General features: G+C 37.3%; 3 protein-coding genes across 6 annotated transcripts in view; 1 reads left to right on the top strand and 2 right to left on the bottom strand.

The window, feature by feature from the left end:
• ralgapa2 (Ral GTPase activating protein catalytic subunit alpha 2) overlaps positions 1-54,843 on the top strand; it is a 789,870-nt gene extending 735,027 nt beyond the window's left edge. For 2 of the 4 annotated variants that reach the window (XM_051925541.1, XM_051925542.1), the window contains 2 exons: positions 2,999-3,123; positions 52,484-54,843. In XM_051925541.1, the coding sequence (XP_051781501.1) occupies positions 2,999-3,123; positions 52,484-52,638 (280 nt within the window). In that variant the 3' untranslated portion in view covers positions 52,639-54,843. Of the gene's footprint in view, positions 1-2,998; positions 3,124-47,309; positions 47,349-52,483 lie in introns of all 4 variants that reach the window. The other 2 variants (XM_051925545.1, XM_051925544.1) reach the window with 2 other exon arrangements.
• An 11,591-nt stretch (positions 54,844-66,434) lies between these two features.
• On the bottom strand, positions 66,435-69,128 carry LOC114648462 (insulinoma-associated protein 1b-like). Its single transcript, XM_028797518.2, has one exon. It carries the CDS (start codon positions 68,709-68,711, stop codon positions 67,287-67,289), a length of 1,425 nt encoding a protein of 474 aa, XP_028653351.1. The 5' UTR covers positions 68,712-69,128; the 3' UTR covers positions 66,435-67,286.
• A 5,200-nt stretch (positions 69,129-74,328) lies between these two features.
• On the bottom strand, positions 74,329-283,043 carry cfap61 (cilia and flagella associated protein 61). Its single transcript, XM_051925561.1, has 25 exons — positions 282,890-283,043; positions 282,247-282,397; positions 281,193-281,269; positions 280,318-280,385; positions 280,119-280,236; positions 275,039-275,171; positions 243,849-244,002; positions 243,589-243,680; positions 239,092-239,276; positions 237,493-237,532; positions 237,004-237,143; positions 236,190-236,316; positions 235,807-235,884; positions 229,585-229,791; positions 223,492-223,620; positions 185,185-185,314; positions 166,358-166,448; positions 151,748-151,916; positions 137,111-137,285; positions 121,713-122,005; positions 115,933-116,257; positions 114,903-114,994; positions 104,948-105,153; positions 75,678-75,768; positions 74,329-75,199 (listed from the first exon to the last, which is right to left on the bottom strand). Exons 1-25 carry the CDS (start codon positions 283,030-283,032, stop codon positions 74,999-75,001), a joined length of 3,615 nt encoding a protein of 1,204 aa, XP_051781521.1. The 5' UTR covers positions 283,033-283,043; the 3' UTR covers positions 74,329-74,998.
• Positions 283,044-288,358: the final 5,315 nt, after the last annotated feature.

Below are 288,358 nucleotides of genomic sequence, written 5' to 3'. Positions count from 1 at the left end.
TGACCAGCAGCCTTGTCAGAGTCATCTACATTTACGATAATGGATGACCATATGGCTGTGTTGACCTTGCAGGATCTGTTGGATTATTTGTTTGTTGACATTTCCTTTGTACTCAGATTTGCAAAGGCTTTGTATTAATAGTAAGGAAAAATACATCAAGGATATCTAATTGGTGGTTTGTTGTTTTTTTTTTTTTGTTCTTTTTCAGGCAAGTCGATACATTCCAAAAAAAGGCAATTTGCAGCTTGCTTTTTTGGTGTTGTTATTTTATTTTATTTCAGGTTTTCTAGCACTTTGCATGACCTGTGATTGTTACATGCCCCACGTTACCATGGATGCATGGCTTCCGTTGTTCTTTTCCATGCCTGGATTTAGCTCTGGCATAGAGAGAAGCGGTTCAGTGAGCAGGTACTGTAAAGCAACCTGCACTCTAATGTAACGTATGGAAGTGTTATTAGTTAAGTTACCATACTGCTGGAAAACTGTACACCATTTCAGCATTTTGTTAGCTCAGTCATGTTAGAATCCTAAACTTACTGCATCTGGGAAATACATGCAGTGATAGCTGTGGAGAAATGTAGAAGTGTTTAATAAGCTCATGGATCATTTAGGATGGATTTATTACAAAGCAGTATATCACAAAAACAGTTGTGGGAGTAAAACATTGTGCATCATTCTTCCTTTTGCTTAAAAAAACATCCATGCGTTCAGCAAGTGGATCCAGTTCTGAGAATTGTGCTGTGCTGTGCTGTGCTGCAGCGTATACGGTTTGCTGTGTATTTTACTAGATGTACAGTATGTGCATTGCTGGATTCTTTGTGTATGAGACTTCCTGCCCCTGTGGAAGAGACCATTCTCTTATCAGGTCATTATAGTTTCCATTATCATGGCAAGCTGCTTGTTTAGCTGCTATTCCATGCATTATTTAGCTAAACATAAATGAAGTTCTCTGTTTTGTTAGCAGTTGTGCTCAGCATTGTATGCTTATGTGTCGAGTATGCAGGAGCTTTCATTAAACAGCAGGGTGTTATTAGGCATAGCATGAAAGGCCGCCTCTGGTCTTGTCTTTCTTGTTTAAAATGAGCTTGCAAGCAGGCCGTATGCTATAGGTCCTTGCCGTGAATCAAGGAGGGATGAGAGCAAAGCTTGAGGCTCAGGTGGTTGTCAGCCTCAAGTTTAGCTCAGCTCTTTCAACAATTTGTCACGCCTGAGTCTGCTCCTGCTGCGCCAGCACGTGCCAGCTTAGTGTCAGAGCGCCTGTTTGCCAGACGGCCACTCGGGCCTAACAGCCTGCTGTTGATAGGACCAGTGGCTTGCTGTGGCAATATGGAGTGGAGGGAGAGCCTTGGCAACAGCCTAGCAGTGTGCAGAATAAGCAGGCCTCTAATGAGATGTGAATGGCATCAGTCAGTCCCTTTAGAATTGGCTGAGGCGTGTGTCTCCACTCCAAGCAAGTTTGGCAGGCTATTCATTAACAAGAGTCATCAGGAGTTCAAGCCTGGAACAGACAAGGCCTGTAGCAGAGCCTGCAACAAATGTACTGTGTTTGACGCTTTCATTGTGACCATCCTTCATAATAGCACAGTTCAGAAAGGAAAAAAGAATGAGTGATGGAAGCATTTGTATGTGAGCCTGATTTCCAATTTACGTTCTTTTTTTTTTAATTATCACAGAAATAGGCTTGAAAGCTGAAGTAAAAAAAAAAAAATATATAAAGTGAAATTTGTCTTCCTTTACAAAGACGCAGGTGTTGTTCTGATTCACATATCAGACATCATTATCTTTAATGCATCAGTACGAACACGCTATTGTTATAAATAAAAAATTGCAGTCTTCACACAGTGAAGTGTTTTGTATGTTGGCGTAGTTGTTAAAGCATTAAAGAAGAATCTCTACTGACTATTGAAATCCCTCATTTCTGATTCCGTTTATGACAAGAAGGTTCTTGCTTCCCTTTTGTAAAGCTCGGCATTGCCGTAAAGATTTAAAAACAAATTGCATTATTTCACGAGATGGTTGTTTGTATAAATCACCACTTCTTGATTGAAAAATCTGTAAAGTTAGCTAATGGTAGTGCAGTCCTAAACAGTTCACTTATTTCATCAGGAGTTGCATGCAGTCACAGTCACTAGGGTTTTATTTGCCTTTTTGTGTCTCGAAGCAAACGTTTCCCAGCTCCAGATCACTGTGACTTTTGCACTCTGCTCATCTTCACAATTAAAATTATTAACAGTTTCAGTGTCCCTTGAGACAACCTAGAAGAGAAACACAAAAGGCAAAATATTTGGGATTATGGACACTGTTTACAGGCAGAGGTCCTATGGAGGCAGCTGAAAAAAGGCCTTTGTGTTGAGCCAGCCACTCGGGTTTCTGTGACATGGAAAGGTAACATTTAGGAAGCTGTTGCTTGGAATATCTGATTCATTTCATCTGTGTCGCATTTTTAAAAATCAGTGATAACTTTCGTCATATTGCTTTTATTTTTTTCAGGTTTAATATTGGTTTTAATATGGAAGCATCTTACCCATTATCTTGAAGCTGCTGGACTGAATCTTTCAGCAGTGTAACAGGCTTCTTGTTTGATATGTTTGCTGTACTTTTAAACATGGAGTACTTTTTTGGCACCCAGCGTTGCCTGAACCATGAGAAGCTTGGCTTGAGTCCCAGCCCCGCACGGGTTCAGATCCTTTCCCTGACACCTTGTGACTCTGTCATAGATTATAATTTTATTACTTGTGATGGCACTAACAACATTAGTCTACTCATTTATTTCAAACACGTGCTATATTTGCAATAAAAGTTGCAAGAGAAAAGTAAGGATTTATACTTTTATAATTAGTATTTTTTCCAAAGCATTAGAGAAAATAAATGTTGGATTTATTTGAAAAGCTCGGTATGATTTGTGCAATAAAACTGAAATGATTGTATGCATGTGTCTTTGTTTAAATACCCTGCTCTGCACTTTCTTTTACTCTTTTTCCTTAACCTGCGATATTAGTTATGAGGAAAGGGCGTTGTACCTGGAAGCAATAGTTCAGAACCACCGTGAGGCCATGACGTTTGAAGACTTTTCTGCTCAGGTGTTCTCCCCTTCACCAAGCTGTTACACAATGAGCGGAGCAGGTATGTTTTAGTCTCATTATCATTATTCTTATGGTTATCTGTTATATCGGCCTTTATTAGGGCTGTTTTACTTTCAGGATTAATCCTTACCAGTTTAGGCTAAGCTATTTTTCCTTTGAGCAAAACTAATGAATATCAAAAGACTTGAAGCTATTCATTTTCATTTGTTTTGCATCAAAGATGGTCCTCAACTTTCTTCTTTTGTTTTGAAACCTTTCTTCAACCACCCTGTTAACCTTGAGTTCTTGCGAGGTTAATGAACTTGCTTTCTGTAATATGTTCAGATTCATTGAAGGGTGTAGGATACTTGCTGTGCCTTGCATATGTTATGCAGAGCTGAAACTGAATTAATGCTTACTTATCGGAAAAGGATCCCTCCCCACAGAAAGCTCTGCTGTTAATGTTAAATGTGGATTATGCTGCTAGGATACCAGCTCCCGAATTAATGCAGCAGAAACTGAAGGATGAACTTCATTCATCTTGCTTCCCCGTTTCAAAATAGGTGTAATTTTCATCTACCTATCTATCAATCTGTCAGAAAGTTTTTATTATGAAATGTACTTAACATCTTTGCTTGTTTACCTGTCCTTTTTGTTTTTGTGGATTAAGATGTTATTTTTATTTTAATTCTTGAATGTACAGTACATATAAACAAGAGTCTCTGAATAGAAAAAGCAGGAAAAACTAATTTACCACATTATTTCCTAATATTATGTATTCTTTATTCCTATTCTTCCTGTTGTTGCTGTTATTCATTTAAAAAATCTGAAAGTACATTGGTTTGCAAAAGTCATCATTTGCAGTTAATGTCAATGTGGAAAATATAGTTGTATTGTTATTATGTATTATTTTATGATTTTCAGTTTTTATAAAGGGGTACACCTTGTACTTGGGGCCACGTTCTGATGCTTTAAGAAGAATGCCATGTTCAGTTTTTATGGTATTGTTTTTAAAACTAATGGATGCTGCATAAGTTAAATGAACCTTTGATGCTTTTTTTTTTTTCCCCCTAGCAGTTTCTTTGTTTTTCAGTTCTGGATGCTCCAGCCCACCAACTGAATTAAACTAGTTTAGCCACGTTGAACATCTGCTCCATTTCCCCTTGTGCAATCTGACTTGTTAAACAAGTATCTTACATCAAAGCCATAAAATTGCAGAAATAAATTAAATTCAGTGAAATTAATCGGCCTCCAATAAAATCAGACATGCGTCACCATTTAAATGCTGTTGGCTGTGTCCAGTGAGCTTTGTTACAAGATAAGAGGTGTGTGTGCATTTATATTGGTCTCCAGTAGCAGCACGCAGAAGGCTGCACAGATAAGCAGACTGGCAGGAGCAGAGGGGAGCCTGGGCCATTTACATAATTATGCCGCTGCTTCCTGGAGAGACTCTGAGAAACACTATGCTGACCTCTATTGACCTTTCATGAAGTGAAGTACCAAACAGCAGAGACAGGGAAAATCTCTACGAGGGAGGAACTAAAAGCCCATGGACTTGTTCCTGTATGTGAACCTTACATTTGGGGGGTTTATGGGGGGACATTATTCTCTGTACCTGATAGACTGGTCCCAATTTCAAAAAGGAATCACCTTTTTAACATTTTTTTAACCCTCAGTGCAGAAAGTTTCTAAATGTGTGTAAGGCTGCTTAACATATCATGATCAGAATTCAGTGCTGGTGTACACGTCTGCAAAGAGCAGAAAAACCAATCGCACTGGTGGGCTGGCAGCTGAAGAGCCCAGTATGAGACAGAGTTGCTCTATGGGCAGCCAGTTGTGCCTGTGAAAGGTATTACTACTCATCACTTTGCATCTGTAAATATGTTTAGTTTGATCTTGCTGTCACTGTGTATCTATCTATCTATCTATCTAGTGATGATTTGTGATTTTATTCCTAACCTGTGACATTGTGTTTCCCTGAAAACGTTCTTTGCTATTTGTTGATTTAGATGTGATGTTTTTAAAGTGTCTGTTTGTTTACTGCATGTAGCTGGCGCAGCTAAAACAGCTGAGATGGGCCAAGGCACACATGCATAAGCCATGAACTCGACAATTACATCTCTAAGCCAATCTCATCCCCTCTGTCTACAAGTACGCCATCCTACAAATACAAGCAGACTTTTCATTTTTCAAATGTATTAATAATACTGTCTGTAAACTTCACTATATTTAAAATAGATCATATCTCTTATCCATGCCTCTGGTTAACTTATTGACTCTATAACTCAATTGAAAAATGAATATAAATTGAAAAATAAATCAAAACAGCTTGGACTTTGAGTTACTACCATCTGATTTATTGATTATGTAACTACAGCTACAAAACAGTAATAGAATTTGCACAAATATCCACTGTACATGCACATACATTTTGAGCACTTATTATTCCAGAAATCATATCTGCATTCTCTGTAGTTAGTAACATCCACCCATTTTCTGACCCATTTATTCAAACGTAGGCCTCAAGTGCACATGCTGAGTAGCCTTGGTGCTTAATGCTGCATTATGGGAATGGCACAGATACCTATTAGCTATTGCGGAATTTCTCTCTTGTACTTACTCTCCTCAGTTGCATTAACACCTTGAAGGCATCTGAATGTACAAATTCTGGGCTGTTAAAATTCAAAAAACAGATCTGTGTGTTTTACCTGTTAAAGTAGGTTCATTTATATTCTTTTAAATAAGAAGATGTATGGCATGCTAACCATGAACGTGTAGTTCCATGGCCTGTTAATGTTATTGTACAGATGCATATGTTTATAAATGCATTCTCGTGTTTTTTTTCATTTTTTTACCCCACTGTATCGTAATCAAAGGAACAGCAGGTCAAGATATAATACTAAGCAGTTAAAACATTACATGCCCCACTTTTTCCTAATAAATATTTATCTACTAATACTAAATGCACCTCACCTTAGCAGCTTAAAGGGACTAGAGCTTTGAAGCTGATGTGGCTGCCGGGATTCTGTTGCGTTAGGGTAGTGATTTGTAATCTCAGCCCGTTTCACATTCAGTAGTTCAGTTTTTCCCTCTATCTAATCTTACTGCGCCATTAGCAGCACTTTTTTCTTCTCTTATCCTACACAACAATGTGAAATTTAGAAATATTTGTATTTTTGCCATAATCTTACCTTTCTCTTTTTTGTTTACCTATTAATTCACTTTTTCAGTGTTTGTTTTGCACGCTTAATTGTATCTGAATAATAACAATTAATAATGAGTAACATAGACTGGGGGCAAATGACACTAGTGAGTCCTTTAATAGTGGCTTAAAAAAACCAAACACCTGAAAAAGCAGAACGGAAATCGTGATGATGAGGATGAAGACTTTAAAGCCAAGATAAATAGACTCTAAACATATATACCTGGTACATTCCAATGCAAAATTTAGCAAATCCATTTTTGTAACTGCTTACTTACTGTAAATAAAGTAGGAGTCGCGGCAGGCGCAGTTGCTGAAGGTCAGTCTGAACTGAGGTTGAGAACCACTGCTCTAGGGGGATGGAGACATAAAAACTTTCATAGTGTGTTCTGAGAGAAAAAAATATACATATTCACTTTTTATCCTGAAGCTGTCATAGAGATTTTTAACATTTAGAAAGAAGGAAAAAAAAGCCCAGAAAGTATCAGAATGACTGCATTCCTGCTAACATTTCTAACAACTGACCTGCTGAGAAAATTTCAAAATGAGGATAATGGCTGCATATAAGCTATTAAAAGGAGCAGGCTCCAGTCAAGATGGACATCAGTTCTCCTCTAACCTTGTAGCAAAGACCTCCTTTGCAAAAAAAGATAAATGATGAGATGAAACCCTGCCCAAAGTCCACCTGCTGGCTCACTCTTTGCCTGCCATCAGAACTGTGGTATATAGAGTAGAAGAGGCTGTCACACAAAGGGTAAAGCTACAAATAATAAATAAGTGCACATCGAGGGTTTTTAAGGTAACACGTTAAAAGCTGTACAGCACATTTCATTTCATCTCGAAGACAAGTGAGCTTTGCCTCCTGTTTAAAGAGAGATTCATGTTTTGCATTGGTCGTTAATACTCGTAATTTAAATGTAATGTTTCTCTTGATTCTCCTCTTAGTTCTTTTTGGTGAATCCCCAGTTCTTCCTGCACTCTGGAGCTCCAGCCCTAAAACCAGTCACCCTTTTTACCAGGCTTCATCTAACTTCACCCGTTTGTTGTCTGGTACAAATCTTGTAATCGATATTGAACCCACTTCCCATTGTCCAAATGACTTGAAATTTTGATGACAATACATGAATCAATAATCAGTTTCACTAACTGATCAATTAATCCATGTTAATTAAGAAAATTTTCATATGAAGAATAGTTAAAGATTTCACCAATAGATGGTGCTAGTAACAGATAGAAATATTAAAGGAAGTGTTAAAATATTGATGACAAAATTATACTAAAACAAACCCAAGACTAAAAAGTTGAAAATAATAATAATATATACTGTATATATAAAATACTTTTTAAAAACCACGCTTATATTAAGTTGAAAAGTGTAGTAAAAAGTAAAAAATAAGTCTCTCATACATCACTCGTAAAATAAAAGTGTGGGCGCTTTTCATCAATCAATAAAATTTTAGCAAAAGTGCCCACGCTTTTATTTTACGAGTGATGTATGAGAGACTTATTTTTTACTTTTTACTACACTTTTCAACTTAATATAAGCATGGTTTTTTATATATATTTTATTATTATTCCTGACCTCACCTTTCCCACATGACAGGCGTCTTAGAGATATCCCTCGGACTTCTGCCCATTCCCAGTAGCGTCTCTGGTAAGTTAGTGTGCCTGGTGTTATCACTTCTAGCAGCTGCTGACCCGCTTTCCCATGGGCCTTCCTCGTAAATATTGGGAGCTTATAGCCCCCTAGCACCTGCTTGTCCACACTATATTTAATGCAAGAACCTCCCTTATCCCCTACAAAAATACAGGCTGCAGTGGGACTTCTTCTGCTATTTTTGCCATCATCGGCCTTTACTAATCCTGGCACTTTGCATTTGCACGTTCTCCCCATGACTGCAAGAGTTTCCTCCCTCAGTCCGCAGACATGCAGGTGAGGTGGATATGTACATGCAGAACATTTTTAGTGTTCTGCACACAGAATACATGTTTGCAAACAGCTACCAAGTGTAACATTGTTAAACACATTTTATTGTATAAGCATCCGTGTTTGTGAATATCTGAAAACTGCACAACTCTTGGAGTGACATGTTGGTAGGTTTTAAGTTGCATTATTCTGTTGTTTCTGCATGCAGCACTGTGGTTTCAAAAGCCACTTAATTTTGTATCGATTGTAGCTGCACAACTTAGCATTCTGTGGGAGTAGCACAGTGTAAAATACAAGGACAATAAAGTGCATAAGTTTTTTACCTGTCCTCTGCAATATGCGAGACACAGGCACAATTTAAACATTTAGTACATCATCATTGACGGGGATGTTAGTCAGTACAAGAGCAATACCCCTCAAGTAGCTCACAGGTTTCCATTTAGTTGTAGGCCATTGGCTGACCTGTCATCCCTGATGAATACCCTTTTTTCCCCATAGCAGAGAATTTTACAATCACCACGCAATGTCTGACAATCATTTCAAAACTTCACATTGCCAAAAAATGTTATCTCCAGGTCTCTCTCCTACTGTATCTGCAAAGGCTGACTGACAGCCCCTAATATTGACCATTGCCCATAAAAATAATTTTTCCATTGTAAGCGGGCCAAGGGTGTCATGAATGATTTGTTCTCACAGTCATTATTTAGAAAAAGAATGGATTAAGCAACCTTACAATGAGAATTTAGCAACTGCCCTTACCACTTGAGGACACTACTGTATATACAGTACTTACAGTGACTATACTAGGCATCTGATAGAGACCAGATTTCATAAAGCTTTACTCCTGCCTCAAGGAGGAGGTTCGTTCTTAGAATATGATCTGCATTATGTATCCCCATGCAATAATAACCCAGAATCAGCTGCATAATTAAGTGTTCACATGACTTTGGCATATTAATATATTTTTTATTAAAAAATATTGAAAGTCAAGGTCTGTTATGTGGTGTCTATTTGTCCCCTTAGATTAGAACTATCTACTTTCTGGATTTTATGAAAACAACATATCTGTTCTTTATGTCTTGATAGGTAACACCATAGAAGTAACAGAGGGTGTGTGTACCTTTTCAGATCACTCCGGAATTCCAAAGACAGCTGAGTGAATATCTAACAAAGCCAAACCTCGCTGTAGTTTCTTGAAGCAGGGCTGCTACTTATCATGACTTGAATACCTTATATAAATATCATATCATCTAATATTCTGAAATGTACTTTTATTTACAGGGACATAAAAGACAGAAATGCTGGAACTTTGGAAAAATATTCCTTTACTATTGATTAGACAAAAATCTCCCTTAATATGGCTAGAAAGCCTATTTTATTATTTTAGGAAAGTCTTTGAATGTTAAGTGATATGTACTAGCAGATTTATATTTATTTTACATGGTGAATGGAAACTGTTCACAGAGAGTATTCTTTTACTTAGATTTTTTTTCCTGAACCTATAAGCACATGCTTTTTGGATTTGATTTGATATACTTTGTCAATCCCTGAGAAGAAATGGTCTTTTCACATGACCTTTGGGGTCAGAGTGCAGGGTCAGCCATGATACAGTGAGGAGTAGGATTTGGAGATGTGGAATAACACGGTCTGCCTATAAAGAAAGCTTTCTTTTTAGCCTTAGTATGAGAATGATTGATTGGCACTGTCAACAGTCATGAGTTTCACAAGTAGCACCTACTAAAAAATGTAAAACTGTGAACAGTCCTGAAACTTTGTGAGTTGGAATGCTATGGGTCTTCATCATGAGCAGAAAAAAAAGCTGTTTGCATATCTTATCCCATTGAATTCAGGTATATGCTTTAATCAGAAAGTACATTTAAATATTAAAGATCAACTGAAAACAGAACACATTGGACAGGTACAATATTTCATTCCAGTTATGACAGTAAGGGGTAGCAGAATTGATTCTTAAAGCAATCCCTTTAGTTGCCTTTGAGGTAATTTCTGGTGCTTTATAGTGTTGGCAAAACTCAGTGAATCTTGACCATTTCCAGCAAATGTATTTGCACCCTGCTGCTATAATAAGAATGTATAGTGAAGGTAGCCACAATCTTAATGAATTGGAATTTCCACTGTGTATTGAACCCCACTTTAGACTGCTCATCTTCAACCAGACTATTGAACAGTTTCACATTAAAAATATATATGGTATATATGTGATTTTTGAACTCATGATGGTTTCTTTACCCGTATTGAAGACAGTGTTTTTTCTCTCTACAGTGCATGATAGTCACTCACTAATTAATTTCTTTTTAATGATAATATTTTTCTACCCTCTCTGAAATCTTGTGGTTATACTACAGTTGTTGTTTTTTTTAATTGATAATTTTACTGAAACTAAGGAAAGTTAGGAGATTTATGCCAGAATTCTATGAGAAACACTTAAAGTACATCTGAGTAGAGAAATAACTTCTTTTCTTTTGTACAACAATAAACTGCAAACCGGAAAGGCAACAACATTAATAAAATTACAGAATCAGTGATGCGAGATCACTCACCTCTAAATGGTTCAAAAAAGGCATACTTTACAAATGTACTATAATGTATCAAACACAGGACAAAACTTCCATCTATCCCTTCATTTTCCAACCCACTTCATTCTGAGCAAGGTGTCAGGGGAGCCTGAGCCCATCCCAGCAAGCATAGGGCACAAGGCAGGAACAATCCCAGTCATTTTGCAGAAGACAGACTATGTAAACTATTACCTAAATCCACGGTTTTCAAACTTTTTTGAACAAGTACCACTCCGCAAGGACCAGTAAACTGAAGTACCACTGTCAATGAATCGTTAATATACGCCCGTGTTGTTTTGAAGAAAAAGTCACTATAATAAATATAATGACTATAATTATGACGTTAAAGTGATATTAAACTAATTAAAGAATCGTTTTTAAAAAGTGCGAGGTGTATAAACAGGTAAAACGACTGAAAAGTCATATGAGCGGGTATTTGACGACAGATTCTCGCTCACGAGAAGAATTTTAATAACTTTGTTCACATGCAAAATACATTATCACTTGTAAGGTTACTCACTCTTACTGCCATGCTTAGTGCGAAAAGTGCGCTTTTTTTGCCATCAGGTCCTGGATCCGTGGAGAAAGTGTGCTTACCGAGACCACCAGATCGTATTCCAAATACAAACAATTTCTTGGTTTTGTCTTTATGCTTGTCATGGAAGAAAAGGCCTTTTTTGCATAGATACGTCAAGCCGAAGGGTAGCAGAGCTGTAATCGCCTTAGCACCGAGTTCATCATTCTCTTTCCTCACTTGACTCCAGAATTCTGTCACTGATCTTTCTTTGAACATTTCTTGGAAATGCTGATTATCTGTCATGTCTATCAATATCTCTTGCTGCTGGATGGAAAGATCGGCACTCATAATGTTCTCCATATTAAACGGTGATGTAATCCAGTGCTTTCCAATGTCGCTTCCTGACGTCAAGAATGGAAAATATGATACAAATTCCGAATGGAGCTTCTTCAGATGGTTGGTAATAACTTTCTGTATTTCCCTTGTATCGACGGCAGTGTTCATTGCTAGAAATTCAGAGAGAATCGGAAACATTTTCCAAGTTTCCATTTGCGACCTGATTCATCCAGAAATAGAGTTTCTTTCTCTTCCATTGTAAAAATGTTGTGTCCGTATCCCTGGAGAGACACGTTCAGTTCGTTTAATTTTTTAAACACGTCTGCAAGGTAACCAAGGCGGCAAACCCATGACACATCTTCAAACTTTTCTGCAAGGGATGACGAATCTTTCAGGAAGAGATGCACCTCATCACGGAGCTCAAAAATCCTCATCAGAACTTTTCCTCTTGAAAGCCATCGAACTTCTGTATGGAAAAGCAACGTCTTATGGTCAGAACCTATTTCTTGACACAATTGACGGAACAACCACGCGTTCAAAGGGCGGCTCTTGATGTAATTAATAATTTTTACAGCATCATTCAAGGCCTCGTGCAAAATGTCACTCATTCTCTTCGATGCCAGCGCATGTCTATGCAGGATACAATGAGAAGAAACTATCGAATTATTTTGTTGCCTTGCTCTCGCAATGAAACCAGCTGTTCTTCCTGTAATTTGCTGCTGCTCCATCTGAACAAATTGCAATGCACCAAAACAAAGAATATCATGTTCGTGGAAGAAATCATCGATATGTTTGAAGATTTCCTCACCAGTTGTTCTCTCAGGTAAAGGTCGACAAAGCAAAATATGTTCGATAATATCTTCAGAATCTGGAACACGAACAAAAATGACCAACTGGGTTTCGCCTGAAATATCTGTGCTTTCATCCAACTGCATCGAAAACTCCTTAGCTGCAATTATCTTCTCAACCACCTGTTGTATCAAATCCTCCGATATATCTTTAATTCTCCTTTGCACGGTCTTATCAGAACATGGGATACTTTTTAAAACGCTGGCCATTTTGTCGTCGAACATGATTGATACGATTTCTATTGCTGAAGGAAGCACAAGTTTCTCAAGGACAGTATGGGGTTTATTTTGTTTTGCCGCTAGCAATGACAGAGCATATGATGCCTGTAAACACACTTGTTGTTTTTCTGAACACTGTCTGCTGCTTCAAAAATTCGTCTTTACTCCTGACAAAAAATGACAACGGTTTTCTGTTGTGATCTTTGTGCTTAGTTGTAAAATGTCGCTGAAGTAAGGATGGCTTCATACACTGGTTCGACAGTACCTCATTGCAGATAACGCACACAGGCTGCTGATGAGTGTCGCTTTCAATGTAATAAAACCCCCATTGCAAATAGTCTTCGCTGTACTTGTGATTTGGTTGGGCTGTCTTTATTTTCTTTTTTGGTGGTTCTTTTGGTGTATCTCGTCGCTCAGCATTCGGCGGAAATGTTGTTTCGGTAGCACTGGAAACTTTGCTGTTCGAACCGCCTCTTTGTGATTCTTGCACAGATGTTGCCACTTTTCTGATAACGAATTTGTCCATCTTGAAAGAACTGTGCAGGACACAACACGGTAAAATGGGTAAACGGTGGGTAGATCACTTTGCACGCAGATTGGAAACGCACCACCTTCCTTGAGACAAACCATATATCAAACTGAAGAAATGAGACTGCTGAGAAGCCAGTTGTCAATTCTCCTCAAATTCTTTCGTTTGTTCAAAGAAACAGACACGAAAAGGTCATTTCGCAATCCACTTTGAGAAAGGGTAGACTTGAGATAAGAACTGCGAGGGTTTAAGCTTGGGCACCTGGGGCATAATAATCCATTTGCTCCAACTTCTGGTGATTCACCGGCTGGACGAAACTTGTTGTGTATTTCTGTGCTATTCCAATTTCGGACCAAAGACGTGAGTAGGTAACGAGTTTTCGGGAAATGGGTGCCCGCGCTAAGTATACAGTAGTATACTTATACTGTATATGATTATATGCAACATATTGGCATTGTAGCAACATCGATTCATGGAAAATAAAGGACTACATGAGTACCACTTGGCATGACTTGAAGTACCACCAGTGGTACGCATACCACAGTTTGAAAACCGTGGACCTAAATTACACCATTTTTATAATAAGTATGGGGAAAATACTAATAATGCACCAGCCCATTAAACAGAAACAAACAAAGAACAGAATGCTGTTGTAGATGTGAACAGTGCCGTTGGAACCAAAATTATTTAACATAGATAAACAACATATTTAGGAAATAATCAAAGGAATGTCAAAAGCTTCACTCAGGGTCACACAGCACAGGCAAGAGTAGAATTGACAAGATTGTGGTTTAAAGTCCAGTGCGTTAGTCACTAGACCATACTGTCCTACATTTTAATAAAATGAAAATACAACAACAACAGGCATTGCATAATTAGGCCTGAAAAAACCTTTAACACTCCCCGAAATCATGGATGCTATTAAATCTGTAAAAAGTGGAGAAGTCACAGCAGCAGAAAGGCTATCTTACAGAACTCCGTTAAAATACATTATATTAGGTTAGTTAATGTTCTCTTAATTCACCCAAGCCAGAGAGGAAATGCTTCAACTAGAAATATTACTCCAGGTGTCAATTTTGTTTTTCCCAAGAAAAGTAAAACATTTTAGAAGGTGCACTGCTAAACACCAAACTTATAAAGAAATTGTTTCCTTCCATTATTTGTCAAGATCGAGCTATCAACCCTCCACCATAATGTATACTTCAGCAACACTAGAGCTTCTTGACTTCTTGGTACAGCATCTGTCAATAGAGAAAAAGCCTTTGATAGAATCAAATGTGGTTAGTTATTTACTGCATTTTCAAATGTAGGTTTGGTCCCAATATACTGTATCTGCATCGAAGTATCCTGCTTTGCTCTAGACCAAAACCTTCACCTTGTGTCAATAATATGGACTGTGATAGCTTTATTTTAGAATGAGAAACCAGAGAAGAGTCATCTTTTATTTTGAGTGCCATTGACATTTTTGCTATAATTACTGAGCCATACCCATGACTTCCACATGTCATATATGTATTGAAACATTCCTATAAAATCTAAGGTTTCAAGATCAATTTGAAAAAGCGTGTTATATTTCCTGTTAATAGTATTACATGTCAGCTGAAGTGTGATCAGTTTTCTTTTATTTTCTAACAGTGGCTCACATACCTGGGAATCACAATTACACAATGATTTGTTGACCAAACTTTACAAACTAGTCTTCATGTCACATTAGCTGGAACAATTAATATCGCTGAATTAATTTTCTTCCATTGGTGTAATCCAGTGTACTTATCATTTTTGCTTGTTTGTTTCATGGGTGCAGCTGTTGCTTTCCTCAGAGATCCAAGGCAGAGGAGGGCTACTTAGATTTCATTCCTGCTACTGGTTTATTAATATGTACTATGAGATGATGGAAAAAATCTGAAACAGAAGAACTTGTACCTGCTCGGCCAACCATGGAGAGCAAATCCTGTGCTAAATCTTGCCTCAGTGTTTTGCTTTGCACACATGTGGAAATCTGGTGGTCCAACACTCACAATCATATTTATCCACAATCCGTGAAGTATGTTGGGACCCTGACAGACTTGTCTTTTGACAATATATTTGGATCCTTTGAATAGACATACCTCAAATGTAACAGTTAAAACAATCTCTTCACTACATTCAAACTGCAGACTTTGCTGAAAACCACCATCTCTTACTATTTACTGTAAAAAAGATACTTTTTAGCTGTGATATATGGTATATCTCGTCTAGATAATCTGTGACCTTTCAATTAGATTATCTTAATGTGTATGGAACTCAGCTGTAGATAAAATGCACTCTTCCTCTGCTCATGTGAAATGTGACCTAACTCCTCTTAACGTCAGGACAAGACCCTACTTGTGAGTGATGCTATCAGACCACTGCTTCACTGGAGTGTCCACTACTCAGATCTTTTCTCTGCTTATTTCTCATATAGTCTTGGGTGCACAATGATCACTTATCCCCTAGCAGTACCCAACAGTACATTCCGGCTTAATGAATGATCTATTTTCATATGTTGTACCGCATTGTTCGTTGATCATCTTATTTTGCACAACTGGAATAATCCTAACCTGCCCACCTTAACACAATGAAAAAAAATAAATTCATTTTACAGACATTATTTTAGAACTTCTTGGGAATCTGTCAGGTATTTATCAGTGTAGCTCTCCATCAACCAACCATGCTGAGTGACACTTATATCAGTATCTTTGAGTGATTGCTTAATATCAAATCACTTTCTTTCTCCACTGTCAAGATAAGCAAAGGAAAGGATATATATAACTGATTTTATTAAGGTGTAGTATGTGTTACTGATTTGTAATTTTTTCATTTTAATAAAATTCTCAAAATCATTTCAAAACATGTTTCATGGAAACTAGAATGTCTGTCCAATTTGTGTGAATTTTGTAGTTACCTGATGGGGAGAGCTAGCAGAAGCACACATCTTCAGAGTCCCACTTTGTGCAGCATGGTTGGTGTTTACTTGTCCATGGTCTTTCCAAACACTTGTATGTATTGCGCCTCATGCTTTTTCCTATTTATTATGAGAAGCCGTTAAAACCTGGCCAGGTGGAGGATTCTCTGATTCTTTAATATGCTTTGTACAGTTGCATGTCAACCTTTTTGACATCCTGTACCTCATTTGAGACCAAACTGCTCCGTCCCCATTTGGTAGATGCCAACAATAATCACTGTTGCTTATCTCCTTTTAGAAAAGCTGCAGCTCTTTTATTGTAAATTGATCCATCTATGGTCACGTTCTTTACGTGAACTGTCAGAATCAGTCTTGTCTGAGCAGTCAATTAACAATATCCACTCTGCAATTTATCTGAGCTGTTTCAAGATGAAAAGTTTCAAATAGCACCTATGGACCTCTTCCCACTGAAGCACATTTCACTGTGTGTCAGTAAATGTGTTTCTCCAGTCTTGATAAAGCTCTTCACTGTTCACACATAATCACACTCAGCTCAATTCTGCATGACAGCAATGTACAAGGCAACACATCAGGAGATGTTGCTCACTTAAGTCCTTACAAGCTTTTATCAGCTCTATTGTGTAACTGTGCAATACACTCTAATATATTTATGTAAATAAGTGCCTCCATCAACCAGCATTTTTTAGCTGTATCTAAAATACCATGGGGTTGTCTTCCATATGGTAACTCAAAAGGTGAGAACCCCATAGATGCTTGTGGGACTTCTCAATATGCAAAGAGGACAAGGGGTAAGGGGTGATCCCAGTCTTTCTGTCTCTTGTCTTCATTAGACACTCTTCTTAACATGTACTGCACTTGAGCATTTGATTAAACCGTTCCACTAAAACTTCAGTTGGAGGATATTGAGGTTTGCAGAGGTTTTATTCTGAGTAACTTAGAAACCTCCTTTAATGCATCTGAAATAAAGGGTATACTTTGGTCCATGAGGACTTCTTTAGTATTGGCCACCTGAGTAAAGACCCCCTACAGGTTCCTGATTGATTTTTCTGCTGTCACAATGGGTTGGCCTCTGCATACCACCTGGCATAGTCAACAAGGGCCAGAATATATTTATGTCCTTGGGTTGAGGGCTCAAGCTCTCCAACATTGTGAGCACAGATCTGCCCAAAGATCATGCCAGCTAAAGGAAGGGGAATGAGAGGAACATAGTCCAAGCAGGGCATCTGTTAAAGCTGACATTTCGGACATGAAATGTATGTAATGGATCTCCTTGTTTACCCTGACCAATGAAATCTTAACTTGATTCTCTTTAATGTTCTGTCAAACTTACCATTGGTTACGTTTGTGGCTCCAGCAACAACTTTCTGGACACACCACCATATTCAGCCACCTAGTTTATCAGATAATTTTGTAAAACAAAATGCAGTCCTGGTGGCATATCTGCAGGAATTATCGTTGCATTGTTCCCTTGTAAAGGTACCAGGCAGTTGTCTGAACTAGTAATGCAATTCAGACAAGGGATTTGGAGTGTCCTCTTTAGGAACTCCCTGGGCAGAGTTTCATTCCTCGACATCTCACCGGATGCCTCAGTGGAAATGTCTGATGCAGATACAGGGAAACCTGTATTATCACACTGGGTAATCATGACATTTCCTTTGTGCTGACATGGTGGACACGGTGAGAGGGCACCTTGAGATGTGTATTCCACATCTACAGCTAGGCCTATATATTTAATCATGTCAATAAAGTCTTTTCATCTTTTCTATTAGTCCAGTCTTGCCTGACTATGCCTGATTACGGAGGTTTGGGCATGACAACCACCATCAGTTTTTTGGTTTCCCCTTGATGTGATCACAAATGAGGTGGACCTCTACCAACATGTTTCTCCATGGATACAGGTAAGGCTGGTCTTACCCTGACCACACTGTGATGGAGGATGTAACAGTACGCTACAATCGAAATGTTGCAGCTGGAGTCTATTAAAGCAGTGACTTTGTGGCCATTTGTTACTGCTGAACATGTAAAGGGAAAAGTAAGCAGGTTAGCAACAGTCAATCCACAGTACCTTACCGACATGCCAATCAACAGGTCATAGTTTCATCAAGGTGGGGACAGTTAGGTACAATATGCCTGTGCTACCTATACTTGAAACGGCGCAAAGGAGGAGACGATTGTTCCTTTGTTGTGCATCTGTTTTGAATTACTGTCGGGGAGGCTCAGCTTGCGGCAGGTGCAGGCCTGTCCATCTCCTGTCACACAATATCTTGCAAGTATCTCTGTTTTTAGGAAGACATAGTCTTCCGTGGCCCACTTTTCAAGATTTTAATAGGTCTACTGGGCTTTCCTCTTCAAAAATTGTGCAATTGTGTGCATCCAGTCTGCCTTTATACAGTGATATCTAACGGCAGTCCTCTCAAAAATCAAAAGGAACACCTTGACATAATCTTTAGGGCAAAGTAGTAGAAGTTCCTTGTGATGGTCCAAAGGCTCTTTCTTCACTCAGGGCTTCTTGTGCCATTTGTCGAGTGTCTTCTTCTGTGAAAATGGCCCCCTGTGTTGTGACTGGTTCCAGAAGTGTCTGGAGCTATTTATTTAAGGCTGCCATAACTGATGCAACATTGACAGATTCACTTATGGTCCCAGGATATCCTACCAACTACATCAACAAAGCAAATACACAAAGCAAAGACAGATAAAATTTTAGGGCACAAGTTGGTGAATCCTAGCTTAATTGGCAGATTGGATGTCAAAACATGAATTTCAGCCAGCACTGTGCAGGTGCATTTTTTGAGATATGAGTCTTGTTAATGACAGCTGAGTTCTGCTGAAGAAACCCCTTACATAGTCTGGGGCTAGAAAGGACGAGACCTCTGGTGGAAGTGAAAGTGATGTCATGAATTTTCGAGCTTCCTTTCTTCCAATCTATGTGGCTAGGGGTGGATTTGCAATTAATTTACAAGTCCTGAAGATGTCCCTTACTCATGCATATGTGACAATATATAGTCATAAGGCTCAAAGGTATTGTAAAAATACAGTTTTTGTATTAAAAGAAAATGTGCATTTTTTTCCCCGCTGGGTGTGTTTATGTGTTATATATTTTTACATATGCATTTACTTCATAGCTACACAATGTAAACATACCCTTAAATATTATTTTCTGGAACAGAATTTTTCTGTATAAATCTATAATCAATGCAAACTTTAAGTTATTCATTGTGTGTACAGCTTTTAATCATTCCGCTTAATATTAATTGCCATCCATCTTGTAAATGATATTTCATTAATGGCTGTGGTTCTGCATTTACATAGCAGCCAGGCTCTTTGCGTGTCAGGAACCAAGTGTGTCACTGAAGATGAGTATCAATTTTAATCTCCTTTTAGTAATTAAATTCTGGCCCTGTCTAAATGAGCTGACTTTTTTTTAACCAAATTTCCTTATAATTAGAGTACCTGGAATTAAATGAAAATTCTATTTCTTAGTTACCTTGTTTTTTACTGTTGTACCGTTAATGAAATAAAATACATTTCTGAACCTCCCTCTATGTAGTGATCTAGCAAAAAAGCTAATTTTTACAGTTGACAATACAGAAAATAGTTTAATTTCTAAAACCTGAGGACTGTAAAACAGTAGAGAGAAAGACAGAACATATAATTGAATTACATGATAGCACTGAGGCAGGAAACAGGTGTTGTGAGTTTAACCCTACTGTTCCAAAACTCACTGCACTTGCTGAAGGCTGCTAATTAAATAAGCTGCAACCTGAATTGGTAGCCTCTTGGACTGCGATTAGCTCAGTTAATTAGTGTGGCTTATAAATCCATAGTTCAGTGCTGTATGTGTTTAGTTTTCAAGTTTGCAATTCTCTATTCAAGTGCCTTCCTAGTAGCTTGCATGTTTATGAACAAACACTGAAGCCTCACAACAGTTACATTTTTTGAGAAATATTCTTTTTAAAAGGAATTAAGCAAGAGTCTCTGGGTGCTGGTACTATGAAGATTTGATTCTGACTATAAATATAAAACTTTCCACCAAACATTTTAACGATATTCCCCTAAAGTCATCTCTCTTCTTACCCCTTCTTCTTCTTCTCATTAAGAGTTTACCTGTGTTGTTTTGCTGCACTTACTCTCTGTCCAGGTTTTCACAGACCTTTTAGACCTCCTACTAGAAATAAGTGTCAAATGCATTCTCAGGTTTATCATTTATTCCTTTGAAGATATTTCAGGATTGCCTTTACCTCGCCATTGAGAGTTTGTATTACAGGATGTTACTCTTGTTCTTCTGATTGATCTTTTTTAGGCTGACTGCAGCTTTGTTATATTTATTTCTAAATCAGCTCAAGCTGTCCTCAGTTCTTGAGTTGTAAAAGACAAATCAGTTACAGAGGGTCCCATCAGAGTGAAGTAACAAGAACAGCACAAGTCACAGTAAACTTGACGTTGAAGCAGCCAGGGGTCATGATGCACTGATTTAGTAGGCCAGGGATTTTCCTTCTTAGGGTTTCTGTCCAGACTGCACTGGTCAATATCCAATGTAAAATCCAATCAGCGAGAGTATGAAGGTTGGACTTTCACTCACTCATGTAATAGCACTGCTTGAAAGGCAGGCCCCTTTTTCCCATGTTATACTAACACCTTTTTTTCCAAAACTGCCTCCATCACTAAACTGAATTATTTTTAACACCCAGGTCATCATGTTCCAAATGAGTCCTAATTTCCCCTACAAAGTCTCCACTAGGACACCCCACCACCTCCAGCCTATGAGGTAAAAATGCATAACGCCTTTAGACTAAGAAGCTAATTTGTGATTTCTGAAAAACAGCTAAGTGCCCCACCATGGACATTTCCAGACTTCCAAAACAGTTTTTCTGATGCCAAATAAATGGCCTAGTATGCTTACAGTTCTCCACATAATGCAATTACATAATTTATTGACAACATCAGATGAAGTCCAAGAAAGAATTGATACATATTTGGTTATCCTGTAATACTTTAGAGGGGGCAGGGTTGATTCAAATCATAGCAAGTCTAATACTGTATACTATATTTTCTGTCTTCTACACACACTCTGACACACATTTGTGTGCTTCACACTCACTCGTGGTACTTGTTGCGCTGCTTTAACATTCCTAAGGTTGCCTTCTGCCACGTTTCCTAGCAGCTTCACTGCTTCTCATCCCAATGGTTTTCTTAACAATGAGCAGCAACACCTTCTAGAACCTGCTGTTTACATGAGTTAGGAGGCGTTTGTTTTAAATGTACTTTTTGCTTATGTTTAATTATGAAAAAGTAAATTTGCAAGTGCATGCTTAAATAGCTAAGGAGGAGATACACAGCACAGGTACCCTGTGGACACCCAGCTGCACACTTTATTAGCTAAAAAAAGACTTGATTTTCATCACTAAACCAGGGAGCTTCTTCCTGACTGCAGAGGAACAAAATACATTTCCCAAAGGAGACCAAGTAATGGCCGTGCAGGATTGAGGCACGAGAGATGTGTGAGGTAATTAACTGCTCTTCCTTCCTACGTTGCTCAAATGAAGCCATTTTTCCAGATCACATGAATCTTGTCATTATTCCAATGTAAAACTTCCCAAAACACAGCATTTTTATCAGGTTCAAGTTAACACTGATGTTTTGCACATAAAATTGATTTTTTACAAAATATCAAAAAAGGTTGCATGAACTGATTCATGACCTTTAGTATGCATCCTACATTTTTATGTTTTCTTAACTGTAAATATAAGGATTTTATGGTACTAGCACTGCTTCTTTGAAGATCATCTTTGATTTAAATCAAGCTCTTTGTCCTCGAGCTCCTAGTCTTCCGTTGTTTGTGGGACTTTTCCTCCAGGTATCACACTTTGCCTCCATATCTCAAAAATATGCATTGGCCCCTTGTGTGTGTGCCCTGTCATGGGCTGGCACATTGTCCAGGGTTTTTTCCCTAGTTTCTGTTGCTGCCTTCCATGGCCCTGAACTGAATTTAGGGGATGGAGAATATGTGCAAGCCCCATGACCCTGTGTTAGGATATGGCGGGTTGGACAATGACTGACTGACAGAATATGTGCAAGTGTGTGATCTTGTCTACTGGTTGCATTTTCCACAACATTGTCTGTTTTTTTTTCCTAAAATGTATCTCTACTGTGGGACAGTCCAGAGTCAAAGGCTGGAAAATTACTGTATTTTATTATTGTTAATTACTTTGTGGTTTCAGCCTTCTACAAGATTTTATGACTAACAAAGATCCATTCTTCTTTGTCACAATAGTTATAAACTGCATTGTTAAGGAACAGAAACTAAATCATTGTGCAGTTATCTTTTTTGTATTCCACAGAATTTCCTTTTACAATATGAATTTATAAAGTGTTATCTAACAGAACTGTGAATGAAGTTGTAACCACTGGGTACAAAAATAAATGTTTGACTGTTTACACACCCAAACAAAGCTCAGACAGTTGGACAAACTGTGCTTACCTTAGAGAGGTAAACCTCCACACACACAGATCACTTCTCGAGGACAAATAAAAGAAGTGCTGTGATTAATGAAAGTGATCACTGCGAAATACACCTCTAGTGTAAAATAAGTGAATTAATACACACTGTATTAATATATACTATACACATATATATATTCATGACATTCGTAGTCTGCATCACAATCTGATTGTATGGGTGGTTACATACCAGGTAACGTTTGTAGTTGGTCTGCAAGTCGGCAAACATCCGCCACGGTGCCCTCTTCAGTTGCGAAAAGCAGATCATAGAATGTTGTATAGTTTACGGTCAAATAATGCAAAGAGTATGCGTCATGTGTTTCGCCCTAATTCTGGGCTCATCAGGCGTATGCACTCACTGCACCCCCTCTCGGGGCTTTTCGATATGCTTTTGCTAGAAGGAAAGTTAGCTTTGTTGATCTGACCTCAATTCCATGCATGTGAATGAGTAGAGAAGAGTAAACAGCTTCTAAAATGGCATGTGGAGAGATACCAAAGCGAATGTTCAAAGCAAAATAATTCATAGATGACTTTTTTCACATTATCGCTGAATCGGACTCTGATTTGTCGGACTCCGATTTTGATGCAAGTGATCTGGAGATCACTTTGAAAATGAAAGTGAGGTACCAGCATCAGCTGATCGGTCCCCAGCTGATCGTGGTGCTGAACATGTTCGTGTAGCTGCTGCATCTATGGCAATGTTCGCCTCGGAGGGCAGACACTTACGATGACAGGAGGTATAAACCATATTGCGTCTCACTGCACATTTTATGTTGATTTATGTGTGAAACCATTGCTTTGTGCTTTGGAAAAAATATTAGCCCTTCAAGAGTTGCTACTGAACATAGACTGTTTATGTTGCTCCCTGATAAATGAAATGTTTCTGCTGGTATCTGTTCAGATAAAAAAAGAAAACAGATTTAGAAATGTTAACTTGCTGTTGCTCAGAAGGTGCCTGTTATAATGTTGTGATCATAGGCTCTGGACTCTGAGGGTAACTTGTTTTTCTATAACAAACTAGATAGAGTGTTAATGCCCTGGTAGTGGCAGATAGCTTTGGTTTTATATTTGATTTGATTACATTAATGTTTAAGTTGAGATTTCATCCATCCATCCATCCTCTTCCACTTATCCGAGGTCGGGTCGCGGGGGCAGCAGCTTGAGCAGAGATGTCCAGACTTCCCTCTCCCCGGCCACTTCTTCTAGCTCTTCCGGGAGAATCCCGAGGCGTTCCCAGGCCAGCCAGCGTGTCCTGGGTCTTCCCCGGGGTCTCCTCCCGGTTGGACGTGCCCGGAACACCTCACCAGGGAGGCGTCCAGGAGGCATCCTGATCAGATGCCCGAGCCACCTCATCTGACTCCTCTCGATGCGGAGGAGCAGCGGCTCTACTCTGAGCCCCTCCCGGATGACTGAGCTTCTCACCCTATCTTTGAGGGAGAGCCCAGACACCCTGCGGAGGAAACTCATTTCAGCCGCTTGTATTCGCGATCTCGTTCTTTCGGTCACTACCCATAGCTCATGACCATAGGTGAGGGTAGGAACATAGATCGACCGGTAAATTGAGAGCTTTGCCTTATAGCTCAGCTCCTTTTTCACCACGACAGACCGATGCAGAGCCCGCATCACTGCGGACGGAGCACCGATCTGCCTGTCGATCTCACACTCCATTCTTCCCTCACTCGTGAACAAGACCCCAAGATACTTGAACTCCTCCACTTGAGGCAGGATCTCGCTCCCCACCCTGAGAGGGCACTCCACCCTTTTCCAGCTGAGGACCATGGTCTCGGATTTGGAGGTGCTGATTCCCATCCCAGCCGCTTCACACTCAGCTGCGAACCGATCTTGACACGTCTCTACAACATCGCATGGACATCAGGGACAGTGCCTCTGGATTGGCAGACCGGGGTGGTGGTCCCCCTCTTTAAGAAGGGGGACCGGAGGGTGTGTTCCAACTACAGAGGGATCACACTCCTCAGCCTCCCTGGAAAAGTCTATTCGGGGGTTCTGGAGAGGAGGGTCCGTCGGATAGTCGAACCTTGGATTCAGGAGGAACAGTGTGGTTTTCGTCCTGGTCACGGAACAGTGGACCAGCTCTACACCCTTAGCAGGGTCCTGGAGGGTACATTGGAGTTTGCCCAACCAGTCTACATGTGTTTTGTGGACTTGGAAAAGGCGTTCGACCGTGTCCCTCGGTGAATCCTGTGGGGGGTGCTCCGGGAGTATGGAGTACCGGACCCCCTGATAAGGGCGGTTCGGTCCCTGTACAACCGGTGTCAGAGCTTGGTCCGCATTGCCGGCAGTAAGTCGAACCCGTTTCCAGTGAGAGTTGGACTCCGCCAGGGCTGCCCATTGTCACCGATTCTGTTCATAACTTTTATGGACAGAATTTCTAGGCGCAGCCAGGGTATTGAGGGGGTCCGGTTTGGTGGATTCAGGATTTGGTCACTGCTTTTTGCAGATGATGTTGTCCTGTTTGCTTCATCAGGCCGTGATCTTCAGCTCTCTCTGGATCGGTTCGCAGCTGAGTGTGAAGCGGCTGGGATGGGAATCAGCACCTCCAAATCCGAGACCATGGTCCTCAGCCGGAAAAGGGTGGAGTGCCAAAAAAAGAAAGAAAAGTTGAGATTTACAAGAAATATTTTAACTGCTACTATGTAAAGGGAATACTGCTGTTAAAAACTTGGGTATCTATCTATCTATCTATCTATCTATCTATCTATCTATCTATCTATCTATCTATCTATCTATCTATCTAAAAAGCACCTTATTTGTTTAAATTGTTTGCAAACCAAATACACGCAATACACTACTTGTGTTTTTGAGTAATTTTGCACATAACAATGTGATTGTTGTGATTGTTGTCTGTGATTAATCACAATTAAAAAAAAATTATTTGCTGCCCAGTACTTGTATATACAGTGTCTGTGTATATATGTGTGTGTGTGTATATATATATATATATATATGTATATATATATATATATATATATATATGTATAAAAAACAAAACACCGCACAGTGGTGTCAAAATAGAAAACAAAAGAGGCAGCCGTAATTAACACTGGTTATCAAAAGGTTAATGCCATCTTTTTCCACGCATTGGGTTTGTTCCATCTCTGAACTCCTCTGGTCAATATCCAGCACCTATCTATGCGGTCACGCCTTTATTCTCCGTGACCAGAAGGGGCGAGTTCAGTTGCCCTCCTCAGGTGGCTTCTCAAGGCTGTGGGAGAAAGGGTAGACAAGACTGTTAGCGGCCACACACCCCCCTCCCAGTTTCCGACAATTATACATACCTGAAAACAGCCCGGAGGATGACCCTCAGATGCGCATGTAGGATTATCTGCTTTATATATATATATATATATAAAATCCTAAGCCTAAAAGTGCAACAATTTTGTGCAAAGATTTTATGCAATGTTTTTATGTCACATTTTATGTCACACTTTAAATCAGACTTATTTTGAAACCTACATATACAGTATATGTTTGGTATCATTCTTTTCAGAATTTATCGAACTTTAATGTGATGTTGTTAGATTTTCAGATTCTTATTCCGTTTTTAAATTATAAACTAAAATATTAAGAAAGTCATGGTTTTTAATATCAAGAAAGTTGTGGTTTTTAGTTTTGATCGAGTAAACTTTCTTTCACAGCAACAAACTATTACAAAAACTTCATCTATTCATAACACCAATGTTTGTATTTAGGTGATTTAGTTAGCTGAAGGTCGAGTTACGATGACCCATTGCATACCACTTTAGTTTTCACATGATTTTTCCGGTTATTTAAATTAGTCATTTTTTTTTATCTATAAAAATGTCAGTTAAAATGAATGGATCGTTTATTTAGTTATAAATACTCTTGAGCATAGTGGACCTCAGTTTAACGGGAATACTCCAATCGGTAGGAGAGTAAATATTTTATTCTCATGTCATGATTTTTACTCTGTTAAATAATAATTAAGTTTTCTTTTACATATTTACAGAATTTCGTTATTTTAACTCCAATAAATAATCATTTTTCTTTTGTACATTTACAGATTTTACTAATATTCTGGCTGCAACTAGGAGTTGGGTGCCAAAGGTGCCAGGGGGGCTTGCCTCCCTAGTATAGATATATAAATATACATATACATACACATGGTGAGAATAATAAGAAAAAATGCTAACTTCCTGTGCTGCCTCGTCATAAATATAGTACAATTAGATATGAAACAAATAACAAACAACAGAACGCACAAAAAGTCCAGCATCAACGGCAGTTACTGTAGAAGATGGAAAAATCAGTGAAAGCCCATAAGTCCTTGAAATGTAAATGAAAATGGATGGACCAGTTGAAAGAGAAGAATTCCAAAATATAAACCTTACAACTTCACTGCTTTAATACAGTTCAGTCTAGTTTATAGACTGGTCCACTATGTTGACATTCTGCCCAACTCCGACCAAGGAACTTTGACTGCTCACGTTTTCATATGCTTCAGTGGGTTTGTCATGCCTGGGATGCCCACAGCTGTCATCACTACATAGAACCCGAGACATTGATAATCATGAAACCGAGATGCACTGGGCAAAGAGGACATACTGTATCACTGCAAAGGCGGGGGCAAATGTACAAAGTGCTTTTTATTTTCAACAATCTTCTTATTTCGGTTGCTTTCATTACAGTTTGCCACAGCGGATCATCTTTTTCCATAATTTCCATTATTTTCAACAGTGCTCGACAATAAAAATAGAGTGCAGTGCATTCTCCTCAATAAATAAATAAATATGTGAAATCCAGTGCATAGTGAGGAAGTTGAAACGATCAATGATTAAATCAATAAATAATATGTAAAATAAGGGATAAAATTAAAAGACCTGTTTGGCAGTGTTTTCGCTCTTTCTCGCTTGCTCTTGTCTTGCCTTGCTATCCCTTCTTCCAGGCAATCTCTGCACGGCTGAGATCCTGGGGAAAGTGGTCCTCCAACTCCCATCCCAGCCACCATCCCACGATGTCTGCCTTACTCTGTCTCTGAGGTGTCTACTGGATCCCTAGAAGCCCACTTTGACTCCTTTCCTGGTCACCATCCCTTGGCATCCTCCAGGACGCAGTGAGCTCAGCTCCGTCTTCCCTGTCACCGCCAGTGGTATTCCCAGGAGCCCTGATCACTACTGCTCTCTGCAACACAGCAGGAACAATTAGGAACGCCTCTCACATTGCACCACTGCAGGTTTTTTTTTTTGCTGACATCCCATATCATTGGCTCTCTAACTAATTATGCACTCTCTCTCCCTGATCCTACTTCCTTGATTTTTTTTCTTTTCATTCCTTAGTTCCCTTTCTGTTCTGCCCAGATTCATTTTATACATCAGTGAGTGCAGGTGTCTTAACTACAAACTCCAGAGCAGTAATGAGGAAATCAGCCACACCACCAATTCCCTCATCAGTACCCCGGGTCCGCTCATCAATGATACCATGTATACCTGTATACCTATGCCCACCCTGAGCCTGAGTGCATTACTTTTATTTTAAAACGTAACACTGCCACGGACACCTAAACTCGATTCTACCACAGGGTTTGACATAGTCATGTTGAGTTACAACAGGTTTTGCTTTGTTGTCTCTTTAAGGAGCTTTGGAGGACTGTTCCATGTAGAATGTGCTGAATAAAATAATGGATTCATTGCTCCTGTTTCAGTATGCTGGCCCAACAGAAGAAAGTGATAAACTGTATATTGTGTGTAGCATGTATATGTGTGTGTACAGGGTTTCTGGCATCAAATGACAAAGAAGGAAATCTGTGAATCCACATCAGCATATGGAGACCCTGGCTGTGCCCCCGGTCATTGCTACAGCCGGCCTGTCCTGCACAATCATAAACATGTGCACTGCGTGGAAATGGAAGTATACAGATATGAACCACTGGGGTGAAGTGCTTTCAGTCCCACTGTCATCATAGCTATCTTTATGTTCCATATAAATAATCTTGCAAATAGATACAAACTGAACTATAAAAATCACTTAAAAAAAAAAATCATAAAAAGTTATATAAAATGGGGTGTCAAGGTAATTATGCTCCCTTTAGTATTCTCTGTTGACAAATCTCAAAGGGGAAAAATATTCAGGAAGACAAAAGGAATGCCAATTAAAACACAAAATGTTTATTTTTGGTGTTTCTTGAAGAAAAATATTTAATTATCAGTACCCAGTATGAAAATCAATAATGATAATTATTGTCAAAATATAGTTATTTTTCCAAAAATGTGTGAGTTTTTCTACTAAAGTGATGTAGGTTATAGTAGTTTATTTAGCCTTTAATAATAATAACAATAATAAATGTATTTATATAGCATTTTGTACAGTAAATACAGTTTAAAGCGATTTATAAAATATACAATATAATTTATGTAAGTTTATGTAAAGATAAAAAGATATCAGTAGTATTTGCTGTTGAAGTAATAATAGTGATCAGAAACACATAAATGAATAAATAAAAGTGCAGAGTAACTCAAAAGTTGCTCACTCATTACCTGTTTATTTACTTACTAGACATTAAGCACGTTACAATAACGGGCGCTAGAACAGTAGTGCATAAACATTAGTAGGAACAGTCTATATTAAATGGCAAGGGAGCTTAATATTTTTGCAAGAAGCCTAAAGTAAAATAATAATAAAAATTAAATAGAAACGTATATGACAATACAGTAAGTATAATTAATATTACATTTATCCTCTCCTCTGTGGCTGTTGATTGATGTGTTGTGTCTGTTTGAAGATCTCCTATCCTGCCTCTCTTTATTTTAGCTTGTTGCTGACGCAGTGATTTTCGTTCATCCGCAGTAAGACTTGCTCTCTTAGCTCTGTGTGTTTTGGCATTTTTCTGACGCTAATTTTCCTCTTCTTTAATAGATCTATTGCTCAGCAATGGATTTTATGTGCGCAAAAATAAATCTACTTTTAAAAGTCATCCTATTGTAATATCATGAAAATTCGTATATTTAGGAAAACCCCTTCAACGACTGACACTTTACCGGGCCAAGCTTCTTAATCATAAATCTGACATTCTCAGAGTGAGGAAGCTAGTCTCCGCGTCTCAGTACCCAATTGGATTTTTCGTGCGTTATGTTTTAGGTCTTACTTCATTTACCGAAATCCGATTGGATCGGCTGCGCGATATTTTATAGGTCCCACCCTCTCTGTCTTGTGTGACGCGTCAGGCGGCCTTTGAAGCATCTGCTAGAGGCCGGTGACTCTGCCACTCATTCCGCCCTTCCCTGTACTTCCGCCTTGGCCGTAATATGCGTTGAAGAGTGCCCCACGCATGCGCACTTCACCAGAAGACACACACACACGGACACATGGACGCACACAGGGGTTTTATTAAAGAGGATGATGTGCTATAAACTTAGTTGATTTTATCTAACAATCCAGATGGCAACAGAAGACAGGAGTAAAAAAAAAAAAAAACTTCTGGAAATTGAAGCCTGCAGAAAATAAACTTTAAGGGCCCACCGTCATCAACGTTGTGTTGACCTGTGCCAGATGGACAGGCCACAAAGGTAGACAAAGACAGGTCAGGAGTGGAAATGTGAAAAAAAAACATGCTGGAGTCAAAACCTCAGTCCTCTCTGTCATTAAATTGAGAACACAAACCCAAAATTATAGTTGAAAAAAAATCAAGTTTGTTTGTTTACCTTTTGTTGAATTAACAGACAGTTAAGTGCCTTGCAACAGTCTTATTAATTGTCATATCAATGACATCACCTGATGGGACCTCTGTAAGCTTTTGGCCCAGTGATTGTGCAAAAAAACCATGGTTCAGAAAACCATGAATTCTTAATTTAATAATTATTAACAGTTATAATAATCAAATATCCATATTTCCCAAGTTCAAAAACAGACATTTTTCACCCGACTACACACAAGAACAATTTTTAAGGTCAGGAACAAAATGAACAAACTTTGGTATTCAAAGCAGTCATTTACCTCTTTCAGTAAAGCAGCTTCAGTGCTGTACTTCGCTCTAAAACCCGACTGGCACTTTTCAAGAATATGGTCTTATTTTCAGTCAGAAAAATTAACTATTCAAAAACACCTTTTCTACACTTTTCTTAAGAAAGGTAGAATAGTAATAGGTCTAAAATTGTCTAAAACTGAGTGGTGTCACATATTTTTCTTAAGCAGAAGAGTAATGCCAGGTTTCAAAGCGTTTAAGTAGGGTGTTTAAACTTAATGTTTGTTATGCTGTCAACTGCTGTAAGCAGTAAGAGACACCTAAAAATGCATCGGGTGCATGTGGACTCCTTAATCTATAAAGTTAAGCTTTATTTTATTAAAGGATTTAAGATTTATGTGATGAATTCAGAGCAATCTGTTGCTGCCCCTGAGGTCTGCACTATACTTGATGGTTTTTGTCAAATCTCTGGCAAAAAAACTTTGGAAAAGCTTAAAATTTGGCCAATGAGAGGATGGAGCTGGATTTATTAGATGATCAGTGATTGGGAATAGTATTTTTAGATTTATTACCTTATCATTTATATTTCTGGAGAAGTTCCATTCATTGTCTTCTGACATGGACTATAGTGCCTGTTTATCTATATAAGCTAAGTGAGAATTTGATTGTCTATTGTAAGTTTGCTTTTTCTTAATTTGCAGCTCCTTTTGAGATTAGAAGTAGCTTGGGTTTTCCATGGCACAACAGTATGTGGTGATATGTTTTCAAGTTTTTCAGTTGCTACAGTTTAAGTATCAGTTTTCAGAATGCCATTAAAAGTTTTCACCTTGTTGTGTTTATTACTGGCAGTGTCATTAGGTGTAGCCTTCTAATTGATTGTGAATGACACTTGCAGAGACTGTGTCAAAGTACCTTTGGCTCATAATGCATTACTCCTTTTTTAGTTACGCATATTGTATTAAAAAGGAAAAAAAAATATTTCTCTGAGACACTGGATTTGTGTCACCCCACTATCACATTCAATCTGCTGTATATAACTTAACATGTGACCAGTGTTGTACAAAGGCTCAGCAACACACCAAGTAAAATCAGAAGAGGGCAAGGACATAAAGACTTCCTTTGCTTTGGAGCTGTAATTGTCATCTATATGAAATAACACAATAAAAAAATTAAAATTGGCTACTGTTTCAATAAGCATAGCCGTTCCGTCTGTGCAAAGTCAGCTTTAAGGCAGAATTCACATTCTTGCAGTGATTAAATCGTTTACATAAAATGAGTTGGTTGTTAAAACTCTTAACATTAAATATTTCTATTTTCATGATTTGGTAAAGGCTGCTGTTTAGGGAGTGCTAAGTGCAAAAGTGTATGGTAATTAAATGATTGACATTTATAACTAGTGTTATCATTTTGTGTGAGTAGTTATTAGAGGCTTTATGTAAAACACACTTCCATTTACGCAGGTTTTGTTTTTTTGTGTTCTAATGTGTTTCTGAGGTTACATGTATCCATCCATCCTTTTTCCGGCCCGCTGAATCCGAACACAGGGTCACGGGGGTCTGCTGGAGCCAATCCCAGCCAACACAGGGCACAAGGCAGGAACCAATCCCAGGCAGGGTGCCAACCCACCACAGGACACACCCACACACCAAGCACACACAAGGGCCAATTTAGAATCGCCAATCCACCTAACCTGCATGTCTTTGGACTGTGGGAGGAAACCGGAGCGCCCGGAGGAAACCCACGCGGTCACGTGTAATTAAATGACTGCAAAATGTTTAGGCACGTGTAAAAAATTCAATATAATGAAAATGCTTTCAAAAATAATGAAAAGTTTCTAAATGTAAAAAAATGAACTATAAAAAGCAAAAAACTGTAAAAAACTACTGTCACAAGTATCCAAGGACCACAGCAGACGGCCATGTGTTTTGTTCCAGCCAACTTCTAGGAATTGTCTGCTGGCAAAAGGGAATGTGGGCAGCCACAAAAAGTGCAGAGTGCTAACCTGACCAGGAGAGGTGCATGAACATGAGAAACTGTAATGAAAGTCAATGTGTAGAACTCCAGAGAGGCCACTGCCAAAAAACAAAAGAAGCTAAACCACAGGCAAAGTTGAAAGAAAGATTGCCAGGATTTGATAACTAAAAGATGTGCTGTCACCAAAACTGAGACACTTAAACTGTACACAAAGCTGAGAAGGGCACTACTACGAGTCATAAACCAATATATATAAATACTAAGAGTGGAATGACTGATATTCAAGAGATGAATTTCTAATTTCAGATGCTGCACTGAGTTTACAAGTTTAACTTCCATGACATAAGGCAGCCCTGTGTAGCAGTGTAGTGCATCCAAGTCACAGTCACAAAATATGGTGACATTACATGCTTGAGATTAAACACTGAATGTATTACGGGGATAGTGGCTCAAGAATTCCGTCAGTGACATCTATATGTTCTCCCCATAACCCTATGGGTTTCATAGTCCAAAGACATACAGTTTAGATGGACTGGCACCTGTGTGGGTATTCAGTCCCAAAGGACTGTCACCTTTCTTTAGATAAGTGGATTAAGAAAATGAATGGAAGTAAGCATTTACAGTATATCTGTCATAACCTCATAATCCACAGCACACATATATTGATCAGTATTCTTCCCAGAAATTTTTTCCAGCCAGGTGGCATGAAAAAGTAGCCGGGTGGGGCGGGATGGGGAAATTTGGTGGTGGGGAAAATTAAATGTGCACTATTTTTATTAGTTAATTATTATTAATTATTTTCAAGTGCTCAATATGACTTCCCTTTTTAAGGTTTGACACTTGTGCCAGAATATTTTTATTAAATTTAAGAAGTATCCAATTCAGGATCCTGCAACCCTAACAAAAATTTTAAATAACAATTGTTATAACATAAACCAAGAGGCACAAGTATTTTCGCTGTCAGGAAGAAATGTGAAAACAATGAAAAAAAAAAAGTATGGGAATCCTAATGAAGAAAAATGTAAAAATATTCTTCAAAGCCAACTTGCATATGCAGAAGGTGTCTTCAGTTAAATATTTATTCTTCTTTTATTCCTGGAGGCCCAGTTGTCTGCAGCTTTCTCATAATCAAAGTCCCCAGGATCTGGGCCCTCCAAGGATATCACTCATCATACACTGTCGTAGTGACTGTACTGCAGAGTCATGAGACAGCCATCTAGTGTCACTGGTCATTTGCAGCTCAATCTGGGGAATGTTCAGAATATTTTGAATTTCTGTTAAACCAGCCATCCTAACTGAAGAATTCTGGAAGAAATAGAACAGCTGCCACAAGATGTTGTTCAGTTTTGTTAAATAAGATACAGCAGCTGCTGCTTGGACACTTGCAAGGGCCAGTCAGTGGTTTACACAGTGGCAGTTGACCAAGAGTCCAAATGTTTTATCTTTAAGCAGTTTTACCACACCTTTCTGTTATCCCAATCATAACAGCCACTCCATTTGACCCTAGTCCAACCAGATTAGCAGTTTTCAAGCCTAGAGTGTCCATAGTCTCACTCAGTGTGTTGGTTATAGTCTCCGCTTTGCCATCAATCATATTGCGGGTTGATATAAAACTAATTCTGACCTCTTTAGTGACCTGGCAAACATATTTAATGTAAATAATTGTTTTACAACTGAGAAGTATGTAGTTTCATCACACAGAATATTGAAAAAAATTTCTGCATGTATATTTTTCAGTATGTTAGACTTTATTTCTGATGCTAAGACATCCAGCAGCTCTTGCATTATTCTTTCAGAGGTGTAATGTGCATTGTTACCAACATTGAGATGTTGTAAAAAGGAACAACCCATTTCTTTACAGTGTTTCAACAGCTTTTCAAACAACATTGTATGTCGCAACTCATTTTTGCCAACCAATGCATGGATCTTAAAGCTCCCACAAAGGCATCTCTCTGTAAGTTATTTAACACAGATACAGATCTTTCAATTTGACCGATTCCTGTTTGCTCTAGTACACACTTTCTTAAAAGGTCAGCAGAAGACTCAATGTGCGTTTTACTTTTTTCATGGTCCAGCAAGTTTTCTTTTCAAATTCTTGTGCATGGCACATTTACCCAAGGTAACTCTCTCCTTGGGGGTGTGTGTTTGAATATTTCATGCACAATGAGCACCACATACCATTTTCTTTGACCATTAGCCAATCAAAATCTTTAAACCATTGCTCGTTTATGTCGGATAAGCGGTGCTTAGATTTATCAATTGGCAGAGTGTGTGTTGAAGAGATTTCTCGTGATGGACCAGCTTCTACAAAGTCTTTGTCTGAAATTGCCACATCAGGAGTTGACGCTGCACCTTCATTAGTTTATGGCGTCTCTTTTCTGAAATAACTGAGCGGTGTTGTTTTCTGAACACTTTTTTTTGCTCATGTTGGTAAAACGTTTGGAAAAAATTAAAAATACCTATGAATAAGACTTTTGAGTGGGAAAGTGAGAGCCTGTTGGATATTCAATGCACACTTCAACTACAGCAGGTACGCATTCTCAATATTTCCACTTTAATCTTGATGCTTATGTCGAGAATATAGTCGAAATTTCCACTTTATTCTCGCCGTTTATCTCGAGATTAAAGTCGACATGTTGACTTTATTCTCGTAGTTTGTCATTAAAGTAGAACATCATAAACTAAACTTCATCTTAAAATTAATATTTAATTTACTAGATTTTCTCAAACCCCGTCATAAGTTAATGTAGCACATTAAATGCTTTGTGGTAAGTGTTCCCCGACCAAGTTGTTAATCACTACGCGCTTCTTAAACTGACTTCCTTCGCACTAAGAGGAGGCGCAGGCAGGGATCACCACACAGAATACATTCACTTCATGATATTCCTGCCCCCTGAACATTTACAATGCTAAGATAAATACTTGATATCATTTTAATGATGTAATGTATTAAAGCATGTACTAATCATGTGGGGGCACGGTGGCGTGGAGGTTGCACTGCTGCCTCGCAGCAATGGGGTCCTGGGTGGGTGCTGCAAGGGTTTCTGCACACTTTTTGCAATATGGACGCTGGTCCAAATATGAGCAGATATAAGAACAGCAGATGGGGTCACTTTAACAGGAACCACAGTGAGTGCTACAAGGATTTTAGCACACAGGTCACACCTAATGCTTAAACAACTGTGTGTGTGTGTATATATATATATATATATATATATATATATATATATATATATATATATATATATACACACAGTGGAACCTAGGTTCACGAACGTCTCGGTACACGTACAAATTGGTTTACGACCAAAAAGTTTGCCAAACTTTTGCCTTGGTTGACGACCACACACTCGGTATACAAACAAGCCAGTTTCCCTTTCGGTTTGTACATGTTCAGTCTCTCCCTGTGCATTTCCTGTGCAGCGAGCAAGAGAGAGAGAGCGAGAGAGCGCGACACACACACACAGGCAGCGCGAGAGAGAGAGCTGGACGCATAAGGTAGGAAGGCAGTTAAAGAATGCACTGGGCTTGATTTTGTTTTCACTTCTGTTTACAGCGATCGGTTCGTAGCGTGCATTGTTGCAATGTTACTTTTCTTGGTGGTTTATTAAATTACTGATTTTTTCAAATGTTCATATTTTTCCCAGTGCTTAAAACTCATTAAAAAAAGTGTTTTTAGCCAGCAGTTGGTAGCGCTATAGCACAAACTATTGCAGTGTTAGTTTTCTCTGTTGTTCAAGGTTTTCTCAGTGTTATTCAATGTTTTTATATTTAGTTTACTATTACCCTGTGCATTCTATGGTTTGTTTAACTATATTTGTGCTTAAAAACTTAAAAAATATATATATTTACATATAGTTCGTATGGTCTGGAACGGATTAATTGTATTTACATACAATCCTATGGGGGAAATTGCTTCGGAGTTTTGGAATGAATTATGGTCGTGAACTGAGGTTCCACTGTGTATATATATATATATATATATATATATATATATATATATATATATATATATATACACAAGGGGGGACCCAAAAATAACCGAAATTTTGTTGTTGTTAGGTTGGTACTTGTAGTACGTGGTTGGGCCGCTACGGCGATCTAGTTACACTCCTCACATGTCAGTCTGCCAAGTGCCATCAGTCTGGAAGGTTGTGCTTGTGTTCAGTGAATTTTTTTGTAAAAGTAGGTTGCGCAACAGTGTGAGCAGGAAACGCCCTGATTTGTGGGAGTTGGGCGATTGGTTCTTTCATCATGACAACGCTCCATCTCACACTGCTCTCAGCATTTGCCAATTTTTGGCAAGAAACGGTATGACAACCCTGAACCCCTTTACGTCGAAGAGGTAAAACAAGAAACGACCAGAGCATTAATGGGCATTACTTCAGACGAATTTAAAAAATGTTTCGAACAATGGAACAAACGGTTAGATAAGTGTGTTTCCGCCAATGGAGAGAACTTTGAAGAAGACTAATTGTAGTTTGTACAGAAAATTAAATTAAACACGTTTTAAAAATATTTCCGGTTATTTTTGGGTCCCCCCTCTTATATATACAGTTAGGTCCATAAATATTTGGACAGAGACAACTTTTTTCTAATTTTGGTTCTGTACATCACCACAATAAATTTTAAATGAAACAACTCAGATGCAGTTGAAGTGCAGACTTTCAGCTTTAATTCAGTGGGGTGAACAAAACGATTGCATAAAAATGTGAGGCAACTAAAGCATTTTTTTAACACAATCCCTTCATTTCAGAGCTCAAAAGTAATTGGACAAATTAAATAACTGGAAATCAAATGTTCATTTCTAATACTTGGTTGAAAACCCTTTGCTGGCAATGCCAGCCTGAAGTCTTGAACTCATGGACATCACCAGATGCTGGGTTTCCTCCTTTTTAATGCTCTGCCAGGCCTTTACTGCAGTGGCTTTCAGTTGCTGTTTGTTTGTGTGCCTTTCTGTCCGAAGTTTACTCTTCAACAAGTGAAATGCATGCTCAATTGGGTTAAGATCAGGTGACTGACTTGGCCATTCAAGAATTTTCCACTTCTTTGCTTTAATAAACTCCTGGGTTGCTTTGGCTGTATGTTTTGGGTCATTGTCCATCTGTATCATGAATCAATTTGACTGCATTTAGCTGGCAGTATGCCTCTGAACAACTCAGAATTCATTCGGCTGCTTCTGTCCTGTGTCACATCATCAATAAACACTACTGTCCCAGTGCCACTGGCAGCCATGCACGCCCAAGCCATCATACTACCTCCACAGAGTTTTACAGATGATGTGGTATGCTTTGGATAATGAGCTGTTCCACGCCTTCTCCATACTTTATTCTTGCCATCATTCTGGTAGAGGTTGATCTTGGTTTCATCTGTCCAAAGAATGTTTTTCCAGAACTGTGCTGGCTTTTTTAGATGTTCTTTAGCAAAGTCCAATCTAGCCTTTCTATTCTTGAGGCTTATGAGTGGCTTGCACCTTGCAGTGCACCCTCTGAATTTACTTTCATGCAGTCTTCTCTTTATGGTAGACTTGGTTATCGATACGCCTACCCCCTGGAGAGTGTTGTGAAGGGGTTTCTCTTCACCATGGAAATGATTCTGCGATCATCCACCACTGTTGTCTTCCGTGGACGTCCAGGTCTTTTTGCGTTGCTGAGTTCACCAGTGCTTGCTTTCTTTCTCAGGATGTACCAAACTGTAGATTTTGAAATAGTCTTTGAGTCAATTGTCCAATTATTTTTGAGCCCCTGAAATGAAGGGATTGTGTTAAAAAAATGCTTTAGTTGCCTCACATTTTTATGCAATCGTTTTGTTCACCCCACTGAATTAAAGCTGAAAGTCTGCACTTCAACTGCATTTGAGTTGTTTCATTTAAAATTCATTGTGGTAATGTACAGAACCAAAATTAGAAAAAAGTTATCTCTTCCAAATATTTATGGACCTAACTGTATATATATATATATATATATATATATATATATATTTGCAGTTGGAGATCCACAAAGGGAGAAAAAACGAATCACGTATCATAAAATAGTTTTATTCCTGAGCTTTCAACCCCTGTCAGGGGTCTTCATCAGAGGATAATGCTTAGACTTACAAGAATCAAAGGCAATATATAGCAACACATTCAGTGGGGGGTGGGTGGAGGTGACTAAGTCAGTATGATCAAAGGGGGGGGGGGGGGTGTATCGTTAAATTAAAGTGCATATGTCCTTCTTAAGTTGGCATATGCTGGGTTTATGTCCAAGTGTCTGTTGATGGCATTTTCATCTGATAGCCAAGACTCGGCCAACTCTCTGGCGCTTTTTTGTAAAATTTAAGGCCAGTACAAAAAGCGCCAGAGAGTTGGCCCCCTCGTTCCAGCCCACCTACCTCTCCATACTCCTTGCTACTGTATTAAGCTGCTCCGCCCCCGATATTACCATGTACACCCCCCCCTCTCGAAAGCCCACCTCCCCATACTCTTTTCTTGTGAACTCCGCTCCACCTCGTCCCCGCTATTTGCTTTAGCATCGAGTGATCAGCAATATCCTGTCCTGCGCCTCTCCCCTCGCAACTTGCGATCCTGCTTCTAAAATATTTGCCCGCTCGTCCCTTGCCATCTCTGCAGATCATTAGATCTGCCTGTGCCTGTAGATCTGCGGCTGTCATCTCACAATGTCATGCGAGATGACAGCCGGGCGCTCAACTAAATTAGCTGGGCGGAGCCCCCAGCTAAAAGACGCTAGGGAGAACACTGTTGATATTCCTTTAGGTTAAAATTTCTAAAACCCAGCAAAACAGCAACATAACAAATATATTCAAACATTTAAATATTTTAATTTCTAATGTTGTGCTGTTTTATAAGACCATCAACTTCTAGTTTATTTCAAGCAACTTGAAGAATTTGACCCAACTCTTCTGTAGACTTTGACTGTCTCACTTGCTTCTGTCTATCCAGGCAACACCAAAAAGGCCTTGAAGATGTTAAGATCAGGGTTGTGTGGAGGCCACACCAGACCCCTTGCTCTTCTTTTTGCTGAAAATGGTTCACTATCGCTTTGGCCTGCATGTTTGTGGTTATTCTCCTGCTGCAAAATTAAGTAGGGAATGATCAGATTTAATGGATGCTTGTACTTTTCAACACTAAGGAATTCATGAATTCTGGGCAGATCACCAACTCCAACTCTGCTGAATGCAGAATCAAATGTGCAGGGATCTACCACAGTGCCTTACTGTTGATGGCAAACACCTGTCTGTGTAGCACTCCCCATTTGTCTTTGCAAAGACCAGAGCACCTGCTGTCATTGTTCTGTACCCCAGTCCATGTGTTTTTGTGGCTAGGTGACTTTGTTGGCATTGTTTCCACTTTGGAGGAATGGCTTTTCGAAAACAAGTCTTTCTTGAAGACCATTTGTGACAAGAATTCTCCAAACTTAACAGAAGTGTACTTGAACTGTGTGGCTCCTGTGAGTTCACAGTTTACAGCAGTGCTGGTTGTCTTCTAATTTCAAAGGGATGTCAGTCTGATGTAGCTCACGCTCAGTTTCTGTGTTTCACTGTGGAAAAAAGTTCCTCTATTTTCAAAGAAGTCAGTCACAGAGACCAGATGAGAATGCAGAAGAATTCTTTATTTGCACATAGATACTGTATGCATAAATCTCTCAGTGCATGGAGTGACCAATCAATAATACAATTCATTGCCTTTATGCTTTTCTGCAACCATTACCTCATCTAGTACATCATGGCATCTGACTTGTAATATGCATAGCTTTATTATTTCATCTAATTGTCTAGTGCCACCAGTATTTTCTGATTCCTTTCGACTCTCAAATTTACCTGAATGTTGCCTTGTAAGTAGGGGTCATCTGTGGACTCTTCTATTGATCTTATCACTGCTTGATGGGGTGGGGGGAGTATGGTAATTGGGCTTTCCCACTAGTTTATCCTCACTTTCTAGAGGGGTGTTCATTACTCATTTACCACATTCTAACCTTGGAAAATCAAGCTGGTGGTTTCTCTAAGATGAGGCAGACCTCACGTGCTTTAAGTTTAAAGCCTTGGTTAGTTAACCCTTTTTCTACCATCAGTCCTTATGTTTCAGTAATTTGTTGTTACAACTTCATTTAAGAATATACTGTAATAAGTTGTAAAAGATTATATAGTAACTAAAAATTCCATAATTTCTACTCCTTAGTCTTTCCAGTTTCCTTGGCCTTCTTCAGAACACCTTACACAGCACATCTTGAAACTCCTGTCTGCCCAGACCTTGCTGATACAGGATAACCATCTTGTGTTTTGTTGCTATGCTCACGCTTTTCATGGTGTAAGAGTCGAAGATCTGAAGGTTACACTGTCACATGTGCCATTGCCACACATTTTAATTTGGTTCCTTTTACACTTGCTTTTGTTTCAGTTGATAGTTTTGTTCAATCAACTCAGAATGCCATTGATTACTGTCACCTCTTTGTTCTGTTTGTTTAATTGGGCACTAGGCTAGAGACCTACAAAGTCATCAGGTTTTTATCTGAAAAGTGGCCTAATACTCAGTATGACTTATCCGTAACATAATAATTTTTAGGGAATGAAGGTTTTGAAGTCTCAAATTTAGGTTTATCTAATACAGAATGTAACGGATAAACATGTAAGATTAAATCTATCTATTATAAAAAGAAATCCTGTCCCCTGTCCTGATAGTCTACGATACGTGATCTTTCTCGGAAGATAATTTAAAGACCCGCGAGACGAAAGAGACCTGCCACAGTGCGTCTCACGGGAACATAGAACGAGAGTCTTGCAAGACACACCCTACTTACAAGCAATATAAAAAAAAACAAATCAGTAGTGTAAAGGCAGTCATGCAGCACACACAGCTCCAGGGCTCTCCGTGCATATAAAGTGTATATGGTCAATACGGTAGAAATGAAATGAATAGGGTAGAAATGAAACATCGACGATTAAACGAAGAAGAAAGAAAAGCGCTGAGAAAAGAGACTCAAATGCGTTGGACAGAAAAAAGAGCAAAAAAGAATAATTGAGGTGCAAATTCAGAAAATAAGGAAAGTAATTATCAGCCCGGAACAAGTGGAATTGAAAAAAAAGCACGTCCAATCCAGCTCTTAATTGAATGACAATGAGTAAAAGACAAAGTAGAACTTCATAGAGGTGTTTACAAATGTTGGCGCTAAACACATGCAGAGCAGGTTAGAGACTATGAAACCAGGGAAATTAGAAAGGCTCAAAAAAAAAAAAAAAAAAAACGTTGGCGCTATACACATGTGGAGAAAGTTAAAGGATATGAAAGCAGGAAAATTAGAAAATATAAAAAAGTAAAGATCGCAGTAGCGCAAACAAACAAACTGCCTCATTTAACTATGCACCAGTCTAACTTTGTTTTTGCACAATAATTACTACACTATTGCACCTTAACCTTAACTTTATTCACATAATTTTACTTATTTATTATGTTCTACTATACTGTTATCTTTTGATCTATGACTTTTTGTTAATCTAACTGATATTCTTCTAACTTTGCACAGTTTTTGATAAGCAGATCAGGATGCATTTCACTGCATGTTGTCCTGTATAACTATGCATGTGACAAATAACGAATCTTGAGAATTTCAAAAACTGAGTTTTACTGCACATGCATTTATGGGTTACTTTGTTAGTGTATATATATTTATCTGTCTGCTTATTTAAAAACCTAAATTTACCCCAGGAGTCAAAAACGTTCTGTCTAGCCCTTGTACAAAAACCTAGACAAAAGCTGGGGTATCACCTTGGTAAACCCATGTACTTTTGGAACTGTGAGAGGAAAATAGCACGACTTTATAGACAGGAGTCCAATGCAGAACTCTACTTACTTTGTTACTTTGTAAAAAAAAAATTATTAAATGCTGATGATGTAGATCGTTTTGTCTATGCAGAAATTCCAAACAGAGAAACTTATCCTGACCTCATTAAAAAGATTTAGCATATTGGGACTCGCAAGATTACAAATATTGTTTTTACAAAAGTTCTGAAATAAAAGTGAAAATAATGAAATAGCAACAATTCAAAGAAAAAACAATATTAAAAGTGTGTATCCGGAAAACCAAATATGGCGGTTGGCAAGCAAAGCCCCCTAGTTTATTAAAAAAAAGAAACTAGGGTGCTTAAGAATTTTGCATAGTACTATATGTGATCAGAAATCAATACCTTATTAATGTTGTGCCTTGTCTATTTGGGTGCATGGCATCTAGTCTGTAAAACTACCTTTTTCTCTAGAAGAGTTCTGATTTGTCCACAAATCCAGTGCTGTGCTTCTCACACCAGAGGCCACATGTATAAAACCTTGCTTATGTTCCATACTAAACTTTTGCTTGCACTTGAAAGGCAAAAATGGCATATGCACACAAAAAAAGAGATTTTTTAAAACCATGTATACACTACGTGCCCCATCAAGTTACTTTAATGTTTTTAACCATTCCCTGCCACTGCCAGTCAATAACCATATATGGCGTAAAACACCTTTTTTGAATATTCACAATCTATTTACCATATAATTTTGCCCAATTTTCTGAGTGATGTCTTTACTTACAAGCATTGGAAGGACAGAGGAAAAAAGGCAGAAAATAAAACTTCATTGAATGTGTGCTTGAGGTATTACTGGCCGAAGTGGAGAACCACAAAAACATTATTTGCGACTCCTGCAGAGAGACCAGCAAAATGAAACGGGGAGCAGCTGTGTGGAGACAGTAATAACAATGTGCCATCATGCAGTGCCCAGACCACCGCTAGGTGCAGGCTGTATGCACAGAACTGTGAGATATTAAGAATATTCTGACTGAACTTGTACAACAAAAAAATCATTTTGCCAAGTCAATGTCAAGTCTCTTTACATTCAACACATGCAAATGCTGAAGTCTTGAGGCCCTCAAAGTTTCTGCGTTATGCTGTGCAGTGCTGCACAAGCCATTACAGTGCGCCAATTCTGTTTGTGTCTGTAGAACTCTACACTGTCCAATGAGTCCAAACACGGCCATCTATCTTTTAATGAACCAATGGTCCATTCCATGACTGATCTTGTGTGGTAGTGACTTTCATTTTATCTCCTCACTTGTGGAGTACCCTCTATCACCTGAAAGAAGGATTATACAAGCTGCTTGTAGTGTACTAAATTTATTTGTAATTGTGTCAATTAAGCTTACTTACCAAGAAGCCAGCCATCACACACACACAGCATGACCCAGAAGTCTGCCCCCCACACTACTGTTACAGGAATCGTGGGTTCAAGTGGGCCACATCTCATCATTAGTTAGACACATTTGAGCATCACTCTACTGATTTTTTCTGTTGATGTTCCAAAGATTCGAAGAGGTTTCAAAATGATGACTCTTGCAGCTGCAGTCTTTTTTTTTTTTTTACTGTGCACAGAAATGACAAAACGTTTGTTTTGAGCAACTTGGATTGGCAGTTCTTTATGTCATGTATTCCACAATATATCAGTAACATTCAAATTGTTGTTATATTTCCTAAAAACTAATGGAGCTTTCATTACAATATTCAGGACAGTAAGCACTAACAACTTTTCTATTAGAAGACTTTGAGAAATTCAAAGTTTTTGTAGCACAGTTTCCAGTATCTGAGCTTGCTGGCTCAGTTAGGCAGCCACAACCTGTCAATCTGTTGTTTGTAGTTAATTCAGACAGAAGAATGGACTGGATCTCCAGTCTTTTTGAATTGCTGTTGTTCTCCAGTACTGTCATCAATGAGTGCAGTGGTAAAACAGACTTCATCTGGCCTCAATTGATCAACTGTGCAGTGATTAAGGAGTGAGCTTTCTAGTGGTGATATTGTTAGTTCAACCACTTTTTATGTTAACTCCTAGACCCCAATCTGTATCAATTGTGGGTGAGACATGAGTTAGCAGGTGGGCTTTCTCTTTATACAGCTGAGCATAATGCTTGATTAGCTGGTGGTTTCATTTTTTGCGTTTTTTCAATTTTTTATCATGCACTGAAACTCAAAATTACCACACCTCACTCACTCTGTGAGGTGAATTAACAAATAAATTGGTGTTTGTCTATGCAGCAGAAGTCATGTATGCAGTCAAACAAGCTGACATTCCAATAAAGATGTGTAGCCCTTTGATATCCACTATATGCAATAATACAGAAAATCAGATAGGACTAACACTAAAGTATATTCATATACAGTATGTGTGCCTGGGCATTTATATCATAGAGGGGTGTCTGGTCAAGGATGGAATTGTGGGAAAACAGGACTGCCACAAGACACATTACAGTGTTCTGATAGCAAAGGGAAAAAGAGGCTGTAGCAGCATGAATGTTCATTGTCATGCCAGAGCAGAGGCTAGAATGCTGTTTGAACCAATATTGATAGCAAATGTGCTGGGAGTAATGACTCTAGAAGAGCAGATGCTGGAAAATGGTAGTAGTAGATGGCAAATAATTTACTTAAAATTTACCAGCCCACTAGAGGGCAGCAAGGTGGTCTTCTGCAGTATTTATGGATCACCTGCTGTGTACTCTGAGAAGAGTCTGTTTGGGCATCACCTGGCCCAAAGTAGTCAAGACAAAAGTGTACAAGATTCCAGTGGAACACCTTTACCTGCCAGGAAATTATATATATATTTCTTGGCAGGCAGTGGCTGCATGCTCATTCTTACATAGATGTTGCAAGCATTGTAGAAGTCATGTTGTAATGTGTGCAAAGTACATTGCAATTACTACCTGCATGTCTAACCAACATGTTACCACAATGTCATGATAAACAAGAATATATTAAAATAGAGAGCTTAATTTATTTTTAAAGAAAATGCAAATCACCCTACCTAATGTACACTTATTTGAAATTTTTTTGTCGGCTGGCTGACCAATGAAAACATCCTGGCAGCTGTGGAGGACCTGTTGATCTTCAGCTGGACAAGAGCTGCCATGAGTGGCACAGTGGCAATAATAAGCTCATTTATGAATAGTTCAGTGTGTTACTCTTCAGATATGAAAACATTAATTCTAGTTAAGAAAAGTAATACTGTGTAAATGCACTATACTGAAATTTCACATACATTTTTTTCCTTGTAGAGATATATAAATATCAATGGGTTTTACCTCGTAAACTGGTGATTCTAAACTGGCTTTGTGTGGGTCTGTACCCAAGTGTCCTTGGCAATGGACTGGAATCTCTGCCTGAGCTGGTTTCTGCATAGTGCCTGATGCGCCCTAATTAGGCCTCAGCCACAGGCAATCCTGAATTGCAATAAGCAGGTTTAAAAATTTTGTGCTGTTTTTAGTATGTGAAGGCTTATTTCAACAAGTTAATGTTCCAAATTTGCTGTTAAAGCTATTTAAAATTGGTACTGAACTGTTTAAATGTTTAACAGAATTTCTTTATCAAATATACTTTGAGGCAAGGATAGTGGATATTGAATGAAGTGTGGTTAAGTTTTATTCAATTAAATGAAAGAATTATAAGTGGACAGAATTAAGTTTCCATTTCATTCACATTCAAAGAGAGCAGCCACAGGTACAAATGACACTGAATGCTAAAGAGAAACCACAAGTTCATTTCCACCTAAGTGATAATCAGCAAGCAATTGAGTAAAAACAAATGCATATATATATTAGAATACACAAAAATATAGTTTCGAACAATGATGAAACTTTATTGTGTATTTATGAACTGATAAAATACATTTGGCTTTCGATTCCATTCTGAAGCAAGACTTGACCAATAATTTGAGAATGTGTAGCTACAGGGATTCCCCAAAACAAAAGTATTAATCTAGTACTGTACTGCTTTGGAGATCAGCTCCAGAATATCCTGTTGTAAACTGGCATTTGAGTAACTAGGGAGTAGCTCAGTTTTCTAGGCTCCATCATGTGGCTGCTTGTTGCAACTTTGTTTTACATGGCACACTGGCATCACTTTTATTGCCAGTGCTGGGGGGGGGAGAGGCGGAATACTGTTAAATGTTTTAGATTTGAAAAATATTTTAATTGGATACAACCTTATTTCTGCTAATTGCAAAATAATGATTCATGTTTCAGCTTGTAAGAACCCCTTTAAATTTTATTTTCATGTTTATCTGTTTTGCGGGAATTTTTAAGTATATTCTTCAAACTGAGTACAGTAATTAAACATGTCTATTCATACAATGAAGATTAATGTAGAAAAAAAATAAAACTTTCAAAATGCTTGTTGCCATTTTAATATATTTGTATCAACCACATGGATTTGAAACCTTGTTTACCTGACAGCTTTGTGAACAAGAGCCAGACGCAGACTTTTTTAAAAATTAAACATCATAAATAATGCACATCTAAATCTAGTCTTTCTCATGGAGCAAAAAAGGTGCTTCATATCATTTATGTCAGTTGTGTGATTCACATGGTGTGGTTATTAAGATGAATATGAATTCTTAAAAACTGAAAAATGTGTATTAACTGTTCATATACTTTTTTTTTTTAAGCAAAGGTTATAAAACATTTGTATTGGTCACGTCACCAAGAATAAGAGAGAAGTATTGCACATCCATTCTATTGTATGTGCTTGTTTAAGCAGGCAGACTCTTACAAATACAGGCTCAAACTTTTCAGTGAAGAACTGATCAGTCTACTGTTATAAAAGGAAAAGAAAAGAAACCTGCAGCAATCCAAAGCCAAAAGTGATGTGTTTGCAAACAGAATAAACCTGGTTTCTTATTAGCACAGTTGTCTAATGCCCTTTTTAAATGTTGTATTTTGTTTCTTCCCTTTTAGATTAAAATTAATAAAGGTCTGATTACACTATTTCATAAGGTAAGAGCAATCTCAGAGCTGGCCAGTAAAAAGTGCCTACCACCACTTTGTTCTCTGCTTTACTAACAAGTGCTTTTTTTGCTATCATTTTTTTCCTTCTTTCTTTCTTTTTTTTAAAGATGCATACAGTATCTGCTTGCATTGAATCAAGATGCTAAATGAGCTTGAGCAAGTGCTGTTGGGAATTAATACCTGACTAAGAAGCGGCATGAATAATCTTGGTGTACTAATAGTATTTTCCTGTCCCTGCATGTGTATGCTTTAACCAAAAAGCAAATAGTCCCTCCCCCTCCATTTTCCTTTTTTTTTTTGTGCCTGTTAGCCTGGGGCAGAATCTGACACTAACACCTGCCATACTGGAAAATGTCTTTGTCATTTGCGCTTTGTTTGAATTGCTGCCGGGAAGCCAATGGGAATTAAGTCCATTTACTTTTTTTTTTTTTTTTTTTTTTGCAAAGCACCACGCTTAACAGTCTTGAAATGGCATAGATAAGAAGTGGCACGTGCTGTGCCTGTGCTTTTGAGTCAGCTTGGCTTTTTAAGTATGTTTTGAGTGTGGGGGGGAGGGGTGCATGCATGGCTTTTTTGGATGTAACAGCTGGGGGGGGGGGGGGGGGGGGGGGGTAGAGACAAAAGGAAGAATGGCTGAGTACCATGAACCTGGAGAAGGGTGGGTGGGGTTCTGGTCCCCGGGAGCAAGCCAGCCACACGCCAGGTGTGACCTTTGCTTGATTGTCTGGGCAATTTAAAGCACTGTTGACAGGACAAGGGGACACTCTGATATCGCATCTGATGAAAGAAAAGAAGCAAATAATTGCAATAAAATATTAACATTTTGTCTTTCCAGCATCATTATAGCAAGGGTTAAAAGGTATTGTGATGACCCAATAGTTTTTTATTTTTTATTCTTATTTTGTTTTTGTTTTTTTGATTTACTAATGTGTTTCCAGTTATTTACAAATGTTTAGAAAGCTTCCTATTATTGATTTAATTGATGTCCCTTAGAGCATATATTAGAAAAAATAAAAATGTAATTGGGAGGGTATAATCTTAAGCAACATACATGTTTTCTCTGTTCACTTTACAATGCTTAGTTCAATTTATTTATTTATTTGGTTGACTTCAAGTTTGAATTTTTCTGACTTCTGGCAAGTTTAAATCAACTTCACAAGTTTTGTTTTTTCTGTATATTATCATAATGTACAGGGATTGTATTGTAGGCATCTATTTAATTTTCATTAACAAGAAAGGTGGATTTCAGTTGGTATTGCTTTATTTTGTTGTATTTAACATGCAAGGCCTTTCTTAACATTGAAGTGAAGACTGACTAGAAATAGTCTGTCATATAGCTCGCTCTGTGCATGCTTTCACCCAAACCAACGACTCTATTCCACCCATTTGTGTAAAAATGTTTCAGAACTTAGAAGAGTGTTAGTTGATGACTGTATTTTGCTAATAGCAAAAGATGTACAGAATAACAGGAGCCAAACAAAAAGGTGAGCTGTCAAAATGTCTGCCGTAAAACATATTAGATGAATCTGAAGACACACTGTAGAAATGCTTGTAAATTTGCTATTTTTTTCACCATCCATTAAACATAAAAAAAATGTTGTATACAGATAATGCCAAGTACAAAGAGTGAGATTGCAAAAAGATTTAAATTGATTTGTTTAACAGACACTTTAATCCAGAGTCATTTTCCTAATTGCATGCCTATAATACAGTAAAGTGTTTCTGGAAGTTGGCATACATCAGAGAGGGGAATTGAAATGGTAACCTTCTGGCCTTAATAATTATTTCACCATGTAAGTCAAATCTTACCAGTCTTAAATTAAATTCATCTTAGCAAAATAAAGCACAGACACTCAATACAGGATTGGACTGTAAGGGTTTAATAATCAGTGAAACACACTTTCAGTTTTCAGAAATGACACAGACTAAGTCCCTCTATTTGCCTGTGTCCCACTTGTAATCAGCATGCCTGCCGTGTTTGTGTTTTGGCCTGCTTAAAAAGATCAAAGAGAAGAGCAAAGGCTAAATCCAGTGCTTCACAATCATTGCTTCTTGATGTTTGCACATTCAGTGCCACAAGACTGCCAACTATCCTAGTACATACTTAAAAGATGGGCCATATCATAAAAGTGATATTTTCTTAAGCATTAAAGTGCATATGAACTTAAAAGGGACAATACATGTGTTTATTTCCCCATTTATTTACTTTAATTTGAGCTGCTTGAAAACACAGCAACCACAGAAATTTTGGTACTGGGTTGCAGGGAATTTTAACGTTTCCTGACAACATCAGGCACAAGGCAGAGACCAGCCCTGGATGGGAAGCTAATCTGTTGCCAGGCACAGTTGCTTATACACAGGCAAGTTCAGAGATGCTAGCTAACCTAGGTGGTATGTGTCCGCAAATTGGGAGTAAGCTGGATTAGCTACAGAAGTCGACGTAAACAGAGAAGCTACACAGGCAGAAACCAAGCCAAAAGTCAAAAACTTGATACATTGTCAGTTGCATTTCCCATTTTTGGATTTATTATCAAACATTTTTTTAAGATACAAGCATATAAAATACACTTATCCAAAGTCTGTAAGTATAGCCCGATTAGTGAGCTAAACCAGTTTACTGATATATCAATTCAGTTTTAATTTGTTAAAGACCTGGCTTTTACTTGTATTTCTCTTGTTGTATGGAACCATCTTAGAAATAAATTGGTTTTGAAAGCTAAGCTGTTCTCTAAGTAGTTATCTCCCATTTTTCCTGCACAATACTGTTAGTGTACTGTACATTTCAAGCAGCAGGCTAAAAGATTAGGGTTTGACTGAGATGCTTCAGGGAGAAACTCTAATATTGTTATTTGTTTGGATTATCAATTGATTTCTCGTACAGCTGCCACTTTAGGTTTGTGAATTTTACTAGAATAAATGTTTGAACTGGCAGAAGTTGTGTGGTATAAAGGGCCCAGAAATGTTGTGGGGGATTGTGAGCTGGTGAGGTATGGCCTGCTCTGCTCTTGCATATGCTTTGAATGAATGGGCTGGGGAGTTGTTCGCTTGCAGTAAGCTTCTTCAGTTACTGCTGTTAAGGGTTGTGTTCTTGAGTTACTGATTCTCACCCACTGCATTGAAGTTAAATATATTCTATTGTTGGGCAATATGTTGTGTTTTTGCTTCTTTTTCTTACTATCAAAAGTATTTCATCCAAGCAAGTTCTGAAATCATGTGATATTTTATGAAAGAGTATCATTGACTTTGAGTTCATGTACTTTAGATTTTTGTTTTTATAGAAAATTTGTAATGAATATTATAAATGTTTATATGCTATATGCTTAATTAGCCTAATGATATATTTTATTAGCTTGTTTCTCTATGTGGTATTCACAATCTAATTGTCAAATTAAGCAGGCACTGTGCCTAAAATTAATAAAGAGCTGGGTTTGGAAATCACGGAGTGTAGCAGGTGTGTATTCCATCACTGACCCAGTGCATTCATTTCTGTTTTGACTAGACCTTTAAAGAAAGTGCATGTACACTGCTTATACGTGTGCAGCAGGGTGGGATAACATTCACTATGGAGAGAAGTGTTTAAAATTGAACTGGTTTATTATCTTGGAGCTCTTAAGAACTGCTTCAGCTAAAGATTTCTGTTTCTGAATATCATAATGTGTGAAGTAATTATTAATATTTGCATGTATTGAACAAAACCATGACCTGGAATTTGCATTTACAAATGGTAATCCCCTTGGCATTTCATTATTTATTTGTGTATATCCTGATGATAAAAAAAAAAAGTTTTCAAACAAAGTCAATGGCCTTCACATCCACGTTTTTGTCTTGATTATTTTAACATAACGAGTGTGCCTGGACTGGAACATGTTAACATGATGAATAATGGAATCACTGGAACATAAACTACTTAAACATCACAGACATCTGCAGACCCCCCCACCCCTTATTGTCATTGCTAGAAAACACCTGAAATTTTTCAGTTTGGGTGTCATGGTTATGAAAGCTTTTGAACCTATGTGGAAATATTAGACAGTGTATCTACTAAATAAAGTTCCACTCAGCAAAATAGGAATTTCCAAAGGCAATGTACAGATTTTGTAAAATAAATTTATTCTCCCTATTCTACTGTATGCTTTTTCTAAATAGGCCGTGATATATTTTTACCCCTTTAAATGCCTATAATGATATGAGTAAAATAAATTCTAAACTCACTGATAGCATTTGTATTCCTTTTAGTCATCTGCTTTTTTGTAAGTTTCAAAAATATAATATGTAATATCCATCCAACCATTTTTCAACCCACTGAATCCGAACACAGGGTCACGGGGATCTGCTGTAGCCAATCCCAGCCAACACAGGACGCAAGGCAGGAACCAATCCCAGGCAGGGCGCCAACCCACCGCAGGACACACACACACACACACACACACACACACCCACACACCAAGCACACACTAGGGCCAATTTAGAATCGCCAATGCACCTAACCTGCATGTCTTTGGACTGTGGGAGGAAACCCACGCAGACACAGGGAGAACATGCAAACTCCACGCAGGGAGGACCCGGGAAGCGAACCCAGGTCTCCTTACTGCAAGGCAGCAGCGCTACTAATGCGCCACCGTGCTGCCCTAATATGTAATATTTTATACTGTAATTTGGTGTCATTGTTTGGTGGAAGATATTGTTTGATAGCACTCAATGCTTGGCATTACCCATCATGCAGGCCTAGGACCTGCTCTGTTACACCACTTCCTGGAGAGGCCAAGCAGTTTTCCAGGTCAAACTGGAATGTCTGATGTGCTCTTTCTTAACATATTCTTGTCAAGCCATGAGTCTGAATGGATTACTAAACTGAATAAAATAAATTATTTTTTCTTCCCAAATTGGGTTGGATTTAAAACAGAACACCTGTTGTGAAAAATTACTGCTTCGTTGACTACTTACAGAGTGGCTTTTGCATCACACAAGACTTTTCCTGCAGGAGTATAACAAAAGTGACACATGCAAGTAATTAATAAAGGCAACAAAGTGGAAATGAAAATGTAATTTGTTGAAATGCAGTTTTCCAGGTGGTTCTCTTAGTGAATGTATTAACCAATCTCTGGGATTTCTGCTGTTTGCAGGTTCCTTCAGTGGCAGTACATGTGCTGATCTCCACCCCCCTGTTACCACAGATTCAACAGACCAGGTCTCCCCAACGATGCCACGTGCCACAAAGAGTCGTGTCTCTGGGAAACTCCGTCGCTCAGCCTCCGCTATTAGTAAATCCTCGAATTGAAGACTTGTATCTGTTATGTCTGAGTCATTCCACCTCTTGAAATGCTTTAAAATGCCCTGCTTTGCTGCCAGACACCATGCTGTAATCTGTGAAACCTGTTGCTAAAGCAGAACCTGCAATAAACACCTCATTTATTCAGCACATGTCAATACAAAAGTAATATATTTTATATGGTTATTGCTTATTTTCCTAATTTTCAAGTAAGGTGAGCATTTTGTAATTAAATTATTTTATTGTTTCCATGTTGTGATATATGCAGTTCTCTATTTTGTTTTACAGTGTCTGAGGTACACACATTAAAAAATATTGGAATGAAAATGTTCACAACCATGCAGCACTAAAACTGTTTCCTAACACTGATCTCTTCTGTTTTGTTTTTGTGTCCTAGACTGCAGTGTACACACTAATAAAAATAATATGAAAAGATTATGGCGAGACGAGAATGTTGCATGCTAAAATGCCCAGAATGTTCCATTTATTTTTCGTGGTTCAGGGTTAATATGTAGCATTAATAGTAATCCATATTTATAACACTAGCTTATTTACTGTTTCACTAGGTAAAATGATTTCTCCACAGTACAGGTTTCAGTATTTTTCATAATGGATGTGGTTATTTGTTAGATATTTACCTCAAACCATTTCTAAGCTGTACATTCATGCAGACCTTTTTCAAGTTTGCAAATGGGGCTATTGATGATGGATTATATTGTTTAGCTACATCTTAATTATTTTGCATAAGACCATGCAGCATGGTAAAATATGTTTGGCTATCCAGTCATGAACCATTCTCTAAGTAAATTTGTCTACAAACTTATTTTCTGGCAGCTTCCTTTACCTGTCAATAATAATTTAATGCTTTAATGATTTATGAAATAACCAAATGCATGCATTACTTTTTTAAAATTCTTGAACACTAATGTATAATGCATGTGCAGCATGTCTGATACTAACATCTTAACTGTAGCAAATTATTTCTTTCTTAGTTGGTAAACACTGTGTTTGTTTATAGCTTGTGAGTAAGTGAGTGTTTTTGCAATCAGTTACATTTATGTTAACAATTTTCATACGTAATAATACATTTATTTTGATGTTGTGTAAATATGATAATTTGTCTTAGTTAAACATATTCTGTTAAGTTATATTTGTCAGTTTCTGTCATATCTTATCAAATGAATGATTTCATTGACTCCTATCTAAATATTCTCAGTGTCTGGCCCAGAAACTGGAAAGACTAACTTAGAGTGCTCTTGTAATACTGGCCACGAGGTATACTTTATTTAACATGAGCTACACACTTGCATTAAATATGTTCTCATGTGAAGCACTGCACATTTGTCGTAAATTCTATTTTGTACTCTTTTGGATGCATGTTGTAAATGTCTAAGTAAATGATTTCCCCACATGTGTTATATTTGTTGTATAGTAAGAGTGTGCTTGTATAACTGATCATAGCTAGGTGGTGGTGACATTTTTAAACTATGGCTTTTATTTAAAGTAACTTTTTCCATCAAAATCCATTAAGTGGTTTGAATAATAAAATTAAAAAAATGTCTCAGCTGAAGCTGAGCTATACAAACAGCCTTAAATGCTGTGTTCAGAGGTACGAGCACAGCAAAATGCCAGCACTGATCTTGGGTGTTGCACCTGATATTTTGTTAGCTTACTCTCTGCTTAGTAGCCGAGCCTCCCTCGACACTACAGTTGCCATGAGAGCCGCATATTACATGCACTATGGGATCTCAGCAGGAGATGCATCTTTACCCCTGTTGCACTGGCTTGCCTTACTTAAAACATAATTATGAAGCACTGGTGAGATTCACATGAGACTTGATGTTGGCCGTGTGTGTGTGTGCGCGTGTGTGTGTGTGTGTACACAATATAACACACAGTAATGTGTTTATTAATGAATGTATGCTAATAGTAAAATTTAATCTTGCATGTCTCTCTTGAAAGGAATATAACAAAAAAAGACTACTGTTAATAACTTACCTTTGATGAAACTGACTTTGTTTTGGGGATTTTCTTTTTCTTTTTTTTTGGCACATTCCTGTATATAACTTTTGTAAAGTAAAAACAAGAGAACCTTGAAAGATTCCAACTTATACTGTTAACATGTCTTACTGTTTTTAAATCTAAATGAAGTTTATGGATACCTTTATTACAATGTCAGTTTTAAAAGAATTAATTAAAATGATTTGAAATGAAGTGCCTGTTCTGTTCCTTTAGATCTCTGTTATTATTTGTTGCTCTTTTTACCATCTCACGTTTCACAGTTTGTTACATTTGAGCACAAACGGCTATTTTACACCTTCATCAAAAGTATACCAGGACAAAAAGGTAGTAATGTGCCCCAAGTCTTGCTTTAGTAAGTGATTTGTTATTGCTGGAGGCCAGCTATCAATTATTCTTTCTGTGGCCATAACAAATTATTCAGTTTAACTTTCAAACTAAAATGGAACCAATGCTGGACCAATGATACACATAACCTAACCTATGGATGAATCCAATGAAAACATTTAAAGCAGAATAATAAAAAATGTGATTGTAATTTGATACTAAATTAAGCCATCTATGAAGGGGGGCTTTTGGACTGAAACTGGACAGTTTATTGACAAGCAGTCAAAACAGGCTAGAAGTATACAACATTACAGCCCTTTTATTAGTTTTTGAATAGTTGCTTGGGCTTTGCTGAAACTCACAACTGAATGACTTGTGCAGCATTCTGTGCTTGCTGATTTGCACAGACAACAGGTCCTTCACAGTAGAAGGGTAAGTAACATCTTAAAAGGTTTTGCTCACTGGCAGTTGTTTGGCTGGGACAGAATCACAGCCTCTCTGACTCCACCCCTATTGCATTATAATGAAAAACTTTAAAATCTGATCATACAGTTAAGGAATTATTCAAAAACAAAAAAATTACATTTAACCAATGAAACTATTTTATATACTGATCTCAACCATATGTATTATATTAGAGTGTCCCTGACTTCAATATTCTATTCAGTTATTCAGTCGCATTAATTATAAATGTGGAATGATGTACCTACTGATAACACTGAAAGCTGGCAGTAACTCAAATTACACTCATTATGATTAGCCTGGTATGAATTCTGTTTTTAGTCGTCACATTATCCTGCTGCTTTCCTTATTTAATTGTACTTTTGAATAGCCATGCAAACCAAACCGCAAACACAAACAACATAATCTTTCTGAAGATGAACTCCTCTTTGTTTTAGGTCTTAGAGGAAAAAAAATCCCATAATGTAGGGTTGTTACCTGAGTCTTTCACCAAAACTGCTCTATCGAGTCAACAAAATGTTTTTCTACAATTTTCTGTTAATTGCTTTCCTCACTGCCTTTCATAACTATTGGAATAGTGCAATGAAAAGTGATCATTTTACTGTAAACACATGCAGTAAACCCTCCAAAGTATAAATTGTCTGTGAGTATACTGCAAATATAAAACTGTTTTTAAGGTTCCTAGGCCTTTCACAATGAATGGTTCCAAATATTTGTCTTTAGCAAATTAATTTTTGTCTCTGAGAATCACCAGCTTTCATTCACTGCTGGATTAGAATGCCTTTCTTTCCTGTATTTATTTTTATTAAATACAATTACTTAACTCTCAGATTTCACTAATGTCAAATAAACATACAAAACAGATGGTTTATTTTGTGCTCTCTGAGTAGGCCATTTTGTATCTACAGTATATGAAGAACATTGAGCCAAAGAGCTAATAAGGTAGTGTACCAGGAAAAAAAAAAATACAAATAGTGCACATGCCGAGGTCAAGTGCACTTCAATGATTAGATACCTTTTCTTCTTAACGTTGTGTTGCTGTTTGTGCCAGCATTCTAGAGGAACAATTGTGAAAGTGTTTACTCTGAATAAAATACTTTGTATGAGCTAAAGCACGGTTCTTTGGAAATTAGGTAATTGCATCAGTTTTCAAGGTTATTGTTAATGGTTATTTTATATCTCAAACTCGTAAGAATTTATTCAGTATATCCTGTTGTCTCAGTTTATTTGAATTAAATGGTAAAAAATTGTATGTATATGTTATAGGTAATGGCTTGCAAATAACAGCAATGTATGTTTATAATTTAAACATCTTATACACATGGCTGATAATATTCGATTAGATTCAGATATGACAATAAAATCAAAAATGGATTAGCTTTTTTTTCCCATTTTATTAAGCAACTAATGGAAAGTAAATTTCATAATCAACGCCAAATGCAAAGAAAGCATTGGTGAGAGTTGTTTGTGAACAGAACTTTTTTGTTCCTCTGTGCCCATCTTCACCTTAGCAATGCAGCTGGATTGGAGAAATCAATAATAAGAATATTTCCTGATTTACTGTTTGTCATTTTGCAAAAATGCTTCACAGAATTTTTGTTTCTTTGCTTTTTCAAATTCAAAATAGATCAATCTTGCTTCATGAATGACGATTTGTTTCTGATTAGGTAATGGGAATTATTTCATTTGACATTATTTCTCCTTGCTTTGCCAACACATAAATAAATCCAAAGTCTGTATAAATGCAACAGTGAAATAGTTTACATTAAACTACCATTTCTCTAAATTAAAGCAACAGCATAATTAAAAAAAAATGTATTTTGATTTTATATATTAGAAGAAAATAATAGAGACATTAGTATGGGCATTTAGAGAAAAAAACAACATTCTACTTTGCTATTTACTTTTTAATTGCTCTGTTATTTTTATATATTTGTGTATTACTTTCTCCTGGCAAAGTATTTCAAAAATAATGCATTTGAACTAGGGAAGAAGGATTGTGTCTGTGCCTGAATTTTTATACTCCATCCTTATAATGTCTTACTAGATTTTGGAAGTAAATGCTAGTGTGCAGGGTGTGAAACATTCTTGTCCATAATATCATTCCACGTGCACCCAACTACCGTCCCCTTTCAGGCAATTTAGAGTCCCCATTTATTTTAACAGTATGCCTTTACATGTTGAGTGAACTCCACAGTTCACATGTGAAAATCAGAATAATGTTCCAAACCCATAAAAGATCTGAGAGTCAAACTGAGACTGAAGTGCCTTGAGGCCTGCCAGCTTTTCTGCCCAGCTGTTAATCTGTATACTCATAAGTTAGTGAACAAGTCTTAACAGTCATAAGTGGCACTCTTATTTTCACAGGGTCCTAACTTACAGTAAGCCCATCGGAACCAAGAGGTCTACTTAAGCCCATGAATGCTATATCAGCAAAGTGCTAAAATCTTTGTATTACCTACAGTATAATCTGTCCAGTGCTGAATATCTGATTACATGGGAAGCTGTCACCTTCATGAAACAAAAACACTAATGCTTTAAGATTCAAGCTAATAGTATGAATGCATGAGAGGAAACATGGAGGCTCTGCAGGAGAGAGCAGTTGTCAGGACATTCAGACTGTTTGGTGACCTGCTGTAATTAATGAATGAGAAATGAAATTCTTTAATTTTAGTTTCCGTTCAATTATACTTTTCAGCATCTACGCTGTTTCCTATGTGTTAGCACAGTAAGATGTGTTATCTTTGACTAATAAAGTGCACCCTTCATCAAAGGAGAAAAATGTAACAGTGGCAAACTTTACTTAAAAAGTACTCATTCCCAACCAAAATAGTCCAGCTTCATAGTTGTAAATGTATGTGACTTTGTCACCATCATGATATTAAAAAAGCAAAGATGTCCAGATAACTCTGCAGACACAAACCAGAACAATATAAAGTTTCAAAAGATTAAAACACAATTCAATAAGGCAAGATGACATTCAGTAGAATCCAAAAAATCCTAATAGGTTTAATGTCTCACACTGCTTAGAACCAGAATTCTGATTCTGGGCTGGGATGTCATCTCTGTGGAGTTTGCATGTCCTCCCTATCTTTCCTATTACTGAAAGACTCCATCCTCCTTCTGCAGCTAACTGGTGCCTATCACTATCATGACATTCATGAATGGTCCTGTGATGGACTGAACTCCTCCTCTGGGTCACTTTCTGCCTTGTGTGTTGGGCTGTCACTGCCTTTTAATGCTGGCACAGATAACAGTTGCAGAAATTTATAAGAAACCATGAAGGTGTCTAACCTTAGATTTCCTGTGCTTCTGGATGTGTGAAATAAAAAAAATGAAATTCATTCACCTTTCCTGTCCATCTTTACCTTTGGAAATGTGTTGCACATAACAAAATACTTTTTTTTCTTTTAGATGTTATGACTTTCTGACATACTTTAAGAATGAAAGATATTCTAAATATGTGCTATGTAGTGAGCCGATGGTGCCCTTATTCATGAAACTGTAAGTACAAGAAAAACTTTGCACGTTGGATCAGATGTACCATTTAATTGGACATATATGCATTAAGTACTATTATTATCATTGTACCAAATACAGTGGTGTGAAAAACTATTTGCCCCCTTCCTGATTTCTTATTCTTTTGCATGTTTGTCACACAAAATGTTTCTGATCATCAAACACATTTAACCATTAGTCAAATATAACACAAGTAAACACAAAATGCAGTTTTTAAATGATGGTTTTTATTATTTAGGGAGAAAAAAAATCCAAACCTACATGGCCCTGTGTGAAAAAGTAATTGCCCCCTTGTTAAAAAATAACCTAACTGTGGTGTATCACACCTGAGTTCAATTTCCGTAGCCACCCCCAGGCCTGATTACTGCCACACCTGTTTCAATCAAGAAATCACTTAAATAGGAGCTGCCTGACACAGAGAAGTAGACCAAAAGCACCTCAAAAGCTAGACATCATGCCAAGATCCAAAGAAATTCAGGAACAAATGAGAACAGAAGTAATTGAGATCTATCAGTCTGGTAAAGGTTATAATACCATTTCTAAAGCTTTGGGACTCCAGCGAACCACAGTGAGAGCCATTATCCACAAATGGCAAAAACATGGAACAGTGGTGAACCTTCCCAGGAGTGGCCGGCCGACCAAAATTACCCCAAGAGCGCAGAGACGACTCATCCGAGAGGTCACAAAAGACCCCAGGACAACGTCTAAAGAACTGCAGGCCTCACTTGCCTCAATTAAGGTCAGTGTTCACGACTCCACCATAAGAAAGAGACTGGGCAAAAACGGCCTGCATGGCAGATGTCCAAGACGCAAACCACTGTTAAGCAAAAAGAACATTAGGGCTCGTCTCAATTTTGCTAAGAAACATCTCAATGATTGCCAAGACTTTTGGGAAAATACCTTGTGGACTGATGAGACAAAAGTTGAACTTTTTGGAAGGCAAATGTCCCGTTACATCTGGCGTAAAAGGAACACAGCATTTCAGAAAAAGAACATCATACCAACAGTAAAATATGGTGGTGGTAGTGTGATGGTCTGGGGTTGTTTTGCTGCTTCAGGACCTGGAAGGCTTGCTGTGATAGATGGAACCATGAATTCTACTGTCTACCAAAAAATCCTGAAGGAGAATGTCCGGCCATCTGTTCGTCAACTCAAGCTGAAGCGATCTTGGGTGCTGCAACAGGACAATGACCCAAAACACACCAGCAAATCCACCTCTGAATGGCTGAAGAAAAACAAAATGAAGACTTTGGAGTGGCCTAGTCAAAGTCCTGACCTGAATCCAATTGAGATGCTATGGCATGACCTTAAAAAGGCGGTTCATGCTAGAAAACCCTCAAATAAAGCTGAATTACAACAATTTTGCAAAGATGAGTGGGCCAAAATTCCTCCAGAGCGCTGTAAAAGACTCATTGCAAGTTATCGCAAACGCTTGATTGCAGTTATTGCTGCTAAGGGTGGCCCAACCAGTTATTAGGTTCAGGGGGCAATTACTTTTTCACACAGGGCCATGTAGGTTTGGATTTTTTTTTCTCCCTAAATAATAAAAACCACCATTTACAAACTGCATTTTGTGTTTACTTGTGTTATATTTGACTAATGGTTAAATGTGTTTGATGATCAGAAACATTTTGTGTGACAAACATGCAAAAGAATAAGAAATCAGGAAGGGGGGCAAATAGTTTTTCACACCACTGTATCTATCTATCTATCTATCTATCTATCTATCTATCTATCTATCTATCTATCTATCTATCTATCTATCTATCGTTATCAATCCCAATGAATTCAGTTCAGGGTTATGGAGGGCAGGAGTTGATCTTGGCAGTACTAGGTACAAAGGTAAGAACCAGGCCTGAATGGATTACCAGTCTAGCACACACTTAAACATGCACTTACTTATTCACACAGCTCAATTTTGAATTCTTGATTAATTTAATCTGCATTTTGTGATATTGGTGAAAAAACAGTACCTAGAAAAAAATCCATGCAGACATGTACATGGACTGGGATTTGAACCTAGAAGTCTGGAGCTGTGAGATCACTATGCCACGCTCATAATGAACATATATTACGTCATTTGAGAACATTTTTCACATCACTTTAAAGGTAAGTAAAAACCAAAAGTAGCAATCAGCTTTATTGATTTCATTCTTCAGATTAAGCTGCAAGTAATTGTCACAATATAAAACTTGTTATGCTGTTATCAATGTAAGTTCATGTTTACAACTTGAAACCACTGACCCTATTACCAAAAACGGGCCAAAACAGATAGGAAATTTCAGCATTTTCCTGTCAATAAGCATTATTAATAGTTATGAATGCTACATACAACACAAGTTGCAGGCAGAATAGTAGCTCAAGCAGCTACCATAATTAACTATACCTGGTTCTGAAAATGACCAAACTTTGAAGCTTATGCCAATATTTGTTGTCATGCTGGTCAATGCAGTAATAAATATTCAGTAGCAATAGAATTAAAGTGCCCAGCACTTAGGCTGCTTGGCCATAGGTTAAAGATAATTTAACGGTGCGATACAAAAGGCATATAAATACTTCACTTTATTTATCTGGTCCACTGTGAAAAATACTATTTGACTGTATATTTGTACAGGAGGCGTCTGACTCAACCTCAGTTACCAGGGTCCTGAGGCAGAACAGTCCCTGTCAGCCTACCAAGCTTGTTTTTAAATACAGTCCTTTGTCATGTTGTCAGGTACACAGCATGTCCCTCCCATCTTTGTCTATCCCAGTGGGTCCTTAATATGCCTGAGGCAGGTTTCTCTCTGTTGTTTCTGTATCTGTAACATTAGTGCAACTATATTATGCACTTATTATTTTTGTTTTACAAAAATATAACATTATTTATAGTTAAAGAGGCAAAAGGGCCTACCTGCCCAAGCAACAGATAACTATAAGGAAGGTACCTGGTGTGACAGGTGTCATTAATAAAACAATGTTCACTCCTATCATTCCTAGGTAGCGTCATGTACATTGGCAGTGGGAGACAAGCAATGCAAACATCTGGAAAACATGCAAAACCTACTGTCCAGCAGCCCACCTAATATTGGTTATTCATTCAGTTACTACTGAGTTGTTGTATCATTTTACCTTAAACCATCTTTAACTAAAATGTACCAGCAGAATGAACAGCATTCCCTAAAGAATGCAATTTCTTTTCTGTCATGAAGTAGTAGGAGTAGTTGCTACTGCATTGCAGGGAAAGGAGGGCACTAGTTTGGTATGGTAACATTTCAAGCTGGATTCAGCTTCTTAGCCAGTTAAAAACACCCCGGCTAAACCATTGCTGGACAGCTTTGAGGCTAATTGAAACCATAAAGGATAGAGCTGATGTAATTAATTCTGCTTTAGAAGTCAGACATATTGCTTAGGACTTTTAAAAAATATGCTTGGATCATCTACCCATTGTCTAAACTTTCTTGTCTAGTGTGCTCCATGAAAATACATTCTCATTCTCAAAACCCACTCAGTCAAATTCAGAGTTATTGGAGGGATGGTGGTCTGGTGCCTATTCTAGCAGCATTAGCCACAAAGCAAAACCCATCCCTGGACAGAGGACCATTCCATTGCAGGGCAGAGTCATACATGTGGCCAATTTAGAACCACCAGTTAACCAATTACATGTTCTTAGAATGTAGGAGGAAAACCAACACTGATGCTGGAACAAAAGCGTATATTCCACATCAACGATGACCGGGCACAAGATTTGAACTCAGGATACTGGATCTGTGTGCAGCACTAACCACTGTGCCACACTCGACTGAAACTGTGTAAACCCCATCTGGGGGGCATCTGAGGTGGCACTAACCAACAATACAATAGTAAGTCATGTTCATCCATCACTTTTGAGTAGGCTGCTCAATTAGTAGGCTCATAAGTCAACTTTTTGAACCACATGACATAGCCAAGGCAAATAATACACAGCTGATCCAGTTTTCTCTGAGCACACTGGCCTTTAGGAACACATTTTAGGGGAATCCAAAAATGTCATTTATGGCTTGAAGTACTAGTTTGAAAGATAGCATCATACAAATCTACTTTAGAATTTACAGTGTTGGGAAAATATTGTAAATTATCGCTAATGAAGATAGTTAATTCAGTTTTTATTCTGTATTAATAGGTCCGGTTGTGCCCATTTCTCTGTAGGCTTGATGATCAACTAGGACACTTGGCGGCGTACCTCAGCCTGTGCCCCTCACCTGGGCTTGCCACCTCTTTTAAAAGCCTACACTCCACAGCAATGCTTTTGACTCTTAGCCATGTGAATATCAGCCTGTGGCAATGTACAGATATCTCTCACTTTGTCAATTAACAGAAACTGTCTTAAACTGAACACATTTCACGCTTACTCACCCTTCTAACAGAGTGTTACCACTTATTTTTCTTTAATTATTACATTATTCATAACACAATTAAATTCAAATTCTATAATTAATTCCTGAAAAATATTAAATATATTAAACAGAAAATAAACTTTTTATTTGCTTTGAGGAGAAATATAGATAATAATGTATGTCTAAGTATGAAGTCTGTGAGTTATATTTTGTAATGATTTTTTTCATTCTTTTGTTCATTATTTTCATAAAAAGAAGGTACTTCATTACATGGTAACCTACTTAGTCTAACAGGCTACAGATTCATAACTAAAAATTAAAATCTGTAGCCTGGGTATTCTAAAGCATACGAGGTGTATCCCAACCTTTAACCTTAGTTATACTTTACAAAATGAAAAGTAAAATGAAATTAATAAATTGCTTTCTTTTTTCGCAGCCTAGCGTATTGGTAAACATATAACTGCAATTCTGCTGAAATCATTTTAACAGATTATGGATTTGACAGATTTCTTGTGCCACCATTTCATCAGATCCACTTTTGGGTGAACCGTTCTGTTCATTATGATGTTTCTTTTGTGAAATTGGTTTAAAATATACTCATCTTCGCTTGTTTATAGCCCCCAACAGCCCCCAGTAAATATTTTAGCCTTTTCTTGTAGATTACTGAAGATGGATACTCACCTTTTTCCTGGTTTATTTATTTGATTTGGAAAATAATCAACTTTGCCAAAGGCAGAATGTAATATGAAAACATTAAAATATTAACCCTTATTGTCCTCTCTTAACATCTAATAAACCTATAACTTAATGGTACTTACTCCTAAAACTGGGCAGTGAAATTTATGCTGCAAGTTAACTTTTTACTCATTAAAAAAATGAATGTTTAATGTTATGGACATTCACACCAATACTCATTTGAAAGCAGGCAACATGCTTTGAAGTGACCAAGCACGTGTTGACATACTTTACGTTGGCTAATTTGAAAATCGTAGGGTTTTGCAAGCTTCGGAAATTAAACAAAAGTAAAGTTAGGACCCAATACATCGACCTTCATGGACACAAAGGTTATGCAGTGTGTTGTACTGCTCAAGGAAAGATAAGTCACTTGTTGCAATGAAAACGAATTACCGCGGTAGAACAAACACGGAATGAGTAGGGAAGAGTCGACATAAGGCATGAGCTCATGTTTCCAGTGACATAATTAAAATACGAATCAAATTTTTCTTTCTGTCTGATTTTTCAAATTAATCAGATTAAGTATTCGTATACTGTTTAACTTTCTCTAAAAGTCAAAGACCAAAGAATACATCCAGAATAAAAGTAAAATTAAAACACGGACGTTTTTATAAAAGCATGCTTATTATTAATTTAAACCATTTTTCTTGACGTATTTACTGAAACCTTTGCTGCTAAACAACACATATACAGTATAAATGTTGTTGCATATAACTAAGAGAACATTTGACTCAAAATATGTTTGTGCACGCTGAGGAACGGCCAGGTTAACATGACATCAATAAGTACGTAATAAACGTGGAGAGATGATACAATAAATTCTGACAATCCCGTTGAAGTAGGTTTCTATTGTACCATTACAAGACATTCTAGGTACTTTCAAATTACCTTTCTATATTTTCGAATCAGAAGAAATATATTATTATGCAAGATTGTTCTCCATAACATTTGGGTACACTCGCGCGTACGCAAATTATATTGTTTGAATTTTCAAAGATACCTGCAATTACTTGTTCATAAATTAGAACAAAAGATATAATATAATATGTGCGTACATGTTATTTGAATACAGTTCCTATAATCAAGCTCGGCATCATTTAATTCTTGTTAGCGAAGCAAGTAGACGAGGTGCACAAATTGGATTGCACGGAATAACTCGCAGCACTATTATTATTATTTTTTTATGATAATATTTGCCAGTGAGATCATTCGAGTACCTCTGAATCCCATTGTTCAGCCTCGGTTGCAGAGCTGTTCTTTTGAAAGCCTTTTATTGATGCCTGAAAATGTGATAATGAAATGCACTTAATGTTTGGAGCCCATATACGAGCCGGTCTCAAGGGTCCGCGCTGCGGCACTTTCTTCAGACGTGTAACATTTGTTTGTCTGAAAAAATAATTTATATATCTTTTTTGCAGAAACGGCGCCTACACGTACTTTTGATCATGTTACGTGTTTACTATGTTATAATTACAGCAAAGTTCTGACGGAATTATGCGTTATTAGACATATTATTACGAGTACAAAAAAAAAATCATCCGTATATTCCAGCAGAGGTAGGGTAACTAAGCGTTACTTGATGAACGTGAAATTAATTATATAGACCATGAAACGTAAAAAATAGAACCAAACTTTTTGACAGTATTTATACAAATTTAAAATGGCACAGTGTCATGCTGCGTCCTTAGTGAGCAAAAGCAAGCTATATTTTAATAGCTCCACTCGTATCCAATCCACCACACTTGTAGTAAAGCTAAGGAGCGTAGATAACTTTGATCTCCGTGATTTATTTCACATACCATGATTGGTAAATTTTATTTCATGTGGAGGAATACCGTTATCAAGTCCTCCACGAACGGCGGTTTTACAATTGTTTTGTATCACATTGTAGCCAGGAGTAAAGAAAACAAATCAACCCTGCTTGTCAGTATTTGTAGACAGATAATTCCACAATATGCAAACAGTTATGTGTATTCATTGCAAAATTGTGAGGTGTTCCGAGCCAGCCGAGAGCGCTATATGTAAGAATGCAGTGAATGAATGCGAGGTCTGTGACGAAATTAATCACAGTGATTGAAAACGTCTAAAGAGCCGTTACCGATGTACTGACGGACCTCAAAGAAAACTATTTTGAAGAACGCTTCCGGGCTGAAAGCTCGACGTGCAAAAATGGTTTGTTTTTTTTTTTTCTTTTCTCAATAGAATGTACTTTAATACAAGCCTCGTTGATTTCATGATATATTGGTATTTGTATATACAAACTTAGGATATTCTATTCGTTTTCAACAGGTCCAAGTATACAACTTAGATTTCTTTAAAAAATCATCAACATCTGTAATCCAACAGAGAGAAACTGGGCGTTTCAGTTTGAAAATATTTTTTTTATTTGAAGACATAGCAAACACAGTTGAAAACATACGTTTAAAGCACTATATAAAAGCTAACATTTAAGAAAAATAACCTGTGTAGAAAAAAGTTTGCATCTAAATTAAGAGCTGTTACGTTTTACAAGAGCTGTTGGAGATTGTAATAAATTTGTAAACCATCCACAACATTTATAAAGACTCAGGAAACCATTCTGACAAAAACAGTTATTTGGCTAAAACATGTAAAACGAAACATCAAAATAATTTATCATCGATTTCACAATATACATACAAACGACAACCCAAAAAGAAAGCAAACAATAATTTCGATTTGAATAAATAAATAAATTAATTAAATAAATAAAAATAATAATTAGAACCAAAAATAGAACATTCAAATCATACCAACTCCATTTAAAAGTGAAGACAATCATATATATGAGAGATCACAATGATTTTTAAGGCAGTTTACAGCAAGGATCGTCGATGTGGAAAAGGACGCTAATTCAAGGCATTTATGGCTACACTAAAGGAACGTATAGACTTTGATTTGTTCAAAGACAAAGCTAAATGTCAATGTCCAGCGCTTCACAAGCTATATTAAAGCTAATAAAGTAAGAAGAGAAATGCACAGCCTGTGAATTGAAGGCGTTTACATAGGTACACCTATTGAGACAACCTTTCTTAGGTCTAGAAGCTAAAACATTGGATCATGTGCAGAGGTCCTATAAAAATACTTAGAACAGTCAATCTAATTTCTTTTCTTTTCTTTAACTACCTTAAGGAGAAATCTGAAAAATATAGTATTCAAGTGTAGAGCTCCACAGAGTGGCCGGTGCAAGTCTTTTTTTTTTAAGGCACAACTTTGGGCGTTTCAGCACGCCGGGCGCACAGGCATCTGCAGCAAGATCACCTGCCGGTTTTCGGAGGGGTGGCATTTGTTGATGTGCCTTGTCAGTCCCGGAGAGCTGTAGAAAGTAGCTGGGCAGTACTTGCACGGAAACACCTGGGAGGAGTGCAGCAGACGAAGGTGGCGCTCCTGAGCCGACCTGTTGGGGAAGGTTTCGCCACAAACGGGGCACAAGTGGCACTCCAGGGGACTAAGATTTAAAGGCGCGGGGCTGTGGCTTTCCGCGCGGGGCGGTTTCTCGATCTCTTGGCTGTTAGCAAAAGCCGCTGAGTACAGGAGCTGCTCGTCGCAGGTCGCCTTGCTGGATGCGCCGGCGTGGCTCAGCAGGTGTTTCCTCAGGTAAGCCTGGCGCTTGAAGCGCTTACCGCAGTGTTGGCAGTCGTAGAGACCATCCTCAGAACCTGACTCTGATAACCCCGGGCTGGGGGTGTCGCGATCGCTCGCTGCCTCGCCCCTCGGGTCCTTTAGCTCCTCAGTTGCCTTGTCTTTCAGATCTCCCGAAGGAGGCTTGACACTCTCTGACTTGGCTCCGGGAACGACTGGTCCGGCGTTCGGGTTCTGGGGTCTTGGCTTGTGCCACCGCCGGTGGGATGCCAGATTAGCAGGACAACTGAAGACTTTATCGCATTCAGGGCATCTGTACTCCACCCGCACTATCCTGGAGCACTTGTGCTGAGCTAAAGCGAAGGGGTCCGCGTATTCCTCTTTGCACAACTGGCAGATGAATTCCCCCAGAGGTTTGTTGCCGCCGGATGAGACTGTTCTAGGCTTCAGATCAACTGGTCCTTCTTTTATCTTCAAGCCTAAAACTGGAGACGTGGTGACCTCGTCTTCGAAATTAAGTTTCCTAATAGCTTTGGGTTTCTTAGCCGCCGCTTTGCTTTTGCGCTCAGAGTCTGGCGGGGCTCTCTTGTGAGCACTTCTCACAGCCGCCGGGAGGACTGCTGTCACATTGCTACAGCTGCTGTTACTAGAGCCGATTTTCAAATCCACTGGAGCAAACAGGAGCTGGTCAAGGGTGGTAAGAACAGCCGGAGTCGGAAAGGATTCAGCTGAGATTGGGGATCCCAGGTTAAAACTTCTCTCAAAAAATTTCCTCTCGTGCTCCTTGCTGATGGGACGGGTGGGGCTATAGAGTGCCTGGTACACCGTCTCCGGATTGCCGAATTGCACGGGTCTAGCATCCTGTCCATCAGAGGAAGAGGAGGTATTGTGCGGTGATGCTGCAGCGCGGTCCGGGCTGGATGACGCCGATACTGGTGGAGAAGCAGAAGATGAGCTCGAGTTGTGCAAAGCCTTCAACGGATCCGGGTCTTCCTCGTCACTGCGGACCCTGTACGAGACGGGTGTAGATTTCTTGTTTCTTTTCACTAGAAAACCTTTGGGCATCTTGGCGAAGAACTGAAGGCACTTACAAAATAATAAAAAAAAAACTACACTCGAAGAAAAACACGGTTTAAAAATCCAGTCGTAGCCAAGAAATGGCTAACAGAGACGGGAACTGTAATTCCTTGAGTATTTCCCTGCTATTGATCTTTCCGTTCCCGAAATGCTTTCGTCTCTAAGGCATAGCTGCACTCTTTTTAAGGAGCAATGATGCCATTGTTCTCGCCCCTTGTTTCCATATCCGCGGCCAATCAGATGGCACCAAGATCCCGGTGGATTTGCTAGGGGGTGGATGCAAGCACCGAGTTTCGGAGGAAAATATTAGGAGGGATACAGATTGGTTAGCAGATGTACCTGCTTTTTTATCATTCTGCGCGCTTTGCCCCTCCTTAATGAAGGCACACGCCGGGACCCTCCTCTTTTTACGGTCTGACGACTTTCAATACAAATGCACACGTGCCACGGCTTTGTGTGCCTCCTTTGGGGGCCACTGTTCTGCCAAATGGAAATGTCCGTCACGATCAGAATCATCAGCATTTAAAATTTGGTGGCGGGGCGTACGCTTGGACATAGAAGGTTTTGAATATAACGTATGCGTGTGTGTGTGTATTTGGGTTGGGGGGTCTGGTGGCGAGGGGATTGGCAGTATTTTGTAACGAAGATGTTTATGCGCTGACAAAAGTATACGTCACTTAAGAAGTCTGAAAAAACGCAATTCCCTCTCCCATGGTCTCTTTGCACTGTTCAACAAATTGCACCTTTGAAGCTGTGTTTTATTAGAAAGGGGACTGACCTCCTCGGTACACTTAGTAAGTGGGAATATATGATTATCTTGGAAAATTTGAACCATGTGCTGGACCACTTTCTCTTACACTTTTTTAATTCACCTGATATGTTGATCGGGAATGCAGAACGCATCACTCATCCAACATGATTTTCAAAGATAGAGAAATGAAATACAGTGAAATCCGTGAATTATTCAACCTTAATTTATTACTTTCGTGTTAATGTGAATGTGTGTGAGCATGGCACGTGTCAGTTAGGCGCTGGGTTAACACCCCCGTTCTCAAATCTGACATTGTACGCATAAATAAATAATAAAATAGGCTAGCCTGTCTCCGAGCACAATTGCCCATCCCTCCCCAAGCTGTAGGGCCCGCATGTCTTTGAAAAGGAAATTGACCTCTCCACAGAGAAATGGGGCTTCACAAGCAATCTGTCCTAAAGACAGACGCGTGCTGCGTGTGATCACGGAGCCCGAACAAAGCGTCCAGACCAACAAAAAAAAAAGGCCGAGCCACATCCTTTCTTGACTAAAATCACTTCGGCATATTGACTCGTGAGGGTTTTTTAATGTGGTGTAGGTGTGTTTTTTCTTTAACCAGACCTTTTCTTTACTTCGTTGTCACAACAGGGTATGCTTATGGAAACAAGTGTATGACATCAACATGTGTAAAAAATACGTCGTGACTCCAAAAAAGCTTCGACATCCTACGAAATTGGTTAACGTTGAGACGAGATCCGTTAAAGTGCACGGTTTCATTTCAATTAATGCGATTTTAAAACCATTTTTCTTTTCCACCGAGTAGCAATTTCCAGAAAAACAATTCTGGAAGTGGGATGAAAATTGCGGAGAAGTAGGTGGACAAGTCAACCCCACGATTTAAGAACAGACAGTTCGACTGTACATGCACATGCACTGATTGGATTCAGAGTTTGCAAACTTAGTCAACATTTCAAGCCACTGTGGCACTATAATAATAATAATAATAATTCATTACATTTATATAGCGCTTCTATAGAGCATGAACTTGGGGAGGGGAGGCTTGAGTGATGAGGTGCCAACTATGAACACGCTGTGTTAGCTCACTAAACCTTAACCAAATGCTACCGGCTAATAACAGACCTACTCCTCAATGGCTGTCCCTCAAAACGTTAATCACTCTGCCTGTAAGATAAAGCTGTAAACAATTATATTTGGGAAAGTGCTTTACAATTGTAGGAAAGTTGTTGTATAGATAGGTAAAGTGCCTATAAGATGATGTTCACTGTACAAATGATCCGTTATAAAAAATATAGGTTGGTACTTCCTAAGCACGGCTGTAGCCGCAATAAAGAATTTCTAGTCTTCCCAGCAGCATGCATATATAATTGACAGAAATTCCAAAAATGTATACACACTTTGAATGAGTATAAATACAATGTTTTTTAAGGCAACTGGTTCCGTTTATTTTAACTTGCTGTATGAATCCGTCAGGCTACGCATTCGAGAGGAGATTGGAGATGAGGGACAGTTTTATTTCCATTAGTATGGAGCACCTCCCCACTACCATCATGATATGAGGGTCCATCTTGACGAAAATGTGCCAAACAGATTAACTGGGAAGAGGTAGTCCTCGCGTTCAGTAGGCTTCATGGCAATAGACCTATCTTTATAAACATTATATATATATATATATATATAGAGAGAGAGAGAGAGAGAGAGAGAGAGAGAGAGAGAGAGAGAGAGAGAGAGAGATCAATAGTAAAATGTTTACATATCAAAGTTGGCGCATGTTAATTTAGTTGTTCTTGGTGCACAGTAAGTCGGAGACTGAACCGCCAGCCGTGCGGTTTCATTCAACGCTGCCTTGCTTAAATTGCCTAGCAAAACATTTATATCTGGCTCCCTGTTCCAGCCTATGTCCCGCTTCACGCCCAGTGCTACCGGGATAGGTTCCACCCCCTCGAGGAATTGAACTAGATAATTGGGGAGGAAATTGATGGACTAGATGTGTGTGATACTCTCTCAAATCAGCAATACGGTGCCAAAAATGGGAATGACCAAACTATTTGGATTTTTCTGTATAAAGTAACGTTACCGACACTTCTTACTGATGTGTATACTGTATACGGTGTGGACAGTACATAATCGGGGCATAACAGCTATTTTTTTTTCCTCAGTTCCCTATATTATGACGTAACAACGTTTTCATAAAGTTACCTCATGGGAATCAGAAAAAGCATCGACGTGTCCTCCTGAAATGCGTCCTTTCTAAGCAGCTGCAAACATCATTACTCTAGTGTGGACCTTGAGCGGTGCAGCAGGTCCAGAAATTGGATGAGGATGAGAACCCTTTGCTATGTTATTAAGTTACGTATTACAAACACTTCAACCGGTTAATGGGTAAAAAAAATAATAATAATAACAAGGCTGTACAGACAATTTCGCATTTTCGTTTTTACTTTTTCTGATATTGTTTCTGAATCAAACTCAGCCCTCTGTCGTTTATGATTTATATTTCACATAGCTTTGAGGGTTGTGGATTTTTAGATAAGCTTTTTTTTTGGAAAGTGAAATTCAAACTGTGCCAGAATTTTGTTTAATGAAAAAAGATGGGGAAAAAAAGCGTGGCGGAAGCAATGCTCGGCCGACATGTAGGGGATTAAAAATGCCCCCGAAGTCTGTAATACGCTGGATGTGTAATTATTTGACATGGACACACAGCAGCTTTATGCTAATCTTTCCAACAATACTGCAGGATGGAGATGGATTGTCACTGCGCTCACGCGTGCCTCAGGGATGGGGGCAAAACGGGAGCAATTCCTATAAACACTCGACTTGAGGCCCTCCACATTACGCACAGCAGCAGCCCCTTTAGGCTATCAATTATTTATTAATAACCAGAGCAATCCATAAAACGGCAGAATAAGACAATAGCCAGAAAGGCCGCTCCATGCCGCAACGCACGCGTTATACGTTCGCCTTTTTTAATCTCCTGTACCGTATCACCCATCCCTTCATAAATTAATATTTCTAATTCCACAGATATAACATTCTAAATTCACATGTCGCATTTTTACTTTGTTTTATGCGAAAGCGGCAATTCAAAACACAATTACAATATATACAGCAATTAAACCTGCACCAATATATTATTAAAGTTGTAAGAGTAGTGCCCACAGAACGGTTTTTTAGCTACAGCGGGAACTTTTCAATCCGTTTCTATGTATTTTCCCCATATATGTTTCGTCTCTCGCTTCAAGAAGTGTCGAGCCCTCGGTTATTATTTAGGCGGCGCGTGCGTTTGCTCAATGGCCAGCGTGTGCTGCCTCTCGCCCCCCGCCGCTTGTCGGGGAGATGGAGGGCAGATTTGGGGCTTATTAGCATACAGCTGCCTGTCCCTCCTTCCCAAAGCGCACACAGCCACTTTAGTAACAGACGTTATCAGTACTCCGAGAAAAAGAAAAAAAAAAACGTTCTTTCTATAAATATTAAAGAGCTTCTTGAAATCAGAGGCATACAACAGGCACAGTTAGTACGGAGCTAGCGACAAGCACACACACACAATAAATACCGAATGTGTCAAAGACGCCTGTACCATATTTTATTGAGATTTTAATTGCAGCACGTTATCAGCAATACCGTTTCAAAGATGAGACAGCGAGCAACATGTAGTTTTAAAGTAAAATACTTGCAAGATTACATTGAAGCCAATTTCAATTTTAAATCAAATAAAAGACATTAAACATCTTACTTTGTGCTTGTACGTTCGTGCTTCAAGGCGCGTTAAAAAAAAGGGCTGGTAAAGCACACTCAACGCCAACCTGCTCGCGCCGCTTCCCCGTTTACGTAAAAGAAGGCGCCCGCGTGAGTGATGCGCACAATGCCCGCTCAAACTTGCCAGTCGGCGGCGACCCTTCGCGCGCCTCAGCCAGTCGGGCGTCACCTGAACGAAATGCACATATGCCATTTAAAACGTCTAACGCCACGACTAGTCGTTAAAATAATGAGTTACTAATACATATATACATACATAGATCCATAAAATGCACGCCTTCCACCTATTGGGATCTTTCAGCGTTGCAGACACGACAGCACCTTCATCAAAGGTGTTAATTGAGCGCCAAAAGTCGTTTTGAACAGCTAATCCAGTTCCACTACGTACAAGGAGGTGCGTATCTTTAACTTTTAAAAATGGTCACTGCGGCGGCTCATTAAATGGAATATGTGCCGGGTTCTGCAGAACCTGCGGATCTTGTAGCATCTATTTTCTCAACCTGCTTTTTTTCCGCGGTGGAGATGCGAAGTGAGTGCCTTGCAGGGTACAGTAACTCATGCTAGGTAACTTTTAAAGATGTCGGTCAGCCTAACCTGCACATTTTTGGGATGCACGAGGAAGAATCGGATTACCTGTAGAAAGTCCATGGAATTAATTGAATGTACAATCATTAGTGGGTTTTGAACCCAACTCTCGGGTAGCAGTATTAACCGTGGCGTTACCATGCAAACTGTGGTTGACAATTGAATACCTCGATTTCTATTTTAATAATCACATTGCCATCACATCTATCAATACATTTTAAAATCCGCATAGTAGGCTACCATTATTGTGTGGAGACATATCTCTGAAGCGCAAAGCAGGAACGAACAACTCACCCACTTACACACACACAGTACCAGTTTAAAGGCCCAGGATCTCCGAACTCGTGCGCCCGTTTAATGAAAGAAATAAAAAGCAGCCTGGAGAAATTGAACTTGTACACTCAAACCGATGACGCCAAATTTGCTTTTCTAAAGAATAAAAACTTATTCATAAATCTAGACTTAAAAGAAGAAAAAAAAAGGTTCAGAACCATAAGTAGTCGTATCACTTTATTAATGTTATGTATAACAATGAAAATAATGATGTATTTTACAAATAAACACAATTTACTGTAAGTGGAAGAAAGTAGCACAAATAAAACTTTAAAGCCATCCATGTTTACCCTTAGTCTGTCTGTGGTATGCTGTTAAGAAAGAATGGGATATAATTTGTTTGAGGTTGCCTGTAAATCCAGAACTTCAGCGCTTATTTGACACTTGCAGTTTTGTTACATGCTGTATGTGTCTGTGTGTATGAATATACATATACATAGACTTGGTTTATACTTGTGGATCCTATCTATCTATCTATCTATCTATCTATCTATCTATCTATCTATCTATCTATCTATCTATCTATCTATCTATCTATCTATCTATCTATCTAGTGGAAGTTGCTGAATTATTACAAATATATGTAAAAACAATCTGTTGGCTTCCCATGATACTCCAGTTTTCTACTTCTTCCCATACAGATCTTGTACAATAAAAAAATAGAAAGCATTTGCTATAATAGTGAACACGTTACAGAGAAAAAGTACAATGATCAAAAGGCAACATCATTTTTTTGATTGCTTTTTCAAAATTGTACTAAGCTGAACTAATGCAACACTGCCATTGTAAAGGTAGTCTCCATGCATCTTCTAGTGTGCAGAACCTGGCATGGCTAGATAAGCCCAGGTAGGGCATACATTGACAGATGGTAGCTATTATACTTCAGATAATTTAGGACACATTTTTCCACAGGACGTTTAAAGCCACATTTCAAAGCCTTCATCCTGATGAATTCTTTGGGTTCACTTGATAGGTTGTGTTCCTCTTCCATTACTTGTTGTATCAGTTCTGTAACCGATGGGGAGTCTTCCATCTAAACATAAACAAACACAAACTAAACTATAGATCATCTATGGATAGCACCAAATCATTTTTTTTTTTTGTAATTTTGATGTTAATAGAAATCCTATTTTTGTCCATTTGTCTCTCTTGCACAGAAACAGACTGTTCCATTTTGGAGAATGACCTGGCTATATTAGGCTCATTTCTTCTGGACACAAGGGACAGGCCCTGTCTTTCTGATTAGAACTGAGCTGCTCTGTTTTGCACAGGAAAGTCAACAACTACACAGGTGTGTTCTTATTGTTTTTTGTTCTGTACACTACTGTTATACTGAAAGTGACACATACTACAAAATGAATCAAATAAACAGCAAATTTCTGATTGTTTAAATTTTGTGATAGTGTTAGGTTTAATACATCTGCACTTGTTTAACTGCTCAAAAATTATACTTAACCACATTACCATGTGAGAAATGCCATGTCCTACACTATTGGATGCATATATTTTACCTGTCGAGCTGACATGATCTGGTGTACTTCACTTTTGAAATCATTAAAGCGATCATGATATATGGCCAGACACCATGGTTCCTTGAAGTAGCTGCAAAAAAAAAAGAGAACAAACTCCAGTTAGCTTGTGAATCTCTCATTAGACGCTAATAGATTTTTACCTGCCTTTGTGCTTTTCGTCTGAACAGCTCTGGCCCTGTCATGATAGTTTGTTCATAAAATACCTCCTAGAACAGCATGGTCAATCAATTATTTTAATGGATGTTCTTGATGTTCAGCCAGCTTCAGTAATTGCATTTAAAGTGGCTTAATTCAGAGCTGTGGCAAGACCTGGTGAAGAATTCAGATTTAATCAGAATTTAAAAGCTTGATGACCACTGTATGGTGGCTTTGTCATTGTTTCATCTTGCTGAAGAAGAGCAGATTGGGACATGGATTAAATACAGAAGCAGTGAAAAACATGTTTCTGGCTTATCCGAGCTTAAACAATTTTGTAAATGCAGTCGAAACATGCATTTTTTTTGTCAAAACATGTTTTTTGTATTAAATGATTTTCCATGAGAGTGCTAATGGATGTGCTTATTTTTTCTATCAGTGTGGTTGCTACTAATTAGTAAGACAGTTTCTGGTGCATTACCAAAATACAAAGGGTGAAAAAAGTACCCTGGTTTTGTCCTTCTTGGCTTTTTTCTTAATTAATGTACATAAGCACAACTGTAAAATGATTGCAAAAGTACATAATGAAATAAAGCACTGTTTAAAATCTACATTTTACTTATATATACAAGACAGGTTTCAATTATTATGATTACAAAGAAAAAAACTTTCATAATCTAAACGGAAGCACACCAACAAAATAGTAAGTATAATTTTTTTTTATCTTCATTGCTCAGCCCAGCAACAACATCTGTGCAGCATTTGTATGCTCTCACTTGGCTTCTGTGATTTCACCCCAAAGCATTGGTTTCCTCACACATCTCAAAATATAATTCCTTATTTACCTTTTTTTACATTGACTTGCACTACCCTGCCTAAGGAAAAAAGAAGTGGGTGAAAAAAGGATGAATGTTAATATAGACTGCCATCTCATTAGAAAATGGATGGAAGTTTGAACATTAATATCTCTCATTTAATTTTCTAACCCTCTTTATCTGGATCATGGTGGGGGTGGGGGGCTGACAGCATTATGCTTAAGGCAGGGACCATCCCCACAAGGGTCAGCACCTTTCACACAATTTTCTACCTACTCTCATGGAATGCCCATTTAGAGATTTCAGTCATTGTGAACTGCATGTCTTTAGGATATGAAAGAAAATCTTATATATGCACGTTGATGAAAGTCAACATTCTAAACAGTGGCTGGACTAGGATTCAAACTCTGTCACCTGGAGCTGTGAGAGTATGGTGTTAAGCACTGCACAACCATACAACACAAGTTAATCAGAAGAAATACTATATGGTTGAGGTGCATCTACACAGGTTCAGGGTGAGAACAATAACATACTAGAAGCATCACACTTATTGAAGAAGAAGAAAAAAAAGCTTAAAGGAGAAAATGCAGCATTTTAGGCTATACGGTATAATACCCATCTATCAGAGTTTCTAATAAGGTTGTCTCGTTTAACTTATACACAAAGCTTCTGGACTACTATCTCTCTGTATTTACTAGTTCTGTATCCCTATAGGCCCTTGTGTTCACTAAAACATTTACAATGAGATGCTTCATCTCACTAGTTAGTGGTTAGTATTGGCACTGTTTGCAGTTCTCCGATTTCCGTACTTTGTGTTTTGCACTAATGGCTACCCTGATAATGCTCCTCTCTTTCCATAGTGCAGGTTATCACTGAGCTGTCAATGATCCTACATGTTCACATACACATTAGGATGCAATACGTAAACACATAATGTTCATCCATGCAATTGCCACACGTTCGTGTTTCTATAACGATTGACACAAACATGACAAATGGAGCTCGAAAGAGATAAAGGAGACATGGCAGCTCACACTGCCTTAGGGTTCTTACATGTGTTAATACCGACACATTTAAAAACCAGCGTTGGCATTTCTAATGGATCATCTGTGCAAATGTTTCTAAAAATAGTAGGCTGGCAACATTGGTTTTATGAATAAAGTTGTTTAATACTATATTCTGACTTACTTCTTTTACAATTTAAAAATATCATACTCTAGTATACCATGTACAGAATATGACTACACTTCATTTAATGTCTAGGTGTAGCACTGCAGTAACTAAAGAGAACAAACGAAAATGTCTAGACAGAAGGTTATACATTTTAAAATGTAACAAAGTATCAGGGAAAATGAAAAGAAAAAGAAAAAAAGTAAGTAGGACATATCCAGTTTGGCACAGCACTTAACCCAGCACCAGGAAACCTGGGCTCAGATTCCAACCTGGTCATTGTGGAGTTTGTTTGCTTTGGCTTTCTCCAGGTATCCCAATTCTGTCCTACACTGTAAAGATATACAGGTTAGGGTGATTGGAGACTTTAAAGGATGTCAATTTCTGTCTTACATTAGTATCATTAAACAGTGTTTAAAGAGTGACATGTTGTATTATTATTATTATTGCTATTATAGACTATTCAGATAACAAACAGCACAGAGTTAAACAGTTGATGAAATTGCCTGATTTCAGTGTGGATTTTGTATGTTGTGGTCATGTCCATATATGTTTTTGCTGAAATCCTGAAGAAAATGCTGCTACGTGAGCAGTGTTTTTAAGTTGTAACATTGTGTATCTGAGTGTTGCCTAGTGACAGACTGGCATATAATCCAAACTTGATTCCCATCATGCACTCCAAGTGTCCAGGATAGGCTCCAGTAAGGGCAATTCCCATTTCATTAGGTGTGTGTACTGAGGATGCTGGAAGTTACTGAAGGGTGGGGTTCAAATTCAAGTTATGTGTCACTTTTGTTCATTTTTTATTCTCTTATTTAAATTGATTATGTTCATCCTTCCTTAATTTTTGGTTTTGTCTATGTATATCTATTGCACTGCGGTGGGTTGGCACCCTGCCCAGGATTGTTTCCTGCCTTGTGCCCTGTGTTGGCTGGGATTGGCTCCAGCAGACCCCCGTGACCCTGTGTTCGGATTCAGCGGGTTGGAAAATGGATGGATGGATGGATATCTATTGCATTTTCTGTGTTCCATATGTGTTTTTGGGTGGTCCCCCAAGAGGCGGAACCATCTGCCAATCACATATGCCAGGAACTGATCTCTGCCCTATAAATCTGGATGGTCTTCCACAGTTCATGACAATTCATTTTCAAACGTGCCTGGGAGTGGTGAGTTTACTTGTGTTTTCCTGTGCTTTTTGTGATTTAGGATTATTTGACCTTCTGCTCTGTTCCTTTTGATTACATCTCTAAATTCTGTATTGGGGCTTTGTTTGCGAGGATTGCCTTGTGTTTCAGGCAAATCCATTTTGCCTTTGTTGCCCATATTAGATTATTAATAGATTATTTTATAAAGATTCACCACTTGCCCATATTACTAGCCAAGGTTATACGGTGATATGCCCCTCTAGTGGGCATTATTGGAAGTGCTGTGAAACTCTTTAGTGTTTGGTACTCCTAATTCACAACACTCCTACAAACATCAGAGGTGGTTGCAATTTATCCACAAACAATGCCAGAGTTTAGTATATAAACAATGGACTGTGGATCTGTGAGGCAGCAGTACTGCCTGTTGCTCCACAATGGTATCCGTTAGTACTTCTTTTTTTTATTTCAGTATGTCACAAACTTAATTTCATTTTTTTTTTTTTTTTACTGTAAGATCTTTTCCTTTCAATTAATATAAATGTAGTCAAGTTAATATGCGCAATTCAATATTATGATGGCCAGCATTATGTTTTTTTTAAATACAAGTTATTTTCTATCTTGTGTTACTTGTGGTTATGGAGCTTATAATATTCAGTAGCCTATTACTGTTAATGTTATTAGTGCAATGCAAAACTTTTACCAAACTATTAAAGAGCAAAATGGAAATAAACAAGGCCCAGGTCTATACATATGTGTAGTACAGGCCCAACATTGAAAGAGTTGTCAGAGTATCAGTGAAGTTTGGCAGGGAAGGTTTATGGGTGGTAAGCCCTGCCAGTATATAGAGCGTCTCAGGAGAAAACTCTTAAAGGGTACTAGAAAGAGTGAGAGGTCATTGGGGATTGACATAAGGCTAAAAAGACTACTATGACCTGGAGTTTTCTAAGGAGGTTCTTGTACTACCTTAACACTGGTCATTACTCATAGAAGGTAATTCTAGTGTGTAAAGACCGTGACCATGGAGTTAAGAAGCAAGTTGGGACAAACATTTGACTAGCAGAAAAGTAGAGTGGACAGACAATTGAGAGAAAAAGAGATGGCAATGCAAGGGAAATTATTATTTAGATGCTTGAGCCCAATGTTTGGAAGGTAAGTAAGTGGATGAACTACCCCAATTACTAGGCTGGGACATTACAGGCCCTGTGATACAGCTAGGCTTTTATTTTGTAAATGGTTCTTATTTGATAAGTTATGTTACCCCATCTGCGGTGGACTGGCGCCCTGCCTGGGGTTTGTTTCCTGCCTTGCGCCCTGTGTTGGCTGGGATTGGCTCCAGCAGACCCCCATGACCCTGTAGTTAGGATATAGCGGGTTGGATAATGGATGGATGGATGGATGGATGGATGTTACCCCATACTCTTCCCTCTTTTGAGCATTTTTATTACTGTAAATAAATAGAGTCTTTCTTATATCTGAGATTTTCGGTAATTTCTTTTGATTGTTAAAATATCACAAAGAGTAGGGTGGTGGTGTGGCTTTCAATGATTCATAGGAGTATTTTAGTTTTTTTCATACATTTTAATCCTTTGTTAGTTATATTACATTGCCACTGTTAGACTGCGCATTAATGTCTTTCACCCACATTGACAGTACTCCCTCATATAGTACCTCTACAGAATTATGAGGAGGAGTAGAACTACTTGGATCATAGAGACTACAGAATTAGTGCATTGTAAACAATACTGTACGCAAACCAAAAAAAAAAAGAGAAAAAGTAGACTGCTTCATTGGATGCAAACCACTAAACACAAACCCAATAATTTTATATCAAAACTGCTCAGGAGTGACACTAACAGCATTTACATTATTTAAAAATGTTCTTTATACTGGTGCAATATGATTCTGGACTAGTTGTTCTCTGTCAAAGTGCTTTATTTTTTGCTTAAGAAATGTTTTGAAAAATTTACACAGGGCTCAAGCTAGCTATCTGGATAATGAGCACAATGAATTAAGACTAGTGCTGTCCCACAAAATGGTACTTTGACAAGTCAACTATCAAAACACTGTGACACCAACAAAAATGCAGCAAAAAATATTGCAGCTGAAAAGAAATACAAGTGGACTGAAATCATACCTGAAGAAATATACAAATATATTGCCTCTCTCTATATATGGACATCCTGAAGCTTCCTAAAGTTAGTGAATTGTGGCGTGTGAAAACCATCTTCCATGCCCCATACCCTCAAAGGTTAAGTCCATAGACTGGTTCCTCATCATTACCTTAAATAAGCACTTGAATGACCCAGCTGAAGATGCAGTCAATGACTAGAAAAAAGGAACAGAATGGGGCAACCATCTGCACTAAATTCAACCATTTTTTAAAAGTCTACGTACAGCCTGGAAAGTTGTCTACCATCATAACCAAATTGTTGCTGCAGATGAATGCATGGTAGCCATCAAGGCTAAGAACAAGCCAACACATTAGGCCATGTAACTTTTTATTTTGGCTGATACAATGTGGACTTTGTCATTTACACAGGGAAGCCCAGTGTAGTTAGTGGTAAGGGATTATCATTTGATGCAGTGATATCACTGGTCAAAAAGGGTTTTTTGAGATCTCAGTATCACATTTATTGTCATAATTTCTATACCAACTCACTGCTCTTCAGGGATCTGTGTGATTAGGGGTTTTGAGCCCGTTGGACTTACAAGGACACCTGAATTGGAGTGCCAAAAAGCATGGTCAACACACTGACAAATAAATCTCCAAAGAGATGCACACAGTGGATAAAAGACGGAATGTTTCTGTTCAAAAAGTGGATGGACATGAGAGGTCAGTGTGTACTCTACACTACACACTGCATATTCTGGAGAAATTGTGAAGAGTTTGTGCAAAACGAGCTTTGGTTTATGTGAGGTTGGAGGTTGTGATTCCTACAGCTGTGAAGGACTAAAACCACTTCACTTAGGGGAAGTTTGCCTGTCTAAACAGCTAGTCAGCTACTGTTCTGCATGCAAGATGAGCAGGAAGTGATACCTGACTGTGCTGCACTATTTCTTTAACATTGCTGTTACAAACAGCTACTTGCGGCACAAGCAACTGTGTGGCCTCAGAGTGGAGCAGCTGATGACACACCAGACCTTCCAAGAACAGATGTCTGCTGGACTCTGTGGAATGTCTCTATAGCCATCACAGTAGATCTACCAGAATTTATCCATCACCATTGTTCAGCTTGTGGAGACCTCAAAAATAGTCACGTGAGAGCACAGGAAATGTAAGCTGTTCGGAAAGTGCAAAGTGCGCTCGATTCATGTGCAAGGCATGCGAAGTGTCCCTCTGTGTTATTCTGCACAGGAACTGTCATGAGGCTTATCACAGTTAAACTTGCACAAAAAATTTGCACAATGAAGAAAGAGGCAATAAAAACTGTACAAAGCCGCATAAAAGAAAAAAGTAGTACAGTAATCCCTCCTCCATCGCGGGGGTTGCGTTCCAGAGCCACCCGCGAAATAAGAAAATCCGCGAAGTAGAAACCATATGTTTATATGGTTATTTTTATATTGTCATGCTTGGGTCACAGATTTGCGCAGAAACACAGGAGGTTGTAGAGAGACAGGAACGTTATTCAAACACTGCAAACAAACATTTGTCTCTTTTTCAAAAGTTTAAACTCTGCTCCATGACAAGACAGAGATGACAGTTCAGTCTCACAATTAAAAGAATGCAAACATATCTTCCTCTTCAAAGGAGCAAACAAATCAATAGGGCTGTTTGGCTTGTAAGTATGCGAAGCACCGCGGCACAAAGCTGTTGAAGGCGGCAGCTCACACCCCCTCCGTCAGGAGCAGAGAGAGAGAGATAGAGAGAGATAGAGAGAGACAGATAAACAAATCAATACGTGCCCTTTGAGCTTTTAAGTATGCGAAGCACCGTGCAGCATACTTAAAAGCTGCACACAGAAGGTAGCAACGTGAAGATAATCTTTCAGCATTTTTAGACGAGCGTCCCTATCGTCTAGGTGTGCGAACAGCCCCCCTGCTCACACCCCCTACGTCAGGATCACAGATAGTCAGCGCAAGAGAGAGAGAAAGAAAAGTAAGCTGGGTAGCTTCTCAGCCATCTGCCAATAGCGTCCCTTGTATGAAATCAACTGGGCAAACCAACTGAGGAAGCATGTACCAGAAATTAAAAGACCCATTGTCCGCAGAAACCCGCGAAGCAGCGAAAAATCCGCGATATATATTTAAATATGCTTACATATAAAATCCGCGATGGAGTGAAGCCGCGAAAGGCGAAGCGCGATATAGCGAGGGATCACTGTATACACAAATAGATTTTTACTGCCTACGAAAAATGCCTTTGCAGACTGTTCAAAGAAATGAATATATTTTCTAAACTAAGTTATCTACGGAGTTCAAATAACTTTTGCATTGTTGTAAAGTGTTTTGTTCAAGCTATTTACATTGACAACTTTGAGAGATAGATAGGTTTGATATGTTTTATTTAGTAAGTTATGAAGAAAAAAAATCCAATCTCGAGTTTTTTTTAGTTTGCTACACTTGTGAGCAGTTTAGTTTAGTTATTGTGGATTTATTATTTACATAACATTTAAATTTGGGTGGCGCATCTTGTAGGGATGTAAAGCATTTGAAAATGCTCAAAAAATGACACCACAGTAAGAAAAAATATTACAGTATGCTCAAGAAGACATGGTCTATGTCATAGTATTTAATAAATTCCATACATAATTCTGTAAAATGATTTTTATAATAATTCAACTATATACAATAACACTAATTGCTGAATACTGAATGCATACTAGTTCACTGCTGTATAAGCATATAATGGATGAGTCACACGTAAAACAATTTATTTATAAATGCCTCATTCATTTTAGCTTGATAGTACCCATTTTTAGTACATATTTTTGATGTGAGTAAAACTGGCAAAGACCTTTACTCACAGTAGGTCTGAAATATATGTTATTGAAAATATGTATTTGGTGCACCTATTCTATTTTGATGGGTAAGGGTATGGGTGAATAGCTGAAGAATAACAGCACACATAAATAGAAATGATTTATGAGTATTTATGTATTTGTGAAAAAGTTTGCATGTAGTTTTTGTGTTGTGATATATACGCTATTAAATTTATTTTGGGAGCAGTAATCATTTCAGAGAGGCAGTGTAAAACACCCTCTCAGCCTCTGTAAATGTGCTACTCAGCTAAAGAGGCAGTAGCCTACAATGGTACTTGGTACTTCTAGGACAACCTTTGACCTATAAACCCACCCTCAGTCAGTATCTCATTGATCATTATTGTGAAGGAAAGACAGAAACAACTAACTTGAAGAAAGAAAAAATCTTCCCACCTGTTGTGTGGGGCAAATATTGCTTAGATAGGTCCAACAGCACCAGTTAGGTTTTTTTCTTATTTTGTTTTAGTATTATTTATTTAACTTGGTTCCCATCTTTTTTCCAGTAAATAAGCCAATGTTCATGTCAGATAAAATAAAATAAAAACATGCTATATTTTTAAGCAGCAATAATGGAAGCAGCACTACTCTCACAAAATAAGGCATCACTACATTTCACTGCAATTACTCTCACTTCTTCACTGTCAATAAAAACACACAAGGTTGTCTGTACTAATTGCTCTGTATGTTTTGGTTGACATTAGCTTCTGTTATATTGTAAAGTGCTATAGACCTTTTTTGAGTGATATTGAAGGGTGTACAGTAAAATCTCGCATATAATGCGCACTCGTGTATAATGAGCATGAGGATTTAGCCCAAAATTTTCAGGCAAAAAATAAATTCATATATAATGCACACCTTTAACTTTTCAAGATGTTATTAAAATTGCAGTAGTTTTTTAAACAAAATTTAAAGTAATAACAATTATAATCATTTTTTATTTCAATTAGGTAAATAGGTACATTACATTTTTAATAATACTCATAGCAACAAGTAGAAAAGTACCTAGGTAACAATTTTTTAGGTAACAATTTTTTTAATTTTCAAGATTTTATTTTAAATTGTGTAAACTTTTTACAAAATCTACCTATAGGTAATAATATTTATTACCCAATCAAAAATTCATAACCCTAAATATAGGTACAGTACACCTAAATGGAAGAACAGTCATCATCACTGTTGCTAGTGAGAAGCTCATCTAGTGCATCTATTGTCATTGATATCATTGTAATAAATATCGCCATCATTATCTTCATCTGATGACACTTGTTTATCCTCCTACAAAATGTCGTCCTTGCTGTAATCAAGATAATTAATAATGGAACATTTGAGAGAACCATGCTGAATTATAGGCGCATCTAATTTATCCCAAGCCATAAGTATCCATTCGGCCAGTTCTGAGAGAGTTGGTTGATGTGTATGGCCACCAATAGTAAATTTTTGGATTACTGTTACTTAACCACACAATCCATTTATGACAGATAGCATCCTTCATCGGCTTATTGACAGAAATATTTATAGGTTGTAATAGACAGGTCATGCCGCCTGAAATAATAACAAAATCAGATTTTATTTTCTTAAGTTCCTCCTTTACAGGAGACATATCGTCAAGCAAACAATGGCAAAAATGGCATTGACATGGTGAGAAAGTGAAGCAAATGTGCTAAGCAAAATACTCAGTGGACAATGTTTTTGGGTATATTTTATTATTTTGAATTGACTTGTTGGTCTCTAATTTTGGTGCAAGTGAACTGAAGATCAAGATCTAAACTGAAAGTGCAGTAGCTGCATCAGCTGGTTGGTCCTCAGCTGATCGTGGTGCTCAACACGTTCATGTAACTAATGCGCCTACGGCAATATTTGCCTGGGAGAGCCACCACTGACATTGTACAATGACAAGAGGTACAAACCAGATTGTTTCACACTGCAACTGCCACCACCGCTCCCACACAGTCACTGCTGCCAGAGACGGCAAACACACAGTGAGAACAAGGGACGTTTTATGTTGATTTATGTATGAAACCAGAGATGGCTATTATGCAGCAACAGTGCACTGCACACAGCAGCATGTTTTACGTTGATTTATGTGAGAAACATTTGCTTTGTGTGCTTTTGAGAGAATTGAGTTTTTTTTGAATGATATTCAGCCTTGGGAAAAAAAAATTGTCCTAACAGAGTTAAAATCATAACCTACTAAAGGAACATGATGACTACTTACCTATTTACGATCAAGTCAAAATTACCGACTATAATACAGTATAATGCGCATACGGACTGAGTGGTTAGCGAAAGATGAGCACTGACATCAGAAGTGAGAGGGGAGGACAGTAACTCAACTTCACCCAACAGAGAAGTGGTACCACGGATGGAACCAAGTGCTTTATACACTTAATCAATTCAAGCACCTACATTCCTACTGTGCAGTCTTATTGAAAATACCAAAATAAAATTAAGTCTCATGTATAATGCACAACCCAATTTTTAGAGAACTAAAATGAGTGAAAATTGTGCGCAATATATGTGAGATTTTTTTGGTAGTTGTTTCTGGTAATAGTATGTTGATGGTTAGAGACAATGAGCATCTGATGATGCCCTGGGGCCTCATGCATAACGCCGTGCATAGAATTCGCACTATAACATGACGTAAGCAAAAAAGCCGAAATGTGCTTACGCACAGAAAAATCCAGATGCAGGAATCTGTGCGTTTGCCAACTTCTGCGTTCTTCAGCTACATAAATCCCGCTCAGCGTGAAAATAAACGCATGTGCACACGCTTGCTGTTCCGCCCCAACTCCTCCCAGAATTACGCCTCTTTGAATATGCAAATCAATATAAATAGACCTTAAGCCCAACGTAAGTCGCACAGTGCCCGAAATAAAAAAGTTGTCACATATCAAAGTCGGCGTGAAAAGGTGAGTCGTAGCCCACCGTCTGAGTGTCATATGAAAGCTTATTAGGGTACAGTGAAAAAAAAGGCACACAGTGTGAAAAAAGCACGAAATGTTAACTTTAATCTCGAAATTTCCACTTTAATCACGTAGTTTATTTTGTCATTAAAGTAGAACATCATAAACTTCATCTTAAAATCGTTTAATTTACTAGTTTCTTAAATCCCATCGTAACTAAAGTAGCACGTTCAATGCTTTGTTTTGTATTTGATCTTCTATGTGCTCTATGTGCCTGAATCACTACGTGCTCTTCCTCCGACAGGACACAGAATCCATTATGTTTGTAATATTACAGCTCTCTGAGTAATTAAAATACTGAGAAGTATACGTGATATCATTTTCATGATGATATGAGTTAAAGCATGTTATTAAACATGGGAACACGGTGGCGCTGTGATTGTTCATGTCTTATAGCAAGATGCTTGCTGCGCCATGCGCGACCTTCAATGAAATGCTTTATTACAGAAGTACTGTCTTTTTCAAACATACCAACCTCCAATTCCTGTCCTTACTTTTCTTTCTCCTAATACCCAATAGCCACACAATCAGCTCTGTAATAGACGTTAAGCCATCTGTAAGCTTAGAACGCCGATTCTTCAAAACGTTTAAGGAACATCGAAATATCTTCGTAATGTTTAATTATTCTATCCATCTATCCTTCCAGTGTCGCGCCAGCCACAGCATGAAAACAGTGCGAGGCAGGAACAAACCATGAACGAAGCACAAGCTCGCTAGCGCTGCGGCACCGTGTAGTTAAAGTTAAAGTTTTATCTGTATAATATAATCCACATATTTTGCTGCATTTCATCTTAAAAATGATATTGTCATCATACGTAAATACGCGATTTATAAAGTGGCTCAGGATGTGCAATATTAGAACTGTATCATAAGTACAATTACCTCATGGTAACTTGCAAGTACAAACAGTTCTACAAGGAGCACTTGAGCTGCTGTCGTGGATGTAGATCTAAGAAAGGGTAGCCACACAGGAACAGTAGCACTGCTTTGACGCTGGGTGCCACCAGTCTGCAAAACCTAACGGAGAACTTGCATACGACAGGGTATGAGGTACCGTGGAAAAGTGCGTGGCTTTACGCCAAGTGTAGGTTTTATACATCGCGATTTGAAAGTGGAAACGTGCTTACGCAACATTTCTGTGCGTACGCACCGTTTATACATGAGGCCCATGGTGAGTATCCTACTTGGACCAATTCAAGAGTGTACAAGGGAAGGGAATAGAGTGTAACAAAGTCTCTAGCATGGTTTTGGCTTCTGCTCTAAGAATGGAGGAAAATATATCTGAAGATCAGTGACTTCACATTTCCCCTCCAAACAACTTTACCTGTTCTGGCAGCAAAACATAAAAGAAGACTCGGGTGTGATTTAGTCGTCATTTGGCTAACCAATGTACCAGGGAACGAATCTGTACTAAAAAACACAACTTTCTTATATTGTACTTTACTTTTGTATCACTTTTTTGCCCAAGACAAGCCCCACCCTTCTTACATATCTCTTTGTTACTTTTACAATGGCATAGTTTAAGACTTCTCCTGGGAAATGTCAGAACAGGTGAACCTTCAGATTGCCGTGTAAACACTATAGATGAACAGGTATGACAACTACAATTATAAATTACCAATCAACTGACTATGTTTACCAAAGATGAAGCATGCCATATGTTGGGAGAATTTAAACACATGGATTGAGATTTGGGACCAGCTCAGATACTGATGTTGCTGAGGTAAGAAGACATTAAAGCTTATCTCTTTGTGTCAGAGTGATTGTTCATCTATCATCACATCATAGCATCTTTTCTCAAATGAAACTTTTAAAAGCCTACTATAATTTAAACTAAAGGCACTTTCTAAATACATGTTAAAGAAAGACATTCTAGCTCATTATTAATTAACTCCGGGGATGCTGGTCAAGAAGCCTTTGACAAGTGTGGCTAAATGGCGGAATCTGACAGAAAATTCCAGCAACCGGGTTGGGGCGCTATTAACTGCAGATTATCTGATATTTGTAGGCTATCTTGCTGGGTTGGTTCAGAGATAGTTGGTGAAGCTAACAGAGCAACACCCGGAGGTGCTGGAACTGAATGATGGGAGACAAAAAGAAAAAACAATACTTTCCACAACCACCCAAGCTTGTGAGGAACCCTAGAAGAAAAAAGGTAATCTCACCACCTCCACTGTCCAGTTATACTGTGCTCTACTACCCTAATCATGTTGAATCCATGGAATGCTTTTAGACTCCTGACAAATGTTACTGTTTTTTGGATACATGTGATCCTCTTTCTAACCCTTTTTTGAGTCAGTGGTGGTAAATGGACACAGGGTGATGGCTATGGTAGCAGTAATATAACCATTTTCTGCTGCCCAACACATTTTACCACAACAGTATTTAAACAACATTTAAACAAAGAGAACATTCTTACCTATAATCATGTGTTCTAACTTTTTTGGCAGCTAATTAAAATTCAAGCATCCTATGATCTATTAATAATGTGCTACTAGACTGAGATTACATGAGATGAAAATTCCACTTTATCTGTTGCAGGGTGGGTAAAATGTATTAACACCAGTTTTGACATACTGACATACATACATAGTTTTGACATACATGCATAGGTGTGATTCCCTAGCAGCCACTAGTTTCGAAACTTGCAAAGATGAGCACTCCATGTGATATTTATTATTTCAATACAAAAAAATACTGTCACCTTTTAAAAGGGAACAATATAAAGATAATTTCTTCAAGCATATCAAAAATGCTGTTGTTTACATTAACAGGTAAGACTCCACTAGTCCATTCCATAGGAACCCCAGTTTGTCGTTGAAAATGACTTACTACATCAGGTAGTTGATTATCAGGACAAAAATCACCAGCTTCAATTAGCCTCCAATATCAATGAGATATATTCAAGCTGATTCATGCCCAAATATTAGAAGAACACTTGGGTGTAGCTAAAACATTACATCACTGGTTTGAGATTGATGCAGAGTGTCAGCTTCACCAGATTCCCAGAAAGAAAGCTTAATAATCGATATGTCTTTTGAGCAGATGGGCTTAGATATAGTTGAACCGCTAGACCTGTCAGCTTACGGCCACAAGTACATATTAGTATTAGCTGATTACGCTACCCAGTATGCAGAGGATATGCTGAGACAGTCACATGTCCTCAAACTTGCCAACGAACACCTGCAATCTGATAGCTGTAACTAAGGACCAGCGAGTCAGAGTGGACGCAGACACAAGAGGGTGCTTTGCAAAAAAATATAAATGACTTTATAAGTGATAAAGGAACAAAAAGATGATAAAAAAGTCCAATATATTAATGATCAAAATGATGTAAATGCCAATAAATAAATACTTTCACATTCCAAAATATTCAAAAAGGGAAAACAAATTGCAACACTTCTTAATACTGTCTTTTGCACTATTCCCAAATAAACTGTCTCCTTTCCAAAGTCTCAGCCTTTCCACTAAGAAAAAGGAGCCTTTCTGACTTAAATCCTCAATAACCAAATTCCTCTACATAATGTCTGTTGAAGGATTTACATCTCAGCTCTATAGACAGCCTTATGCTGTGGGCCTGCAGCTGCATCACCAAAAAAGTACCTTGATTGCATACATGCACTCTCCTTCTTATCTCATATCTCTTATTTCCCTCCTCCCCAGTGATGGGGCACAGCACTTTTTAAACAACGTCCCCATCACGTGATCAGGAAAACTTAAAGCTATAATCTGCTGACATGCACTCTTGTGTTCTTACTTAAACTGAAAAAGATATGTCTGCACACACGTGTTAACACCATCGTCCTGGGCTGCCTGCATGTCTGTGTGGGTCAGCATCCCAAAGGAGATCCTCATGGATCAAGGAACAACTTTCACTTCTGAAACATTTAAGCAAATTACTAAATGTCAGCACATTTAACATCATAAAATATTTGTATATCACACCTATAGTGATATGATGGTCAAAAGATTCAACCAGACTCTCAAACAGATTTTGAAAAAGTAAGGGATGGCAGGGATTGGAATCAGCTACCACCTTTTTTTTACTGGGAGGTACAACAAGCATTGACTGGTTTTTCATACTTTCAGAGACACTATAAAAGGGAGCCCAGAGGGATACTTGGCATAGTCAAAGATGGCCAAGAGACACAGTCCAAATCCCATAAAAACATGTTGCAATATGTCCCTAAATTCTGAGGTCGGTTTGAATAATTGTGCCCCACTACAATGCAAGCAGTGTAGCCTTGATTATATTGTCCATGAATTTCTGCCAAGAATCAAGTTATGATATTCATACCCACTTCTGACTTGCACATTACTCACACATTGTCAAGGAACATATGAAATTAAAGAAAGAAAGGGTCTAGTAGACTACAGTATGGTAGCTCAACAGGCTGCTGAGGGTATATCTGCTATGTAAAACTACTGAAACCTTAGCAAGATCAGGGTGAACCCTGATTTCCCAAGCTCAGTCTCTCGCTAAATGTTTTTTTGAGTCCAATGCTCTTATTTATGTCATAAAATGCCAATTGCAACAAGTTCTACAACTAATAGTTAGTATTGCATACCTCAATCCAGGGTTGACTTGCCTGATTTCTTATGTTATAGTCACTGACTCTAGAATTATAGTGTGCAAGTGCCCTTATTGGCTCCCTGAGTTGAAATGAACAGAAATGGAGCTGAAAGTAAAAAGAATGTTCAACCTAGGAGTTAACAGTCTAGTTCTACCGTACTCATGCCAAAACTTGACAGGTCATGCTGTTTTTGTAATCATTTCTGCAAAGGGTTGATAGTCTCATCAAGAGACTTGGCAAGGCTCACTTCCAGAGTTGTAAAAATTGCTCAGAAATGATACTTGAGTCGAAGTAGAAGCACAGTACTTCATCAAATTTTTACTTTCATTGAAGTAACAATAATTTAATTTAAAAATACTTGAATAAAAGTATCTTCTTTCATATGTACTCAAATACAAAAAGTACATTTAATAATAATAATAATAATAATAAATCATATTTTTTATTAGTACATAACTGCAGTCAAAGGAGCTTCTAATTTTCCTCCAAAACGTTATACACTTCATAAACTGTAAAACTTTCTGTTTAGTTTAAGTAGTAGCTGATTTTCCAGCTGTCCAGCTGTGCTTGCCTGGGGCTAAATAACATTCCTGTAGTGCTGAACACGTCATTTTCAAACAACAGTAGCCACTGGACTGTTTCTATTAGTAATCTAACCCGTTCAAGAGTCAGCACAAGTCTCGTCATTTTTGGTGGTGAAAATGCTGAAAGATTTCAGACACTGAAGATGATGCATTTCTACTGTGATTTAAAAGTAGGATTAGGATTTGTAAACTGACAGTGTCAATTGGTACTAGACATGAAATGAATTAAATGCGCCTTATTCCGTTTTCAGTTTAAAGCTATACACTGTACTTGGATGCATAATGATTATTTGGTGTGAAGCAGACTAAGATACAGCTTATTTTTAATTGCATGCTATCGAGTTTAACTGCAGTATTGTTTCATTTAAACTGAATGATATTTATTTTCTGTGTGGCACTATGGGCTTTTTGTGACATCTTATGTTGTCAGGTAACAAGGATATATTGTGCAAGCAACGTGTGTACATTACATGCTCAACGACAATTGCAATAAGCCTTACATGTGTGTAACTGGTTTTGTGAAGCCAAATGGATCAGCAAACGTAATTGATAAAAGTATACTTTAAACTTAAGTTTGTTTTACAAAGTCATTCTTTGTGTTATATTACACTGTACTACAAATGCAGGAAATTGAAATATTGAGCTACCATCCTAATTGAACAAAGCTACTGTGATATGGAATGGATTATTCACTTGTTTGTTATTTCATTTAATTCTAGAACCAGTTAAAATAATAAAATAAATTATATATCATTTTTATTACTCCCATTAATAAAAAGACACATCAATAAACAAGAAAGATGTTTTAATGTAGAGAGTGGCACTATGGCCTCTTAGTAGGGGTATAAATTGCCCAATTGCTCTGAATGGCAAGGAACACAAGAGGGTCTGTGCCCCTGTCCATTAACCAATTTGCCTCACATCCTCTTCTGCACGCACTTGGTGTACAGACAGCTGGGGCTTCAGGATTTGGCTAGTGTCACAGCAATGACCTGAAGTGTGGTACTAGTGAGTGTGGGTGTGATTTATTTACACTGTGCCTTCCCTACTGGGATACCTGGCAGCAGCAGATTAGGTGCCTCTACTCCAGAGAAGAAGAAGAAAGTAAAATATAAAAACAGTAAAAAATTAAATGAACATTTCACATCCTCATTACTTGAATAGAAAAGCAATATAAAACACTGAGTGAAATTTACCACAGCTTGGGTTTTACAATTATTACATTAAATTTCAGAATTGTGGTTTATCTTTATGCCTCACAGTTAGGAGACCCAGGTTCGCTTCCCGGGTCCTCCCTGCATGGAGTTTACATGTTCTCCCCGTGTCTGTGTGGGTTTCCTCTGGGTACTCCGGTTTCCTCCCGCAGTCCAAAGACATGCAAGTTAGGTGCATTGGCGATTCTAAATTGTCCCTAGTGTGTGCTTGGTGTGTGGGTGAGTGTGTGTGCGTGCCTTGCGGTGGGCTGGCGCCCTGCCCAGGGTTTGTTTCCTACCTTGTGCCCTGTGTTGGCTGGGATTGTCTCCAGCAGACCCCCGTGACCCTGTAGTTAGGATATAGCGGGTTGGATAATGGATGGATGGATGGATATCTTAAAATAGTCTTCTATTCCTGAGTTTTCAACACCTACCAGGTGTCATCATCAGAGGAAAATGATTAGACATACAGGAATCAAAGGTTATATATAGCAAATGAGGAATGGGAGGGTGGATTACTAAGGTGGGGTTCGGAGGGTATTGCTCTTGTAGTTATTTGAAAACACCATTAACAGGCATCATTCGGACATGAACTGAACCCAGCATATACAGGTTTACAAAGAAGAACATCCTCTGATGATGACACCTGGTGGGTGTTGAAAACTCAGGAATAAAAGACTATTTTAAGAAACGTGATTAATTTTTTTCTCCCTTTGTGGATTTCTAGCTATATAAATATATATATACTAGGGGATTCGCCCCCTGCTTGCTTTGCTCACCAACTCCACCGGCCTGCACTGTGTGCCAGCCACTTCACGTCTCTGCCGCTCACGTTGTGAAGAGGGGGGCTGAACGCACCCTAAGGAGACGCAGTCCCCTCTTAAACAGTGATACAATGGGAAACAAATACAGTTTTTTTTAACCTCCTCTTTGCTCAATTAGCTGCTGGATTGCTGCTGCTGACGTGCCGCGTGATCTGCATCTCGCGTGGCGCTTTGAACGTTTAAAAGCCTGTACAGCAGCTGTCCTACTCTTTGCCTTTTATTTCTGGCACCGGGCATGGTTAAATCTCTTGGTACAAAGTCTCGTCTTGCGGGACGTGAGTTCTTGATACTTTTTAGTTTGTAATTTAAAAACAGAATAAGAATCTGAAAATCTAACAACATCACATTAAAGTTTGATAAATTCTGAAAAGAATGACAACAAACATATATATGTAGGTTTTAAAATAAGCCGATTCAAAGCATGACAAATAAGTGAGTATATATATATATATATATATATATATTGAATTAAGGATCGATTCTGAATTGGATCAAGACTTTAAGAACTTAAATCTAACTGAACAGCCAGATTCTCATGCCTACGAACTTTTATCTCCTTTTGTTCTCCAAACCATACTACCCATGAGATGCAAGCGGTGAAATTGAAGGAAAGCACCAAGAGATGAAACATAGAGAATAAACAGGCTGGGATCTGTAACTGGAAAGCAAGAATCTAGCATCAAAGCCCAAATCACTAAACTAAAATAAAAGTCACAAAATCTTGCATAGCACCTTTATATTTACAAGCAAGAGTGCTAAGGGCCAAACTTTAATCCCAAAACAAAGCAGAGGTTGAAAAATATGTGGCAATAATTGTTTTATTGGAAGATGGATGTGAAGAAAGTTCACAACACTGGCCTTCATTCTGTTGCAGTAAAGATGCTACACATCGCACAGTTCTCGTTTTCCTGACTAGCACCAGCATAGCATCCTTTTGTCAATGCAGGTCTCAAAAAGATGGTGCCCATTAGAAAAACTAAATGGTGCAGCGAATAAATTTTATTCCTTTTTAACAATGGTAAGATGCTTTGAAATAAAAAATAAATATAACTTTATTAACTTATAACATTAGATTTCTTGGTCCCCAAAACCCTACAATGTCTCAAATATTTTTTGAGACCAAGAAGTAGCTGCAAAAAATTAAAACCAGGTAATGATACAGACCAAAGAACCTTAGATCAGTTTTGGGGTTATTTTAAGTCAGGACATCGATGTCACCAAACATTTAATTTGAACTTGCTGGTCCAAGAGAAAAGATACAAAGCTTTCATTAAATTGGCCTTCTCTCAACTAAAATATTATTTACTATGGCAGGAGTTCACTTTGATCAGCACCATCCCTCACAGCAATAGGTGGTAGCTCAGAAACTAATGGATGACAGTTGTTTAAATTAAATGTGATGCATTGAAAAAAAAACTTTCTGTGTGAACCCTGATGCTGTCTCTTAGCTATACCACCTTGCAGTCAGGTATTCTCACCCCTCCTTGCAAAAATAAAAGCTGTAAAATAAGTAATTTTTAGAATTACAAAATTGTATGGAAAATTGTTCAGTTCTTTTTCAGTTGTTAATTTCTGCCAAAATAGTCACAGACATTTGCAGTCATTTTATCCCTTCTTTACTACTATGGCTAATGTACAGTACATTGCCTCCTCTTATGGTGTGGATACAGTTGTACCTTGTTTTCAGATGAGTAACAAACTATTTGTTTCATGCACTCAAGGTAAGCCTGGTTGAAAAAGAGGTTCTAAGAATTAAAAATTATGAGTTTTTTTAAATATTTAATTAGAAAAAAAACAGTAGTCTATCATAAGCATTTCACATCTATGGATTTAAAGTCAACACTTGATGCCAGCAGAATGTAACACAACACTACATGGTAATGCCAGAATCACAGGCAAAATGTTTACATTATGATAATCATAAATCATATTTGAAAAAGAGTATACCAGAGTGACTATGAATGAATACAGATATGAGAAAAAAATAGAAATGAATGAATTCATTAAAGTGAAAACAATTAAGTGAAATGCCATACAAAATACAAAACCAAAAAATAAATCAAAAGTAGAAAACATTAAAAAATAATAAGTTAACATGAATATGTAATGAACACTAAAAAATACACTACAACCACAAATGTCATAAAAGAAAATGGATGAGCAGTAAGATAAAGGAATCGCGGTGAGAATTATAATGTTGAAAATAACATAAAAGCAGAGCATATCGTCACAGTTCAGGGAGAAGATTAAAATTGTTTGGTACAGATGTAGTGTTAAGAAAATGAAAAAACTGAGAGGGACATTCACATTATAAAAATTAACTACATTTGAAGAAAAAAACACTTGTTCTTGTGGACAACTACTATACTATAAACAAGTTGTAAGTAAAGTAAAAAAAGAGATTAACATGTTTTATAACTTGTGGTCGTGGTGAGAAAGTTCATGTCAGCACATAGATGTTGATATTTCTGGACCCTCTGAAGATATTATATTTTTCTCAATGCCCGACTTTCATTTTACATTGCCTGAAGTGGCAGCCATACCTTCAACAACACATGAGAAAACTATTCAGAAGTTGAAAGTAATAATCTATTTTTCGCCTTCCTGAACAGCATGTCAGTAGCAGCTGACACACTTCACATTAACTCATTCACATTCACATTCACTGAGGAGATCGTTCCTCCCCCAAACTATGCGACTCTTTAATTCCACCAGGGGGGGTAAACGTTAACATTTAACATTATACAAAGTTATTGTCTGTTTTTTTTTTTCACCTGTATTATTATCATTCTTTAATTTAATATTATTTATTGTATCAGTATGCTGCTGCTGAAGAATGTGAATTTCCCATTGGGATTAATAAAGTATCTATCTATCTATCTATCTATCTATCTATCTATCTATCTATCTATCTATCTATCTATCTATCTATCTATCTATCTATCTATCTATCTATCTATCTATCTATCTATCTATCTATCTATCATTAAGTGAATAAGCTTTTTAAAGGTTTCATAATAATAGCAAATCAGATCAGTGGCAAATGGTGCTGCAGAGAAATGTTTGTAGAAAACTAAGCAAGCATTTAAATTGGTTAAGTCATGCTTAATTTAATATCAACTAGCTACCTTCCTGTTCTCGTACTGAATAGTCCACTTGTAATCTCCAGGCAATTAACAGCTGTCTTAAAAATGGGTGGTCAGTTACACATTGTTGAATCTCCATATACTAGCCCTAAAACAAAAAATCTTAGATGCAAATAAATCGGTGCGAGACAGGAGTCATGAGATACAATAAGAGACCTGGCATGACTCTGCAACAAAAGTGCTAAACAGACTTTCAGAATTTTGATTGCATGGCCCTTATGTCACACATTGTTTGCATTTACAATTACATTATTTGTTCCCACATCAAGAATTGGGACATATGAGATGGCCTCAGAAGTCTTATACAGGATATTTTCCTTCTGGGAGGATTTTCCTCATTTTTATATCCCTTCTCATGATGTCCATACCATACTTTCAAATTTGAATGATCAGCACTTTCACACAAAGGCTTCAGGGTTAAGTGAATAAGCCTCTACCATTTACTATTACAATAGAAAGGATTGACAGACATTATATCCAATTTCAGCAAAAGAAGACATCCCTAAAGAATAAATTTGCACTGAATGATAAACCTTGGATGTGAAATAGAATAATTACCTGAGCTGGGGAAAAGAATGTAGTAGCCCAATTTAACATCTAGTTAGAAAATCTATGCCATTTGTATTGGAAGCTGCACAATAAAAGTGGCAAAGACGTTATGTATTGTGTCCTTATATAGCCATGATAGTGCTGGTCAGACGTTCTCCAGTTCAATCCTGGGTACAACCTGTAGCTGAAGGATTTTGCTCCAACCAGGTTCTCATTCAATTAGTCATTTTTATCTTTAATGGACCTCACTGTTTTATTAGCTGATCCTTTTTTCTTTCATTTTTTCATTTAGTTCAGCGGTAACAGGTTTACACATATTAAGACATTTTTTTGTATTTTTATAACAAATTTGTATGTTTTCTACATCTTTGGTTTTTTTTATTCAGTTTAATTTTTCTGTGGAGTTTGCTTTCTTAATTGTACCAGAATACAGGCAATTAATAGGAGCAGAGCAGACACCAGTGCAAATGACTATGAAAGAAGCAACTACTTCAGTATTACTCACTTGTGTGCTTATTAAAGAGTCAGAACATTAAAAAGTAAAACAAAAAGAAGGAATTCTTTCCCATTCAACACATATAAATTTTTGTTTCATTAAGTAAAAATGCATCACAACCATTATGTAATTTCTGGATGGATGCAAGAAACAGAAACTGGGGAAATAACAGCTTACTTAATTAAGGTAGAAATCCAGTTAAGGCAAGAAATGGGTTGGAACAAAAACCTGCAGCCACAGTTGGCCCCTAGGACTGGACTTGAGAGCCACTGGTGTGGGTATTTGAGGCTAAGTAGGCTTGACTATGCTGAGCCAGGAATTCAGTGTAAATACAGGCTGTTGCAGGTCTGTTTGAATTGTTATTTTACACTTGCATCATTGTGGACCTTATGGGATACACTTTGGAACCCCAGGAGGTACTAGCAAAGAAGAGAATGAATACAAAATTGAGTGCCATTATGAACAATATTGTACATCCTCTCTCTGACACACTAACTGACTTCTTTCAGCCAATGGAAAAAAAAAGAAAAAGTTGAAGTGTGTCAAAAAATGCTAATGGGGCTCCTTTATACCAATGGTAATACTCCTGCATAATGCCTTGCTGTGAATGTAACTGTCAAATAAGTTTTCTTTGTTTTAAGTTTCTTCATTGTTAGTGACTCTGGTGTATCTTTGAGGGAGGCTTGTTGTTTGTTATAATATAATGGCATTTATCTCTCTATTATAATAAAAAAATCTTGGGACAAGACGTGACTTTTTGAAGAGACTTTTTGGAATGAAGTCCCGTGAGACGGAGACTTTTAACATGAGATTCTTTCAAGTCACACCATGCTTACAACCTTTGGAAGCACATCCCGCGAGACGGTGACTTTTGCCATTAGAGTCTTTTAAGTCATGCCCTACTTACAACCATTTTCAAACAAGACCACGGTCATCTAACCTTTCAGTCATGCGAATGTTTTTGGCAGACACACTTACTGCACTCTCAGCTCTTATAAATGTTATCAGGACAATAATTTTATACGTTCTACATGACACGTCAACGACTAAGCGAAGAAGAAAGAGCAGCCCAAAAGCATTGGAGAGAAAAGAATGCAAAAAAGAACAATAATAATCTATGTGCAAATTCTGAAAATAAGGAAAGTAATAATCAGCCCGGACCAAGTGGAATTGAAAACCTTGCAGGTCCAATCGGGGTCAGAAATAAAAGACAAAGAGTACAAGACAAAGTAAAACATCATAAAGACAATAAAAACATTGGCGCGATACACATGCAGAGCAGGTTAAAGATTATGAAAGTAGTAAAATTCAAAAGTATCAAAAAACTGATAGTAAAGATTGCATTAGTGCTAACAAACTGAAATTATTACTCGGTAAAATAACAGAACAGCAAAAAGAGATAGAATATATGGACACAGGTGATATGTCAGAAGAAATGTAGATATTGTAAGGCTTTAAAGTTTAAGTCAGGGACTTGTAGATCATCTAATTCATGTTGCCATCAGGGAAAAGTAGTGTTTCTTCCCAATGAAAAGGAATATCCGCGAGAATTAAAAGATTTGTTGTTTGGTGTGTCGCAGGTGGCTGGGTGCGGCCCGCAATCAACCGCCTACTTAAGGACCCGCCGCCCGGCAATCAAGGCTGGAGTCGGGTAGGAGGTGGACAGGGCCGGTGCAGAGGGGGCGAGGAGAGGCCTGAGTGTGTTGTGTGGAGAAGAGAGAGAAGGCGGAAGGAGCCAGGACTTTGGGAGACTGTGGGAGGGTTTGGTGAGGTGCACTAAGGACTTTGTAAATAATAGTAAACTGTGTAAATAAACGTGTGGTGATGGACTGGAACGTGTCTGCCTGTCTGTGTCCGGGTCGCCTATTCCACAGGTGTAAGTGAAATCCACAAACACTACAGGCAAAATATCCGAATCAACAACCTGTTCGCGTTTGCATCATTCAATGGTTAAAACGTAGATCTACACAATAATGGACCATACGCTATGAGAATCTGTGGTCAGGCAACAACTAAAGCTATGAAATGTTTAATTTAGAAGAAACCACAATTCGGTCAGGTGTATATTTATGATCATGGAGAAGCGATGCAACATAGAATCGAAAGAGTTAAACGATCGGACGTATTAGAAATTATACAGCCAATAATGCATAAAAATCCATACGTCAAAAAGTATTGCACTTTATACGAAATTTATCTGCAAAACATGGAGAAAGAAATTTTCTTGGATTTCTATATGAATCCGAAAGATCACGGTCACTTTTATAATAAACCAACATATGACGAATTGTCAGCGATAATAATTTCGAAAGACGATATCAAAGAGATATCAAAGACAGAGTTGATATTTGTGTATATCCAAAAGCAAAGCACTATTCAAAAGGAGATCTTGATATGCCATTCGTATTAAAATGTTTACAGTTTCCCGTAAGAATAGCTTTTTTTGCTATGAAAATTAACAAATCACAGGGACAAACATTCGAAAAAGTCCTCCCTCTTGTCAACACAGATGCAAAATAATAGCTGAGAACCTATAGAAACATATTTGTTAATTTATATATCTTGGCCAGTCTGGCTTTATACATTTATGACTAGCCTCTTACAACTGGCTTGGGAAAGAAAGGCCTTGCTATGGGTCTTATAAATGTAAATAAGACTCTATAGTATTCTTCCATCCCAGTCCTCATGACCAATTCTAATACTGCAAGTCCCTTCCCCATTAGTAAAGGAAGCAGTCAGGGTTGTCCTCTTTCACACCCTTCTCTTTTTACTTATTTCTTGATCTGTGTACAGTCTCCATTTGGAACTTGTGGACTCCAACACCCATCATAGTTTTAAATTCCCATCACATAATCTCACTATTTAGGTAATGCTCTCTACAATTATCACATGTATTTTAGACTTTTTCAACACATTTGAAATCATGTATAGTTATAAAATTAATTTTACTGTAACTAGTAGTATCAGATATTTAGGAATAGATATTTCTGCCTTAGCAATCAGCATGACCTTTAAACACTACTTATAGTTTTTCTTCTTTGATGTAAGAAACTACATTAACAACTGATCTAAGCTTTCTCTCTTCTTCCAATCAGGTATTACCATTATCAAAATGACAATTATACCCCACTTTAATTTTAGAAATGCCATTGTCCTGTTGCCTGCTCACATTAAATATTGGGCTAAAGTCATTGGACTATAAATAAAGTAATTATTTACTAATTTCTGTGGAATGGTAATGGACCTGTCCTTAAGCACTCAGTTCTAGTTTGTATCACACTGAATGGTGGGATGTTCTAGACCTAGAATTCTAGAATTGGGCTTTCACCCAGTCTTTTTGGATCTTGCCTATATTCATCTCTGTAACATCTCATATAATTTCCACTTACTTCTCTCTTTTCTCTTCAAAATATACTGTTTGCCTTTCTAAAACCTACATTCTCCAGGATTTCTTTGGGATTTATTTTATCATAAGCCGACAGTGTCTGTCACCATGTGGTGAAGGCATACTCCCACACCCATCTTCCACACTGTTGTCCTCTTTATAGGCAGCCAACCCTGTATTTTCCCTTTATGGCAACACATGGCAATTAGCTTGCTTGAAGAGATGTTAACTAGCTTGGGGGTTCATAATGTTCTTCCACATTTGAATGCTGAGCTGGTGGTTTCAGTCTATATGGCATTTTCAAAAGTCTCAGTTTAAGGGGGTTAAACGTTCTGGGGTAGTATGGACAAAAGGTAAAAACTGAGACTAATGGCTATGTGTTTAAATGTAAATGTAGCAGTGTGGCCACAAATCCCAGAGGAATGTTTCCAACACCTTGTTGAATCTATACTACAAAGAGTTATGGCAGTTCTGAAGGCAAAAGAGGGTCCAACCCAGTTCTAGCAAGGTGTAACTAATAAAGGTAAGTGCATAGTTAGCTCCCCAGAAAAGAAATATATGATTTAAGTTCGCCTTATAGTGGAACACTGCCAGATGAACTTGTATGCACCTAGTTTCCTATTCAATATGGTTTCATATGTATTCAGTATAATATTCCAAAATTCATTACATGTAATTATCCATTCATCCATTATCCAACCCACGATATCCTAACACAGGGTCACGGGGGTCTGCTGGAGCAAATCCCAGCTTACAGAGGGTGCAAAGCAGGAACAAACCCCAGGCAGGGCACCAGCCCACCGCAGGGCACACACACACACACACCAAGCAACAATTTAGGATCGCCAATCCACCTAACCTGCATGTCTTTGGACTGTGGCAGGAAACCGGAGCACCCGGAGGAAACCCACGCAGACACGAGGAGAACATGCAAACTCCACACAGGGAGGACCCGGGAAGCAAACCCAGGTCTCCTAACTGCAAGGCAGCAGTGCTACCACTGCGCCACCGTGCTGCCCCCTACATGTAATTCTATGAAAATATATAACATATAAAAAGGAAGCATCCTGCAAACATTAAAAAAAACAGCTAAGAAATGTATTACTCCTCTGTTAGCCCTCTTTTTCTATCAGATGTATTAAATATGATTTGGACAGTTACTATATCTCTGAGGCCTGAGATAACTAACCAATAGGGTTATGAAGTGTAGAGCTTTTCATTTTAACCTTTCAATAAATTATGCTGTCACAATCTTTTCTCAGTTTTGTTGAGTGTAACAGAAAGGTCTGGTTTAAGGATTTTAGCCTGACTCCTTATACCCAATGTACAAGTTTGAAGTAACCAGGGAAGAGTTTGAGTGCTTTCAATGGTGTTTTTTGCATCCATTTAAAGAACATGTTTAATTCGAGCTTAGAATCACAAACAACCATTTTAATAAAAATACATATTTGAATATACTTCGATATTCATCAGGAGATGCACCTATGTAACCTATGAAAGTAATTTTCACATAATAAAATATTTCATTATTTGCTGGTTTAATATTTGCAAACTTGTTTGAAAAATAAAGTAAAAAAGTATACTTATATAGGTATAATGCAATGGATCACATAGGGGGGGGGCACTCCACAATGGATATTGAAATTATGCTTTCATTCTTATACCACTATACTGCCAACAGCTATAAAAGACAGAATTTAAATAGAGGAACCAGAAGAAGAGATGTAACCATAATTTAGGCAAAAGGTTACTGCAAAAGTCAGTCCTAGCAGAAAAATCAGAAACCAAAGTCATAGTGAAACAGATTGCACAGAATTTTAAAACCATAAAACCATAAAATAAAAAGTCCAAATAAAAACTTGTTAAACTCTCAGGAATATCCGCAATCTCAGATAACTAGGGAGTACATGACGCTGACTCTTATACTGCAGCACCCATGATGTCTCTCATAAGACACTTCTGGCTGTCCTACGCTACCAAAACAGTAGCAGTCTCTAACAAAATACCCACAAAACAGCAGTGCCTTATGGGAAGACATGAAAATACTTAACCACCTTGAAATTAATTCAGAACAAAAGACAAATGTTACAACCAAATTCGAGTATGTAGTAAAATTTGACTAAAACCCTAAGGAAATAAGGAACCACTTTTAAAAAAATGACTCATAAGAACCATATCACTTAATATTTTCACATTACTTTTTTGTTTATTGCACGCAAAGCCATTTTGGGTGTTTTTTCCGGTTGTTTAGGCAAAGTGTTGTTGGTGGTATTGTACTTTGTAGCTTTTGTGCCTTAAGAGTTTGGGTATGCATACGAGGCTGTTATTCTGATTTTAAAGACTTTGTGACAAAGACCTGAGCTTGTTTACTAGCTAATGATTTATTCTTTCTCATTTCCTGTCCTCTTCTATTTTTTTCATCTACCTTCTCCTTTTTGCCAGAACATAAGGGAACAGTTACTAGTTTAATTGATCTTTACAACAACAAATATATACAGTATATATATATATATATATATATATATATATATATATATATATATATATATATATATATATATATATATATTTAGGTACTACATTTCTTATGGCAGTGTCATGAGAAGTTCTTCACAATTTAGAATTCCCTGTCTATTAATCAAAAATTGCTTTAATTAGCTATCATTAACTAGGTTAATGGTGTGATTTAATATCCTTACTCTTTTCCTCGTTTCAAAAATGTAAGTAAAAATTACAATCTTTTTAATGAACATGCATAATCCAATATAATATTAGTATTTACGGTGAATCACTAGCTTTAATATTTCATGCAACACCTCACTGTAGCTTATACTAGTTTTATATGCCTCCAGTTAATTCCCTAATATTAGTACTTGTGAATTTTAGAAAACCTGTGAATGCAATTCTTAATATTTGTTGAAGACTGAACTTCCTGAAAAGTAAAAGTTATTTTTATTCTGCAGTTCAACATCTGCTTTTCATTTCATGTTTGTGGATCCTTGTTTCAGTTGCATTATGAACATGGTAAATGAAGACTTTACACTGATGCTATGTGATTAGCTGCTTAAGAACTATCCACCTTTGAATGTTTTTCATAAGTATAGTATGACTAATCCATAGTCAGTTGTCACTTATTCAATAGATACTCTCCTATTGGAAAAATCAGTGCAAAAACATGTTCACTTTGCCAATCCTGTTCAAACGCTTGAAATAATGAGCCTTAAGGGTATTTAAAGCAATAAAATATACTGGATGTGCACCTGTTTTAGATATCTGGGTTTCATTTTTTACCTGTATAAATCTGTTATCAGTCCATCTTCAAGACGATCACACAATCTGTTGAGAAGCTGTTCATTTTGTCCATATAGGCAAATGTAATTTGAAGATGGAAAAGGTTCTGTAGACAAACAAGTAATAGTTTCTACCATGCTGTATTGATTAAGGTGAAGTCTGAAGTAATTTCCAGTTTGGGCACTTCCTGTAATGATTTCTGTTCCCTGAAAATATACAATGACAGTAAAAAGTTATCACAGGTTATGCAACATTAAAAGACAAAATATGCATTCTTACAAAAGAATGAAATTAACTTAATTATTGGAGCCAGTGAAATCACTAAATTTGATTTTCCATCTCATTTATGTTTAAGAATGTGCTGTTTTTCTTGGTTTCCAAACTGCTGATTATCATTTTCAAATCAGATATAATAAGCAAAAAGTCTTTGACTTTGATGTAAAAGAAAGGCTAACTGATTCAAGTTAGAAATAATAAGGTCTATATCATGCTCTTCCAGCAGCTCTTGAAATTTTTCAGTCACTGCAGTAAATAAAGTTCTTATTGCAAGAGAACATGTATCTTTGCTTGCAGTAAAGCACACAATGATTTGCTAGGGTTTTGTTAAACGGCAGTTTTGTTATTCCACTTTTAGGTAATGATGTATGAAGTAAAAAAAAAAACTGTTAAGCTATTGAATTAACATTTTTTCATAGCTTACATATTTTGTTTAAATTGGAGTATCTGTGTGATTTGGTCATAAGCAATACCATATTTTTCAATTTCATGTTTATGCATAATGTTCAGGAGAAAAGATTAGTTCATGTACTACTATGTTAGAGTAAAGTCTACTAAAAATATATGTGGTGGGTTGCAGACAATATAATAAACTTAAAGGCGGGAAATCAATAAACTATGACATACAAACATATGCTAATTTATTGTGTACTGAGCATTTTTGATGGTTACTTGTAGTGCTGGGCGGTATGACCAAAATTCTATATTATGGTATTTTTCAAAATTATACCGGTTTCACTGTATTTTTTTCCCTTGTTGATGTTAACCACATTTTCCACTGCGATTACTGCAGTAGACTGGCTAAGAATAACCTATTCCACTGTCATGACAATTGTACATTGTACAAAAAAAAGCATTTTAACGTGCACACAAGTATTAATCCAGGTTTGCATGGCCCCATAAAGTGATAGTTTTCAAGGGGGTGGCACTAATGAAGAGAAGTTATCACATTGCATGACAGCTGCAGTCAAAATATAGAACCTTTTTATTGAAAAAATGTTGCAAACAACTTAAACTATAATTTTGACAACATATTTTAAACCATCCAATGATGCATTTAGACAGTAAAATATCCAGAGGTGCTTGTCAAAAGTTGCACTGAACATGTCTTAGAAAAGGAATAAATAGTAAATATTTTTGTAAACCAACTTCACTTTCTGTTAATGTTAACAATCTCTGTCCACTGACTCATTAGCTATATGGATTGTAATGGTGTTGGTTATCTCGATCTACTACTTGCTTTTTTTGTCGTAGGCAGTACCTCTAGCAAACGCGTCTACAAGTGACGTCTGACTCGAGTGTCCTCTAGCTTTTTCAGTTTTACCTGAGGACGTGAAGGGTGCCAATCTTAGTACCATACATTCTTGGTACTCCAAAGCATGTTTGTGGCTAAGGTGGTGCAGCAAATTGCTCGTGTTGCCTCCTCCAGTGACAACTTTAGCTTGACGGCATTTGCAGTAAATAGTTGTTTGGTCCACATCCGACCTTTTCAAACCAAAGTATCTCCAGACAACAGACATGGCTCCTTTTTTCAGCAAAAGTTCAAAAATGTCCATATATTCAATCTCTTTTCGCTGTTCCGTTATTTCACAAATTAATAATTTCCATTTGTTAGCGCTCTTGTGATCTTTACTATCATTTTTTTGAGACTTTTGAATTTTAGTACTTTCATAATCTCTAACCTGCTCTGCCTCTTTATGATGTTCTACTTTGTCTTCTACTCCTTGTCTTTTATTTCCGACCCTGCTTTGACCTGCTAGGTTTTCAATTCCAGTTGTTCTGGGCTGATTATTACTTTCCCTATTTTCTGAATTTGCACTTAGATTATTATTGTGTGAATTTCCCATTGGGATTAATAAAGTATCTATCTATCTATCTATCTATCTATCTATCTATCTATCTATCTATCTATCTATCTATCTATCTATCTATCTATCTATCTATCTATCTATCTATTGTTCTTTTTTTAATTCATTTCTCTCCAACGCTTTTGAGCCTCTTTTCGACGCGCTGCCCTTTCTTCTTTGCTTAGTCTTTGACATGTCATCTTGAACGTATAAAATTATTGTCCATAAAAAGACCACATTGAAGGAAGCGAATAGATCCATCCATCCATCCATCCTCTTCCACTTATCCGAGGTCAGGTCGCGGGGGCAGCAGCTTGAGCAGAGATGCCCAGACTTCCCTCTCCCTGGCCACTTCTTCTAGCTCTTCCGGGAGAATCCCGAGGCGTTCCCAGGCCAGCCGGGAGACATAGTCCTCCTCCTAGTTAGACATGCCCAGAACACCTCACCAGGGAGGCGTCCAGAAGGCATCCTGATCAGATGCCCGAGCCACCTCATCTGACTCCTCTCGATGCGGAGGAGCAGCGGCTCTATTCTGAGCCCCTCCCGGATGACTGAGATTCTCATCCTAAAAAAAGCGCTATATAAATGTAATGAATTATTATTTTATTATTATTATCTTTAAGGGAAAGTCCAGACACCCTGCGGAGGAAACTCATTCACAATCTTGTTCTTTTGGTTACTACCCATAACTCATGACCATAGGTGAGGGTAGGAGCATAGATCAACTGGTAAATTGAGAGCTTTGCCTTAAGGCTCAGCTCCTTTTTCACCACGACAGACCGATGCAGAGCCCTCATCACTGCTGACGCTGCACCGATCCGCCTGTCGATCACGCTCCATTCTTCCTTCACTCGTGAACAAGACCCCAAGATACTTGAACTCCTCCACTTGGGGCAGGATCTCGCTCCCAACCCTGAGAAGGCACTCCACCCTTTTCCAGCTGAGGACCATGGTCTCGGATTTGGAGGTGCTGATTCCCATCCCAGCCGCTTCACACTCAGCTGCGAACCGATCCAGAGAGAGCTGAAGATCACGGCCTGATGAAGCAAACAGGACAACATCATCTGCAAAAAGCAGTGACCCAATCCTGAGCCCACCAAACCAGACCACCTTAACGCCCTGGCTGCACCTAGAAATTCTGTCCATAAAAGTTATGAACAGAATCGGAAACAAAGGGCAGCCCTGGCGGAGTCCAACTCTCACTGGAAACGGGTTCGACTTACTGCTGGCAATACGGACCAAGCTCTGACACCGGTTGTACAGGGACTGAACAGCCCTTATCAGGGGGTCCGGTACCCCATACTCTCGGAGTACCCCCCACAGGATTCTCCGAGGGACACGGTCGAATGCCTTATCCAAGTCCACAAAACACATGTAGACTGGTTGGGCAAACTCCCATGCACCCACCAGGACCCTGCTAAGAGCTGGTCCACTGTTCCTCCTGAATCCGAGGTTCGACTATCTGACGGCCCCTCCTCTCTAGGACCCCCGAATAGACTTTTCCAGGGAGGCTGAGGACTGTGGTCCCTCTGTAGTTGGAACACACCCTCTGGTCCCCCCTTCTTAAAGAGGGGGGACCACCACCCCAGTCTGCCGGGCGTATCTCATCCACCCCCAGGGCCCTGCCATCAAGGAGTTTTTTGACCACCTCGGTGACCTCAGTCCCAGAGATGGGGGAGCCCACCTCCAAGTCCCCAGGCTCTGCTTCCTCATTGGAAGGCATGTTAATGGGATTTAGGAGGTCTTCAAAGTACTCCCCCCACCGACCCACAATGTCCTGAGTCAAGGTCAGCAGCGCACGATCCCCACCATATACAGTGTTGACACTGCACTGCTTCCCCCTCCTGAGACGCCAGATGGTAGACCAGAATCTCCTTGAAGCCGTCCGAGTTTTTGCCTCAGCAGCCAACGATGCCGCATCCCGCTTGGCCTGCCGGTACCTATTAGAGTCCCACAGGACAAAAGAATCCTGTAGGGATCCTTCTTCAGCTTGACGGCATCCCTCACTGCCGGTGTCCACCAACGGGTTCGGGGATTGCCGCCATGACAGGCACCGACCACCTTACGGCCACAGCTCCGGTCAGCCGCCTCAACAATACAGGCAAGGAACATGGTCCATTCGGACTCAATGTTCCCCACCTTCCTCGGAATGTGGTCGAAGTTCTGCCGGAGGTATGAGTTGAAGCTACTTCTGACAGGGGACTCTGCCAGACGTTCCCAGCAAACCCTCACAATACGTTTGGGCCTACCAGGCCTGACCGGCATCCTCCCCCACCATCAAAGCCTACTCACTACCAGGTGGTGATCAGTTGACCACTCCGCCCCCTCTTCACCCGAGTGTCCAAGACATGTGGCCGCAAGTCCAACGACACGACCACAAAGTGGATCATTGAACTGAGGCCTAGGGTGTCCTGGTGCCAAGTGAACATATGAACACCCCTATGCTTGAACATGGTGTTCGTTATGGACAATCTGTGATGAGCACAGAAGTCCAATAACAAAACACCGCTCGGGTTCAGATCGGGGGGCCATTCCTCCCAATCATGCCCTTCCAGGTCTCACTGTCATTGTCCACGTGAGCATTGAAGTCTCCCAGCAGAACGAGGGGAGTCCCCAGAAGGTATGCCCTCTAGCTCCCCCTCCAGGGACTCCAAAAAGGGTGGGTACTCCAGACTGCTGTTCAGCGCATACACACAAACAACAGTTAGGACACATCCCCCAACCTGAAGGCGGAGGGAGGCTACCCTCTCATCTACCGGGGTAAACCCCAATGAACAGGCTCCAAGTCGGGGGGTAATAAGTATGCCCACACCCGTTCGGTGCCTCTCACCGGGGGCAACTCCGGAGTGGTAGAGAGTTTAGCCCCTCTCAAGGAGATTGGTTCCAGAGTCCAAGCTGTGAGTCGAGGTGAGCCCGACTATATCTAGCTGGAACCTCTCGACCTTGCACACTAGCTCAGGCTCCTTCCCCTTCAGAGAGGTGACATTCCACGTCCCAAGAGCCAGCTTCTGTAGCCGAGGATCGGACCGCCAAGGTCTCCGCCTTCAGCCACCACCCAACTCACACTGCACCCGACCTCCTTGGCCCCTCCCATAAGTGGTGAGCCCATGCGAATAGATTGTATGTCTAAAAATACTGTCCAGAAAAGCTTCTTTAAAAGATGTAACTGAGAACTTTTCATAAACAAATTTAAATGTGTAAAATGTAAAAATGTATAGGAGCTGAGAGCACATGAACTGTGTCTTACAATACACATGAATGAGAAATTATTGTACCGTGTGCATGGTTGTAAATGTTTGAGAGGAGGTCAGGACTTTTCAAAATCTCTTGTCTCACGGGACTTTAAATTATCTCTGAGAATGTTTTGTTGCAGGACTTCCTTTTATAATAGAAAGATATATATTTATTTACCTTAAAATGCACTGAATCTGCTGGCATGAACAAATTTGAGGTGTGATCTGCGCGCCTGCTATGTATATTGTACAGGGGATAAGGTGCTATTTTATGATGTAGGCTGCCATAGCCTAATTTTTGTGTGGTCAGTGTCACACACGCGCGATTGGGAGACAGCTAAAGGGCCTGAATGATAGTAATTCCATGCCAGACCAGGGGTGGCAAGGTGCACTGACTTTCTTTCTCAATCCCTTGCAGACCATCCACGAGAAAACTGCGTAGAGTTCCGGTGCCACTGATGAGGTCACTTCCAGTCCTGGCGCCACTGATGATGTCACTTCCGGTCTCGGCATATAAAGCCGCCATCTTTAGCAACCAAAATCAGTTCTGTTTTGGACTCGTACTTGTGAACATCTCGCAATTATTTATTTTGCAGCCAAGGCACATTATACACCTGGCTGCCCCAAACCTTTTTGATGACTGTGTCATTTTTGTGACACCAGTCACAATCTCTGAAAGTGTGCGTAATCAAAATGGATATAAACTGTACTACTCAAAATCATATTACTTACAAGCAAATAGTTAAATACACTATGTTAATTTTATTAATATTGGACAACCTAATTTTGTAGCAAAGATAAAATAATCATGCTATTTACATGTTACTATGTCTTGAAAAACAAACAATTAGTAAATGGAACAAGACTACAGAATTTATGTTTAGAGTGATGAAAAGATATTAAAAGCAACAGAGAAGAAGTAGCCAGATAGCCTTGACCATACAATACTAATTTACTAAGGTGACCTAAACTACAGGGGTAAGCAGAAATTGTGAACAGAAGTAAGCAAAAGTTTAAATACTAAAAGAGAACCTAACAACAAATTAAACTGATCAACAAGCTAAACCTTTTGAAATACTCTCAAAAATCCTGGCTAGAAGGATGGAGAAAGTGCTGCCCTCGGTAATATCACAAGATCAAACTGGATTTATTAAAGGCCGACACCTATCTTCAAATCTCCGACGCTTGTTTAATGTTATATATTCACCAGCAAAATCAAACACCCCAGAGATATTACTATCATTAGACGCAGAAAAAGCATTTGATATGATTGAATGGAATTACCTTTTCACTGCATTGGAGAAATTTGGGTTTGGCCCGAATATTTGTGCATGGATCAAACTACTGTATACCAATCCAGAAGCTTCAGTTTGTATTAATAACATTTGCTCAGACTACTTTAAACTAGAACGTGGTACCAGACAAGGATGTCCCTTGTCGCCACTGTTGTTTGCAATCGCTATTGAACCACTGGCGGTTCACTGCCGAAATTCTTATCAGATAAAGGGGATAGTCAGAGAAGGACTGGAACAGAAAATTTCTCTATATGCAGATGATATGGTCTTATATATATCAGACCCAGAAAACACTGTCCCCGCTGTTTTAACAGCACTAACAGAATTTCAAAAGATATCTGGTCTTAGAATTAATCTGAATAAAAGTATACTCTTTCCAGTGAATTCACAAGCATATAATATTAGATTGGACACCCTACCTTTTACCATAGCAGATCAGTTTAAATACCTAGGGGTAAATATCACAAGTAAACATAAAGCTCTTTATCAACAAAATTTTGGCGTCTGTATGGAAAAAATTAAGCAAGACTTGCATAGATGGTCAACCCTTCATCTCACTCTAGCCGGAAGAATTAACATTTTTAAGATGAATATCCGTCCTAAACTTCTCTTTTTATTTCAAAACATTCCAATATATATCAATAAATCGTTTTTTAAAAAGTTAGATTCAACAATAACCTCATTCATTTGGAACTCAAAACACCCACGTATCCGAAGAGCGACCCTACAAAGACCTCAGGCAGAAGGTGGCATGGCTTTACCTAATTTTCAGTTTTATTACTGGGCAGCAAACATACAAGCCATAAAAACCTGGACACAAATAAATGAACATACACAGGCTTGGTCCGCAATAGAAGTAAAATCCTGCAGTACTTCTTTATATTCCCTGCTCTGCTCTCCAATAAATGCAAGTTATCGCAAATATACTAATAACCCAATTGTGCTTTACTCACTCAGAATATGGAACCAAATTAGAAAGCATTTTAAGATGGAAAATCTTTTATCAGTGGCACCTCTGCAAGAGAACCACCTCTTTCAACCTTCGCAAGTATATCCAGTTTTTAATACCTGGAAAAGTTTTGGGATTAAAATGCTCAGAGATCTTTATATAGACAACATATTTACATCTTTTGAACAATTACGTTCAAAATTCAACCTCCCAGCTACACATTTCTTTTACTATCTTCAAATTAGAAATTTTGTTAAACAGAAATTGCCCGATTTCCCCCACCTTGCACCCTTCACAATGCTGGAAAAAATACTGCTCAATTTCGAGGAAATAAACACTATTTCCGCAATATATAAAATCTTATTAGAGTCCCTACCTTTCAAAGATCCAAGAGGACATTGGGAAGAAGATCTCTTAATCAATATATCAGAAAAGGAGTGGAAGGTAGCAAAGCAGAGAATTCACTCGAGTTCTATATGCGCAAAGCATAGAATTATTCAACTAAAAATTATATATCGAGCCCATCTGTCTCGCTTAAAACTGTCCAAAATGTTTCCAGGGCAGGATCCAACCTGCGAACGCTGCAACCAAGCTCCTGCCTCACTGGGTCACATGTTTTGGGCCTGCACCAAACTAACATCATTTTGGACAAAAATTTTTAAGTGCCTCTCAGACAGCCTTGGTATCACAATCCCTCCTAACCCATTAACAGCTGTGTTCAGTGTTCTTCCAGACGGACTTGAATTGGAGAAGGACAAGCAAACGGTGATTGCATTCACTACACTTTTGGCACGCAGACTTATTTTGTTAAATTGGAAGAATCCTAACTCTCCTCTGATAAGTCAGTGGGAAACCGATGTTTTATATTATTTGAAATTGGAAAAAATCAAATTCTCAGTTAGAGGATCTGTACAAAATTTTTTCAAAACATGGCAGGATTTAATCAATATTATTTTAGAATAAGAGAAATAACTATTACCACATTTAACTCCCTTCTCCATCTCTTATTTACATAGATATTTACTTCTCCCTTTCTTTTGTTTAATGTTGCCTTATTAAAAAGCCCTAAGCAATTTTCCTTTAGCTAAGCTCTCCTTCTCAGGGGTGGGGTTTGATTAGTCTTCAAATTTGTTGGGTTATAAATTGATCTGTTTGTATGGAATGATTACAATGAAAATTAATAAAATAAAAATATAAATAAAATATTTATTATTGTATCATCCTAAAAAAAACAAACAAAAAAAAACAAGCTAAACCTTTTGTACTGCTTGCACCACACGTGTAGTACTTCTTATTACGTTGTGGAATACAGAATAGTTATCTTTTGCTTTATTGTTTTTTAATTCTTTTTATGTGATTGTTGCTTCAAACTGTTTTTTTTTATCTGTGCACAGTTGATTCTTGCCTGTCCTGCATGGTGCCATTTTCAAGAGAAAATGTCCCACAAGTTAAATGTACGAGGCAGGAGATGTCCTGTTTTTAACTATGGGATATTAGTTTTGTGCCAAACTTGCAGTCATGTTAGATGATTTTTGGCAATAAACTCAACACCATTAAAGATACTGCATACATCTGGCTGGTTGTCAATAGTGGCATTTGTGACTTAATATCGTTTGCAGCACTAAAAGGCACATATACACTGATTTAAAGTAAATGAATCTGAACACATCTTTCAGCTCTGTAGGAATCGTGCCCCGTGTGGTAGATTCTGATTAGGAACAGTAGATATCCATTGTCAGATCTGAATTAAACTCTTTGCTTTGAGATTCAACTTACTCATACACGTTATTATGTCTCCAATACAAGGCCTAGTAAATTGCTGGCACTGAGACTGAGTGGATGTGATTCATTTGTATCTATTGCAGATGTTAAAAATAAATCAAGTTGTTACACCACCAATCCCCTAGATTAATAACTGATTATATGAGTTCTATCATGAACCTTTTCTTAAACACTCTAAACCTTCTGCAGAATTCTTTTTGTTTTTTGTAAACCAATCTATTCCCAGACTATCTGCTGAGGATGCACACAGGCTAGATTCCATGATTTTGTGTCCAAGCTTTAAAACGGCCCCTGATTCAATAACTTTGAGGCATTTTTTGACTGCTTGCCCTCAGAGCTAATTTCAGTATTTTGGAATCAGTGTGTTACTTAACAAATGATGTTACTTAACAATGTGAGCATATTCTGAAAGTTTTCATTGTGAGAGTAATTTTACACAATGGTATATTTTGCCATTTCTGTTGACTGATTAATTCTCATTATTTGTTTTTTTAGTTGCTACTAAAGAACTGCAAAGGGCATACACATGTATTAAGACATTTAATTGTTTTCCATGTAGAATATCATACTTACATATTTTGCATGAGACATCTGTGCTGCCAGAGGTGTGGAAAGTCCAGGCTTTGCCACATGGAGGTAGTAATAGCCACCAGGAAGTTTGCATCCTGATAGAAGGTAATAAAAACCACGTTAATATTCAATAAGTAAAGGAGATTCATTCAGTCAATAAGTTAGTGAAATATTTACCTTTGCTTGCAAATTACTTTTCTGTGAATACATTTTTTGAAGAATTTATCAATTTAAATGCATTATTTTTTGTCTAATTGTATAAGATTGTAAAAGATCACTCATTTAAAAGGGTATTTTGCACAGCAGCAAATAGAAAACTGTAGCCTTTATTTATGTGTTTAAATGCACAAGTATACATGTAAATTTCAGATGACAATTATTGTATTTATATATAGTAATATAAAATTTTGATAAAGGATTTAGTGATTAGTCTGCAACTCACTGTGTTGGCTACAGTATAAATGCTAAAAGAAAAAAGATGCAATGGTGATAAGATACAATGGCACTTTCATTTAGAGCTTCAACACCTTGGTAGTCATTTTCACAGATTCAGTCTTCTTTTTGACAACACATAACTACCGGCTTTAGCTCCTAGCACCCATTGATACACAGGATGAAGTAGATTGGTTTAAATAACCTTGTCTTTCTTGATTGCCATCAAGACACTGTTTTGCTTGACATAACTCATTGAATGAACACCTGCTGCCCATAATACATGCTGCCGGAGTCAACATCATGCGTTGGTTTCATAGGCTCACCCTACACACACACACACACACATACAGAGTCTGCACACACACACACACGCATACAGAGTCTGCACACAGATCCATTCACATAAAGCTCCCACTGTATCCTTTTTGTACTGTTTTACACAGACAAAATACATCAGTGATTTACACATAAATTATATTCAGACTGCACATATACCAAATAATAAGTGAAATATGTTTAATATGAATATAAAAGATGTAGCTGAAATAAACTAGAGAATCTTTTTTGTTTATACTTCCTGAACATATTTCTATCATACCTTGGATCTTTGGGACTGGATACATAGGGATAAGTCTCTCTGGATCTTCTGGTGGGTCTTCAACTGGTAGAGTGGGATCGAAAAAAGGAAGCAGTATGGTTGCCAGTTGGTATCCAACCTCTTTAGAGTTAAAAATGCTGTGAGACCAACCATCTGCATGATAGCGCTGTGCAAACTTTGTTAACGGACCAGCAGCTCGGATTGCTGGATCATTGGTGTGGAAATTGGAATCAATCACAAGCTTGCCATCATACACCAAGCAGGCATCATTTATAGCTTTGAATGTTTCATAAGCAACTTTTTTCTTGTAAAAATTAATGAAAACCTGGGAGAAAAAAATGTAAAAAGAAAATGTGCTATTTAAAAATATGATACATTATGCTTACAAAAATATTTGTTTATTTGTTTTTAACAAAACAACTGAATATGAACTATTTATAATTAAAGTATAAAACAAAAGTGAGCAAATAAAATAAGCCAATAACTATGTTCACAAAATGTTCTTGAGATGTTTAGTAATAAATAATTTTAAACAACTGATAAATAGATGAATAGTTAGATGGCATATACAGCCTGTTTGAATTTTTCACATTCTTCCCATTTAGGTTTGGGATTTCACCTGCTAATTGGTGACTCTACGCTTACCTAGCGTTAGATACTGTGGACGTGTGTATATGAGTGTGTCCTGCAATGGACTTGCAATCTTTTCAAGGTGAATTCTTTCCTTGCACCCAACAATACTGAGTTTTCCTCTGGCTTCTTTTAGTCTTGAAACTGGAATTAGTTGATTTGGAAAATAGATAGAATATTAATTTTTTAATGTTTTTTTAGTTTGATACTAGCGTTCTTTTGGTTCTACACTAAAGCTGAATTATAGTGCCTAGCAGTACAGGCAGGTGTTCTTACTAAGTCACATCAGTTGTGCAGTGATGCTCTTCTCTTTTGACTCACTAATGAAGAAAAACTTGTAAACTCAAAAATGATCTCTTCCCAGCACATTTCATCAATTTCAGACATGTTTGTATATGTCACAAAAACAATTATAAAAATAATTAGAGTATGGTCAACGTGAAAACAGTGAATTATAACCATACTGTATTAATGTAAAGTTTTTTTTTTGTTTTACTGTGTACAGTTTTTCTTATTAAAAGTTATACAGCTGTAATTTTCCTACATATTGTAAGTCCATTACAGTGTGATGGCATCTGTTTTTCTTTTAAGACAGGTTGCTGTTTCTTACACTTGGGGTGTCTCACAGGGACTGAATTTTATTTGGTGGTGACTGGAATGGGCATGTTGATAGATGCTATATGCTTATTCTGACTTATAACCACCTTCACTCTTAACAAACCACATCTCTTTTTGTTAGGTAGTGTTCCTGTCTGGGTTCACTCTAATTATGTTTAGTATATCAGCAAACTATTGATATTTTAAAAATTACTCATTACTGAGTCTTCACTTTCACTTCAGAAAGCAATTCTGTAGTACTTTGCAAGTCTCCTGTGTTATGATAGCTTGCCTATATTGTATATTTTCAACTCTGCTATGTCTATCCTTTTTTGTTGGTGGTGTACTGTCACTTGCCTATGTAACTACTGCCTCTTACCTGCTGTCTGTCTGCCATGAATAATCAAACTTAGAACACATGCTACTTTTAGCCAGTTTATTTAATTACAAGTCCACATGTGTCATCCGTTTACATTATAATACCTTGCAAGGATCCCCGGAAGAAACCGACACACAGATCACTCTTAAGGTTTTGATGGTGTTCTCATTCAGCTTTAAGTTTGGAACAAAAATATGTACTGTGATAAGATTTTGGAGTTATGATGCAATCATATTATTTTTGTGTAATACACCACTTTCAGAGGGAAGAAAGATGTGTGCAATATTTGGATGTAATGGTATTATAAGAGTATTATAAATTAATTTTTAATAAAGTGAAATGAGAGAGGTATGGTGACAGTTGGATGGAAGACAAAGGTAATATTTTCCATGGCTGATAATATGGAAGCCTAATGACAAGTGTACAAGATTTGTTGTTAGTATGTACAGCAAGTAATTTTTCACAAGCAGCATAAAATAAGTGTTTTAATGCTGAATATATTTAAAAGTTTTACTTTCAAATACATTTAACAAGAAGAGAAATGGAGGTTGGTTAAGGGTAAATTTTGCACATGAAGAAATGTATATAGTTGGAATAAGTTACTAAATATTGTACCTGACAACACAGGATTACTTTGGGAATTTTAGATCTCATCTTGGATATTTTAAGTAAATAGGGGCTGACAAACTACTGTTTCTGATACTGAAATGTTATCAAAGCATGAATTGAATTCGAAACTGAACCACTGAGTCTTTATTACTATTTATTGAATTATTGTTGCATTTAACATGTTGATTATTTTGGGTAATCAGATACTATTTTTCTTGCATTATAATTTTAAAATTACATTAGTATAGGTTAAATTAATGTTGCATTTAACATCATGTTGATTGTTATGGGTAATGTAATGTCCTTTAGTTACTATTTTTCCTTTACCATGATTTTAATGTTATGTTAGTAAAATTTGCTTGAATTGTATTAAAAAGATGCACTTTTTTTCCCTAGGTGAAATGATGGCTCAGTGGTTAGTGGTACTACCTTATAGCTCTACAAGACTGTGTTTGAGCCCTGGGGCATTTTTACAGTATTTGTGGAGTATGGGTTTTCTACAGATATTTTCTTTTTGTGCATGTCAAGATTTGAGTATTAGATTAATTAGTAATTCAAAACTGTCCCAATGTGAGTGAAAGTGGTGTTGAATAAATGTCCCTTGAAATATATTAGAATCCTCTCCAGGACTAACGTCTTCCTTGTGTCTGAATTAGCCAGGGTAGGCTTTGGCCCTTGTAACCCATAATTTTTCAGGAAATGGGTGTATGGCCTCTTGGTTGTCTTCATTATAATGTACTTTCATGTTTATTTTATTCAGTAAGAAATATTTTGTTTATGAAAGAACTTGCTAGATGGTCTAATTTTTTGTTAAAATGTATTTCATGGTGTAGTTTCTCTTATACATCTTCTTTAAAGCAAGAAAAAAAGGTAGGACCTGTTCTATTTCAAGACCTAATGATTAGTCATTAATGGTTGTATGCTGGGAAATGAGTTACTGCTGCTACCTTACAGCTCTATAGTCTTTAGAATCTTGGCTCAGTCACACTCATTGCGAAATTTACATTTTTACTCAATATGTGCAGGGATTCTCTGCAAGTACTCCTTTCATTTCCCAAAAATATGCACACTAGGTTGACTGGTAACTCTGAATTGACTCAGTGTGGGTATTGTTATGTTAGCCATATATCAACAATAATATTAAAATACAGTACTACGCAAAAGTCTTGTGCGCTTTCTATAGATCACAGAAATATTTGTCTTAGATGGTTATTTTATGTCTTTTGGATTAGTGTGTCATTAGAAAACTGTCTATTTTAGAGTTACAATGCTTCATTTTGCAAAAAGTGAAGCAATCAATACAAGATATTTGAATGTCCTTGAAGAAAAAAAAACTAACATAGTAATAGACCACTTTCCAAGCGAAAACAGTGAGATCTTTATAGGCATATAGCCCAGTGCTTGATTAAGTAAATAGTAAAGATTAACTGAAATAGGGAATAAAACAAGGGATACCCATACTTAAAAGGTGAAGTTTCTGAAGAAGTACTGGTTTAAACAGCAATTTATACTATGGCAAAAGCAAGAAACAATGTCGTCTTCCTGCATCATTAAGGTCTTTCCCAAGAGGAAATTTCACTGTAGACTGGTGTTTACAGTTGTGCTGTCCAAGCTCTGCTGCAGAAGCACAAAAAAGGGTAAGGCTAAGGACTATAAACACAGTGGTCAGCCATGGAAACTGAGTGCATCAAACAAAGAAACGCAACAAGCTTATTTCCCTTCAAAGTCAGAAGATGTCCAGCCCCACTATCAGTTCAGAACTGGCACAAGCTACTGAGACCCAGGTACCCTCAACTATGGAGAAGTCTTATCAGAAGACACCATGGAAGAGTTGTGACCAAAAACCATTTCCTCTAAGGCAGAAATAAAGACAAACACCTCACCTACATATGAAAACACAAGGACGTGCTGCAGAAAAAAGCAGCAGGTGCTTTGAACACATGAGTCAAAATTTGAAATTTCTGAGCCAAATAGATGGCAGATACTGTAGTTTATCCACTGGTGGGCTGGAGAATGATACATGGATGAATGTCTGCAGGCAACAGTAAAGCACGGTGGATTTCCCTGCAGATCAGGGACTGCATTTCTACAAATGGAATTTGATAACCTCCTCACTTTTAAGAAGTACAGGGAGATTTGTGTCCATCATGCAATACAATTAACCAGGCATCTGATCAGTCCATTCCTCATTCTGCAGAAAGAGAATGACCCCAAACACACAACCAAATGCACAAAAGAAGAAAAACAGGGAATCCTGCAAGAGATCTTATTGCCTCCAAAGAGCACTGATGTCAACAACATGGAACCAATCTGGGATTACTTGCAAAGACAGAACAAGTATGACAGCTAAAGTCTGCAGTGGAACTGTGCCAAGTTTTCCATGAGGTTTGTAACAACCTACCATGTGAGTACCTCCAGAAACTGGATGACAATGCGATCTAACTTGATTGCTGCTGTTTTTAAGGCAAAGGGTAGTCAAACCAAATCATGATTTCATGTGTGTTTTTTCTGTTTGTTGCATTTTCTAGGACATTTATTAATTAATAAAAACGATTCCTGTCATTATATTTGAAAACATGCCCATTTTGCAGTATTTTGTCACAAGTGCTTCAGACTTTTGCACAGCACTGTAAATGTATCCTTAAATTCCATTTCTGTTAATCAGTTTAATTTGTTTTTAGTTTTACTGTAATTTTAAACTATTATGTACCTTTATGTGTATGTATTATGTAAATAGTAATTTGTAAAATTTGTAATTGTATATTATCTGTGAACTTGTTAAAGTGCTCTGAGCCTGAACTCAGTGAAGAAAAATATACAAAAATAAATTGAATTGAATTAAATTGATTTAAGTGAATTTGCTCACTGATGGACTTGCATCCTGTTAGTATTGGTTTCACTTTTCCACCCAGAACTGAAACAACAGGCTGTAACAAATGCAGGCATATCCAGTTATTGAACTGAATGAACAGACACCACTGCTCATTCATTCATAGGTCTGGTTAATAATTTTTTCCTGAAAATCTGTAAAATAATTGTAAACCATCCATTATCCAACCCGCTATATCCTAACTACAGGGTCACTGGGGTCTGCTGGAGCCAATCCCAGCCAACACAAGGAGCAAGACAGGAAACAAATCCCGGGCAGGGCGCCAGCCCACCGCAGGGCACTCACACACCAAGCACACACTAGGGACAATTTAGGATCGCCAATGCACCTAACCTGCATGTCTTTGGACTGTGGGAGGAAACCGGATGTACCCAGAGGAAACCCACGCAGGAACGAGGAGAACATGAAAACTCCATGCAGGGAGGACCTGGGAAGCGAACCCGGGTCTCCTAACTGAGAGGCAGCAGCACTACCCACTGCACCACCGTGCCACCCATTGTAAACCATAATTCTCCGAATATTAAAAAACTGAATAAAAACAGTGTTACACTTTCTAAGTGAGTTTTAGGAAGCTTCAGTAAACCAGTTATATACATGCCTGTTATTCTGCACTAGGTTTTCCATATTCTCAAAATGAAAAACAATAAATGTTCATTTATTGAATAAAAAACTTACTGAACATGGAAGCTTGAAAGGCTTTGTATCTGTAGTGAAAGAAGCTGACATGATAGGTTCTGGATTGTTTCCATCATTCCACTGTGCCAGTATGCCATTTTTATAGACAGTCACGGCAGATTTTTTTAAGGCTTCATCAACAGCACTCTCCACTGTGAAGTTGTTGAAGCAAGTTACATTTGTTTCCAAAGGTGGCTCTACTAGATGGATACGAGAGCCCATTACTCCAAGTGAAAGGAGGGCTTCAACAGTGGTATAAGCATCAAGTGTGTTTCCGTAAACTATAACATTCCCTGTAAAAGAAAACAAAAAGTTCAGTGCTCAGTATAGTGAGAATAGTTCTATAACAAGCCGTCTCTTTTTGACCCTCTCATTCCTGCGATGCGCATAACGTCACCTAGCAACAGGAAAGCAAGATAATTTACTGAAGAACCTGCCTGATAGAGAACAAAGTACACAAGCACTTCTGATTATAAAGGTATGCTCTCCCTGATCTTTCTCATCATTGCAGTGCTATTTCTGAGATTTCAAATGAAATAGTTTTCAATCTGCAACAGAATTCAGTTAAAAAACAGGGACCCTGTGTTGCAGTAAAATAATATGATGCCTTTGTAAAAAGTCCTTTGATCTGCTGGAAGTGGTTTCAAAATTATCTCCCGACTGGAGATCCCACCCAAATGATGAAACAATCTTAGTGTGATAGCTTCAATGAGAAGTGTAGTGTGGTGTTATGACTGTTAAGTGCTAAATAATACAAGTGACTTGCAAAAATTGCAAATGTGCCAGAAGTTTAATAGTGGGTGTTAACATCACATTCTTTTTTATTGCTATAGAATAAAAAGTTGGATTAATATTCAAACTTTAAATTAAAGTATACAATAGACTGGAAGCTTAATCAATCAGTTTATAAAACAGCAATAGCTTGGTCCACAACATAAAATGATTCAGCAAACTATCAAGCAATTTTAATGCTGCTTCTCTGGTTTTATCATACTGCTCTTAGTATCTAAACCATTTCTGAATGATGCCTTATTATGTGCACTAATTTTCTTGTTCTATGGTATTCACTAGCCTTTGGCTTTTAATATTTTTTGTGTAAATCCGTGGAGAAGACAAGCAGACAAGACTGGATTAACAATAACAAATTCATTTTTTTCAATCCTGGAGTAATACGTTTAAATCTCAAACTGTTGTGTTTCACAATGAGTAACTACTTTTGTATTTAAAATAGACAGCAGAAGCTTGAGGGATAGTTAGTCTGCTATGTAGGCTTTCTGTATTCTACCAGTGAATAACAAACCCAAGGATCTATTGAAAAAACAAGAAGAGGGAGGTAAGGAGATATAGGAGAGTGACTATACACCTAGTTTGGCAGGAGATCTAATTGGAAAACTAAACATCTTACATCTTAAATTTTCCTGTCATTATGCAGGTGGAATGCGTAACAAAGAAAAAACAGGCTGGTATTATCAGGAAGCTCTATTACTTTGCAGTGGATTAACATAAAGGGCGTATTACTAATTAAAAAGGAATCTAATATCCTTTGCTAAAGCATATATTTTCTCATTATGCCAGGTCATGATGAATAATTGGATTTCAGTATCTACTGTACAGTATTACACAACATATACAAAAAGATAAAAATATCTATCTATCTATCTATCTATCTATCTATCTATCTATCTATCTATCATACAATATTATAAAAAAGCAAAATAAAAAGGACTTTAAACACAGGAGAAATTAAAAACATATTAATCATGCACAATTTTTTTTGCAACCAGTATGAAGTTAATCTTTTTTCAACCTCAGGTGCACTTGTGTTTTTTTACATTACAATGTTCTTCAGCAGATTCAGACATAATACCCTCTCCACCGTGTGAACAAGCAGGGTGTACCAGAGTAAGCCAAATGACTACTCTGATGTAAAAAATACCAAATGTCACTCGCCTGAGAAACAGAAATGATCTGGAAAAAATGTTACAACAAAATGAACAGAAGAGTCAGATGATTCAGTCCACAGAAATATAAGATTGTTGAACATACAAGACTTGAGTCGGTGACGTAGTATGCAATTCAGATTGCTATTTTCTCTGTTATAGACTGGACAAATCAGTCAGGATATCTTTTATTCCAGTCACTCCTCCAAGTTTTAAACCCACTTTTTTTGCGTCTAACATAACACACACTCACTAATGTTTGAGGTATTTAAAGACACCTGTTAAGCTTATATGCGTGTCTTTTGGCTTGTCACACACTTATGCAAAGGGAGACCGTTTATGGGCTCAAATAATGTTGTTCCTCAGTTGCACCAGGGGATGGTGCTGTCATCTGATCCTTTCTCCTCCTGTCCCTCTGCAGACCAGCCAAAGACCAAGCCCCTCAACGATGTCACCTCCAGTCCACACACTGATGACATCACTTCCAGGACTCTCTGATGACACCACTTCTGGTATCCAGAACCCATCTACAGACAACATCAGTTCCTGTTCTGGGTTCCCTGATTCCACCTCTTCCTGTTTCACCCATATTTATAGACCAGACTCATTCTTTTAGCTCAGTTCTGTTTTGGACACTATTTTGTCTTGGTAGATTACTCTACTTTCCCTTATTGTATTATTAATATGTAGCCTTTGTCAGAATGCCTCAAATCTCCCAGACTTAACCATTGTTTATAAGGTATTATAGTATATAGCTTCTCCCCACCTTCCCTTCTACATCTATAACCTCAGGCAATTAGGTGTAGTAAAAGACAAGCAGGAGTTAAGTTACAATTTAAACAATGTTATTATTGGTAATATTCATAAACAATATGCAAAGTACATTTGAATATTGGCAACCATACAACCTGATTAAATGCTGATGTGTAGTTTCAAGGGGCACACAGACTTGTTAGTTACTTAAAATGTCTCTGGTTAAGGCATCATTTGTGGTCAGCTTTCTTCAGAACAGGCCACATGCCTGTCTCAATATGGCTGCCGAGCTATGCTCTTCATTGTGTTGTCCTTATTAGTTCATGTGTGCGAGGTTAAGCAAGCAAATTTATAGATTCTCTGTCCAACCCCTAGAGCCAATAGGGCGCCATGGTACTTAAAGTCTTTTGATACAAGCCAATTCCAAAGAGCCATGCTTCAGACCAATAGGGCAAAGAACATCTTCAAACCTGCCCCCAAAACCATATGTTAAGGTAAAGCTTAGCAGTTAGGCAGCCTGGCTTTCCTGCGGGGGGGTTGAGAGAGAGACTTTAGCAGAGAAACACTTGCCAAACTGGTTTGAGGCACGTCCTCCAAATTCTGTCGTAAAATTCAAAGAGACTCAGTCCTGGTGGATTGGGGGTAGGGGTTGTAAACATGAGTGCTTCTCACTAATGTAACACTAATATTACATTGCTTTGCCTAAGTTACAAATAAAGACATATAAAATATTTATCAACTTATATGTAAAATCTCACATCACAACAGACACCTATCTGTAAAGATGTGTTTCTTTTTTCTGCATACCACTTTTCAAGTATATGGGGTGGCCATCCCCAAACCTTTTTGTTGTCTACTGCCTTATCTTTTGACAAGCTGTAAGAAGAACCCATGCAAAGACAAGGAGAATGTGTGATTTCCACACCAGCAGCAGCAGCCAGGATGGGAACTGAATCTATATTGCTTTAAATGTACAGCAGCCACAGAACTACTCACTTTTCAATGATTAACATTTCAAATACAATATGATATAATTGAGAAGGTGACAAAATAAACACAGCAGATGCTTAATAAAGTAGTGTGCACATTCCATCATAAAGAAATATTTTTTACATGTTTTGGTTTTATAGTTTGTCAGCCACAACTGATAAGATAATTATAAACTGCTCAAAAAATGAAAGGAACACTTTGAAAACACATCAGATCTCAATGGGAAAAAAATCATGCTGGATATATCAAGGTGCCATTGTCTAGCCTTTAGAGGTCTGTGCGTCCCTCCATGGATATGCCTCCCCAGACCATCACTGACCCACCACCAAACCGGTCATGCTGAACGATGTCACAGGAAGCATAATGTTCTCCACAGATTCTCCAGACCCTTTCATGTCTGTCACATGTGCTCAGGGTGAACCTGCTCTCATCTGTGAAAAGCACAGGGCTACAGTGTTGGACCTGCCAATTCTGGTATTCTATGGCAAATGCCAATTGAGCTCCATGGTGCCGGGCAGTGAGCACACGGCCGACCCGAGGACATCAGGCCCTCAGGCCACCCTCGTGAAGTCTGTTTCTGATTGTATGGTCAGAGACATTCACACCAGTGGCCTGCTGGAGGTCATTTTGTTGGGCTCTGGCAGTGCTCATCCTGTTACTCCTTACCCAAAGGAGCAGATACCAGTCCTGCTGATGGGTTAAGCACCATCTACAGCCCTGTCCAGCTCTCCTAGAGTAACTGCCTGTCTCCTAGAATCTCCTCCATGCCCTTGAGACGGTGCTAGGAGACACAGCAAACCTTCTGGCAATGGCATGTATTGATGTGGCATCCTGGAGAAGTTGGACTACCTGTGCAACCTCTGCAGGGTCCAGGTATCGCCTCATGCTACCAGTAGTGACACTGACCGTAGCCAAATGCAAAACTAGTGAAAAAACAGTCAGAAAAGATGAGGAGGGAAAAATGTCAGTGGCCTTCACCTGTTAAACTATTCCTGTTTTAGGAGTCATCTTATTGTTGCCCCTCTAGTGCACCTGTTGTTAATTTCATTAACATCAAAGCAGCTGAAACTGATTAACAATCCCCTCTGCTACTTAACTGACCAGATCAATATCCCAGGAGTTTCATTGACTTGATGCTATACTCGAATTAAAAATTGTTCCTTTAATTTAATTGAGCAGTATACAGTACATTGAAGGTCAAAAAGAGTTTTAAGGAATGGTTTTATAAGTATTCAGTTTTCCTTTGCCTTTAACTGGTATAGTTTTGATATGATGAGCACACGCCACACTATATATAATTTCACTTATTTCTGTTTATATACTTTTCATTTTTTTTTCAAAATTTAATGCGGAGAGCCCCCTGTTATACAGTGCTAATATGGACCAAAAACATACAATGTACAGTAAAATTACAGTAGAGAAAAAATAATCCCATAAGAAATAATTGAAAACAATGTTAAACCAGGAAGAATGTTATTAGTTTTCCCCTTAATACAACCTTTTAAATTTGAAACCTAGGTTAAGCCTAAGTGCAATACACCAGTAGTTAACAAATTTCAAAAATAAACAGCTGTTAATAAAGCAAACTTTCTTATTTTGAGAACACAAGGAATCTTTTAACTGTAGAAACATAACACATTTTGTAAAGATTCATTAATGGGTAACTGGAGCAACAACAAAACAAATTGGGAAGCTGCACATAAAACCTCACACCCACAATTTCAGATGTATGCAATTTCTTTAATTTGATTTTGTTAACTTTGTTTATTTTACAGTGTTGTGAAAATTCATTGAAGCTCCCTTTTTGATCATTAACGTTCCATCCTTACATATGTTATATGCAGGAAAAATATGTTCTTAAATATGTTCAACTGTGAGACATTTTTTTGAGTTAATACAATGTTTTTGGAGAAAAAATGTTTATACTGAACCACTGTTGCAAATAATAAGCAGATTTTCTAAGCAAATTATAGCAGAGCCCTAAATAGAATGAATATAAGAAGACCAGCAAGTGCGTATTGCCTTACCTTTAGCATTGCTATCTAAAATTTGGTTTTATTTCTACACTGCTGTAAAACCACAAAATTCAAATAAAATGTTCCATAATACAAGCAATTCAAATATAATTTAGGTTTAAAAATGCCTATCTGCATGACACGATTCATTGGTGTCCCTTCCAGTTCTATCTTCAACTTTGAATATTTTCCTGCAGGTTCTGGTTTACTACTACCTGGATTAGGATATACCAGATATAATCATGAATGGAGAGATGTAATTTGATTGGCTGTTGTTAAATTACATGCTAGCCTTGACAATATAGTCATAAAGCAGCAATCAAACCTGGAAGGGATTACATTTCCTCCTAGGACACACTCAAGCACACACCCACATTTATTCATACCAAGCTACACCAATTTACAGTCTCTAATTAATGTAAATTGTGCATTTTTAGAAAACCACTGTAAGCATGTGGAGAAAGTTTAAAATCCACACAGGGAGCTAAGAAGCTAAGAATTGAGCCTGGGTCCATGGAACATTAAAGCAGCAGTGTTAATCACTGAGTTACAGTGCCAGGCTTTGTAATATTTTTCATACTGGAATTATTAACAAGTATAATTTTTCTGTAACAGTTAAAAGCTGTCATCAGGTGAATTTGTAATTTGTTTCAGGTATAATGGCTTGGTACTGTGTTTATATGTATCTTACATAACCTTTTCTTCTTATGTAAACTTTTACTTCATTTTAGAGTGAGGTACAGTATTATTGTAATTAAATCCATTATTATAACGCCAACATCTGGAAGACACAGGCCAAAATGATTATTATTATTATTATTCCATGATAAAGTAGCAAGCGGCAGACCATGTGCGCTCAGTTCATGTTTGTCAATAATTGCCTACATTTGCCATGGTGGTGGCAGTGTCATGGTTTTGGATCCTGCTCTGGGACACTCAGTCACTGCTATAAGTCAAGACCAAATCCCAATAAAGTGTCGCAGGACACAAAATGACAAGTTAATGTCTGAAAATCCAAAATAAATAACTGAACAGAAACTGTTATGCAAGTAGGAGTGAACTAGAATTCATCCACAACACAGTGAGAGACCGATCAATATCTACCTAAGACACATTGATATATTTACTGCTACTAAAAGTGTTATAACTAATTATGAAGTCCAAGGGGGCAGCTAGCTTTCTCACATGGTATTGGATAGTCTTCTCCATCCATCCATCCATCCTCTTCCGCTTATCCGAGGTCGGGTCGCGGGGGCAGCAGCTTGAGCAGAGATGCCCAGACTTCCCTCTCCCCGGCCACTTCTTCTAGCTCTTCCGGGAGAATCCCAAGGCATTCCCAGGCCAGCCGAGAGACATAGTCCCTCCAGCGTGTCCTGGGTCTTCCCCGGGGCCTCCTCCCGGTTAGACGTGCCTGGAACACCTCACCAGGGAGGCGTCCAGGAGGCATCCTGATCAGATGCCCGAGCCACCTCATCTGACTCCTCTCGATGCGGAGGAGCAGCGGCTCTACTCTGAGCCCCTCCCGGATGACTGAGCTTCTCACCCTATCTCTAAGGGAAAGCCCAGACACCCTGCGGAGGAAACTCATTTCAGCCACTTGTATTCGCGATCTCATTCTTTCGGTCACTACCCATAGCTCATGACCATAGGTGAGGGTAGGAACATAGATCGACTGGTAAATTGAGAGCTTTGCCTTGCGGCTCAGCTCCTTTTTCACCACGACAGACCAATGCAGAGCCCGCATTACTGCGGATGCCGCACCGATCCGCCTGTCGATCTCACGCTCCATTCTTCCCTCACTCGTGAACAAGACCCCGAGATACTTGAACTCCTCCACTTGGGGCAGGATCTCGCTACCAACCCTGAGAGGGCACTCCACCCTTTTCCGGCTGAGGACCATGGTCTCGGATTTGAAGGTGCTGATTCCCATCCCTGCCGCTTCACACTCGGCTGCAAACTGATCCAGAGAGAGCTGAAGATCACGGCCTGATGAAGCAAACAGGACAACATCATCTGCAAAAAGTAGTGACCCAATCCTGAGTCCACCAAACCGGACCCCCTCAACGCCCTGGCTGTGCCTAGAAATTCTGTCCATAAAAGTTATGAACAGAATCGGTGACAAAGGGCAGCCCTGTCGGAGTCCAACTCTCACTGGAAACGGGTTTGACTTACTGCCGGCAATGCGGACCAAGCTCTGACACCGATCGTACTGGAACCGAACAGCCCTTATCAGGGGGTTCGGTACCCCATATTCTCGGAGAACCCCCCACAGGATTCCCTTAGGGACACAGTCGAATGCCTTTTCCAAGTCCACAAAACACATGTAGGCTGGTTGGGCAAACTGCCATGCACCCTCCAGGACCCTGCTAAGTGTGTAGAACTGGTCCACTGTTCCGTGACCAGGACGAAAACCACACTGTTCCTCCTGAATCCAAGGCTCGACTATCCGATGGACCCTCCTCTCCAGGACCCCCGAATAGACTTTTCCAGGGAGGCTGAGGAGTGTGATCCCTCTGTAGTTGGAACACACCCTCCAGTCCCTTTTCTTAAAGAGGGGGACCATCACCCCGGCCTGCCAATCCAGAGGCACTGTCCCTGATGTCCATGCGATGTTGCAGAGGTGTGTCAACCAAGACAGTCCTACAACATCCAGAGCCTAGAGGAACTCTGGGTGTATCTCATCCACCCCCGGGGCCCTGCCACCAAGGAGTTTTTTGACCACCTTGGTGGCCTCAGTCCCAGAGATGGGGGAGCCCACTTCTGAGTCCCCAGGCTCTGCTTCCTCATTGGAAGGCGTGTTAGTGGGATTGAGGAAGTCTTCGAAGTACTCCCCCCACTGACCCACAACGTCCCGAGTCGAGGTCAGCAGCGCACCATCTCCACCATATACAGTGTTGACACTGCACTGCTTCCCCCTCCTGAGACGCCGAACAGTGAACCAGAATCTCCTCGAAGCCGTCCGAAAGTCGTTCTCCATGGCCTCCCCAAACTCCTCCCACGCCCGAGTTTTTGCCTCAGCAACCACCAAAGCCGCATTCCGCTTGGCCTGCCGGTACCTATCAGCTGCCTCCAGAGTCCCACAGGACAAAAGGGTCCTGTAGGACTCCTTCTTCAGCTTGACGGCATCCCTCACCACCGGTGTCCACAAACGGGTTCGGGGATTGCCGCCATGACAGGCACCGACCACCTTACGGCCACAGCTCCGGTCAGCTGCCTCAAAAATAGAGGCACGGAACATGGGATGTGGTCGAAGTTCTGCCGGAGGTGGGAGTTGAAGCTACTTCTGACAGGGGGCTCTGCCAGACATTCCCAGCAGACCCTCACAACACATTTGGGCCTACCAGGCCTGACCGGCATCCTCCCCCACCATCGAAGCCAACTCACCACCAGGTGGTGATCAGTTGACAGCTCCGCCCCTCTCTTCATCCAAGTGTCCAAGACATGTGGCCGCAAGTCCGACGACACGACCACAAAGTCGATCATCGAACTGAGGCCTAGGGTGTCCTGGTGCCAAGTGCACATATGAACACCCCTATGCTTGAACATCGTGTTTGTTATGGACAATCCGTGACGAGCACAGAAGTCCAATAACAAAACACCACTTGGGTTCAGATCGGGGGGGCCATTCCTCCCAATCACGCCCTTCCAGGTCTCACTGTCATTGCCCACGTGAGCATTGAAGTCTCCCAGCAGAACGAGGGAGTCCCCAGAAGGTATGCCCTCTAGCACCCCCTCCAGGGACTCCAAAAAGGGTGGGTACTCCGAACTGCTGTTCGGTGCATACGCACAAACAACAGTTAGGACCCGTCCCCCCACCCGAAGGCGGAGGGAGGCTACCCTCTCGTCTACCAGGGTAAACCCCAATGAACATGCTCCAAGTCGGGGGGCAATAAGTATACCCACACCCGCTCTGCGCCTCTCACCGGGGGCAAATCCAGAGTGATAGAGAGTCCAGCCCCTCTCAAGGAGATTGGTTCCAGAGTCCAAGCTGTGCGTCGAGGTGAGTCCGACTATATCTAGCCGGAACCTCTCAACCTCGCGCACTAGCTCAGGCTCCTTCCCCTTCAGAGAGGTGACATTCCACGTCCCAAGACCCAGCTTCTGTAGCCGAGGATCGGACCGCCAAGGTCTCCGCCTTCGGCCACCACCCAACTCACACTGCACCCGTCCTCCTTGGCCCCTCCCATAGGTGGTGAGCCCATGGTATTGGATAGTTTTCTTTAATACATAAATATCAAATGTTGTTACATTGGCTCACTTGATACCTTTTATCTAGGATTAGGTTTAACTGAAGATCTGATTACATTTTGTATAAAAATATGCAATAATGCACAGTATCAGGTAAGGGTCAAATACGTTTTTAATGGCTGTGCATATAATCATTGATTTCTTTGACCATTCTTGGGTAGTTTAAATAATATATTTGCTTTCACATTTTTAATCCTGTTACCGCTTTGTATACTCTTTGCATACTCTGTAGGCAGCCATGAAGTTCAAATAATATTCAATGTTTCACTGTGGTCTGTGTATTCAATAAGCTTTGCACATATATAACTTGCCTATGAAATATTATTCTTTCATGTACCATTTCAGCTTATTATTATTATGCTACATGTCCTGCTTTTTCTTTGTATTACCGGTATATACTGGCTGTTCTATCTGGCTTTACTTGAAAAAGTGATAAAATGTACATTATATGTGTAAAATAAATAAAAAGCAGACCTAACACTTTTGACCTCTGGATCATTGTGGCAGAAAGACATGTATTTTTTTTTAATATTATTTACCATCTAGTTCTTCTGAGCAACAAAAAACTATTTTCAGAACAGTAGTAATAGTAATTATCTCAATAATTCAGTAATAATATTGAAATGTTATAGAGTGTGTAGAATGCACCACAGTCATAACATACAACTCGAACTTGATAGGTGAGAGACAAATAAGAGTCAAGCGACAGACACACCCTCCCCCTCCCTGAGCAGCATGCTTGGTGGATCTGTTCTCACTCACTCCTGTTCCATCTCAAAAGACTTTTGTTATTCCAGCTCAAGCACATTTTGTCACAGATGGGTCATTTGCTCACTTATTATTTGTCCTAGACAAAAACTGAATGTGACCTTTTTTGTTTGTCATTAAATGTGTATTCAGAACAGGGGGAATAGATTTTTGAAATGGTCAGCTATTACAGAGTTTTTCAACAGCAAATGTAAAAATCACATTCTTTTTTTAACACGTTTAAATATTTAAAAATTCTCAATAATTACTGCATTGTGTCAATATATATGTCTGAAATTGGTGTTGTTTTGTTACATAATCATTTCTAATTGTTTTGAAGCAAAAATCACGTTGATATCACATGTTCTCTATATATTGAGGTTAAGGTGCAAAGGTCCAGGGGAAATTTGAACTTTTTGTGAGGTTGTCCCATTTTTATTTTTTTCTGTAAAATTGTATTAGTCTATTTGCAAAGTTAGACTATACTGGAAATAGCTGCAAAGTTTTGTATAAGCAGGTGTAGTGGAGTGGCTTTTATGTGATGATCTAAAAACAGACAGGCAGACATTACATTTTTTATATATAAAACAATATGAATACAATATCAGATAAGATATAAATGAAGTACCATTCCTCCTGAGCAATTTCATTAAGGCACACTATTAGACCTTTGCTGCTATCTATGAATATTAATTTATTATTATTTCAGCTAATAATGGCAAATTGTTTTTACTGAAGATTTACAGTAAAAGTGTAAGTTTAAAAAGTATTTGTGTGTTAATTTCAAAGCCAAACAGAAGGAAAATGTATAACACAATGAATACCTCTAACGCAACATGAAACATTATTTTCTTTTAATTTATTACATTTTACTCTTTTTTACTATGGTTAATTACTCGCTGTAATGTAAAATAGTTAGTTCTATTATGCATATGTAACACTTTCCATGAAAATAACAATCTGTTTAAATTGTACATCCACTTCCCCATACACGACTGGCAGATCCACAAAGTGGCTAGCACGTAGCGCCCACCCGGGGGTTGGTAAGTGAAGCAAGCAGGGGCAGAGCGCACAGCCCCCAGTATATTTTATAAGAATTCTAAATTGATTTACTCTATATAGTGCTGGAACTCCACTTTCACAAGTGGAACATCAGTGCTGCCTCACAGCTCTAGCATCTTGGGTTCAAATCATCTGGGGCCTCATGTATAAACGGTGCGTACGCACAGAAATGTTGCGTACGAACGTTTCCATGCTCAAATTGCGATGTATAAAACCTAAACTTGGCGTAACGCCATGTACATTTCCACGGTACCTCATACCCTGTCATACGCAAGTTCTGCGCTCGGTTTTGCAGACTGGCGGCACCCAGCGTCAAAGCAGTGCTACTGTTCCTGTGTGGTCACCCTTTCTTTCTTAGATCCACATTCCTGATGCGGCTTTATAAATACACTGAAACTAACTGCATATTGTTTATTAGTGTAATGCATCTGATTGTAATTAACCTGCAGCAATATAATGGTCCAGGGAATAGCCATAGTATTCCAAATCCCATAACTGCTTTAGCGTTGTTACTCTCAATGCATCTTCTTCTTCTTTCAGCTGCTCCTGTTAAGGGTTGCCACAGCAGATCATCTTTTTCCGTATTACTCTCACTGCACCACTTGGAGTATTTATATCACTGTATCTAAGTGGGGAATCACAGCAGCAGCTAATTGGAAAGAGAATTATCGGTATACAGCATGAAGCAGACGCTGCCTGAGCCACGGCAAAACATTTCAGAGACTTTCCTGTACGGACTTCACGTTTTAGAAAAAGTTTCATCCCAAGAACTATAAACGCACTCAATCAGTCCATCAAGTGCTCCTTGTAGAAATGTTTGTACTTATAAGTACAATTACCTCACTGTAAACTTGCACTACAGTTATAATATTGCACAACCTGCGCCACTTTATAAAGTGCGTATTTACATATGATGACGATATCATTTTTAAGATGAAATGCAGCAAAATATGTTGATTATATTATACAGATAAAACTTTAACTTCATTTAAATAATCTGTATTGTTAATAATTAAACATGTGAGGATATGGTGCCGCAGCGCTAGCTAGTTCAGGGATTGTTCCTGCATTGCGTTGTATTCTTGCTGGTGCTGACGCGACACTGGAAGGATAGACGGATAGAATAATTAAACATGTACTACGAAGATATTTCAATGTTCCTTAAAAGTTTTGAAGAATCGGCGTTCTAAGCTTACAAATGGCTTCACATCTATTACAGAGCTGATTGTGTGGTGATTGGGTATTTGGAGAAAGAAAAGTAAGGACAGGAATTGGAGGTTAATACATTTGAAAGAGACAGTACTTCTGTAATAAATTATTTCATCGAAGGTCGCGCATGGCGCAGCAAGTCTCTTGCCTCAAGCCTCTTCCTATCATCATGAAAAAGATATCACGTATACATCTCAGTATTTTAATTATTCAGAGAGCTGTAATATCACGAATGTAATGGATTATGTGTCCTATCGGAGAAAGAGAAAGCCCGTTTAAGAAGCAGGTAGTGATTCACACACATAGAGCACATAGAAGATCAAATACAGAACAAAGCATTTAACGTGCTACTTTAGTTACAATGGGATTTGAGACACTAGTAAATTAAACAATTTTAAGATGAAGTTTATGATGTTCTACTTTAATGGCAAAATAAACTACGTGATTAAAGTGGAAATTTCAAGATTAAAGTTGACATTTCGTGCTTTTTTCCCCACTGTGTGCCTATTTTTTTTGTCTGTACCCTAATAAGCTTTCATATGACATTCAGACTGTCTGCTACGACTTGCCTTTTCACGGCGACTTTGATATGTGACTTCTTTTTTATTTTGGGCACTGTGCGACTTTGTGAACTTGAGCTTTCGAGTTTCTCCGAAACTCTGTCACTCGATCAACTTCCTTTTGTTGATTATACCACTGTTTAAACCAACAAATAGTACGTTTTTCCTTTGCCTCCACTTGGTATTCGCTGAAATTCTTATATTTTCCCCCGTGCTTTTCCCATTGTCTTTTCACAGAAGGCTATTTATATTGATTTGCATATTCAAAGAGGCGTAATTCTGCATCTGGATTTTTCTGTGCATACGCACATTCCCGCTTTTGTGCTTACGCCATGTTATAGTGTGAGTTCTACGCACGGCATTATACATGAGGCCCCTGGTCATTGTCTGTGTGAAAATTGCACATTCTTTCCAAGACATTGAAAAGCCAGGAATGAATCTCTCATCAAGCCTGACTTGAATGACAGGGACTGTGTATCACCTTAAAAATATGTTGCTGGGAAAATGCCCTGGACGCCTAGACATTGAGGTGCTACTGAAAAACAGAGCTCTAGTGTTGTACCTCTTTAGCCAAAAAAGCAGCACCCCTGAACCTGGAAGTAACCCTAGATGCGTGACTAAAGCTGCCTCAGGCAAGAGCAGCAACAAATTGAAATAAAGGTGGTAAAAGAACTGGGTAAATTTTAGTGGTTAGAGGACAAGAGATCAGGGTTGAGAGAGACAGAAGGTACCAGTATAGACTAGCCAAGGAAGAGAGAATGGCAGCAGGCCCCAGGGCATCAAAAATGGTGGCAGTTTTGGGAAGGATCTGTGGCAGTGAGGGATTGAAGAGGACAGTGCAAAATGGCAGAAATGTGTGGGTGATTTTGCACAATAAATATGAAGAGCTGTATGAAAACTAATGATAGGAAAATGGACTTGAATCATTTTTTGACTGTTTTTATTAATTGTATGATACCCTCCTCATTTGCATTAGATTAACTGGCATAAGACAATGAGTAAATGGATAGATGGGGTGATATTCAAATGTTGTTGTCTGAAATCTATGATATTTTCAAATAAGTGAATGTCAATGTAAGTGAATGAGAAAGTTACATATACATAAAAACTCTTAGCACTGAATTCCCTGATATGGGAAGGATTAAACCAGCTTTTGCACAATGTCATAAAGCATGGAATGCTTTCTGCATTTTATCTAAAAGTGAAGGGGAATATAGGTTTGCAAAGAGCCAAGGCCTATTTGAGCAGCATTAGCTTTAATCTACAGCACAAACATAAAAAGGACACACATTTTATTTTCTAAATACTGATAAATTTTGAATGTGTCACACATACATATTAGTTTTCAACTTTTATGTAGTACACTTAGCAATCCCCTCTAGTCACTGATGAATTTCTACCCAAGAAGGTGGTTGATTTGGCACTAAGGCTACAAAGAAAGCTATTATTGTAGGGTGAATGACATTTTGTGCAGACAGAAAAATTGACAAATTAGGCACAATTAGAAAAGTTCTGCCTCCATCTGATTTTTCATTACATAATAGATTTACATACACTTATAATTATGATACTTCCTTGATAATGACATTATCTCCTAATTAGTTAATTTAATAAGGTTAATCATGGTATACTCAAAATCCTCATTATTTTGTAAAGTAAAATTACTGTTAATTAATTCCATCAGCCTTTTGATTAACAGCCTACCATACACCCTCCCCAAAATTAACATCATCTTGTAAATGGAACTGAGACTTAAAGCTAGACAGATAAAAGATTTCTTTCAAATTAATTAGACACTAATTAAATGATTTGAGCAGTATGCATAATTGAGGCACATAAAAAACCTAAATAATTATTTTAGAACCAAAACATACCTTCTCTGTCAGTGAAGTTGTCTTGAAGCCAGATGTATGCATTCAGGCAGTCTTCCTTATCCTTTATTGTAAAGAGATTAGATGGCACTTGACCAGTATATATCTGATTCAGATTAACAGACAGCTCTCTGTTGGTTAACAGTTTGTTAATGTCAACTCCAGTTGGATTACAGACCTAAATTATAAAGAAGCAAAAAGAAATTAATGTTGACGTGCTGATTACTAAATTAAATATTTGATATGTGTGTGCTCTGAGTTAGTATAATCATGTAGCTTCCATTCTTCCAATATATAAACCAATTTGTTTTTTCGACTATAGAGTCACAGGAAGGCTACCACAGAAGCAGCCATCACCAGGCTGGGTTTAGCTGTGAATAAGCACTCCCGCCCCTCACAGAGCACATATATACACTTCATGATAAACATGTATCTTTTTTTCTATTTTAAATGTAATATTTTGCATTGATTCAAGATTTTAGATTAGATTTAAATCCTAGCTTGTCATATTTAAGCAAGAAAAGCAACAGTAACAACCATAGCAAACTCTATCTGATATAAACCTGACCACGTTTGACTCATAGTCTCAAAGTGAGTTTGGCTCAGCACACAGGCTCTAGAGAGCAGCATTATGTTATGATCAAAAGAAATTTGTGAACATCTGTTAAAATGTTGATGTGTATGAGACCAGAAAAGGTTAAAAGCAAGAGCTCTTGAGCTAACCCTGTCAATAACCTGGGGTATATTATCCACATAGAGAAAATGAAGAATTGTCAATACTCCCAAGAGTGAAGTTCCTAGTAAAATATATGTCAACACTAGCATTTTCACATGGCTTGCCCAATCTAAAATGAACAAAAATGCATGTGACATAGTCATTCACCTACACTGGGCATATGTGCATTGGTGGAGACAAGAAGAGGAAGTGTCTTCCCAAGCGAAACATTTATGGGTTGTCATGTTCACCTTGAAAGTGCCAACATGTCACAAGTCTTTCGAAAACCACTTTCTCATATATTAATACTGTAATTGATTACTAAACGCAATCCAGGTTTAGACATCACACAATCCAACTGCTTTAATGCTGCTTTAGAAGGCCAACTGATGGTTCACTTAGCAAGTTAATCATTAAAAATACAAAAGCAAGTGTTCATTAGACTATTTTTAAGAAAGAAAAACAGAAATCCATGCCCAAAACCCCAAAATGTTATTACATTGAAGCATTTCCACAATAAACAAATTCATCTATAGCTGGGATGTTTTCATTATTTATATGTTGAACATTAGTTTCAAAATTCATATATTTTATCATATATTTTTATATGATGTGTGGATTTTGCATGTAACCTGGAATCATAGCAGGTTTCCATGGGATAGCTGGTTAGGTTATGGCCTTGCCTTTATGGGCCTTTTAGGAGGCCTCACATCCATTTTGCCATGTTTAGGACTCCTAATCATAATGGTACTGTGGTCAGCAAATGACTTCTAATGCATTTTGTGTAATTTAAAATAAGCAATTCTACAATGTTTCAGAGTTTTGGAATATCTGCACACATTCCTACACACTTTGTCCTTTGTGTTCTAGAATTTTTTGGATATCATTATATCACTGTGGTTGTTCTTAAGTGTAGTGTCATTTTGTGAGTCTGGTCATTTTCATTGTAATGATTGCTAGGCACTTAAAGCACTGGTTATGCGACTTATGACATCATAGTGGCCATGATATAAATTATGGACATGTATAACAACGTCTGAATTAAAGGATCACACAAGAGACAAGTGGGACTACCTCGCCATCTTAAATTAGTTAAATTTTTTGGATACCAAGCTTAACTACCAACAATTTTCTATGTTAAATATAAAATCAGGAAAATAATGGGTAGAACAGAATGATTTTCTTCCACTTTGCATGAACCTTTGTCAGTAAATCAAAATTATCTAGTATATCAAAAAATATATGAAAGGGTATTTACAACTTTACACGGCTAGCTGTCTGGTTAAAGAGATTAGCTTTTTCTTGATGTTCAATACCATCATTCATATGGTAAAGAATGAAGTAAGTAAAATTGAAGAACAAGCAGAATTACATTGCTGAGACATGAAACAGTTGACAGACAGCTTTGAGACACTAAGGTTTGAAATTTGAAAGTACTCCTATATGAGAAGGACCAAGGAGTCATAGTTAACTCATCACTGTCTACATCAAGACGTAAGAAAGGTGTTAAGATGTTAGGTTGTATATAGCACAATGTGTAGTGTGAAAGTCAAGGGAAATTATATTTAAACTATATACTCACCAACCACTTTATTAGTTACTCCTGTTCAACTGCTTATCAACACAAATATCTAATAAGCCAGTCACATGGCAGCAACTCAATGCATTTATGTATGTAGACATTGTCAAGACAACCTGCTGAAGTTCATTTTAAGCATCTGAATTGGGAAGAAATGTGATTCAAGTGACTTTCAACATGGCATGGTTGTTGGAAGTATTTCAAAAACTGCTGATCTACTAGGATTTTCACACACAACCATCTCTAGGGTTTACAGAGAATGGTCCAAAAAAAGGGAAAATATCCAGTGAGCAGCAGTTCTTTGGGTGACAATGCCTTGTTGATGCCAGAGGTCAAAGGAAAATGGCCAGACTGGTTTGAGCTGATTGAAAGGCAAAAGTAACTCAAATAACCACTCATTACAACCAAGGTATGCAGAAGAGCATCTCTGAATGTACAGCACATCGAACCTTGAAGCAGATGGGTTACAGCAGCAGAAGACCATGCCGGGTGCCAGTTCTGTCAGCTGAGAACAGGCAACTGAGGCTGTGGTTCACACGGGTTCACCAAAATTGGACTATACAAGATTGGAAAAACATTGCCTGGTCTGATGACTCTCAGTTTCTGCTCTGACTTTTGGATGGTAGGGTCAGAATTTGACATCAACAACATGAAAGCATTGATCCATCCTGCCTTGTACCAACAGTTCAGGCTGATAGTGGTGGTGTAGTGGTGTTGGAGATGTTTTCTTGGTACACTTTGGGGTCCTTAGTACCAACTGGGAATCATTTAAATGCCACAACCTATCTGAGTATTGTTGTTGACCATGTCTGTATCTTTATAACCACACTGGGCACATCTTGTGGTGGCTACTTCCAGCAGGATAGCACAACATGTCACAATGCTCAAATCAAATCAAACTGGTTTGTTGAACATGACAATGAGTTCACTGTGCTTAAATGGTCTCTTCAGTCATCAGATCTCAATCCAGAAAGCACCTTTGGGATGTGGTGGAACAGGTGATTCACATAATGGATGTGCAGCTGACAAATCTGCAGCAACTGCATGATGCTATCATGTCAAAAGGGACCAAAATATCTGAGGAATGTTCCCAGCACCGTGTTCAATCTATGCTAGAAAGAATTATTGCAGTTCTGAAGGCAAAACAGGGTCCGACCACATACTAGCAAGATTTACCTAATAAAGTGGCCGGTGAGTGTATAACTCAATAGTGAGGCCTCATTGGAAATACTGTTTACAGCTTTGGTCTCCATATTATAAAAAAGACATGGCAGAACTAAAGAAAGTCCAAGAGGAGTCATCAGACTGATTCCAGGACTACAAAGTATACTATTAAGAATGACTGAAAGAGATGTTTCAGTTTAAAGGAATACTCCACTCAAAACAACTATCAGTTTTATCTGTTACTTACCTGTGTTTTTTGAAATGAGAGGCAATGTGATTAAAGTGCTTAAAACTAACAAGTGAATTAGTACAATGTATCCTTGATGTTACTTTAAAATAAAGAACATTAAAGACACATTTCAAAACTTTTGCACAAATGCTGGAAAGTTTTTCACACAGAGAACCACAGACACACAGAATAAATTACAGAGAACTGTGACCATAGTAGGACTTTATGGACATTTACATTTTGACTTCTGTCTAGGTGAACATGATTGGTGAGCTAGTTGGGCTAAGTGGCCCATTTTCATCAAAAATGTTTGGTATATGCAAAATAGACTCCACTTTTGTTTAGCACAACACTTGAATCCAAGTATGTTTTAATGTGTTTATGTGAGGAATGGTTTATTGTGCACTGAATAGGGTGCAAAGTTTGTTTGCACATACAGTTATTTGTATTTTTATTAATTGATTTACTCCAATTGCTGTAATTGTAGCGCTAGGTGCATAGCTACAATCAACCTTGGACAGTGTCAGGTCAGGTCAGGTCAGGTCAGGTTGAGGAGCATGCACTGGTATGGCATGTTGCTGCACCCACCACACGACAAAACAACTCAATATCCCGGTTGGCAATCCCCCATGAAGACACGCAGTCCAGACATCACGACTCCCCATGCTCTCCCAATCCATCTACTGACTTCATAGGAAGAAACATTAGAGACATGAATGTTGATGCAGAAGTAAGCAAACCTCTCGATGAGGGAGGTCGACATTCCCTCCACAGACTACACAGCACTCACAGCACCAGTGAACAGGCTGGCCATGACATCCAGAAACTTCGGGGGTATCCTGTGAATGTCCATTCCAGAAGACTCCTGAGGGATGAAGAGTCAGATAACCTTCTTTTGGCTGTATGGGATTTGGAGATTGTTTTCTAACCTGTACAGTCTCTTTTACAGGCAATCAGCCTGCTGAGGCAGGTGGTGGAAAGGCTGGAGAAGACAGCCAGAGCCACCTGGGAATCATACAGGAGTGTCTCAGGAAGCTTGGCGCGGGACTCTCGGCTCACATAGATGCAGCGGTACAAGAGAGTGCTTCCTGTACTGTAAGTAAAAATAGAACCCACAGTGAATTGAGCCAGGATGCTTCTAAACGGATTTAAGTAGCAGGGGGTCCGACAGTAGACGTAGGGGTTGTAACCAATCATGCGGTAGAGGCAGAAATAGCTAAGGCACATTTACTGTAATGGGCCGGGTTGTCTGCGCCAGCACCCACACCGCCCTACCTCCCATAAGTCAAGAGGGGTGCAGATAGACCCAGACTTTAACTGTACCCACAATATAAGGAAGACCTCGAAAGGAAAGAACAGGTCTATGAACACTGCAACACGTGAGCCCATGTACTCACGTACGATGGAGGACTGCTCTCCTCAGCTGGGCAAAAGGCAGGGCACTCAACCTCAGCTGGGCATAAGGCAGGGCAGCCATCCCTGCAATGTTTCCATGTTCAGAGGGCAAGGACGCGTGGTGGGGAGCAGCGTTGTTATGAGTGCCACCAAGTTGGCCATGGGAGTAGGCGTGTCCCAAAAAGGTCTTAGTAGACGCCTGGAGAGGATGTGGGCGCCACGCTTCCCCGTCCCCCTTCTATTTCTATTTCTATTTTTCAGGACGGAACTGTGGACCGGATGAAGTCGACACCCTATCTGGCAGAACAGCCCTTGTGGGACAGGACAGCTGGAGGAGGGGCAGTATGGCAGATGGCTGGGGCCCTTAGCCGGCCAGGACGCCCTGACCATGGAAAGACTGGGGGAGAGAATATTTTCAGGACCATTTCTCCCCTGGACCAACAGAGGTTGCAGCTCCCCTGGCTTCCAGCGGGGCCATGAGTTATGAGCATGGCAGCTCAACCCTGTTGTGGTCACCGCCAGGGGGTGCCTGGACATTTGCATGGCCCTATTTGACAGTACCCGGAAGTGCTGCTGGTAGATGCTCATTGGAGCCAGTCACCACCACTCAATGGCAAGAGTCGGGAGGAGGAAGGATAACGCCTGTGTGGAGCACTGGCTGAGACAAGGGACTACGTTGGTGCATTATGTACTGTGTTGTGCTGTGGAGAGCAGACTGACTGTAAATAAAACTGTGTGTTGTGTGCTAAACCTGTGTCCTGCCTGTCTGTGTCGGGGTTAGGGCGGCTGCACACGCCCGGGCATCACTATATATACATATACATATATACATTATATAAAAAAATTTTGGGTCGAGATGTGATCATCTCGGAGAGACATTCTGAAAGTCCCGCGAGACTTCTTGCACATCACGACCTACTTACAAACAATTTCTCGGAGACACTTTAACGTCCCACGAGACAAGGAAGTGAGACAAAAGGACTCACAGCTGCTGTACAGGTTTTTAAATGATTGACGCACAGCGCAACATGCAGATCACACAGCTCTGTAGCAGCTAGCAATAAGCCAGAAGCTGACCCGTCTTTAGCGTTCAGCCCCCCACGCCCCCACCTCCTTCACAACGCAAGCAGCAGAGACGCGTAGTTGTTGGCGTGAAGCGCACCCCCGGGGGTGGGAGGGGGTTGTGGGGTGGGCGAGTGAAGCGAGTAGGGGGCACAGCCCCCTAGTGTGTATATATATATATTCACATTAGGGGCTTTGCCTCTGGCGCTGACGTCCGAGGTTCGATTCCCGAGAGGGAGTGCAGTAGAGTGTGTACGCCTGATGAGCCCAGAATTAGGGCGAAACACGTGTCGTGTACTCTTTGCATTATTTGACAGTAAACTATTTCAACCATTCTATGATCTGCTTCTCACAACTGAGGGCACCGTGTCGGATGTTAGCAGACTTGCTGGCCAACCACAAGCGTAACCTGGTAGGTAACCACCCATACAATCAGATTGTGACACAGACTACGAATGCCGTGAATGTAATTACCCCGATCTACATGCTGTCAAATAAATGAACCACACGCCGTGGCGCAATGTTAGGGGCTTCGCCTCTGGCGCTGACGTCGCGGGGAGTTAATGAGGTGATGGGAGTGAGTTGCACCTGCACGTGTGGGTGCGGTCGTTCTTGTTTGCCTCATTGGCTTCCTGTGGTGTGTAATTAAGGCGCTGCACCCACGGAGGCACCCGTAGGGGTGTGTGTATATATAGACGGAGGTATACAAGAGGAGGGGGAAATATAAATCGGAGAGAGAAATCGTGGAGGAGGAAAAGTAAGGAGAAAGGTTGATGGAGAGAGAAAAATGGATGTGGTGAAAGGTCGGAAAACAGCAGTCAGGTGGTGACGATTCAGACACCTGGAAGATGGAGACGCCATGAGCTGGGGCCCTGCGAAGGAGCGTTATGCTGATGCGCTCTAGGGGCTGGTTCGCCCCACTGAATGTATGAGTGAGTGGGGTGAGCAGGAGAGGTGCCCTCCCGAAGGATCTGAGGAGTGACTGCGGGTGCGCAAAGGATCGAGGGAGGAGAGTTGACCTTGGCGGTCTGGCAGTGACATCCTGATAGGGGGCCAAGACGAAGGTTAACTGAAGGAGCTCGTGGTTGTTGGTTCTCCATGGAGCAGAAGGTGCAATGGGAGGAGGGCTGGAGAGTAAGGAGAGACTGCATTTTAATTACTGCATATATTAACCTTGTGTTTTATGGATTTATTTATTGTTGGTTTTTATCCTCACTGGACCTTTATTTATGGAACTTTGGACACTACACTTTTGCACTTTGATATGATTTTAATAAAAGCACGTGTTCACTTTTGGAAATATCCCCTGGCTTCATGTGAGATTTGTCCCCATTTGTCAGCTCAATTCGGTGACATTACTGACGGTGTTGGGTTCAGGGCTCCCATAAGGTCATTGGGAGCCAGAAGAGAACACGCATCGTCACATATATATCTATCTATTATAAAAAAAATCTTTGGGAGGGAGGCTAGAGAGACGAGACATGATCTTCTCGGAAGACAATTTGAAGTCCCACGAGAGACACTTTAACTTGCTCCCAGCTCTTAAAACAATAACAAGCAACAAGCAAAACACGCAGCTCGCCAGCAGCAGAAAGCCAGCAGCGTTCAGCCACCCTAAGATGATCCGAAGGCATCTTCTTACCGTGTGTTCAGCCGCCCCCCCCTTCGCAATGCGAACAGCGTTATACGTCCTGCGAGAAAGAGATGTAACTACTCCCAGGGCCGGAAATAAAGGACAAGAATTGTTTTAACAAAACTTTTAAAGTAAAAGTGAAAACAATTCCCATGAAAATAACAATCTCTATAAATTGTATATCTGGTAAACCAAACCCGGGGGTGGGGTTATATATACACACACACATACACACACATATTCATATTACATTACACCAGTCTGATTGTTGACTATTTCCTGTATTTTCATTTCTATTTCATTTTTGTATATGTTCTAGGAGAACATGCAAACTCCCACCAGATAATACTGCACTGTTCTACTCTGTGGGTATAATTATAATTATAAAAACATTAAGAAGATACACAATTACAGTAATGACAGTTAACATTGTACATTGATACCTTAATTATATATACTGTACTGTTCTCAAGATGTATTTTATTTTAAAGCTGTGCAGTTCTACATTAAAGCCTGCAAAGGTGAAAGCATATAAGCCAGGAACCAACCAAGTAGCTGATTCATGTTTCTGAGAAATGTTTTTAAAAATGAATAGCAAGCATAGAATGCATTAGAGAAGTGTTCTTAAAAATGGAATGAAGGATACATTTAAAAATAAAACAAAATATAAATAAAACAATATGTAAATAAAACAGCAAAACAAATGTACTATAAATGTGCATTAATATATCGTTAGACAAATGCATGTATATCCATTTTACAACTCTACAGAAATTCAGTAAAAATATTCAAATAAATCCAGACTGGAATTCCCACTATCAGTTGGTCAATGAAATTAGTCAGGCAGCATAGGATGGTGGTCTGTAGGATGACGTTGGAGATCAAGAAGAAGAGGAGGAAGAGAGGGAGGGCACAGCAAAGGATCAAATGGTGGAAGTTGAAAAAGGAAGACTGCAAGGTTGAGTTTAGGGAGGAGGTAAGACAGGCACTGGGTGGCAGTGAAGAGCTGCCAGAGAGCTGGGCAACTGCAGCAGAAGTAGTAAGAGTGACAGCAAGAAGGGTGCTTGGCATGACATCTGGTCAGAGTAAGAAGCAAAAGGAAACCTGGTGGTGGAATGGAGGAGTACAGGAGAGTATACAGAGGAAGAGGATGGCGAAGAAGAAGTGGGATAGTCAGGGAGATGCAGAAAGTAGACAAGAGTACAAGGAGATAAGGCACAAGGTGAAGAGAGAGGTGGTGAAGGCTAAAGAAAAGGAGTATGAAGAGTTGTATGAGAGGCTGGACACTAAGGAGGGAGAAAAAGACCTGTAACCGATTGGCTGGACAGAGGGACTAAGCTGGGAAAGATGTGCAGCAGGTTAGGGTGATAAAGGATAAAGATGGAAATGTACTTACAAGTGAGGAGGGTGTGTTGAGTAGATGGAAAGAGTACTTTGAATGAAGAGAATGAGAAAGACAGAGAAGGTTGGATGATGTGGAGATAGTGAATCAGGAAGTGCAATGGATTGCCAAAGAGAAAGTAAGGACAACTATGAAAAGGATGAAGAATGGAAAAGCCATTGGTCCAGATATACCTATGGAAGCATGGAGGTGTTTAGGAGAGATGGCAGTGGAGTTTTTAACCAGATTGTTTAATGGAATCTTGGAAAGTGAGATGATGCCCGAGGACTGGAGAAGAAGTGTACTGGTAATGATTTTTAAGAATAAGGGGGATGTGCAGAGCTGTAGAAAATATACAGGGATAAAATTGATGAGCCACAGCAAGAAGTTATGGGAACGAGTAGTGGAAGCTAGGTTAAGAAGGGAGGTGATGATTAGTGAGCAGCAGTATAGTTTCATGTCAGGAAAGAGTACCAGAGATGCAATGTTTGCTCTGAGGGTGTTGATGGAGAAGTATAGAGAAGTATAGAGAAGCCCAGAAGGAATTGCATTGTGTCTTTGTGGACCTGGAGAAAACATATGACAAGGTGCCTCGAGAGGAGTTGTGGTATTGTATGAGGAAGTCAGGAGTGGCAGAGAAGTATGTAAGAGTGGTACAGGATATGTACGAGGGAAGTGTGACAGTGGTGAAAACTGCAGTAGGAGTGACAGATGCATTCAACGTGGAGGTGGAATTACATCAGGGATCGGCTCTGAGCCCTTTCATATTTGCAATTGTGATGGACAGGAGTCCCCGTAGACTATGATGTTTGCTGATGACATTGTGATCTGTAGCAAGAGTCGGGAGCAGGTTGAGGAGACCCTGGGGAGGTGGAGATATGCGCTAGAGAGGACAGGAATGAAGGTCAGTAGGAACAAGACAGAATACATGTGTGTAAATGAGAGGGAGGGCAGAGAAATGGTGAGGATGCAGGGAGTAGAGTTAGTGAAGGTGGATGAGTTTATTTATTTATTTTTTTTTATTTTATTAATTTTATTGTAATCATTCCATACAAATAGATCAATTTATAACCAAACAAATTAAAGACAAATCAAACCCCACCCCTGAGAAGGAGAGCTTAGCTAAAGGAGAATTGCTTAGGGCTTTTTAATAAGACAATAATAAGCAAAGGAAAGGGAGAAACAAATATATATGTAAATTAGAGATGAAGAAGGGAATTAAATGCGGTAATAGTTATTTCTCTTATTCTAAAATAATATTGATCAGATCCTGCCAGGTTTTGAAAAAATTTTGCACAGATCCTCTAACTGAGAATTTGATTTTTTTCCAATTTCAAATAATATAAAACATCGGTTTCCCACTGACTTATCAGAGGAGAGTTAGGATTCTTCCAATTTAACAGAATAAGTCTGCGTGCCAAAATTGTAGTGAATGCAATCACCGTTTGCTTGTCCTTTTCCACTTCAAGTCTGTCTGGAAGAACACCGAACACAGCTGTTAGTGGGTTAGGAGGGATTGTGACCCCAAGGCTGTCTGAAAGGCACTTAAAAATTTTTGTCCAAAATGATGTTAATTTGGTTAATTTGGTGCAGACCCAGAACATGTGACCCAGTGAGGCAGGAGCTTGGTTGCAGCGTTCGCAGGTTGGATCTTGCCCTGGAAACATTTTGGACAGTTTTAAGCGAGACAGATGGGCTCGATATATAATTTTTAGTTGAATAATTCTATGCTTTGCGCATATGCTCTAGAGAGGACAGGAATGAAGGTCAGTAGGAACAAGACAGAATACATGTGTGTAAATGAGAGGGAGGGCAGAGAAATGGTGAGGATGCAGGGAGTAGAGTTAGTGAAGGTGGATGAGTTTAAATACTTGGGATCAACAATTCAGAGTAACGGGGATTGTGGAAGAGAGGTGATAAAAAGAGTGCAGGCAGGATGGAATGGCTGGAGAAGAGTGTCAGGAGTAATTTGTGACAGATGGGTATCAGCAAGAGTGAAAGGGAAGGTCTACAGGACAGTAGTGAGACCAACTATGTTATATGGGTTGGAGAATGTGGCACTAACTAGAAAGAAGGAGACATAGCTGGAGGTGGTAGAGTTACATAGTTTGCATTGGGTGTGATGAGGATGGACAGGATTAGAAATGAGTACATTCGAGGGTCAGCTCAAGTTGGACGGTTGGGAGACAAAGTCAGAGAGGCGAGATTGCGTTGGTTTGGACATGTGTAGAGGAGAGATGCTGAGTATATTGGGAAAAGGATGTTAACGATAGAGCTGCCAGGCAAGAGGAAAAGAGGAAGGCCTAAGAGGAAGTTTATGGATGTGCTGAGAGAGGACATGCAGGTGGTAGGTGTAACAGAAAAATTCAGTGGTAGTCCCCTTTTAAGCATTCTGTTTTATTCTAGTAACACAAATATTGTTTCCAGGGTTGGTGTCTTATAATTGCAGAATTTTATTGCTCAGGGCTACAGCCTAGTCCTCTAGCTTTTTAGTCTGTTTATCATAGTTACCTACACTGAGTTCTAACAGTTCATATTTAATTTTTTTACCAGTTGTGCTGGTTAGCACCAAGTTGCTGAACAGAGACCCACGTGGCTGCAAGCTGTTCTGCTATGAAATGGTTAATGCTGTTAAATATCACATCTATATTTGATACACTAACATATCCCTGTTACGGTTTATTGACCACTTTACTAGCATGGTTAAGAACAATGTCTTCAAAACACACCTACTGACCACGCACAGCGAAGAGAGTTCATTGAATGGATTTTAGAACAACAACAAGTGAATGCCGATTTTTGAACAAAATTATCTTCAGCGATGAGGCTCATTTTCATCTTGATGGCTTCGTTAATCGTAAAAATTGTTGCATTTGGGGTTCAGAAAATCCACAAGTGATTGATGAGAAACAAATGCATCCATGTGTCACTGTTTAGTGCAGATTCTGGGCTGGAGACATCATCGGACCATTCTTCTTCGAAAATGCGGCTGGTCAGGCAATAACAGTTAATGGTGCTCGCTATCGCGACATGATAATCCAGCTTTTTGTGCCTAAATTGCAAGATATGGATGTGGACGACATGTGGTTTCAACAACACAGTGCCACATGCCATACAGCCCTAGAAACAATTCAATTACTGCATGAGTCATTTCCTGGTCGTGTAATTTCCCATTTTGGTGATCAGAATTGGCCGCCCAGATCATGCGAATTAACGCCGTTGGACTTTTTTCTTTGGGGTTTTTTGAAGTCTAAGGTTTATGCCATCAAGCCCACGACCACCCATGCCTTGAAGGAGGAAATTGAGCGCTGTATCAACGAAATTCAGACACATTTATGCAAAACGGTCATGGAAAATTTCGCCAAAAGAGTTCATATGAGCCAGCAAAGCCGTGGAGGACATTTACCCGATATGCTATTCCATTCATAACCCTATATTGTATACTTTATGAATCAATTAAAAATTTACAATTGTTTTGGGCATGTACCAAATTAACATCATTCTGGACAAAAAATTTTAAATGCCTTTCAGACAGCCTTGGTATCATAATCCCTCCTAATCCATTAACAGCTGTGTTTGGTGTACTCCCAGATGGGTTTAAAGTAGAGAAGGACAAACAAACTGTAATTGCCTTTACTTCACTATTAGCATGAAGACTTATCTTGCTCAACTGGAAGAATCCTAACCCACCTCTTTTAAGTCAGTGGGTAACTGATGTTATATACTATTTGAAATTGGGAAAAAAAAACTGTTCGAAACTTTTTTAAAACCTAGCAGGACCTAATCAATAATATTTTAGAATAAGCATTTATATTAAAGACTCCTTTCTCACTTTACTACTCTTAATAGTTTTAATTTGGCTGTTGGCTATCCTCTCTTTCTCATGGGTGGGGGTTGATTTGAATTTAGGTTTGTTAAGTTTGACTTTAAGAAAAGAAGTCTTTTTCCTTCTCTGTCCTACTCCTCTTCTTCCAAGCAAATGTTGTCCTCTGCCTCCCAAGTCCAACTCCCTAAGGTGTGATGGACTGATTCCTTTTATCTAGGACCTGTGAGTACTTCTGGTGTTAGGGCATGGGCAGCAGTAACCACTTCTGGGTCATGCGGAAGTCTTACAAAGTAAGATTCACAAATCTTTGCAGCACCCCCCTGGCAGCACAGGAGACCCAAACATTCATATATTTTATTTTAATTTTTTTAAATAAAAATAAAGAAATAAAGAAATTATATATACTTGTAGAAATACCAAATTACAGAATATGTTGGGGTCAAATGAGAGAAAAGCAAAAACATTTGTATTTGGCTAATATTGACTAAAAAAACTTGATAATGATACAGTCAAGAGAAATAAATTATTTTATCCTACATACACTATGGGTAAGCATGAAAGTAACCACTAGGTTAATATTAGTTGAAGAGGAATAAACATTTTTTTCCACATGTCACATTTCATTGTTAGCTTATTTAGCAGATATTATGTGATTTTACTTGAGCATGACCACATCCTTATACACTTCTAAGGACATTTAGTAATTATTATGAGGATCCTTTAATTTCCTGAATACTCATTTGACTGGTAATTTGCCAATTTAGCCAAATTTTCCTTTTTTGTTTGTTATTTATGTTTTTGCATGATTAGCAATGTGATCTTTTTCCTCTATCCTATCTTCAGTTGACTTGCTGTCTTTAAGCCCTTCAGCAGTTCTGCTTGTTTCATTGAATTAACCGATATACAAAATTGTCAGCTTTCATTTCCTCAAACTCAGTGGAGTCTTCGAAGTTTAACAATGGCTTTAAAGTATATTTATTCAAAGAATGTTAAAGGTCAAACCATTTTGTGTCATTAGAGAAAACATTTAGCACAATATTAATGCACTGTTCCTAAATAAAGTTAAATATCTGCGGTGGGTTGGCACCCTGCCCGGGATTGGCTCCTGCCTTGTGCCCTGTGTTGGCTGGGATTGGCTCCAGCAGACCCCCGTGACCCTGTGTTCGGATTCAGCGGGTTGGAAAATGGATGGATGGATGGATATATTAGGTATATAAGCTAGTTTCCATCCCCCATTTTCTAATACCTGTGATATCTAGCAAGGAGGTGGGCAAGGCAAGCATCACCCCTTTACTGTACCACTTCATCTTAGGGTATGCTCGTGCCCTACATATGCACATTGGGCCAAGTTAAAATGACCAATTAAACCAGCATAATGATCTTTTGTGATGAAGGAAAAAACTGTGTGGACACTAGGACATTGGGTAAATACATCATAAGTGAAAATGAATGTATTGTCATAGCCAAGTAGTAAACAACAGGTGTTTTTTTCAAATACTACAATGCTTTATATAAATGATACAAAACACTACACACTATTGTATTATTGTTTAAACCATGCCTAGATATACAAAATTAGAATAAATAATGTCTTTTTATAATTTTTAAGACTTGTAGAGTCAGGGGTCTTTATGATAGTATTACTTTATAACTTACTTGGTACTGTTCTCCAGTGCAAAGTATGAGGTGATCATAGGGAACCTTCCTGCCTTCGGACAGCACCACATGTTTGGCAGCCCTATCTATCCGCTTCATCTTTCCTATCACCACGTTAACCCAGGACTGCGGTGACAGCAAGGCATAGTCCTTATCATTGTAGCAGTGGCTGTAGGCAAAGAATAAACAGCTATAAGTGACAGTTTAACAATTGAATACAGGGGCTAATTAGACATCTGGGGAGTCGCTGGTGGTCCTGTGGTGTTTCAATTGTGCCGTCATGCTGTGAGCTCACTCAAGTATACTATAGGAGATTATCCACAGTAGATAACCCAGGAAAGAATCAGTGACCCACAGCTATAAGGCCCCCTTTATATATTAGATAGTATGGCTGGCAGAAAGTTAAAGGGAAAAAATAATTTCCAAAAAAAAAAAAAATATCTATAAAATAAGATATCAACTAAATGCTTTAATTAGCTTGTAAATGCTGTTTCCTATTTTAATGACTTTCTGAAGGAAAGAAAGGCTTAAAAAGATTTAAACCTTTCTGTAACACCAGAATGTTTATCATATAATAAAGGTCAACTGTCTTTCTTAACATCTACAAAAAGGCAGATAAAATTCTTTTGAAGCTTAGGAATTGCTTTGTATGAAACCTTCCTTCCTTCATCACTAGAGATGTGGCAATAAATAATTTGCCATCATTAGATCAACAAGCTGAAGTAGTAGCTGTTTTTCTTTAAGCAACTCTGAACTATAAAAAATTTCCACTACTAAATCCTCTTAACCCTGTTGTTGCTTTGTAACATAGGGAAAAATTGGCATGAAGTACAAGAAGAATTGTTAGGAAAAATGTTTATTTAGACCTTATGTATCCAAAGAAAGACAATTTGCAGGAGAATAGAGACAGCTGGTCCTTTGTTTAGTGCTTAAAGATTCTCTTCCATTTTAAAGAGCATTTTGAAAGACATCCATATCCTGATCTGTACATTTTAGTGGTTGCCAATGTCATAAATTACCATGGGTTAAATATCTTACTATCAGCACCTGCAAGAATGCATAGGCAAAACCTTTGGAAGCTGGGGCACTGCTTAGAACATCTTCGTTTTCTTTATAATACATGCCATTGAAGAAAATGTCAATTTAATTTGAAACCAATTGCCATTACTTATTTCAAAGACCATAAAACCATAGAAAAAAATCACAAAGACAAAAATATGTAGGGTTTAAAACAACAGTTTCCAAAAGGCATGCATTTAATATACAAATCCATCTTTTACTTTCACATTTAAAAAGAATCAATTCATTACCTCTAAATGCTCATAGAAAGGCAGTAGTGGAAAAGGTGATTAAAAATCTACTTTAGCTTTCCTTTAATACAACAATGCTGATTACAACAATTTATTTACTGAAAATGTACACGTAACTGACATAATGTAGTCATATTAGTTTTCAAATAACAGAAATGTTATTCTACATAGGTTCAAAGGTCTGGAGCCAAAGTAGATTTAATTGAACCTGTCTGGGGCCTATGGTTATAGTATCTAGATATGTAAGCTCTAGAAGTGAACTACTTAAAGTGGCTAGAATCATACACCCCCTCTTGGACTAGAGAGTGGCCACGGGCATGCAGACATAGTTTGAATGAATATACTCTGGGATGAAAGTGCCTAAAGAGTTGCAGAGTGGTACAGAAGGCACACACCATACCTAGATACCCATAGCGTGATGCACTGGCTATTAGTCCTGCAAGCTTGCTTAAAACTGACACCTCTGAACTATAAAAAATTTCCAAACTAAATCCTTTTAACCATGTTGTTGGTTTGTGACATAGGGAATAAAACTGAAAACAAATTGTTAAGAAAAATATTTTTTTATACTTTATGTATCCAAAGAAAGACAATTTGCAGGAGAATAGATACAACTGGTCATTTCTTTAGTGCTTAAAGATTCTTTTCCATTTTAAGAGCATTTTTAAAGACATCCCTACCCAGGTCCTGTTATCCACATGTCAGTTATCCAATCATATGCTTAAAAAAGCAAAACACTATTTCTTGCTAATAGATACTGTACATCAGTAAAAATCAGCACACATAATTTTTGTATTAGAGATCTGCATTTCCCCCTTATTCATTGGTCCAAAGTCTTGTCTTCAATTCAAAAGCCTAATTGCATGTGACTCCTGTTTACTGTATAATATGTGCCGAGTTTTCCTAAAGTACCTATTTAACTGAATGCTTGTGTTTTCCACATTTTGAGCATATGAATAGGTAAATGACAAGTGGATTATAATAGACAGATGTCTAGATCCTGTAGGCAAGCTAAATGTAAATGGAAAAAAAGACAAGCTGCATGTATCCTGGGGCATTTTTAGAGACTGTTTATCTGAATATCAGAATGCAGTTAAGTCTGCAAAAACTAAATACCAGTCTAAATGTGTCTCTAACAACTGTCACAGGCTACAGATTTTATTTAATATTACAAACTCTGTTATCAATCCCTGTGATACAGTTTGCCCTGTAACATTGCCTGCCGTTAGTGAAAAATTTTTACAATTCTTTGTAAATAAGATTAGCGTTATTAGGTCATCGGTCATACTGCCTGCTCAGGTTCCATCTCTTCCCAGAGTTTGTTCTGCTGTCTTTGACCACTTTGAGCCTGTATCACAGCCTCTGTTATCTGTTTTGATGCAATGCCTGAATTCTACTATTTGCCCCCTGGACAATGTCAATTACTTAATGAGGTTTTTGATTATGTCTGGCCAAGTATTGTTACCTTAATAAATGTCAGCTTTATTTCTGGCTGCCATGAAATGTTAGGTGGTGCAGCCACTTAATAAAAAATAAAATCTGGACCCCTCTAATCTGTCAAATTTCAGGCAATTTCTAAACTATCCTTTTAATCTACAGTCTTGGAAAAAGTTGTCATTACTTAATTACAAACATTTCAGGGCAAAAATAGTATTCTGGAAAAATTCCAATCCGGATTCAGATCCTGTTACAGTACTGAAACAGCCTTTTTAAAGGTTTACAGTGACCTCCTCCTAACTACCGATGCTGGAGATTCTGCTATTCTTGTACTGCTAGATTTTGCCTCAGCTTTTGATACTGTGATACCATGCAAAATATTTTTGATACCAGGCATGATTTTTGACAGCTCATTCAAACTTGACAAAGAGATAAAGTCTGTGTTTAAATGCAGCTTTTTGTAGCTGAGACTTTTAGCTCAGGTAAAGGCATTTCTTTCTTTTAGTGATCTTTAGTACTAGGGTGTTGTACCGTGTTAGCCATTATGAATGTAGAGAAAAGCCAAGCAAAATGACACCTTTTATTGGCTAACTAGAAAGATTACAATATGCAAGCTTTCGAGGCAACTCAGGCCCCTTCTTCAGGCAAGATGATTACATCTTGCCTGAAGAAGGGGCCTGAGTTGCCTCGAAAGCTTGCATATTGTAATCTTTCTAGTTAGCCAATAAAAGGTGTCATTTTGCTTGGCTTTTCTTTTAGTGATCTTGAAAAGGTTATTCATGCTTTTATAACATCTTGTTTGGACTATGGCAATTCTTTGTATGTAGGTGTTGACCTAGCCTTGTTAAAATGCCTACAGCTAGTCCAGAATGCTGCTCTCGTGTGACCATATTTCAGCAATACTGACCCTCAGTCCATTGGCTTCCAGTCCACTTCAGAATTGATTTTATTATTTGTTTTTAAATGTTTGAATGGAACAGCCCTTCTTACCCCTTGGAACTTCTTCACTTGTATTTGCCAACAAGAGCACTATATTCTGCTAGCCAGATGCTCCTAGTTGTGCTGAGGTTGAGGCTGAGAAAAAGGGGGGATCTGGTTTTTGCAGTAGATGCTCCTCTTCTCTGGAATGGCTTGCCTTATTATATCAGGTCTGTCCCAACATTGGCCATTTTTAAATCAACATTAAAGACTTAACTCTTCCCACTGGCATTTGACCCTGCAAGAGTTTGACATTATGTTTGTATATGTTAAACGTACATGATTTTAAATATATATGAATGGCTGTGGGTATTTCGAGGTTATCTTTTATGGAATGGTTGGTTATGTTTACAGTTTTGTGATGTGTATACTGTATATATTTTTAATTGCTTCTTGTATCCTTTGTTGTACAGCACTTTGGTTCAGTTTTGGCTGTTGTAAATGTGCTTTATAAATAAAATTTGACTTGACTTGGTCAACAAAGATTTTTTCACAAAACAATTTACAGATGTGTTAAAAGTACTTTTTTCATACTGATTTCAGAAATATACCAATCGTTTTCCTACCACCTGTAGTTTTTATGTTATGTCTTTTTTTAGGATGAATATTTAGTATATAAACACTTACTAAGGTGTTAAATTCAGGATTAAACTATTTTTATTGCTGTTTGTCAATATTTCTAAATTACAGTAAGCCTTGACTTATGAAGAAGAAAGAAATTTCCTATATTAGTGATGCCAACATCAAAGAAGGAATTTTTATAACACCTCAAATTACTGAATTGATTCAAGATTAGAATATTGATGAGCAGTTGAACCACATTGAAAATGTTTTATGACAGTTCTTTGAGTTTTTGCAGGAATTATTTGGGGAATCATAAGGAATGAACTTTTGAAGTCAAACAAAGCCATGGGATATAACATGTCTTTAAAAATTTATTTCTTGGATTGTCATCTGGACTATTTCTTTGGAAATGTTGGAGAGGTCAGTGACAGCATGGTGAATGGTTTCATCAGAAATTTAAATGGAAAAACAAGACCAAGGCAAGTGAAGTCCCCATGTGCTTGGCTGACTATGCTTAGGCACATAGGAGGAATATTCCTTAGGCCAAATACAGCAGAAACTGATACACTTCTACCTTTCAGGTGAGATGCTCCCTGATTTTATATATAGTGTAAATATATGTTTATTGCAAATTTAAATTGTGTGTCACTTACAATTCTTGTGTAATAGAGAAAATCTGATTAGATATTTGAATTTACCATGCAAATTACTATAAGATTTCACCTACTGTATAATAATAATAATAATAATAATAATAATAATAATAATTCTTTGCATTTATATAGCGCTTTTCTCACTACTCAAAGCGCTCAGCAATTGCAGGTTAAGGACCTTGCTGAAGGGCCCAACAGAGCAGAGTCCCTATTGGCATTTATGGGATTCGAACCGGCAACCTTCCAATTGCCAGTGCAGATCCCTAGCCTCAGAGCCACCACACCATTCATGTCACAAAAAAGGAAAATTTTGTTACTCAGTGTTATGTGACATGAGTAGCATTTCTTTTTTCCATAGAGATTTTTCATATCTTTTTATCAATGTACAGTGTTGTTCCCCATTGGCTTGCTTTATATAATCTCCATTCTGTGTTGCAACATGACATTAAAATTTTTACTCAGTCATTACTACAAACTAGATGGGGTAATTAACATATAAAAATGTTTGTGTGGAGTATTCCTTTAAACATTTCAGATGTTGAACTCTTGGTGCAAAACCACCTGATAAGTTACATGTGTAATGTAGAACTTCCAATGTCTGGCTAATGCAAGTAGCACCTGTACTGTTTTGAATGCCAATTATCCAGGAAATTGGCTTGGCTTGTTTTTCAAAATAGAGCACTTTTTTGCTTATCCTTTCCTGCAACCTCACTAAACAACTTCTGAGCACAACCAATCACTTAATACCATAGACAGAGTTGTTATACAATTACATGTAAATACACATGGCCATAGCTTACAACCATAGCACTGCCATATAGCAAACAGGCTTAAAAGGTATTGACTATTACAAAAGATGCCTTTTGAAATCTGAGATCTAATGATTTATGCTCAACTGATATAGGAGGTGCTGTCATTATTATAAAAACTCCTAGAAATAAGCTAATCTAAAGAAGAATCCTAGGTATAGTAAACAGTTATGCAATTTGAGGATATATCTGTGTTAAATTAATTAACTAATGTACACATCATTGTGTTTTTTTTAAAACATGTTTTTGGTTAGATACATTTCATTGATGGTATCCTTTTACCATTGTATAATAAATATCAAAAGTCAATACAGCCTTAATGAAATTTCAATAATTGTTTATGTCAAGGCTGAAGTCAAAAGCAAATAATGTTACAATATTCTTCTCATTCCAGTTCATCTCCTTTTCTGAGTCTATACTTCCCTTCCCTTTTGGTGCTCTCTCTACGTCCCTCTCATTTGTTCTTATCCATCTCAAAATTTTATCGGCCTTTGACATTGCTAGGTGGGTTATTGTTTCTGCTTAACCTTAACTTGGATTTACAGGCTTCATTCTGAATGAGTTCATATCCTACTTTGCTAACACATTTTTCTGCATCTGTATTTCATAGCATGATTTGATGTTCTCTTCCAGAAGCCTCTTTGCATGTGCATTTAGGATCTAGGGTTAGTACCAGGACCTATTGTATTCTCTTTCTCTACATTTATTCCCTGTGTCCTTTTATATATGATCTTCTCCTTAATTAGCTCAACATTCATCTAACAACAATGCATCTGTCTTCCTAATTTTATTCTTTCATTCCACCAGTTTCATTCAGCCCAGATCTCCATCTGCCTCTCTGACATTTCATTAGTAAAGAATGAACATCATTTTTAACTTAAACTCTCAAACCCTGATGTCTTTTACTTCTTAATATAAATATTGTTACAAGATCTTATTACGAGATTCTTTCGGGAAGTTTTATGTAACTTTGAATGACACACTCTAGTTCAATCAAAACATATCTTCATTGACCTAGTCCTCTCACAATTTTCTACAGAACATATCCAAATCCATCCTCAGTACTCTTGCCACTTGCCATTAAACCAAATGTTTTTTAATGCTGTTATTTTCTCTAGGCTGGACTGTTTCAGCTTTCTACAGAAAAGGGTCAGAACAGATTTCTTCCAGTCTCTCCATCTGATATATTCTGTTTATTAATTTCCCCAGACTAATCCTATGGTTTTCTTTCTCTCCACTAGACTCCACATATTTTTAGAATCCAAATCAAAGCTACTTTCTTTACAAACTGTTCCTGGCAGGGCACTATTCCTCACTACCTCTATTCTCTAGTCTCTCCATACAACCTTCAAAGATACCTTAGCTTTGCTTCTGCTGAAATTGAATACTTATTCTCAGTTCATGCTACCATGCCGTGGAATGAAATCCATGACAGTTCCAACTGTTCCTATTGTTTGAAGACACACCTCTTTAAAAAGTACCTTAGTACTGTTTATACTTCCTGCTCGTTTTCTTTTTCTCATTTATATGTGCAGATGTGCTCAGCCTATCTATTTTGAGACAACAGTGGCTTATTTAGCCATTTTGCATCAAGCCTTGAAAATAATTGTTTCAATAAGCTTCTTGTTATCCTCTCTAACTAATTTTTATAAGACATGTTAGATAAAATCCTTTGCATAAAGTAATAAATTATGGTGGCATGGTGATACACATTAGCACTGCAGTGTCACACCTACTGGTTTTAAGTTGCTACCCCAAAAGTGCCTGTGTAGAGTAAGCATCACCATTGACTTGTCATAAACATTGGTGATACAAAAATCATAGACTACATCATCTAAATAAATACAATTGCCTGCCATGGACAATATTTATTGCTAGAGTTTAGTATTGAAAAGCTAAGCAGGAGAGGATCACTGTAGTGCTTTTATTTACACAAAACATTAGAAACTCATAAATTATTCAGGAGTCAGGTGTTTGATAAGCAGTGGAGCAGAGATTTTGCATACTTGTTGCAAAGTATTTTGGGATTGTTTTTTCTTTCTGTTTTATAGGATATTATCTGTACTACTGTATTTAGAATAATTACATGAGCAATTTAAATTATTTGCTTCAAACTTGTATTTGTAGTGCTTCACTTGTCATAAAACAAAAACAACAACAATATAAATAATTGTAATTCTGCAACTGGAGTAGAATAGCAGACACAAATACAGCAAAACAAAACTAAACATTCAACACAAAAATATGACTGTAACACTGGACCAAGTGCATTGCTAAAGACTTATTTAATTTAAACTAAAATGATTAATGTCTTCCAAATGACTAAAGTTGAAATTTGCATTAGAACTGGGCAAGTATCACCCTCCATTGTTTACTGTCATCTGGAAACTAGTGTCACTCCTGTTCGATGGTGGCTTGGTAAAAAGTTCACCATAGTTGGCGTCTCATTTGAAAACCTCCCTGATGTCATGCATTGAGCAGATTATGATATTGTACTCTCAGCATTAGATAATGTTTTCTGCATACTCTGATGTGAGTCAATGTGTAAAGATGATTATTATATTTCCATTATTTCATATTTTTGTAATTACTTTCTGCTAATCAGTTTATTATAATGAAGTACATTAACTTTATAAATTTATGGTTTATCAGGCTGCTTTCATCAGATTATGTTTTTGCTGTCATCCTCACCTCAGACTACCCATTAGGCTGTCAGGTCAAGTATAGATCCACATTTATAAGAAGTACGTGGCAACATATAGAATCAAACACATCTAATATCGACATTTCAACTGCTCTGGACTTATCATCAACCTAGGATGGTTGACAGTTGACTCAATGCATCATCCCAAATAGATGGAACCTATGAGTCTGTACATTCACCATATAATCTTCTTCAGTATTCTGTTTTTCCTGTAGATCTTAGATAAATTTGGAATTGTAATTTGCCCTATTTTGAGTGAGTGTGTCAAACCCCTTTCCAGTGCTGGTTCTTACGTTAGGCTCATTATTTCTAGGCTCCCACCAGCCCTAACCTGGATGAGTGTGTTACAAAATATTTTTTACTTGGTAAGTCATATTCGGATGTGCTGATTCTCATTCCAGCCCTTGCACCCCAAGCATATGCAGCACTTCGCAAGACTTGTGACAAAATTTCTAAATGAATGCTTTAATAATGAAGGCAGATACAGATAACTTAATTGAATTATCACACACCGAGTTCACTGATCCAAATCCAAGATGGAATAACCTTTCGCTCCTTGAATTGGTGCTTTAGCGGAAGTCTCCTATCCAGTATACATTTACAGGCCTTCCTAGGCAGACTGTGAAATGTAATTACCCTTTATAAGTAACAGATCCCCTGTTCTGTTTTGTTAAGGTCCAGAGACACTGTTCAGTTCTTTCACCGTAGTTCATACAATTTAACATCTCTGGGCAGAACACATGCACAGAATCCATTAAAAGATCATAAACTGTAAGCCTCTGTTTAAAAAGCATTGAATATATATCTAGTAACATTATGTTCCAATCTTACTCCTGAAAAGTAAAAATTCAAAGGCACCACTAAAATTGGTTCAGCAGAATTTGAGTTCTAAAATAATGAATCACATGCTTAAATATATTAAAGACAGAAAACAGGAACCCTTCTACACACAAATTAAAATTATAACCAACTAATGAGACCCTACTCCTTTTGAAAAGGCCTGCATAAGATGTTAAGAGAGGTTAGCTAACAAAAATATCTAAATTAACTGAATTCCCTCTTTTTGCTTTTTAAATTTCTTTCTAATGAAAGAACCAAGATCTCCTATTTGGAGTCTAGAATCAGAAGGCTAGACCAGAGATCTCAAAGAACTTACGTAACACTTTGAAAAAGCATGTACAGTAATCCCTCGCTACTTCGCGGTTCACTTTTCACGGATTCACGACTTCGCGGGTTTTTAAATACAAGTGATTGCCCGCCTATCGCGGAAGTTATGTTCCAGACCCATCAGCAACAGGAGAAAATCCGCGATATAGAAAGACCATATAAATAAACATTTTTATAGTTTAAGCCTTAAAATACCCATCCCACATGCTTTAAACACATGTAAACTTATAAAACCCACTTTGTTAATACATATGATATGTGGATGTCGGGCTAAGGATATGAGTAACATCTCACTATTATAAAACATTTTAACTTCACGCAAGACAAGACAGTGAGACAGGAAAATAGGTGCTGTACATGCTTATAAATTATTGACACGCAGAGCGACAAGCAGCACAAAGCCAGCACAAAGTCCACTTCTCCTTAGCGTTCATTCAGCTCCCCACCCCCTTGATAATGCGAAGTGGCAGGAGCGTACTGCGCCTCCGGGGAGGAGGGTTTGAGCGAACGTGCGATCAGCCCTCACACCCCCCACTCCTCCTCCTCCTTCCGAACGCGCAGAGCGACAAGCAGGCATTTTGGCAGAAGCAGCACAAAGTCCATTTCTGCTCAGCGTGAGTTCAGCTGCCCCCCTTCACAAAGCGAGTGCAGACACATCGACGTCTGATCGCTGCGTGCAGTGTGCAGTGTTGGTCTGCGCTGTTTAAGAATGTAGAAAGTGTTTAAGAGCATAGGAAGTGTTTATAAGAGTGTGGGAAAGGTTAACAAGAGAGTGAGAAAGGTTTATAAGAGTGTGGGAAGGGTTTATAAAGCCTTAAAATATGTATAAATAATAAAATAAATATAGGTCGCTACTGCGCGGATTTTCACCTATCGCGGGGGGCTCTGGAACGTAACCCCTGCGATAGGTGAGGGATAACTGTATACTTCATCCAGCTATCAAAATATAGGTGTAAATGACAAGTGACTCTTAGATATCATCAGGCCGTTATTGCATTTTTAAGAAAAAATTGCACTGTTTGACTTTCCTAAACATTTGTGAGACAGAAATTATAGGCTACAGCATGTAAATAAATGCAAAAGCCTACCACGGGCAATAGTTATTGTTAGAGTTACTGAGTGTTACAGTTAGGCATGTGAAGATCATGAATAAACTCACAACCACAAGTGGCATCTCATTTAGTGCAACTACGAGTGTGTGCTTAGGCTATTTCACTTATTAAGTCTGTTTCTACAGCATATACCATGGGTCGTTGAGACAAATTTGTCTTTAAAACAAATGCTAAGATGATATTTGCCCAAAGCTGCCACATTCAGGGAAACATAAAGAAAACTGTTTTATGTATGACTGGGTATTATTTAAAACATGATGAAATAATATATTGCAAATATAGCAGCATCTAATCAAGTAACCACTGTCTTAATGGAAGTTTAATATAAAAAGTGGTTTGCCATTCTGAGTACAAGCAACCAACAGGAAAAACAATCTGTTTCCTATTTCATGAAATAATACAACTCTGCTGCATAAAATGGAGTAAATATTTACAATTGTTTGTGATCAGTACAAAAACGGACCAATGTGTATTTTTCTGTGAAAAGCAATCAACATGGTAATGCTGTTTTAAAGTTGCTGAAGTAAGGTTGATAGTAATCCATTTATCTTAATATGCATTTTAAGCATGTGTTGCAATTGATTGAATGCAACACTAAAATGAAACAAATGGATTTTTGTCCCTGATTATAGTTATGTGATATGCTTTTAATTGCCTATTAATATATCCAAAAGCAGCTAAAAATCAGGTATTCATCTACCTAATTAATTTATGTTTTTATTTATTTCTTTAAATAATTATAAGGAGTCTGACCTCATCTTACATCATAAATGTATCTTAGGAGCATTGGGTACAAGGCAAGAAACAATTCTGGAAGATGCATCCGATGACAAAACTGTAAATACACAATACCCAATAGTTCAGAACAATTAGGCTTAAATGCAGGATTGGTTTTCCCCTCACTCTTACTCTTTCATACTTCTGGAACACATTTCTGATAATTTTTCTAGCATTATATAAAAATGAAGAGATACATAAACCTATTAAAACCTTTATAGTAACTGTTATTATTACTCACAAATTAAAAGAGTGAGTGTATAACTTCTCAAAAATTATGTCACAAAATAACATGTGTTGAGTTGCTTCAAAGACCTTATTTAATGCGCCTTGGCTGAATAACCTCTATAGTCCTCCATATTAATTTTATGAATACAGAGTCAGCTTAAAATTTATAAGGCTATCCAAATAAAACAATGAAATCTATAATTGGCTTTAGGCAATTTTATAAACTCTGCTACAGTTAATGTTTAATAGCAGTTGGTATTTCTTTTATTTATTGCAAAATCTTATGAATAAAAGATAAATGTCTTCCTTTATGTCAGTAAAGTTTGTTTTTGAGTGATTTAAAAAGTGGCAGTGCAAACCCAACCAAACTCTGTATGAATATGGAGTACACCAGGTTCTAAGAAAGATCACTGTTTGAATTAAGGTTTGTATCATCAGTTAGGTTTCAAATAACTGAATGCAGTTTTAAGCAAAAATAAAAAATTGCTCAGTAATTCTTTGTGAATTTTGCTGTCTGTAATCTGTTTTCATTATACTGACTTTTAGTGACAAAAATGATTTACGTAATGATGTAGTTTTTTAAAAAATGACTGTTGCACAAATTTTGGTTAATTGGAAAAAAAGGGTGTTCAACTTGGTTCCATTCTAAATTGCATGTATATCAAAAATGATGTACTTCTTCTGGCTTCCCTGACTTTTTTGTTATCTACTATATAGGCTATAACTAAGAACAATGTTACTTAACATTTGAAATGCTTCCATAGGACCTTTAGTCAGACCATTACGTAAACACTGATCACCACTTCCAACCCAAAAGCACATTGCCATAGCCTTGTACAAACTGGCCACCTGCGCTAAGTATAGGATAGATATAGAATAGAATAGAATGCCTTTTATTGTCACTATACACATGTACAATGAGATTAAAAGCAGCTCCTTCAGTGCAGACATATATGTAGAATACAACAAGTAAATAAACAAATAAACAAACAAATGGTGCAAAAAGTTGCAAAAAAAAGTTCTGCGATGCTATATACAAATGGAAAGAATAATAACTAAATCGAGTTATTGCACATTATTTAAATACTGGAAAGAATAAATAACTTATTGCACTATTGGGTTATTGCACATAATTTAAATATTGCATAATAATGATGGGGCGGCACGGTGGCACAGTGGGTAGCGCTGCTGCCTCGCAGTTGGGAGACCTGGGGACCCGGGTTCGCTTCCCGGGTCCTCCCTGCGTGGAGTTTGCATGTTCTCCCCGTGTCTGCGTGGGTTTCCTCCGGGCGCTCCGGTTTCCTCCCACAGTCCAAAGACATGCAGGTTAGGTGGATTGGTGATTCTAAATTGGCCCTAGTGTGTGCTTGGTGTGTGGGTGTGTTTGTGTGTGTCCTGCGGTGGGTTGGCACCCTGCCCGGGATTGGTTCCCTGCCTTGTGCCCTGTGTTGGCTGGGATTGGCTCTAGCAGACCCCCGTGACCCTGTGTTCAGATTCAGCGGGTTGGAAAATGGATGGATGGATGGATAATAATGATGATCATGTGCAGTGAGTAGTGGATGTTGGACCCTGAGAGTAATGATATTGTACAGTATACAGATATTACACAGTTATACAGTTATTATTCAGTACCACTTAGATATTTGGGATTAGTAAGATTAGTAAGACCATCATGTACCGCTGTGTTTACATGGAGTGCCTGGCCATTCGAAAGAGTATGATGCTCAGATACATCAAGTTACCAAATGTTATGGAAATAAATGAGATTGTGTATCACAGTTCTTTGGCACATCTTGTGTCACAGATGTATGGTGCGCTCAATGGAATGCATATACCTATTTTTCTACCTATTTTTCTCCAGCTGAAAGTTACTATGATTTTATTAACAGCTAACTCCTCAGGTGGTTGTAAAGGACAAGTGTTTAACTAGGGTGACCAGACCAGACATCCCATATTTCAGGGACATTCCTTTTCCAGTCTATGTTTAACCCAAGATATTTGTGTGGACACACATTAGGTGTGCATTTTTAAGTAAGTACCCCAAGCTGTGAGACACAGGATGGGCTATATATTTACTGATTTATTCAGTTCACTAGTGACGGTATTCTTTATTTATTCTTCGCTAGTTTTGATATTTTATGTATATTGTTATGATTCACATTATTTAAGAAATTTATGTCTCCATAAATACCTTTTTCCTCACATTCTTGTATAGATATTCCTGTGGGATTTAACAATGGAGACAACAGTCTTAATGTCCAAATTACTCCTTGATAAATATCTAAGGTAGTTTAAAATTATTTATACTTTACTGTGCTGCCACCTTGTTTTGGCATGGGCTCTGCTGTAGGGTGCTACTGGTGTCATGGTAATTGCTGGGAATATGGCTTTAGATAGCTTTATGTTTCATCTGTAGCACAACAATATAAAAGCCTACATGTCATTAAAAAGTGGCATCCTAGATTGTTTGGATTACTCTAAATAATTTTTTCATTCATCAATTTTTTGAACACCACTTAATCTATTACTGGGTCTAGGAGAAACAGAGGCTATCCCAATAGAATCATGAATAAGTAAGCAACCAAGCTTAGGCAGGATGCTAATTCATTGCAGGAAACACACAATTAAATTGAACATCTTTGGGAAGTGGGAGGATATGCATATGAATAAGGAGAAAATGTGCAAACTCTACAAAGACAAAAACAGTAATCAGGGCAGAGTTTGAGTCTAACTACCTGGAACTCAAGGACAGCTGCATCCATCAAAATGACAACATGCTCATTTTGAAAAATTGTACATACTGTATCATAAAATTAAATTTGCACCATATTACAAAAATTTGGGCATAAAAATTACTTTCTAAAAATATACCTGCTTGCCAAAAACATATGAAGATCACAGTTGTCCGAAGTTGGGATTCCATGAGTTGAAATCAAGGTAATGTTATTAAACTTCAGGTGTGGTCTGTAAAACATAATAAAAATATTAAACGGTATAAATGATGCATGTTACAAGCTTGTGATTTCTGAAAAAACAGAACTTTTTTACAACAGTATTCTACCCTATAATTGGTTTTTACTTGTTTAATCTAATGCATGGTGATAAACATTGTAAATTCAAATCTTTTTAAATATCATACAAGAAGTAACTGAATGATTGTTGTAGTTGTGTGGGTAACTAGCAGCTGTCATAACATAAGGTTAGTATAATAAAAGTTACCTTTTTTTTTCATTTAGTTTGGAAAAAATGCTGTTAGCACTATCAATGTGCACTTTTCAGGATTTCCCAATGTCTTTTACTAAAATGAAGATTTAAAATTAACCATATTCTAAACTTTAAATCATATACAGTATAATGTATCTGCTGCAACAGTTCATCCAATCCATATAGAGGTTCCTGGGTCTTGAGAGTCTAACTCATAGTTAAGACTCCCTGTGGGCTTTTTATACTATCTACAGAAAAATTTTTTGTCCATTCCCACCTGGAGATCTAAGGATCACACTAACCATGGTCAAGACATGGTGAGTGTGTTTATAGCTTGGACACTCTAGACAACTTCTCCTCTGGCAGTGCTTTCAATTAATTATTTTTTTGGTATTTGAGCTATCCTATGTTTTAATACTCCTGGTAAGGTTTATTTTGACTCAGAGTACAATATGCTTCTCAAATAACAACTTAAAGAGTCTAATGAACCTCAAAAGACAGAACGAGTGAAACAATAAGGCTTGCTACACATTGCTGCAAATGAAGTAGTCAGAGATCAGTTTTCACTGCAGTTGTGCAAGCAACTTTGCTAACATGTTTCACTTCCAGCAGTGATCAGATTTTTAATCTGTTAGATGCAGGAGCTGGAAATGAATCTAGAAATAAAGACTCTTTGCATACAGTCAGAAAAGTAAAAACATGTGTTGCTAAATGTACCCTCCAATACAAATGCTGAGTGATTACGAGCTACTTCCAGAGTACTAAAATTAAAGAAAGAATGACAGATACAGTGGTGTGAAAAACTATTTGCCCCCTTCCTGATTTCTTATTCTTTTGCATGTTTGTCACACAAAATGTTTCTGATCATCAAACACATTTAACCATTAGTCAAATATAACACAAGTAAACACAAAATGCAGTTTGTAAATGGTGGTTTTATTATTTAGGGAGAAAAAAAAATCCAAACCTACATGGCCCTGTGTGAAAAAGTAATTGCCCCCTGAACCTAATAACTGGTTGGGCCACCCTTAGCAGCAATAACTGCAATCAAGCGTTTGCGATAACTTGCAATGAGTCTTTTACAGCGCTCTGGAGGAATTTTGGCCCACTCATCTTTGCAAAATTGTTGTAATTCAGCTTTATTTGAGGTTTTCTAGCATGAACCGCCTTTTTAAGGTCATGCCATAGCATCTCAATTGGATTCAGGTCAGGACTTTGACTAGGCCACTCCAAAGTCTTCATTTTGTTTTTCTTCAGCCATTCAGAGGTGGATTTGCTGGTGTGTTTTGGGTCATTGTCCTGTTGCAGCACCCAAGATCGCTTCAGCTTGAGTTGACGAACAGATGGCCGGACATTCTCCTTCAGGATTTTTTGGTAGACAGTAGAATTCATGGTTCCATCTATCACAGCAAGCCTTCCAGGTCCTGAAGCAGCAAAACAACCCCAGACCATCACACTACCACCACCATATTTTACTGTTGGTATGATGTTCTTTTTCTGAAATGCTGTGTTCCTTTTACGCCAGATGTAACGGGACATTTGCCTTCCAAAAAGTTCAACTTTTGACTCATCAGTCCACAAGGTATTTTCCCAAAAGTCTTGGCAATCATTGAGATGTTTCTTAGCAAAATTGAGACGAGCCCTAATGTTCTTTTTGCTTAACAGTGGTTTGCGTCTTGGAAATCTGCCATGCAGGCCGTTTTTGCCCAGTCTCTTTCTTATGGTGGAGTCGTGAACACTGACCTTAATTGAGGCAAGTGAGGCCTGCAGTTCTTTAGACGTTGTCCTGGGGTCTTTTGTGACCTCTCGGATGAGTCGTCTCTGCGCTCTTGGGGTAATTTTGGTCGGCCGGCCACTCCTGGGAAGGTTCACCACTGTTCCATGTTTTTGCCATTTGTGGATAATGGCTCTCACTGTGGTTCGCTGGAGTCCCAAAGCTTTAGAAATGGCTTTATAACCTTTACCAGACTGATAAATCTCAATTACTTCTGTTCTCATTTGTTCCTGAATTTCTTTGGATCTTGGCATTATGTCTAGCTTTTGAGGTGCTTTTGGTCTACTTCTCTGTGTCAGGCAGCTCCTATTTAAGTGATTTCTTGATTGAAACAGGTGTGGCAGTAATCAGGCCTGGGGGTGGCTACGGAAATTGAACTCAGGTGTGATACACCACAGTTAGGTTATTTTTTAACAAGGGGGCAATTACTTTTTCACACAGGGCCATGTAGGTTTGGATTTTTTTTCTCCCTAAATAATAAACACCATCATTTAAAAACTGCATTTTGTGTTTACTTGTGTTATATTTGACTAATGGTTAAATGTGTTTGATGATCAGAAACATTTTGTGTGACAAACATGCAAAAGAATAAGAAATCAGGAAGGGGGCAAATAGTTTTTCACACCACTGTATAATAGAGATTTGACCTATATCAAGCAGGAAAAGAAAGACGAAGTGAAATGCCTAGATAAGTGTTAGGAACATTTGGTAGAAAACATCGACATGAAAATCAATATGTTTAGTGCCCAACTCCATAATGTAAAAAACATGATGAGAACCCACGTCAAAGAGTTGGAACATATGGTCAGTTCCACTAAGTCTTGGAAAACAAATGTAAAACTCATTGAAATAAATTCACATATTCAGAAGATACCGCAAGAAGGGAGAATGTTCAAATCCATGAATTCCTGAGGGTCTGAAATATGGAAACACTGATAAATTTACCATGCCATTAAGGAACTAAGAAATCAAAAGACCATATTGCCTACCTGGGAAAAATTCCCCAACCTCTTTCATAGACAACTTAAGGAAAAAGAAAATGCAATTCCTTGCCAGAGGGAAGGGAGAGAGTCTTGTCCAGGACAGTGTATTTCCAGAATTTGTTAGTGTTAACTGCTGAAAAGAGGGCTACTTATAATAATATTAAGCAGCAACTGACTGCAACAGGCATAAGATATGGCATCCTTCTTCCAGTATAGGAGGAAGTCATGGTTAAAAGCTACATCCACACATACAATACCCCTGAGGAGACATCAACATTTTTAAAAAGATTCCACAGAGTTGCTGTAACCAGAGTTTAAAAAGAACTAGTGATTAATGCAACACTGTGGTCTGTGAGCCTGATTTTATTTTAATGTATTTATGTTTAATGTACATATGTACATTTAAGCAATATAAAACTTGCCATCTGAAGCTAATCAGATTAACCTTTCCAGGCAGCTGTAACAATATTAGGAATGTAAAACAGAGATTGTAATAAAGGTATCATAAGTTAAGGAGTGTAGCTGGTATGCATTTTTCATACTGTATATAATAATGGCCAGAAGGTTATATATATCTTGTAGTGGTCAAGCACAGAGTCAAAAACTAAAATGTGCTAAAATGGTAGAAGGAAGCCTAGTTTGTATATAAATTGGTAGAATACAGCCTAATCAATACATTGTATTGGTCAGCAGAAAGTGTGGACCTGGAAACATTATGAAAGTAAGTAAAGCGTGTCTCATCTTCATTGAGTTAACCCTGAAAGGAAGATACCCTGTCCATATTTCTGTAGTCTTAATATCTTTGTCATGGTTACTGGGAAGACATATGTAAAGGTTCAAGTATAAGCTAGTTCTAAAAGAACACATTCCCAGGTAAGATGTGCCCCCTCTTAGACACTGTTGCTAAAGTCTTGAAAGTTTCTAAAGAATATAAAGATCAATATAAGTTTTGCCTGTTGTTTGTTTTCCATTTATTTTATTAATCCGCCTGTCTTATTATACTGCAGTACTACCCGCTTTGTTCAACAATTATATTTAACAACAATACTTACAGTAATATCATTTGTAACTATATTTTTCTTTTTCTCTCATACAGTAGTGCCCTCTTCTACTTCTTTTAAAATAGAGGAAAATATACCAGTAATTAGAATTTTTATGATTAAATTGTGTATTGAATTAAACCTCAGTCTAGTGCTCTTGTTTTTATTCTTTTCCCATTTATCCTTTTGGTTTATTCATTTATGTTTATATACAAGTGTTCAGTCATGAAATCACAAACCACTATCTATTTCTGCTGTCTTTTTTATGTTTTATCATCTTATGATTGTTGTGATCTGTAATATTCATTAATTTATTGTGGAATTTCTTGGATGGATTTAGATAATCTATACATTGATTTTGGGGTTTACAACTCAAAGACTATGATTTTCTCATTAGTTTTTGATTTTAGTGTAAATTGAAAGAGTTCAGTATTTTTCCTGCTTTGTTTCCTATGGGCACCACTGTTTCAGGATGTGCATCATCTGCATCATAATCAGAGTGATGATTTAAAGGTCACTCTGAGTATCTCCTAAGTTTCTGAGTTTTACGGATAGACCTTGCATTCAAATATTTCAAATATTTTTTGTTCTTTTTGACTAACTGTTTTTTGATTACTTGCTACTGATTTCTGATTACATTTCCAGTTTAGTAGGAGGATAGGACTGATGTTTGGTTGTGACCTTACCTTGACTTTTGACTACATGTATCTCCTATTCCTCTTCATTAAAAACATTACGTCTCACTCTACTTTGTATAATTATTTTTGTTGTTTTAATTTATTGTTTATTTCTATTGTTTTCCTTTGATCATCTTACTTGGATATTTAAGATAAGTAGTATGCATAGTTATATTTTCAAGGGCAAACTATATTTCAGATGTGCCATGCTTCATAATATTTCTGCAAACATGGAATCTGAAGTCTTTGATCTTAGTCTCGTTCAGGGAGGTAGAATGGGAGTATTTGCTATATATATATATATATATATTCATGTGGGCGGCACGGTGGCACAGTGGGTAGCGCTGCTGCCTCGCAGTTGGGAGACCTGGAGACCTGGGTTCGCTTCCCGGGTCCTCCCTGCGTGGAGTTTGCATGTTCTCCCCGTGTCTGCGTGGGTTTCCTCCGGGCGCTCCGGTTTCCTCCCACAGTCCAAAGACATGCAGGTTAGGTGGATTGGCGATTCTAAATTGGCCCTAGTGTGTGCTTAGTGTGTGGGTGTGTTGTGGGTGTCCTGCGGTGGGTTGGCACCCTGCCCGGGATTGATTCCTGCCTTGTGCCCTGTGTTGGCTGGGATTGGCTCCAGCAGACCCCCGTGACCCTGTGTTCGGATTCAGCGGGTTGGAAAATGGATGGATGGATATATATTCATGTCCTGCGGTGGGTTGGAACCCTGCCCAGGATTGTTTCCTGCCTTGTGCCCTGTGTTGGCTGGGATTGGCTCCAGCAGACCCCCGTGACCCTGTGTTCGGATTCAGCGGGTTGGAAAATGGATGGATGGTTGGATATATATATTCATATTATAAACCACATGATCATTGTAAATTTGCTGAATGTGTTATTAGTAGAAACATTCTGTAATGTGAAATATAGAATTCTGCTAAGAGTAAGGAAATTATAATGATATATAAATATTTTCTTGGTTTTAAAGATGAATTCTAAATGAAATGAAAAAATACAAAAGAAGTTTAATATTAATCCTTCCTTAAAATTTGTAATCTGGAATGTTAACAGTCTTAATCATGAACTCAAGAGAAACCAAGCGATTTCACAACTTTGGTTTCTATGTTCATACATAGTGTTTTGGCAGGAGACACATTGAAATAGAATCAATTTTAGTTGTAAAGAGATAGGGTTAGAATAGTTCTTAAATTTCTAACATTACTAATGAAAACCAGAAGAGTGGGAATTCTGATTCACAACCCAACCCCAATCATAGCTACTGTGATAATATTGGACCCTAACAGGTGCTATATTACAACAATGACAAAACTATATGAATCTAAAATCATTCAGGTTAATATACGGCACAGTACATGGATTGAATTCAGATGATAAATAAGTTGTAGTTAAGGCTTTCATGTTCATTTATAATATATGTTCTCAAAAGCTCATAATGGCAGGAAATACATCCCTTTTTTAGATACTGTAGGTCATAAGCAGTTGTGACTAAAACATATTTTATTAAGGATCATAATTTCTTGGACCCAAGATTTCACTACCCATATTCTACACAATATTCCCTTTTGCTAAAGTATATCATAGCTATTCACAATTTCACAATTTTTTATTATATTATAATTTTATATTATCTTATAGTATTATAAGATATTATATCTTATATATTATTATAGTCTTTCTTTTATAAAGCATCTTTCACTAAGCACTTTTATACTAATTTAGATTAGGTTATTCATTTTCGGTCTTTATTTTCTGTTATCCTGAAGATTCAAAGAAATTTGAAATATTTTCTATGTTGATGTTAACTGTGCCTTTTGATTTTTATCCAGGTGAAGAATTATTTTTATCATATATACGTACAGTAGTTAATTTAAAGTTTCCACACCACAGTTCAAATTGAAGTATGCAGCAAAAAGAAAAAAAGAAAAATCTATTTAATGACTTAGTAACTTCAGCACAGATAAAGGTAGAATCTAACAAAAAGTACTCATATTTTAAAAAAATCTCCATCAGCTAAAGACTTCATTAATTAATTAAACTGAACATCTATAAAAATGTGCCTGAAAATTAAACGTAAGCCGGAAAACCATTTGGTAAATAATATTTGTTGAAGATAATTAAGTAACTCTATTGAAACTAACATGTGAAAGTTTCTCCTATAATGTTTCTGGTATTCTGCCATTCATAGTAGTAATGAAAAGTATGTAAAACTTGAGCCATTTAAACATATGAGATTATTTTTTCATTATTTCATTACAAATTTAAACATGCATTTATTTTTCTTCTTAACTGTGGCAATGGATTTGCAGACAAAAACATACAGAAGAAACATACATTTTACATTTTTGTATTCATTCAACTCTTTTCTAGTAGAAATTAATCTCGCTGACTATAAGACAAATTATGAAATCACTAGCACCTAATAATGCTTCATGTTATGAGACTAAATTTGACTCAATTATCAATCTGTAGATTATCCCTGTTATCAGTCAATGACAGTGTCTTTTGTGGCCACAAATTAACCGCAAGTCAGGAGGCAACGTTGCTCACATCCATCTCTGTCCAAAACAATCCTTACTCATTTTATATTAGGAAAGGAAACAGTTTTGAATGATGGGGAGCCATTGACACTAAACACATGGTAAGCTGCAGTGTGACCTTTTGGAGCTGGCCTGATAACAGGGGAAACAGCTGGAGAAAACACATGCAAACTAGCACTCATTGTAAAGACAGATAGGCTTTGGGCAATAAAGATTTCAAAGACCATTTATAAAATGCTACTCATGTGATTTGCTAGCAACCACTCACTGTTTTTATTACTGAACTAATCAGTGACAATAAATACTTACAATATTCTGTCAAGCTAAATAATCACAACGTAATTTAAGAAGAACTGTTTGAATGCCAAATAAGTTGGCTTTTTAGGTCGTTAATGCCCATCTGCCTCTACTTCTTCACTTGCCATTTAAAATAATATTTTCTCAGTATGTTTTCAAACGGTTGTATCTATGTTTATTTATAAATATTGGCGCACCAAGAATATAGCAAAAATAAGTCAGAAAACCTACAGCTTTTGCATTTAAAAAGGAGTATGAACTGACTTGAAGAGCTGAAAGTTTACATTTCATAATTAAAACAATATTTTGAAATATGTGACCTTCAAATATTTTGAAATATTACATTCAAAGTAGGGTGGCACAGTGGCGCAGTGGTAGCGCTGCTGCCTTGCAGTAAGGAGACCTGGGTTCGCTTCCTGGGTCCTCCCTGCATTGAGTTTGCATGTTCTCCCCGTGTCTACGTGAGTTTCCTCCGGGTGCTCCGTTTTCCTCCCACAGTCCAAAGACATGCAGGTTAGGTGCATCGGCAATCCTAAATTGTCTCTAGTGTGTGCTTGGTGTGTGTGTGCCCTGCGGTGGGCTGGCGCCCTGCCCGGAATTTGTTCCTGCCTTGCGCCCTGTGTTGGCTGGGATTGGCTCCAGCAGACCCCCGTGACCCTGTTAGGATATAGCGGGTTGGGTAATGACTGACTGAGAATAAAAACATTGTAAATTTAAAACATTGCAAAAACATTGACAGTGGATCACGAAACCTAAAAAACGAAAATAATTTACCTTATAAAATTTGAGAAATAAAATTATTTCATACTGTAGCCAAATAAATAATAGTTCTAAAAATACTATATTACTGTTTGATCATTATAATATTTCACAAAGGGTGGTGTGGTAATGCTGTATGGGTCCGGAATGCTCTGTAGTAGTGCACTGTTTGGGGATTGCATGTTGCTTACATGAGTTTTTCTCTTGGGTGCTCCAGTTTTTGAAAGACCTGCTGATTAGGTTGGTAAGTTATGAGTGTTGCTATGAGTGTTGGTGTACGTGTGTCCTGTCATGGAATGATATCCTGTCTAGGGTTGTTTCCTTCCTTGAACCAAGTGCTGCTATATAGAATCTACTGAAGTCTCCAAAGGACCCTGAAATTGGATAAAGGAGGTTTTGTAATGCTATGTAATGTAACATTTCACAGAGTGTAATTCACCATTTTGAGATATGCAATTTAGAAATATTAATTTGTGGCCAGCATGTAATATGCAGAAATGCTACAACTATGTTACTGAAATTGTTATTAGATTTATTCTGGTGATTTTACTAGACATTCTGACTTAAGTCTATATCTATTCCTTCAAGATAATCTGATATGAGAAGGTGGCAGGATTTTTTATTTTTATACTGTAAATATTTTCATGCTTACGTACATGGCTCAGATTTGTCCTGATTTGTTGTATGCATATTGGTATCTCATTATATTTTTTTCATTGATGAATTTGACCTGGATAAGTAGGAAATAGGTGGATGTTTCCTCAATTTTAATATTAAACATGAAAGTGCTAGAATGAATAGACTCCTCCCATGTATTGAAATTGATGGATGCATAACATGTATTTATACTATATATTTTGTGGATGATACTGTTAAGAAAAGTGATAGCTTTACATACTGTTTGCTATGAAATTTTTTGATATGCTAAAAAGTAGAAAGCATCTTTAACCAGGGTCCACAATGCTTGAAAATTGAAAAATTATTACATATAAATTATAGGATTCATCACCTTTTGTTCTAGAGCCTGGCCCATCAACTTGAATGATTAAATGCATGCATGCGCATATCAACACTAAGTCCCTTATACAAGATTCAGTTTACAGGTGCCAAGTCAACCTTTCCTACTGATTTTGTAACAATCGCCCGATATGGGAACGCGATTCCTACACTTCACCACCCGAGAGGGAAGTGGATGATATTTGAAGGATAAAATAGCATTACCATATTCAGTCCTCGGCCCCTCTTGTCCCTATGTGCGCCCTTAAATAACTGGTAAAAACAAATCAAAAGAAAGTGGGACTGGTAAATATATTGAAATCTGCTGATTACATTTACTTGCCTGGTTCCTGAGTGCTCAAATTGTGAACCCCCTTCCCCAGACGCCCTCCCCAGCGGCCAAATCCTAACCCCCGGTTTGACACAGAGCAGTAGGAGCAGAAAGGGGCGGAATGTTGTGTAAGTGATAGGAATGGGTGAAGAGCTTCTGTTTTGTAAGGGGCGTGACAGGAAAAGTTAGGAGAAAAGGGGAAGGTGCAGCAGAAGGAAGTTTTGAGTAGGGAGTCAGGACACAATAAGCAGGAGTGTTTTGAGGTATAGAAAAAGACAAAATGTGAGAGGAGATATTTATTGATAGGGATTATTGATAAGCTTTCCTTTATTGTTTTAGAGATGTGCTCTGTAACCTAGATAATGGAGTATAAGACATGGCTTCGGTCCCAAACCCTGACGGATAATCAAGGTTTTACTGTATTTAAAATGACTGATTTCTGTAATTTTATAAATATCTGCTGGTTTTAATGTAATGTTTGCAGGCTTTTGTGTAGTGAATGTGGGATGACACCAGTAGTGCAGACAACAATGGGCAAAATGATTATCTTATCCATTCCCACAATCAGCATGTTTCTTCTGTCAGTTCTGCATACTTCTTTCTGTATGTTATTTGTATGCGTATTTTCTAAGATGTGTGTGTTTGGTACGGGAATTGTCAATAATTTATGTAGTTTTTTTGTTGTTGATCTTGATCTTCTATACCTAGCATAAATCTTTCTGTCCTGCCAAACAGCTCACCCATGGCTTAGCCAGCTATTTAAGGAAGTCTTATAAACACAAGGCTGATCAAGTTCATGAGGATGTCTGCCATGCAATGTTTTCCGGCTCTATGCTTGTGTTTTAAGATGTGTGGTTGTTATGTCTACAATGATGTTGTCTGTAGTATGTAGAGTAAGTGGTATGTTAGTTTGGCTCTGCATGAACTATTGCATTGTGTAGAGTTGGTGTATGCTGTATGTGTGGAATAATTTTCTTAAATTATGAATCTGTGTGTTGTGTAAATTAATAATATCTATGAGACCCCTGTGGGGTGGCACTGTTTCTGTTTTTGTGAGTAGTGTTCTTGTCTTCCTTGGAGATACTGTAGGTCTGTTTGTGACCAATGTATAACTCTGAAGGAATATGTGAGTATTGGTATTACATACCTATTGATGGCTTTAATTGTGTGCTTGCATTTAGGAGTGCTTTGAGTATTTGTGAAAGACATGATGTATAGTGTTGTGTAAGAATATATTTAGTTTGTTTGTGTTGTATAAGTTTGTCCTCTCTGAAACCAAGGTATTTGCATTAGCTCAGCATCCTGCCAAGCCATCGATTTGGCTGACATTTTCAACGTATAACTACCCTCCTTTAATGATTTCCAACTCTATATTAATTGTTTTACATTTACGTTTGTCCAGTCCAAACTCCATGTGTATGTGTGTTATCAATTAGTTTCAATTATTTATAGTTAACTGCTGCAATTGTTTTTTCCTGCACATATCTTTATGTCATCCACACAGAATATAAGTGGTAGGGTGTGTCACTGGTATTGGTTTTTGACTTTGTATCCATATTGTGTGTTGTTTAATTGGTTTGGATACTGGATTGAGAGCGAGACAGAACCAAAGAGGGTAAGTTAGTCTCACTGGAGGATGCCTCATCTTACCTGTAATGAGTCTGTATGTATTGATGCATTATTAATAAGTACTGTACATGTAGTGTTGTTCTCCAGCATTCCATTAGTGTTTGTAGGCAGTGCTATGAATACGTGATATATCTTGTAGAAGTGTAATATTTGTATTAGCCATATATGTGGGACACTTTCATCAAGCTATTTTGTTGTTAATTAATCTTGTGTGTAGATTTCTGTATTTTCCGTATGCCTGCTGGAGTATCACAGAGTCAATTACGAGCTGTTTCCTTGCAACCCATATATTGCCTTCTGCAGCCTTTTTTGTTAATCTCTAAGTATATCATTGTCTGTGTGTATATTTGTCCGTTAAGCATACAGTAGATAGATAGATAGATAGATAGATAGATAGATAGATAGATAGATAGATAGATAGATAGATAGATAGATAGATAGATCGATAGATTAGATAGATAGATAGATAGATAGATAGATAGATAAATTATTAATCCGAAGGGAAAATTCACATTCACAGTAAGTATTTTGTAGAGCGTAGGGCCGATCAATAATAGATCTGTAGTTTTTGGGATGTGTGGTGTCCTTTTGACTTGGGTTTCATGTATGTTATGCCTTCTGTTAAACACTCTGGTGCCTTTTGTGGGTGGTGTGTAATGCTAGCACCAAGGGCAAAGTGGAGAAACCCATTATAGCTTGTAAAGATTGTAAACTCCGTCCCACACCTGCTGTTTTCAATTGTATGTTTTCTATATTATTTCTATGAGATCTGTTAAGACAAATTTCCATTTGTTATATACACACATCATAAAAAACTTAATGTGTTAAAGTCAGCCAAAAAAATCAACGCTTGTCTGGCTCAATGGGCTTTATTCTATAGCTGATTTCATGTCATGTTAACATATTGCCCAGGCCGGGAAATACAGAAAGGCAAATGCCCCTTTCTCACATACAGGGGCCAGATTGGGTTCTAAATGTACCAGATATGGATGATAATTTTGAATCAAGTTTGTAATGCTCAAGGGCAGGTAAACTCACTATAAATATACCGGACAGGAAACTTTTCATCCCTGTCGATCTCAGAAAACAAGTACTGGATTTTGTGCCACCAATCACCTATGTTTGGACGTCCGGGATTGGCCCCAGACAATGAATATATTAAAAAACAACTTTTTGGAGGAAGGGGCAAGATTTGTAGTCGCTCTAAGAACAACCCTGGACTTCCACTAGGTTTGCTCCGGGCAACTTTCTGTGCCATCATGTCCCTGGGAGCAAATTTCTTTGGACAGATCTGCCTCCCTCCAAGGGATATAACACAATTCTAGCTGTAGTGGATAGGTTCTCTAAAAGTGCTCACTTTGTTCCTCTTAAAGGGCTTTCCATCAGCCCATATTACAAGCAGACGTATTCCTAAAAAAGCGTTTTGTGAACAGTTTGGGTGTATGATACGTGTAACAATCTGGATATCATTCAGGAACCATTGGGCAACACCAAAAGAATAAATATAGACTTGGAAAAATATTTACACTGTACAGTAAATTCTAAACAAGATAATTGGGCTGATATGCTGCCTATGGCCAGAATTTCTAGGAATGTCTTAATTCAATCATCTTTAAAGTTGTCTCTGTTTGAATATGAGGTACAATATCTGGAAGATTCTAGAAGACAAGTGTCGACAGTAGAATATTTGGGGCCACTGGAAGGGGCATGGACCAGAAGATCGATCCAGGGTCAAGTTTAATGGCCTTCACTCTCTTTGCCTTCTAACTTGGTTTTATAATTGTTTTCCTAAGAAACCAGATGGACGCGTCTGGAGGACTAATCTTTGCAGAGGGTGATGTCAATGAGTTAGGCAGTAAACTGATGCTCTCGTAGCCTGTTCTTTTAAGAGAAGCCAATTGCATACTGTTGTCAGCCTCAGCATACTGCCTCAGCTCTAGGGGCGGGGTCTCTGGGGTTGTGACCTTGTCATGATCAACAACCGGCATAATAGGGTCAGCCTTAAGCTAGGCACCTTATCTAGTCTGTGGATAAAATTCCTTATATTTCATTTTCAGGGTTACATTTTGTGCTGCTGGCTATGTCTTCATATTTTTCTGCTGAGAAAAGCACCCAGCGCCATGTGGCTGCACCGTGTGCTCCCACTCCTTTGGATGCTTCCACCTTGTTAATGTTGCATGTTAACTGATATTGATAGGAAGAGCCAAGAGTAAATTCTGGGGAAATGTAGAGGCTGGGGTGGAGTCCCCTCCAAACCCTGACATAGCTGATGACATAAACAATTGAATTTCACAATTAAGCATAATAAATTTTACTTTGAACTTGAAAGCACTGAGGAATTTTTCTGTCTCAATCCTGCTATACGTAGAGCTTAAGCTGCTTACATTTAAAATGCCTGACTGAGAATCTGCTTTGCTTCTTTCTCACTAGATTGATTCAGTTTTATTTCTACTGCCATTTTTCAGGAGGTTATATGAAACAACCCATGAGATTTTACAGCCCTGTATATGAAGTGCTTGACGTTTTGGTCAAACATACCTATAGGGTAAGTTCTAGTTCTGTCGCTTGTGTTTTCTGGCCTTTCAATTAAAAATGGTACTGATGCAAACAGATATTTTGCTTACAGCACACTTATTTTTATATTTTTTTTACATGATTTCATTTAGAGAAAAAATAGGCATGTCCTGCAATTATTTATTGTATGATCGTGAAATTCTATTCCATTCTTGACTCAGAACCTTGAACCTAAAAATGGGAGAGACTTGCAGCAGAAAAAAATAAAATAGTTAGTGAAGAAAGAATGATGATCTTGTTTTTATACATGGACTCACTGTATAATAAGCCTGAAAAAATATATAACCAGATTAATTTCCAACAGGACCTTCCAAGTACTCTGTCAGAGCTACTGTATATTCATTCCTGTTGGAATAGTTTATGTAGATGAATGTTATATTTTTGGTATTTGATTTATTATTTTAGTAACTTCATAGTTTTTCCTAAAAGTGCTGTTATTTTATGTGTTGTTTTGCCTGGGTGCTGCCACATTGGTTATAGCAATGACTGCCACTGTTGGTCATATGGTACTGACAGTTTGCAAGCTCTGTTGTTATCGCACATACAGTATCTTATAAAAGAAAGAATGCATTTAGCCTAGTGTATGAACTTTAATGAAATAAAAGGAAGACTAACAGGAGCAGCCGAAAGAAGAAAAAGATTCAAAATAAAACTAATAAAAATATTGCTAAGAGTAAAATTCATTTAGGGTTTGGAATATGTTTCAGTCTAATTTTTTGAAACTGGGATAATGTTTCAACTTGGTGTTTTTGGGTAATCATCTTTTGTTTTTCAATTCTGTCTGATAATTCTCTTGTCACATACTAATAATTTAGTATGTTCATATCTGCTGCTTACATTACCTTAATAACTAACATTACAGATGAGAGAAGCTATATGTATTTTTGATTTTACACAGTCACAATCTGCCGAGTTTACTGTTTATGGTATGACAGTAAAGAATATTTTTGATTATTTTTATTTGATATACTTTATTAATCCCTAAGGGGAAATATTCAACCTAACCTCTATGCACTCTGTTGTTCTAATAACTGCATGCCAACATATGCAAGTTAATGCCAAAGCTGTTTTCAATAAACTTTACAGAAGCATCAGAGGCTATGTTTATTTTGATAATGATATCGAGAAATTAAATCCGAGAAAAGTGCTGTCAAATGACAATTGTCCCTTACACGTTGCCCACCCACCACAACCTTCATTCCTATATCATCTACACATCTTTCCATATCATGTTTTCCAGATAGCTTCTTTTATGGTTCCTTATCTTGTGTTTTAAAACATCATTCATTCTTTTCAAACTGTTTTTGAAGACTCTTTTTTTTCTACAGTACATTGCTTGTCATGTTTAATTTTGTTTTAACCATCCAGAAATTCCACATTTTCTAAACACGTGCACATACAACAAATGTAAATGCATTACAGAAACCCTTCCTCATTTCTCTTTCCCTGCTTATTTATAACACATAGAAGCACTGAGGTTCACTAAGCCACTAAGCATTTATCAGAAAGTACAGGATGTTTCCTGCCTAGCTCTACTTTCCTAATTATAAAACTGTATTAGGAAACATTCCTGTTTAGGCTTCTGTATGACACACTGGAACTGCAGTATGATAATGCAAAAACAGAACAGGAGAAAATAACAATTAAAATGAAAATGTATGCTGTTCCTCAGAGGAGCAGACTGAAAGGAACAAAAGCATCCGCTTGAAGAACAATTGCTAGTAATTTTTGTTATCATTTGCATATCTGAATAGAAGTAATGGGAGACTGATTTGGTAAGCCCAGCAGCAATTTCAGATTTCAATATTTATGGAGTATGATTTAAACCTCAAAAAAGAGAAAATAAAGAGAAATGACACAAATTCACATTAGTTCACACATTTCCTACATTTTTATTATATGGACAGGACATAAAGATAGCAGCTAGTCTAATATGGTACATCAATATTGTTTGAAATATTTTTTTCAATAGTATATTCACTGAGATTATACAATTGACGCTCTTGTTACAGAGCTATATTTATATATTATGTTACTTTGTTTAAATCTAACATAAAATACCTTTAATGTAAGTTACTTTTCTGAATGGTGTGCTGCCTCACACTTACAAAGTGTTCTGAGTTGAGATCCTCTGCCTGGTCACTGCCTATGTAAGGTTTGTATGTTTGTCTATCTGGCGGAACTGAGGTGTTACCACCTTTGATGTTTCCTCCCTGACCTCAATCTTTTTATACTGTGAGCATCAGGAATCCTTTCCTAGAGCCCTGGGAAACATTACCTGTTTTAAATAACGCTACCCTCTCTCTCTCTCTCAGTACCCTGGCTTAATTTCCTTTGGGGTACATGGTAATCATAAAACCTCAATCATAAAGGGCATGTCACCCCCTGAGCTTTCACAACGGAATTTACAGGATCCTTCCTTCTGCCAAAGTTTCTTTTTCACACTCTTTCCCTCTCTCTCTCTGTCTTTCTCCCCTGCAGGACTTAACCCTGTCCTTTGCATGTCTCCACATTTTCTGCAGAGAAACCAATGCCATACGGCTGCTCCGTGTGCTCCTGCTACTTTGGATGCTTCCACCTTATTAGTGTTGCATGTTAACTGATACTGCGGTGGGCTAGCGCCGTGCCCGGGGTTTGTTTCCTACCTTGCGCCCTGTGTTGGCTGGGATTGGCTCCAGCAGACCCCCGTGGCCCTGTAGTTAGAATATAACGGGTTGGATAATGGATGGATATTAACTGATATTGACAGAAGGGGCCAAATAGAGGTGGGAGAGAAGTCCCCGCCAAACCTTAACACAGCTGGAGACATTAACAACTGAATTTCAAAATTAAGTATAATAAATTTTACTTTGAATATGAAAGAACTGAGGACATTTCTTGTCTTTTTCCTACTGCAAGTAGAGCTTAAGCTACCTTACATTTAAAGTGCCTGACTGTTAATCTGCCTTGATTCTTTCTAAATAGCTTGATTCCAGTTTTAGTTTTATTTCTATTACCTTTATTCTGGAGGTTACACAAATAAATCATGACGTTTTACAGCTCAGTAGGCCTTGATGCTGACAATCTTAATAATTTCCGGCCTATTTCCCACTTACCTTTCCTGTCAAAAGTTCTTGAGCGTGTTGTAGCTTCCCAACTCACCAATTACCTAACCTCTAATAATTTGATGGAACCCTTTCAGTCTGGTTTCAGGGCGCGGCACAGCTGTGAAACTGCTCTGCTACGGGTAACCAATGATTTGCTTATGGCAGCAGACTCTGGACAAACCAGCATATTAATTCTGTTAGACCTCAGTGCAGCATTTGACACTGTCAGACATGACATCCTACTGTCCAGATGGAGAACATGCTGGGTATCTCTGGCACTGCCCTCCAGTGGTTCAAGTCATATCTGACTGATAGGCAAGAGTTTGTTAGTCTTGGCAACAGCAGATCCAACTCCGTGCCAGTCACACAAGGAGTCCCTCAGGGCTTTGTCCTTGGTCCTCTGCTTTTCTGTATTTACATGCTTCCCCTTGGCCATATCATCCGTAGTTATGGATTGGGTTATCACTTTTATGCAGATGATACTCAGCTCTACTTCAATGTTAAAAGTGGAACTTCATCAGAGCTTTCTCAGCTCACAACCTGCCTTAGTGAAATTAAAACCTGGATGGAGCAGAACTCTTTAAAATTAAATTGCAATAAAACTGAACTCCTGCAAATTGGGACTAAAATGCAACTTAATAAAATGAGCTCCTTCCCAGTCCATCTTGGCAGTGATCTCATCAGACCTGCCTCTACTGTAAAAAATCTTGGTGTCATTTTTGATTCTTCCCTCACTTATTCCGCCCACATAAATCACATAAGAAACTTTCTTACTTTCACCTCCGTAACATATCCCGTGTTCGCTCCTTCCTCTCCTTCTCTAATGCTGAGAAACTTGTCCATGCTTTTATCACATCCCGCATCGATTATTGTAATTCCATACTGGCAGGTGCCCCTTCTAATCTTATATCACAGCTCCAGCTTATTCAAAACTCAGCTGCAAGAGTCCTTACTCGAACCAGCAGCAGCGAGCACATCACACCCATCCTGCTCCGTCTTCACTGGCTCCCTGTGTCCTACAGAATCGAATATAAAATCCTACTAATAACCTACAAAGCTTTAAATAACCTCGCACCAAACTACATCAGTGACCTCCTTCATCACTATGTGCCTGCCCGCCCACTAAGGTCCTCTGATTCTGGTAATCTTGTTGTGCCCTCACTAATCTACACTCTATGGGTGACAGGGCCTTCAGCTGTATAGCGCCCAGACTCTGGAATGACCTACCAAAATTAATCAGGTCAGCTGACTCCATGAATTCTTTTAAAAAACAACTCAAAACTCATCTGTTCAGGAAGGCTTTTAGCTCTACTTGACTTTATTACCTTTCTCTCAGTTTACTTCTCTGTCAAGATGCCAACGTAACCTGTATGTGTGTGCGAGACCATCAATTATGTTGTCTGTTTTTTTTTCAGAATTTACTGTCTTAATCTTCTTTATTTATTTATCTGGTTTGTACAATGCTATATACTGTATATTCTGCCATTCTTTATTATATTCTGTAAGTGCCTTGAGCATGGGAAAGGCGCTATATAAATAAAAATGTATTATTATTATTATTGCTCTGTATAAGAAGTGCTGGGATTTTTGGTCAAACGTTCATATAGGGTAAGTTTCTAATTGTGGTTTGTGTTTTCAGTCCTTTCAATTGAAAATGGTAAAAGTGGTGCTTTTGCTCCTGAAAACATTGACAGCCACACACCCTATTTTGTATATATACAGCATATATCCAAAGAATAATAAATGAAAACTCTAGTATAATTAAATCAAATCTAATAGCTCATTGATTAAAACAAAATTAATAGATACCCGAAAAATGAGCTTCTCCAGACAAGCAATTCCAGTATCCGAAGCTCCCACAATAACAATTCTCGCGTTAATTGTTACTTTTGGCTCAAAGGTTAATTTTCTGTTGAAATGGTACAATGCATATGTCACCTGAAAGAAAAATATAAGGATAAAATGCATAATTCATAGTCTCATATCTGCTAAAAAAACACTAGAAATTGGTAGACAGTGGAGATATTAGGTGCTGGGTAATGTTTCTAACTGTAGTAAGAAAAAAAAAAAACTCTTCTTGAAATTTCTACATACCTGGAATAATCCCAATAGAGTTCAAGCAAATACAAAATTTATTCAATAAAACTCAGTCAAATTAGTCAATTAACAAAGGAAGAGCACCATGTATCAAAACACAAACTGCCACCCTACACCTCCTGGTGACACAACAAACATCTCCAATCACCTTCCATTTCCTTCTCTCTCTTTCCAAGCTTCTGATTATTCTTTCCTCCTTTCAGTAAACCCATCTCACCGCCTAACTCCTTGTTCACCATATAAGGGATAGTCCTAAAACTGCAGCCTGGCATGACTTTTAGGGTTGGGGACAAGTGGTGGTGGCCAACGAACTCTTGGGGCCTCTAAGCTAGACAACCACACTAGTGGCCCCTGAACTGTGTGCTGCCAGCTGATATTCTGAAGGAATTGTGTCAGCCTCCTGCTATTACCTCATATTTTCTTTCTGTACCTGGGTGCCATTTCAGAACTTACTGCATCTACAGCTGTCTACTGTCCCATTTGGCTGCTACTTAACACAGGTGAATGACAATGCAGTCTTACAACAACAGCGGATTACACTCTGTGGATATATCCTTTCATATAAACACCCTAGTGCCATCTCTGCGTAGGGTGTTTATAGACTTAAAATACTTTGCTGTCTGTAGTTTTTAAGTTGTGTTGAATTCTGGTTTTCACCTTGTAGTGGTGAAGACATGGTAATCCCTTGGTTTTCACTGCTGATACACAATCCCAGTGGCCTAGGCTTGACTGTTGGCCTAGCCACTCTCAAAATGGAGCCTGCACATTATCCATGTATATGCATGTCTTTTGCATACTTCTTTTGGTATGTATGCTCTCTCACTTTCCAAAGATATACTGTTATCTTAAAAATTGCATTTAAAAAACAGAACTGAAAAAGTTGCACATTTTAAACAAATAATACTTTCTTTATAACAATCAGTCTTGATTTACATTAATCCATCTAAGTAAGGTATACATGCATCAATACTGAACGATGCACAAAACTAATAAAGACAAACCAGATCATTTAAAAAGATACATACATTGTATATAGTTTTGAGTACACTTCTATAAGGCCTTCATTTGCAAAGTAAAATTAAACAGCATTTTTCTGTATCAGTAATAGTTATATCAGAAATACTTGGCAGAAGTAGATGATGATTCTCATGTCAAATAAAAAAGGCAAAAAATGAAGAATTGTTTTCATTGAGTTTTTCTATGAAAAAGAAAACCATATTCATGTTTTAATAAGAACAGGCCACCTACAGTATCTCTACATAGCTTCTCCATTCCTATTCACATAACATTTATGAATTAACATTTTGACACATGAAGGTTTCCAAGGTGCTACTTTCAACCACACTACTATGTGACTTATTCTATTGTGTACAATTCACTATATTAAGCAAACTGTATTAACATATTGTGGGATATGGCCGGCCATTCATCCCGGCCAATGCCCCCAGGCCGCTAGATGGAGCCCTCCTTGCAACGTGGAGATGCCCCGAATTCCAGCAGGACATCATGGACTATGGAGTTTTAATACACAGCCCTGCTGGATAACGTTGGGGCCGCCAGGGACACTGCAGGGAGACACAGAGACACTTTATTTTCCATACAGCCCGGAAGTAAATCCCAGTCACATGCTTGGAAGAAATAAAGTGCTTCGGGCTGATGAAGAAAAGGAGAAGTTTTTATCTGACCCGGAAGTGATAGAAAGTCACATGGACTGAGGGACAGAAACACTTCCAGGTCACGGACTATAAAAGGATTATGGGAAACCCCAGAAGATTGAGCTGAGCTGGGTGGAAGGGTGGCAATGTGTCTGGGAGAGTGAGGATTATTGATTATTGTGTTTAGTATTGGTGTTATTGATTTATTTAAGTATAGTGGAGGTGGAGGTGCTTTGTGCACTGAATTATTGTAATAAAATCAATATTTTGATTTTACCTGGTGTTTGGCGTGGTGTCCGAGGGTTCAAAGGAGCAAGAGCGCCTCCTACTGTCACAATATGTATTAAACTTACATTTAACCAGCTTCCATCCCTCTCTTGTATAATACATTTAAAAGTAAAAAGCTGACATCCACCCTATTATTCCATTTTTAATATGAAAAGCATATTTTGAGGTTACCTCTTAATGTATGTTTCCCCCAACTGAAAAGATTCAACTCTTTCAAATTTTCCTCATAACTTATATCCCCATAGGAGTCAGCCAGGTAACAATTCTCTGGACTTTCTTAGCTGTGGCATACTCTCCTCCATTTAGTATGCTGTGCATCAAGCAGATATCATTCCAGGTGAGACCTCATATGTACATTGTACAAGTTAAGAATATCCTTCCCTGACTTAAACTCCACACAGCGTACTATAAGACCACATTATGTTCACCTTTTTAATTTCTTCTGTACATTATCTTAGTTGTGCACAGGGACAAATTATGGCAGATTTACAAATCTTTTCCATAAGGTGAATTTTCTTGTTCAAAAACTTCCACCATATAATTATAGTGAATATTTTTACTTTCTAAGTGAAAAATAATGAGCATGTTGGCATATCGGTCAGCAAAGTTCTAGAATCCTGGTGACAAATTAGGGCCCTTGGAACTACCTATGTGGGGTTTCTTGTTCTCCTCAAATTTTTAAGTAATTTTTAAATGGACCTGGCAGTAATTAAGATGCTGTAGTGGGGCAAAGTTCAGAACCATATCTGAAGTTAACTGTTTTCTTTGATGAGTGCATTCCTATGACAGGTCAGGTCAGGTTAGTGAGATAATTAATCCTGATTTAACAGTGAAAGGTGGTGAGTTATTACTGGAGGTGACCACAAAGCATTATATTCATTTCTATTAAAGCTGAAGGGCAATACAAAACACTCAGCTGGTTGAACTAGGAATATTGGGAGAACAATGTAAAGATTGTGGTTAGTTCAAGAACATATTGCATCTTATTCTACAAAACCTTGGAAGCATATTTTTTTAGAATTACCAATCATTTTATCCAATCTGTAAAATCTTGTGGAACACCAATAATAAATGTTGCATATTACTTATTGTGTGCATTGTGTACTATTGTGCAGGCAGAACTCTGATGAAGGATCTAGTCAATAAATATAGAGATAGCATACTATTATAATTGTTAAACATGTGCACATTCCTCTTATCTTTACAGACATCTCCTTATGCCCAAGATGCCCTGCAACAGCTGCCTCTGCATAAACCCATATGATAATTTAGACCTTATACATAAACTCTTAAGAAAATTAGGATATTATACATAACCTTGTAAGGTAATTAAGGTCTTATACTAGATTTTTCCTGTCTATTTGTGATTTTCTTTGTCATTTCTAACATTTATTTCAAGTTTAAGAAGTTTAAGGAGTTAAATATTCACTATTGCTGTCTAGAACTGTTTTCTCTGACACTGACTCACTAAAATGGATTCTACTGCAATTTATTACATTGCAGCTGTTCTGCTATCTTTCAGTGGATCCTCCATTTAACATATTACAGTAATCCCTCGCTATATCGTGCTTCGACTTTCACGGCTTCACTCTATCGTGGATTTTATATGTAAACATATTTAAATATATATCGCAGATTTTTCGCTGGTTTGTGGACAATGGGTCTTTTAATTTCTGGTACATGCTTCCTCAGTTGGTTCGCCCAGTTGATTTCATACAAGGGACGCTATTGGCAGATGGCTGAGAAGTTACCCAATCAGAGCACATATTACGTATTAAATAAAACTCCTCAAATATATTGTGAGCAGGGGGGCTGTTCACACCCCTAGAGGATACGGACGCTTCTCAAAAAATGCTGAAAGACTACCTTCACATTACTCCCTTCCTTGCTGGGCTTACTTGTTACTTTGTTGCGCAATATGCTTCCCGCACGGTGCTTCACTTACTTAAAAGCCCAAACAGCACCTATTGATTTTTGATTGTTTGCTTTTCTATCTCTCTCTCTTGCTCTGACATTCTCTGCTCCTGATGGAGGGGGGTGTGAGCAGGAGGGCTGTTTGCACCCCTAGAGGATACGGACGCTCGTCTAAAAAATGCAGAAAGACTACCATCACATTGCTCCCTTCCTTGCTGGGCTTACTTGCGGCTGCTTTGTCAAGCGATATGCTTCCCGCATGGTGCTTCACATACTTAAAAGCTCGAACAGCACCTATTGATTTTTGATTGTTTGCTTTTCTCTCTCTCTCCTGACATTCTCTGCTCCTGACGCACACTCCTTTGAAGAGGAAGATATGTTTGCATTCTTTTAATTGAGAGACGGAACTGTCATCTCTGTCGTGTCATGGAGCACATTTAAACTTTTGAAAAAGAGACAATTGTTTGTTTGCAGTGTTTGAATAAAGTTCCTGTCTATCTACAACCTCCTGTATTTCTGTGCAAATCTGTGACCCAAGCGTGACAATATAAAAATAAACATATATACATTTGGTTTTTACTTCGCAGATTTTCACCTTTCACGGGGGGGTTCTGGAATGCAACCCCCATGATGGAGGAGCGATCACTGTATCTTTTTTTGTTCCCAAGACCCTCCTATAGCCTACCAATTCTTGTTCTGACTTTTCCATTTATCTATGAATCAATTATTAAAACTGGTAAATACAAACTCATGGTTACAGAGCTACTATATGCATTCGCAACAATTTAAAACAGCACTATTTTGACCCCTCTTTCTATTTTGACATCCATTTAATCCTGTTCTGGGTCATAGAGCCCATTTTGTGTAGTATCAGACTCGAGGCAGGAGCCAACCCTGAACAGGGAGCCAGTCCATCATAATGTACAGTTTATTCACACACTCGCACAAACACTTACTCGCATGAGGTGAATATAGAATTGCAAATTAACCTAACATGTCTTTGGGTGAGGAGAAGAAAGCTATACCCGAAGAAAAATCCCACATAGATAAGTAGAGAATATGCAGATCCCATACATAAAGTAACGGACCACTGTTTCAAACCCAGGACTCTGAACTTTAAATCGGTATGTACAAATATGTTTTTTGATTGATGTTATCATTTTCATCCTTCCACATTCAGAATCATGGGATTACTGTATTCATTAGTTTTCAATGCAATACTTGTATTCTGTTTTGCTTTGTAAATATGTACTGAGTAAGGTACTTTACTCTATGTGCAGTAACATAAACCTTGATTGACTGATTCATTGGTAATAAACAGGGTCTTTACAAAACCTAAAAATACAGCCCCCACAGCCACAGCTAATGTTTCTGAGGTATAGTACAACACATAATGAAAGTGATAAAACACGTTACACACTGAACTGGCCACTGAAAATATTTATTATGATCACTACAACAAACACAAAATGATAGTAGAAGAATTGACTTTATATATGACTTGCACACTTTGTTTTCAGTCAAAGCATTCAAAAGAAGAACAAATACAGTAGTGTAAACTGCAGATTTCCTCTAATTTTGAGAACAAGTTAAACTAGAAGACCTATTTTGACAAACATTATATGCATTCAACATTTTTTTTGGTTAATATGAACTACAGGCTGGTAGCTGCAAATTTTAGGAAAATTGGATGAAACCAAAGCATTTGCTGTACTGATTTTTTTTGTTATTTACAACCTGGCCACGACATCTTCTTTAATGTAACAGTTTATTATTTAGTTATTGCCTGTTTTTTTTGCAAGCAACTCTTTTGTATTTGTTTGAAATGGCCTGCTGCGTAATGTAATTTCCTTGTTGAAGTTGGGTTGGCATAACTGAAGAACTGAATGCAATTACAGATTAGGGCAAGGCAAATTAATAAGTGATGGCAAATAAGTCAAAAACACAGCAACCTGCTACATGTTTCAACTGTTTTCAGGAGGCGCAAGTTAATAAAAAGAAAGAAAGAAAGAGAAGAAAGAAAGAAAGAAAGAAAGAAAGAAAGAAGAAAGAAAGAAAGAAAGAAAGAAAGAAAGAAAGAAAGAAAGAAAGAAAGAAAGAAAGAAGTTGGTAAGAGATTGCAGTGCATACACAGTTTGATGTAAATCTATTGGTAGACTTGCAGAAAGGAAAGGCTCAATTTAAAATTTAAAGACTATGAAAACTGTAAATAACCTCAACCAAATGTGCTGTTTTTATACCAGGAACTCTTCTGTTCATCCTGTACTTCAATAATCTATAGCCTTCAGTTCCATCTTTTAAGTCAGATGGGGACGGTTTCAAATACTTGAAAAGAAATAGACCAGATGTATAAAACTAGACATTTTATTTCATATAAACAAAATAATTGAACAGATATATCTTTCAATGCTTTAACCACTCAAAGCATTTTGCATTTTTATTGCATAAACAAACATGACAAGAATGCACTTTTATGAGAGACAGGGAAGCGCTAGCATTTTCTTCACAGGTATCAATGAAGTGGCTTATAAAACAGGAGCTTACAGCTAGTTTCTAGTTTCATAGGATACTTCATGAAACCTAGCTATAAAAATGGCAATTATGTAATGAGTGACATCTTAGGACTATAAACCAACATTTATATGTGCAAACTGAAAGTAAATAGTCATAAACCAATAGAATAAACATGGTATCCAATATATTACACACACACAAAGGTGTGATTTATGGCCAGTTTGGCCACTCATACAGAACACCATCCTTTTGCTGTTTTACTCAGATGTCAGAAATAAGCTTAACCATGCCCCAGGATATACAGAATATAGAAATTGATATACACTGTTTTGATTATAAGATCAATTTTGTCATACTTGAAGATTTTACCTACTGGCTAGAAAACAGAATGAAATAGAATTTACGTCATAAAAGCAGTCCTTTGGAGAATACTCTGTTATGTGTCAGTGCTATAGTTACTAAGTTTGATTCCTTGGCCTTGCCATCTTAGTTGTTTTCTGATACCACATTTTCCACTAAAATGTAAATAACATGTTAGGTTAATTGGCAGACTGTAAAGTGACACAAACAGATGAATGCACATATATGTCCTATAATATACTGGCATCTTATTTCTTAAATTATATTGCTGTAATAGGTGAATCCACAAAACATGGTGTTAAGAAAATCTGTGAAACTCATTTAACAAATGACTTACACAGAATTAAGTAAAACATATGAACATATGAATTATTCACAAAATCAAATTTTCTTCCTCATCATTTTACTAGCAGCCGACCGATGCTGCTTGGTTAATTTACATTTCAACATCTAGTTGATGGTCTGGCTCATTTTGCAATAAGCTGTAATCTCATCCAGTCTTGAATTAATTATTCTACTTACTGAGATAAAAACAGGATATTAATACGTCCCTGATTTTACATTGTGTTTTACATGACAATGATTCAACTCAGCCTAGTGTTTACATTTTAAGAGAATCTTCTGTTCTCACGTAAAAATGCAAATATTATGGGTGAATTTAGTAGAAGAAAGGCACTGTGTGAGTTAGGGGATGAGAATAAACAATGCTTTATATAAGTGTGCAAATAGAAGCTAGTATCTGGTATAACCACAAGACAAGGACAACTGTCATCATTCAGACCGAACATCCATTAACAACAGGAATAACCTGCATTTTTTAAATCTGAAAAAACATTAATCTTCTTTGAAAATAATACTACCTGACCTGATAGTACAGCTAACTTGCCCAGGGTACAGCATAAAGCCAGGCAAGTGGACAGAAATAGAGGATAAAATATTTATGATTGATTGAATGAAAGCAGCTAGAAATATATCTATATATATCAATGTATATACATCTATATTGTATGTATATATATATTATATATATATATATATATATACACACATACTGTCTGCATAAGTGTAAAAACTGATAAGCTGATTTAGAGTGTCGCATGCAAAAACCTTGCCTCCTCCCACCACTAGAAAGCTGATTAACACAGCTATTTGTTTAAGAACCCTTATTTCAAACAGAATTGTGTGATGGCTATTTTTAGTTTATTTGATTTACAGCACTTATAATTGCTTCCTATTCTTACAGATCCTATTAGGCTGTTGCTGGCCAGAGATCTGTACTCATGTTCATACCAGGCCTTCCAAGAAATTGCATTGTTTGATGTCTGTGCCTGTTAGGACTCTTTTTTTCACACCACTTATTAATCAGAGGTAAGGCTACATTTTGATATTAAATTTTAAAAATGGAGCAATCACTACTTGCAGTAATCATTTATTTATTTATTTATTTATTTATCACCAGAAAACATTTTAAAATGGATGGAACAATGGAGCAGTTGTTTGTACTGCTGCCTCGCAACACCTGGGACCTGGGTTCACAAAGAGATTTTTGTCACTGTTAACCTTCCACCTCTCCAGATATGCACATATCTTTTCTCTGGCTACTCAGCTTTCCTGTTACATCCCAAAAACATATTAGGTTAACTGATGAATCTAAAAATGAACCTATAAGAGAATTTGTAGATGTGCTCATGGTGTGTAGATGTATGCACAACTGTTTCTGTCTTTTAATACAAAAGAAATTATCAAAATTGTGTTTTACATTTGATGCAAGTGGTAAAGAGGCTTTTAAAGATAAATGACAAAGACTGGTTAAAAGCAGCAGGGTTCTATAAATTCAATATGTAAACAAGAGGCGACTAAAACAGAAATCAAAATCAGTAAGCAGACAAAAAGTCAAACACAAAACATAAAACCAAAAGTAAAAATTGTTTGAGAATCCAGTTTTCTCTCTCTAACAAGTTTTTTCTTTCAGAAATAAGATGCATATTGAACACAGCTTGGTTTTTTAAAGATAAACGCCATGATCACGTGCCCAGTCCACATAATATCACACATACATGTTGTAGGCAGCATTGATGATTAATCCTTTTCAGTCTTTCACTGTGGTACATATATATGTTGATTACGATTTGTTCTCATATAAATAGCCTGTTCATACTGTATATATTTTTATTTCTTATTGTCATTGTGTTACAGTTGTTGCTTTTCCTTTTTGTTATGCGTTGCTGGCCATTATTTCATTCTTGCACTGTATGAGAAAGCATTTCTTGAGCTCTGCCAGGAGAAAGACCTAGAGAGTTTGTTTGTATTATAGAGACTAGGGGGCTTCACTCACCAACCCCACTAGCCTGTGCTATGCGCCGGCCACTTTGCGTCTCTGCCGCTCGCATATGTGGATTTCACTTTCACCAAACAACAAATCTTTTAATTCTCACGGATACGACTCTTCATTGGGAAGAAACACTACTTTTCCCTGATGGCAACACAAATTAACTCGATCTACAAGTCTCCAACTTAAAGTTTAAATCTGAACAATATATTCAATCTCTTTTCACTGTTCTGTTATTTCACCGAGTAATAATTTCCGTTTGTTTGCGCTAATGCGATCTTTACTATCATTTTTATGAGACTTTCGAATTTTAGTACTCTCATTATCTCTAACCTGCTCTGCATGTGTATCACACCAACGTTTTTGAATTCTTTACGACGTTCTACTTTGTCATCTACTCTTTTTCTTTTATTTCTGACCCAGGGCGTGGTTAAATCTCTTGGAACAAAGTCTCGTCTTGCGGGACATGAAAGTATCTCTCTGAAAAAGTCACATTTTGTCTCGTTCCAAGAGTTTTTTTATTATAATAGAGAGATTTCTACTAAAAGAGGCACAGATTCCTAGTTAGACACTGATTGGTTAATATATAAAAACAATAATATCTTAAAGTTACACAAAGGGTTTACCACACCCTTGCAGTCTGAGATCCCACAACCACTGGTCTTTGGACAGGGCTGGAGCACCACAGTTGCTGAATGCTGCTAAGTGGTCAGCTCTGACCAAGTGCACTCCTTCATGTTTACAATATAATACGCTCTCAATGTTTACAATACAGCCCTAAGACAACATTGGGCTATGGGACAAGTGCAATATGACGTATATATGAATGGATAATTTTACTTTTAACTTGAGTAATTGTGTTTTGTTTTTTATTTATATTTGCATTGGAAAATTGCACCTAAATTTCATTGTACAATGTCTCATTGCTACAATGACAATAAAGATTTTAATTGATTGATTGATTGAAACAATTCATCAAACATTTGAAGAACGCACAATCACAATCCTATAGGATCTGCAAAGCGGCTTGTTGATATTACATGTTGATAATAAACAGTTACTCTAACATCACGTTCCAACTTGAATGCACTGCGCTCCCCAATTTTTTTCTGGTACTGCAACTTGTGCATTCGTCGCATAATTTCTGACGACGTGCTCAGAGAATGCGTGAAAATGAATGCTGGGAACACGTGACAGCCATGATGCATGTGCTTACGTGTTCTTAGCATGAAGTATAAAACGGCCCAAAGAGGATGACCTTTCCAAATTGGTATTCTCAGCATTGAACCCCAGGCCATCAGAGGGGACTAGTGCTCCTTGGCGGACACACACATAGGCCATGTCCCCTAGCAATGCGTAGCCTCATTGATAGGTAGATAGATAGTACTTTATTGGATCTAAAGGGGGAATTTAGCTTTTTACAGAAGCTCAAAAAACAAATGCATTTTATAACAAACAATAACTATCCCTTCACAAACTATGGTGACCAGATGTCCTCCAAAAGGAGGACCTGTCCTCTTTTTTAACATGGTTTCCTCCATCCTCCAGGCATTCCAAAAATTCGTTAAAATTTCCTCCTTTTCACAGAATCACAAACAGAGTTGACCATTTTTGACTAATTACATATGATATATACCGAGAATGAGCAGCCTTCGGCCATTCTCCATTCATCCACGTCACCACATGGACATTATGTTACGTTATCAATAATTGTAACATCAAGTAGCGGCAACACTGTTTTATATTCTATTTCCGCTCGACGGTGCAATGGACAGCGGTTAGCGGTTGATTGTCTAAAAAAAAGTAATAACTAAGAAGTTTTTGTAAAAATTAAATGTCAACAGAAACAGAAAAGTCTAAAACTGAAAGAGAAAATGCATGTTTTCTGATCGTCACAAGACGAAATACCCGTGTTTTGAGGCTGGACGAAATGAAACCGAAGCGAAATGCGTGGTGTGCGATTCCTATGTGTCCATTGCTAATAAAGGAATGCTTGATTTACAACGACATATTGAAAGCGAGAGACACCGAAAGATGGTACGAACATATGATTCAAATGCCAAGATGACAACATTTTTTGAGCCGAAACATTCAACTGCTGACCAAAAAGGCACGTGCAGCTGAAGCTACATTAGCGTTTCATACTGTTGCTCATCATCAGTCTTATAGGTCGATGGACTGTACTGCTGGCTCAATGCACAATTTGTTTGCGGACTCTGACACTGCAAAAAATATATTCAGTGTTACCAAACTAGTTCAGACAAGCCAAGCAAAATGACACCTTTTATTGGCTAACTAAAAAGATTACAATATGCAAGCTTTCGAGGCAACTCAGGGCCCCTTCTTCAGGCAAGATCTAATTTTACTCTTAAGAAGTACCATCTGTCTTCAAAATGTATTGCATTTTCCCGGAGACAATGCTAATGTGAACTTTGGAGGTATCAGTCGGAGGGATGGGAATAATGTGTTTTCACAGCTGAAAAAAGCCCTGCAGTGCCCACTTGTTGGAGTAGGATGTCCAGCTCATGTACTGCACAACTGCATTCAGCATGGGGCAGATCTGCTGCCAGTTGATGTTGAGACATTTGTACTGAAAGTGTTTAATTATTTTTCCATTTACACCGTTCGCACGCAGGCTTTGAAAGATTTCTGTGATTTCGTCGAGGTTACGTAACAGTAGCTGTTACACCACAGCAAGACCAGATGGCTGAGTTTGTTTCCAGCAATAGAGAGACTTTTCCAGCTTTGAAGGCTTACTTCCAAAGCATAGATCAGCCACCAGTGTTGCTGAAGATTTTTTTCGAAAACGATTTTTCGGAACTGTACTTGTGGTTCATACATTCTCTGATGTCAGTTTTCCAGTGCCAGATAGCGCTGATCGAAAAAGAAGAAACGTCTCTGTTGGAGATCTGCAACAGCTTGCAGTCAACAATGAAAACTCTTCGAGGCAGGCTGGAGGAGACTTTTATTCCACTAACCGTTAGACAGCTTCTGACAAAATTGCGTCAAGACGCGAATTGCAACAACTTCATGCAAGCAGTCCAGTCAGTATACAGGCATGCATTTCTTATTTGGAAAAATGGTGACCCCGGGTTGGAAAAATGGATTGATGGATGGAAGGCACCTTTTGCTGAATTTCCATTGCTTTCAATGGATGTTTCTTGACGGGATGAAAGATATTTCGTTGATGCTTTACTGCCATGTGTACAGTACCTGAAAGAGAAAGGAATTGATCTAGACGATGCTTCATTGTTTGACCAGTACCGAAACGTTAAGTCTTTCCCGTAACAGCAGAAAGATGCCGAGTTTTTCAAGCACCCCCTGTCCCAACAATGGAGCTCATACTTCAAAGATACCTGTTGCTTGTCCGTCCGAACTGCTCAAAGTGTGCACGTTTTTCTTTGATATACCAGGGCACAACACCACGTCAAACGAGCGTTCTCGCTCATCACCTCTCAATGGACAAAGGAAAGAAACAGGCTCTTAATCTAGTCCGTCCGGAGGAATAATTCTGACAAAGTACAACTTCAAGAACACATTGTGTCAAGAATTCTACACCTACATTGCTGTAAACAATGACCTCTTGCGGAAAGTTGGATCATCTGAGAAGTATGACATGACATAGGCGTAAACATACGTTTTTTTTTCTAAAGACATTGTGTAGTTTATGTTTATTATCTAATGATAATATTCGAGTTTCAGTTTTTTAGGTTGCTCACTAAATTGTAACCACTATATGTCACGTATGGTAAACGTGGAGTTGGAAAATATATTTGGTAATTTTTGTCCTCCTTTTTGACTGTCGGTGTCCTCCTTTATAGCCGAACCCATCTGGTCACCCTATTACAAACTCACACCAAAAACACTATAATTAAAAAAAAACTTGGCTAAAGATGAAATAGTAGTCACAGTAGCAGTGAGACATTATAAAAGCAGATCGCCATAGGTTAGTATTAGTCGCAATAGTGTTTCTTTTTCTTGACACACTTTTGTTGAATAATTTGTTGGTTACAAATACTTGATGTAAAGTAGCAAAGAAAGGACTGGCAGTTTTGCCTTTATTTTTTCCTCCGCTAATAAGAACATTTTTTTTTTTTTACTGGATTGTGACATACATTTCAATCTTGACACCCTGAAACTGGATCCCATTTAGAGCTGGTTTCTGCCAAGGCCCAGTGTTACAGGGATAGACATTTACATTGGAATAAGCAGATCTTGAAAATGAATGCTGTAAATTTGAACATGGTTAGGGCCAGAATTACAAGTAAAATTACAATGATCAAGGGCCTCTTTTGCCTTGGGGGCTATTTAAGGAACAGTGGTGGCAGAAATTGTCGTTCATTTGGGAACCTGTATCCAAAGAGCATACTCTCAAAAGCCTTTAGCCATAGGCTAGAGACCCCAACAGTTCTGCAATTTCTTTTTGGACTCTTTTCTTTTCATTATTTCTGTTATATTAAAGAGGGTACCCAGTTGATCCACAATCCTTCACAATCTCTCTTTCTGGTTTCTTACCTTACAAGTGGCACTTCATAAAGCAGTTAGATTTTATCCTTACAGGTTTAAGATAAATCTATCAGGTTTATTTATACAAAAAAAAATCAAAAAGAGACTGCAACGTAATATGATTATTTGTTGTTTGTTAGCAAAGGTAATTTTTCACCGCTGTGTAATTTTTAGCATATTTTAATGTTTGAACCTGATTATAAACTCCATGTCTCCTGGTTGCCAGAATTACTGCAGTTATACTTGTAGATGGAAATGCTACCTTCTTAAAGTAGCATAACTGAAATAGATTATTTAATTGGGGTACCATATATGAAAATGATGGCCCACTTTTGCTCTTCTACTATGTACTTTTATATGATTTTACCCCATTATTTTAAAATGTAAATTAATGAATACATTTGTCAATTTTGCTTTGAAATTGTTAGGATCCCAAAATGTAAGGCTTTTTCATATTTACTTTTTTCCTCTTGGGGGAGCTCTTGGAGTCTGTATGCTATTTAATAACTAAGAATTTACACCAGACTATGCCATGTAAATTACTACACTGTATAAATCATTACACTGTTTAATTCATGTCAGCACAAGCTTGTTATCTGTAGTAAGGGGGGATGATATCATCATGTTAACTTCATATAAAGGATTATGGATGAGCTGATGACTGACAAAATGAAGTCCAAGAGCTTTTGCCCAATCTTTAGAAAAGTGCCTTATGGCTTTAACGAGGGAGGGCATTTAATGATTTTATTGTACACATGCAGCTCAACGTTTCTTTCTCTGTTGCCCAAAAGCATGGTGGTTTTGCCTTAAGCATTTTGAGTGTGGCACAAACCAAGCAACCAAATTAAGTATAGCTGTCTCCATATTGCACCATACCCACATCTTCTGTATACCATTCCCCAATTATTGCCATTACACCCATTTTGGAAGCACTACAGTAAAGTCCATGCTTGGTGTTAGTATAACCAATTCTTTTAATTTAACACTTCATTCAGCTATAAAATATGAAAACAAAATATTATGGAATTATAGAGGGATTTCAGCTCAAGTAAAGAATCTTGACCATTTATCTTGTCTTAAAATATTATAAGTTATTTTCCATTAATATTTCCTACTAAACTAGAGCTTTTGTACATTAAAAATACAGATGTAATAGCAGTATTCATCATTTCTTATTCACATATACTGGTAGAAATATGCTAGGAATCATACATTTATTCTGACATGGAAAATATTGGTATTTGAAGAAAAGTATTTGTTACAAAGAACATAAAATAATTTTTTGTTATCCTCCCCACAACAGAAAGTAGAGCTAGAATGAGAAGTAGACAATATAATTAGTTAAAATTAGTTAATTGACAATATAATTTTCCAACGTTAATATGTACTGTACTTAACCTAGCCACAGGGGATGCATAAACCAGTGTGTTTTTTCGTGCCGGCCCCAAGCCCGGATAAATGGGGAGGGTTACATCAGGAAGGACATCTGGTGTAAAATTTTGCCAGATCAACATGTGGACAACAATACAGATTCCCATACTGGATCGGTCAAGTCCTGGGTTAACAATGACCGCCACTTGTACTGTTAGCCAACAGGGTGCTGGCAAAAATTGGGCTACTGTTGGCTGAAGAAAGAGAACAAGATGGGGGAGACAAGGCCAGATGAAAGAGAAGAGGAGGAAGGTAAAGAGAGTGGAACTGAGGGTAGGAACTTTGAATGTTTGCAGTATGACTGGTAAGGGGAGAGAGTTAGCAGATATGATGGAGAGAAGGAAGGCTGATATATTGTGCATGCAAGAGACTAAATGGAAGGAGAGTAAGGCCAGGTGGATCGGAGGTGGATTCAAATTGTTCTATCATGGTGTGGCTGGGAGGAGAAATGGGGCAGGGGTTAATCTGAAGGAACAGTAGTCAAGAGTGTTTTTGGAAGTGAAAAGAGTGTCAGACAGAGTAATGATATGAAGCTGGAAATTGGAGGTGTGATGATGAATGTTGTTAGTACTTACGCCCCTCAACTTGGGGGTACGATGGATGAGGAAGAAGATTTCTGGAGTGAGTTGGATGAAGTGATGGATAGTGTACCCATGGGACAGAAAGGGGTGATTGGTGCAGATTTCAATGGATTAGTTGGTGAAGGGAACAGAGGAGATGAGGAGGTGATGGGTAGGTATGGTCTCAAGGAGAGGAATGAAGAAGGTCAGATGATAGTGTATTTTGCAAAAAGGATGGGCATGGCTGTGGTGAAAACATAAGAAGAGGGAGGAACATAGGGTGATGTACAAGAGTGGAGGAAGATGCACGCAGGTAGATTATATCCTATGCAGAAGAGTCAATCTGAAGGAGAGTAAAGACTGCAAAGTGGTGGCAGGGGAAAGTGTAGTTAAACAGCATAGGATGGTGGTCTGTAGGATGATGTTGGAGATCAAGAAGAGGAGGAGAGTGAGGGCAGAGCCAAGGATCAAATAGTGGAAGTTGAAAAAGGAAGACTGCAAGGTTGAGTTTAGGGAGGAGGTAAGACAGGCACTGGGTGGCAATGAAGAGTTACCAGACAGTTGGGCAAACTACAGCAGATGTAGTAAGGGTGACAGCAAGAAGGGTGCTTGGTATGACATCTGGACAGAGGAAGGAGGAAAAGGAAACCTGGTGGTGAAAAGGGGAAGTACAGGAGAGTATACAGAGGAAGAGGATGTCGAAGAAGAAGTAGCTTTTGAATGTTTATTATGAAAAGCCAGTCTCTAGACATAATTTCTATAAAAATAACTGTGCATTTTATAAAACCCCTCTTCTAGCCTAAGCACACTGGCTTACTGTCTATTTCAGAATCATCTTTACGACAATTCATTCATAAAACTAACATCAAATTTTCAATCGAGAATGCTTAAACTGTATAAACATGGTTAACAGCTGGAATTATTTTAGCACAGCTTTGTGGTCATTAGAAAGCTTCAGTAAACTTTTCTTGCTGATCCAACTTTCTAGCATACACTTCTAAAAAACAGACTACATATGTCACAATTCTGAATTTCACATATCAATGTAGGTTATAAGTTATGTTATATTTTTATAATTTCACTGCTAGATTTCTCCCATGTGACCTTGCACAACTATTATGCTGATATATATGCTAAAATTAACCTTCAGATGACAGACTGTATTACAGTAATATTTTATAGACCATTATTGTACATTGTGGTGTTATTTTACAAATTATATAGTGTTGTTTTTTTGTGGGGTGCCAGATATCTCTTCAGTTAATAAGCGCATATGCATTTATTTTAATAATTATTAAATTTTCTTGTTTGCCTAAAACATTTATCCATCCATCCATTATCCAACCCGCTATATCCTAACTACAGAGTCACGGGGGTCTGCTGGAGCCAATCCCAGCCAACACAGGGCACAAGGCAGGAAACAAACCCCAAGGCAGGGTGCCAGCCCACCACAGGCCTAAAACACTTAGCATTTCTAAATGTAGATTTTCCACAAAAAAGTCACCATATTAAGCTTTAATTTATAACAATTTGTGCTAACCACAGATAAAAAAAAAGGACAATGTGCTCATTCTTGGCACCTTGACAAATTATATATAGACATAAATAGCACAGACAGGGACACACAAATATTATAACGATGTTGCTTTATATCATGTTTTCCATCAGAATCCAACAGACCTCCTAATGGATTTATCTTATATTTCCAGTAAATCTGAAATTTGATCAAACTGCAATTTTAGCTGCACATCTTTGCTATTGTAGAATATCAAGTCATGATAAGCATTATGTCTCTTGGTACCATTAACTTAATTATACTAAAAACCATAATTTACTACATTCACTACATCACTATATATCAGTTTGAAAGAGATTTTATTTTAAGGTCAAGAGAAATTCAAGTCCCACTGTTATGTTATCAATACCCTTACCTTGCTTTTAAATTTAATTAGGCAGTAATTTATTCTATTCATTATGGAGCACAATTCATAAGTAACAATACTCTGAGTTGTTAACACTGATGTTTTATTCTATAGTACTTCAAGGTGAATATTTTACAAATGAGCATGCTTAAGTGATCATTAGCCTTCTTGTGTTTATCACACATTCTATGGCCAGTTTGCCATTATTTTTAGTATATCACTTAGTTTGGATTTTATTTTAATCAAGATGCTAGCTAGCTATTTAGCTAAATTACATTCCTATTATTTAAAAAAGCCTAAACTGTTTCTAACTAAAATGTAAAGTTTTATAGTTAAAAAATAAGGCACATGATTAAAAAACATTACTTTTAAACCCTCACTGTATATAATATTGCAAATGGCCCAGGGAGGAATGGGACAGCCATTTGGGCCATTTGGCCAATATTAAATAAACTTTGACTTGTGTTCTTCCTAATGACTGTGGGGCCCTGAGGTTTTTTTTCCTTTCTAATCTGCATTGATAGCAATATTTAATTTTCTGTCCCATTTCCTAGCTAGTCTTCTAGTTAACCATTAATTGTAAAATAAATTAATATCTAATTACCTACAGGAAGCTTACTAATATATGTATATATACCATATACACAATATATTTCTACGCAGAAATGACATGATGCAATATGCATAAAGAAATTGAATTTAACACTTTAAGTAATTTATCAAAGATCAGTTTTACAAATTCCTCCCCTCCATAATAGAGCACACTTGCACACACGCATACACTCACTCCTCCTTGGAAAGCTAAGAGTTATCAATCAAGGTAACAGTTTTGGATTATAGAAGGAAACAGGGAACTCTGGAAAAAAACCCATATGAACAAGGGTCCATACAGAAAGCTAGAAACAAAGCTAGAAATGAAGCCATATGAAGTAGCAGTACTATCTACTATCATGTGATGCCACCATACGGCTTTCATAAATATATGATATTCAAATAAAGCAATATAATGAACGTAATATAGTGAACAGGAAACAATATTTAAAATGCAAAATTTTTATTTTATTTTATTGAAAGAACAATAAATGACTTAACAGACTTTACTAAATTGCTCAATAAATATTCATATCAGGTTATGCCATTAAGCCTCTTATCATGCTGTGAATTAAACAACCAAGCATGACAGGAAATATAAAATCTCATCCACATTTACATTATACTCAATAAACAGGAGCAGTGTGGATGGAAATAAGCTTTCATTGTTAAATCAACAAATGCTTTAATTTTAAACCCAAGTTTGGGTTAAATTGTCCCATGGACCTATGCGGCCATAGGTTGAAGCTATTACCAAGATTTGAATGTGTTCAGTGCAAGTACTGTCAGTAATCCTGTTTTCATAAAGCATTACATTATGGTTACTTGTAATTCATATGTCAAATGAAACAAGTGAATCTGCACTTGTATTCAAAAATACTGGTGAAATATTTGAAGTATTTCATTTGCTGGATAAGTACACGGTTCTTATATTTACATTTAACATTCTTATCAAGACAAAAAAGAAAAACAATGCTATGAAATAGGAGAAAAAAGACTAATGCCTGATGGTATCATGCGAAAGGTGTGCTAGGATGCACAAGGTGCTTACATACAAAGCCTTCAGCAACAGAAAGCTGCTTTTATCATGAAACAAGCTACACTGGCTAGAGTACTTTATTGCTCTTAAAACAAATTCTAAATGCATTTTAGGATAACAGATACTCATGACAAAGTTGCTCAACATTCTCTTTTATACCTGAAAAGAGTGGTTGAACAAAGGATATTAGTGGTAATGCACACAGAAGAAAAGAGCTGACTTCAAAGCTGTTCTGTGAGGACACAACAGTTTTCCACTCACCTGACAGAGTGAATTGTGGCTTATGGTCTGTTTCACAAGAATATAACAAGCAGCTTACCTCTTGGAAAATGCAACAATTAAAATTCAAAAATTAAAATTGATATTGATTTAATAGATCAACATACAACTCTTTATTAAAATAAATCCCAAAGCATTAACACTTTCACCTTCTATGAATCTTTTCTATTATGGAAAGATCTGAGCATGTTAATCAAACCAAAAGTAAAGCATAAAGTATCAGCCATAAAAATATTAATTAATACTATCCAAGGCCTTATTTTCACTTGCATTGAAATACTGAATATTTGGTATGATGCAATAACAATAAAAAATAAGCATTTAATGTTACTTTCAATAAATGACACTATAAACTTGCACAGACCCCAAATTGAAAGCAATTTGTAACCAAACATTAAATATTTATAACCCAAGGACTGACGCCTTTTCTGTCTATAAAACTTCAGAATGATATTATCATACACGATACACGAGTGTTGCATCATTCTAAATATGCTTCATCAGAAAGCCCATCTGGCATAGTATCTCTTATTTAAAGGACGCATTTACAGCTGCACCAGAGAATGGAATAGACCTTACAATTTTTACCCACCTAACAAAATGGCTATTTCTAAATAATAAAAAAGCTCCAATAATAACTTAGCCAATTTGTTTAATGTCAGCATGGTTAGAATCATTTTCATGGTTTTTTGATCTACAGTACAGTATATAAAAATATATTTTTTCGGTGTTAAAAGGTGTCCTCCATACTCTCTTAGTTTAGGAGTATTAAGGTAGCAGCCTTGTACAGAACAGTGCTTTTACTTTTTTTAATCTTTGCAACTCAGGGAACAGCTGTTGTGATGAAGTTCCAATTTTTAGGGTTACGTTGTCCTTTACCATCCTGTATAAAATTAACCTTTCCCCTGAGACAATAAAGGGCAGTGCATAATGTATGCTGATATTTCTAAAGTCATTTAAAAAATAGTCAAGCCTCCACAGGCTCCAATCTGCAACTGAAAAAGATTGCAGATCTCTCAAGTTAGAGAGACCAGAGAAATATAAATAGGCCTGTACTAAGGAAATCCATAATCCTGTTCAAAAGCATTGCATGTAGAGAATAACAGACAAGAAGCACTCTTTAGTATCACATGGACACAAACAAAATGGTTCCATGTCTTGTCATTTAAAACATAAGATAGAGTGACAGAGAACAGAAAATACTACAGAAGAACATAATCTAACAAGACGCTGCCAAATCTATTTAGCAACATTTTGTGTCTTCCACAGGGTTTGATTTACTGTACCTGTGAATTGTTATGCCTCACACATCCTGACCATAAACTTCACCAAATTAAGGAAAAAGAAGTCAATCCAGAAGGACTGCTGAATATAAATCATGTTTTAGTACTTGCAGCAATAAGTCACTGATAATGAATTTTTGTTGTGAAATGCATATTTTGAAAGATATTGTGTATTATATGTTGGCTTGCTTTACTGATACATGGCAAAACAAACACTGTCAAAAAATACCTAGGACCTTCTCTACTGTAGTGCACAGGAAAGCTGATCCAGTACTTTCTCTATAATCTCTGTATCCATTTCCTTTACTTATCTCTTACTTGTAGTATCAGAGATACATATTGTTGTATCCAAGCAGTATTCAGGAATGTGACCAAAGGCCCAACCCATTCACCCCCAACCACCCCCCCACCACCGGTAGAAGCTGCCCGCTGCTCTGCTAATACACTGTCATTCATTAGACAATAAGGAATACCATTTCTTCACCAAATTAGTTGCAAAGAATGATCTCGCTCTGTTACATCTGACAAAACAGGAAGGGCATTGTCACATCCTTGCATTGCAATGTATGAAGACCCCTTGCATTCTAAAAAGCTGGGTCAGTAATCAAATTAATTCCTTTATATATTAAGCACCTTTAGAAAAAGCATTTCAAATCCCCAGGTGCTTTTTATGAGAGTAATTCCAGTCAGGTAAAAGAAGCATTCTTCAATGGCAAAAAGCTCATCAGAATAATATAATGTAACATGTTAGACCAGCAGCTTTGGAATTTATCTTACTTGTCCTTTTCTATGTTTTCAAGCTGGAAATATTGCAGCTCAGACCACATGTCCTAAGTTGTCTATCTTTTGACTATATTTTTTATTGTGATACTGTATTGATTGTCATGATATCTCTTTGAATTATATAGCAACCTCAATGTATTGTTTTCATCTTTGGTGTTTGAACCAGAAACTAAACAGCAGCCAAATTCTACTTCACAAAGGATTCATAGAGTCAGGAGCTTCTTGCTCCAATCTTATTTTGATTTTATGAAGTCAAAGTGAAACTGAAAAGCAGTAAGTTGCAAATAATTACTGATTTACAGTAAACAACATAACTTTAATACATATTTATCCAATTAATTTAAAATTATACTTACAGGTATTGCTTCAATTGAACTAATAAGCATACACTATTTGTGAAACACAAAGTCTACCCACTAACTTCCTATTATTCCTATAGATCTTCTGGGAAGTTTCCAGGATCTGTTAATGTAAGGTAGAGTCCATCCTTTCTCGTCTGGGCACAGTTTACTGCCACTTGCCAGCCTGGATGATCTGTTCACTGCTGAGATATATAGGTATCCCGAGCCACTGTCTGCCACCTGTTTCTCTGGCAGTCATCTGAAATGTATAATGCAGTGGTTTCAATTGATTGAGTTAGTATTACATTCTAAGGGGGAAGAGTATCATCATGACTTGTACAGCTCATCATGTGGAAGGTAACAGATTGAATTTGTTTATCTTTGCCAGGGAAAATTGTGGAAGAAAAATGATGGGAACATACAATTCCTTAGGAAATTGTTTATTAGAGACACTATAAATACTATATGACCAGGCCAGCCTATATGGTTTAGATTTGTGCATGGTTTTGGACAGTGTGGTGGGCGGCTGGAGGTGGTACCCAGCTGGGACGCCTGAAAGGACCGGGAGAGGCCCGGGAGAGGGCCTACGCCTCCTCCAGACCATGAGAGGGCAGCCGCCCTGGTTTGTATGGGGGGCCCTGGGAACAGAGCTTGGAAGCTCAACCCTATAGGGGCCCGTGGTCACCGCCAGGGGGCGCCCAGATGCCTGTGAAGCCCTGGACATCAGCACTTCCGCCACTCCCGGAGGTGCTGGCGGAAGGAAAACCAGGAACACCCAGAGTGCTTCTGGGTGCTCGTGCGGCACGTCCGCCACACCAGGAAGTGCAGCAGGAAGCTCGTTAGGAGGCACCTGGAGCACGTCCAGGTGGACTTAAAAGGGTCCACTTCCCTCCATTCGGCAGCTGCAGTCGGGAGAAAAAGGACAGAGCTTGGTGGAGAGGAGTGGAGGCGGTGAAGGACCTTTGGAAGGACTTGAAAGAGGGTGATTAGTGCAGGAGCACTGTGTGCTGTGAACTGTAATATGAATAAACGTGTGCCTTTTATAGACGTCCCAGTGTCTGTCTGTCTGTCTGCCTGTGTCCAGGGCTGTGTTCCACAACAGTTATTCACTACACATGTCATAGCATTCTAAATGTTGTATGTCTATTAATAATGATTGTTGTCATATACTGTATAGGAATGATTAGACATGTTTTTAAAATCCAAATAGTTGTCTTAATTCAGGGAGTTGCTTAGGCTTATGCTTCTGTATTAGCACAGGTTCCTTATGAGCCAGTGAAATACAGTGAGTCTATAAGACCATGTATATACCTTCCGAACATCTACATCTAGCTTTCTAGAAACAAAAAGGGCAAAAGTATATCTCTGGCATCTATGCTTAAATTGAATAATTGCTCGATGGATGGCTTAGTTGCTTGTTTCTTTTCACTTGATTAACTGTATAATTGGTATTTAGTTAGACTGAACCATTTTACTGGACAGTTTTCAAAATTGCCATGAGCAATCAGAGGTACAATAATTAGGGTTGCCTATTTTCTTTCTCTTTTAAAATAATGACTGTGTGATTTACTTAGTCTGCAGCTATAATGTAGGTGAAATGATTAAATAAAACTTGAAGGAACATTTGCTTTATTCATTAAGATAAGAGCTGGCATACTATTAAGTAACACATCCAAAAAATGTATGTATAGTCTTAAAAAAAATGTTGAGGATGTTAAAAATAATATTAAAGCAAGGTACTCTAATGTTATGCCAAATCTATCTACCAGAGGTGCATACCTACCTACTCAACTTAGTGCCATTCCCAAGCCTATTAATTAAGAGGATTAATGTCAGGAATGGCATACAGCTGTAAAACTTTAGCTAAATCCTTAATAATGGAATCAGTCCGATTAACTTTGGAAAATGCTAGGGCATATCCTACAGAAGATGTGCAGAGGCTGCTTCTGTGAGAAGTGAGCAAGATCTACCAGGCCAAGGGCATTCCCAGCAAAAGATGTTAGTTCAGAAGAAGATTGGGGAGTGGAAAGAAAAGTGTGAGTTAAAGGGAAGAGTGGGATGCTGAATGTTGGGGAAATGACTGGGAAAGGAAGAAAATTGGCAGGTTTTATGGAAAGGAAGAAAGTGGGAGTGTTGTGTGTACAAGGAATTAGCTGGAAGGAGAATACGTCAAGAGAATTGTGAGGAGGCTTTACGTTGTTGTACTGAGGAGCAAATGGGCAAGGGAGAAATGGTATAGCTATATAACTATCCAAAGGACTAAAAGATAGTCTTGCCAGTGTCAATATGAGGAGTGATAGGGTAATGAGTGTCAAGCTGGGCCTTAATGACAATATAGTTAATATAATTTGTGCATTTGCTACTCAAGTGGGCTGCGATGAAGAGGAGACAAACATTGTTTGGGCACAAATGAATGAACAGGTTAGAGCACAACAAGAGGAAGATAAAGTGATTGTTGGTGGTGATCTAAATGGGCATGTGGGTAAGACTAGAGAGATGATAGAAAGGGTAAATGGAGGGTGAGGAGTAAAGCAGGGACATAGGGAAGGGGAGAAAATAGCCGATTTTGCTGTGACATCTGATTTGGTAATAGTTAACAGATTTTTTTGAAAAGAAAGTAAGTCAGCTTATGACTTTCAGTAGTGGAGGAAGAGAAAGCCAAACAGATTTTCTAATGTGTAGAAAATCTCATTTTAAAGAGATAAAGAATAGTAAGGTCATAAATGGTGAAAATGTAAGAGTGCAGCATAAAGTGGTGGTAATGGTCTGGAAGATAAGGATCGTCACAAGAATAAAACCAGAGCAAGCAACACCAAGCATAAAATGGTGGAGAGTAAAAGAGGAAGAGCTTAAGAACATGTTTAGGGTGAAAACTTTAAAATTAAGTGCAGTCATTTGAGACTGTGTAGGAATATTAGGAGAACAAAAGCAAAGAAGTATTAAAAGGAGGTAAAGAGATGTTGGACAACAGGAAAGAACATACCTGGGGACAGACAGACATTGTAGTGGAATGGAGATGTGCAGGATGTGATAAAGGTGCTATATAAATATATTATTACCAGTAATGGCGTACTGCACGATAACGTGCAGTGAATACACTTGACTTGAGCATTCCTAGTTTTCATACTCTTTCTCCACCTCTGTTTAGCATTCATTTGCTCAGAGGTTGATGTGCTTGCTGCTTCCTGAGCAGCTCTTCTTTTCTCCATCCTAGCGGCCAGCTGCTTCTCTTCTTTCGTTGGCTTCTTTTCGCGTTAAAACTGATTAAGTTAGTTTTTGTGTTGAAATTACTTAGTACGTTTTCTTTAATTTTTCACTTAAGCTGGCACTTAAGTCTTCAATCTGCCTCAAGAATGATTAGTGAAGGTGGTGGGGAATGAGAACGGCGCCCATACGTATGCGCCGCATGGCCACCCTGCTGCGTGTTGCCAAGAGTTGAATCAACAATAAAATAAAATAAAAATAAAAAGAGTAATACAAATCATCACCCGAAAGCGGATAGTAGACGTCACGTAGTATATGTGTACCAAATTTCAAGTCAATAGGTGAAACTGTTTGCAAGCTACAGGTGATTTAAAATCCTGGACAGACAAATGAACAGCCACGGTAGCGTATTATATAAGAAGATTATTGTTATTATTATTATTAAGGCTAAGAAGGAGATAAAGAAGAAATGGCACTAGTCAGGGAGGGAGGAAGATAAAAAAATGTATAGGCAGACAACCAAGGAAGCAGGAAGGCAATGGCAAGAGCCAAGGCACAAACTTTGGAGGAGATGTGTGAAAAATTGGAGAAAAAAGATGGAAAAAGAATGATTTTTTAGAATAGTGAAGGCTAGCAATAAGAAGGAAGGATTTTAGTAAAATAAAACAGAAGAAAGATGAGAAAGGTGGGGTCTTGAGTAAGCAATATAGGATCAAAAATAGATGTAAGAAGTACTATAAAAAGCTATTGAATGAAGAAAATCCAAGGATAGTATTTGGGGATGGAGTCTCAAATGAAGAACTGTACCAAAAATAAGAAGGGAAGAAGTAAATGAGGCACTGAAAAGAATGAAAAATAGAAAGACAACAGAACAAGATGAAAAACCAGGAGAAGTGTGGAAGAGTTTAGGAGAAGAGGGAGTAGATGTGTTGTTGAAAAATTTATGAACAGGACAGAATACCAGAGGTGTGGAGGAACAGTGTGAGTGTACCCATTGATAAGGAGATGGGTGATGGTTAGGATTGTGGAATCTATACAGGGATACAACTGATGTCAAACACAATGAAAATTTGAGGAAGGGTTATAAAGAGAAGATTTAGGGAAGAGACCACCATAGGGGAGGATCAGTTTGGTTTTGTTCTAGTGAGTCGAATAACTGATGTAGTCTTGCATTGAGACAGCTCATAGAGAAACATCAAGAAAAACAGAAAGGACTGCATATGATGTTTATTGATTTGGAGAAGGTTTTTGATAGAGTACCATGTGGAGAAGTCTGGAGGTGCACAAGAGAGAAAGAAGAACCAGAGAAGTATGTGAGGATTGTCCAGGATATGTATGAGGGAGTGAGGAGTCAGAGCTAGAGGCGAAGCCCCTAACGTTGCGCCACGGCGTGTGGCTCGTTTATTTGACAGCATGTAGATCGGGGTAATTACATTCACGGCATTCGTAGTCTGAATCACAATCTGATTGTATGGGTGGTTACCTACCAGGTAACGCTTGTGGTTGGTCAGCAAGTCGGCTAACATCTGCCACGGTGCCCTCTTTCAGTTGCGAGAAGCAGATCATAGAATGGTTGAAATAGTTTACTGTCGAATAATGCAAAGGGTACGCGACACGTGTTTCGCCCTAATTCTGGGCTCATCAGGCGTGCACCGTGGCAGATGTTAGCAGATTGCTGACCAACCACAAGCGTTACCTGGTAGGTAACCTCCCATACAATCAGATTGTGACACAGACTACGAATGCCGTGAATGTAATAACCCCGATCTACATGCTGTCAAATAAACGAACCACACGCCGTGGCACAACGTTAGGGGCATCGCCTCTGGCGCTGACGTCCGAGGTTCGATTCCCGAGAGGGAGTGCAGTGGAGTGTGTACACCTGATGAGCCCAGAATGAGGGCGAAACACGTGTCGTGTACTCTTTGCATTTATTTGACAGTAAACTATTTCAACCATATATATATATATATATATATATATATATTGGACTGTAGGGGGTGCTCTTCTGGTCCCCAAACCCAAAAATGCCAAATAATGGAAAACAAAGATTTTATAAAAACTAAAGGCAATAAAAAAGATAACAGAAATTTAGAAATAAAACCTCAACAAACAAGGCGCTAAAGCCAAATAAATATACCTTTCTCAACTCCCCCTGTCTACACTTTAATCCTTCCTCCCATCTTGCACCTCTTTTCTCCTTTCTCATGCTAAATGAGCTCTCATTCTCTCTCTATCCAATTCTAACCTACACTAAAGCAATGGTGAATGGGCTCTTTAATACCACATCCTTGGACAGCTTTCAAGGTCATGTCTGATCTCCAAGGAAATACCTTTGGGTCAGGCCTAGTCCTACAAAACCACTGGAGGGTAGTCTGCCCAGAGCTCCTTCAGGTGGCCCCAGTTATCTTTTCCTGATTGCTGGCTTATTTTTAACCAAAGGGCCATAAAACCCTCCAAGTGCCTCAATAGCAGACTCCTGCTGCCAATAGTTGCAGGGCTGGGGAATGTGTAGTTTTTTTGTTTTTTTTTGCATTCCCCACTTTCCTTCCACTACATTTATGTACCTTGAATAATTCATAGAATAATTTCCTATGTCTCTATCTGCCATCCCTTCCAAGGCAGGTTACAATTGGGATGTGTTCCAAAATCTGACTCAATTCACTTGTACAAAATATACAGATATTCAGCTTTTTCTTCAATATCCTAAAGACTTACGCTGCCCTGAACTGGATAAACAGAAAACTGATAAACAAATAGGTTACTTTATTTTGACTATGTCTGTTAATTGTTTACAATCAATGATCCCCTATTGTCTAATTATTCAATCAATCTATATTTTATATGTCATGTTTGTTAGTGACATCTATAATCATCAATTCACTTCTCGGTGTAGGAATTGTTGCTGCACATATATTGATTTAATTCTTCCAATTTACATTAGTTGCTTGGCAATCTGTAATGGATACATTGGTCTGTGTAAATCTGTTACTGTTTAGAAAATCAACATATCATTTAATAAATCAATTAAAGCAGCAATGAGTAAAAAGCAGGAAGCAACGCTAAATGGGACAACAGTTGCAATGTCTTCTTGCTATTAAATATTGCTTCATTTACAATTTTAGTGGTATAGTGTATTGCTAACTAAATTTCTTTACAGCCACATTTTTCACTCCAGGAACTCACCCTTCCATAACTGATGGTTCCTTCAGGGGACATCATTAAAATTATGTAACATAGTATAACATTCTCAAACCCACTTAATTCAGGGTTGCAATGTCGGAAGCCTGTCCCTCTCTCTAAAAGATGTTTCTTGAAATTATAAATGGTACAATAAGCTTTATACACCGATAGATGGTGATGTATGAAAAAACATCCTCAAGCATAGTAAAGAGATGAAGCTAGTGTGAATCTCCCATGTTTGGCATTTCATTTGGTTAGTGCTCTTATCTGTGTACTTGTTGGACAGAAGATATGTTATATTCATTGGAACAGAGTATTAGGATTATGGAGCTATACAGGCTTCTTTAAACTTCCTTTTTGACCTTGTAATATATTTTACACATAATTGGCTGGTGTCTTTCTCCAAAATGACTTACAAATCAGGACACAGTACAACTGTTTGCATATACTTTTGTTTTACAATTGGACTCCAAGCAGATTAAGTGATTTGCTCAGTCACAAAGTGAGTTAGAAGGAGGAAATGAACTGAAAACTTTGTACCTATTTTGTTCTTTAAGGAATGGCTTTCTTATTACCACTTGACCTGTCAAACCTGAAGCACAAATAACCATTTTAGGTTATTTATTGCATTTCAGCTGATTAGATTTGAAGAAAAAATGAAAAAATTGCAGTTTCTAAAACTTTTGACTAGTAGTGTATATTAAAAAGTATTTTCCTAGGATGAAACCCTTAGAGAGCTCATGTGAGACTACTGGGAAGGTGCAGTAATACCACAAAGCATGTTCTTCTTTCTATTTGTAAAGAAACCAAAAGTCTCAATGCCAGAGAATAGATATAAAGAAATATAAGAACAAAATGCGTTTTGAGTCCACTGAAGAATGAGAAAACTTTGGTAAAAACACAGCTTTTGGTTAAACCTACACTGGTTGCTCCATCATTAAAAGACAATCACCTAGATTGACAAGGCACAAGGAAAGGAACAGCAGGGACTGATCCAAGAGTAGCTAAGAGCAGCACTCAAGAAGGAGCGATCTAGCAAAGCAGTAGGGATGAGACAGCAAGGTGTCTGGGCCAGATGGGAACACAATGTGGAGAGGAAGGCCAAAAGGCTTTGGTAGAAGGCTGATACCACAAGCGACCAGAATGCCCTATTGTTCATCGCAGAGACCACTAGTAGTGCCGGAGGTCTGTATCACGAGGATCACATATCTGCTTCATCAGACCTGGGGAAAAGCCTGAAGCAAAAACACCATCAGGACTGCTCAACATAGCACAGGCCTGGCATCTGATTGTAGACTTAGGCAGGCAACTTGAGATCCCACAATACATTGACAAGAACTCTCTAAGACTGGTCTTCTCAGGTATCAGGGACAACCAAGTATGTAGCCATGCTGGGGCTTACTGTGCCATGGAAAGCGCATTTGGAAGGGACTTCCAAATCTACACTTGGTATCACAGGGAAAGAAGAAGAGCCATCTATAACAGCACAGAGGCTGTAGAAAAAGCCTCTGGATTAAGAGAGCAGATTTGATGACAAGCTGAGGTTTGATCAAGCTGAGCTGGGTCACCTAGGTGGGGGTGTCTGGTATTTGGAAGACCCAAAACACTCAATGTCCTCAGGTGACATTACCAATGATGTGCCCTAACTTGGCATCTGTAGATAAATCACCACATTAAAAGCTTGCAGAGTTCTAAATGCATACATGACTACTCTAGACACTGGTGAACAGCATGAAGCACAGTATCAACTCTTTTCAGAAAGTGTCCATAACAATACCAAACACACTAAAATCAAGTCAGACAAAAAAATGACAGAAAATTATCACTGTAACATAATTTGCTAAGAAAATTGGTGCAATTGAAATGTAGTGCCAGAATGTGAATTCAGACCCAATGACAGCTTAGTGTTATAACATTTAAATAATCAATAATGTAATTTTGAGGAAATCAGATGGTAACTGCACAGTATACAGTTCACCAATTTCAGTATGGGCATACAAGAGAGACGTGAGAACATCTTTAAAAGAAAGCAAGTATAGTAAGTGAAGAAAATAGCAAAGTAAATGGCTTGATCTACTTAGCAGTAATGTAAACCTGAAATGTATATTGAGTATTTTGATTGCACTTTTTAAATATTTATTCTGTTAAATAAATATATTACCATATTTGGCATTTCTTATCCCTCTCTTTTTAAGTGTGTCAGTGTGCTAAGTAAAGATGAGCAGATATCAGCTTTCTTTGTGGAGAATAAAGCCTCACCCATGTACCGGTAAGTAGTTGTGGATTTTAATCATCTTTACTCTAGAAAATTCCCATTTTCATTCTTTATCTTGAATGATGATCTTAGCTGAAGTATGGGAAATGCTTATAAAAATTCTGATTAGCACAATCTACTGTTAGCAATGTGAAATTTACCATATTTTGTTTTACAATTTAATTGCAATATTTTCAAACATTATTTCCACTTCATCCCTTTGCTATGGACTAGAGCCCTGTCCCCATGTTTGCTGGGACAGGCTCCAGCTACCCACGACCCAACTTAGTGTTAAGTGGGCTTAAACAATGATATGGTATGATATTATGTTTCCATTTCATCATGTGAGAATAGCAAAAGCTGTATGTGTAAAAAACTCAAATAATTCAAGTCAAGTGCCTTTATTGTCCAACCATCAACACACAGTATTGCAGCTTACAGTGTCATGAAATAGCATTCCCCATAACCGCAAATGCATAAACATAGGACAAGTGTACGACAGGTATACTATATAAATAAATAAATAAATATTAGGTAAGTGAATAGACAGTAATAATCTAAAACAGATAGTAATAAATAAATACATAAATATTAACAACTAATAATAAAAAACAACAGTAGTAACAAATATAACAAATGTACTACATACAAATAAGCTACTAGAAGCAGATATGAAGGCAGCACAGAGTTTAGAGTCCAGACAGCTAAAGGGTAGAAGGAAATGCTTATTAAATATATAAAATACTAGCTGTTTCCCATGGCTCCACCCGCGTAGTAGTGAAACAGGACAAACTTCAAAAATCAATAAACAAAAAGGTATCGCTAGCTAAGCGGAGGCAAGTTATGCTCTAAACCACAGAGGTAGATTGACTCCCCACTCCTGGCATCGTTTCCCCCTCCCCTCAACCCGCAGCCTCTGTCTCAGATTAGCGCAAATATATTGCTCCTGCAAGCAAACTATGATTCTTAGCGCGATGAGAGAAGTCGCAAAATCAATCGGAATGTTCAAGCAAATTCTAGAATTAAACCCGATCTAAATTTGTTAAGTAGTTCTCTTGTTCGCTAGCTAAGCGGATGTAAGGTACACCCCAAGGCTGGGGCGTGAGTTATGAGAGCCCCACCCCCCTCCCCTTGGCCATGCTGCGTCTTTCTTGGATTCTCACAAATAAATCGGTACCGCAAGCGAGCTATGATAGCGCGATGAGAGCGGTTGCAAAATCAACAGGAATATTCAAGCAAATTATAGAAAAACACCCGATCTAAATCCTTTAAGTAGTTCTCATGTGAAAAGCGGTCAGACATACAGACAGACAGACAGACTTTGGATTTTATATATAGACTGCCATTACATCGACAGAGACTGTCCTTGTATTGAGGAAGTCACCTTTTTACCAACTTTAACTGATTTTTACATCTACCTTCATTATATGAATATATTCTTTCCTCTGAGTGTATTTAGTATCTACAGGACAAACCACCAGATTTTTCCAACGGTATTCGTTTTCCCTGTGATTTCTCTTGTGCAATAATAAATGATCCACTGGTCAGTGTCAATTCAGTATCTGCATGCTGTTACTAGAAAAAATCATTCACCAACTCATCTTAGGAAGTTTGACTCTTTTCTGCTGAATCACAGAATATGACACCTCCATTATCCTCTATAACTAGTATTGGAGGTGTACTAGATGGAAAAATTGAGAAGAGCCATTTATTTTGAAGAGATCAAATACAATACATTTTGAGAAAAGATCTCTTCTTCAAGGCAACCAAGGATAAATAGACCTTATATGAATAATACCATTATAGGCTATTTAATTAATACAAATACACTTTTTTATGAATTTTCACCATCACATTATATCATCATTGCAATTTTTCATTATATTGTTGTTTCATTTCATTCTTATTGTTAAAATGTTTCATTAAGAGAGGTCTTCCATGCCCATTGTACTGATCAATTTGAAACATATTCCCCAACTGTGATAGACTGCTCCATATTTACAATATGTATGCTGATTTCACTATTATATATTTTTCACTGTGAATCCTTCATTTTTTTCATTCATTGTCTACATGTGTGCATGTAGTGGTTGTTTTCTTAATTTTACAGTGTATTGTAAATACTTGAGTTTGACTAGGTCGGATACTCTTATTTGTCAAACTTATGATATTCTTATATAATCTCCTTTTTGAATAATATGTTATTTTTGCTTATTACAAATACATTATTGTTTTTCCAAATGAAATATTTCAATTTTGCTTAGAGTCTATGAAATTGTGGTTTGTATTTACTGATATTTGTAAAGATCTTTGATTAATTCAGTTCCTCTTATTTTTGTGTTCCTGCTTACAGTATGTTCCTACTTTTTAATTATACTTTATATGCAGACATTTATTAGAATTTGATCGGTTATATGTTCTTCCCACTACATTTTCATATTCTTCTGTGGTTTCAGTTCTTTGTAAATCTTTCCCTAAATCTGTGAGGTTTAAACAATCCTAACTTTAAACTTTGTAAGAGCATCTTTTCCCTGTTATGTTTTAGATCTTCTATTCCTTTTTTAACTGAACTGCTATATTAATGTGGCTGCTGTTTTCCTGGAAAACAGTTCTCATACACATCTGGCTAATTATATTTAATTTTAATTTGCTATCAAGATATCTGCACTGATTAACCAAAACCTTAATATTATCCTTCAAGTTCATATTTTAAATGTAAATATATCAAATAAAGTTTTTTTGGGTGGCATGGTGGTACAATGGTTAGCAGTGCTGCTTCCATGGACTTGTGGTGTTCACTTGTTCTCCTTGTTATGGCATGTTCTTTTCTATGGCTATTCTGCTTTTCTTCCCACATCCCCAAAGAAGCACAGGATAAGTTAATTATTAATTCTAAATTGTAAACTATGTCAGTGTGAATGTGAGTGCGTGCATGTGCAGGCCCTGTAATGGAATGATAAATTATTTCCTGTTTTGCGTTCAGTGCTAGTCAACCAGGTTAAGAAAGATATATTATGACTGAAAAATGATACTCCTGCAACTTTATCACTATATTTAAATATGACATGTATATAGTTCAATTGTGGGGTGTATGGGATGTTTAAGGAGGGACTTGTTGTGTCCTTCGCTTGTAGGGGTAGGGTACACATCCACCTTTGGCCCCCATTTGTCACCCAGGTCTCACATGTGGCTCCAAGCAGTCATCGTGGCCACATCCTAGCAAACTGCTTCAACAGGTGGGCCACACCAGGTGTGACAAGCCAATGGTTTTTACCCTAGGTGAAAGAAGACACATTGTCTTAGCATGAGAAGATAACACTGGTAGAATGTGTAGGGTCTCTGTAACAGGCGTTCAAAGAAAATACACATTTCCTTGAAGGAGAGCAGTTTATCTGGGACTATACCTACAACTCTGCCATTTCACTTTTTGGGAAAAAGAAGAGAAGAAACCAAGTTTGGTTAAAATCCCATCCCTCTAATACTGAACCCATCATCAAGGTGAAGAGAGAACCTAATCAGTTATAAGAAAGGTCCCTCAGCAAATAAGCTTGCTGCATTGAGATGAGCATGGAATAATGCTCAAAGAACAGCTAGATGCTGAATCAATGATTACTGGGAGAATCTATGCAAAAGCATCCAAGCTTGGGCTGGCAATGGAAATGTACAAGGTATGAACAAAGGGATGAAGAAGGCTTTTGGCTCCATCATCAGCAAAAGCACCCTGTTGAGATCAAAGGATGACGAATTATCAACAACTCTGTCACATAGATGGTATGATGGGCCAAGTATTACCAAGATCGTTACTCCTCAGTTAATGTGGTAAGTGAGCTGCACTAAATTGAATCCCCTCCCGGCTCATCACGGAAGAGCTTGTCCTACCTCTAACATAGGATTTTCTAAGCAAGGCCATAGACTTGCTTTGACATGGCAAGTCAACAGGAAAAGACAGCATCCCAGCTGAAGTGGACCAGTGTGGGAAGCTGGTGCTCCACAGTCATCTTCATGCACTACTAAGCCAATGGTGGGAAGAGATATCAGTACCCTACATGTATTATGCAAATATCATCACACTCAACAAAAATAAGAGAATACAGCAATTGTAACAATTACAGGAGCATAGCCCTGATCACCATCATCAGCAAGGAGTTTGCCCAAGTGGTCTTTAAAAGGTTGCAAACTGAAGCTGAGCAGGTGTACCCTGAGTCCTAGTTCAGCTTTTGGGCAGAGAGATTCACTATTGATAAAATATTCTCACTAAAACAGTTACAGGAAAAAACAGAGAACAGAAGCAGCCTCTGTCTGTTGCCTTCACCAATCTGACCAGTGCTTTTGACCTGCTCAGTAGATGGGGCCTATTCAAACAGCTGGAGGAGACCGGAAGCTGACCAAATTGATGGCATCCAAGGAACAGTAATGTGGGAGGTCTCAACGTCAGACCAGTTTCCAGTCCTCAGTGATGTGAACCAGGGCTGTGTCCTCACCCCAACACTTTGTAGGATTTCTTTGTCCTTTGTGCTGTCTTATGCCTTTAGGTTATCAGACAATAGACTGTATCTGCACACCAGGTCTGACAGCAGGCTCTTCAACAGCAGGTGGCAGATGTGGGTTCAACAGTCTTCAGCAACCAGGCCCCAGACCCACAGCTCAATAGGTCACCAAGATCTTAACATACAGAGCCTGTGTGGCAAGCAGCCTCCTCTACAGCAGTGAGATCTAGTCCACTTACACATGCTAAGTGCACTGCTTTTTCACCATCCACCTCCACTGTCAGCGGTGGATCCTGGGCGTCTCTTGGAAGGAACATAAGCCAAACAAAGATGTCCTGGAGCAGGCCACCATGCCAAGCATGTTAGCCCTCCACATACAGTGAAAATTATGTTGACTTGATCATGTTTATTATATGCAAGGTGGCAGTATCCTCAAAATACTTTTGTATGGAGAACTTGCTTCATGTTCTCGAATAGTAGGATGCCTGTTGCTGCGCTAAAAGAATGTACAACTTGAAATCTACTGGACACCTGGGAAAAAATGGCGGCTGACCAGGGTGCCTGGTTACTTGATGTACAGAGAGACATTGCCACAGAAGAGGAGAAGAGAACCCAAGACTGGGCAGGGAGGAGAGAGAGGTAGAAATTTGTAGCAGTGGCCACCCAATCATAGCCTTTGTGTACAGTACAAAGTACTAAAGACTGTCAACTGAATGCATCCATTATCTATATAGTAATGCAGACCTAAGAAAGGAGAGTTCAATTACACAAGAATAATCAGATTCTTGATAAAAGGTGAAAAAAGGACTGTCATTCTCTGCCTCCAAGCAAACATACTAACATGTGACAATAGAAAAGTCAGCTGAACAATACAAATGATTTACAATGTGGAGTGTTATGTATAGTAATTTAAAACATAGAGTGACTTTCACTGGATGGTTTTCAATATTAAATAATAAAAATCATGATAATCACACAAATGCATATAAGAAAAAAATGGCTTATCAGCTCTTCAAAATTTCATTAGTTTTGTTACATCCTTCTCATAACAAGATTATCAAAACTGTCCACTGTTTTTCAGATGGAACCACATGGCATGCTGTCTACCCCAAAATTCCATAAGATTTTAAAACTGCCTAAGAGTCACCAGGGTGATTTTCAGTCCCGGTCCCTCTACTGTTTCATTGTATTAGGTACCTTTATTCAAAAACACAAGTCTTGAGATTTATTTATTCATACATTTACTTATTTGCTTAGTTGCCATATATTCAGACTTTACCCAGATCATTATTTTGTGCTTCTACTGACTTATAAGGTTTTTGCTAATCCATCTAATTTATTGCAAATAGCACATTTTACAAACCCTTTTTTATATAAATAAACTTTGGGTCTAAACAAATTTTGAAAAGTTTTGTTCTGAATCCCTGCCTACTGTATTTAATTACTTACCACGCAAAAAATTAACCAAACTCAAGATAAATGATACTGCATGCTCCATTATAATCAAACACTTTTCTTGCTTCCTTTTAAACTAAGTAACATTAGTGCCCTGCTTACATCCATGCAGACTATCATGTTGTGTCTATTCTGCTAATGTCACTATACTATATTGGATAGTTGCTTTTCTGACATCTTTTATAATTTCTTCCATTAATGTCCTGGTGATACACATTACCCTGTATTTACCAGGGTCCTGCTGGTCACTCTGACCATGTTTATACATAAAGGTACAAAGTGTATTACAGATTTTAATCTTTAGAAATTTTCCTGGTATACAGTGACTACAAAACATAATCAGTAGTTTTGTTGTGCAAATGTTTATGGCCCAGCAAGCATTAGACACAAGGCAGGAACTATCCCTGAATGGGGTGCCAATCTCCATTTTTGCCAATTTACTTAAAGTATGACTGATTAATACACCACCGTGTTGCTCAAATTCTGATGATCCTTATTGTGGTAATCCTCATATTAATTCTAAACTTCCTAAAGTCATCATTTTTCAATTCAGACTTATATTTTAATCTGGTTCAGGGATAATGAATCAGCTCCCATTACACCATGACCCCAAATGGGATTCAGTGGGTTTGGAAAAGGAATGAATGATGAGTAAATATTCTATGAAGGGAAACATTCAATATGTGCTTGCTTTAAAAAAAAAACAGCTAATAAACTGCATTCAATCACATTTTGAAAAGATCAAATAAAATTGCATTTTTCTTTGAGTCAGAGAATAATTAATCTTTGAACGTGAGTCACCAAGTATATGAGTTGTTTACTAAAGCTTCTAAAAATATGCAATGTATCTTACAGTCATTTGATGCAGTATCCTGTTATGAACAAATCATAAATGCCAGTATTTCCTATTATGTCATTATACTGCCTACTCTAGCCATTTTACTTGAACATACATTTTTTACACAGCGTGTACTTGCATTTAAATTGTAACCTTTTGGCAGCTTTATTACAAGATATCTCTCTATGTGCGGTATTGTTAAATATAAAGGACATATTTTTTATATTTTTTGAATGCAACATCATGAAATGTTGCTAACTAAAGACCATTAAAGGCCAATGATTCATGTCTGTTTTTAATGTACATACTGTATGAATGTGTGATTTAACATTGCTAATCAGCTCCACATTCAATCCACAACTGTATTTTAAGCATGCACACTGTTCCACATGGAAATTCTTATTAGATTAATATTAGCAATTGTTTTTAGTATAGTATAATAGTATATACTCATTTATAAACATAAAGCAATAAAACATCATAAAGAAAACCCCTCTCAAGAAAATACAGAATATATTTATTTATCATTTGGGCTTGAATTATATATATAAAAAAAACAGATTAAATTTCTACTTCTACTATTCTAATTTCCTTAATAACAACTGCCTTTGCAATGAAAGCTGCAGTGGTACGAATAACAAGAGAAAAAAACAAGCTTTTAGAATACAAGCACATTTTCTTGTGATAAACCTTAATTAAGAATCATCTCATGCTAAATGGGGACAGTGGTATTTGCCCATCTGCAAAGCTTGGCACACAGCTTGTACCATGCCAGCTGCAATCTGCTGTTCATGCTACCCACCTGATCCTTGGAGACCTGCCTGGATGGAGCATTGATGCCAAGTTCTTCAAGAGGATAGACAATCTGTCGTCTTGCACACACAGGAACCATACAATTAAGGGCAGATGTCAGCGAATGGGCATAGGCATTCTGAGAATGATAGGAAATGGGTAAAATGTGAGGTCCAAGGGCCCTTATAGTGACGTAGTGCAGCTGCCTAAATGGGCAAATACAGATTTATGGAAAAACATTGGTTAAAATGAAGGGAAAATGGGCTGATAAACAGGCATTTAGAGCCATGGAATGAACTGTCTACAGCGGCTGCCACTAATGAAGATAATTATGAGAGTAATTACATTACCATCTCTGTGGGAATGGATGAAAAACAAGTGGTTGGGTTTATAGGATTTTTGCAGAACAAGGATTTCCCCCTGGAGAATATCTTTTCTTTGCTAATCATGAATCAGCTAGATTCAGCCCCCATTAAAATTCATTTTGTAATACTGCTGTAACCAGTGCTGGCAGCCCATAATTCCCCTGATGCCTTTTTTTCATGTAAGTTTCAGTAATTATAATCTGTGTTTTATATCTGAATCTGACTAATGTTTATTCTAAGCAATTAACAAAAGCAAGGGCAGCTTTAGTGTGTGAGAAGGTATTTCATTGCATCATTCAGCACAACAGTGCACAAGCCAAAGCATTTGTAAATAAGAACAAATTACAAAAAAAAAACCTCCTAGGTTATGCAGTTTAATATAAATACATAATTGACTTTTTAGAGACACAGCAGTGCAGTGTAATTTAATAAGGAAAAGGGCATAATAAACTACCCAAATCAAAAAAAGCAATTCCAATATTACTACACACAGTACAAATAGCACTGAAACCACCTGTACATGCAAATTATGTTTCAAACCAGAAAATGTCAAACCATTTGGCTAAAAATTGTGAATCATAATATTTTTCTCAGAAAAAGAGTGCCTTGTAATCTGAAGAAGCCTGCCATGGCAAATGTTTCATTTTGGCATTTCATTAGATACATCTGAGCCGTCTGGTGTTGTGTTGTTATTTATACATATGCTCTTCTTTATAAAGACTATGGAAATATTATGTGCACCAAATGACTCAAGCAGATGGCTGTATAATATGAAAAATAAGGTTTGAAAATTGAGGCTGTAACAGCATTAACATAATATGTCTTAATCAAAATAATATTAAAGTAGAATGATGAGAGGTGCATTGCAAATTCAAAAGCATATTTTTGATATTTTTTTATGTTAAGTGTGCTAATCCATAACAAAAAGAACACCTGTATTCACAAAAAAAGTAACTAAGTATTTTTTTTCATTCTATCACTATGTCTGTATGAATTTTCTTCTGCTGCTTTTGTCCACATCCCAAAAATGTCCAGATTAGGTTTAATGATGACTAAAAATAGATCTCTTATAAGTGATTTTTGATGTGTGGAAGATGGTACCTCATAGTGGATTAGCATTCCCTGTTATCTACTGTTGTTAAACTGCCTTGATCTCAGTGCTACATAGGAAGGATCATTCCTCACTTACTATTTACCCACAATGAAAAACCTCACTTCAGAAAATGAATGGATAGATGGATGATACATTCAGGGTGTGCCTATTTTATCAATTCCTTGATTATGTAATGGTGTAGGTATGTTGCAGTTGGTTAAACTGTACCTTCTGACAGCCAGATATATACATATACAAATTTTTAAATTCATCCAGAATGAGCCTTTTATTTTTTCTTGGATCTTAAAATCTTCTGTATCTGATATATCTGACATAATTCATATCAGCAAAATATTAAGATTTTTTTAATCATCAGGTAGTTAGCCTAATTATTTTGGTATTCGTATGTAACAACTGATTATGCAATACAGTAAATGTGCTTGTCCACCTAGATAGACAGATAGAGAGACATATAGATAGAGAGATGGAACTTTTGTTTGTCCCCAGGGGGTAATTTGGCTTTTTATAGAAGCTCTTTAAATAAATAAATACATAAATAGGTAGATAAGTAAATACGGAAATAAATAAATATACACACATATTTTTATAAAGCAAGAAATTCAAAAGAAAGAAAAGTTTTGATTTGACTGTTAGTATAAAGAAGTCCCAATAGCATTTCTTGAAACACTTCTGTTCAATAATTGATTGGCTGAAAGTACTCAGTGTTAGTGTATCAGAGGGAGGATGTGCAGCAATGTTCATAATGGCACTCAGTTTTGTTTTAATAATAACCTTCACTACTACCTTCAGGGGGTGCAGAGTGTGTCCTATAACTGAACATTCCCTTTTAATTAGGTTGACGATTCAGTGGGTATCTCTCCAAGTGATGTTACCAGCCCAGCACATCACAGTGTAGAAAATCACATTGGCCATCACAGAGCTATAAAAGGTTTGAAGGATGTCACTTCCCACATTAAAGGAACACAGTCTCCTAAGGAAAAAGAGCCTGCTGTGCCCTTTATAATATAGTTCCTCTGTGTTCTGAGACCAGTCCAACTTGTCAATAATGTGGACTCCCAAGTACTTGTAGGAGTGGACCACCTCTACATCCACTCCTTGAATAGTGTCTGGACATAGAGGCTGTTTGGTGGGACAAAAGTCAATAAGCAGTTCCTTGGTTTTGCACTAAGAAACAAACTTTCCCACCTGATCTCTATACTCTGTTTCATCCCCTTTATCAATACATACCATCCATCCATCCATCCATTTTCCAACCCGCTGAATCCGAACACAGGGTCACGGGGGTCTGCTGGAGCCAATCCCAGCCAACACAGGGCACAAGGCAGGAAACAATCCTGGGCAGGGTGCCAACCCACCACAGGACACACACAAACACACCCACACACCAAGCACACACTAGGGCCAATTTAGAATCACCAATCCACCTAACCTGCATGTCTTTGGACTGTGGGAGGAAACCGGAGCACCCGGAGGAAACCCACGCAGACACGGGGAGAACATGCAAACTCCACGCAGGGAGGACCCGGGAATCGAACCCAGGTCCCCAGATCTCCCAACTGCGAGGCAGCAGCGCTACCCACTGCGCCACCGTGCCGCCTCAATACATACCATAAATGCAAAATCATCTGAGAATTTCTGCAAGTGATATTTCCTGAATATTCTTATTCCAGTGCAAGGTCAATGAAGCATCGGATACAAGGTTGGTTTCTAAAATACTGGGCCATCCCTAGTTCTACTACTACACATACTAACCCCTATTAATTCATTCAGTCATACAAGACTCAGTAATAGTTGCCAATCAACTCCACATGTAAATTTACGGGATGTGGGAGGAATTCAAAGCTCATAGAGAAAAGTGTTTCAGATAAAAGGAGCAAATGCAAACACTATACAAAAAGTAAAAAAAAAAACAAACAAAAAAAAAAATGGTTTATGAACTGAAGTTCCTGAACTTGTGCCACTATGCCTTCATAAGTTGAATTCTTAATAAAGACTTCCATTCTTTTTTTCATTCTTTTTTTGTTGAAGTTAGTAAATAACTAACACCAGGAAGCTAAATGAGAAAATGTTACACTTAGAGCCAGAATTTAATTAAAAAAATCTTTTCAAACAAATTCATTATCCTCTATAATGTATTAGACTACTGGCAGCACCATTGCATGAGAAAATGGTTATCTATATAGTAGATTATTTAAAAGAAATTGAATTGCAATTATCATAAATAGAATGATAATAAAAGGCTGAATAAAATTAGGTAGGTGGAAGCAGTAAAGGAAATGATTATACAGTGCAACAGATAAAGATGTGTAAAATTAAAAACAAATAAAACAGGGAAGCAGATTACTCTAGTTAGATGGCAACCCTTTGATTTTAAGAACTAACTAATGAAATCTGACAAGAAAACAGTTTAAGTTTTTAAAACACAACGACAGCATTTAAAGAATGCAACTGTTTTACTAGAGACAAATTATGCCTTATTAGGAAAACAAGCAGAATTTAAAACAGTCAACACATTCATAAAATTGTTTTATGAATAAAATTATATGTATATGTGAACTTTTATACCTAAAATTATTCATCTGATCCTATTAACAAACACTCTTCATAAACATATAAGAACAGAAGAGATTTGTTTCAAGTTAAATGCTGGAAGGATATATAATTCTGTGCAATCTTTATCTGACCTTTTTCAAAATGGCCTCTCTAAACATTTAAAAATTACTGAAAGATAGAAAGAATTATTAAAACGCCTCAGAAAAAGAAGGCTTATCTTTTACTACAAGACATTCCCAAGTTTTAGATCTTAATGTCACTGAAACTAAACAGAGTTCATTGGGCATTGAAAACTAAAGTTACAGTGTACAATTTTGGAAAATTAAGGAAGAAAGAAGCATTAAACATAGGTTTACTAGAGTTTATGTCAAAATTCTAGATGACATTCTTATTTGTTTATTAGTATACTGATACTATAATATCGACAATTTCTTCAAGAGAAGGAGCATGTGGGGAGAGAAAAAATGTGGTGAGTCTCAAGTGTCAGTTACACACTGTGTTCTAAAGCAGACTTGTTCGTGAAGAAAAAAAATCTATTTATAGGGACAGCTTACCCAAAAAAATAAGGTGTGAAAATTTTAAAATAAATGACTAGTTAAAAGTAAATACATATATACATACATACATACATACATACATACATACATACATACATACATACATACATACATACTGTACATACATACATACATACTGTACATACATTAATGTTAAATAATGAATAATATTTTTCATGGCTCTAAGTCCTTTGGTAGCCTAAAGCATGCTGACTCAGCAAGTTGTGTTCACTAGTTCTGTTATTACTATTAATTAATTATTAATAATAATTATTATTATTGTTGTTACTTAGAATTCCAAGAGCAAAACTTAAAAGAAGTGGTGAGGCGGCCTTCTGCTGTTATGCACCTAAAATCTGGAATAGCCTGCCAGTAGGAATTCGCCAGGCTAATACAGTGGAGCACTTTAAAAAACTGCTGAAAACACATTACTTTAACATGGCCTTCTCATAACTTCACTGTAATTTAATCCTGATACTCTGTATATCCAATTCATTATAATAACTATTCATGGTGGCTCTAAAATCTGTACTAACCCCTACTCTCTCTTCTGTTTCCTTTTCCGGTGTCCTTTTTGTGGTGGCTTGCGCCACCACCATCTACTCAAAGCACCGTGATGTTCCAACATTGATGGATGGATTAAAAGCCAGAAGTCTGTATGACTACCAGCATCAAGTGACTCAGTGAGAACCCTAACTACAAAGAGGACTATTTCATTTATGTTAGGTAGGATGCCCAGAGGGGACTGGACGGTCTCGTGGCATGGAACACCTACAGATTTTATTTTTTTCTCCAGCTTTCTTTTCTGTCCACCCTGGCCATCGGACCTTACTCCTTTTCTATGTTAACGAATGTTGCCTTATTTTAATTTCTTATTTTGTCTTTTATTTTTCTTTTCTTCATTATGTAAAGCACTTTGAGCTACTTTTTGTATGAAAATGTGCTATATAAATAAATATTGTTGTTGTTGTTGTTATATTGTAGTCATATAAATGTTAGTATAAAATTAATTATTTGATCTTTATGTAAAGGTGAATATAAATTTTTAAATGTTATGCCATTTATCAATCATCCATTTTCTAACCAGTTAATCCAATTCAAAATCTATGCTGGTATGTATCCCAGCAGTACTGGGCTCAGGGGAGCAGTGCACAGTTTGCCTGCCCACCTCATGGAACGCTCATTCACTCTTCCACAATCACTCAGCTGTGGCAAACTGGAAACTAATCCAGAATGGCCATATCTAGGATATGGTAAGATAACACAAAGAGATGTGGTGAGAATGTGCAAAACCTAAACAGGCAGCAATTAAACCCTGGACCTTAGATCAATAAGGCAGAAGAGTTAACCACTGTCCCCACTTGCCTTAGGCAACACAGTAGGTAAAAAAAAATGGCAAAAAGAAGCACTGTCCATTGCACAGTATTGCACTTTGTTTTTAAAAACAGAACACAGAATATAAAACACAAGCAACAAAATGTAGATGCACTTTAAAAGAATACATGATACTTTACCTTATCCTGTTCTTGTTGATGGTTTACTGTATGGTAGATACATGATTTGTATGAAAGCCTCAGAATCTCTTTAAGGAAATGCTTACGATGATGATGAAAAATAGGGTTCAATGCAAAATGCAGAAGCCTTCCATGCTCCTCTTGAGTATGATAGCTAAAGTAGATGAAATCCTCAATATTATAATGTGAACGAATATAATTTATATCCTGAAAAAAGAAAACATAATAGACATTATCTATTTCATTCATTTATGCAAAAAAATATAGCTGATCACTGTAAATACCTTTTCTGTGACAATACAGGTACATTCTTTGGAAATTATTAACATATACTGGAATAAGAATACGACCTGCTTTTAACATCTACTGGAAAACAATTACACTATTTTGCTGCTTTATAGATGGAATGCCATATCTAAAATGTTTTTACATTAATTTTTCTATGACTCCACTTAATAATGCAAAAAACAATAGAATTCCAAATAATAAAAAAGCATATTTTTATGTAAAATAGTTATAATTAACTTAGAATCATATTCTCATAATAACACTAGTATGCAGATACGTCTGTACAACAGTTTTATTTTACACTGTTGATAAACTGAAATGAAAAACAGAGTACCACAATAGATTTATACTTTGACAACAGTGTGATCCATCCATGCTTAATCTGATCAAACTCAAGAAATCATTTCAAATGGAACCATTATGTAACTTACTTCCTAAAACAAATTATTTATGTGCATTTTGACAATTAAAGCATCTTATAAATCGGTTTAGTAGTATTAGATGGATAATAACCTCATAACATTTTCTTTCATCAATTGGAAAATACAAGATAATATTTATGCAAAATAGGCATATACAGCACTTTTAATAGGCTTATGATAAAGTATATACACACACACATACAGTATGTAATGGATTTAGAATTAAGGATTAAACGAGTCTGAGAATGTTATGATATATACAAGTGAACATTCACTGAGCATCGCTATTAAACACTACAATACTAGTACACGCATAAAATAATTACATGGCCCCATATAGACCTTTACTTTTCAGTCTCATACCTATATTGTTTGTTCTGTAAACATCCCTTGTCTGTAAGGATACAAATATAAATGGAGGCGTAGGGTAGTAAGATAAAGACATATACTATTTCAATAAACAGGACAAATACAGTTTGGTGAAGGATTTGGAAAAATGTGTAACGCTAATTTTTCATTTTTATTGACCACAAATTGCATATATCTTAAGCAAGCAGTTATTTGCTTAAATGAGATACTTGTGTGAAGACTTAATATTAAATATAACCAGTAGTACACTTGATAGATGATCCTGTTTTAAATGTTGTGATGAAATAAGCAAGAAGTAATTTATTGAACCCACCATTTAAAATAACGTGTTAAAGTGAGTTTACACTGGCAATAAAATAAATATTTAGAATCTACATGCCATAGAAGCTATACCTCCTCCTTTTGCAGTAAAATTATCCAAATTTTGTGTGGTTTTAATTTATGCATATTTTCTTTTTGAAAACATTTTAAACAGAAATGACAAATGGGAAGTGAGAAAGGTATTGTGAATTTTAATGTTGTTTTATTTCAGCCTATTGAAAATAAAAGCAGTTTAGCATGATACACGCAGGTTTAAATTGCATTCTACCATTTTTTACATTTTTGCCTTTGCTGTTTCTTTACACTAGGGTGTTGTACCGTGTTAGCCTACATCTTGCCTGAAGAACGGGCCTGAGTTGCCTCGAAAGCTTGCATATTGTAATCTTTTTAGTTAGCCAATAAAAGGTGTCATTTTGCTTGGCTTTTCTGTTTCTTTACATTAACCGCAAAATATGGCATATGCATTTCTCCATAACACACTAATTTTAACAGCATAAGCAGCAGATAAAGTAAAATGCCCCCACAGCTGAGCACTGCTGATTAAAGCAACATGAACTCTTTTAAGTGGCAGCATGCTTATTCTGCTTATACACACACTGAGAGTGGATTGAGAGCCTTGATTTATAAGGAAATTGTGTGCTAAAAAAAGCACAAAATCTGAAACATGTTCCATTATTAGACAAGTCAAAAGCACACAAACACAGCAATATAAATTGCCACTGGACCCTAAGAAACAGCCAATCATGGTAATATTTCACAACCAGGGGTGGCTCTACTATGAAACTAATGAAACTTAAGCTTCAGAGCTCCTAATCACATGGGGCCCCAGAAGCAACATTAGTCCAAACTGTTTAAAAATTTGGGGTATCTAATGTATGAGAAGGGTTTTCTAAAATAATATAGGAATAATACAGTGTACTTCAAAACAAAATAAAGTTAAAATAAAAACTAACAGGTCATGTAGGCTAGCCGTAAATGAAAATTATTGAAATTAAGAATGTTTCTTTCTAAATATATTTAATATAAAATAATTATAAATAACTTAAAACAGTATTAACATTTAAAACAGAAATTAATTTTTTTCTTAAAGTTATTTATGCCTATGGGGAGCTGTGAAGCAGAAAATAATTTTTCAAAACTATCCTTCATACAAATTTTGGTCTACCATGACAGAAGAGCACTTAAGTTCTTTATGCATATTGTCTCTAGAAAATGACATTGCAAGGAAGCTTTCATATGACAAAACTGCACATGAATATGTTGCTAGAAAAAACAGAAGAGTTTTTTGTAAAATGTACTTAATGTAGTTTATATTCTTATTATGTATCTAAAACAAAACATAACATTGACTGTGGTCTTTTCTATGTTTTATTCCATCAGTCTATGCAGCATCCTGCCTGTATGTAACATTTCTCTAATGTTCATTCCCCCCATAACTCAAAAACTATGAGGCATCTGAAAGTTTTATTCATATCACTGACTTTGACATGTGGGATAATCCTGTACAGCAATTTTAATCAATATCAGAGGTGTAAAGGTTACATTTGAAAACAATATGGTGATCTTCCATGGAACAACCTCATCAAAGGTTGTGAAGAGGCCCCCTGTAACAGTTCAATCTTCAAGGCCCCAAAAATGTAGTTTTGCTACTGTTCAAAACATATGCATGACCAGCTCTTATCCCACAAAAACATAAATTCTAATGTGTGCTTTCACACAACATATCTATTGCCAAAGAAAGGAAAAGAAACATATCATGCTTAATAATTATACTGTGTTGTCCTCAGGTGAAATCTACCTTGTTAGGTTTATTACTCAGTGTTGAATTATGCAGGAAGAGTACTGAAAGATTCCAGGAAATCATGTAGCTTAAGCCAACTTTATAGTGCATTTATCTATAAGACACAAAAAAAGTAATAATGATACTGGAATACAGGCAGGCCAGATGAATTGAAAGGAGTAGTACTGTAACTAGTAGATCCACTTGCTTTTTCACATCTGAACTTAATTAAGTGTACATAAGTCAGTGAAACAAAAGGGTTGGTAATGATTTGTGAAGGGGGAAATCCCCATTGCTGACATTTACAACTGACTTCAACATGCACATGTTGATAACTGACTATGGCAACAGGTATTAGCAAAAGTGGATACCCACCAACATCCTTTACTGAGAAAAAAAGGCTTATCAGAATGAATTGATGAGTGGTTATGAGAGAAATTAGGCTGACCATTCGACACCATTTTTAACACTTGAATTGACTTTTACTGTAACAGACTATCCAAACGTCTAGAACAATTACATAAGTTCAGTGATTGGGGTGAAGATTTTATGGAAAGTAAACAAAGGTACTGTATGTTAAGTTTATCAATTTATAGTATGATTTCCATTCTTCTTATAATAATGTGTGTTACTTTTGATCTTTATTATTGTCATGATTTTATTTGTATTCTTGTAATACAAATACTGCAAGAATGTAATGAAACACAGTAAGTTAGACTAGAGGAAGCACAAAAGAATAGAATATTATTTGTTAATTATGTTTAATTTAAAATAGCAATTAATACTATAGTACTTTGAAACTATATATCTATAAATATCTAAACTTCCTAAGAATTAACACCAAATACCTGAGATGAGCCAGAGGTAATGGGTTGTCTGCATTGCTTGTGCTCCAAATGTTTATAAAGTATTCCATAATCACAGGCTGAAAGTTTTATTAATCTATTCATCAATCCATTTCTGAACATTATTATAGCTGAGACTTGCAGAGCAGCACCAGGCATAAGGCAGGAATCAGGCCAAAGGTCACCAATAATAAAGAGTACAGTCACACACACGCACGCTGGGCCAATTAACATTGGGACATAGGAGAAACCCCATACAGGTATGAATAATAGGTACAAACAGTACAAAAACAATTACCAATACAGTACCTAGAATTTTAATACACTCTTTTGGAGTTGTGAAGCAGCAGAACTCACAGCGGGCTGAACAGGATATCCTATCCTTTGCAATGTCTTCCAACTCCTCCTGACAAATTCCTAGATGCTTCCTATCTAATTGAAATATATAATCCCTCCAAGGTGTCCTCTAGGTCTACCCTGTGCTTCCTCCACTGGGTCATGCCGGTAGAAGTTCCCAAGGAGGATGTCCTAACTATGAACCTAAAAACATTTCAGCTGACTCCTCTTGATTCAGAGAACCAATGGTCCTCCTTTATAGCTGAGATTCTCTCCTGTCATGGTGTTTGAATCCAACATGAACCCTTTTACAAGAACCTTATTTCAACCACTTGGATTTATGATCTTATTGTTTTGGTCATTTTCCATTCTCCTAGTTTTTTGCTCATGACCAAATTGGAGAATGGACTGACTGATAAAACAAAATCTTTGCCCAAATATTTAGCTTCGGCTTCACCACAAGACCCCAGCAAAATAATGTATGCCTTAGATCATGGACTGATGAAGCTATGAGAACAACATCATCAGCAAACAGTAGAGATGCAATCCTTAGGATTCAAACATGAATAATTTCCGATCCTTGGTTGCACCTTGATATCCAGTCAATGAAAATAATGAACAGTAGAGGAGACAAGGTACCCACATTTATCAAAAACAACTTTAATACCAAGTATGCTAACACAACTCTCTTTCCATAAACACAACAGCCAAATTAAATGCTGAAACCAAAACTCTTGAATCAATATTTCTGAATAATTATTTTTGAGTATAAATTCCTGGAATTGACTTTAGTTTTAACTATGAATCTTGTACATTATTTTGACTTCAGCAATGTTTGATTTTTTTTGTAACATACCCAAAAAACATAGCTACTCTGCTCATGAATTTAGTCTATGTGGATATTTGGAAATATTGATACTGACACAACACACAATCATATGCTTTTTCCAAAACCACATTTAAAATTTTAAGGCTAAATTGAATTAATATGATATTCAATATATTGAATATCAGTGCCATATCAAGCCATACTCTTCATGTTTGGTTGAGTAAAATAAACATATACTCTACTGTATATAAAGTGTATTTACATCTATATATCCTGTTTACAAATGTAAAATACAAAATGTCAGAATTTCAGATATCAAAGTTTATAATGTTGGGGCAATAATATTGGAGTAATCGATGATTCTGGATGTTTAAGATTAATAATCCCTGCAGAGACATCAGCAAAAGTCATCAGCAATGTTTTAGCTAAACTTTGATTTGATTAGCTTTCTACCTACTTTAGGAAAGACTTTAAGTTGTTCATAGAGCTATCAAATATACATGCCAAAGTTATAGAATTCTGTGAAAAATAAATGTTACTCTATATAAATGGGCATAAAATAATCATCATAAGACACTCTTTCTCCTTCTTGAGTTTTAAATCCATATTAAATGTCCATCTGTCATGGTTTTCATTTTTTTTTCTTCATCAAAATAATTATGCATCAGAGTTTGTCCTGACACAGCTATGGGCACAAGAAAAGCATTGTTTAAAACAGGAATAATGACAGTCCATTACAGGAAACTCTTAAGCACACAGTCATAGGCTTATACTACTTCAAACAATATCAGTTTATATTCACCAATCAAACTAATTGCCTATCTTTGAACTGTGAGGAGAAACCAGAGTACCTTAAGAGATGTCACATAAACATCAATCACAATCCCACCACATTAGACATTACAATCAAGAGTAAAACTGTGGAGCACTCTCTGGAGGATGGCAACTCAACCTGCTCTGCCACTCGTGCCAAACTTGAAATAGCCTGCAAATTGAATCTGCTTTAAAAAAAATAATAATAAAAATAATTACCTCTTCATTTTTAATTATTCCAATACCCACAATTTGATCCATGACTTCAGCAACAAATGCCTGCACTGGAGTTCCCTCCTGTAAAAATATAATAGTTATCATAAAACATATAAAAAAAAACTACAAACAATATAGCATGTCACTGAATATTAAATAAATACATTTTTCAGGATTGATGGTCAGATTTTAAACCTGTTTGTTGCCAAACTGTAAAAGCCTCAAAGCATTCAACATTGGATGCTTTGTCAAGTGGTGTTAACTGTAAACTGTAACTATTGAATTATAAAGGCATGCGATAAACACCTTTAAACATGATCACGGTGGTACAAGTAAGTGCTCTGCTAGCTATAGCATATAATCTCTAATACCATCGGTTCACTTACTAGATGTCTTCGAGCTTCATTAAAGATGTTAAGATTCTCTAATATAGACTTGTTCAGTCTGAGTTTACTAATCAGGCATTCCACTCCAGGTTTATCTATGGATTTTGCTTTTCTTATAATAAATGGGCTAAGAAGAAAGAAAACAAAACAAAACAATAAAGCAATAATCACCTGAAATTATAAAAGTAAACTTAAAGATAAAAATGACATCATTCTCAATGTGTGTAATGTGCACATTCATCCATTTGTGAGTGGGTTATTGTAGGGTTCTAGATTTTTTCCCACGTCCCAAAAATGTCTATGCTAGATTGTTTGGAAAAGCTGAATGATTGAGTGTAGTTGACTGCTTGGATATGCCCTGAGATGGGCAAGATACTCTTCTAAGGTTAGTCCATGTCTTGCATTTAATGCTGCAGGAGTAGGCTTAACTTCTTTGTAATCCTGTATATATTGATTTAGAAAATTAACATGGACCAAAGTCACTTTTTGACTATTACCAGGCTATTAACTTTATCATCAAAATGGCACTGTTGTGGTTGTTAGAGAAAATGTGCAACATCATATGGTATTAAATTTCTGATACAGCATTTGTTAATGTTTAACCATAAATCAAAACAAAAATATATATTATGTTATGTTTTACATAAAATGTTATTACATTCATATACTTTAGCTACTGTAGATCCTTAATGCAAGAAATTGCATATGGCAAATAAGTTGAATTATCATTAAAGATTGATTCCTTATTAAAGCAAAAAATATTATTTCATAAATATATGTAAATAATCTATAAAGCAATTACTTTCCAAGGTACCTGATCAGCCCAGATCGATGGAAAACATAAAGGTCTTGAGGAAGAGTGCTAGAATGATATGGAATGACTCTGGCAAATGACTGAAGCAGAGGAAATTCTGGAACCATGTTTGGTACTGTTATTACACAAAAATCCCGATTCTAAAATGTGAAATCACAATTTGTAAACAGAAAATTCAAATTGTATTAACAGTCTATATAGAATACAGTATCAAATAGACAAATGTAAACATATTTGGATAAACATTATTAGTTGTTTGAATACCTCTACTCATGTTTTCTTTTTCAAATATCAAATTTAATGCAAAAATATCAATATAATTTAACATTTAAAAAATGACACTTTTATTTGACAGCAGCAAAGACATATTGTATATATAAAATAATAGTAATCAGTTAAATTTAGTAGTTTAAAAAGTGTAATATCAGTCAGTTAAAGCACCCCCACAGTTTGAAAATACTTGTACAAACCATTTAATTAAATGCTTACCGGGAATAGTTTAAATACAAATGGTAAAAAATCCTGTGACCTAAAAAAAAAATTGAAAAGGTTTACTGGTGATTAACTAGACAGATCTCATTCTTATTACTGCTTGCAAGTAACTGCAAATCACATTTCCCTTGTATTTTGAAAGCCTTATTTAATTTGTTTTGACATCATGTTTTTCTGCTTTCCACCAAATCTAACGCACTGTCACAATGAGCAACATGCTCATATATTACATGCTCACTCACAGCAGTAAATAACCATCTTTCATTCTCTGACCAGCTGTGGTGAATTACAGAAAATGTGCAGGTTGCTCTTAGCAGGAAAACTTATAAGAGTCAGATTTAGCAGCGAAAGCTGCTTGAAAAATTTGCTTACTTCAGCTGAAGGTTTATAGAAGGTCATTGCTTTTTTACTGGTCAGTAAAAAAATGAAGTAATGTGGTAAACTGTACATTTTTCCTTATCTAAACAGTCTTCAATGTTTGTTTTATTTCTGTTCTGTTACTTGATAAGACATTTTGTTTAATGTTTATTCTTGGACATTCTCTAATAGCTCAGCATTGAAAAATTAACTAACTGCTTTATTATCAGTGATCAATGCAAAAATGATTTGTATAAAACAAACATTTACTACTTATGAGAAAATCTAATTAAGTTGTTTATCACTGTTGTATTAACTGGATGGAATTGTTCTGTCTTCAAATTTCACTGTTTTATGTAGTGTAGAGTGAGAAGTACTCTAGAGGGAGAAGCAGTGTACCCATAGACAACTCAGTTTCTCAAGCAAAAAGCTGCTAGAAATTGGACTTAGCTGTGAGTGAAAAGGGCTTTTTAACTACACATAATGAAAAAAATAACCTTTTTTAATGTTACTTATAAACCCACCCTGCTCAAAGCTATACAAAGTAACAAAAATGCAAATTAAAGAATTTTTTTATGATTAGTACAGGCTGTATCAACTGATAATTATTAATTAATTATCAAAAAGGTAAATTAAAAATAATTACTTGAAAATTATTTCACAAAGTAAAGTGAATCTAAATATAAACACATATACAATCATGTTTATTGGTCTTTATAGTCATAGATTTTGAACAAGAACAAGCTATACTGTAGTAACTTTTTGATTACGTGTACCTAATGACAGTGCACTTATGTGGCAAATATTCAGTAATAACCTGTATAACTGCAAAGTAAGAAGCAATTATTACCATGTACTCAACTTGTGTATTATGCATAAGTAAGTGATTAGCCTATAAATACGAATGAGAAGGTTCATTGCAATTTGCAGTAATTATATGGTAATGATGGCTAATTACAGTTTGGTTATGTGGTTAGTAAATACTGCATAATAACACTGTAATATTATGCATTACACAGAAGGTTTAACGTGTATATGTAGCAAAAAAACAAAAACAACAACATGCTGCTTAAAGGATAAGTTAGGTATTTTGAAGTCCAAGTCATTTTTTGTGGCAACCATTAATTTGCCCTGAAAATCTGTGTTAAGTGAAGCATTACCCATAGCTTTTCATTTCAAATGTTTGGTTGGTTGCACAATTTCAATTAACTGCTAGTCATAAAAATTTGGTAACTGTACCTCATTTCATATTTTTCATCAATAACAAACAACTGAATGCAAAATGCATCTGAAGAACCCTTGTAGACTGGATGGAAGATTTTCTTTTCAGCTTCCTCCATGCAGATTCCAGATGAGTATTTCAAATTATGGGTAGTGTCACCCTTTGCTGGAATATCAGCATCAGGTGTTATGATGGCTTCCTTCTGAAAAACAAAACCAAAATAACATCCACTCTGGTTTTCCTCCCACATCCTAAAGACAAATTTATATCATAATAATTGGAGACTCTAAATTTTGCCCATATTAATGAATGAGGACATGTGTACATGAGTGTGCCTTGAAAGGGATTTGCTCCCTTTCTAGGGCCAGCTTTGTACCTTATTAACTGTGTTTGTAAGTAGATGGATGGATAGAAAATGTCATCCATCCATCTTCATTTTTCTAAAAACAAAAATAACCACAATAATAATCCTCGAACTAAAGTAACATAGGAGACACAGACACAGCCAAACAAAACTAAATAATCAACGTAACAACATGACTGTAACAATAGGCTTTGAACACATTTCTAAGGACTGATTTAATTCAAAGTCAAAATATAAAATGCTGTCAGATATGCTTAAATTACACTTACAATTTAGCAAATATCATCCTCTGTTGTTCGCTACCCTCTTGGCTCATTAAAAAAGTTCTATATAGTTAGCTTTTACTTTAAAAAAATTCTTAAATCGTGTATCGAATACTGGAATTTGGTTTACTACATAAATTAGACATCAGTATTTAAAAATTATTATTATTTTCCATTGCATCACATTTTGTGATTCTATTGTGTTAATCATTTTATTTCAGGGACCCAAATCAAATTTATGTAGTTTTTAGTTTATGGGTCTGCTGTCACCATCAATCAATGTTGGCTACCAGTTAGACTGACAGGTCAAGTACAGATACCCCTTTACAAGTAACTTATAGCTGGGTACACTTCAACATATCTGGTATGGAATTTTCAACTCAATTTTATGAGTGTGACTTTTCTCTGGTATTGACCCAACACCCACCATAAACAGTGCCTGTGACTATTGTTAATATGATTATGATTCCAAATAATTTTCATAATGTAACAATAAAGCAGATTTCCCACTCTTACATTTGTTTTACCTAAATAATAATAAAAATAATGTGGATTTTTTCAGCTTACCACATCTACTAACATATATTTTTTTTAATTGTGTGACAAATTCAATCATCCATCTGTAGTACCCCAAATGCAAGGAGACTTGAAGCAATTTGCCAGGTAGGAACAAGAGGCAGGCCTAGATGTTCTTTGTTGCTCTATCTACACAAGCAACATAAATTCAAAAGATGCACAGTGCCTGAACAAACTTATCAGGAAAGCCTGGTCCATCACAGGGCTAACCCTTGGTACACTGGAAGCTATTATGGAAAACAGAATTGTGGCCAAACTGGACCCTATCATGAAAAATCTTCTCCATCGCACTTAGGAGACTTTGTCTTTGCACACTTTTAGCTACAGACGTACTCCTCCAATGTGTTCTAAGATGCGCCCCTAAGGACCTTTCCTACCCACTCTTATTCAGTGCTTTCTCCCAATGTAGCAGACTAAATACTTAAACTCTTTAAATTAATTTTTGCTATTTCATCTATCTATCTATCTATCTATCTATCTATCTATCTATCTATCTATCTATCTATCTATCTATCTATCTATCTATCTATCTATCTATCTATCTATCTATCTATCTATCTATCGATTAATTGTATTATTTTCTATGTGAGTCTGTGAGTTACCAACTTTGTATGGTTACTAAAATTTCAACTACATTTTATAAACGTTTTCTTAATTATGGTAATAATAATAATAAAAATAATGATGTTTTATTATTATTAAAGTTTCATTATTATAATTGTTTTCTATGTTTCTGCAGCTGCATACAATTAAATTTCCATTCTGTGATTAATATACAGTGCGTCCGGAAAGTATTCACAGCACATCACTTTTTCCACATTTTGTTATGTTACAGCCTTATTCCAAAATGGATTCATTTTTTTCCTCAGAATTATACACACAACACCCCATAATGACATGAAAAAAGTTTACCTGAGATATTTGCAAATTTATTAAAAATAAAAAAACTGAGAAATCACATGTACATAAGTATTCACAGCCTTTGCTCAATACTTTGTCAATGCACCTTTGGCAGCAATTACAGCCTCAAGTCTTTTTGAATATGATGCCACAATCTTGGCACACCTATCCTTGGCTAGTTTCGCCCATTCCTCTTTGCAGCACCTCCCAAGCTCCATCAGGTTGGATGGGAAGCGTCGGTGCACAGCCATTTTAAGATCTCTCCAGAGATGTTCAATCAGATTCAAGTCTGGGCCACTCAAGGACATTCACAGAGTTGTCCTGAAGCAACTCCTTTGATATCTTGGCTGTGTGCTTAGGGTCGTTGTCCTGCTGAAAGATGAACTGTCGCCCCAGTCTGAGGTCAAGAGCGCTCTGGAGCAGGTTTTCATCCAGGATGTCTCTGTACAATGCTGTAGTCATCTTTCCCTTTATCCTGACTAGTCTCCCAGTTCCTGCCGCTGAAAAACATCCCCACAGCATGACGCTGCCACCACCATACTTCACTGTAGGGATGGTGCCAGGTTTCCCCCAAATGTGACGCCTGGCATTCACACCAAAGAGTTCAATCTTTGTCTCATCAGACCAGAGAATTTTCTTTCTCATGGTCTGAGAGTCCTTCAGGTGCCTTTTGGCAAACTCCAGGCGGGCTGCCATGTGCCTTTTACTAAGGAGTGGCAATGTGGAAAAAGTGATGCGCTGTGAATACTTTCCGGATGCACTGTAGATTACCTAATCTAATCTAACTGAATTATTTTGTGTTCCACTCTGTTCCAGATTATGTTAATGATAACAAAAGTTATCATTCATGTATCCAGTTTTTGAATCTGCTTAATCTGTTTTAGGGCCTCAGGGAAAAACTGTCTATCCCAGCAGTATCAGATACAAACCCAAAACCAAACCCCAGACAACACACTAATCTATCAGAGGACACACTTACTCACCCACACTTATTCACAGCAGGCCAATTTCGAGTTAAAAATTAGCTTAACAAGAGTATTTTCAGAATATAGAAATCTGAGAAATCAGAAAAAATATATAAACAGACAAGGGAAAAAATATAAACTTTGTACAGATAATGATGACAAGGTTGTACATGGACACATCTTCTTAGAGTTATGAGACAGGAGCTCTAAACTCTTCATCAGCCTTGAAAACAGCAAAAGCTAGATGTACAGCTGATGAACTGTATGCCGCACTCTACAGCAAAATGCAATGGATATACTAGCTAGCATGTTCATATGTTGGTTTTAATACCATGAGTCACAAATATTACGTTTTTTGTTGTTGGTGACACAGGTGACTTGTGCACAAACATATTAATGTGTGCATGCATGCCATTTCGAACGACAGATACGTTCACATTACAGTTAGATACACGTTATTTGTACCTATGAATGTGACCTGTCAAGACAGGCAAATCCGATCTGAGCAAAACATTAGAATTAAGCAATGAAGCCTGTAATATGAATGTTGTCTATTGTTTATTGTTGTGTACTACTGTACTTCACTGTGCAATGCACCTCTAGTATCCTAAAGGTGTTCTATAGAAGGTATCACTTCTGTAGGTATGGTGCCTGCCAGCAACTAATAGATAACTTGGCAAATGTAGCCTATATACAAGCCACTAAAACAGATTTAAGATTGAGAATGTATATATTTAATCTGTAGCTCCACATTAATTGTGATCTATTTTGTGATAGAAACCTGTATAAAATTCTGGACCATACTTTTCTCCATTGAACAAAATGCTCACCCAAGAAGACAGAGAGGCCACAAAATATGTTTTTTGAATTGAAATGAATTGAATACACAGACTTCTTCTGTACAGACATATCTTTGGGTGGCATTGAATCTCCTACCCCCACTTTCTGCCAGACAGACAGCAAAAAAAATGTCTATGAATAACAAATAATCTAAAGGAGCTTTAAACCCCTTACTTAACATATATACATTGACTCAAGAGTTATAGGAGTGCAAAACAAAGTCAAAAGTATCAAGCCTGTAAGTATACACAACTTATATAGGCAAGCTTTTGATGTGTTTTTTATTGTCAATATATTTAAAATATTTTTTTTCAATTTTCACCAGTATCCCAGATCCAGAATATGTAGCAAAGAGTGAATATACAGAACATATTTTGAGTTCACTTAAAAACAAATATGCATCTATATCTGAAAATGTTCACCCACTTCAGGGTCACACAGACCTAATTAAATAAAATGGTTATTTATGTGCATTAATTTAGGGCTGATTCATATTGAGAATTCCTGCAACAAGTGTGAGTCTTGATGATACTTCTACCTAATAATATTATTACAATAGTTTTATAACCACAGTGTTTAATACTTTGTCATGTTTTAGGCTTGTACCTTTTTGTCACTTTCTGCCTCATTGTTGCATTCTTTCTCTTGTGATAGTCCAGCTTCAGGACTTTGTGGAACCGTGCTATGCTGTTTTTTTGCTAAAAGAAACACAAAAATCTTTTTTGAACGAATTTAGAACATGCAGCCTTAACAAGTACTACCTAAACCCTAGCACTTCAGAAGTTCATGCACATCTGATCAGAAGTTCATGCACATCTGCGATTATAAACATAGGTGAATTCTTTTCATTTAAATCTTCTGAGTACCTGATTCAGCCTCCAATTCAGGTGGTGGTTCCAGTATATCTGCAGGGTCAGGCACATACAGTCCATGAAATGGTTTTAAGTTGAAGCATTGATTCAGCATTTCTACATTGACATCACTGCAGACGCTCATAAATCCCACTGCTTTACCTCGTACCTTAGAAATATGAAAAACAATTAAGATCAACGTGGTGTATAATTCAAAGTAAGGAAATGAATTTGCATTTATTGTTTGCTACTCATATACAGTATTTTAAAGATGTCACAATAGAATGCATATTTATACATTTTTCTAAGCAGGTGGTTGTCTAGAATCAACTTAATTTTTTCTACTAATGGGTTTCACCCACTTTATTACAGCTTGCTGCAGTGCAGACAATGACCAAGCAAAGTATTCCAACATGAAATATTACCAAAATGTTGATGAAACCAGGCCATTCAGCCCAACAAGCTTACCAATCCAATTCAATTAGACTCTTCAAAATAAATCAAGATATGAATATCCCTAGATATGAAGAGTCCTAGGGCCTCATGTATAAAAGGTGTACACACACAAAAATGTTGTGTAAACCCATTTCCACATTCACTTCAAGATATATAAAACCTTAACTTGGCATGCTGACACACACATTTTCATGGCAGCCTCACACCATGCATATGCACTTTCCTGCTTGGTTTTGCAAACTGGTGGCACCCAGTGTCAAAGCAGTGCTACTATTTCTGTGTTCTTTCTCTAGAATCACATCCATGATGCGGGCTGTATCAAATAAAACTGAAATTAATTGAATATCGTTTACAAATTTAAGGTACTTGATTGTAATCATTCTGTAACAATATACCGTGGAAACTCGCGTATAAGTCGAAAAATGTATGCCTTAAAATTCATTCAAAAAAACAGGGTCTACTTATCCACGGGGCAACACAATTGTCCATAGAATTTGGGTAATGACATTGTACACGCAACGCTTCACGGTGTTAAGTCACCGGTCATCTGCCATTTCCCATGGTCTTTGAAATAATTATAAGCCAGCAATACTATTGCTAATTAGCTAGTTTTTTTTCTAATTTCATTAAATAATTCTTTAAACTGTGAAATACTTGAATTTGAGCATTAGCTTTTGCAGGTTTTGGATAACAAACATACCATTAGCTGCCACGTGCCATCTAGCGGCTGCCATCGCGCGTGCCTGTCGGCTGGTACATAGTGTTAAAGGTCGCGGGAGCAAGCCGGCATATAGCGGCTGCAATCGCACGTGCCTGTTGGCCAGTACATAGTGTTAAAGGTCGGCAGAGCAAGCCGGTATATAGTGGATACGATCGCGCATGCCTGTCGGCTAGTAAATAGTGTTAAAGGTCGCGGGAGCAAGCCGGCATATAGCGGATATGATCGTGCTTGCCTGTCGGCTAGTACATAGTGTTAAAGGTAGTGGGAGCAAGCCGGCATATAGCGGCTGCAATCGCGCTGGCTGGACTGCCGGTACATAGTGTTAAAGGTAGCCAGAGTAAGCCGGCATCTAGCGGCTGCAATCGCACGTTCCTGTCGGCAGTACATAGTGTTAAAGGTCGCCGGAGCAAGCCGGCATTTAGCGGTTGCAATCGCACGTGCCTGTCGGCAGGTACATAGTCTTAAAGGTCGCCGGAGCAAGCTGGCATATAGTGGATACGATCGCGCGTGCCTGTCGGCTGGTACATTGTGTTAAAGGTCGCAAGCTGTCAAGTTTTACCCTCGACTTATACGCGGGTCATAACAAATTTCGTAATTTTCGGCTTAAAAATACACTCGACTTATCTGTGAGATCGACTAATACGCGAGTATCTATGGTAATGGTGCATGGAATGGCCAAACTATTCCAAATACCATAGCTGCTTTAGCGTTGTTACTCTTAGTGCACCACTAAGAGCATTTTAATCTGTTTATTCTATTTGTTTGTGGATACACAGCTGCACAGGCTGTGTCGAGATCACAGAGGATTACAGCTTACAGCAGAGGATATAGCTTCCAGCCCTGGAGGACATTTATAGCACACATTGGCTCAAGAAAGCCACCAGCATCTACATGGATTCCACTCACCCATGCCACAGTCTATTTGAACTTCTCCCATCCAATAAACGCTTCAGTGCCTTTCCTGCACAGACTTCAAGGCTCAGAAACAGTTTCATCCCAAGAGCTATAAAAACACTCAGTCAGTCCATTAAGTGCTCCCAGTAGAACTGTTTGTACTTATAATTACAATTACCTCACTGCAAACTTGCACTACAACTGTAAGATTGCACAACCTGAGCATCTTTATAAACTATTTGCACTATCTGCACTACATGTAAATGTATTGTACTTCCTCTTGGAGCTGTGTGCTGTTAGAATACTAGGATGTACATTTGATTATCATTTTTATGTTGAAATGCATTGAAGTATGTATATTACATTTTACAAATAAATTGTTAATTTCATTTAAATAATATATACCATTAATAATAAGACATGTGGCGGCATGGTAGTGCAGCAATAGCGATGAGCTGGTACCCCATCCAGGGATTGTTCCTGCCTTGTGCTCTATGCTTCCTGGTACTGGAGTGACCCTGGATAGATGGATGGAATAATTAAACATTTATAATGAAACATTTTCAATGTTCCTTAAACGTTTTGAAGAATTGGCGCTGTAAGCTTGCTGCTGGTTTTTTATTTATTACAGATGCTTATTGTGCAGCGATTGGTTACATGGAGAAAGAAAACAGAGGGACAGGAATTGGGGGTTGGTATGTTTGACAGATACAGTACTGCTGCAATAAATTATTTCATCCAGGGTTGCGTGTGTAATAGCAAGCATCTTGCAGGAGGCAGGAATCCCTGGACAGGGTGCCAACTCATTGCTACTGCTGCACCACCATGACACTGCATGAATTTCTTCATGACAATGATTTCAAGTATACATCTTAGTATTCTAAAATATTCAGAGAGATGTAATATCATGAATGTAATGTATTCTGTGTGGCAATCACTGCCTGCATTCTCCTCTTGGCGTAAGAAGCATGTAGTGATTAACGACTGGGTCGGGAACATATGGAATATGAAGCATTAAACATGCTACTTTAGTTACAATGGGATTTGAGAAACTCTAGTAAATTAAACATTGATTGTACGATGAAGTTTATGACATTCTACTTTAATGACAAAATAAACTATGGGATTAAAGTGGAAATTTTGAGATTACAATTGACATTTTGACCTTAATCTCGACATATACCTTTTTTTCTTTACTGTGTCCCTATTTTTTTCCTTTTCTGTGGCCCTAACACGCTTCCGTAAGACACTCAGACACTCATCTTTTCACATCAACGTTGACATCTGACCACTTCTTTTTTGAAATTCTTTTTTATATAGGCTTTTACCATTGTCTTTTAACAAAACACTGTATGGAGGAGCTATTTATATTGATTTGCACATTCAAATATACAAAATTCTGAGAGGAGTCAGGGTGGGGCTGTAGGCACATGCACGTGCGTTGAAATTCAAGTTAATTGGGGTTTATAAACGGGAAGTACATAGAATTTTGCTTACATACAGTTTTATGCATCTGAATTTTTTGTGCATATGCATATTACTGTTTTTGTCTGTACACCATGTTTTAGTGTGAATTCTATGCAACAGTGTTATACATGAGCCCCCAAGTCTCTACCACGCTATTTTTATTCAGTTTTTCTGTGGTTCTTTGTGTGAAAAAAAAAAGTTTCTGACATTTGTGTGAAATGTACTTTTAACAAAATTCTGTGTCCCTGTCCCCAGAATGCTAAATCTATGAGGTGGTATTGCTAACCATTACACCACTGTGCTGTCCTTAACTAAAACATGACATGACTATAATGTCTATGTGGTTGTAATATATTCAAATTTAATTATACCCCAGTTGGCATTGAATTTATGTTATTATAATGTCATTATAATAACAATTGTCTGATTTGCCAGGCATGTGATTATGGAAATATACACACAACTGACTGAACAAAGAGACAAGAACATGAACGAGACAAACAAACTAGACAGGTGACACACATTAAAGGCCCAAGTAAGACACAAGAGGATAAGAAATACCAGTACAAATCAAAATATAAGAAATGGAAAAACAATTCATATATATATATATATATATATATATATATATATATATATATATAATGGTATATGTAATACTTGTATAGGATCACAATTATGGTCTGGTGCAGTTGTTCGCACTGTTGCCTAATGGATCCAGTGTCCAGGGTTTAAATCCGGAATAAGGGCAATGTCTGTGTTGATTGCTTTTTTCAAGTTTGTGCAGGTTTTTCTTTGTATGCTCTAGTTTTTCTTCCACATCTTCAATGGTGATGTTTGAACTAACAATTCTAAATTAGTTGTGTCTATATGAGTCAGCCCTGAGATGGGTCAGCACATAGTTTCTTGCTGCTGGGATAAGCTCCAGCTCCTTGGATTAAGCATGTCTGAGTGTTCTGTGTTACATTATCAGCAATAAAAACAGGCCGCACATAAAAAAGACTTTTTTCTTAAATGGCATTTGAATTGAGTGGTGACCATCACCATATTAGTAGCTTTTGTGGAAATCTAAATCAGTTTAATTGTTTGAAATTTCTGAGAGTTGAGCTTTGATTGAAAGGCAAACTTAGACACGCGCTGTAGGAATTTTTACCAATAGGTAATGAAACCAAGATAACAAAACCTTTAAACATCAACATGGTAAACCCCTATTTATGCAAGATCTAGAAAAGATTCCAATCAAGCATCCAAAGATATGTCATAAAGAACTGCCATTGAATATGGACATTACAACATTATTATTAGCAGGCAACAGTTATATTATTTAAAAACCTTTGCTTGGCATTTCCAATGCTTGGTAATCTGAAAATGAGTGATTTCAAAAGTTATTACAAATTGAAAAGCAAAACGTTGCATGTTAATCATGTCTGGCATTCTGTTAAACTTTTTTATTTTTAGGAAGTACAAAAAAGGTACTACATTTATTTCAAACATGGTGGTTTGCCAATTAAGGTATTTCAGTCACATCCTATCCTATACATTAGAAATTGTACACTATTCTTCATAGGTGTATTTCAGTAACATCTGATTATTTGACAGAACAACCTTTTATTATAATATTACATGTTGATTAGCACATACAAGTAAGAATTTCACTTTTCATTGGAAAATAATTACCTTATAAACCTAATAATTTGGGACAACAGAAATGAACTTCATCTTTTGAGCATTACAGCATAAAAATTCTTAAAAAAAACAGTTGTTTTTTTAGTGATTTTTTCTGTGATACTTAACAATATTTATCAATTTTTAGCTCAAACTAGTTATTCATTATGATAAAGCTAACTTATTTGATTACTTTAATGTGTACACAAATGTGAAATCTGACATACTCAGTAAATGATTTCTCTCACAGATTACTTCAGTAAAGTTTTTTGAAATTGAAAGAACCTACACATTTCATAATCATACCTTAGTTTGATTTTGACTCCTGTCTTAAATATTCAGAATATAATTATCTATAGAGGAAGTGAAACAATTTCAGCTTGTAAATTGATTATCTTTTATTTAGTTTAAAACCTACACTGCATTTTAAGGTTTAGTGGCATATGAAAACTTAAATAATATAATCAGTTGTTAAACAAGTACTGTACCATGCATTTATGAAGACAACATTAGAAGAAACTGCTCAAAACAACAATATCTGAAGCAAAAATCAACTCACCTTGTTTAATGAGAACACATATATTGTAAGTAAGAAAACCATTATTAAAGAATTAACTGAAATCTTCAAAGTTACAAGTTCACAAGTTCTCTAGAAGGCATGCTCTGGTTAATCTTTCAGATTAATTGATCAACATAGTTATAAGCCTCAGTTTTCTATTCAGAATAATAGTTAATGTAACAAATAAGAAATAGTCTGATTCAGTCACACACAGTGACACACAACTGTATTAATCACTGAAATAAAATACTTATTCAGTTACATCATTAAAGTACTGCAGAATAAGTGGATAAATAATTATTGCTTGTGATTACATTTAGAAACAACAGGAACATTGAGAATATGCAAATTCCACAAAGACACTGACTGAACCATGTTTTCAAATTGTGAATCTGGTGCTGTGAGGAATATTGTTTGTATTCTGCTACCAAAAGAAAACAAATTGCTTTTAGTCTCAAATGGATTCCTAAATTGTCCTAAAGTGACATTGAGTTGATTTGACTATGTAATGTTATGTTAAATTTTAATAATTGCAATTTAAATTGTTACATAAATACATAAAATATTTTACAAAGGACAGAAATATTTACAAAGTATTTTATTTACATGTATTATTTGTTTTTGTATTTTTTAGGTTTCTGTAAATTTGTTCCACCCTTTATTAAGTATTATCACTGTTGAGGAAATCTGCACCTTCTGACTTAGACAATCCAGTTAATTAGAGTTAATGGTTCTCAGTATTAAGGAAAAAATGTCTAGTTGTGGAGAGAGTGACTGGTGGTATTTCACATATAACTATATAAGCAATAGAGCTATTGAAATATATATTTTACAACTTATATATATTTTTTCAGTCTGTTTGGCAACATTCAGGCCACTAGTAAACAGCATTCAGCATCTCTGTGAGTTTTACTTTCATCTTGTGTGCTAGCAATCTTCCAGTGACTCATAATCATTATGTGTTTGTAGCAGATAGCCTTTTCTATGTTGTGCACAAAAGATTTTGAGTGGAGAGGAAGGGGATATTTTGGACTGTTTCCACTTTATTTCTAAGCATGGAGCATATGACTTGTTACTTAAGCAAATTCTTCTATTGCAAAAGAATAATTGGCTGTCAGAAAGGGCTGCTTACACCAACAACAAACAAGCAATAAGCATTTAGCATGCAATGATAAAGCAATCACTAAGAACTAAGAGCAGTCTTTGTTGAATTCATCCATGCAGCAGGAGAAAAGGGGTAAAATGAACAGAACGGTAATCTAGAAGAGAAGAGGAATTAACAAATTTTAAAACTTGTAATTTGCACAGTTAATAGCCAAGAGGTAGTTCCCATTAGAATGTTAACCTCCAATGCAAGCTCTTTCATGCACTTAGTATATCTATCAAACTTTAGCTATTTGTTTACTTGAAGAAAGTGTGCTATATTTTTCCACAGAACCTAAAAATTAAACAGTAACTCCATCAAGACCTTGGGCCTCATGTATAACACAGTACGTAAAATTCACACTAAAACATGGTGTGCAGACATAAACAGAAATGTGTGTATGCACAAAAAAATTTCAGATGCATAAAATTCTGCGTAAACAAAGTTCCATGCACTTCCTCTTTATAAATCCCAGTCAACGTGAATTTTAACGTATGTGCATGCATCTACTGCCCCACCCTGAATCCTCCCAGAATTTCACATATTTGAATATGCAAATGAATATAAATACACCCCTACCATTCAGTGTTTTGTTAAAAAAACAAATAATTTCAAAAAAGAAGTGGTCAGATGTCAAAGTCAATGTGAAAAGGCAAGTGTCTGAGTGTCATACGGAATCGTATTGGGGCCACAGAGAAGGAAAAAAAGATAGGGACACAGTGAAGAAAAAAAGGTCTATGTTGAGATTAAGGTCAAATGTCTTTACGCTTGAAATTTCCACTTTAATCACGTAGTTCATTTTGTCATTGAAGTAGAATGTTGTAAACTTCAGCTTACAATCAATGTTTAATTTACTACAGTTTCTCAAATCCCATCGTAACTAAAGTAGCACGTTAAATATTTTGCATTCTATGTGTTCCCGACCCAGTCGTTAATCACTACATGCTTCTTACGCCAAGAGGAGAGCACAGGCAGTGATTGCCACACAGAATACATTATATTAATGATATTACAGCTCTTTGAACATTTTAGAATACTAAGATGTATACTTGATATAATTTTCATGATGAAATGCATTAAAGCATGTATTAAACATGTGGGAGCACGGTGGCACAGCAGTAGCGATGGGCTGGCGCCCCATCCAGGGATTGTTCCTGCCTCATGTAAGATGCTTGCTGAGATGTGCGTGACCCTTGATGGAATAATTTAATGCAGCAGTATTGTGTCTGTCAAACATACCAATCCCCAAATCTTGTCCTTTTGTTTTTTTCCTCCATGTAACCAATCTACTCTTTAAAACTTTTAAGGAACATTGAAAAATCACTGCTATACATGTTTAATTATTCCATCCATCCATCCAGGGTCATGGCAGTCCCAGCAAGCATAGAACACAAGGCAGGAACAATCCCTGAACGAGGCACCAGCTCATCGCTACCGCTGTGCCACCATGCCCCCACATGTTTAATTATTAATGACATACATTATTTAAATGAAGTTAACAAATTATTTATAAAATGTAATATAAATACTTTAATGCATTTCGTCATAAAAATGATATGAAGTGTACATCCTAGTATTTTAACAGAACACAGCTTCAAGAGAATAGCTCTTGGAAATCTAAATCGACTTAGAAGCCAGTCATAGTCATCTGTAAATACACGCTCTCTTCTATTGAATTTAATTGAATTCCTTTATTGTCATTATATGGTACAATGAGATTCAATATTCAAATCCTTCATAAACTTATTTTCCTATAAAATGATCAAAATGAATACGATTAAAAAAAAGTTTAAATATGAAAATCATAAGCACAATATACATATGAAAAACATGAAAGCATAAGCACAATATACATGTGCAAGTTGTAGTGCAAATTTATAATTTAATTATAAGTACAAACAGTTCTACCGGAAGCACTTGATGAACTGATTGAGTATACGTTTATAGCTCTTGGGATGAAACTGTTTTTGTGTGTCGAAGTCCGGGCAGGAAAGGCTCTGAAGCATTTTCTGGATGGGCGAAATTCAAATAGACTGTAGCATGGGTGAGTGGAATCCATGCAGATGCTGGTGGATTTCTTGAGGCAGCGTGTGCAATAAATGTCCTCCAGGACTGGAAACTGTATCCTCTGCTGTAAACTGTAATCATTTTCGCTCACAACACAACATGTGCAGCTGTGATACCACACATACAGATAAATACAATAAACAGGTTAAAATACTCGCAATAAGAGTAACAACAATAAAGCAGCTATGGTATTTGGAATAGTGTACCATTATATTGTTGCAGAACGATTACAATCAAGTGCCTTAAATTTGTAAACAATATGAATTAATTTAGGTGTATTTGATAAAGTCCATATCATGGATGTGAATCTAAAAAAGAAAGAGCACAGAAACAGTAGTAGTGCTTTGACACTGGGTGCCACCAGTTTACAAAACTGAGCAGAAAATTGCGTATGCATGGTGTAAGGCTGCCTTGAGAATACGCGTGGCTTTACGCCAAGTTTAGTTTTTATACATCTTGAAGTTAGCATGGAAATGGGCACGTCCAACATTTTTGTTACACGAGGCCCCTTATGCCACTGAAGGTTAATTATAGCTATTAAAATCATGTTACTCGATTTAAATGTGTCTCTGTAGTACTCACCATCATTTCAATTTTTAGTGAAACTAATATACAATGGGTGTGTTTGGCTTACAGCAGGGCTCAAAGAGCTTTCTCCACACCATGCTAAACCTTTCATAACCTTGTGTTTTTTTTACCTTACATATAATATTCCACTGCTACTAAGGCATTTTGTAAGGCAACATAACTAGAGTTGTAGAATAATAAAGATATACAGAAAGGTGCAATGAGGAATGTTACAGCAGGATGTGGTTGGCAGTGGAGATGCATTATTTTGAGACTACAGTGTGTACTCAGATTGTTAAGTTTGGATATGTGACTGAGTAAGAGGATAGTGTTGATATTGATTAAAGAATTGATCTTTCTGAAGGGGCGGCACGGTGGCGCAGTGGGTAGCGCTGCTGCCTCGCAGTTGGGAGACCTGAGGACCCGGGTTCGCTTCCCGGGCCCTCCCTGCGTGGAGTTTGCATGTTCTCCCCTTGTCTGCGTGGGTTTCCTCCGGGCGCTCCGGTTTCCTCCCACAGTCCAAAGACGTGCAGGTTAGGTGGATTGGTGATTCTAAATTGGCCCTAGTGTGTGCTTGGTGTGTGGGTGTGTTTGTGTGTGTCCTGCGGTGGGTTGGCACCCTGCCCAGGATTGTTTCCTGCCTTGTGACCTGTGTTGGCTGGGATTGGCTCCAGCAGACCCCCGTGACCCTGTGTTCAGATTCAGCGAGTTGGAAAATGGATGGATGGATGGATCTTTCTGAATGGCAGCTTTCAGTTACTATAAGGAAACTTGTTGGAATATGAAAAAAGTGATTTAAATGGATAGTTCATTTACATATTGCTATTTCTAATATAGGCTTCCATTCTACAGTATATTAGAAATAGCAAGTCTGGAAATTTGATGAAGGAATATATATCCCCAGTCAAATTTGAAGTTTCCCAATGCAGTTTTACTGTAACATAATAATTTAGAGTTAGGAAATCTTTAGAATAATGTGTACATTTAGAAAGTCATTTGATTACAACATCCTGTTAGTTGGAGGTTAATATACCCGTAAAAGAACTTCTTGCTTCTTGAATGAGTACTGAGTAGTGACCACACAGCGTTTTAAGTTCTTTTGTGATATACACTTTTAAGGGTGAAGTTGTGGTCACTACACATGACTAGGATTTCTTTCCATTTACCTCACAATTGTTGTTTATTTTAGTAAGGTACTGTTCTTATACATACTGTTATTATATTTAATGTTTTAATAGTAACAAATTAATTACTTTTCCTTCAACTAGTGATCTTTATTCTTAATTTACAGATTAAATTAGATTTCTTTTATTTTTAATACTGGAATCCAAAGAATACAAAGTGTTTGGGAGATCTGTTATGATTTAGGAGGATAGAGCCAAAGTGCTTTACAATGATAGGACCCAAAATTCACCAGATGCATCTAGGCCTAGTAGATAATAAAATGTTGGAGTCTGACTCTCCAGTACTGCTTACATTGTCTACTGTATTTGTTTTTTAATTGCCTTAGGTGAAAATATCTGCTAGATGATGAACACCTCACACCACAGAAAACTAAAGGTATGTGAGATTTCATTGAAGCCTACCTGTTAAACAGAACAGAACATTAACTTTGTTTTATAACTAGACTTTTTGCATCACTGCAATGGCCTGGTTGCTCCCTGTCAAAAGTTGATTCATACATTGTGCAAAATGATGTTCAAATAGGTTCCCAAACAACCTAATTGTTATAAATGACATACAGTACTTTGATAAGTACAACTGAGTTGTGTTCAAGATTTTTACTTCATATTAACTGCATTCTGACTCTAATGACCCTGAAATAGACTAAGTGGGTTTTAGAACATTAAGTAATGTGAAAACTGTATTTTCTTTCTTGGATGTGTTTGTTATACCTTCCATCTAAATTTTAAAATGAGAATTCAGTGGGTAGCGCTGCTGCCTCGCAGTTGGGAGACCTGGGGACCTGGGTTCGCTTCCAGGGTCCTCCCTGCGTGGAGTTTGCATGTTCTCCCCGTGTCTGCGTGGGTTTCCTCCGGGCGCTCCGGTTTCCTCCCACAGTCCAAAGACATGCAGGTTAGGTGGATTGGCGATTCTAAATTGGCCCTAGTGTGTGCTTGGTGTGTGTGTGTGTGTGTGTGTGTGTCCTGCGGTGGGTTGGCACCCTGCCAGAGATTGGTTCCTGCCTTGTGCCCTGTGTTGGCTGGGATTGGCTCCAGCAGACCCCCGTGACCCTGTGTTCGGATTCAGCGGGTTGGAAAATGGATGGATGGATGGATGGAAGCACAAATTGGAGAGAAGATTTATAACAATTACTTTTTGGATTGCTATTTAGATACCAGTACCAAAATGGAAACATTTTAAAATAAACAGGAATAATACAAGAGCACCTTTAAAAATTAAACACATTTGTCAAAACATAAATGCAAGGCTAAAAAAGATTATTAAAATATCAGACCATTATTGATAAAGACCTTCAGACTGAGCAGATAAATACAATTTAATGTTTATTAACAAATTACCCTTCTTAGACAACAGATACAAAATGCTGTTTAGATTACCAAAACACAAGATAAGATGAGCATTCTGGATACAATTAAATCTTGGCTATGATCGCTTTCATTGAAAACATGAATAATGGGTTGATGCAGCAGAATGAACAATCTACATTTTTCAATACATGTTATTATGTTCTTTTAAAATAATTTGTCAGAATATTTGTAATTTCCTTTTTATTGTTTTCAACATTCTTTTTTATGTACTGTCAAAAAGCAGACATATAAATATTTAAAAACTGGTAATGGGATAAATATTAAAGAAAAATTGACGAAGAATAATAAAAAATGAAATTTTTAAAAAAATAATATTGAAAACTAATTAACTTCTATTTCACAATACAGGGTACTACATGTTTCTGTTTTTCTTATTACATTATCTGCTTGATAGCATATAATATTACAAAATGTTGGAACAGTGTGTAAAATGAAGAAAAAACAGAATGTGATGATTTGCAAATCATGTACACCCTATATTTAATTGAAAATAATACAAAGACAACATACCAAATGTTGAAACTGAGAAATTTGATTGTTTTTTTTTTAAATATATGCTCTTTTTAAATTTGATGCTAGCAATATGTATCAAAAAAGTTGGGACAGGATCAACGAAAGGCTGGAAAATTTGTGTAATGCTACCAAAAACAGTCGTTCCTTGTAAACAATATGGCTGTCTCCATGGGAATAATGTAGAAAAAAGCAGCAACCATAGAAAAGGGAACTCAAAAAATGGTGGGAGTGGTGACATCATCAATGTAATAGTTAATTACTCAAAAATGGAAGTAAAAAAAATATTCCAAAACATGTATAGTAAATAAATGCGGATGTTCTCAAACATGCATCTGACACTAACCATAGAGAGTCAAATGAGTAAACCATACCTTTGTAGGGTCTGACAGAAGTTTTTACATCATGTATTGAACTCTTGTTAAGGCTCCATATTGCTTCTAAAACATGTTGAGATTGAATGGGGTCCTAGTTAACTAATTCAGTTGTGTTGTACCAATTCATACCAATACAACAGAGAGACTGAAGAGAAAATTGAAGATGACAATCACCTCAGTGACTACCTCAACACTGCCTTACTATCAGCCCTGCAGTTCAAGAAGCCATTGGTGTGATTCCTGGTCCATTAGAATGTTTTGCTCAATTACTGTACTTACCACAAGATTCCAGGGACTGTGAGATCTCATGGCCAGTTGAGCACATTTTTTTGTTGATTTTGTGTTTTTTGTAATTTTTTTGTCTTTATTTTTAATGTTTTAATGTTTTGCTGGGGACTTTATGTTGTTCCAGTGAGTTAACATGTAAAGATACTGATTTGGGAAGTGGGTGATTACATAACAATGTCAAATAAAGAATGCATCCCTTTACTTGGCAATTTCTGTGAACTGTAGAGGTGTAAACAGGGGAAATGGTGTGCTTTAATTCCTTCAAAGAATATTGTTTCATGTACAAGAGATGTTGTAAGCATAAACCATTAATCTGATATGGAATATCAAAACTTTAGTGCATATGTGGGCCATCCAAGGCTCATCATGACATCATAATGAACTTTGATATCTCTGAAAGTGAACAGACGTTTCTTTACATTATCCAGTCCCCTAAGCATTGCTGTTTATGTGGTCTCTCAAGCTATTTAGTATATTTGTCAGTTTTTAAACATCATTATACCATACTGTTAAAAAAATAAGGAATGGGGAGTATTTAAAAATAAAGAGTGTGCAGTTAGTTGTTAATGTACATGGCTCTCATGTTTTATTGAAAGAAATGTTTTGTTGTGTTATATTTGTTACTAATTGTTTAATTGCATGAATTAACATCTTTTCATTTGTTGTTGTCTAATAGTCAGTATTTAATCAGTTATTTTCAACTGTATTTCTTGCGTAGAAGGACTAAATGGGTTTCTTCATTTTAGACTAACATGGAATATTCGATATGTAATTTTGTTTTTATTTAGTATATAGCACCTATCTACTTTCTGACTATCTACAAATGCTTGCAGTAGAAAAGCCTTATGATAACATGATAATTAGATTTTCCTTGGATCTGTTTCTGATGTAGCACTCAACAATTAGACAGACAGACAGACAGGTAGGTAGGTAGGTAGGTAGGTAGGTAGGTAGGTAGGTAGGTAGGTAGGTAGGTAGGTAGGTAGGTAGATAGGTAAAGCTTCCATGGCTATGACATATTCAATGAAACCACCTCAATACAAGGCTCTAATTGTAAACAAAACATGCTGCCTTAACATTTACAAAACTAAAAATGCCATTCCCCTTGTTACCTGACATTTACGTAAACCTTCAGTCAATATGGCTGATTAATAATCCTGATGAAGTACATATGTCATGGAAAAAAATTCCAAGATTCACCGAAAAAGTGGCAAAGAAGGCATTTTCCTATGTTGTTTTAGTGAGGTTTTTGTTCAAATGCAGGGAAAAGATTCTGTACATTTTAAAACTGATTCCTGAAATGTGAATTTATCCCAATCAAAAAACAAGACAAAAACAACTATATGAATATTAGCAATATTGGCAAGTTATGCTTTTCTGTTATTTATTACATTGTCACTTTTATAAAGTTCTTTCTAAGCAGAATGTCCATTAATGTTTTTGAATAGAGCATATAACATAATTAAGACTCATCCAAATGGGTGAAATACAGTCATATGAAAAATTTTGGGAACCCCTCTTAATTCTTTGGATTTTTGTTTATCATTGGATGAGCTTTCAAAGTAGCAACTTCCTTTTAATATATGACATGCCTTATGGAAACAGTAGTATTTCAGCAGTGACATTAAGTTTATTGGATTAACAGAAAATATGCAATATGCATCATAACAAAATTAGGTGCATAAATTTGGGCACCCCAACAGAGATATTACATCAATACTTAGTTGAGCCTCCTTTTGCAAATATAACAGCCTCTAGACACCTCCTATAGCCTTTGATGAGTGTCTGGATTCTGGATGGAGGTATTTTTGACCATTCTTCCATACAACATCTCTCCAGTTCAGTTAAATTTGATGGCTGCTGAGCATGGACAGCCTGCTTCAAATCATCCCATAGATTTTCGATGATATTCAAGTCAGGGGACTGTGAAGGCCTTTGTAGATTTCGAACTGTGTTTTGGGTCATTGTCTTGTTGGAATATCCAACCCCTGTGTTACTTCAACTTTGTGACTGATGCTTGAACATTACCCTGAAGAATTTGTTGATATTGGGTTGAATTCATCTGACCCTCGACTTTAACAAAGGCCCCAGTCCCTGAACTAGCCACACAGCCTAACAGCACGATGGAACCTCAACCAAATTTGACAGTAGGTAGCAGGTGTTTTTCTTGGAATGCGGTGTTCTTCTTCCGCCATGCAAAGCGCTTTTTGTTATGACCAAATAACTAAATTTTTGTCTCATCAGTCCAAAGTACTTTTTTCCAAAATGAATCTGGCTTGTCTAAATGAGCATTTGCATACATCAAGCGACACTGTTTGTGGTGTGAGTGCAGAAAGGGCTTCTTTCTCATCACCCTGCCATACAGATGTTCTTTGTGCAAATTGCACTGAACTGTAGAACGATGTACAGATGCACCATCTGCAGCAAGATGTTCTTGCAGGTCTTTGGAGATGATCTGTGGGTTGTCTGTAACCATTCTCACAATCCTGCGCATATGCCACTCCTGTATTTTTCTTGGCCTACCAGACCTGGGTTTAACAGCAACTGTGCCTATTACCTTCCATTTCCTGATTACATTCCTTACAGTTGAAGCGGACAGTTTAAACCTCTGAGATAGCTTTTTGTAGCCTTCCCCTAAACCATGATACTGAACAATCTTTGTTTTCAGATCTTTTGAGAGTTGACTTGAGGATCCCATGCTGTCACTCTTCACAGGAGGGTCAAAGGGAAGCACAACTTGCAATTGACCACCTTAAATACCTTTTCTCATGATTGGACACACCTGTCTATGAAATTCAAGGCTTAACGAGCTAATCCAACCAATTTGGTGTTGCAAGTAATCAGTATTGAGCAGTTACATGCATTCAAATCAGCAAAATTACAAGGGTACCCAAATTTTTGCACAGCCAGTTTTTCACATTTGATTTCATTTCATACAACTAAATACTGCTTCACTAAAAATCTGTTCAGAAAACACCCCAGTACTCAAATGTTCCTAGGAAATGAAAGACATACCACTGCACTGTTATCTTTTTTGTTGAAAGTAGAGTAAATTATTATGCAGGCTGAAAGGGGTTCTCAAACTTTTTCATATGACTGTATATGATATACCTTTCAATTATGTCTAGCATTTATTGTTTCAAATGCATGACTATGAAACTCATCAGAAAATATCATTTCACTAAAAGCAATATCAGAGAGCTGTACTTTCTAAAAGAAATGAAAAGGAGTAGAAGTACAAGGGACATGAGTTTGAGTTCATTACAATAACATGAAACCTGCTCCATTAAATAACCTGTACACGCTCTTAAATAAATTAGTAGTCCATGCAAATGTCTCTGCGTCTTGGAAAAAGTGCTTTTGAGCATTTAGGAGAGGAGTGTTACCTTGTATGATATTTAAAGAAAATAAGATTGAAGAAATGAACCCATTAACAGATAAACTGCATAATTTATAATAATACATTTGAATTCATGATACTGTGCAACTCAAGCTTATTAACTGAGGTACTAGATGTACCATTTTACTAGAAAAAAGAAGCTCATAATTTTCTGACTATGTGAGAAGATGCTCTGTAAGTGCCATAATGATCTCTATAATGAAAATGCTGATTGCTAATTGGGAAGGACCTGGTCTTGAATAACACGTTGATACATTTTACGAAAAACAAATCAAAAAGGGATGATTTTAGTGGCAAAATGTGTAATTCTGTATGATCCATAAAAATTGATTTAATAATTTTGTTAAGGGAATATCTTGTTATTAGTTTATAATGTTGAAGGTGTTAAGATGAGTTTGTGAGGTTTCTTCTCAAGTCAACTGGCTACAAGTGATTTCCAGGTTTGTGCATCTCATTTATGTGAATTACTTGAACCATATTGATAACTGATGCAATTGTATAAATTTTCAGTTACTTCAGTTTTCTCTTTCAGGCCCTTTATACATATGGCTTCAAGTTTCACCTATGTATTTATAATACAAGTAGCTGTTTTAACTTCATTCTTGTTTGATTCTACTCACTAGAACTTTAAAGATTCAGAAATTTTTCCTACACATTTCAGTTTAATCTTTGTTCAAAAACTTCCTCACACTACAGCACAGTGCTAATTTTCCAAATTACTCCTGAAATTAAACACCTTTTTACCACTTCACTTATTTACTTTTCAGTATCTGAACAATAAACTTCTGTACCAATAGTGTATAGACCTCCATAACAATATATAGAGTTAATAATAATTCTAATAATATCTTGTCTGAATTAACCATATATTAAGGCCACACTAGCAATTCTTGGGGACTTTGGGCTTCATGTATAACGTCATTCGTAGAACTGTAGAATTCACACTAAAACGTGGTGTATGGACAAAACTGGAAATGTGCGTACACACAAAAAAAATTGTACGTAAGCAAAGTTCCATACACTTCCCCTTTATAAATCCCAATGAACGTGAATTTTAACAAACATGCACGTGCCAACAGCCCCACCCCAACTCCTCTCAGAATTTTGCATATTTGAATAGTAAATCAATATAAATAGCCACTTCCGTTTAGTGTTTTGTTAAAAAATAATGGCAAAAGCATGTGGAATAAAGAAGAAATTAAGCATATACAAAATTTAGGTCCTGCTCAGTGAAGTATAGGCAAGGAAAAATGTACTATATTGTGGCTTTAATCTGGAAATTTCCACTTTTATCTCATAGTTTATTTTGTCATTAAAGTAAACATTATAAACTTCATCTTAAAATCAATGTTTAATTTACTGAAGTTTCTCAAACCCCATTTTAATTAAAGCAGCATGTTAAATGGTTCGTATTCTAAGTGTTCCCCGACCCAGTTGTTAATTGGTACGTGCTTCTTAAACTGGATTTCTCTTACACCAATAAGAGCATGCAGGCAGTGATCGACACACAGAATACATTTCATTCACCGCTTAGAAGAATATCCATTGAATTCTGTGCTTGTGTCCCTGACCACCAGTTCACAAACCCAACATTTACATGTTATTTCAATTAAACCAGTGGGATACTTATTCATACATCTAGCCTCTTGGAGCCTTGTCACAACTGCCATAAATGTTCTCTGCATTGATGTACAGCTGCTTTTGCAGGTGTCCTGGGAATTTAATGGATGTTCTTCTGGATGAGCTTTCTTTATTCTTTATTTTAGCAGTACTGTCTCTGTCAAACGTACCAACACCCAATTCCTGTTCTACTGTTTTATTTTCCACGTAACCAGTCACCACACAATAAACATCTTCCTATTTGCTACTGCTACAACACAATTCCCCCACATGTTTTATTATTAACAATAAAATTTATTTAAATTAAGTTAACAATTTATCTGTAAAATGTAATATACATACTTTTATACTGATATCATAAAAATGATATCAAGTATACATCCTAGTATTCTAACAGCACATAACTCCACACAAGCTCTTGGAAATCTAAATTGACTTAGAAGCCAGGGATCATCATTTGTAAATTTGCACTCTCTTTTATTGAATTGTATTGCATTCCTTTATTTTCATTGTATGGTACAATGAGATTCAATATGCAACTCCTCCTTAAACTAATTTCCTATAAAATAATTAAAAATGATAAAAAAAACAATGAAAAATACACAATATGAAAGCATAAGTACAATTTACATTTACATATAGTGCAGATAGTGCAAATGGTTCATAAAGTGGCCCAGGTTGCGCAATATTACAGTTGTAGTGTAAATTTACAGTAAAGTAATTGTAATTATAAGTACAAACAGTTCTGCCAGGAGCACTTGATGGACTGATGGAGTACGTTTATAGCTCTTGGGATGAAACTGTTTCTGAGCCTTGAGGTCCGTGCACTTGACACAACCTGCTTTCTGATCAGCTGCTATGTAGCTGTGACACTACACATAGATACCATGGATTAAAATACTCTCAGAGGTGTAGAGAGTAACAACGCTAAAGAAGCTATGGTATTTGGAAAACTATGGCCATTCTGTGCACCATTATATTGTTAGAGAATGATTACAGTCAAATGCCTTAAATTTGTAAACGATATGCAATTAATTTTGGTGTATTTGATACAGCTAACATCATGGATGTGAATCTAAAAAAGACCACAGAGACAATAGCATTGCTTTGATGCTCGGTGCCACCAGTTTGCAAAACTGAGCAGAAAAGTGCATATGCATGGTGTGAGGCTGCCGTGAAAATGGCAGTGGCTTTATGTCAAGTTTATTTTTTATACAACTTGAACTGAGCATGGAAATGGACAACGCAACATTTTTGTGTGTACCCACCCTTTGTACATAAGGCCCTTTGATACAACTGTGATGAAGAATATACCTATCTTTTGTATAATTCACAAAATTGATCTAGAAATGTATTCACTTATACTAGTTTTCTGCTTACCCAAAGTTTTACGTTTCATGATTACTATTACCTTGTCATAATTAATGGTAAACTGGAGTACTGAAAAGTATGCCACCCCCATTAGCTTTTTCAAGTTTGTTCTGTGAGATGATACATTTGAAAATGTTTGCACAAGGAGTTTTTTCATCATTGATCTAATGTATCAAAAGTAATCCCATTTATAATTGTAAATAATTTTATTTTAAGAAATCTCACAATTTTCTGAGGGACTCCTCTTGTGAGAAAAATTACCGCATCACCTAATATATATTATTTTGCCAGGATAAATACAATCATTCTGTATAATCGACTATAATATAGCTAATCTCAGTTTAGTGCAGCTCATTGTACAGAAGTGGAAAAAAAATACACAATTACAACTGTGCTGCCTAGATCATGGTTGACAGACAAGAAGGGAATATTTTCTGGAATGTTCTATTGGATCAATTTTGGCTCTGAATGATTTAGCTGTAGCTTTGATTGATGAATATGTATCTAAAGCATGGCACAAGAAGGGCAAGAGGGGCAAAAAAAGTATACCTGGCTCACAAAACTCTTGCATTTTATCCTTCAACATTTTTATAAAATATAGTATATATGGTAGAAACTATAGTTGTTTGAGGTTAGTGTGGATATTTCTAGGCAAAATATGTAGTGACCTGTAACGGGGCACTGCACAATAACGTGCAGTGAATACACTTGACTTGAGCATTCATAGTTTTCATACTCTTTCTCTGTATGTTTAGCATTTGCTTCCTCAGAGGTTGATGCGCTTGCTGGTTCCTGAGCATCTCTTCTTTTCTCCACCCTAGCGGCCCACTTCTACTCTTCTTTCGTTGGCATCTTTTGCATTAAAATTGATTAAGTGAGTGTTTGTATTGCAATTACTTGGTAAGTTTTCTTTAATTTTTCACTTAAGCTAGCACTTAAGTCTTCAATCTGCCTCATGAATGATTTAACATATGAAGAGGTAGGGGAAGTGATGGCAAAGGTGGTAAGGATGAGAACGCGCCTGTATGCATGCGCCACACAGCCGCCCTGTTGGCCACTGCCAAGAGTTGATTCTACAATAAAATAAAATAAAAATAAAAAGAGGAATAACCTTGGAGGTCAACCATCGCCCCAAAAGCGGATAATAGACGTCACGTAGTATATGTGTACCAAATTTCAGGTCAATAGGTAAAACGGTTTGCAAGCTACATGTAATTTAAAATCCTGGACAGATAAACGAACAGCCACGTTAGTGTATTACTGTATATATAAAGACATGTGTGGCACAAATCAATTACAGTGATCCCTCGCTATATCGCGCTTCGCCTTTCGCGGCTTCACTCTATCGCGGATTTTATATGTAAGCATATTTAAATATATATCGCGGATTTTTTGCTGGTTCACGGATTTCTGAGGACAATGGGTCTTTTAATTTCTGGTACATGCTTCCTCAGTTGGTTTGCCCAGTTGATTTCATACAAGGGACGCTATTGGCAGATGGCTGAGAAGCTACCCAACTTACTTTTCTCTGTCTCTCTTGCTCTGACTTTCTCTGATCCTGACATAGGGGGTGTGAGCAGGGGGGCTGTTCGCACACCTAGACGATACGGACGCTCGTCTAAAAATGCTGAAAGATTATCTTCACGTTGCTACCTTCTGTGTGCAGCTGCTTCCTGAAGGACACGCTGCACGGTGCTTCGCATACTGAAAAGCTCAAAGGGCACGTATTGATTTTTGACTTTGTTTTTCTCTGTCTCTCTCTCTCTTTCTCTCTCCCTGCTCCTGACGGAGGGGGTATGAGCTGCCGCCTTCAACAGCTTTGTACCGGCGGTGCTTTGCATACAGCCCTATTGATTTGTTTGCTTTCCTCTCTGTTTCCTTTGAAGAGGAAGATATGTTTGCATTCTTTTAAGTGTGAGACGGAACTGTCATCTCTGTCTTGTCATGGAGCACAGTTTAAACTTTTGAAAAAGAGACAAATGTTTGTTTGCAGTGTTTGAATAACGTTCCTGTCTCTCTACAACCTCCTGTGTTTCTGCGCAAATCTGTGACCCAAGCATGACAATATAAAAAACACCATATAAACATATGGTTTCTACTTCGCGGATTTTCTTATTTCGCGGGTGGCTCTGGAACGCAACCCCCGCGATGGAGGAGGGATTACTGTACTTTACAAAAGTCACAACATGTACACAGTAATGAAGGATTAGGGTAGCTTTGTGTCATGGAAATACTTTTTAGTAGTAATAACTGACAGAAACATGAAAGGTATACAGTAATGAAAAGATGTAATAAAAAGATGAGCTCCCTCTGCCGGCAAACACAAACAAAGGGTGTTTCAGCAAGATAATAATTTAAAGTACACTATCTGAGCAACACTGTATTTGCTTAAAATGAAGTGATCTAGTCTGAGTCTGGATTTTAGTTTAATCAAAATCTGGTGTAATGTGGGGCACCCCCCTCCAAATATTTTAAAAACTCTACTTAAATTAATTAATGTATAATAATAACTAAATATATTTGTTTATTTGCACAATTTGCCTGGAGTCAGTGCAGGACAACATCCATTAAAAATTGGTTCCGACTTGCACTTCTTTAATTTCTGTATGAATACCTATATTTCCTGAGTGAATGATACTGGCCAAATGAGAGTGTATGTAAGTTCTTGATCTTTTGGCAAGCAGGTGACCTGAGACTGCCTTTTAATTGTTTGCTTTCATATTTTTCTGGGGACACAACTCTGCGTCCCGGACACTCCCACATTAATTGGCAGAGAATTAGTATTGTTTTTTAATCTAATATGATTGGACAATCATTGACGCACTATTTCAAGTTCACATCAATGGTTCACAGTTCACACCTGCCATTAATGTAACTACAGATGAGTAAGCACGACTTTACAGAGATGGCAACTTCAAGCTGAAGTTAAGAAATCAAAGAAATTTTGCTTATTTCTTTAATGAAATACCCCTTCATGTATCATTCACCTGAAGAAAAAAAGAAGATAAAGGAACTTGGACTGGACCGAAATGACTTAAGAATTGACTTACACGCAAACATTTTCCTGCTCGTTATGACAAATGGAGTTGGCTAACTGGGTGTGATGTAAGCAATGCCTTTTTTTGCTTTCCCTGTTTGCTGTTTCACAGTGTCAAAGTGTTGTGGACAAGATCGTAGGTACAAGACATCTTTCTGAAAAATGCAAGCACCATGAAAGTAGCAGTAATCATCTACAGCAGTGTTTTTCAACCAGTGTGCCATGGCACCATGGTGCACCATGAGAGCTACCCAGGTGTGCCGTGGAAATAATAGTGTGGCACACTTGGGTGTGAACCTGAGATGGACAATCTCCACAGGTGGTTGAGACCTATATGAGGAGGACAGGTCTACCTGGTTAAGCTGGCATAAAAGCAGCTCCATGATCACTATGTTGCAGACACATCATTTAGAGCACTTTAAATGCGTCTCAAAGCTATTGGGGTCCATCTGCCCTGAGTGTGTGGTTGCCAGCAAGCCTCACAGCGCTGGTGGATAGTGGGCATATGAGCTGCCTCTGAGCCAGACAGGAGCAGGCAAAAGGGTGAAACAGCTTGGAAACGCCACCAAAGTGTTCACTAAGTGCCATATCAAACACTGATCTTAGAGCTGCTTTTTACCGGCTTCTCCAGTTGCCTCGACCCTTCGGGCAGTTGAGCATGTGTATGAGACATAATGTGTTTGTGGTTATTAAAACAGTGGTGTGTCAAGGGATGATTGTGGTTGCAAAAAATGTGCCACTACAGAAGAAAAGATTGGGAAACATTGATACAGACAATAGTTTGAAGCTAATTATTTTGGCAGACTTAGTGAAATTACTCAATTTAATCAGAAAGTAAATGAAAAATTTCAAGCATGAAAGAAAAGATGGCAAAATTTATATTCAAGGAAATACACCTATCCTGAGCGTAAAGGCAGAATAAGATTTAAGTTGGACTTGTCCTATGGATGTAGTACAAGACAGGTTGGAGGGCAAGTTATTTTTAAGATGTGGGGGTCTGTGGATCTTACAATGTGAATTTGTTCCAAGGTGAGATAAGCCTGGCAAATTTGCCTAGGACTGGGCAGACTGCCAGCAAGTATTGAATAAAATTAGGGTGGGAATGACTCTGTGGGTGTGGTAAATGATAAACTGGGATGTAAGACGTGAGAAAAATAAGAGGACTAGTGATTGTATGATGTGGATTTATGGAATACAGTGGACATGGCCAAGGACTGGACACTCTATTAGCAGAAGCAGAATAAGATTTGGATTGGACTTGTGCTATGCATTTGTTATAGGTCAGATGAAATTGCATGTATTGGAAGATTATGGAAATGAGGATGTGGATGGTCTGGGTTTTGGCACAATGGGCACTGGGCAAGTTGGCAAAGGATTGGGCAATTTACAGACAGCTGTAGTATATAATATGGGTGATAGGTGCACCTGTTTCTTTTCATATCTATAGGGCAAGTTATGGGAAGAACAAGGAGAATGTTGATGTAATGGACTGAAGTTTTGGAGCACAGTAGAAATGGGAAAGCTGGGATCAGATTGGGCAGCATGGTGGAAAAGGTGTAATACATTTTAGCTTGGATTTGTCCTATGGGTCTAGTAGTGGAAATGCCAAGATGTGCATTGGCACTATGGTGAATACCACAAGAGCATGTGGAATGACTAGATAGATAGATAGATAGATAGATAGATAGATAGATAGATAGATAGATAGATAGATAGATAGATAGATAGATAGATAGATAGATAGATAGATAGATAGATAGATAGATAGATAGATAGATATGAAAAGCACTATTTAATAAATAGGTATGAAAGGCACTATATAATAGATAAGTACTTCAGTTTGTGCACGCAAAATCTGTCCCCACTCCCAAATTTTTTTCACCAGCTGCCACTGCAAACATTATGCAAAAACATTATTAGATGTCATGGCTTCTGGAGGTGGCACATTTCTAAAGAATAATAGCATAATAACATAACTGCATTGAAATCCCTGTTTGCAAGCCTTTTAAAGGTGACAGAGCTATTTCTGGGTAGATACTTTTTCAAAGCACTATGTTTGCCTATGACATATTGTATTTAGGAGAGTGTTAATAAATGTTCCACTAGAATCCCATTACTTCTGCAACATTCACAGATAAACATTTGTGTAAATCTAATTTAGAACATGCACTATTGAGAAATTAACAAATAACACAATAAAAATATGATTCTCACTAAGTAAAGATATCACATGTTCTTTTAATTAAAGGGGAAAAGAGCAAATAATATGATTATTTAAACATATAAGAAATGATGTATAATTACATTAATCAAGATTAAAACTAAAATAACAACAGACAGTTTAAGGCTAACTGATTAAAATACCACCTTGTATAGAAATAAATTACTATGACAACAAAGTTTACTGACTGTTGTGAAAACCAGTAGGCATTGTGGTTCCCAAAAATATACTTCTGAACTTCTAATTTAAATACTTTTTATAGGATTACTCATCCTTGTTCTAAAATGCTTACTTAAACAGTAATGTAATTTGTTCTAGTGTGACAATAAGCTTTCATTAAACAATATCCTTGTATATTCTTCACTCTTCACTTTCAGGATTAGAAATATCCCCAAGTAATTTTTCACAAAGACTAACTAATGTCATTAGGCAAAATAAAACAAATGTTCTTAATCATTTGGCACAGACATTACAGTACTAGGGTGTTGTACCGTGTTAGCCATTATGAATGAAGAGAAAAGCCAAGCAAAATGACACCTTTTATTGGCTAGCTAAAAAGATTACAATATGCAATATGCAAGCTTTCGAGACATCATGCCGAAAGGCATCATGATAAGGAATCCAACCATTCACACTTACAATACTCGGTTTGCAGAGCAACTTTGTTTTAGGACATCTGCAAGGATAAGAAACCACTTAATCCAAATTTTCTACAACATCAAGAAGAACACGCAAAGAGAGATCCAAGACCTCATCCTGCTCCTTGGAAATGACAGGCAGGAGATGGTAAAGGAGCTCCATCGCTATTACAAAAGACTCCAGAAACTCCTTATTGTCAACAAAAAGAAAAAGCTGCATAGACTACGAGAGAAAGCTGGACACTGAATAGCAAAAAACAAAGAGCAACGGACCTGCATTGTTAATCTCTCCTCATACACACCAAATGAAGCAGAGATGTCGGTACTTACAAAGGGACTCTCATATTGTCCTGCAAAGCCCATTGACAACATCAGACTCTGCAGTGATATGGAAGAATTCTTCAGAAAACTCAGACTAAAAGAATTTTTCCACAAGAAAGAAAACAGTAACACACAGGAACCAACAACAAGCAGTTACAACAACCCCACCAATAAATCCACATGGACACCAGAAGCTGGCAGAAACTCTACCCTGGATAATTATATAGACTGCTTCCGACAGAGAGTGAAAACAGGAATCTTAAACAGGCAACAAAATCGGATAGAAAACATTACTAGGGATGAGCGGAGAGCCATACATTCACTAAGGGAAAATACAGAAATCATTATCAAACCAGCAGACAAAGGGGGTACTTTAGTCATCATGAACACATCAGATTATATACAGGAGGCACAAAGACAATTGTCCAATACTATGCATTATTACAAACTGCAAGAAGACCCAACAGATCTCTACAAAAAGGAACTAAAAAAAATAGTAAGTAGCTTTCCTCTTGACATCAGGGATCATGTAAACAGTTTAATTCCAGAGAACCCCAAAATTGCTTACTTCTACATGCCTCCTAAAATCCACAAAGAAGGGAACCCAGGAAGGCCTATAATCTCAGGAATTGGCTCCCTTACAGAAAATGTTTCAGGTTGGGTGGAGCACATCCTTAAACCCCTCACCCATAATACAACCAGCTACATCCAGGACACCACTGACTTCTTAAAAAGACTGTCTGCTTTAGGCCCCTTACCTGAGGGAACCTTACTGGCCACAATGGATGTTGAGGCACTTTACACTAACATCCCCCATGATGATGGCATATTGGCATGTGAAATGTACCTCAAACAACATGATTTACCCACAAAGTCAGTAATAGAAATGATAAAATTCACTCTGACACATAACCTATTCTCTTTTGGACAGAATTGCTACTTGCAACAAATGGGGACTGCAATGGGCTGTCGGTTTGCACCTCACTATGCAAATCTTTTTATGGCAAAATTGGAGGAAGATTTCATGTCAATGTGCATCGTAAAACCAATGTTGTATCTCCGTTACATAGATGACATCTTCATAATCTGGACTGCCAGTGAGAAGGACCTCCTCCATTTTCATAATGAATATAATTGTTTTCACCCCAACATAAAGCTGAAGCTGAATTACTCAAAAACACAAGTCAGCTTCCTTGACACCACCGTTCAACTGAAAGACAACACCCTTGTAACTTCTATTTTTCACAAACCGACAGACAGATGGACCTACCTGAAAAGTGATAGCTTCCACCCCAAGCATATAAGGCGCTCCATTATTTTCAGCCAAGCAATACGGTACAATTGTATTTGCTCAGACACGACAGACCGGGATCAACAACTGCAGGAGCTCAGACAAGATTTCATCAAACAAGGTTACACCCCCAAAACAACAGACACTCAAATAAGAAGAGCTACTGCCATACCCAGAGACAACCTTCTGGAATATAAAAACAAAGACAACAAGGATCGCATCCCCCTTGTTGTCACCTACAACCCACATCTTGAAACACTTCGAAAAATTATAAAAGAACTTCAGCCAATACTAAACAATGACCAAACACTGAAAAATGTATTTCCTGAACCTCCCCTCCTGGCATACAGACAACCACCAAACCTTCAACAATTAATTGTCCGAGGCTCCCTAAGTGAACCAACAGAAAATGGCACATCTCCATGCCTACAGAAAAGATGCAAAACATGTGCCCACATCTATGATACAGACCGTATAGTTATACCACACTACCGACTTGAACATCACATAAAGGGATCATTTTCCTGCAGATCATCTAATGTAATCTACCTAATTTTCTGCATGAAATGTCCTGACACTGCACTCTATGTGGGGGAAACTGGACAAACACTCCGCCAGAGAATGAATTTACACAGGTTCCACATTAAACATGGCAACACAGATGTTCCTATAGCGGCCCACTTCAACAGCCATGGACACTGTGAGAAGGACTTTAAAGTCACAGTGCTTATGGGCAACATCAGAACACAGCAAGAGAGAAAAGAATGGGAAGTTAAACTCATGTTAAAATTTAATACTTTACAACATGGATTGAATAAAGACAAGAGTTTTATGGCCAGATATGAGGATTGTTTACATCTCACAGAATAACAGACAACCTGTTTACAGACCCACATTGTTTTGAAAAAACTCATTACAAACTTCAGAAGACTTTGTTGGACAGTTATGTTATCCAGAGATCTTGACAATACATTGTTCTTTTCTCTCCTGTTAAATTAACCCTAGCCTGAATGAATCTATTAATTTTTTACATTTAAAATTTCTCATTTAAATATTTACCAATGTTGTTTCTTGTCCTAGAGTGTGTATATAAACATAGGGAACTCCAGTTTCTGTATTACATCTTGCCTGAAGAAGGGGCCTGAGTTGCCTCGAAAGCTTGCATATTGTAATCTTTTTAGTTAGCCAATAAAAGGTGTCATTTTGCTTGGTTTTTCTCTGCACAGACTTTACTAAAGGCAAAGCCAAAGATTGGAAACAATTAATGGTCTTGTATCTTAGTCACAGAAGATCACTAAATTCAAAGTCATAAGGGAAACAACTAGATTCATTTCCAGAGCATTTGCATGAGTTTTAATCAGTAAATTGCTTAAAACCATTTTTTTTCACTAATTCTTTCCTTGGGTATGGATGTCTGTAACAGAAACCCTCTGCTGCACCAGAACACATACAATTAATTTATTTCCTAGATTTCATATTCTGCTGATTGTTACTGAGAGTTGTGTTGTCAATGGCAAAGAATAAGGACTAAAACAAATGAGTTTTAAATATGACAAAGATTAAACTTGGCAGTAAGCAGCAACACCATCTTATAATTAACTGGTAAAATCACTATTAATTATTATAAATGTATCAATGTATCTAGGAGCAAATTTCCAGGACGGAACTCTCCACTAGAAGTATCTCGAAGAGATCCATCTTTTCTGCTTAACCAGGTATCTTGGTAAAATTGTATTACTTACAATCGCCTTTTTTTCCCAGAGGCATTGGCTTTTAACAGGTTGTCTTTCTCTGCGACACAAACATCCCCAACTTTATTCAGAAACACGGTATAGAAAACATGGATGAAGCATCTTAAGTTTAGTTATGGTTAACCATAAATATTTTCAAATGGAAGACACCCATTTGGCCTTTGATTTATAAGTATTTCTTCTACTATAGAAATAACTGCACTACAGTTAGATGAAGAATTGATCTTTATTATAGCCAAGATATTTCTTCAGCTCCTGATTTAACCTCTCCTTCTGTCCTGGGATGATAACAAGATTAGTTTTATTCCTAATTTTGTGAAATGGCTTTGCCAAACTCAGGAAACAGACTGGGAGCCACGATCAGTTTTAGACAATGTCCCACTACCTTTCCTGACACCTGCAGTCATAAGTTCAAAGTAGCAATAAAATTAATATGGCCACATCTAATTAGGACATCGGAGTAAACCTAGTACTGCTTCAGATCTAGAGAAGACATTTTAACTTCTCCAGGTATCTAGCAAGGACACTTTAATGACATCTCCCACTGGAAACGTCCTCAGTGTGACTACTGGTAGGAGAATCACAAGTAGACTTAGGATGTGTCTGAAGAATTACATCCCTCAGATGGTTTGAGAGCATCTGGCTTTTCACAGCAGAACCTACATATTGTTGCTGGTGACACAAAAGCCTGGTCTGTCCTGCCTACCTTGTTGCTGTACAAGGAAAGCAGTACAGAAAATGAGACAAAGACTGTGCTAAATGTAAAAAAATATCACCAACATTTCTCTAAGGGAAGTGTACTAATCTGAACAATGCACCTATGTGTTTTTTTCTACTCATCAATACTGGGAAGCAGATAACTTTGACTACTTGCATGTTACCATAAGCATTAATAAAATGCACAAAAGACGAAACATGAAGGCTTAGTAACCAATATATTGTCTCTAACTTTTCAATGTTAAATTGCATTTTACCAGTTTTCCCTTTTGCAGAAGAGACCTACATGTAGAATCTCAGAATAATCCAGTGCAGCATACAGTACATGAAGTAATTCACCGAAGGGCATAAATAAAAGTTCAGTTTAACTTTTCTCCAATGAACCATACATTTTGTTGTTTACCTATATTAAAAAAATAAATAAAGAGGTCAGGTCAAGTGAAGTTGGGGAGCATGCACTGGTACAGTGTGTTGAGCACCCACCACACGACAAAACAGCTCTGGATCCCAGTTGGCAACTCCCCAGGCAGACACGCGGTCCAGTCCCACGCTCCGGAAATTACCTTCTATCTGCCGCAGCCAGGTGTTACGTGGGTGACCCCTTGGCCTGGTCCAGCCACTCGGGTCACCAACAATGAGGATCCTACAAGGTAAATCACCATCGGGGAATCGCATCACTTGGCCATAGTGCCGTAACTGATGCTCCCTCACAATGCAGGTAATGTGCCTCATTTGGGACTCCATGAGCAACCATTCATTTGACACAATGTCAAACCAGCGGTACCCAAGGATTCTCCAGAGAGTCACAGTACCAAAGGAGTTCCTTCTTTGTCTCAGGTCACTGGATAGCGTCCAAGTCCCACAACCATATAGCAAGACAGGAAGAACCAGGACTCTAAAGACTTGGACCTTCATCCTTTTGCATTGATATCAGGAGTGCCACACACCCCTTTCCAGTGACCTCATGACCCCCCATGCTCTCCCAATTCATCTACTGACTTCATAGGAAGAGTCACCAGAGACATGAATGTCACTGCCAAGTTAAGTAAACCTCTCCACAAGGTCAACACTCCTTCCTCAGAAAAACACACTGCTGATGGCTGTGCCTAAGAAGTCATTAAAGGCCTGGATCTTGGATTTTGTCCAGGACACTCGCAAGCCCACACAGTCAGACTCCTCGCTCAGTCTCTCGAGCGCCCCGATCAGAGCCTCAGTTGACTCCACGAAGATCACAGCATCGTCAGCAAAGTCAAGATCAGTGAATATTACTACACCAACAGATGCCCCACAGCCACTGGACCCCACAATCTTAACCAACAACAGAGTAGGAGTAAGAACACACACTCAAATAAAGAGGTAGTGGAAAATAAATCTATTTTGTTGTTTGCCTAAAGCTTTTATGGCTAAGCATATACTATAAGTTAGTCAAGAGCATCATTAAGCTTTAGTAAGACATAGCGATATTGATAAAATCTTGATAGAATTAAAATGACACCAAATAGCACATCATATAAGCTGTTGAACTGAAGGATGCAGAAGAAAAACATGTCTGTAATTAATTCAACGCTTACCTCACACACAACAGCATGGTTTTGTTCATTCTGTGCTTCAATCAGCTCTGCAAGAAAGTAATCTCCATACATAGCCGAAAGATCACTGTTATGCTGTGTGAACAAAGGAATGAGATCATCATGGTCTTCAACCCTGAAACGAAATTTGTATGCACTCAGTTTCTCCTATGTATGCACTAACATATCTAACAGTGAAGAAGACACAATAAAAATATAAACAATTAATTATACAATTAATTAATTATTCCTGGAAAATATCACTAGCTTTCAAAAAGTGAATAATTTCTGCCTTTAATTAAACTACTTTGTTAGTTGTATTTTTTTCATTTTTTCTTTGCTGTATTTCTGAAGTATCATTATTTTCTACATTAACCTACAGCATGGAGCTTCTCCTTCTGGTACAATCCAATCACATCCATCAATGTTCTGTGCCCACTTTGTTCAGTTCAAGCCTATTGTGTGGGGTTCAAGACATATTGCAGCAGCATCAGGTGTGAAATAAAAACCAACACTCTATTCCATCACAGAGCCCAGTCATTCATTCATCTTGCATCTTGTGTTCATGCATGAAACACCTAACAAGGGTTTCTATATACAGTATCTACTTTATTATAATCTACTGACATGTTAGAGATTCTCTTTGTATTTTTAGGGGGATCACTATAACCTACAGTTTCCACTTGTTATTTCTCAGTCACAATTCAAAAGCAAGTGCATAGGCGTGGAGCACTACTTATTTTATTCAGTTTCATTGTTTGGACTTCTGTCTTACATATTACTATGAATTACTGACATCATACTTGACTTTTAAATTTGATTGCAAATTCCTTGAAGGATAACTTGCCATTGTATAAACATTCTATATTTCAGACAATTTATTTTAATTTTTTAGTGTCTACAGTGTTTGATATAAGCAACCTTCAAGTGAAAAAGTAGCAAAGTAACCCAATAGCCTTAGAGTCTACGGGCAATTCTCTATGGTACTCTAAAGTAACAATCCTAGGATGTGTTCAGCTGAATGGTTTTGCTTCAATTGTTTAAGAGAGGGCACTATCCTGTCTTGGTACATTGTCCTCTCATTTTGATATTACAAATATTTGTGATAGGCGAACAGTAGCAGCTGGACACATAAATTAAATATTAACACATACTTTGTCAATAGGAAGAAATTAGAAATTCTGTACATAGAAGAAAGTATTTCCATATGTATATTGCTGTAAAATATTTGAAGGTCCTGCAGTAGAAAAAGATAATGTTAACATGAAGAAAACCTGGAACTTCCGTATGAAATAAGAGCATGACATATGAAAATAAATACTACATTTTCCATTGATGTTTATATAATTATGATTCTGGAAACAAATTACATTATCACAAAAAATCTGCAGGCTAATATTGTGTCAGTTTTAGAAAGATTTGACTGTTCTGTTCTTTAAGAATTAAAACAAATTCTTCATAATAAAGAGATGGACACATAATACTGTTTGCAATTTTCTTAAGGTAGGTTTCCAAAACATGTATTGCAGGCTAGAATACTTCCATGTACTACCCAGATAAAAAAGCTACATAACAAAGACAATCCTGAATTTTTCAGTTTTCAGATTTCCAGTCTATTGTCATTTTTAAAATCCATCCATCCATCCATTGTCCAACCCGCTATATCCCAACTACAGGGCCACAGGGGTCCGCTGGAGCCAATCCCAGCCAACAAAGGGGGCAAGGCAGGAAACAAACCCCAGGCAGGGTTCCAGCCCACCGCAGGGCATGCACACAAACACCCACCCACACACCAAGCACAATTTAGAATCATCAATGCACCTAACCTGCAAGTCTTTGGACTGTAGGAGGAAACTGGAGTACCCGGAGGAAACCCACACAGACATGGAGAGAACATGCAAACTCCATGCAGGGAGGAGCCGGGAAGCGAACCCAGGTCTCCTGTGAGGCAGCAGCGCTACCCACTGCGCCACCGTGCCACTTTTAAAATCCATTATAAAAACAATCCAGTCAAGAATTTACCAACTGATATACCCTTCTGCCATCAAGTAATAAAAATGACAATACCCATATATGAAAAGTTTCTATGGGCACTGTACTGACAATGTTAGGATTTAACTGAGGCTCTTTTTTGAATGTTTTTCTGCCCATTTTTTCTTTTTCTTTGTTAATTGTTTTCACCTTTATGCTTTTATTTTTATTTTCATTAATTTTTTGACTTCAGGAACATTGCATAATTCTGTATTAGTGATGCATTATTATGCGTTACTTAATTCATATCTATTATGTTAGTTTTAAATTTGGGAGAGTTTTTGAATTAAGCTGCTGCCCACAGGTGCTGAACTTAACTGAGGGCTGTTTAATAGCTAATTTTGGTAACATGCTGGTTGTTGTTAATTTTCTGTTTCTCTTTAAAGATTTGTATTTTGAAATGTAGTGCTTTTTATTTTTCTAGAGTTTGTTTGGAATTTCTAATTCTTTATTTAATTGACAATATGCATACTCTCTACCAGATTCCGCATATGCCTGCTACTTCATTTCTGGCCCTAATATCAAAATAGACCAGCTATGGCGTATTTTCACCTGATCACTTCAAGATGTGCCGAGACTTACAGTAGACAATGTAAGTCACATTATTCAAACATTATGCCACACGTCAGGAGCTAAAAAGGAGAAGGGGTTCAAACTATATGTTTCAAGTAATATCCACAATTACAAAGGTAAGATCCGGGTATATTAGCATGTTTGTGTACAAGTCAAGGTTAACATAGTGATACTGCTAATGTGTGTCAATCCCTGTTACAAGTTTCCTAACAGTTTTGTCAAATTCAGTTTCAAACAAAGATTCAGAGAAAGGAGAGGTTACCATTACAGCTCAGTGTTACAGATCAATGAGGAAAAGCCAAAAGCCTCACAGTTTGTGCGTACGTTATCCTGCAGGTTCAGTGCAGGCTTGTTCATGAGACAGGTTCCTGTGTGTCAAGTTTCTGTGACTCATATGATCTAATAGCCTATTGTATACAGCATATACTGTACTAGGTCTGCATATATTTTGCATGATAGACCCATAAATCACATAGTGTGTAAAAATATATGAAAGTACTGGGATTCACAGAAACTAGATTGAGTTTTGATGCTTCATTTTCACATGTTCTGTGATCACTAATATTTTAAATGAGTAAAGTGAGATTAATAATGTTTTGCTATAATTTTGGTGTTTACTCATTAAAGTTTATTCAGGGACAGGTGAATATGTGTGTAAGCTTAATAAGTAATATCATAAGTCTCCTGGACAACTTACCTTGTAAAAAAACTAATGTCTCTGTCTGAGCCAGCAAAATGGTGAATGCCAAACCACTACTTTATTGAAAGTATCTCAATTTGTTTTCTCAGCTGAAGGTCTCCTCTCTGAAAGACATATTTTCATCAAGCACCAGGTTGACAACTGCTGGAACCAGAGATGAAGCATAGCCGTGGTCCTGGAGGATTTTATCATCCTCCTCATCTGGTGTGTCATCCTCCATCGGTAGCTTTCTCCTCTCCCAATCCCCCGTTCTTGAAAGTGGAACAGAGAAATTGTTCCACTCAAATAACACAGCATCTGCTCCCTTCTTCAACAGTTGCAGCCATGTCTCATACTGTACCTCATGAAAATCCTATTTTGTAGAATGTTGGCTATAAACTCAGGTATAATGACTAACTGTAAAACTCTCTCTCCAGATAGCGATGATCCATTTAGATTGAGTTTCCACTTCAGAGGGAAATGTATGAAAACTAAGTACCTTGTTGTACTTACTGGAAGCTGAACATACAGGTACACAACAATGTTCAGCCATAGAGCTCTCTGTACACTGAAACTTACACTTCTTTTTCGCGGACATTCTGGCCACTAAACAGAAATCACAGCTGCAGTATGGAGAAAGGAAGCGACTGAGCATGCTGAGATTTTACTGGAAGTATGTCAGCACTATCCTGTGCATATAGCCCATTGAATAAAATAAATTAAATAATTAAAGCATTGACTTGGTAAACTGTTTTAAAACAGTTTTAGCTCTTCCTTTTGCAACTCAATAACAACAGTTAGATGTAAATTCTGAAAAGAAAGAGATCCAAATGTTTTACAACAAGGAAATAGGTAAAAATTAAACTTCCTGCCTATTTAAAATGGGACAGCACTGTGGTTGTGTTATGACTGGGAATCCCAAAGCACCTAAATCCCAAAAGCACTTCGAAACATACCCAGTAAAAGAGAAAATCTTGTCAAAAACCCCAGCTAGATACAAAAATGGCCACATAGAATCTTTACAGAATAAAAGGTTTATCTCACAAAAATACTCCGTAGGGCATAAAAGCCTAAAATGGAGTTGTCTAAAACAAAAAGGCAATTCAATGCAAGCAAAGTCCCAATACAGGAATCCAAAGAGTGGTCAAAATTCAGAACAAAACAGGTTGAAAGTCTAATAATTCACAATAAGCACAGTAGAAGCACATTAACTCACTAAAACTCCCAAGTGCATTATGAGCCACCAGGACCCTCCATATTTATAGGGCAGAGGGCAGTTTCTGGCAGTTTCCCCCACCTCTTTGGGGGACCACCCACAAAACACATGTAACATAGCACAAGCATAGAAAACAAAGTAGATATTAAACAAAGGTAACATTAGCATACCTCAATGACTCAAAACTCAACATAAAAGACATAAAACAAGAGTTTGTAACCCAGTAAGGGGAGTACATCTGGCTGACACATAACGGGTTGCAGGCAAATAGTTAATTTTCTGTGTGCCATTTGCATGTTATTGCTATGTCTGAATGAATGTATTTGACTGGACACTCTAGTTTTCACATCTTATTAAAAAATGTACCTTGTGATAGACAGGCTTCCACTCTGACTCAGCACCACATGACCCATAATTAACTGATGGATTTATTGGAAACATTTCCTTTTTTTTCTTCAGAAAATCTGATTTTTTTTAATTATCATTTCTTTAAATAAGACCTATTTTAGTATGCGGCTTTCCAACCATAACAGTACAATGACTATAACCTTTTTAATGTCAGAAATGTGCATATCACCACTCACCTCGCCTTACGGACCCGAAGTACTGGGAAATGCAGATGGCGATGAGCAATAAAAGCAGTGTATTGACACACTGTTTCTGGATCTAGGACAGGCTCAAACACAGCTTCCAGTGATGGCTCTTAAAATGCAAATTTTTAAAAATAATTTTTTTGCTTTAACAAAAAAAAAAACACCTTAAGACAAAATGCAAAAATCTTACCTAAAGAAACAGTACTTGGAATGAAAAGAAATATATAATGTAGTTCTGGGACAGCATTGAAAACGGTTCTGTAGATAAAAAAAAAAAAAAAAAGCAAAAAGAGAATTACTAATTTCTAGGTTTTAATTGGGAAATGGTAAATAAATAATGCAAAGAAATAATATTTGCTTATCTAAATCTGTCTTTTATATATAATAAAGCAGTTATCAGTAGATGGAATATGTCTTGTGTTTTTGATTACTAGCTTATAAACATTAGTGTGTAGTAATTCTTTAATATGTTTTTAAAATGTATAAAAATAAAACAAATTAATATTTAGAGTAAAAGTAAAGCAAAATAATAAACACTATGACAAAAACATGTAGTGCAGGATAGGAAAATGCAAGCTTTTTATGTGGGGCCTCAACTGTGGGAAAAAATGTCACCTGCTCAACTGCTTCAAGAGCAGCTTCTGCAGCTTCATTCAATGGCAGTCTGTGTCCTGTGCTGTAAAGCACCTCTCTTTGTCCTATGATTATTAGTCAGTCAGTCATTTTCCAACCCGCTATATCCTAACACAGGGTCATGGGGGTCTGCTGGAGCCTCTTCCAGCCAGCACAGGGCACAAGGCAGGAACAAATCCCTGGGCAGGGTGCCAGCCCACTGCAGGGCACACACACACACACACACACACTTGGGACAATTTAGGATCAGCAATGCACCTAACCTACATGTCTTTAGTATTCACATGAAAATATATAACTTAAAATATTACATGATATTATAACTGTCTTTGATCTTCATATTCTTTCATGTGATTTTATTGAATATTTAACAAATGTATATAATTTTTTATATAAATTAATAAGTGCTTTGCAGTCCTTGTTAATTCTCACCTGATGATTTCTTTAGCACCTTCTAAAGCATAATCAGCTTGTGCCACAAATAAGTGCATGAACAGAGTGTTCAAGGGCTGCAAAATATATGATAAAAAATCAAATATTAATTTAAAACAATAGCCATCGATGTGTAGTAATTTATCTACTACATGAAAATAATATAGTGAAATGCTGTGTCAAAAACATATAATTGTTCCCTTTGGATTAAGCAAAATTACATTGTTCTACTAAACTTGTGTAAATAAATTACCCAAACTGTAACTACAATTCACAGATAATCAGTGCCACCTAGTGGTAAGCACTGATAATAATAAGAGTTAATTGTTTCATTAAAGTACTTAGATCATTGTGTTGAGGTATTTAATAATAATAATTATAATAATAATAATACTTTTTATTTACATAGCACCTTAAAAATAACATTTTTAAAAGCCATATGTTTTAAAACAACATTTAAAGCATAGAGTTGAGGTAGTTACAGGGAAACATAGAGGTGAACCATAAAAAATACTTTTAAAGCTAAAAAAAAATGAATTCTTATTACAAAATATATTTTCTAAATATTTCAGTCTTGAACATGGCTAAAAGGACCCTGAGAAATGAATCAGCAATGCATATGTGTAATTGGAATCAAGAAAACAACTAATAAGATGTGCTAATTTGGTTAAGTCAATTTATATAATCTTTTATTATCTGAAAAATAAATGAAATCAATGAATAATCAATAACAAAGATGAAAACATGAAAGTAACCAAGCAATAATCAGAGTCAAAATGCATTCTGAAATAAGCAGCTCAGTCTGCCATTTATTTAAAATGTGTGAATAAAATTTTCTTTTGCTTGCTTTTAGAACTTAGTGGTAGTAGTAATATAACTCTTATTAGCATCCACATTTTCCAATTTTCCATCTGTAATCTCCTGAGGCAATGTCTTATTAAAAACTTCAAAATATACTACTGTATATCTGATACAATGTACTATTTCTAGACCTGATTAGTATCTCTAGTCAAAAACTGTGGATAAATGTTACTTTTTTTAAATAAATACTCACAGTGTATTCATTACTTTTGTAATTACTTTGAATCCAAGGGACCCACTCAGCAGGGTCAGTGAGACTGTGATTGGGATAATCGAGAAATGCAGCATGGGCAACGATCTCCTTATTCTCATTTTCAAGGGATACTGCTAGATTTGATTTTTCCCTTGGTAGTAAATAAAATACATTTTATAAACATAACATATTAATGTACCAATTAAGCAAACATTTCATTTCTATAACAATATATACAAGTTGTATTTTGAAAACCGTTTGCTAATTATCTAATATATAAGTAGACTGTAAGTAAAATTTAATGTAAACCATTAACAATTTCTTTAAATAAATAAACAGGCCTCTCTCTATTTTCATTTGTTGGACATTGAATAGGATTAGAATGTAGCTTTTTTGTATTTAGAATAGAATCCATTCACACATACTAATAAATTTCATCAAAAAAGTTAGCAAAAATTATAGTTTTAAAATACTAACTTTAATAAAAAGATAATACTGGATGTGTGTTTAAACCACTTTGTGGAAATTTAGTAATAGCCTTTAATATATTCACTTCAAGGTTCACCTGGTGTCACCAGGAGACATATCTTAATTACATTTTAGTATTATTAGATTAAAAAAATAAGCAAAAACCTAAACTCACAGCAAGTAAAGTACATTAATTCTTCCAAACATTCCTGTGGTTGAAGGAGTGATCAGTTTGCTAATTTCATGAGCATCGAGCGATTCTGTGCGTCTGGAGGTGATCACCTCTTCACTACTACTTAAAGATGCAACCGCTGACATTTTCTTTCTTTCTAAAAACAAATATACAGAGATGAATATGAGAAATTTAAATATTTAAGCATCATAATAAAAAAAACAGCACACTTCAAAGACCAGGGGCCTCATGTATAAACGGTGCGTACGCACAGAAATGTTTCGTAAGAACGTTTCCACGTTCAAATCACGATGTATAAAAACCTACACTTGGCGTAAAGCCACGCACTTTTCCATGGTACCCCATACCTTGTCGTATGTAAGTTGTCCGTTAGGTTTTGCAGATTGGCGGCACCCAGCGTCAAAGCAGTGCTACTGTTCCTGTGTGGCTACTCTTTCGTAGATCCACATCCACGACAGCGGCTCAAGTGCTCCTTGTAGAACTGTTTGTACTTGCAAGTTACCATGAGGTAATTGTACTTATGATACAGTTATAATATTGCACATCCTGAGCCACTTTATAAAGTGCGTATTTACATATGATGACGATATCATTTTTAAGATGAAATGCAGCAAAATATGTTGATTATATTATACAGATAAAACTTTAACTTTAACTACACGGTGCCGCAGCGCTAGCGAGCTTGAGCTTCGTTCACTGATTGTTCCTGCCTCGCGCTGTTTTCATGCTGTGGCTGGCGCGACACTGGAAGGATAGATGGATAGAATAATTAAACATTACGAAGATATTTCGATGTTCCTTAAAAGTTTTGAAGAATCGGCTTTCTAAGCTTACAGATGGCTTAACGTCTATTACAGAGCTGATTGTGTGGCGATTGGGTATTTGGAGAAAGAAAAGTAAGGACAGGAATTGGGGGTTAGTACGTTTGAAAAGGACTACTTCTGTAATAAAGCATTTCATTGAAGGTCGCGCATGGCGCAGCAAGCATCTTGCTGTAAGACATGAATAATCACTGCGCCACCGTGTTCCCGTGTTTAATAACATGCTTTAACTCATATCATCATGAAAATGATATCACGTATACTTCTCAGTATTTTAATTACTCAGAGAGCTGTAATATTACGAACGTGATGGATTCTGTGTCCTGTCGGAGGAAAAGCACGTAGTGATTCAGGCACATAGAGCACATATAAGATCAAATACACAACAAAGCATTTAACGTGCTACTTTAGTTACGATGGGATTTGAGAAACTAGTAAATTAAACGATTTTAAGATGAAGTTTATGATGTTCTACTTTAATGACAAAATAAACTACGTGATTAAAGTGGAAATTTCGAGATTAAAGTTGACATTTTGTGCTTTTTTCACACTGGGTGCCTTTTTTTTCACTGTACCCTAATAAGCTTTCATATGACACTCAGACAGTGGGCTACGAGTCGCCTTTTCACGCCGACTTTGATATGTGACAACTTTTTTATTTCGGCACTGTGCAACTTTGTGAACTTGAGCTTTCGAGTTTCTCCGACACGCTATGTCATTCGATCAACTTCCTTTTGTTGCTTATATAACTGTTTAAACCAACAAATAGTATGTTTTTCTTTGCCTCCATTTGGTATTCACTGAAATTCTGTTTTTCCTCATACTTTTGCCATTGCCTTTTCACAGAATGTTGGGCTTAAGGGCTATTTATATTGATTTGCATATTCAAAGAGGCGTAATTCTGGGAGGAGTTGGGGCGGGACAGCAAGCGTGTGCACGTGCGTTTATTTTCACGCTGAGCGGGATTTATGTAGCTGAAGAACGCGGAAGTTAGCAAACGCACAGATTCCTGCATCTGGACTTTTCTGTGCGTAAGTACATTTCGGCTTTTGTGCTTACGTCATGTTATAGTGCGAATTCTACGCACAGCGTTATGCATGAGGCCCCAGGTCAACTTTACTGAATACCACTGCAAAACACTTTACTTACCATAAATGAATACACAATAATAAGCACTGCAAAACATCTAACCCAACTTACAGTAGTGCAGATCAATAAGAAAATTCTGATAAAAGAAAAAACATTCTGCTAAAATTTTCCTTGTTGTGTTCTGCATTTGTACGTGATGATATATACTTTTGCTGTGTTTGTGAAAAAATTGTAGCATATAATAAGTAGTAGTTTATTATTGACATTTTTAACTATTTTAAAGTACATTTAGTATTCTGTTCTCATAAACTATGTAGTTAAAATACTCTATATTTGATTGCATGTCCTTCTGAATATGCTCACTATCAATTATAGTATGGTTATTACATAGAATACACAGTACGTTCACACAGTATAGACTCCTACCTTTTGATGGCTATCCATATCATATTACATATTACAGTATTACAGTATTTCTATAATCCATGGTAGGTGCTCTCCTGTTTTCCTTACATTGCTTAAGGACCAGTGTGAACATGCCTAAAGAACTGTACTTGAAACCAACTAGTTCAGATAATCAGCTCTTACTACAAATTGCACAAGTCTTGTTCCTTAACATGCCTGCTCTCCAACAATATATATTAGATACTGTACATTTTAGATTGCATTGTATATATAATTTATTATTTTACACAAGCATTTATAATACATTTTTTATATAAGACAAAAAATAAATAAACCAAAATATTATCAAAGTAGACTCCTACCAAATACTACATTTAAAACTCATGAGAATATTGATAGCTATCAGGATATTTTAACTGTAAACATGTAGTAAATAATGGCATTTATCTAAAAACAATAAAGCAATAAAATATACATTACATTACTTACATACATACTAATCAATCCAAGGCCTTTTACTCTAGTTATTGGACAAAAGGAATTTTAAATGATTGTATTACAATATATGAGCCTAACAAAAAAAATGTGAGCCATAGGTTAGACTCCTGTTTCCAAAGTGATTTTAAGGATGGCCTTTGAACACCCTCTTGTACAATTTTCTGTAACAGTGCCTGCAGTGGAATCAGTAGATTTTCAAAGGTCTTTTTATTCTAAACAAATAGACATAAGGGATCTAACAATGTTATCTGAAGAAAAATGCCCCTGTAATCTAGAAATTCAAATCATATAGAGTTCTTATTCTCAGAGTCATATTTATACCTATCTACAGTACATGCTTCAAGCACATCCCTAAATTAACTCAAAGATGCTTCTGCATCAAATGAATGGGCTTTCAGAGTTAAAGATAATATTCTTATATACAGTATTTACACAGTCCTTTTTGGGGTAAGTAGGCTGTTCCAAATTTTTATTACCCTGAAAATTTTCAGGTATATGAATTTTCCAAACCATCTACACAAAGATGCCTTGATGTTTGAAATTGTACTTGTGAATGCTTTCTAAAAGTCATAACATAACTTCCTCAAACACACTTAATCAAATTCATTGTCCTGAGATCCTGAGATAATCCTGACGGCATTGACTGCAGGGCTATTGCAACCTTGGACTGAGTACCAGTCCATTGCAGGGCCAACTCATGCCCACACACACTCACACTCACAGTTGAGTCAACTGTATAAATAAAGACAGATTGACAAACTGAAAATCTACAAAAGAAAACATCTTGCTGCTATAAATAAATAACCGACAATAACATTTAATATATTATGGTAAAACATATACTAACACTGTGCAAGCCATCTCATTTTTCTCCTAGAACAGATACCACAGAGGAACAGATACATTTCTTGAATATTAACGATGAACTTATGAACTGGAGTGATAATTTTAATGAAAAAAAATGCAGAATAGACAAATATAACAACAGTTCTGATTTCTTAAAGAGCATTGTTAATGTAATTGGTTTAACTTTCAGAATACAGCAGATGGCAATGGAAAATTCAAGGGAAATCAAAAGATGTTATCATATTTCCAGACAATAAAAAATATAAAATAAATACACATCATAATGCAAAAGAAACAAATAGAAGCGTGAATATCTTAATTTTTTTGAACAATTTGGGGAAACTTTTTTCTATGATAAGAGATCATTGCATAATATAACATAATAAACAATTTTACTTTTGACAATATTTATGGCATGTAGTGCTCATAATTATTTCTCGGCATACATTTTTGGATCCAAAACATAATTAAGATCTTGATAAAAAAGATACAGGTGGAACTTGATGCTACTGGCTTGCTGCCAGACACGATACCATCTATGTAAATCTGCAACTGTCGGAGACTGTTGCTGAGATTGTCCTTACTATTAAATACAAAACATCATTGTGGTTTTCTCTGATTTGATCACAATTAAATTAACTTTCCATTGAGGTTTAATTTTTCTGGGCCTTAGGGCCATGAGATTCATCCATTAGTGAAATCTATTTTTATTTGGTCACCTGCAAATATTGAAGAATTGCTTGTCAGCCAGTGAATTAAACAGGGTCATGAAGCTTTACATGTATAGATAAGCTTACTTTATTTGCTTCTGTATTCTAACAAATGATAAAATTTATTTTCTGCCATTAACTTGGCCCCCAACCTGCAAAAATGATACTTTAACAAGCATAAATGTCTTATTTTGAGGGAATACATCTCATATTTTACCTCATGAGATTAAATATCTCATTTAACATTGCGCATGCAAGATCATTTTTCTTCATTTAAGAGAACTGGTCTTCAATTATCTGACCAAGATATTAAGTATAATTCCAAGAAAATTCTGACGTTAATAAACTGTAATAAGGTGCAGTCCATAGTGTATTTTCTTGTTTCAAGAACCAAACATTTATAGGCTGCTTTATTTCACTCATTTCATGATTTTGTTTTTATTTCTACACTTGCTTACTAGATCAGATTACTTGATCAGAGTCTTACCAGGTAAAATTTTCATACTGCGCCGAAAGATACCTTTGCTTATTTCAAGCATTTATTTCTTAAAAATCATTTTGTATATCTTATTTTGTTACAGGTATTTTTGCAGTGCTGAATTATTTATTGGGGTAGTGAATGTACTTATATTTTATGTTATAATTCACACTGTAAAAAACGATTTTTAACAAGATGTATTTCAAAGAATAATATAAACAGTAAAAAACAAAAATAATTGACCACCATTCATGTATTATTAGGACATTATCATGTATTCCGTTAGTCATATCTCAGCGAATCTTTAATAATAAATTTGCAAATTTCTGGATTGTGTTCGGTGCTGCGGAGAATTTAGAACTGCTTCGTTTTCCGTTCCATGTATCTCCCCGTTAATGGTATTTTTTACTAAACAACGGTAACGTATTCGAGCAGGAAAAAAATTGTCATAAAACAGCCGGGGAAAAAATCTGTATTGCTGAAATAACCAGACACTCATCTTCATACAGAATATTAATGCTTTATGGTAGAAGTGATGCGACTTCGTCAGTATTACTCCGGAATTAAAACGATCTAGCGCAGGAACTTGGTTATTTCAACAATG

This window comes from Erpetoichthys calabaricus, chromosome 3, assembly GCF_900747795.2.
Source record: "Erpetoichthys calabaricus chromosome 3, fErpCal1.3, whole genome shotgun sequence".
Lineage (NCBI taxonomy): Eukaryota > Metazoa > Chordata > Cladistia > Polypteriformes > Polypteridae > Erpetoichthys > Erpetoichthys calabaricus.
The sequence above is the reverse complement of the archived record's forward strand: the minus strand, read 5'-3'. Positions and strand labels throughout refer to the sequence as shown.

Excerpts from the sequence above, each read along its gene's own strand:
- LOC114648462 (XM_028797518.2), bottom strand. The coding sequence starts at position 68,711 with ATGCCCAAAGGTTTTCTAGTGAAAAGAAACAAGAAATCTACACCCGTC.
- cfap61 (XM_051925561.1), bottom strand. The coding sequence starts at position 283,032 with ATGTCAGCGGTTGCATCTTTAAGTAGTAGTGAAGAGGTGATCACCTCC. Across the intron at positions 281,270-282,246 it reads ACAAAAGTAATGAATACACT|CCCTTGAACACTCTGTTCAT; the intron begins GTGAGTATTTAT and ends TATATTTTGCAG. Across the intron at positions 243,681-243,848 it reads TGAATTGGAGGCTGAATCAG|CAAAAAAACAGCATAGCACG; the intron begins GTACTCAGAAGA and ends TGTTTCTTTTAG.